The sequence below is a fragment of the Kogia breviceps genome, chromosome 4, assembly GCF_026419965.1.
Source record: "Kogia breviceps isolate mKogBre1 chromosome 4, mKogBre1 haplotype 1, whole genome shotgun sequence".
NCBI classification, from domain to species: Eukaryota; Metazoa; Chordata; class Mammalia; order Artiodactyla; family Physeteridae; genus Kogia; species Kogia breviceps.
Window position 1 is genome coordinate 90140435 of NC_081313.1, and position 288358 is coordinate 90428792.

Genomic DNA, 288358 nt, shown 5'->3' on the forward strand with positions numbered 1-288358 from the left:
CAAAATTAAGACATTTGTTTTGGATATATTTTTCCCTAAACTTCTTTTTTGTCATGCTCCACAAACCTTGTAAATCTTTTGATTTTCCTTTTTTAAATGCACTGAAAGAAACACTTATTTTTATGTTTCTGTTACTCAGAATTTACTATTTGTCTTTTCTCTCTCCTCCCCTAATATATGTCTTTTAATTTTTAATGCCCTAGTGAAACTAGCTAAAATTCCTATAAATATTTCATTCACAATAAGGTAAAAGGTCTATGAAGTAGTCTGTGTGATAAAGAAATTGTTTTGGTGGTTGCTAAAAGAAATCCTTTAGAGAATTTATAATAAGTGAATGTAGAAAGACCTAGACGTGTTCTTTTAAAATAAAAGTCAGCAAAGAACATAGAGTAGCATAGAAACAAGGTTTAGACAGAAAGAAATTCTGACCTGAGATAGGTTAACACTTCCGAATAGTAGACTCACTTAACGATCAATAAGAATTGTAGAAGCTGTAAAGGGTAAATAGACATGGAGTACCTGTCTCATTCTCCTTCTTTCTCACTTAAAGTGGGAAGACTAGAAAAATAAATGACTAAGGCTGAACAACATGAGAGGAGCTGAAAAAAATCCATCTGGTGTCCAACCCACCCTGAGACTCATAGAACCCTTTGTTAATGTTGAGGCAGAAATAATATTAAGAGTATATTACAAAGAGTACCAGTTGAATTTGTGTTAAAGTAAATACTTACCAGAAGAATTAAGGGTTAGTTAAAAAGATAAAATGTAGTAAAAGTTTCATTTTAAGCCATTTACATTAACTTAAAAGGGAAAGCTTACAGAAAAAGCAGAAAAGAGGACCAAAAATGCAGAAGAAGGAAGGAATAATTTTATTGCTTGGCCTAATAGGTTCTAGGCATTGAGCTACACACTTTTCCAGTTATTTAACTAGTGTCCTTCAGCTCCAAACCCACCCTTCTTCTCTCTGCTCTGTGATGCTGGGGACAGGCACACTCCAGGAAGAGTTCTAGGATAGTGAAGAAAAAGAAGCTTGACTCCTCTTGTTGTCTTGCTCTTGGCACCCTGGTTTCAGCAAGAGACAATTTGTTCCAGTGTCCTTTTTTTTTTTTTTTTTTTCTATGCTCTCAAAATTACTTACCATGCCCCATCAGAGGTACCAGCAAGAGCTGGGCAGTGCTTCCCCTCAGAGGGCTGAGTCCCACTGTGTGTGGTGCTTCCTCCATGATTCTAGATTCTGGTTATCCAACCTTCATTTCTCTGATCCTCTGGCCCTAGAGGTGGTAGTAGTCTCCTATTTCTGTATTATTTTTATGTTCCCTTTTCATTTTCTTAGTTCTCTAACACCTTTTAAAACAATTCTTTATGTTAAATTCTCCCTGTTAAAATGACTGGCATGATTCTGTTTTTTGATTAGCTTCTGACTGATACAACTCTTTACATAAATTGTAAATTTTTTTATAAGTGAGTAACTGAAGCTCAAATAGGTTCAGTAACATGCTCAGTGTTTCATAGCTGCCAGGAGGCATAGCTAGAATATGAACCCAGAGCTACAAGCCCCAGTGTTTGCTGATATCCCAGGACACAGGAAGAAATCCATGAGATGTGTGTTGCCAAATTTTAAGAATTTTAAAGAATAACTTAAGAATTTAAAAATTTTAAAGAATAGTTTAAGAATAAAGGTATTTACCTATCTATCTAGTTAATTAATCAGAATCCTTATACCTTTACTCATATATAATCTTGAATTTATATATTCTTCATAAATTTATTGCAAGTGAATACGTATATACGTATTATTTTTTAGCTCCTTTCCAAATCTCCACCACTATGATACAAAAAGGATTTAAAAAAAAAAAATAGATGTGAATACATAAAGAGAACAGATAAAAGCACATCAGAAATACTAAGAAAACTGTGGAAGTTAGAAAGCAGGTGAACAAGTGGGAACAGACTAAGCAGAACAGGAAAAAAAAACACCTATGTCTGCAGTTTAGAAGCTTTAAGGCAGACTAGTCCTTGCCTCAGAACACCAGAATAGTTCTGATATTGCATACATTGTGTTTCTAAAAGGTGGTTGTGATACAGCAGGATGTTTAAACATTCTTATAAGTAGCAGTTAGATCTCCAGAGTCCTTTCCCCACAACTTACAGACTAGTGATTCCATCTCTTTACAACCCATACGATTATTACTTTAAAAGGCAGTTAGGGTTTGGTAACGCTGAGTAGTGTAGATAGACGGATGGTAGAAAATTGAGACCTCCTTGCATAGAAGTGAGGGACTTCAAGGGGGATAGTAAATAGTTGATGGAGGAAGAATTTGGATGGGATCAGATTCAGAGAAAAGGGACTGGCTGGCCTTCTAGGGGAGAGAGTTCTTTTCACATGCGAGGAAAGCAAAGATTGATGAAAGTATTTGGAAAGGTGCATTGGGGGATATTACTTCTGATAACTTACCTATTCTCTGCATGAGAAGACAAGGATGGGTCAAAAGGTTTGGGAGCAGCAACATAAATTTGAATCAGCTCTGTAGGGAATCAAAAGAGGAAAACCCTTCCTTGATTCCATTTTTCTACCATACATTGTTGTTATCTTAAAGAATGATACTGTAAATTCACATAATGTAGGTCACAAACTTGTGGCCCACATGTCAAATTTAACTCAGAAGTATGTGATTTTTTTTTTTAAATCGGTTGCCAACATTTTGAAATTTAGCAACTTTTATTTTTAAAAAGATTGAGGGCATCTTCTTTAAAGACTAGATGATCCTACAGCACTGGACACACTGCAGAGTGGAGTGGAGTGGTGGGAAGTTTCTTTAGGTGGAGTAGGTATTCTATAGCCCTCTCACTAATTTATGTGACCTTTTTGACCTGGAAGCCATTTGAATTTGACATCCTGATAAAGTATCTGTCTCTTGAGTATCACCAAGTCACCTGTGCAAAATTGAGTTGTGATTATCTTTTTTAGAAAAGGAGTGTAAGGCATAAGAACCCCGCTCCTTTAACCCATAGATTGAGAGCATCAGAAGAAGTGAAGCACCATTTTTAAGATGACTCCTGACTGGATGAATCCCTCCAATAAGTGCTTCTAGGACCATGCAAATCCACTCTCATAACCTCATCTGGCAAAGTAAAATCACTGTCACTCAGAAGGTTTCTCTGGTATCTGTTAAATATTACCTCATCCTGAGATGACTGGCCTGTCCAGATTTTTTTATATACAGCAATTTATTGAATTCAAGCTTCTGACATGTGGTTTCACTTGGCATAGATTGACTATGAAATGTAAATGCAAAGCGGGGTCCTTCTTTTCTTAGTATAATAGTAATTATAGGAGTATGAGTTGATGTTCATTCCATTTTCAAGAAATAGTTCTTATTTGTGACTCATTAATAATTTGCAATTCATTTTGATCTAACTGTCCAATGAAAATCAATACTCTGAGAATCATTAAGTATGTGTATGATCACAAGGTAAGAGTCAATTAGTTCTAGCCACGTTCTTGAAAACATTTATCTAGTAAAATACTTCACTCAAATGTGACTAAGTGCTAACTGTTAATTTGGGACTAAGATATGACTATTAAAAAACCTGCACCAGGATAAACTCCTTTCTAAGGAATGGCTTACAGTTAATTAATGATTTTTTCCTAGCCTATAGCTACCTTGGTCTCTTTCATGCAATGAATTTCTGGCATATGGACCTCAGTTTTGGGGGCTCATTTTCTTTTCTAATGAAATTACTTCAGTCCTAGGAGGAAGCTCATAGGGTTTGGTTTGCTTGCGTAGTTTCTCTTCTCTTCATAATTTCTTGGAAGCTATTTTTTCCCTCTAACTCTTTATCTTTCCGTTCTTCCGCCTCACATATTGCGTCTCCCTTTTGTCGCATCTTTAGCTCTTCCTGCCACTGTTACAGAGAGAAAGTGTCATTTATATATGATTTTCCATGAAAAAAATATATGAGTTTAGCTTCTCAAAATGCAGATTCTTATATCCAATTATTCTCTTAGTTTTTCTCACAGATATTCTTCATGAATTTATACTCTACCATACTGGAAAAATATAAAAGCCATCTGTTAGAAAGTGTATAAGACCCAAAAAAACCAGAATTCTCCCTTAGCATTTTTAATAGTAATAAACCAACAATCCAAAAAAAAGAGATAATATGGTTTACATTTATATACACCAAAGGAATTTCCTTTCATCATCAATATTGGTATTTACATGATAGCATGGAATCCTAAAATGAAAAATCAAGCCAAAGCAAAATAAAAAGAAAAACCAAATTAAAGTGAAAGGCATAGTGATATTATTTATTACTTATGAGATTGAAAATGAAATTAATGGGCAAAGACTGATTTTGCAACAGACCAATAAAAATACTTCTAAGGAATTCATCTCAGTTGACCACGTTATTTCGTGACAATACCATTCTCTGGAGGCAGGAGTACTAGGAATAAGTAGTTGGAAGTAATGATGGTAAATCAACCAAATAATCATTTTTTCCCCTTCTAATATCTTTAATGAGGGATGTGGCAAAAAGAGGTGGTAATCACCTCATTAGGCCAGGTAAAAAGTTCAGGGAAGAATGACCCCTAGCATGAAATGTTAAAAATTCCTAAAGACACAACCTACATTGATCATTTTGTCACCCTCAGCCCATGCACACTCACAAATGACCAGACTATGCTTAACAACCTATCAATTAATTAAAAATTACTATATACCAGTGCTGGGAATTATGACTGTGATTTGTCATCTGGGATATACAGATATTCATAAGCAAAACTAAACCTCAGAATCCACAACTCATCACTCAGCTTTCCAAAGGCAATAAATATTTTTTCAATGTCAACACATTCAGATTTAATATTAAACAAAAAATCATATCTACTTTTAAAATTTCCAGTTAAGCTTTAAAGACATAAGAAATAGGAAAGTTTCCTGCACTTATCTTGAGACTGTTTCTACACACAGTTGCTACTCATATAAGTGTCATTTCTCAGAAGGCATTTTTATATGAACTATCCAGAAAATTGAGGCAAAACATCCAGAACATTCCAGCATAGGCTAAAATTCAGGCCTTGGTTTAGTCTACAATTCTATGATACCCATCAGTGACATACAATTTTTTCTCATATAATAAACTATGTAATAACATCAATTGTTTGAAAAAAACACCAATTTTATGTTATAACATAAAAGTAATAGTTGGTGTAATAATGATAGTACCTATAAACAAAGACATCTAATTTACCCTTTATGAGAGATCTCAATGTACTTTACGACTTTGATCTTTACATTGTGAAAAATCAACAGAGATTAATTCTTAAGAACTCCCAGTAAAATAGAATTCTTTGGTTTCCTGAACAGCATGTATAAAAGCAGTAATGGGGTACCATATTGCTAACCACCAGGAGGCAGCTCTTCCTCTTTTTAGTTCCTTGTTAGAATTTGGCTTGGCTGGAATGCACCATAATGGTATAATCCTTCTTTTTGTTAGCCCCAGAAAAATGTAAACTTCTTTTTCCCATTTTTTTCTCTGTTGACTATGACAAACTCAATTTGGATAAATCATTGTCTTTTATTTCCCATTATTATCATGAATTGTGGCAACTAGGAGGATGCAGATATGCTTGAAGTTGATGGGAAATAGAAGCACCGTACTGCTTTATTCAGCCCATTCACTCAGAATTCAGTCATCATGCTATAGAGTACCAGAAGTGTAAAAGGTACAGTACCTTAATATCTGCTGAACAATTAGGTATCTGCCCTATTCCTTGCATATCAGGGACACGATAAAATTCAATAAAATTCAACAGGTACGGTTAAAACTGTATCTGTGTGTTTTTGTTTCTTGTCAGTTCTACAAATTCTACCTTCCCTCCCCCATTTAGGTTAGTAATTATAAGCCAAGAAATTGAGCAACTCTGAAAAATTGACAAGTATATTTGAAGTCCAGGGATCTGGTTTTATATATAGACTCAGTCATTTACTAACTTTAAAACCTGGGACAATTAACTGAATTGTAAAGCTACATTCTTCTTACTGGTAAATGTTTTACAAAGTTGTTGTAAGGATTAAATTAACTAATTTAAGAGCATTTTGTAAAGTGTGAGATATAAGTACAAAGCACTATAGTTATAGCTATGTCAAAGGAAATAGTATATAGACGAATATTTTTTAAAATGTGATATCCAGAGAAACTTTCATAAACCTTCCCAGATCAATATTACTAAACTGCTAAGTATTTGATTAGGCTAGCCACAGATCAAACAATTTGGATCCTATCCATTCTCAAACATATTTGCAGAAAGGATTCCTTTACTGTCAGTATAAAGATTGATGGCAGTGATTGCTTAGATACTGCTTATACCCTTGGAAGGAGAAAAAGACGATGGTTTTTAGGAGGCATTTCCTAGCCTCTTCTCTGTCACTCAAAACACTGTCCTCTGTCTCTTTAAATCAATGTGTTTAATCACAAAGTGATCGAGGTCTTTCGAAACTTTCAAGGATAAAGAATGATAAGGCAAATTTGTTCTGTTATTAAAACTACACTATGTATGTGTGTGTATACATACATTGGCAACCTGCTATCTTTTGTAATATATTCCAGATAATTTAGTTGAAGTGAATGGTAAAATTATAGTTGTTGCAATTTATGAACCATTAGGAATTTTTTATAATGCCCTGTACATATGATATACTGGTTTAGCATAAATGTTATTAGTGAATAAAATAACAATACTATAGTTCTCATTTTCTGATTCCAGGGTATCATTCAGTTTCCAAACCCCAATATTTGTGGCCACTGCTAGGGTGGCTAAAATATTGACTATGTGATAAATAACTATTTAATGGGATCAATAAATGAAATAATCATTTATTCTTTCTCAAAATATCACTAATTAAAAGGAACGTAAACCATCGGAATATAAATACAATCTGAGAAATAATACTGAACTGGTGATAAAAATAATTTAAACACATTCTATCTGCTATTGAATCTATATTGTATTCAAAGAAAAAACAACAAATAAGTACTCTCTCTCCTACTCCAACTCCTAAAGAGAAATAGTCATAAAATGATTTGGCAAGAAATCTTTGAATAAATATAGCTCAGTGGATTAAAATATGTTAAGTAAATGGCCTTGTATTGTCACTGCTTATTTAACTGATACCAAGAACAGAATGATTAAAGTCTTTCTAATATTTCAGGGGTAAAGAATGGTCATTGAAAATTGAGTCAAAAGATTTTTATTCTGTTGTTAAAACTACACTACAGAAGAAATCAGTGTTCAGTGTTCAGTATCAGATCCTTGTCACAAAAAAAATCAGAACTAATTCAGGAAATAGGATAAGGCTAGTATTTTGTAAATGACAGAAAGCCAAATTTTCTGTAACCCAATGAAGGCACTGAGGTATATAGATAGTACAGTGAGATATAATTCAGTTTGGCAAATCTCAATCATGGTTCTACTTTTGAGTTCCATGTATTAATGTTTCCATCTCAGAACTACACTTTCTGATTCAAAATGCCTTTAAAGAACAAAGCTTTTGCTGCTAGTTTAAGAAAGTCAATCTCACGTGGTCAATGATTCTTGCCAACTCTTTGTCCGCCTTGGTAAAAAATTCTGGATATGGAAACGAGATTTCTGGCATAGAAGAATGTTCCCTTCAAAAGAGCACAAGAACAGATCCAATATTAGGTATAGATAGTCTTCCTCCCCGGAATATATAGATTTACAAATCCTCATTATTAAGAATTTTGATTCTATATTGTTAACATAGAAAACTACACTGTGTAGACTACTACATATTAGCTTTTAGTTTCTGTAAGCCATTTGGGTTCTTAAAACTGACATTTCTGAGGGTAGGGCATGACATATAGAATGAGAACTAGAAAATAATAAAAAGGCAACTTCTCCTAGGAGATATAAATACTACAGCTGGTCAGTAGCAAATGAGAGGCTAGAGTATGAAAGGCTTAAGGGAGCCTGAAGTAGACTATGCTCAACAGGGAGATGAAAGTGCCCATCGCTGTACACAGCCCCATGACCCTGGAAGTTCTGGTGGAATTCTAAGCCTAAGAATTTGGTCTAAGATATACTAAACAAGAAAATAAAAATGATATGACTTCAATACTTCTCTCAAATAAGGTTGGAACTGTGGCAGACAATTTAGCAACAGCTCAATGGAAGTGTTTGCAGTACAAAGCTGGGTCCTAAACTAGTGGAGATTTAGTATTAAACTGTCCACATAATAATTACATTATTAAATTTATTATGAAGAAATTATTGTGAGCTCAGAAATACGTTATGCAACAAAATGGTGGTAAAGAATATGGCTTTGAAGGAGAGGAAGTGGGTTTAAAAGAAAAGCTCTTAGGAAAGAGTCTAAGGAGAGACATAGCTGGTGAAAATTTCCATATTGAAAAAAGTCTGATGAGTTTTTAAGACTATAATGTCTAATATGCACTTTTTTCAAGTTGTCTATACCCTTTTTGACATGCTTCTCTCATATCACTAGGTTGCTTTATGCTGTACTAAACACTTCTCAAATCCTTCCATTTATCGTCATCTCCATCATTTTCCTAATCTAAGCCATCATCTCCTACCTGGATTAAGGCCTCCCTTTTTATAAACCCTGCATCCACCATGTCTTATTCTTTTTATTCTTGTCTCTATATAGTAGCCAGATTTTTTTTTTTTCAAAATACAGTGTGGATCATGTCAATCCCTGACTTCAAACTCTTCAGTAATTCTGCATTAATTTTAAGAGTAAGAGTACATTCCTTGTTGAGGAAGCCTGAAGTAGACTGTGCATTTGTTTAAGTGGCTTGCATGGCTTCTCCAGACTTACTTTTCTCCCTTCTTGGCCCAGGTCTATGTGTTCCTAACACATGGGCTTTCTTGCAGTTACTGTGATGTGCCTTGCTCCACCTGACTAGTTTGTTTGCACATGCTGTCACCACCCCTTTCTACAATGTCCTTCTCCTCCTCCTCTCTGCTGCAGGGCTGGTTAATGCCTACTTCTTCAGCTTCTCAGTTCAAGCCCACTACCATAGCTCTCAATCCGCCATGGGCCTTTCCTTCATCATACTTATCTCAATCATAACTTTACATTTATCTGTGAGCCTGTATGAAATTTTTTTTTCCTGACTAGAAATATGAGCTACATGATTGTGGAGACTTTGCTTGTTTGCTTATCATTGACTCCACAGTGACCTACACAGTGCCACTAGACACTGAATGAATGTATATATGTTTGGTAAATTACTGAATGAATAAATGAAAGTTGTGATGTTTTAATCCCCTTTATATTCCAGGCCATCAATAAGAGTCTACCACACAACACTCTTATGTCAGCAGAGCAGTGTCCAGTAGAGCAAGAAGACAACAATCTCAAGAGGTAGGTCATTAGAGTGGAGCTAATAGCAGGGATTCAAAGGAAAATAACTCAAGTGACAGGTGACCAGGGAAAATATATGGAGCCCTCTCCTAACCCATAAGATTCACAAGTATTGTGGGGCAGAATAGCAGTGAGCTTCCCACTGCATGTAGAATAGGGGCCCTAACCATTCTATTGAAATATTAAAATGATTCTAGAATGCTGGGGAGTTAGGGGGCATCTGCGGCTAAGACTTGGGTTAACGATATTCATTCAACAAAATTTGGGCACTTCTGATATTCAAAGAATTGTTCTAAATGCTGTGAAAAGATAAATGAGACAGAACTTTAAAATTAGTTAAAGGTGTTCAAGCAAGTTGCCTCAAATTCCTTCTTGAATTATAAAAGTTTAAGATAAAGACATGCATAACAATATACATATGTTAGAAAGCCTTTTAAATGGGAAGATTAGATGGATATGCTTGTGCACTTGATTTCTAGTTATCTCAGTTGAATAGTTTGTACTGGAAAAGAAAAATGTATAAATAACTATAATACAAAATGAGCCATAAGAGAGATAAGTATTCAATGATATAAACAGAAAAATGTAGTAAAATGGTTAAGAAACAGGTTCGGGACTCAGATCTCTAAGCAAATTTTCATCCTGCCACTTAGTATTATTTATCACTCTGCTCCTTGGTGTCTCAATTTTTAATACAAAAAAATAATAGTACCTTCCTTGTTATGTATTTATAAAAATTAAAAAGGGATAAGACATAAATACCTTTGATGGAGCAAATACTAAACAAGTTTCAGCTATACTATCCTTGTTATTATCATTATCAAAAAAATTCAGAGGAATAAGCCATGACTTTTAGGTGGTACTAAAAGAGAAGAGAATAAAATAAGAGAAAAAGTAATGGAAGACAAAACAATTAAGATGAGGCTTACATGAGATGTACAATTCTTTTTTTTTTTTTTTTTTTTTTTTTTTTTTGTGGTACGCGGGCCTCTCACTGTTGTGGCCTCTCCCATTGCGGAGCGCAGGCTCCGGATGCGCAGGCTCAGCGGCCATGGCTCACGGGCCCAGCCGCTCTGCGGCATGTGGGATCTTCCCGGACCGGGGCACGAACCTGTGTCCCCTGCATCGGCAGGCGGATTCTCAACCACTGCGCCACCAGGGAAGCCCGAGATGTACAATTCTTATGTTTGGAATTAAATGGGAAGTAGAGAAAAATCTTCCCAGAAACATGGTATATTACAATTCTCGGTGTGCCATAACAAATTACCACAAATTGGTAGTCTTAAAAACCAGAAATCCATTTTCTCACAGTTCTAGAGGCCAGAAGTCCTAGACCAAGGTGTTGGCAGAGTTGGTTCCTCTGAAGGCTCTGGGGAGAATGCATTCCAGGCTTCTCTTAGCTTCTAGTAGCTGTTGGAAATCCTTAGCATTCTTTGGCTTGTAGATACATCACTCCCATCTTTGTCTGTCTTCAAATGGCCTCTCCTTCCATGTCTCTATGTCTGCTTGTTTTCTGTCTCTTACAAGGACACAAGGACACTGTGGATTTAAGGCCCATGTGACCAAGATAGCCTTAACTTTCCCTAAAGCTAAAGCTTGACTAAAGCTTAGACAGGCTTCTTCCTGATTCTAGGCACCTGATCTCCCTTGTCTTAGAGCTTTTACTGTAGAAAACTTGCAATTGTAAATTATTTCTCTTCTCCCAGCCGTTTGCCAGTTTTATTATCCAGGAACACTTTTCTCAAGGACCTGGGAGCCATCCCTTTAAAATAAAATCATCAAGAAAGATAGTGCTCCTATCTTCCAGTCTCTGTGGGAGAGTAGGAATCTAACTTAGGTGGCAATTAGCAAACACAATGACCTAATCACAATGACCAACCTCTCCTCTAACATCGTCCAAAACTTTTCCACTAGCTCACCTCAGCGTCAAAAAACCTCCTGTCTTTTGTTTCAGGGGAGTTAAGTTCAATCTCTCTCCCCTATTGCAAGACTTGAGTAAAGTTTTCTTTGCCTGTTTAATTTGTCTGGTGCAATTTCTCTTTGATACACCCTAATTCAAGATGATCTCATCTTGAAATCCTTATCTTAGCTACCCAAATAAGGTCACATTGACAAGTATGGGGGCCTAGCACTTTGACACATCTTTTGGAGGACACAGTTCAACTCACTATAGGTGACAAATGGGCTCTCTATAATGTTCCATTAATGTATGTGTCTGCTTTTGTGCCAGTACCATACTGATTTGCTTACTGAAGCTTTGGAGTATAGACTGAAGTCAGAGAGCATGATTCTTCCAGCTCTGTTCTTTCTCAAGATTGTTTCACCTATTCAGGGTCTTTTGTGTTTCTGTATACATTTAAAAATTATTTGTTCTAGTTCTGTGAAAAATGCCCTTGGTATTTTGATAGGAATTGAACTGAATCTGTACACTGCCTTGGTTAGTTTGGCCCTTGTAACAATATTAATTCTTACAATCAAAGAACACAGTTTATCTTTCCATTTCTTTTGTGTTGTCTTCAATTTCTTTCAGCAGTGTCTTACAGTTTTCTGAGTACAGGTCTTTTACCTCCTTAGGTAGATTTATGTCTAGGTATTTTATTATTTTTGATGTAATGGTAAATGGGTTGGTTTCATTAATTTCTCTTTCTGATAGTCTGTTAGTGTATATTAATGCAAGAGATTTCTGTGTATTAATTTTATATCCTTCAAGCTTTACCAAATTCATTGATGAGCTCTAGTAGTTTTCTGGTGGCAACTTTAGGATTTTTTATGTATAGTATCATGTCACCTGCAAACAGTGACAGTTTTACTTTTGCTTTCCAATGTGGATTCCCTTTATTTATTTTTTGTTCTCTGATTACTGTGGCTAGGACTTCCAATACTCTGTTAAATACAAGTGACAAGAGTGGGCAACCTTGTCTTTTTCTTGATCTTAGAGGAAATGCTTTCAGCTTTTCACCATTGAGTATGATGTTAGCTATGGGTTTGTCATATATGGCCTTTATTACATTGAGGTATGCTTCCGCTATGCACACTATCTGGAGAATTTTTTAAATAAATGGATTTTGAAATATGGCAGAAGTTTTTCCTGCACCTATTGAGATGATCATACTGTTTCCATTCTTCAGTTTGTTAACGTGGTGTGCCACACTGATTGATTTGCAGATATTAAAAAATTCTTGCATCCCTGGGATAAATCCCTCGTGATCATGGTATCTGATCCTTTTTTTTTCTCACACACACACACTGTATTTTATTTTTACAAGAGATAAACTGACACCAAGCATTGTAAATGGATGACCACAACAAGAGCAACAATGCAATATTGCAATTACCAAACACAAAACACACTCATACTATGTCAAAATGTTGACATTCAGTCCAGTAATCCACCACTGTAACAGCTCCTTTACTATGCAGTGAAAATTGATTTGTATATTTTTTGCTTCTGAGTCCTTGTTGGATTTTATTTTATTATTCAAAGAGAAAGTCACAAAAATTATAATCATCCTCATCAGTTCACTCACTCCCATGTAATTAATTTTTTTATCTTGATCTTTTGTTAGCACTTTTATGAATTCATCAGTTTTCCGTCAGAGATCTGAAAATGCTTATTCATTCAGTTTAGCAGTATAGTCAGTTACAAAAACCCTGTACTTGTCAGAGTCTTTTTCATGAATTCCTTGAAGATGAAACCCTTTTATAGGAACATTTTTGCAAAAGCATCACAATACACCCAGAACTGTCTGTAAATGACAAAAAGCTTAAAAATGACCATGGTTAAAGATTTGATGAAAGTTCATAATAATGCAATTGACAAGGAAATTTAGTTATTTCTGAGATATACATTTTAAATAACTAGAATTATGACTTATAACATTATACCAGAACATATAAGATTTTTAGAAATTTCATGTAATGTCTAAAACATTTATATTAACATATTTCTATTCAAATAACCCAAAGACAGTTTAGTATTAGTTGTTTTTTATGTTTGTTTGTTTTTTTATACTGCAGGTTCTTATTAGTCATCAATTTTATACACATCAGTGTATACATGGCAATCCCAATTGCCCAATTCAAGACACCACCATCCCCACCCCACTGTGGTTTTCCCCCCTTGGTGTCCATACGATTGTTCTCTACATCTGTGTCTCAATTTCTGCCCTGCAAACTGGTTCATCAGTACCATTTTTCTAGGTTCCACATACATGTGTTAATATACAATATTTGTTTTTCTCTTTCTAACTTACTTCACTCTGTATGACAGTCTCTAGGTCCACCCACATCTCAACAAATGACTCAATTTCGTTCTTTTTTATGGCTGAGTAATATTCCATTGTATACATGTACCACATCTTCTTTATCCATTCATCTGTCAATGGGCATTTAGGTTGCTTCCATGACCTGGCTATTGTAAATAGTGCTGCAAAGAACATTGGGGTGCATGTGTCTTTTTCAATTGTGGTTTTCTCTGGGTATATGCCCTGTAGTGGGATTGCTGGATCATATGGTTATTCTATTTTTAGTTTTTTTAGGAACCTCCATACTGTTCCCCATAGTGGCTGTATTAATTTACATTCCCACCAACAGTGCAAGAGGGTTCTCTTTTCTCCACATCCTCTCCAGCATTTGTTGTTTGTAGATTTTCTGATGATGCCCATTCTAACTGGTGTGAGGTGATACCTCATTGTAGTTTTGATTTGAATTTCTCTAATAATTAGTGATGTTGAGCAGCTTTTCATGTGCTTCTTGGCCATCTGTATATCTTCTTTGGAGAAATGTCTATTTAGGTCTTCTGCCCATTTTTGGATTGGGTTGCTTGTTTCTTTAATATTGAGCTGCATGAGCAGTTTATATATTTTAGAGATTAATCCTTTGTCCGTTAATTCATTTGCAAATGTTTTTTCCCATTCTGAGGGTTGTCTTTTCCTCTTGTTTTTGGTTTCCTTTGCTGTGCAAAAGCTTTGAAGTTTCATTAGGTCCCATTTGTTTATTTTTGTTTTTATTTCCATTACTCTAGGAAGTGGATCAAAAAAGATCTTGCTGTGATTTATGTCAAAGAGTGTTCTTCCTATGTTTTCCTCTAAGAGTTTTAAAGTGTCCGGTCTTACATTTAGGTTTCAAAACCATTTTGAGTTTATTTTTGTGTATGGTGTTAGGGAGTGTTCTAATTTCATTACTTTACAGTAGCAGTCCAGTTTTCCCAAAACCGCTTACTGAAGAGACTGTCTTTTCTCCATTGTATATCTTTGCCTCCTTTGTCATAGATTAGTTGACCATAGGTGCATGGGTTTATCTCTGGGCTTTCTATCTTGTTCCATTTATCTATGTTTCTGTTTTTGTGCCAGTACCATATTGTCTTGATTACTGTAGCTTTATAGTATAGTCTGAATAAGGGAGTCTGATTCCCCAAGCTCCACTTTTTTCCCTTAAGACTGCTTTGGCTATTTGGGGTCTTTTGTGTCTCCATACTAATTTTAAGATGATTTGTTCTAGTTCCGTAAAAAATGCCATTGGTAATTTGATAGGGATTGTATTGAATCTGTAGATTGCTTTGGGTAGTATAGTCATTTTCACAATGTTGATTCTTCCAATCCAAGAACATAGTATATCTCTCCATCTGTTGGTATCATCTTTAATTTCTTTAAGCAGTGTCTTATTGTTTTCTGCATACAGGTCTTTTGTCTCCCTAGGTAGGTTTATTCCTAGGTATTGTATTCTTTTTGTTGCAATGGTGAATGGGAGTGTTTCCTTAATTTCTCTGTCAGATTTTTCATCATTAGTGTATAGGAATGCAAGAGATTTCTGTACATTAATTTTGTATCCTGCAACTTTACCAAATTCATTGATTAGCTCTAGTAGTTTTCTGCTGGCATTTTTAGGATTCTCTATGTGTAGTATCATGTCATCTGCAAACAGTGACAGTTTTACTTTTTCTTTTCCAGTTTGTATTACTTTTATTTCTTTTTCTTCTCTGATTGCCATGGCTAGGACTTCTGAAACTATGCTGAATAACAGTGGTAAGAGTGGACATCCTTGTCAAGTTCCTGATCTTAGAGGAAATGCTTTCAGTTTTTCACCATTGAGAATGATGTTTGCTGTAGGTTTGTCATATATGGCCTTTATTATGTTGAGGTAGGTTACCTCTATGACCACTTTCTGGAGAGTTTTTATCATAAATGGGTGTTGAATTTTGTCAAAAGCTTTTTCTGCATCTATTGAGATGATCATCTGGTTTTTATTCCTTAATTTGTTAATATGGTGTATCACATTGATTGATTTGCATATGTTGAAGAATCCTTGCATCCCTGGGATAAATTCCACTTGATCATGGTGTATGATTCTTTTAATGTGTTGTTGGATTCGGTTTGCTAGTATTTTGTGGAGGATTTTTGCATCTATATTTATCTGTGATATTGGTCTGTAATTTTCTTTTTTTTTGTAGTATCTTTGTCTGGTTTTGGTATCAGGGTGATGGTGGCCTCATAGAATGAGTTTGGGAATGTTCTTTCCTCTGAAATTTTTTGGAAGAGTTTGAGAAGCATGGATGTTAGCTCTTCTCTAAATGTTTGATAGAATTCACCTGGGAAGCCATCTGGTCCTGGGCTTTTGTTTGTTGGAAGATTTTTAATCACAGGTTCAATTTCATTACTTGTGATTGGTCTGCTCATATTTTCTATTTCTTCCTGGTTCAGTCTTGGAAGGTTATACCTTTCTAAGAATTTATCCATTTCTTCCAGGTTGTCCATTTTATCGGCATAGAGTTGCTTGTAGTAGTCTCTCAGGATGCTTTGTATGTCTGCAGTGTCCGATGTAACTTCTCCTTTTTCATTTCTAATTTTGTTGATTTGAGTCCTCTCCCTCTTTTGCTTGATGAGTCTGGCTAATGGTTTATCAATTTTATCTTCTCAAAGTACCAGCTTTTAGTTTTATTGATCTTTGCTATTGTTTTATTTGTTTCTATTTCATTTATTTCTGCTCTGATCTTTATGGTTTCTTTCCTTCTGCTAACTTTGGGTTTTGTTCTTTCTCTAGTTCCTTTAGGTGTAAGGTTAGATTGTTTACTTGAGATTTTTCTTGTTTCTTGAGGTAGGCTTGTATAGCTACAAACTTCCCTCTTAGAACTGCTTTTGCTGCATCCCATAGGTTTTGGATCGTGTTTTCATTGTCATTTGTCTCTAGGTATTTTTCGATTTCCTTGTTGATTTCTTCACTGATCTATTGTTTGTTTAGTAACGTATTGTTTAGCCTCCATGTGTTTGTATTTTTTTTTTTTACTGTTTTTTCCCTGTAATTCATTTCTAATCTCATAGCGTTGTGGTCAGAAAAGATGCTTGATATGATTTCAATTTTCTTAAATTTTCTGAGTCTTGCTTTGTGACCCAGGATGTGATCTATCCTGGAGAATATTCTGTGTGCACTTGAGAAGAAAGTGTAATATGCTGGGTTTGGATGGAATGTCCTATAAATATCAGTTAAATCTATCTGGTCTCTTGTATCATTTAAAGCTTCTGTTTCCTTATTTATTTTCATTTTGGATGTTCTGTCCATTGGTGTGAGGTGTTAAAGTCCCCCACTGTTACGGTGTTACTGTCGATTTCTTCTTTTATAGCTGTTAGCAGTTGCCTTATGTATTGAGGTGCTCCTATGTTGGGGGCATATATATATAATTGTTATATCTTCATCTTGGATTGATCCCTTGAACATTATGTAGTGTCCTTCCACGTCTCTTGTAACATTATTTTAAAGTCTATTTTATCTGATATGAGTATAGCTACTCCAGCTTTCTTTTGATTTCCATTTGCATGGAATATCTTTTTCCATCTCCTCACTTTCAGTCTGTATGTGTCCCTAGGTCTGAAGTGGGTCTCTTGTAGAGCGCATATATATGGGTCTTGTTTCTGTATCCATTCAGCAAGCCCTGTGTCTTTTGGCTGGAGCATTTAATACATTCCTGTTTAAGGTAATTATCAATATGTATGTTCCTATGACCATTTTCTTAATGTTTTGGGTTTGATTTTGTGGATCCTTTTCTTCTCTTGTGTTTCCCACTTAGAGAAGTTCCTTTAGCATTTGTTGTAGACCTGGTTTGGTGGTGCTGAATTCTCTTAGCTTTTGCTTGTCGGTAAAGCTTTTGATTTCTCCATTGAATCTGAATGAGATCCTTGCTGGGTAGAGTAATCTTGGTGGTAAGTTCTTCCCTTTCATCACTTTAAGTATATCATGCCACTCCCTGCTTGTTTATAGTGTTTCTACTGAGAAATCACCTGTTAACCTTATGGGAGTTCCCTTGCATGTTATTTGTCATTTTTCTCTTGCTGCTTTCAATAATTTTTCTTTGTCTTTAATTTTTGCCAATTTGATTACTATGTGTCTCGTTGTGTTTCTCCTTGGGTTTATCCTGTATGGGACTCTCTGCGCTTCCTGGACCTGGGTGGCTAGTTCCTTTCCCATGTTAGGGAAGTTTTCTACTATAATCTCTTCAAATATTTTCTTCAGTCCTTTCTCTCTCTCTTCTCCTTCTGGGACCCCTGTAATGCAAATGTTGTTGCATTTAATGTTGTCCCAGAGGTCTCTTAGGGTGTCTTCATTTCTTTTCTTTGTTTTTTCTTTATTCTGTTCTGCAGCAGTGAATTCCACCATTTTGTCTTCCAGGTCACTTATCTGTTCTTCTGCCTCAGTTATTCTGCTGTTGATTCTTTCTTGTATAGTTTTCATTTCAGTTATCGTATTGTTCATCTCTGTTTGTTTCTTCTTTAATTCTTCTAGGTCTTTGTTAAACATTTCTTACATCTTCTCGATCTTTTCATCCTTTCTTTTTCCGAGGTCCTGGATCATCTTCACTGTCATTATTCTGAATTCCTTTTCTGGAACGTTGCCTATCTCCACTTCATTTAGTTGTTTTCTGGGGTTTTATCTTGTTTCATCTGGTACATAGCCCTCTGCGTTTTCATCTTGTCACTCTTTCTGTGAATGTGGTTTTTGTTCCACATGCTGCAGCATTGTAGTTCTTCTTGCTCTTGCTGTCTGTCCTCTGGTGGATGAGGCTATCAAAGAGGCTTGTGTAAGTTTCCTAATGGGAGGAACTGGTGGTGGGTAGAGCTGACTGTTGCTCTGGTGGGCAGAGCTCAGTAAAACTTTAATCCACTTGACTGATGATGGGTGGGGCTGGGTTTCCTCCCTGTTGGTTGTTTGGCCTGAGGCAACCCAATACTGGAGCCTACCTGGGCTCTTTGGTGGGGCTAATGACAGACTCTGGGAGGGTTCACACTAAGGAGTACTCCCCAGAACTTCTTTTGCCAGTGTCCTTGTCTCCACGGTGAGCCACAGCATCCCCTCCCCCCGTCTCTGCAGGAGACCACCCCCCCAACACTAACAGGTAGGTCTGGTTCCGTCCCCCTGGGGTCATCACTCCTTCCTCTGGGTCCCCATGCACACACTCCATTCTGCGTGCCCTCCAAGTGTGGAATCTGTTTCCCCCAGTCCTGTCAAAGTCCTGCAATCAATTCCCACTAGGCTTCAAAGTCTGATTCTCTAGGAATTCCTCCTCCCATTGCCGGACCCCCAGGTTGGGAAGCCTGACATGGGGCTCAGAACCTTCAGTCCAGTGGGTGGACTTTTGTGGTATAAGTGCTCTCCAGTCTGTGAGTCACCCACCCAACAGATGGGATTTGATTTTACTGTGATTGTGCCCCTCCTACCGTCTCATTGTGGCTTCTCCTTTGTCTTTGGATGTGGGGTATCTTTTTTGGTGAGTTCCAGTGTCTTCCTGTCGATGATTGTCCAGCAGCTAGTTGTGATTTTGTATTCTCGCAAGAGGGAGTGAGAGCACGTCCTTCTCCACTATCTTGGTTCCTCCCTGATCCTTTTAATGTATTGTTCAGTTTGCTAATATTTGGTTGAGGAGTTTTGTGTCTATATTCATCAGTGATACTGGCCTGTAATTTTCTTTTTTTGTGACATATTTATCTAGTTTTGGTATCAGGGTGATAGTGGCCTCACAGAAAGCTTGGGAGTATTCCTTCCTCTGCAATTATTTTTTGAATAATTTGAGAGGATAGGTGTTAATTCTTCTTTAAATATTTAGTAGAATTCATCTGTGAAGACATCTGGTCCTGGACTTTTGTTTTTTGGGGGAGTTTCTAAATTACTGATTCAATTTCATTACAAGTAATTAGTCTGTTCACATTTTCTATTTATTCCTGGTTCAATCTTGGGAGATTGTACATTTCTAAGAATTTGTCCATTTCTTTTAGGTTGTCCATTTTATTGGCATATAGCTGTTCATAGTAATCTCTTATGATCTTTTGTAATTTGTGCTATCAGTTATAACTTCTTTTTCCTTCCTCATTTTATTGATTTGGGCCCACTCCCTGTTTTTCTTGATGAGCCTGGTTAAAGGTTTATCAATTTTCTTTATCTTTTCAAAGAACCAGTTTTTAGCTTCTTTGATATTCTCTATTGTTTTTTAGTTGCTATTTCACTTATTTCTTCTCCAATCTTTATGATTTCTTTCCTTCTACTACTTTGGGCTTTGTACTTCTTCTCTAGTTCCCTTAGGTATATAATTAGGTTGTTTACTTGAGATTTTTCTTGTTTCCTAAGTGAACTTGTTTTGCTATACATTTTCCTCTTAGCCTTCTACTACTTTGGGCTTTGTACTTCTTCTCTAGTTCCCTTAGGTATAAAGTTAGGTTTATTTGAGATTTTTCTTGTTTCCTAAGTGAGCTTGTTTTGCTATAAATTTTCCTCTTAGAATTGCTTTTGCTGCATGCCACAGGCTTTTGATCATCATGTTTTCATTTTCATTTCTCTCTAGGTATTATTTTATTTCTTCCATGATCCATTGCTTGTTGAGTAGCATATTGTTTAGCTTCCATGTGTTTGTGTTTTTTACAATTTCTTTTTCTTGTAGTTGATTTTTTAATAGATCTTTATTGGAATATAATTGCTTTACTATACTGTGTTAGTTTCTTTTGTACACCAAAGTGAGTCAGCCATATGCATACATAGGTCCCCATATTCCCTCCCTCTTGAGCCTCCCTCCCATCCTCCCTATCCCGCCCATCTAGGTCATTGCAAAGCACCAAGCTGATCTCCCTGTGCTATGCTTCTGCTTCCCACTAACTAACTATTTCACATTTGGTAGTGTATATATGCCAATGCTACTCTCACTTTGTCCCAGCTTTCCCCTCCTGCCCTGTGTCCTCAAGTCCATTCTCAATGTCTACATTTTTATTCCTCCCCTGCATAAGTACCTTTTTTTTTAGATTCCATATATATGTATTAACATATGGTAATTTTCTCTTTCTGACTTACTTCAATCTGTATGACAGACTCTAGGTCCATCCACCTCACTGCAAATAAATCAATTTCTTTTCATGGCTGAGTAATATTCCATTGTATATATGTGCCACATCTTCTTTATCCATTCGTCTGTCAATGGGCATTTAGGTTGCTTCCATGTCCTATTGTAGATATTGCTGCAATGAACATTGTGGTATATGTCTCTTTTTGAATTATGGTATTTTCAGGGTATTTGCCCAGTAGTGGGATTGCTGGGTCATATGGTAATTCTATTTTTAGTTTTTTTAAGGAACCTCCATACTGTTTCCCATAGTGGTTGTATCAATTTACATTCCCACCAACAGTGCAGGAGGGTTCCATTTTCACCACACCCTTTCCAGCATTTATTGTTTCTAGCTTTTTTGATAATGGCTATACTGACCAGCATGAAGTGATACCTCACTGTAGTTTTGATTTGCATTTCTCTAATAATTAGTGATGTTGAGCATCATTTCATGTGCTTCTTGGCCACCTGTACGTCTTCCTTGGTGAAATGTCTATTTAGGTCTTCTGCCCATTTTTAAACTGGATTGTTTGTTTTTCTTGATATTGAGCTCCATGAGCTGTTTGTATATTTTTGGAGATTAATCCTTTGTCTGTTAATTCATTTGCAAATATTTTCTCCCATTGTGAGGTTTGTCTTTTTGTTTTGTTTATGGTTTCCTTTGCTGTGAAAAAGCTTTGAAGTTTCATTAAGTCCCATTAGTTTATTTTTGCTTTTATTTCCATTACTCTAGGAGGTGGGTTAAAAAAGATCTTGCTGTGGTTTATGTCAAAGAGTGTTTTTCCTATGTTTTCCTCTAAGAGTTTTATAGTGTCTGGTCTTACATTTAGGTCTTTAATCCATTTGGAGTTTATGTTTGTGTGTGGTGTTACATAGTGTTCTAATTTTATTCTTTTACACGTAGCTGTCCAGTTTTCCCAGCAACACTTATTGAACAGGATGCCTTTTCTCCACTGTGTGTCCTTGCCTCCTTTGTTGTAAATTAGGTGACCTTATGTGCGTGGGTTTATCTCTGGGCATTCTATCCTGTACCGTTGATCTATATTTGTTTCTGTGGCAGTACCAGACTGTCTTGAATACTGTAGCTTTGTGGTATAGTTTGAAGTCAGGGAGCTTGAAAACTCCATTTTTCCTTCTCAAGATTGCTTTGGCTATTCAGGGTCTTTTGTGTTTCCATATGAGTTGCAAAATGTTTTGCTCTAATTCTGTGAAGAATGCCATTGGTAGTTTGATAGGGATTGCATTGAGTCTGTAGATTGCTTTGGGTAGTATAGTCATTTTCACAATGTTGATTCGTCCAACCCAAGAACATTGTATATCTCTCCATCTGTTTATGTCATCTTTGATTTCTTTCATCAGTGTTTTATAGTTTTCTGAGTACAAGTCTTTTGCCTCCTTAGGCAGGTTTATTCCTAGGTATTTTATTCTTTTTGTTGCAGTGGTAAATGGGAGTGTTTCCTTAATTTCTCTTTCTGAACTTTCATTGTTTGTGTGTAGGAATGCCAGAGATTTCTGTGCATTAATTTTGTATCCTGCAACCTTACCAAATTCGTTGATTAGTTCTAGTAGTTTACTTGTGGCACCTTTCGAATTTTCTATGCATAGTATCATGTCATCTGCAAACAGTGACAGTTTTACTTCTCCTTTTCCAATTTGTTTCCCTTTTTATTCTTTTTCTTCTCTGATTGCTATTGCTAGGACTTCCAAAACTATGTTGAATAAGAGTGGCAAGAGTAGACATCCTTGTCTTGTTACTGATCTTAGTGGAAATACTTTCAGTTTTTCACCATTGAGAATGATGTTTGCTGTGGGTTTGTCATATAGGGCCTTTATTATGTTGAGGAAAGTTCCCTCTATGCCCATTTCCAGGAGAGTTTTTATCACAAATTGGTTTTGAATTCTGTCAAAAGCTTTTTCTGCATCAATTGAGATGATCATATGTTTTTTATTCCTTAATTTGTTAATGTGGTGTATCACATTGATACATTTGCATATACTGAAGAATCCTTGCATCCCTGGGATAAATCCCACTTGATCATGCTGTATGATCCTTTTAATATGTTGTTGGATTCTGTTTGCTAGCATTTTGTTCAGGATTTTTGCATCTATGTTCATCAGTGATATTGGTGCATAATTTTCTTTTTTTACTGATATCTTTGTCTGGTTTTGGTATCAGGGTGATAGTGGCTTTGTAGAATGAATTTGGGAGTGTTCCTTCCTCTGTAATTTTTGGGAAGAGTTTGAGAAGGATAAGTGTTAGCTCTTCTCTAAATGTTTGATAGAATTCGCCTGTGAAGCCATCTGGTCCTGGACTTTTGTTTGTTGGAACCTTTTAAATCACAGTTTCAATTTCATTACTTGTGATAGGTCTGTTTATATTTTCTAATTCTTCCTGGTTCAGTCTTGGAAAATTGTACCATTCCAAGAATTTGTTCGTGGTTGTCTGTTTTTTTTTTTTTTTTGCATATAATTATTTGTAGTAGTCTCTTTTAATCCTTTGTAATTTCTGCAGTGTCAGTTGTGGCTTCTCCTTTTTTATTTCTAATTTTATTGATTTGCATCCCTACCTTTTTTCTTGATGAGTCTGGCTAAGGGTTTATACATTGTGTTTACCTTCTCAAAAAACCAGCTTTTAGTTTTATTGATCTTTGCTATTGTTTTCTTTGTTTCTATTTCATTTATTTCTACTTTGATCTTTATGATTTCTTTCCTTCTACTGACTTTGGGGTTTTTTTTTTTTTTTTTCTTCTTTCTCTAGTTGTTTTAAGTGTAGGGTTAGATTGTTTGAGATTTTTCTTGTTTCTCGAGGTGAGATTCAATTGCTATAAATTTCCCTTAGAACTGTTTTTGCTGCATCCCATAGGGTTTGGGTCATCATGTTTTCATTGTCATTTGTTTTTATGTATTTTTAAATTTCTTCTTTGATTTCTTCAGTGATCTCTTGGTTATTTAGTAGTGCACTGTTTACCCTCCATGTATTTGTGGGATTTACAGATTTTTTTTCCTGTAATTGATTGCCAATCTCATAGCATTGTGGTCAGAAAAGATGCTTGATATGATTTCAGTTGTCTTAAATTTTCCAAGTCTTGATTTGTGACCCAAGATGTGATCTATCCTGGAGAATGTTCCATGTGCACTTAAGAAGAAAGTGTATACTGCCACGTTGGGGTGGAATGTTCTATAAATATCAATTAAATCTATCTGGTCTATTGTATCCTTTAAAGCTTGTGTTTCCTTATTTATTTTCTGTTTGGATGATCTGTCCATTGGTGTAAGTGGGCTGTTTAAGTCCCCTAATATTATTGTGTTGCTGTTGATTTCTTCTTTCATGGTTTTTAGCATTTGCCTCATGTATTGAGGTGCTCCTATGTTGGGTGCATAAATATTTACAATCGTTATATCTTCTTCTTGGATTGATCCCTTGATCATTATGTAGTGTTCCTCCTTATCTCTTGTAACAGTCTTTATTTTAAAGTCTATTTTATCTTATACGAGTATTGCTACTCCAGCTTTCTTTTGATTTCCATTTGCATGGAATATCTTTTTCCATCCTTTCACTTTCAGTCTGTATGTGTCCCTAGGTCTGAAATGGGTCTCTTGTAGACAGTATATATATATATGGGTCTTGTTTTTGTATCCAGTCAGCCAGTCGGTGTCTTTTGATTGGGGCATTTAATCCATTTACATTCAAGGTTATTATCAATATGTATGTTCCTATTACCATTTTCCTAATTGTTTTGGATTTGGTTTTGTGGGTCTTTTCCTTCTCTTGTGTTTCCCCCCTAGAGAAGTTTCTTTAGCATTTGTTGTAAAGCTGGTTTGGTGGTGGTGAATTATCTTTTGCTTGTCTTGAAAAGCTTTTGATTTCTCTCTTGAACCTGAATGAGATCCTTGCTAGGTAGAGTAATCTTGGTTGTAGGTTTTTCTGTTTCATCATTTTAAGTATCCTGCCACTCTCTTCTGGCCTGCAGAGTTTTTGCTGAAAAATCAGCTGATAACATACAAAGGAATCCCCGTAAGGTTATTTTTTGTTTTTTCCTTGCTGCTTTTAATATTTTTTCTTTGAATTTAATTTTTGTTAGTTTGATTAATATGTGACTTGGTGTGTTTTTCCTAGGGTTTATCCTGTATGGGACTCTCTGTGTTTCCTTGACTTGGGTGACTATTTCCTTTCCCATGTTAGGGAAGTTTTTGAGTATAATTTCTTCAAATATTTTCTCTGACCTGTTCTTTTTCTCTTCTTCCTCTGGGACCCCTATAATTTGAATATTGGTGCATTTAGTGTTGTTCCAGAGGTGTCTGGGATTGCCTTCAATTTTTTTCATTCTTTTTTCTTTATTCTGCCCCTCGTCAGTTATTTCCACCATTTTGTTTTCCAGCTCACTTTTTCATTTTTCTGCCTCAGTTATTCTGTTATTGATTCCTTCTAGTGTATTTTTCGTTTCAGTTTTTGTGTTGTTCATGTCTGTTTGTTCTTTAGTTCTTTTAGATCTTTGTAAAACATTTCTTGTATTTTCTCAATCCGTGCCTCCCTTCTATTTCCAAGATTCTGGATCATATTTACTATCATTACTCCAAATTCTTGTTCAGGTAGATTGCCTATTTCCTCTTCACTTATTTGTTCTTGTAGGTTTTTACCTTGCTCCTTCATCTGTGACATATTTTTTGCTATCTCTTTCTTTTTGTTTTTTTATGAGTGGGACTGTGTTCCTGTCTTACTGGTTGTTTGGCCCGAGGCTTCCAACACTGTAGTTTGTAGGCTGTGGGGTAGAGCTGGGTCTTGGTGCTGAGAAGAGGACCTCCATGAGACCTCACTTCGATGAACATTCCCTGGGGTCTGCATTTCTGTTAGTCCAGTGGTTCGGACTTGTAGCTCCCACTGCAGGAGCTTCGGCCCGACCCCTGGCTCATGAACAAAGATCCTGCAAGTTGTGTGGGGTGGTTTCTGCCTCTGGGTATACAGTTGACACTTGGTATCCACAGGGATTGTTTCCAGGGCTCCTGAGGATACCAAAATCCTAGGATGCTCAAGTTCCTTAATCTGGCTTCCAAATCTGTGGGTTCCACAGCCTCAGATTCCTTGTAGTTGATTTTTAGTCTCATAGCATTGTGATAGAAGAAGATGCTTAATGTTATTTCAATTTTCCTAAATTTACCAAGTCTTCTTTTGTCACCCAGCATGTGATCTCTCCTGGAGAATGTTCTTTGTGCACTTGAAAGGAATGTGTATTCTGCAGTTTTCGGATGGAATGATCTATATATATCAGTTAAGAAGTCCATATGGACTAATGTGTCCTTTAAGGCCTGTGTTTCCTTAATTGATTTTCTGTCTGGATGACCTATCTATTAATGTAAGTGGGTGTCACATTCCCCTACTATTATTGTTACTGTTGATTATTCCCTTTATGTCCATTAATTTTGCTTTATGTATTTAGGTGCTCCTATGTTGGGGTGCATATATATTTACAATTGTTATACCTTCTTCTAGTTTTATAACATAGTGTTTGGAAAAGTTACATTGTATGACTTCAGTCCTCTTAAATTTGCTGGGGTTTTTTTTTGTGGCCCAACATATGATCCATCCTGGAGAAGGTTCTATGTGCACTTGAGAAAAATGTGTATTCTGCTGCTATTGGGTGGAATGTTTTATATATATATATATATATATATATATATATATATATATATATATATCCATTAAGTCCATCTGGTATACATTATAATAAGTTCAATGTTTCTTTTTATGTTTCCACCAGAATGTTCTATCCATTGTTGAAAGTGAGGTATTGAAATTTCCTATTATTATTGTGTTGTCATTTTTTCCCTTCAGATCTTTTAGTATTTGCTTAATATATTTTGGTGCTCCAATGTTGGATGCATATATATTTACAAGTTTTATCTTCTTAATGAATTGACCCCTTTGTTGTTATATAATGACCTTCTTTGACTCTTGTTACAGTTTTTGACTTAAAATCTATCTTTTCAAATGTAAATATAGCTACCATTGTTCTTTATATTTCATTTCCCTGGAATATCTTTTTCTATCCCTTTATTTTGAGTTTCTATATGCCCTTAGAACTGAAGTAAGTCTCTTCTAGGCAGCATATAGTTGGGTCTATTTTTTAGTCCACTCAAGTACTCTAATCTTTTGATAGGAGAATTTAGTACATTTTTACATTTAAAGCAGATTGTTAGGTAGGTATGTACTAATTCCATCTTTTGTAGTTCTTGGCTGTTTTGTACTTCCTTTGTTCTTTTCCTCCTCTCTTGCTGTCTTCCTTTGTGAATCGATGCTATTCTGTATTGGTATGTTTTGCTTCACTTCTCTTTTTATTTTGGGTATCTACTATAGGTTTTTGCTTTGTTGTTATCATGATGCTTGTCTAAAACATATCAGTAATATAACAGCTTAGTTACGTTGATAACCTAACTTTGATTGCATACAGAATTAGATCTATCCATTAATACTTTGGTAGCAATTTTCCCCATTCCATTTTAATCCAGTATTCTTAGGGAAACATGGTTCATTCTGGAAACTAAACATATCATATCCTTAGAATGACATTTAATCATAACTTTCATACTCAGAACCCCACCTGATCATATTTAATCTGTCATACATCTTTAAAACAGGGGATTTAAAAATAATTTTCTGGGCACATGAATGGAAAATTTTTATCTCAATTAAATAATGTTAATTTTCCATTTGGGAAGGGTCATTTGTTCAGGAAGCAAATTATATCTGAGTATGCTTGGACCATTATTTTTCTTTCACCATAATCAGCTTTCCCAAATAACAGAACCTCAAGATCACAGCCTCCTATAAGGGATAAGATTTAAAACACAGATATTTATAAGAAAGTTGTCCAAAGTTAAGGAAAAAAAAAAGCTAACATCAAATAAATCTCCTTGGCTACTTTTAAAAAGTAGGTTAGAGAAATAGTTTGTTCTGAACTTGACTATTACCATTACTTGGTCCCACATAAAAAGTATCTGGAACCTATTTAATTGCTATTGTTTTATAATTCCTGCATTTTAAAATATGCTATAGATACTGTCCACTCAGGGACAGTTAAAAAATTGTTCTGCTCTCGCGCCTCCAACATCTTCAGCCTGGGCAGTGATCCCATTTCTTCCAGGCATGAAGAACTGCCAGTCAAGGAAGTCTCCAGGGTCCTTAGGCTTCTGCCATTCCCAATGATCCCATCTGTCTCAGACACCAGCTTCTTCAGTTTCAGTCTCATTTTTCCTTGTCAGCCAGACTATTGATCGAGTGGTTCCCATATACACTGAATGCTGGAAAGTCTCACATGTCACTTTCACATTGAATATAGCTTTCAGAGCAACTAAGGAACTCAAAGTCACGGATTTTTGAATTTTAATTTCTTTTCAGTCCATTGAGTTAAAATGGACATGTTCATTGAAACAATTCTTCCTGAATTTCCAGATACAATATTTTGCAGCCCTGAGCCAAGGATGGTCCTCTGCTACCCTAGCATTGTGGATTCATCTTGTATTTATTTCAATTTGTCTATAATCTCCTAAATCAATTTAGTCACTTATCTGTGTGGCTATCACAATAGGATTGTGATGTGATTGACTGAAAAATGCCAAAAGACATAGTAAAAGAAGGTTAAGTTTCTTTAAGGACAGCTTATTGAAACTTATGGAGATGGTTTTACACGACAGGAGAAAACATAACATACCCCAAGGCAGAGGTATGGTTCCAGAAAAACATTTAAAACAAACCTGGAAGGATGAGTATGAGTTAGTGTTGTGTTAGTGAGAATAAGGGTTCCTAAAACTTAACTGAGTACGTGTATCAAAGAGCGCTTTCAGGGACACAGGTTGGATTGAGAGCAAGTGATAAACTTAACATGTTCAAAACTGAAGTTAAGTGTTTTGTTACACCAGTTGGAAACTGCTAGAGCTGCTGCATCACTGTCACTCCTGGTCACTGCTCTCTGTTGTGGCCAGTGTTTTCTGAACTCACTGTTGTTTCTTTTTCTTGACTTATTCCTTCATTTGAGGAAGACTCTTTAGAAGACATGATGAATAGAAGGTAAATAATATGAAAATGTCTTTATTCTACCCTCACATTTAATAAATTGAGACAGGGTTATATTCATATGTTATTGTTATCTGAACTCTACCCAAATTGAATAAAAGCATAGAGTTAGATAAATTTTTATATGAACTCTTATCATCTATTTTCAAAAAGTTATAAACCATATAAATTTAGATACCAATAGATACTTATTATTCTAGAGTGGATATTATTGTACCTCAGTGCACTGAGGCAATTGCTCCACTGCCTTCTTGTTTCTGATGCTGGATTTGTGGCAGCTGATGCCATCCAGATTCCCAGGCATTTGTATAGCCTGTTTATTCTCTCTGGAACTGTATTATTTGTTTATTGCTAATTTTCTCAGTAGACAAATGCTGAAATCACAATTAACAAAACAAATGCTGATTTCTTGCTTACATAAAATCTGATATAGTTCCTTAGGAGTTCTCCATCTGGTGACCCAGGAATTCAGGCTCTTTCCATCTTGTAATGCCAGCATCTCAACATGTGGCTTTCAAGTTCACTTTGACAGAGGAAGAAAAACTTGGGAGAAAAGACTCTAGTTTTTAATTGCTTTGGCTCAGAAGTGTCATGTCACTTCTGTTCATGGTACTTGCCAAAAAATATCCATGATTCTAACCCAGGGTTTCTAAACTTTGGCCATATTGACATTTGGACTAGATATTACTTTGCTGTTAACAGTGCCAGGGTCTCCTGGGAGGCAAAATCAGTCCTGGTTAAAACCACTACTCATCTAACTGCAAGAAAGTCTTCTGGAAAAAAAAAAGAAACACATGAAATGTTTTAGGATTGCTAACAGTTTTCTTCACAGGAAGTTTTAAGCTTCCTTTTTCCTTCGCTTTTCAATTATTTCCAAGATGGCCCCCAGTAGTCCCCACCTCCTAGTACTCATGCCCTGTGTATTTCTCTCTTCTTGAGTATGTGCTGGCCCAGTGAGTTGCTTCTAACCAAGAGAATATGACAAAGGTAATGGGATATCACTTCCATGATTAGATGTGACTTCTGCCTTGTTGGCAAACTCTTTTGCCTTCTTGGCATTTATGCTTGACAAATCATGTTGTCATATTGGAGAAGTCTACAAGGCAAGTGACTAAGGATGCTCTATGTCCAAAAGCCTGCAAGTTGTTGAGATTATAGTCTAATAACCCACAAGGAATTAAATCCTGACTAATTTGTGAGTAATCTTGGAAGCAGTCTTCCCTGGTTTGCCTTCACATGAGACACTAGTCTTGGCCAACACTTTGATTGCAGCCTTGTGAGAGACTCTGAAGCAGTGAGCCCAGCTAAGTTATGTCTGGATTCCAAACTCAATGAAACTATGAGACAATAAATATATGGGTTTTTTTTTAGTTGCTATATTTTTTAGTCACTTATTACAGTGCAGTGGATAACTAATACAAAATGCCTTATGGTAGGCCTTTTCAAATTTATTTTTTTAGCGCTGCTTGGGCCCCTTAAATGTATAAATGTGTGTTTAATTCTTCAAATTAAATAACTCCCCCTTTGTCTTCTTTTTGTCCCCTTCTTGCTCAGAATTCCCTTTATTCAAATGTTAGACCTCCAGAACTGTGTCTCTAATTTTATCTTCTTGTTCCCATTTTTCTTCTCTTTGTCTTTATTATACTTACCAGAGGTCCCTTAAACTTTAACTTCAAAACCTTCTGTTGAGTTTTTATCTTCCATTATTATGTTTTTAATTTCTGAGAACTCTTTCTCATTTTCACAGATGAAAATATTTTCATTTATTTCTCAAGATAATTATTATAGGTATTTTTCTTTTTTAACTTCTAACCTTCTGCCCTGTTTCAGTATTCTTTGAGTGACTTTACATTTTATTTATTTCAGTTCCTGTCTATTAGAGTCTTTTTTCAAATATTTGGTTTATCTTATTTCTCTATTCATATTTTAATTGCTTTATTGAAGTATAACTAGCAAATAATAAGCTGCATATGTTTAAAATAAGTAATTTGATATACTATGACATATATTATGCCCATGGAAATACCATTATTTTCAAGAAAAGTAACATAACCATCATTTCCCAAATTTTCCTCATGCCCCTTTTCTCAGTTATTCATGATGAAAAGCAGAATAGTAAAATGGCAAAGGGAAGCTATGGGTGGATTGTTGGGGCTTATTGATTAATGGCCCTCATCATGGAGTGATTAGTGATTATATTAGTTATCTGTTACTGAATAACAAATTACCCCTAAATAAGCAGCTTAAAACAACAAACATTCATCATTTCAGTTTTTCTAGGTCAGGAATTTTGGCATGGCCTTTGGATCAGGGTCTCTCAAAAGGCTGATTATCAAGATGTTGGCAGAGGCTGCAAACATCTCAAAGCTCAAATGGGGGTGGATCCACTTTCAAGTTTATTCATGTGATGGTTGGTGAGCCTCATTCCTTGCTGCTGCTGGTTTCTTGCCACTCAAAACTCTTATTGGGACAACATGACAGATGATTTCCCTCAGAGTTATTGAGTGAGAGTCTCTAAGACAGAAGCCACTGTCTTTTGTAGCCCAATCTTGGAAATGGCATCTCCTCACTTCTGTCATATTCTATTCTTTACAAGTGAATCAAAAGTCCAGTCCATACTCAAAAAAAAAAAAAAAAAGTAGGCACACTCATGGGCTCTAATGGTGGCTGCCACATCTGCATATAGAGAGCTGGTTGCCACTGCAGCTGCCCAGAATTGTGGAAGTTGTGTCTGCCCCTCAACAGCCAGGTGGGAAGCCAAAGGTACTATTTGGAGGGCTACTATTCTGCCTATCAATCACACTGGGTGACTTTGGATTAAAGTCATTATAAGGAGAAATACCAAGAGGCAGGAGACAAGATGCACAGAAGGACATGAGCTAACCTCCTCTCAGGAAAACACCAAAATCACAACTGACTTCTGAAGAGCCATTGGCAAAACAGACTTGAAACTACCAAAAAAGATATTCTACACCCAAAGAAAAGAAGCAGCAATGAGGTGGAGAATTCTGAGCTCCACATCAGGCTCCACAGCCTGGTGATCTAGAATTGGGAAGAGGAGCCGCCAGAGCATTTGGCTTTGAAGGCCAGTAGGCCTTGAGTGCAGGAGCTCCACAGGACTGGGTGAAACAAAGACTCCACTCTTGGAGAGTGCACAAAATGTTTCACATACACTGGGACCCAGGGAAAAGCAGTGACTCTAAGGAGGCTGGGCTGAACTGACCTGAGGCTCTTGGAGGGTCTCCTGGGGATGCAGAAGTCAGCTGTGACTCACTGTGGAAGCAAGGATAATACTGGCAGAAGCCCCAGGAAATATTCACCAGTGTAAGTTCTCCTAGAGGTCACCATTTTGGCAGCAGGACCTGGCCCCAACCAAAATCTTGCAAGCTCCACTGCTGGGATGCCTCAGGCCAAACAACCAACATAGTGAAAACACAGCCCCACCCATCAGCATACAGGTTGCCTAAAGTCGTCCTGACCCCACAGCCACTTAAAAACACACCACTTGACAGCCCTGCCCAACAGAGGAACAAGATGCAATTCCACCTACCAGAGGCAGGCACCAGTCCTTCCCACCAGGAAGCCTGCACAAACTTCTGGAGCAACCTCATGCACCAGGGGGTAGACACCAGAAGGAAGAAGAACTACAGTCCTGCAGCCTGCAGAAAGGAGGCCACAAACACAGAAAGTTCGACAAAGTGAGAAGGCAGAGAAATATGTTCCAGATGAAGGAAAAACCCCAGAAGAACAACTAAGTGAAGTGGAGAGAGGCAATCTACATGAAAAAGAATTCAGAGTAATGATACTAAAGATGATCCAAGATCTCGGAAAAAGAATGGAGGCAAAAACCAAGAAATGTTTAACAAAGACCTAGAAGCCTTAAAGAAAAAACAGAGATGAACAATACAATAACAGAAATGAAAAATACACTAGAAGGAATCAATAGCAGAATAAATGAGGCAGAAGAACGAATAAGTTAGCTGGAAAATAGACTGATGGAAATCACTGCTGTGGGACAGAATAAAGAAAAAAGAATAAAAAGAAATGAGGACAGTCTCTGGGAGATCTCTGGGACAACATTAAACTCAAACAACATTTGCATTATAGGGGTCCCAGAAAGAGATGAGAGATAGAAAGAGCCTAAGAAAATATTTGAAGAGATAATAGATGAAAACTTCCCTAACATGGGAAAGGAAACACACATTCAAGCCCAGGACATGCAAGAGTTCCATACAGGATAAACCCAAGGAGGAACACACTGAGACACATATTAATCGAACTGACAAAGAAAAAAAATTAAAAGCAACAATGGCACAGCAACAGGTAACATACAAAGGAATCTCCATAAGGTTATCAGCTGATTTTTCAGCAAAACTCTGCAGGCCAGAAGGGAGTGGAACAATATATTTCAAGTGATGAATGGGAAAAAACTACAATCAAGAATACTCTTACCAAGCAAGGCTCTCATTCACATTTGATGGAGAAATCAAAAGCTTTCCAGACAAGCAGAAGCTAAGAGAATTCAGCATCATCCTATACAATAAATGCTAAAGGAACTTGCCTAGGCAGAAGGGAAAAAGACACAACTAGAAATAAGAAAATTATGAATGGTAAGGGCAAACATAAAGTAAAGGTAGGAAGCCAACCACACACAAATATGATATCAAAACCTGCAATTGTGAGAAGAGAATAAAAATGCAGGATATTGGAAATGTATTGGAAATTGAGATGAGCAACTTAAAACATTATATATGTACATATATATATACATACATATATATATATGACTGCTATATGAAAACCTTATGGGAACTGCAAATGAAAAATCTACAATAGGTACACTCACAAAAAAGAAAAAGCAATCCAAACATAACACTACAGTCATCAAAACATGAGAAGAGAAGAAAAGAGGAAGGGAAGAAAAAAGACCTGCAAAAAACAAATTCAAAACAATTAACAAAATGGCAAGAAGAACACAGATATTGATAATCACCTAAAATGTGAAAGGATTAAATGCTCCAACCAAATGACACTGACTGGCTGAATGGATACAAAAACAAGACTCCTATATATGCTGTCTAGAAGACACCCATTTCAGATGTAGGGACACAAGCAGACTGAAAGTGAGAGGATGGAAAAAGTTGTTCCATTCAAGTGGAAATCAAAAGAAAGCTGAAGTAGCAATACTCATATCAGACAAAACAGACTTTAAAATAAAGCACGTTACAAGAGACAAAGAAGGACACTACATAATGTTCAAGGGATCAATCTGAGAAGAAGATATAACATTTGTAAATATATATGCATCCAACAGAGGAGCACCTCAAAATATAAGGAAAATGCTAACAGCCATAAAGGAAGAAGTCAACAGTAAGCCAATAATAGTGGGGGACCTTAATATCCCACTTACATCAATGAACAGATCATTCAGACAGAAAATCAATAAGGAAACACAGCCCTTAAATGACACATTAGAGCAAATGGACTTATTTGAGATTTATAAAACATCCTGCTGAAAGCAGCAGAATACACTTTCTTCTCAGGTGTACATGGAGCATTCTCCAGGATAGATCACATCTTGGGCCACAAAGCAAGCCTTGGTAAATTTAAGAAAACTGAAATGATATCAAGCATCTTCTTCAACCACAACGCCATGAGATTAGAAATAAACTACAAGAAAAAAAGTTATAAAAAACACAAACACGTGGAAGCTAAGCAATATGTTATTAAACAACCAATGGGTCACTGAAGAAAGCAAAGAGGAAATTAAAAAATACCTAGTGACAAATGACAACAACACAATGATCCAAAACCTATGGGATGCAGCAAGAGCAGTTCTAAGAGGGAAGTTTATATCAATACAATCTTACCTCAGGAAATGAGAAAAATTTCAAATAAACAACCTAAACTTACACCTAAAGCAACTAGAGATGCAAGAACAAAGAAAACCAAAGTTAGTAGAAGGAAAGAAATCATAAAGGTCAGAGCAGAAGTAAATGAAATAGAGATGAAGAAAACAATAGATCAATGAAACTAAAAGTTGGTTCTTTGAAAAGATGAACAAAATTGATAAACCTTTAGCCAGACTCATCAAAAAAAAAGGGAGGGAGAGGCCTCAAATGAATAAAATTAGAAATGAAAAAGGAAAAGTTATAATGGACACCACAGAAATAGACAGGATCATAAGATACTACTAAAAGCAACTATATGCCAATAAAAGGGATAACCTAGAGGAAATGGACAAATTCTTAGAAAGGCACAAGCTTCCAAGACAGAATGAGGAAAAAATATAAAATATGAACAGACCAATCACAAGTACTGAAGTTGCAACTGTGATTTAAAAATTTCCAACAAACAAAAGTCCAGGATCAGATGACTTCACAGGTGAATTCTATCAAACATTTAGAGAAGAGGGAAGCCCTATCCTTCTGAAACTATTAAAAAATTACAGAGGAAGGAACAATCCCAAACTCATTCTCTGAGGATACCATCACCTTGATACCCAAACCAAAGACATCACAAAAGAGAAAATTGCAGGCCAATGTCACCGATTAACATGGACACAAAAATCCTCAGCAAAACACAAGCAAAGGGCTTCCCTGGTGGCGCAGTGGTTGAGAGTCCGCCTGCCGATGCAGGGGAAATGGGTTCGTGCCCCGGTCTGGGAAAATCCCATGTGCTGCGGAGCAGCTGGGCCCGTGAGCCATGGCCGCTGAGCCTGCACGTCCAGAGCCTATGCCCCGCAACGGGAGAGGCCACGACAGTGAGAGGCCCGCGTACCGCAAAAAAAAAAAAAAAAAAAAAAAAAAAAACCACACAAGCAAACTGAATCCAACAACACATTAAAAAGGATCATACACCAGGATCAAGTGGGATATATCTCAGGGATGCAAGGATTTTTCAATAACTGCATATAAATCAGTGTGATACACCACATTAACAAACTGAATAATAAAAACCATATGATCTCAACAGATGCAGAAAAAGCTTTTGACAAAATTCAACACCCATTTATGATAAAAACTCTATAGAAAGTAGGCATAGAGGGAACCTACCTCAACATAATAAAGGCCACATATGACAAACCCACAGCTAACATTATACTCAATAGTGAAAGATGAAGTATTTCCTCTAAGATCAGGAATAAGACAAGGATGTACACTGTTGCCACTTTCATTCAACAAATTTTGGAAGTCCTAGTCATGCCAATCAGAGAAGAAAAAGAAATAATAGCAATCCAGATTGGAAAAGAGGTAAAACTGTTACTGTTTGCAGATTATATGATACTATACATAGAAAATATTAAAGAAGCTACCAGAAAACTACTATAGCTCATCAATGAAATTGGTAAAGTTGTAGGATACAAAATTAATACTCATAAATTTCTTGCATTCCTATACACATAATGAAATATCAGAAAGAGAAATTAAGGAAACAATCTCATTTGCTGTCTCATCAAAAAGAATAAAATACCTAGGAATAAACCTACCTAAGGAGGCAAAAGACCTGTGTTCTGAATACTAAAAGATGCTGATGAAAGAAGTCAAAGATGACAAAAACAGATGGAATGATATACCATGTTCTTGGATTAGAAGAATCAATATTGTTAAAATGTATATACTTCCCAAGGCAATCTACAGATTCAATGCAATCCCTATCAAATTACCAATGGCATTTTTCATAGAACTAGAATTAAAAATTTTTTAATTTCTATGCAAACACAAAAGACCCTGAATAACCAAAGTAATCCTGAGAAAGAAAAACACAGCAGGAAGAATCAGGCTCCCTGACTTCAGACTATAATACAAAGCTACAGTAATCAAGACAATATGGCACTGGCACAAAAAAAGAAATATAGATCAATGGAACAGGAAAGAAAGCCCAGAAATACGGTCACACACCTATGGTCAATTAATCTACAACAAAGGAGGCCAGAATATACAATGGAGAAAAGACAGACTCTTCAATAAATGCTGCTGGGAAAATTGGACAGCTACATGTTAAATTGGACAGCTATATTAAAACATTCTACAAAAAAGTAAAATAAAAATGGATTAAAGACCTAAATGTAAGGCCAGATGCCATAAAACTCTTAGAGGAACACATATGCAGAACACACTTTGATGTACATCACAGCAACATCTTTTTGAATCCACCTTGTAGAGTAATGAAAATAAAAACAAAAATAAACAAATGGACCTAATTAGACTTAAAAGCTTTTGTACCACAAAGGAAACTATAAACAAAGTGAAAAGACAGTGCACAGAATTGGAGAAAATATTTACAAATGAAGCAACTGACAAGGGATTAATCTCCAAAATATACAAACAGCTCATGCAGCTCTGTATCAAAAACCAATAACAAAAAAAAAACCCAATCAAAAAATGGGCAGAAGATATACACAGACATTTCTTCACAGAAGATATACAGATGGCCAAGAGGCACATGAAAAGATGCTCAGCATCACTAATTATTAGAGAAATGCAAATCAAAACTACAATGAGGTATCACATTACCCTGGTCAGAATGGCCACCATGAAAATGTCTACAAACAACAAATGCTGGAGAGGGTGTGGAGAAAAGGATCCCTCCTACACGGTTGGTGGGAATGTAAATTGATACTATGGAGAACAGTATGGAGGTTCCTTAAAGAACTAAAAATACAACTACCATGTGATTGAGCAATCCTACTCCTGGGCATATATCTGGAGAAAACCAGAATTTGAAAAGATACATGCACCCCAATGTTCACTGCATCACTACTTAGAAGAGCCAAGACATGGAAGCCACCTAAATGTGCATCAACAGATGAGTGGATAAAGAAGATGTGGTATACACACACACACACACACACACACACACACACACACACAATGGAGTATTACTTAGCCAAAAAAATAATGAAATAATGCCATTTACAGCAACATGGTTGGACCTAGAGATTATCATACTAAGTGAAGTAAGTCAGAAAAGGACAAATATCATATGATATCACTTATATGTGGAATCTAAAAAAATGGTACATATCAACGTATTTACAAAACAGAAACAGACTCAAAGACTTTAAAAACAAGCTTATGGTTACAAAAGGGGAAAGTTGGTAGGGAGGGATAAATTAGGAGGTTGGGATTAACATATATAATATACTGTATATAAAATAGATAATCAACAAGGACCTACTGTATAGCTACTGTATAGTTCAGGGAACTCTACTCAGTACTCTGTAGTAACCTAGATGGGAAAAGAATCTGAAAAAGAATGGATATGTGTATATGTTTAACTGAATCACTTTGCTGTACACCTGAAACTAACACAACATTGTAAATCAACTACAAAATAAAATAAAAACTAAATTAAAAACAAAACACAAAAAAGGGAGTATGGAAGGGCATAAATATCAAGAAGCAGGGATAACTGGAGGCCTTTTTAGGGGTTGCCTAGCACAGAAGTGAAGCCATTTTGGGGGGGAACCCCCAAATACCAGTATCTATAGGCCTTTTCTTTAATACTAGATAGGGACATTGTCCAATCTCCTACCTGAAGTGTGTCACTCTGGCTCCCAGGGATAGGAAGGAAACAGGGAAGGTGGAAACAACAGAGATGGAAAATAGGGGCTCCGAATTTGACTGTTCTATATGAAGACATTACCTTCATTCATTACAACATGCTTGCAGTCTTTGAAGGCTTTTAAGCAGTGAAACAGTATGATCAAAATTCTGTTTCAAAAGCATTACTCTGACAGTTGTGCAGATTGAACAAGAAATACTTAATGATGCGGGACCATTTCAAGAGGTCTTGAAACAGAACAGTGGCAGAGAATATGAGCGATTGGAAGAGTTGTCTTACCAGAGGAGCAATTGATTGCCATAGCAACTATACAGATCTGGGGTGGGCTAAGAGGAAATATAAGATGTCATATTTTTTCCTGTCTTTTCTGCTCCTGAATGACTCAACTGTTTCTGGTTAGAGAACATAATAATATAGGACTTTAGGCTTGAGGCTAAACTACTGAGAATGCCTAAATATTAAGATTCCACCAGTGTTATTCCAGTAGTTCTCAACTATGAATTCTTAACATGCTGGCATGTTTCCATAACTGTGAGGTATATTACAAGTAATTTGTTATTAATGATAGCTAAGGACCAAATTCTGGAAATGAGTCATATTTTTAAAATACACTAATGCTAGGTTTGCAGTATCCATATAATAACACTCCCACTCTTATCCATTATAATATGTTCTTGATTCGGATTTGATCAGGGAAGCATGCTGAAAAGAGGAGCATAACCCAGAATCTATATTTACTATGAGGCAAGCTTTAGTGACACAGAAGTCACTGGAACTGAATTTCAAAATGGAATTGAGGACCCACCAGTACTCTTCAAACAGAAATGGGGGAAATGCTCTCATGAAAGTAGACAGTTCTCATTCTATAATGATTTGCTCCCAAGGTCTTTACCAGCCATCAATACAAGTACTGATTTTTGCAGCACTTAGAGAGCCACTTTCCCCCTTCCCTTATCAGCTCTTCCATACACACAGTTAGCTCCTGTAGGTCCTAAAAAGTAACTTAAAAATTGATGGGCAGGATTATATTGTATTCTACAAAGGTTACTCACCACAAATAAAATTCTGTTGGGGGCAGGGGGAGAAGAATCTTGCAGATTTAGGAAGGGCCCTGTTTCCCAAACAGACTGAGGATAATAGCACTGTTTAGAGATCTGAGGTCCAGGTAGAATGGATAAGAAAATAAGTTCCTCACATTCGAGCATAGCCACATTAGATAAAAGCCTATTGGAGACTGGGAACCATGCTAGGAACTCTGGTTATCAGTGTGCCACCAAGCTGTAGATCTTAGTAAGGGCTTCCACTAGCATGCAAATGTATAAAGAGGGACACAAGGACAATCTGTAAATCTTGTCTGTTGGGAAACACCAGTCCTATACAGAACTCTCTTTAATACATGGCAAGTAGAAGAGAACTTCCAAAAGAAGCTCTAAACTACTGAAGGGCAAGAAGAATGATAGATCATCCCATATATCCAGAAGAAAATAGACTTAAATTATTTCCTGCAAGAATCTGAAGAAGATACAGAAAACTACTTGGCACTCAATAGGATGTAAGATCTAATATCTATAAAATAGAAGCTGAAAATCATAAGGAAAGTCAGAAAAAAATGTAAGATGAGTAAGAATGGTATGAAAATATAAAGTGCCATTGTAAGAGATCAATACATGGTAAAAGCAGTTTAAAAAAATGGAATAGACATTATAAAAAATAAATCACTGTTATATAATTAATCAGCTAATTGGTGATTATCAATTCAAAAAGGTTTCCAAAGCTAAGAGAAAAATAAAGGAAGAGATAACTAAAAAGGAATAAATAAAATGTTATTCAACCCAAGAATTATTAATTTTTTACAAAACCCCCCAAAATCAGAAAACTATTATAGAGCTGATAAATGTACATGTACTAAAATGACTTTATATAGTAGCTTAAAAAAAAATGAATAGAGACTCAAAAAAAAAAATAGCCTACAGGGATAAAAGCAAAATTCTACCAAATATTGAGACAGAAAAACAAGTAAACGTAAGTAAAGCCAGCCTTAGATTTCTCCCCTACAATGTAAAAATGATAAAAATTAATTTTGCTCCCAAGAATTTTTAGATTTTTAAGAATAAATTCCACCTTTATATGTTCTATACTTTATACTTTCTATAAAGTACTTAAATTAATAGATTAATAATGGAGGTAACTCAAAGTTTGGTAGTGCATTTAACCAAAAGAGAGAACAAGAATGAGTAATAGCTGCTCAATAACAAAAACACAAACAACCCAATCAAAAAATGGGCAGAGGACCTACACAGACATTTCTCCAAAGAAGACATACAGATGGCCAAGAGGAACATGAAAAGATGCTCAACCTCACTAATTATTAGAGAAATGCAAATCAAAACTACAATGAGGTATCACCCCACACCAATCAGAATGGCCATCATTAAAAAATCTACAAACAATAAATGCTAGAGAAGATGTGGAGAAAAGGGAACCCTCTTGCACTGTTAGTGTGAATGTAAATTGACAGCCACTATGGAGAACAGTATGGAGGTTCCTTAAAAAATAAAAATAGAACTACCATATGACCCAGCAATCCTACTCCTGGGCATATACCTAGAGAAAACCATAATTCAAAAAGACACATGCACCCCAATGTTCATTACAGCACTATTTACAATAGCTAGGACATGGAAGCAACATAAATTGTCCATCAACAGAGGAATGGATAAAGAAGATGTGGTACATATATACAATGGAATATTACTTAGCCATAAAAAGGAACGATATTGGGTCATTTGTAGAGATATGAATGGACCTAGAGACTGTCATACAGATTGAAGTAAGTCAGAAAGAGAAAAACAGATATCGTATATTAATGTATATATGTGGAATCTAGAAAAATGGTACAGATGATCTTATTTGGAAAGCAGAAATAGAGACACAGACATAGAGAACAAATGTATGGACGCCAAGGGGGGTAAGAGGTGGGTAGGATGAATTGGGATATTGGGATTGACATATATACACTCTTGATACTATGTATAAAATAGATAACTAATGAGAACCTACTGTATACCTCAAGAAACTCTACTCAATGCTCTGTGGTGACCTAAATGGGAAGGAAATCCAAAACAAAAGGGGATATAAGTATACGTATAGCTGATTCATTTTGCTGTACAGTAGAAACTAACACAACATTGTAAAACAACTATACTCCAATAAAAATTAATTAAATAAAAAAGAAGGAGCGATAGTACTGAGAAAAAGCCATTAGACTCTAAAATCTTTGAGGACAATGATCTGTTATGTAGTTCCAGAAACTAACATCTAGTCAAGGACTAGCAGTGAATATTGAATCAAATCAAATACAAATTTCAGTCTAAATAATTGTTTTAAAGTTTATTTAAAAGTTGGATAGTTAATAGTTCAATATGGTGCAGGAGTAGGACATGGAGCTCACCTTCTCTCACAAAAACATTAAAAATACATCTAAAAGTGGAACAATTCACACAGAACGTCTACTGAATGCCGGCAGAAGACTTCCAAAAGGGCAAGAAAACCTCCACACAACTGGGTAGGACAAAAGGAAAAAGAAAAAGAAAGGAATCAGGATGGGTCTGTGCCCCAGGAAGGGAATGGTAAAGGAGGAAAGGCTCCCACACCCAAGGAAGCCCCCTCACCAGTGGGGAGAGCAGCCTGGATGGAGGGGGAGCTTTGGAGCCTAGGAGGAGAGGGCAGCAACTGGTTTGTAGGAGGCAAAATGGAGAGTAACCTTCACAGAAGGTTGGCACTGCACCCCTGTGCTCACCAGCCTGAGACGTTCCTCCACTGGTGCGAGTTCAGGCTGGGTGCTGAAGCTCAGGCTTCAGAGGTCAGACCTAGGGAGAAGACTGGGGTTGGATGCACAGAGACAGGCTGAAGAGGATGTACTTGGAAGAAGCCTAGGCCCACCAGAGAGGCAAGGTGCTATTATTGGGGGCACAGGAAAAGAGGGGTGGGAGCATCATAAGAGCTAATTTCTCTGTGAGTGCTCTCATGCAACGGGACACTGCCTAAAGGAGCTGCGGGGGCAAACACAAGTTTCTGCAGCTGCCACCACTGCTACAAGACCCATGAGCAGGCACTAAGCACTACCCCCACTGTCCCAGAGGTGTGCAGGCTGCAGCCACCCAAGGAGATCCGAGAGCAGGTGCTAAGCTCTGCCCCCATTATTCCAGGAGTACACTGGCTGCAGTCACTGCTACAAGACCTGCAAGCAGGCGCCAAATGCTGCACCCACCATCCCAGGAGCACACAAGGGCCGTCACACCTGCACACCCCATATCAAGGGGATAACAGCCAACACAAAATGAGGAAAGAGGCAGAAAGCATTCAAACTAAAAGCATCCCCTGGATTCTGGACAAGATGGCAGAGGGACGTAAGCTCACCTCCTCACATGAAAACACCAAAATCATAACTAACTGCTGAACAACCATTGAAAAAAAAACACCGGAATCTAACAAAAAGATGGTATATTTAAAGGCAAAGAAGAAACCACAGTGAGATGGTAGGAGGGTTGCTTTTGCAACATAATCAAATCCCATATCCACTGGGTGGTCGATCCACAAACTGGAAAATAATTTTACCAAAGAAGTTCTCCCACAAGAGTGAGAGTTTTGAACCCCATGTCAGGCTTCTCAGCCTGAGGGTCTGGCATTGGGAAGAGGACCCCTGCCCCCATCAGAGCATTTGGCTTTGAAGGCCAGCAGGTCTTGAGTGCAGGAGCTCCACAGGACTGGGGGAAACAGAGACTCCACTCTTGGAGAGTGCACACAAGTTTTCACATACATTGGGACCCAGGGCAAATCAGCAAGCTGGACCTACCTGTGGGTCTTGGAGGGTCTCCTGGAGGAAGGGTTGGCTGTGGCTCATTGGAGGAGCAAGGACACTGGTGGCAGAGTCCCCAGGTAATATTGATTGGCATGAGCTCTCCTGGAGATCACCATTTGGCACCAAGACCTGGCCTTACCCAACAGCCTGGAGGCTACAATGCTGAGATGCCTCAGGGCAAAGAATCAACAGGGTGGAAACACAGCCCCATCCATCAGCAGACAGGCTGCCTAAAGTCATCCTGACCCCACAGTCACCTATAAAAACACCACTTGACATGGCCCTGCCACACAGAGGGACAAGATGCAACTCCACCAACCAGTGGGCAGGCACCAGTCCCTCCCACCAGGAAGCCTGAGCTAGCCCCAGGACCAACCTTACCCACAAGGGGGCAAACACCAGAAGGAACAGGAGCTACAATCCTGCAGACTGTGAAAAGGAGACCACAAACACAGAAAGGTAGACAAAATGACAGCATAGAAATATGTTCCAGATGAAGGAAAAAGATAAAACTCCAGAAAAACAACTAAGTGAATTGGAGATAGACAATCTACCTGAAAAGAATTTGTAGTAATGATAGTAAAGATAATCCAAGATCTCAGAGAAAAATGGAGGCACAGACTGAGAAGATACAAGAATTGTTTAACAAAGACCTATAAGCTATAAGAACAGAGATAAACAATACAATAACTGAAATGAAAAATACACTAGAAGGAATCAATAGCAGAATAAATGACGCAGAAGATCGAATAAGTGAGCTGGAAGGTAGAGCGCTGAAATCACTGCCATGGAACAGAAAAAAGAAAAAACAATGAAAAGAAATTAGGACAGTCTTGGAGACCTCTGTGACAACATTAAACACACCAACATTCAAATTATAGGGGTCCCAGAAAAAGAAGAGGACCTGAGAAAATATTTGAAGAGATACATGCTGAAAACTTCTCTAACATGGAAAAGGAAACACTAATTCAAGTCCAGGAAGCACAGAGAGTCCCACACAGGATAAACCAAAGGAGGAACACTCCAAGACACATATTAATCAAACTGACAAAAATTAAAGACAAAATATTAAAAGCAACAAAGGCAAAGCAACACATAACATATAAGGGAATCCCCATAAGGTTATCAGCTGATTTTTTAGCAGAAACTCTGCAGGCCAGAAGGGAGTGGCACAATATATTTCAAGTGATGAAAGGGAAAAACCTACAACCAAGAATTCTCTTACCCAGCAAGGTGCTGATTCAGATTTGGTGGAGGTATCAAAAGCTTTACAGACAACAAAAGCTAAGAGAATTCAGCACCATCCAACCAGCTCTACAAAAAATCCTAAAGGAACTTCTTTAGGCAGAAAAAAAAAAAAAAAAAAGGCACAACTAGATACAAGAAAATTAGGAATGGAAAAGCTCACCAGTAAAGGCAAACATAAAGGTAGGAAATCATCCACACACAAATATGGTATCAAAACCAGAAATTATGATTTACAAATGCAGGATATTGGAAATGCATCAGGAATTAAGAGAAGAGCAACTTAGTCTTGTATTTATATAGACTGCTATATCAAAACCTCATGGGAATGGCAAACCAAAAATCTACAACAGATACAGACAGAAAAAAGAAAAAAACAATCCAAACACAGCACTAAATATAATCATCAAGTCACAAGAGAAGTGAACAAAAGAGGAAGGGAGGAGAAAAGACCTACAAAAACAAATCCAAAACAATTAACAAAATTGCAATAAGAACATACATATTGATAATTACCTTAAATATAAATGGATTTAATCCTTCAACCAAAAGAAATACACTGGTTGAAAGGATACAAAAACAAGACCCATAAAATGCTTTCTACAAGAGATCCACTTCAGATCTAGGGACACATACAGATTGAAAGTGAGGGAATGGAAATGGAAATCAAAAGAAAGCTGGAGTAGCAATACTCATATCAGTCAAAATGACTTTAAAATGAAGAATGTTATAAGAGACAAAGAGGATACTGTATAATGATCAAGGGATCAATTTAAGAAAAAATATAACAATTATAAATATACATGCACCCAACACAGGAGCACCTCAATATATAAGGCAAATGCTAACAGTTACAAAAGGAGAAATCAACAGTAAGACAATAGTGGCGGACTTTAACAACCCGCTTATATCAATGGACAGATCACCCAGACAGAAAATCAATAAGGAAACATAGGCCTTAAATGACACATTAGACCAAATGGATTTATTTGATATTTTGAAACATTCCATCTGAAACCAGCAGAATGCACTTCCTTCTCAGGTGTACATGGAATATTCTCCAGGATAGATCACATCTTGGGCCAAAAAACAAGTCTCAGTAAATTTAAGAAAATTGAAATTATATCAGGCATCTTTTCTGACCATAACACTATGACATTAGAAATCAACTACAAGAAAAAAAACACAAACACGTGGAAACTAAACAATATGTTACTAGACAACCAGTGGATCACTACAGAAATCAAAGATGAAATTTAAAAATACCTACAGACAAAAGACAACAAAAACACAATGATCCAAAACCTATGGGATTCAGCAAAAGCAGTTCTAAGAGGGAAGTTTATAGCAATAAAATCTTACCTCAGGAAACAAGAAAAATCTCAAATAAACAACCTATCCTTACACATAAAGCAACTAGAGAAAGAATACAAACAAAACCCAAAGTTAGTAGAAAGAAAGTAATCATAAATTTCAGAGCATAAATAAATGAAATAGAGATGAAGAAAACAATAAAATAGGTCAATGTAACTAAAAGCTGGTTCTTGAAAAAGATAAACAAAACTGATAAACCTCTAGCCAGACTCATCAAGAAAAAAAGGGAGAGGGCTCAAATCAATAAAATGATTAGAACTGAAAAAGGAGACGTTACAATGGACACCACAGAAATACAAGGGATCATAAGAGACTACTACAAGCAACTATATGCCAAGAGAATGGACAACCTAGAAATGGACAAATTCTTAGAAAGGTACAACCTTCCAAGACTGAATCAAGAAGAAATTTAAAAATATGAACAGACCAATCAGAAGTACTGAAATTCAAATAGTGACTTAAGACTTCCAACAAACAAAAGTCCAGGACCAGATGTCTTCAGAGATGAATTCTATCAAACATTTAGAGAAGAGCTAATACCTATCCTTTTGAAACTCTTCTGAAAGATTGCAGAGAAAGGAACACTTCCAAGCTCATTCTATGAGGCCACCATCACCCTCACACCAAAACCAGACAAAGATACCCCACAAAAAAAGAAAATTACAGGCCAATATCACTGATGAACATAGACGCAAAAAATACTCAACAAGATACTAGCAAACTGAATCCAACAGTACATTAATAAAAATCATGCACCATGATCAAGTGGGATTTATCTCAGGGATGCAAGGATTCTTCAATATCTACAAACCAATCAGTGTGGTATGCCACATTAACAAACTGAAGAATAAAAACCATATGATCACCTCAATAGATGCAGAAAATGCTTTTGATAAAATTCAACACCCAGATACAATAAAAACTCTCCAGAAAGTAGGCACAGAGGGAACCTACCTCAACGTAATAAAGGTCACATATGACAAACCCACAGCTAACATCATTCGCAATGGTGAAAAGCTGAAAGCTTTTCCTCTAAGATCAGGAACAAGACAAGGATATCAACTTTCACCACTTTTATGCAGCATAGTTTTGGATGTCCTAGCTACGGCAATCAGAGATGAAAAAGAAATAAAAGGAATCCAAATTGGAAAAGAAGTAAAACTGTCACTGTTTTCAGATGACATGATATTATACATAGAAAATATTAAAGAAGCTACCAGAAAACTACTGGAGCTCATCTATGAATTCGGTAAAGTTACAGGATACAAAATTAATACACAGAAATCTCTTGCATTCCTATACACTAACAAAGAAAGATCAGAAACAGAAATTAAGGAAACAATCCCATTTACCACTGCATCAAAAAGAATAAAATGCCTAAAAATAAAACTACATAAGGAGGCAAAAGCCCTGTACTCTGAAAACCATAACATGCTGATGAAAGAAATGAAAGATGACACAAACAGATGGAGAGATATACCATGTTCTTGGATTGGAAGAATCAATACTGTCAAAATGACTACACTTCCCAAGGCAACCTACAGATTCAATGCAATCCCTATCAAATTACCAATGGCATTTTTCACAGAACTAGAATAAAAAAATTTTACAATTTGTATGGAAACACAAAAGACGCCAAATAGCCAAAGCAATCCTGGGGGGAAAAAAGCAGACCTGAAAGAATCAGGCTCCCTGACTTCAGAAACTGACATGGCATTGTAAAACAACTATACTCCAAAAAAAATTTGTTTTAAGTTGGATAAAATTAGACCGTTGCTTAAAGAGAAATGTTTAATAAATTTAAATAGTATATGGATCTTAAAATACACATTATAGTTTTAAAATATGAGAAAATGGAGCAAAAAGAAGTAAAAATGTGTTACATTCCCTCTCTCATATGGAGTGGGGAAATGATCAAAAGGAGGATATGATGCAAAACATATATTTTATTATTGCCTTTGATAATCTTGGACATATAGCACCTTTTAAGAACTGTGAATGTAATCATGAGAATAATTAAAAACAGAATACATGCCTTCCTAATCACTGCGGTAAATCAAAATAGGAACACCAAATTCTAAATAGAAAATAAAAACAGTAGAAAGTCATTCAAAACATAGCATATAAAACAAAAAGGTAGAAGACACAAATTGTAACAATAAAAGTAAATGCCACTAGTTCTATAGAAGCTAAAGGAAAAATTAAACTAATGTAGCTGAAAAGAGACTGTTGAAACCAAATGATATTAAAATTAAGAGAAAAGGAATAAAAATGATTTGTTAGGGAAATCCAAACATTAACATATCAGGAGTTGCAATCCTATTTTCAGACAAAGTAGAATTTAAGGCAAAAATCATTAAACAGTTCGATGAAGGTAATTTTATATTGCCAAATGGTGCATTTGACAAGTGATGCATTTTCCATTGACTAGTTCCATATATTTAAAGTGACCTGAAGGAAATATGCCCAATTTAACAGCAATAATTTCAAGGAGATGTGATCATAGACAATTTGTAATTTCATGATACATACTGTTGTGTTTTCAGGCCCAAAAGAATTTAAAAAGAAAAAAAAGTGAATGAAAGAAAGAAAACCATTTACAAAATTAATAAAATATATAACTGATTTTTAACCTCTAATTGTGAAGTGAAATGATTGTTCTTTGTTCTTAACAAGTCCATGTCACAGAATATGCCTAACTACCCCGTTTTAAAATTCTCTGTTCTGAGACATTTTTTCTTTCCATTTCTCCTCTTCCACCTGTCGTTGTGCCTTCCCTGAATTTTCTTCCCCTGTAGCTATAGGGATTGTTCCAAAGTTTTCTCTATTTGCTGTCACTCAGTTCACTGTAATCGTGTAGATTTAATTACTACCTTTCCCTAGGAGATTTTTATCACCTCCTTACTCTGCTTATACCTTTGCAACTACTGGGTGGTCATCTCTACCTGAACATCTTAGTGACACCAAAAACTCAGTATATCTAAAACTGAAGTAATTTTTTTCATTTGTCATTAATTAAATGAATATCTCCAGAGCACCTACCATGTGCTCAGCTCTGTATCAGATTCTGGGACTACAAAGCAGATTCTTGTCTTCAAAATGCAAATAATCTAATGAATCCTTCTAAAATTTATCCCTTTTCCTTGTTCCCTATTTTGGTAAAAGCACCGTCAACTGCTGAACCATCTAGACTCAACATCCCAGACTTGCTTTAGTTAGTTAGTTAGTTTACTCTTCTCCCTCTCTTGCTTTTCACATCCAAATAGCTTCCTGAAGCTATGTTCAGTTTTTTTTGCCTGGTCTTCATCTTTATTGTATAATCTCTGGTCATGTTTCACACATGCACCTGTACTTTTGAAACAGTCTCCTAAATTATTACCTCCAAATGTCTGAACTTTTGGTCCATCTTATAACCTATTGCTTGTTCAGTCTTGATAAAGTAGATCTCGTGGATTCACCCTCACTGTTTACCCTCACAAATGTAGGTAAATTGTGGAAATTAATCAAAATATTTAACAGCTGAATGACATGAGCACTAGCCAATCAGAGAAGGTGTCTGATACATTCTAACTGATCAGAACAAATGCCAGATGTAAGCAACCAAATACAACTATACCAGTGATTTCCATCATTCCTGGGTCTCCCCATCTCTACCCCATAGTCAGCTTTGTTCTCAGTCACAGACTCCACTGTATTTACCAAAACCCACTGTATTGTCTCAGACACACAGCTAGATCACATTTCCAGTTCTATTAGTTCTCATCAGTGGAGTAAATATGAAGCTTTGGAGCCTGGGTAGGTAACTGTGCCTCCCTCTTGATTATCCTCACTAGTGCAAATGACTTGGAAGACCTAGAGGAAGGTAAAATTACAAAATGAAAGAACCTAGGTAGGTCCTGAATGACCACACAGTAGGCCATCTGAGAAGGACCACCATATCTGGCTCTGATGGAACAAGAAATAAATACTTGCTGCATTAAGCCACTGATAATTCTAGATTTATCTGTTTTTGGAGCTAGAGTTGCCCTATGATATCATTTTCTTCTCTGCTTCCTTAGTAACCTGTATCTGTCAACCTATAATTCATGTCTTTTGTTTGTGCATCTACCTCTTCCTTTATACTTAAAATTCCTTGAGAGCAAGGAATACTCCACTTTATCTCCAGAACACAGAATATTTTCCTGAAGCTTAATACACCCTGAAAATATGCCTTTTAGATGTTGCTTTTATTAATAAATCCTGTTATTTTATGATGTGTTTCAATAGCCCTAAAACTCTGATGGTTCCTCATAGTTTAAAAAGGAAAGCTAGGGGGGGTTGCAAGGGTCACCATTATCTGGGCATAGCAATCATATTTTACCTCATCTTTCACTTTTTCCTCATTCAGTGCCTAAATCTTCTAATCACTATTTTCAAAAATTCCCATAATTCTCTGCTTCTATGAATTTGTTTATACTGTTCTTTTCACATAGAATTTTTTTCCCATGTTCAAAATCTATTTCCTCCTTAAGACCTAACTTAAGTGACTTCCTATCAATTAAACATCTCCTAATTTCTTCCAGCATGAAGTTTTCTTTCCCTTCTAGGAATTCTTATATCCCTTTACCTTCCTTTTGGTGTTTATTATTAATACTTAATAAGTATTTATGAACAGCATTTATTGCACATTTGGTATTTTAAAAGCCCAATAATGTAATATATTTCCAAGTATGAGATCTTTTTTGAAATACAATGAGAAATATAATCATTATCTCTTTATAGTTCAGCAGTCTACTTAAGAGAAAATTTGTTTACAAGTTAAGTGCTAAAATACTGAGAGAAGTTCCAACTGCTATTTTTGTTGAATCTGGCTAAAGAGTACAGCATGTTCTAGCAAAGTAAACTACCACAGACCCTTTTCCTTCTCTTGTGTTTCCTGCCTAGAGAAGTTTAGCATTTGCTGTAAAGTTGGTTTGGTGGTGCTGAATTCTCTTACCTTTTGCTTGTCTGTAAAGGTTTTAATTTCTCTGTTGAATCTGAATGAGATCCTTGCTGGGTAGAGTAATATTGGTTGTAGGTTTTTCTCTTTCATCACTTCAAATATGTCCTGCCACTCCCTTCTAGTTTGCAGAGTTTCTGCTGAAAGATCAGCTGTTAACCTTATGGGGATCCCCTTGTATGTTATTTGTTGTTTTTCCCTTGCTGCTTTTAATATGTTTTCTTTGTATTTAATTTTTGATAGTTTGATTAATATGTGTCTTGGCATGTTTCTCCTTGGATTTATCCTGTATGGGACTCTCTGCACTTCCTGGACTTGACTGACTACTTCCTTTCCCATATTAGGGAAGTTTTCAACTATAATCTCTTCAAATATTTTCTCAGTCCCTTTCTTTTCCTCTTCTTCTTCTGAGACCCTTATAATTCGAATGTTAGTGCATTTAATGTTGTCCCAGAGGACTCTTAGACTGTCCTCAATTCTTTTCACTCTTTTTTCTTTATTCTGCTCTGTGGTAGTTATTTCCACTATTTTGTCTTCCAGGTCACTTATCCGTTCTTCTGCTTCAGTTATTCTGCTATTGATTCCTTCTGGAGAATTTTTAATTTCATTGTTCATCATTGTTTGTTTGCTCTTTAGTTCTTCTAGGTCCTTGTTAAACGTTTCCAAGATTTTGGATCATCTTTACTATCATTACTCTGAATTCTTTTTCAGGTAGACTGCCTATTTCCTCTTCATTTGTTTGGTCTGGTGGGCTTTTACCTTGCTCCTTCATTACTCTTTCTCTGTCTTCTCATTTTGCTTAACTTACTGTGTTTGGGGTCTCCTTTTCTCAGGCTGCAGGTTCATAGTTCCTGGTTTTTTTTGGTGTCTGCCCCAAGTGTCTAAAGCTGGTTCAGTGCGTTGTGTAGGCTTCCTGGTGGAGGGGACTGGTGCCTGTGTTCTGGAGGATGAGGCTGGATCTTATCTTTCTGGTGGGCAGGACCACATCTGGTGGTGTGTTTTGGGGTGTCTGTGACCTTATTATGATTTTAGGCTGCCTCTGTGCTAATGGGTGGGGTTGTGCTCCTGTCTTGCTAGTTGTTTGCCATAGTGTATCCAGCACTGTAGCTTGCTGGTCGTTGAGTGGAGCTGGGTCTTAGCATTGAGATGGAGATCTCTGGGTGAGATCTTTTGCTGTTTGATATTATGTGGAGCCGGGAGGTCTCTGGTGGACCAATGTCTTGAACTCGGCTCTCCCACCTCAGAGGCACAGGCCTGATACCCGGCTGGAGCACCAAGATCCTGTCATCCAAATGGCTCAGAAGAAAAGGGAGAAAAAAATGAAAGAAAAAAATAAAATAAAGTTTTTAAAATAAAAAATTATCAAAAATAAAAAAAATTTAAAGTAATAAAAATAAGAAAAAAAGAAAGAGCAACCAAACCAAAAAACAAATCCACCAATGATAACAAGTGCTAAAAGCTATACTAAAATAACAACAAAAAAATTGGACAGACAGAACCCTAGGACAGATGGTAAAAGCAAAGCTATACAGACAAAATCACACAAAGGAGCATATACATACACACTCACAAAAAGAGAAAAAGGAAAAAAAATATATTTATATCATTGCTTCCAAAGTCCACCGCCTCAATTTTGGGATGATTCATTGTCTATTCAGGTATTCCACAGATGCAGGGTACATCAAGTTGATTGTGGAGATTTAATCCACTGCTCCTGAGGCTGCTGGGAGAGATTTCCCTTTCTCTTCTTTGTTTGCACAGCTCCCTGGGTTCAGCTTTGGATTTGACCTTGCCTCTATGCGTAGGTCACCTGAGGGCATCTGTTCTTCGCTCAGACAGGAGGAGGTTAAAGGAGCGGCTGATTAGGGGGCTCTGGCTCACTCAGGCCGGGGGAGGGAGGGGTACTGATGTGGGGTGAGCCTGTGGCGGCAGCGGCCAGTGTGACATTGCAGCAGCCTGAGGCGCACCATGTGTTCTCTGGGGGAAGTTGTCCCTGGATCATGGGACCCTGGACTAGTGGTGGGCTGCACAGGCTCCCAGGAGGGGAGGTGTGGATAGTAACCTGTGCTTGCACACAGGCTTCTTGGTGGCTTCAGCAGCAGGCTTAGGGTTTCATGCCGTCTCTGGGGTCCACACTGGTAGCCGCAGCTCATGCCCGTCTCTGTAGTTCATTTAGGCCATGCTCTGAATCCCCTCTCCTTGCGTACCCTGAAACAATGGTTTCTTGCCTCTTAGGCAGGTCCAGACTTTTTCCCAGACTCCCGCCCGGCTAGCTACCACAGACCCTTATTTCAGTTTATATTACATTTTTTTCACATCTCACTTCTAAAGTAAAGCTGGCTACAGAATCTTGGCTTTAAGAAATAACCTGGTACGACATTTACAATTGTAGTAAAATAACAATTGTCCATCTTGCCACAAAAATATTTCATATAATCAAAAGAAATACAATGAAATGTTATATTTTATTGTATGTACAAATACAATAAAATGAATTGATTTTTGGCAATCATTTCAGATGGTAATAAAAAGTAATTATTAGACATTAGGTGGGACAAAATGTATTTTGCATCACAGACAACTGATGCAATTTTTGACTAGTTGGTTGGTTAAACTCTTCCAGCTTCTTAGTTTCACCTCAGTGCCCCTCTCAATTTTGAACAGTACAACACAGAGTACCCTTTTATTCAAAGAACCCATCCAGATTGCTTAAATTTCCTTAGTATTGATTTTGCAGTATCTGAAGCACAGGTAGTCATTGGTTCTGTGTGCACACAGAAAAAACCTTGAATTGATTTAAAATAAACCAGGTCAGTGTAGATCAATTTAGTCCATGACAACCCACGAGATGTAAATTAGGATTCTCCTACTGAGACTTAAAATAGATTCCATCAAATCTTCTCTGAGAAGATTCTGAAACTGTATCTTAAAAGGGAGAGCTATAAAAATCTCAAGATTCCTGTAGTATTTTGAGTAAGAGGAAATGGAAGAAAGGGCAGGAGATAAAAAGCTATTTCAACAAAAGAATTTCCCAATATGTAGCCTAGTGTTTTTATTTTCTGTATTAATCAATTTTGGAGGAAAGACAGCATTGGAAGAACAAATTAAAAAGCAATCTACTAATGACTTTATGCCAACTTCACTTGTCAACCATAATTTCTCCTGCAAAAGTGATGAAGGGCAGTGATCATTTCCAAACAGATGGAAAGTATTGTACCTGAATTCATTCATATACTCTTTTCAATGTGTGAGGTGCTTAATAGACAGCTTTTTAGTGAAACACCTGGAAAACCAAAAAGTAATAGCTAATCCATGAAGCCACTGTCCCAAAAACTGGCTGACTGTGAGGGTCACATTGCTATCACAAATGCTATGAAAATGCTATGCCTTATCAACAATTTCTTCTTAGAAAGAGAATGTGGAAAATAACTTTACAACTTCTTTTGATCCAATTTCCTGCAGCACAGTGAACTGTTCCCTATAATTTCTTACCAAAGAGAAGTGGATTCCCCATTCTGAGGACCTCAGGAATAAGGTACCTGACTTTGTATCTCTACTGTATAACTTTAGAAATATTAGATTGTAAGGAGCTCATTCAGGGCAAATTCATTGGCAGAATGCTTTCATTTTGGGTGGAAATGAAGATTACCCAGAGTAAGGATATTAGCCCTGGCTTTGCCACTAACTAGCTGAATGTCATACAGCCTCTTGGGGCTTCAGTTTCCTAATCTCAGCCTCTCATCTGAGCCTCTATTTCCTTGTCTGAACTCACTAAACCTTGGTTTCCTTATCTGAGCTATTCATCATAGTCAGCCTGCTCAATTCTTCTACCATTTCACTTTGTAACAACCAAGGCTGTTTTAATTCCATAAGCCAAGAAATAAAAGCCAATGTTATAAAACATAAACACCTTAGGCAGTGTGACATAGACTTCAGAACAAGGAATATTACCAGGGTTAAAAATAACATTACAAAATGATGAAAAAAATCGATTCACTAAGAAGAAAAAACAATCCTGAATGTGTGTGGAGCTAAACACTGTACTTGAAAATACATGTAGCAAAAAATAATGGAACTGAAAAGGGAAATAGACAAATCCATAATTTGGACTTGAAGTATCCATAATACTTGGATACTTCAACAATTCTCTTTCAGCAATTATTATAACAAGTAGACAGAAAATCAATAGGATATCAAAGCCTGCAACAGCACTATCAACCAACTTTATATAATTAACATATTTAAAATAATAAAAAATTTATTCAAAGACTATTTTAAAAACACCCTTAAATTAGAAAACATTAACAAAGATATCTGGAAAATCTCCAAATACTTGGAATTAAACTATACACTTCTAAATAACCCATGAGTCAAAGAGGAAGTCACATGGGAAAATAGAAAATATTTTAAATTGAAAACAAAACCAAAAAATGTGTAGAATACAGTTAAAGAAGTGCTTAGAGGGAAATATATAACATTAAATGTATATATCAGAAAGCAAAAAATGTCTCAAATTGATGAGCTAAGCTTTCACTTTAAGAAACTGATAAAAGAAAAGCAAATTAAACCCTAAGAGGTAAAACAAAGTATAATAAGTATAGGCACAATAATCAATGAAATTGAAAGTGTAAATAACATAAGTGTAAATGGAAACCAAATGCATGTTCTTTGCAAAGATCAATAAAAATGATAAACCTCTAATCAGACTCACCACACAAAAACTAAAACAAAAAAATAGAAGATACAAATTGGTAACATCAGAATGAAAAGGGACACATCGTTATGGATCCTACAACATTAAATAGATAATAATAAAGTATTACAAACAATTTAATGCCCATAAATCCAACAGGTTAGATGCAACAGGCAAATTCTCTGAAGGTAAAAACTACCAAAGTTCACTCAAGAAGAAATTAGTATAATATGACTACTCTAATAAATATAAAGGAATTGAATTCACAGTTAAATTTCTTCCAAGAAAGAAAATACCAAGCCCAATGAATTCGATAATTAATTCTCCCAAACCTTTAAGGAAGAAATAATGCCAGTTCTATAGAAACTCTTCATGAAAGTAACATTTCACAATTCATATTACTATGTTATGGCAGTGAGCCTGGATATGACCCCCCAACTTATGTGGGGTGCTTCTATTTCTTGACACCCACGTTAGTCTCTACCATGCTGAGCCTCACTCACTTCTGTTCATTTCTTTCGTGGTTTTGATTTATGAATATGCTTTTCTTGATTTTTTGTATGACTATAAATTTTGTATTTTGAAAACTATTTTTATATCCCTCATATACGTTTGGAGCAGTTAGGAAAGATAGCATGCTCTGGATCTTAAAACATAACCTTATTGTACTGGCTTGGTTAGAAGTCTTGTATATAAAAGATTCTAAATAAACATTTGCTAAACTGACTTGCATGAAGTTACATCTAATGTGAAACACTACAGTTATATTCTACTGAGTTATTTTTTTCCCCTTACTTTCAGTCTTATGTTTTGCAACAAATCAAAATGATCTCTCTGTGAGAGTAATAAGAATTAATTTGGGGGATGATCTTCAGGCATCTTTGAGTAGACAGAACCACTTGATGGCATTTGCAGAAATTGATCTAGGCACATTACTTTTCCAGTCTTGTTATTTTGTTTACATACTTCCCTGTAGCAAACATAGATACTAAAGACCACTCTTTATGCTATGGCCTTGGAAATATCAACTTTCTCCTACTCTCAACTGTATCAGTAGCATTTCTTGCCTCGTGATGCTAGGCAAAGTAGAACTCTCTTTAGACTACATAGCCAGCTCTTATTGGCACTAAAGCTTTTTATTCCCTGATCCATTAGCAGGTTGATGTCTCTTAAGGTCAATAGGTGCAAAAAACTTCGAAATACATAGCACTGAGTTTGATCTTAAAAATACAAAATCAAAGGATTTTAAAATCTTAGGAATAAGTCCTGTTTTTATCTAATGTTAGTGAATTAAAAATATTACCAGCTCATACCTACTGGCCATTGATATAAAAATAAGTAGCTATGAAATTGGACTCCCAAGTATTTTTCAAAGTACTTGCCTTGGTAAGATACCAAGAGCCTTTGTTTTCTTAATGGTTTCTAAAGACAATTTTCCACTAAAGGAAACCAAGTTTCCTTGAATAAATAGTTGACTTCAGAATTGGGACAGGAAAGATCTAAGATGAGAGAATTTTGTTCCAGAAAGTATGGAAGCATTTTTTAAAAACTGGGATGTAATAAAATGATATAGGAGCCTAACTGAAAGGGCTCCCATTGGCAATACATGGGACCAAGTAAGTAATGAGAATAACAGATTAAAACTGAAAAAAAAAATTTGAAAAAAAATAAGAATAAATGAAACCATAGTGATACAAATAAGTAAATGAGCAATTAAATAAGTAAACAAGGTTGGAGGGAAGACATTTTTGGAAGAATGCTGACTCATAAATGCAATAGAAATGATAGAGGTAGAAAATCACAATTTTGCAACCATGGTAGTTAGGCAAGAAATATCAATGGATACTAAAACTAGTGGGTAAAGTTTTCATAGGAAACAAGACATTTACATAGTATCAAAATGTTTTCCCATAAATTAAATAATTACTAATGGAATGTAGAGTAACTCTCTGGTAGAGAAAGCTATTAGACACTCCCTTAACGAGGAGATGAAAATTAAAATCACCAATAATCAATAAATTAATATCATCCTTGATGTGATACAGTGAGAAGGACACATCACTTCTGTGCTATTCTTGCTGAAGATAAATAACCTGAAGCTAATCGTGAGTAAAAATTAAACTCAGGTTGAGTTTGGTTTTTCCACAATGTAATTTCCTGTAGTCTGTAAAAAAGTTAAGATAAAGAAACAAAGAATGGTTCCAGACTAAATGAGACAAAAGAGACATGACAGTCAAATCCAGCATGTGAACCTGGACTGTATCCTGGACCTAGGGGAAAAATAGCTATAAAAGAATTATCAGGACAATTGGAAAAATATGAATATGAACTACAAATTATGAAATAGGGTTGTATCAGTTTCAATTTCCTGATTTTGATAATTGTTCTATGTTTATATAAGAGAATGTTCTTGTTTCAGGAAATACACTGAAACATTTAGGGATAAAGGGGCATGATGTCAGAAATGCACTCTCAAATGCATTTAGTTTAGTAAAAATGTATATGTATGTGCAACATACATACATCATATGAGTGCTCATGTATGTGAAAAGATTGATGGATAGGTAAATAAATAGATAGGGACTGAATGATAAAGTAAATACAGCAAAATGCTATTAATCTGTGATTCTGAGAAAAGGATATATGGGTGCCCTTTGTACTACTCTTGTAGATTTTCCTTTATTTGAAATTGTATCAAAACAAAAAGTTAACCCCCAAAATACTTCCATTAGGATTCTAAACATTTATTCCAAAAATATTACAAATAAATCATTATTTTTGCTCAAATCATTTTTTTAAATACTTTAAAATTTTATCTTTAAGGTTACTTTGCCACTTCACACAGACACACAGACACACACACACGCTACTCTGCATATCATAATTGAATGTTTATTAGATATCTTAAACCTTGTATGTCCCAAGCATATTATTTTTGCCCATTTAGTCCTATCTTTCCCCTTGATCTCATTCCAAACCATTCTTATTTTAGTTAAATGAGAAAATTCTTTCTGTTGCTGAGGTCAAACACATGCAGCTTATTCCTATGACCTTTCTTCCCCACCTTTTCTGCATCCCCGGTTCATTAGTGTGTACTGTTAGTCCTACCTTCAAAACTCTCTAACTCCACTACTCCTTCCCTACTCACTGCTGCATTTCACCTGCTCTACAGTCCTTCCCTCCCACCTGATCTCCCTGCCTCTGTGTTCTCCAGTCACTCTGGCCTTGCTTCTGCCTCTACACAGCCCAGGCTGATCAGTCCTCATCTGAGGGCCTGTGTGCTTGCTATCAGAAATAGTCATTTTTCAGGGACTCACATGGCTGTCTCTTTTCATCATCCAGGCCTTAGCTCAAATGTTACCTCCTCTGAGAAGCCTTTCCTGACCACCCTACATAAGGAAGAAAGCCACAGTATGACTAATTTTTCAGGACATTATTTGAACTTTCTTCCTAGAACTTACCACACATTGACTCATGATAATGTGGATATTTTTATTCCCCCATTAAAAGAGCCATAGAGGAGGGACTTGCCTGTTCAATCACTCTCAGCAGAGTACAGGGCCTGATGAATTGTAGATGCTCAATAAGTATTTATCAAACAAGTGAAAAATGAACAAAAGCTACACAAGAAATATAGCCTTGTAATGTTGTTTCTACTAAACAAGGCTGTCTCACTATTCATTGCTTGAGTCAGCAACTTGGGACTATGTCGATGCTGGCTGAAGAATAAAGGAGCCAGGCAGAGGAGAGCAAGGGAAAAACTGCAAGTCTGGGTGAGCCATCAAGTGACCAGACTAAGTCTGAGATCTGGACATCCGCTGCCAGTTTGCTCAAAATGCCATTAATTGTTAGGTGGTTGCAAATGGAAGGATGCCACAAATGTAAATGGATGCCTGGGAGTCTAGCCCTACTAGCATATGGGATGACCTTTAAGCTCAAATGTATTCAGGTGTACCACAAGGCATCAGTCAGAGGATATACGATTCTCATATTTAAAAACATCATTTTTATATAACAAGAGAAATCATTGCATATAAAAATAATTGAACAAAAGAAATAACATATCACCCGAATCACCATAGCATTTGGAAATACCTGGGAGTTAAACTTATATATGCCATGAACTAACTGTATATTATATATCATGAACCTACTATAAAATTCCTTGCTTCCAAGATAACTAAATTCCAAGTGTTTGCCAAGGACCTTGAGACAATAAATCAAAAGCAGAGCGTACTAACACCTGTCGGGGTAATGATCACACAGGAAGCCCTGGAAAGCCTGGGATGGGCTTCCCTAAGTCAGTACATCCTTATAAACAGACAATTTTCCTGAAGAAGACAGAGGCTATCTAACAAATCACACAAGAAAAGCACTACCAAAAGCCAAAGATTTTCATGAAGATACATAGTGAAAGGCTGTCTTTTCTTTCTGCGACTCCATTAGCACACTGTCAAATGAATATGCTAATAAACAAAGACAGGGAAAACCAGGTCAAGAAGATCAGCTTGCTTGGGAAGCTGTCTTAATAAAATATATCAGTGAGGCATCAAACTGGAAGTTCCTCGGAGCTGTGGTCATGTCCAGCTTTCTATTTGTCACTGGGACCTTCATCTGACAAAACTGTCGCATTCAACTTCTTAAGCCATTCCATCAGTGTCGTCTAAGATTGGTGGTTAACATCATATGACAAGGCAGAATCCATGAAAGGGTAGTCTGGAGCCCAGTCCCTTTACCAGCACTGAAGACAGGGTGCCTAATATTTTAGATGGGTCCCATTTCAGTATAGGGGTCTGAATGTACCAGAGTATTATTTTCTTATCCTCCCTAGTGTACCATTTATTTAATGAAGACTTCAATTTTAATTTGCTATTAATACTATCATCTCAATATTTTCGTATATAAACAAACATTTAAAATTTTGCTTTAGCAATCTGACAATTCCAAAGATTTAACACATATACACAACCATTAATTTAGGAACTTGAACTAAATGAATAATAAAATGTGCCCAACTATGTATCTACAAATTCACTCATTACTGCACTATTAATAAAAGTAAAACATTTGGAAATTAACTAAATGACCAATAAGAGAGAATTGATTAAATGAGCCATGACTCCTATATGCAATATGGTACACAATACTATTTACTGGTTACAGAAATAATAGTTCATTTATTGACATATTTCCCCAATATTTACTGAGTACCATGCATCAGCTTCTGCTCTAGTAATGCAATGCAGCAAAGACCAAGACAGAAAAATCCCTGCTCTCATGACATTTTCATTCTAGAGGGATTTGATGAGTTGGAAAAAACTTCACATTATAGAAATAACTGAAAAAAGCAGATTACAAAATTATATATACAAAATAATCTCAATTATGTAGAGTAATAATATTTATTTACTAAGTGAATACTGCTATTTGAATAGAAAGCCATTTGTGGAGAGATTGGATGTTGCCTGAGAAAAGCCAATAGCTCCCCTGATGGATTCCCACAATTTTATTACCTCAGTACTTCTGAGACAGAGCAAGTTACAACAATGCAGGAAAGTACATCGCTCTCTCAGATAGACTCATATAAACCGAATTTTGCCAATATCTTGGCAAAAACAGAATGCCAAGATACTGATTTAAAAAGAGAACTAATTTAGCAACATAATCTCTCCTTTTGGCAATTCCACACAGAATATCGGGTTTTTTTAAGTATGTATATGAGCAAAAGATCAGAGCAAAGGAAACTAGATGGCAGTTGATTTCTTCAGTGCTCAATTTTCTCTGCTTCCACTGCTGATTGGCCTCCTGAATTTACACATTCTTTTTTTTTAAATTGAAGTATAGTTGATTTACAATATTATATGTTATAGGTGTATAATATAGTGATTCCCAATTTTTAAAGATTATACGCCATTTATAGTTATTATAAAATATTGGCTATAATCTCCATGTTGTATAATACATCCTTGTAGCTTATTTTATACTTAATAGTTTGTACCTCTCAATATAGGGATAGGAGATTAAGAGGTACACATTCTTTCTTTAGATGAGTTTATTCACTCAGTAGAGTTAAATAACTTGATTGAATGGGGATCTTTAGGTATGTATAATCTCTCTCCTTATCCATTAATATGTACTTATTTCTAGGTTTTGAAGTTTGTAGGACAACGGTGATATCTTAGTTGACAAAAGTATGGTATGTGTGTCTGTCTGTACTAGATAAACTACCTCCAAAAAAACAGATCTGGAAGGGAATATACTAAAGCACTGATAATGATTCTCTAAAGTTGATGGGAAAAGGGATAATTGATGGCATATTTCTTTCTCCCAATTTTTATGAAAAATATGTATTATGTTTATAACTAGAAAAACAGTTAAAGAAGGTGGGTGACAGAACAATATTTCCACCATGAAAATGGAGAAAACAAGCTTAATTCATTCACCTAGCTAAAGGTATCAGAGTGCTGCTAAAACAATGAAGACTGGATAAGAAAGAAGAGGACCGTAGGGAGGCAGCCTGATGTTTCCTATATACTATTTCATCAGGTAATTTGGCATCTGAGCACAGATGTAGAGACTAAAAATCTAGGTTTTGCCTGGGTAGAGGGCTACTGGTGGAGGGCAGAAAAACTAGGAGAACTTTTGGTGGTCTTTGAAGGCTGGAGATAAAACTGAATAATTGATAAGCTTCAAAATCCAGCCAGTTTTTCTCCAGAGGTATTGCCAAATTCCAAAGCTATGTAGCCTGGGAAGCTAATACACTAACAGAAAGCCCAGAAAATCAAAGCAGCATTTGCAGCCTGGTTTCAAAACTATGAAAGGCCTCCGTTCCACGAAATATTTCAAAAAGCTTGCAAACAAAAAATAAGACAAATGCAAAGAAAACAATACATAGGCATATCCTATTAAAACTGGTGAAAACAAAAGATAAAAATCTTCAAATAAGATCTGTATTCATTTACTAGGGTTGCTGTAAAAAGCCATCTGAGTGGCTTCAACAGTATAAGTTTATTGTTTCACAGTTTGGGAGGTTAGAAGGCAAGATTAACGTATCAGTGGGATTGTTTACTTCTGAGGGGTACGGGGGAGAAATATGTTCCATGCTTCTTTCCAAGCTTCTAGTGGTTCTCTGGCAATCTTTGGCATTCCTTGGATTTGGCTGCATCAGCCTGATAGCTGCCTTTATCTTCACATGGCATTCTCCATGTGTGCATACCTGTGTCCAAAGTCTCCCTTTTTATAAGAACATTAGCTATACTGGATTAAGGGCCCACTCTACTCCAGTATGAACTCATCCTAATTCCATCTGCAATATCCCCATTGTTAAATAAGGTCACATTCTGAGGTACTAAGGGTTAGGACTTCAACATTAATTTTGGGGAGATAGAACTGAACCTGTAACAAATTATTGCCTTAAATAAATATGTAACTTTAAATATTAATGTAAAAAATAAAGACTAATAATTAGAAATATTCCTTATGAACAAGGATATAATAATGCCAGTGAAACATTAGCAAACCTATTAGGGTGATAATATAAGAACCATAATATATCATGGTCATATGGGCATAATATCGGGAATATACAAGTTTGATTGGTCAGAAGTCAAGCAATGTATTGAGTAATTTGGCAATTTAACAGAAAAAAGAAAACTATATGATTCTTTTGATACATGCATTAACATACATGTATTCTTTTGAGACATGCATTAACTTGATAAAACCCAAGATCCTTTCATAATAAAAAAAAATCTTATTAAGTTAGGAATAGGAGTTACTTCTTAACTTGATAAAGATGATTTTTTAAAACCTGCAGCCAGCATGACACTTAATGGTGATGTATTGAAACCTTTTATCCATGGAACTGAGAATGATTCAGGAAATGCACACTATCATCACTTCCATTCAACTATAAACTGGAGGTCCTAGCCAGTGTAATGAGAAGAGACAAGGACATAAAAACCATAAGTGCTGGGAGAGAGGAAAGGAAAAAAGCAGTATTATCCTCAGTGACTTTTTATTTTTTGGCTGCACTTCACAGCTTGAGTGATCTTAGTTCCCCTACCAAGAACTGAACCTGGGCCCACAGCAGTGAAAGCGCCAAGTCCTAGCCACTGGGCCACCAAGGAACTCCTTCTCAGTGGCTTTTATACATAGAAGATAAAGATATTCACAGATAAATTTTTAGACTTAATATCTATATTTAACTAGGCTGCTGTATACACAGTTAATGTACAAAAGCACTGTCATTTCTTTATAATAATAGCAAATGAAACTTTGAAAAAAATACCACTTGCAAACATCAAAAAAATCAAATGTCTAGTAATAATGCTAATAAAAAATATTTGAGGCTTCTATACTGAATATTATCAGAAATTAAGGAACATCTCAGTAAATTCAGGAATATAATTTGCTCATTCTCAAATTAATTCCTATATTCAACATTCATAAACTGATGCTAAGGTTTGTATGAAAATTAAAAGGACCTGAAGAGCCTTAAGGGAATCCTGAAGTAGAAGAATAAATCTTTTAATCAAGATTTATTATACAGTTAGGGAAATTAAGAGGATATTAGTTAAAGATATTGAAGTAGACCAACAGAACAAAACACAGTCCAGAAGAAGACCCACCTATAATTAGTTATTTGATTTATGACAATGGTGACCCCACAGTGCAATGAAGAAAAGCTATCTTTTTTCTTCTTTTTTCAATAACTAGGTTGGATCAGTTGATATCCATAGAGAAGAAAACTTTTGATACTCATAGCATCATTCACAAAATTCTGCTCTTTATAGACTGTAGTTTTTAATAAGAACGACAGCTTCTAGGCAAGATGAAGTAACGGGCCTTTACTTATTCTCCTGTCTGAAAAATTGTTTTTTAAAACAGGAAAAAAGTATATCTATATCTATAGATAGATAGATAGATAGATATTTTTAAAACATGCACATCAAACTATGATGGACAGTCATCTCCAAAGACAGGAAACATGAGGTCCAACTGTCATAACTTGCTGCCCAGAGAAAATCATCAACGTGTGGTTAGGGAGGGAGAATCCAGCCATGACTTAGTGGTTTGCTGAATTGAGGAGATGGAGCTAGATGTCCATGAAGGCCAAAGCTGTTAGAGTCTGCAGGGCAAGATACTAGAGAGGAGAGAGCTTAATGGAGAGAAAACTCTGGAAATCTCCAGAGGCCCCATTCAAGTGAGTACTGAGCAGCACACACATTTGAGGGTATCATCAGGGACTAGAAAAAGAACTACTGGAAAAAAATTAGAGAAAACAATCCTTGGTGCTCATACTGGACAGAAATGGAAAACTCTCATATTTCATGAGCATCAGATTGAGCACTTAGAAGAATTATGCCTCAGTAGTGGGAGAAAATTAGCCTCAGGTTAAATGCAGCCCTTGTCTTACCTAATAAAGCTTAAAACTGAGACCCAAAAAGATCAAACTACAAGTAACTTAACAATGTACCAGAACAAAACTTAACAACAAGGTAAAATTTACAATTTCTGGCATCAAATAAAAAAAATTATGAGGCATATAAACAAGCAGGAAAATATATCCCATTATAAGGAGAAAAATCAATCAAAGCTGATCCAATAATGACATTGATTACAGAATTAGTAGACAAGGACATTGAAAGTTATTATAATTATATTCCATATATTCAAGATGCTGCAGGAAAGACTGAACATACTGCAGAAAAACCTGAAAGGTATAAAAAAGACCCAGTTTGCTGTAGCAGGACCTAGTTGAGACACCTCCATTATGCTAGCCCTTATTTAACCCTTATTCTTTCCGCCCATTCAGTTGGTCTCCTACAGATGCTTTTTCCCCCTCTCTTTCTTGCTTAATTGCACTCTGAAAATGACTGTCCTCTAGCGAAAGCTGTACTATGCACCTGATGTTTACTTCTCCAAGACAACAGTCCTTAACATTCCTTTCCTTTGTGAGCATCCTTCATTCCAGAAAGAAGGTCACCGAGTGATAACCTCGAGGACCACCAGAACCTGTTCCGGAACTACCTGACACCAGCCCTAATGAACTGAGTGTCTCCAGGAGGAAAGAAGAATGCCAGACTACGTCAGCCCTTATCCTTATCCACAGCCCTATTTTCCACTCTGAAACTATAAAACCCCTTCCTATTTCCCAGGAAGCAGGGTACAGTCTGGAGAGCATTAGCCTGCTGTGGCCCCTTTGCCTGGCAAAGTAATAAAGCTACTCCTTTCTACTCCTCCAGATCTCTGTCTCTGTGTTTCTATTTGGCACCAGTGAACAGAGGCCTGGTTTTTTGGCAACAAAATCAAGCTAGAGGTAAAAAATAAAATGATTTGAAAAAGTCATTCTCTGGGATTAGTGGGAGATACACATTTCAAAAGAAAAGGTTAGTAAACTTAAAGATATGTTAATAGAAATTTAAAATTGAAACCCAGAGGGAAAAAAGACAAAATAAAATGAACACAGCATCAGTACACTGTGGAAAATTTTCAGATGGCTGAACATGCATATTGTTGGGGTCTCTACAGAAAAGGGGAACTAGGGGAGAAACAAAAAAATAAAGAAATTAATGGCCAGATTTTTTCCAAAATTGCTGAAAACTACCAATCCAGAGATCCAATAAGCTCAAGAAATCCTAAGCAAAGAAACATAAAATTTCACCAAGGCATATCATAATAAAATTACTGAAGAGCAGTGACAAAGAGATAAATATTAAAAGCAAAGAAAAAATATGCAGTATGTACAGAGAAACAGATAACGATGATAGCAATTTTACCTATAATTATATAGTATTAGCAAAACAGAAAATAATGGAAGACAGAAGACAGTGGAACAACATTTTTAAAGTATTGAAACAAAAGACAAAACCAAAACCAAACCCTATCAATAAAGACTTCTTTACCCACAGAAAATATCTTTCAAAATTTAAGGCAAAATAAATACTTTTTCAAACTTAAAAAACTTTAAAGAATTCATTACCAGCAGGCTTGAATATTTTACATCACAAGAAATGTAAAAGGAAGTTTTTCAGGTAAAAGGAAAAGGATGCCAGAGAGAATTCTGGATTACACAAGGGAATGCAGAGTACCAGAAATTGTAGCTGCATGGGTAAATGTTAAATCTTGTCATATTATTTAAATAATTAGCACATTCTCTGCTTCTTTTCATTATTCCACCTGTATGACTGGAACTGCAGCAAACAGTGATTGTGTTTCTTTTACTGTAAATCAGTATTTACAGTAAAAATTATAATGTGTGACTTACAGCCAATGTAGAAGTAAAATTCATGACAAAAATAACACAGAAGCCAGGATAAATAGAAGTACATTGTTCTTATACTAATGTGAAGTTTTATAACAGCACTGAAAAGTTGACTGTTAAACTAAAGAGGTATACTATGATTCATGTAGCAACCACATAAATAACACAACAAAGAGCAGTAGCTAATAAGCCAACAAAGGACATAAAACCAATCATAGAAATGTTTAATTAATTCAAGCGTAAGCACAAAAAGAACAAAAAAAGAGCAAAGGACAGGATAAATAGAAAACAAACAGAAAGATTGTGTAATCAAACTAAATAATATCAGTAACTATATTCAACATACATGGTCTGAATGCCCCCAATTCAATGGTAAAGATTGACAGATTGGCTAAAAAAGAAAGACTCAAGTACAAGCTGTTTACAAGAAACTCACTCCTAACCACAAATAGGTTAAAAGTAGGACAGAAAACCATACACCATGTTAACACTAAATATATAATCCACATTAATCAAAAGAATGCAGGAGTGGCTATCTTAATGGCCATATGTGGGAGAAACCACAGAAAGGCTGCTTATGGCCTGGTACACTGATCATAAGTAATCCTAACATCTAGACAAAAGCCAGTGTGAGATGACAGATGTGACAGATGTGAGCCCATCAACCACATTCTTTCTCTCCTTTTCATTACTCCACTTTTCTTCGTGGCTGGAACTGCAGCAAGCAGTGATTGTGTTTTTATCTTTTGTTATAACAAGTGTTATATTTAGGCTATTGTTTATAAAGAGTATTCATCACTGATGGGGCAGGATGCTCAGAACAGAGGTTCAAGAGGTCATTGTCTCCATGGCCACATCTAGTCTGGCTGCAGCCACTCCACCCTATGTAAAACAATTATCCAAATATAATAGGATGATGACATTTTACCAAGTTATTACCTGTCTATAAAATCTAACATGCTCTCTTTCAACAACCTTACCTGGAACAGAGAAAGAGGCTATTGTTATAGTTTTTGTTGTAAGTAAATTACTTTATCTTGTTGATTGTCAGAAGGCCTAGTTAGCACATCAAAGGATACATGAAAGCAAGTTTCTTAGTTAGAAGAAAGGTGTTTTTATTTAGAAAATATATTTTATTTTATAGCCTAAATAAGAATTTAGAATTATTAAAATGAAATTGGCTCTTGAGATAGATAATTATTTTTCTCTAGAAATGCTGTTGAATGTATAAATGCTTTCATCATAGGCACTATTGCATTTAATTCTTGTATGGAACCCATAAGGCAGACAGAATTATTCCAATTTCATATTAAGAAACTGAGGCTCTGAGTAAACAGGTCCACTACTTAAATGCACATACCAAGTAAGTGACTGAACTAAAACTGGAATTAAAGTTTTTCAATAACAAAGTATCATTAGTGCTATATTACAGCTACCTCATGATATATATTGCTAATGAATTTAACCTGAACAATTGACCTTTAAGTGAAATTTATTTTAAAAATTATAATCTCTTTAAATTTGAAGGAGAGTAATGAGAAAAATGCTGGCTTATTCAGTATTGATTAATGTCAGAACAAGGGTCTATATATTTAACTATCAAATTGACTATTTTAGTTTTCCAGATAAGTTAACCTAAATGAGTTGCCACCCATTAACTTTAATCAAAAGCACTGGGAAAATATTTTTCATTCTTGTAAAGACTGAAATCATGATTCAATTGCTCACTCTTTCAAACATATTTGCCCCAGTGTGATATGTCTCCTACTTTTTCAAAATAATATAAAGTACTTCAAATTATAATTACTTGTATCCTTAAAGGAACCATTTTTCCTGGGAGTCCCATTTTAGCCCTATTAATAAATCAATTAGAAGGCTTGTTGAACATTTATTTTCAGGTTAATGCATAAAATATAGGAATAAAATATATTATTATCCTAGTTCTCAACAGGTTGACAATCTAGAGTTGGAAATAACATAAGGGGAAACATTGGACTAAAAGGGTAAGGAGATAATGAAGAAAAATTAACTTTGAACAATGAGGAGTAATAATAAATAAAAGTAATAAAATTATCAGTATACAAACCATATTTTTAAACAAACCATATTCTAGATCTAAACTATAGAACATCATCTAAGTGCTATAAGGTTTCTGAGTTGGGAAAATTATGCAGGCTAGAAGTTCCAGGAACCATCATGACCTCCAAAAATTACTATTCAGATGGACATTACTCAGGTGACAGGTATATTAGAATATCTCCCTTGGATGGAGACATGCTTATTATCATTGTAGAGATCCATAATATGTCAAGATGCTCTCTACTTCTCTACTCAGAATAAAGGGTCTCCTCATAGGTAAATTATTCACTCAGTGAGGTAAAATACTAGGTTAACAGTAAAGCACAGTCTGGTTTGATTATCAAGATGAAAGATGATGATGACTTGGACTTGCAAATAACAGTGGAGGTGGAAAAATATGGATGTATTCTAGTATATCTTGTACACAGAGCTCACAAAAGTGCTACTGAATTGAATATACTGCTGAGGAGAAGATGTGGAGAGGAAAACCAACATATATTATTTAGTTGTATTGTTTATTTGAGAAATGCAAGTTTCTTTCTTCAAATAGCAAAGACCTTCCTTTGTTTATTCTTCATTTTTCTCCTTTTTGATTTACAAGTAAAGAAGACTTTTAATTACTATTAGTAGTTAAGACCAGAGACAACGTTTTAAATATCTTACAGCTAAGAAAGCTACAGAACACAAAAGTCAGGATTTGGACTATACTTAAAAAGTGGAAAATAAAATAGGAGAAAAGACTCAGGATCAGCAATCCATCTTCAGACTGAACTATGTGAAAAAGTAAAATTCATAAAACCTAAAGTTAATTTTAAATAATTTTAATGTACTTGTAAAAACCAATATAGAAATGTTAAAATAATTATTTAGAAAAAATTAAAATTATGTAAAAATTAATGCCATTTCTGCTCAATTTTGCTGTGAATCTAAAACTGCTCTAAAAGTGTATTTCAAAAAAATTAATAACATGACCAGAATCTGAACAACCAGGTTATTCCTTAAAATATATATATATATATATATATATGGAGGGAGTGTTGGGAGAGGAAAAGAATTAAAACAATTTAATTTTTTAATTGTATAAGTTGCAAATAGAATAGGTAATAGGTAGTTAGGCAGGAACTATACTAAACACTTAACCCTCTTAAGTAATAACCTGTTTTATTTTTTTATTTTTTATTTATTTTATTTAATTAATTAATTTATTTATTTATTTTTGTGGTATGCGGGCCTCTCACTGTTGTGGCCTCTCCCGTTGCGGAGCACAGGCTCCGGACGCACAGGCTCAGTGGCCATGGCTCACGGACCTAGCCGCTCCGCTGCATGTGGGATCTTCCCGGACCGGGGCACGAACCCGTGTCCCCTGCATCGGCAGGTGGATTCTCAACCACTGCGCCACCAGGGAAGCCCCAATAACCTGTTTTAAATATGTTCTTCAAAAATTTAAAGAAAAATATTTTAAATACTAAAAAAACTAAAGAAAAAAATCACTTAAACAATTTGGTTTAAAAAGTAAAGAAAATAATAAGAAAGGTAACAGAAGTTGGTTACTTAGTTTTTCTATGTCTCTCTCATGTACACATGTTATTAAATTTTGTTTGATTTTCTCCTGTTTCATGTCATTTAATCCTTAGACCAGCCAGAAGAACATAGAAGGATAGAGGAAAATTGCTTCTTCCCCTACAACTGGTGATGAAAACGAGATGCAACTTTACTGGCTGGACACTACTCGCCCCAGGACTGCTGCAGTTAAGAGATCCAGGGACATCTGACAAAAGCAGAAGGTGAGAATTCTTACCATGTCTGTCTCTGGGATCTGTGCATGCAGGGTATGTTGGAAACTAGTAAGAGTCCTTTTTCCCTTTTCTAAATTTAGATTGGCAGGGGAAAATATTTGTAGGGCTAGTTCCTGGACTAAGCAACTCTTGGGAAATTCAGTAGAGTACTCTTGGTTTGTTGATCCTTTACCTCCCAGAGATGGTTATTATTTTTCCTTGCCTCTGTCTATTGTGTCATTTGTCATAGAAGGAAATTCCATAGGGTAAGATTCAGGCACAGGTCTTAAAAGCCTGTTGTTGTCTGAGCCAGCCCCACAGACTGGTGAGTTTGTGGGCCTTAGCAGACCAGTTTGCTGTGGGTTAATATAACATGAGGTAGGGCTTCCCTGGTGGCGCAGTGGTTGAGAGTCCGCCTGCCATGCAGGGAACACGGGTTCGTGCCCTGGTCCGGGAAGATCCCACGTGCCGCGGAGCGGCCGGGCCCGTGAGCCATGGCCACTGAGCCTGCGCGTCCGGAGCCTGTGCTCCGCAACGGGAGAGGCCACAACAGTGAGAGGCCCGCGTACCACAAAAAAAAAAAAAAAAAAAAAAAAAAAAAAAATATAACATGAGGTAAAAGCTATTCCTAAGGGATATGTTGGAAGCCACAATAGCACTATTGGTGGGCATATATATAGCATTTAACGGCCATTAGGGCACTCACCACCTCAAAAAGGCACCCATGAAAGGATAACTTGGTCACAGAACAGGTTAGATCACACTAGATCACCCATCAACCTCAAGAAAATTTCCGTGCAATGAGGTACTCTGTAAAGCAACACACAAGCCCCATCCTCACAGCACATCCCTCTTAGGTCTTAGTTTGGCTGTAAGAAACCCAAACTCAGGGCAGTTTGTCATAAGGGGCCCAGTCCTTAAGGAACCTTTTTTATCTCAACCTTCATTGCTTCTGCCCATTCAATGAAGGCCTTTACTTTCTTAGACTATCACTGGGAGTGAACTTTCTGGATCTTGTGAGGGTTGCATCCTTTCCATTCTCTTGCCTTCTGGCACCTTACTCATTTGAGTGCTATAAGATCCTATTTGTCAATACCCAGATGATGGATCCTTTGAATTGGACAAATTTCTAAACTGGGAAATTTTGAGAGAACTCTCATCCTAAACAATTGTACCTATTTTAATTGGTAGCCAGAAGCACCAAACAGCTTTTAACTTCCAAAATATCTTCATTGAAGGATCTGTTGGGAAAGCTTATGAAGAATTAAAAATATAAAAGGTACCTAAGACAAAACACTGTAAGACTAATGTAACTCCTACTGCTCTACTCTATCCTCCTTCATTTCGTTACCTATTCTAGTAATCCTCTGTCTGAATTGCCTTTCCATTCTGAAGAGATTATTAAATCACTGCCTTTGGAAATGGGATCACCTGAGGCTATAACCAATCCTCTTCAGGTTGAAGGCCAAATCAAGCATGATAGTTAAAATTTTTCTTGGATTTGGCCAGCAAGATGGCAGAGTAGAAGGATGTGAGCTCACCCCTCCTTACAAAAACACCAAAAACACAGCTAACTGATGAACAACCATCAACAACAACAACACAAAAAATGCTGGAACCCACCAAAAAAGATACCCTACATCCAAAGACAAAGAAGAAGCCAAAATGAGATGGTAGGAGGGGCACAATTCTGATAAAATCAAATCCCATACCTGCCGGGTGGGCGACCCACAAACTGGAAAATAATTACACCACAGAAGTACTCCCACAGGAGTGAAAGTCCTGAGCTCCATGTCAGGCTTCTCAGACTGGGGGTCTGGAAATGGAGGAGGAGCCCCCAGAGAATCTGGCTTTGAAGACCAGCAGGGTTTGACTGCAGGAATTCCACAGAACTAGGGGAAACAGAAACTCCACTTTTGAAGGGTGTACACAAGGTCTTGTGTGTAACAGGACCCAGGGAAAAAAGCAGTGACATCATAAGGGCCTGGGACAGACATACCTGCTAGTACTGGAGGGTCTCCTGTAGAGGTGGGGTGCACCTGTGGTTCACTGCAGGGACAAAGACACTGGCAGCAGCAGTTCTGGTAATTACTCATTGGTGTGAGCCTTCCTGAAGGCTGATATTTCCTCCCCAATACCCAGCCCCACCCAACAGCCTGTGGGTTCCAGTGCTGGGACACCTCAGGCCAAACAACCAACAGGACAGGAACACAGCCCCTACCATCAGCAGACAAGCTGCATAAAGTCTTACTAAGCATGGCCCTGCCAACCAGAGGGACAAGACCCAGCTCCACCCACCACTGGACAGGAACCAGACCCTCCTACCAATAAGCCTGCACAAGCCTCTTAGACAGCCTCATCTATGAGAGGGCAGAGAGCAGAAGCAAGAAAAACTACAACTCTGCAGTCTGAAGAATGGAAAACACACTCACAGAAAGTTAGACAGAATGAGACAGCAGAGGAATATGTCTGAGATGAAGAAAAAAGATAAAACCCCAGAAGAACAACTAAGTGAGGTGGAGATAGGCAACCAACTGAAAAACTGAATTCAGAGTAATGATAGTAAAGATGATCCAAGATCTTGGAAAAAGAATGAAGACACAGTGCTTCCCTGGTGGCGCAGTAGTTAAGAATCCGCCAGCCAGTGCAGGGGACACAGGTTCAAGCTCTGGTCCGGGAAGATCCCACATGCTGCGGAGCAACTAAGCCTGTGCACCACAACTATTGAGCCTGTGTGCCACAACTACTAAAACTGGTGTGTCTAGAGCCTGTGCTCTGCAACAAGATAAGCCACTGCAATGAGAAGCCCTCACACCACAATGAAGAGTAGCCCCCACTCACTGCAACTTGAGAAAGCCTACGCACAGCAATGAAGACCCAGTGCAGTCAAAAATAAAATAATAAATAAATAAATAAATTTTAAAAGAATGAAGGCACAGATCGAGAAGATGAAAGAAATGTTAAACAAAGACGTAGAAGCTTTAAAGAACAAACAAACAGAGATGAACAATACAATAACTGAAATAAAAAATACACTAGAAGGAGTCAATAGCAGAGTAACTGAGGCAGAAGAATGGATAAGTGAGCTGGAACACAGAATGGTGGAAGTCACTGCTGAGAAACAGAATAATGAAAAAAAGAATGAAAAAAAATGAAAACAGTCTAAGAGACTTTGGGAACAACATTAAATGCACCAACATTCACATAATAGGACTTCCAGAAGGCAAAGAGAGTGAGAGAAAGGACCTGAGAAAATATTTCAAAAGCTAATAGCTGAAAACTTCCCTAACATGGGAAAGGAAAACAGTCACCCAACTCCAGGAAGTGCAGAGTCCCAGTAAGAATAAACCCAAGAAGGAACATGCTGAGACACATAGTAATCAAACTGACAAAAATTAAAAACAAAGAAAAAATGTTAAAAGCAACAAGGGGAAAGCAACAAATGATATGCAAGGGAATTCCCATAAGGTTATCAGCTGATTTTTCAGCAGAAACTCTGTAGGCCAGAAGGGAGTGGCACAATATATTTAAAGTAATGAAAGGGAAGAAACTTCAACCAAGAATACTCTATGCAGCAAGGCTCTCATTGAAATTCAACAGAGAAATCAAAAGCTTTACAGACAAGCAAAAGCTAAGAGAATTCAGCACCACCAAACCAGTTTTACAACAAATGCTAAAGGAACTTCTCTAGGAGGAAAAGAAAAGGCCACTACTAGAAACAAGAAAATTACAAATGGAAAAGCTCACCTGTAAAGGCAAACATAAAGGTAGGAAATCATCTGCACACAAATATTATATCAAAACCAGCAACTGTGAGGAGAGTACAAATGCAGGATATTGGAAATGCACTTGAAATTAAAAGACCAGCAATTAAGACAACTTTTTATATATAGAATGATATATCAAAACCTCATGGTAACTACAAACTGAAAATTTACAATACATACAAACACAAAAAAAACAGAATACAAACACAACACTAAAATTAGTCATCAACTCGCAAGGGAAAAGAACAAAAGAGGAAGGGAAGAAAGAAATAACTTCATAAGCAAATCAAACGCAATTAAGAAAATGACAATGGGAACATACATATTGATAACTACCTTAAATGTAAATGGATTAAATTCTCCAAAAATAAAGACAGCGACTGGCTGAATGGATACAAAAACAAGACCCCTATACATGCTGTCTAGTGGAGACCCACTTCAGATGTAGGGATACATACAGACTGAAAGTGAGGGGATGGAAAAAGGTATTCCATGCAAATGGAAATCAAAAGAAAACTGGAGTAGCAATACTCGCATCAGAGAAAATAGATTTTAAAATAAAGAATGTTACAAGAGACAAGGAAGGACACTACATAATGATCAAGGGATCAATCCAAGAAAAAGATATAACAGTTGTAAATATATATGCACCGAACATTGGAGCACCCTAATATATAAAGCAAATACTAACAGTCATAAAAGGAAAAATCAACAGCAACACAATAATAGTGGGGAACTTTAACACCCCACTTTCATCAATGGACAGATCATCCAGATAGAAGATCAATAAGGAAATACAGGCCTTAAATAATACATTAGAGCAGATGGACTTAATTGACATTTACAGAGCATTCCTTCCAAAAGCAGCAGAATACACATTCTTCTCAACTGTACATGGAACATTCTCCAAGACTGACCACATAGCAAGCCTCAGTAAATTTAAGAAAACTGAAATCATATCAAGCATCTTTTCCAACCACAACACTATGAGATTAGAAATCAACTACAGGAAAAAAAACTGCAAAAAAACACACAAACACGTGGAGGCTAAACAATATGGCACTAGCAACCAATGGATTTCTTAAGAAATCAAAGAGTCAATCAATAAATACCTAGAGACAAATGAAAATGAAAGCACTGCGACCCAAAACCTATGGGACGCAGCAAAAGCAGTTCTAAGAGGGAAGTTTATAACAATACAATCTTATCACAGGAAACAAGAATCACAAATAAACAACCTAACCTTATACCTAAAGCAGTTAGAGGAAAAGAACAAACAAAACCCAAAGTTAGTGAAAGGAAAGAAATCATAATGATCAGAGGAAAAATAAATGATATAGAAACAAATAAAAAAATAGAAAAAATCAATGAAACTAAAAGCTGTTTCGTGGAAAAGATAAACAAAATTGATAAAACTTTAGCCAGACTCATCAAGGAAAAAAAGGGACAGGGAACAAGTCTATAAAATTAGAAATAAAGGAGGAGTTACAATGGACAACACAGAAATATAGGAGATCCTAAGAGACTATTACAAGCAACTATATGCAATAAAATGGACAACCTGGAAGAAGTGGACAAATTCTAGAAAGGTACAATCTCCCAAGAGGGAACCAAGAAGAAATAGAAAAATGAACAGATCAAAGTACTAAAAGTGAAACCGTGATTAAAAAACTACCAACAAACAAAAGTGCAGGACTAGATGGCTTCACAGACAAATTCTATCAAACACTTAGAGAAGAGTTAACACCTATACTTCTGAAACTATTCCAAAATATTGCAGAGAAAGGGATACTTCCAAACTCATTCTATGAGGCCACCATCACCCTGATACCAAAAACAAACAAAGATACAACGAAAAAAGAAAATTATAGGCCAATATCACTGAGGAACATAGATGCAAAAATCCTCAACAAAATACTAGCAATCTGAATCCAACAATACGTTAAAAGGATCATATACCATGGTCAAGTGGGATTTATCCCAAGGATGCAAGTATTCTTCAATATACACAAATCAATCATTGCAATACACCACATCAACAAATTGAAGAATAAAAGCCATATGATCATCACAATAGAAGCAGAAAAGGCTTTTGACAAAATTCAACACTGATTTATGATAAGAACTCTCCAGCAAGTGGGAATAGAGGGAACATACCTTAACATAATAAAGGCCATATATGACAAACCTACAGTAAAATCATACTCAATGGTGAAAAGCTGAAAGCATTCCCTCTAAGATCAGGAACAAGACAAGGATGTCCACTTTCACCACTTTTATTCAACATAGTTTTGGAAGTCCTAGTCTTGGCAATCAGAGAAGAAAAAGAAAAAAAAAAAGAAATTCAAATTGGAAAAGAAGAGTAAAACTGTCAGTGTTTGCAGTGCAATGATACTATACATAGAAAATACTAAAGATGCTACCAGAAAACTACTAGAGCTCATCAATGAATTTGGTAAAGTTGTAGGACACAAAATTAATACACAGAAATATCTTGCATTCTTATACACTAACAATGAAAGATCAGAGAGAGGAGTTAAAGAAACAATCCCATTTACCATTACATCAAAAAGAATAAAATACCTAGGAATAAACCTACCTAAGGAGGCAAAAGACGTGCGCTCAGAAAACTATAAGATATTGATGAAAGAAATAAAAGATGACAAAAATAGATGGAGAGATATACCATGTTCTTGGATTAGAAAAATCAATATTGTGAAAATGACTATACTACCCAAAAGAATACATAGGAATAAACCTACCTAGGGAGACAAAAGACCTCTACTCTGAAAACTATAAGAAGCTGATGAAAGAAATTGGAGATGACACAAATGGATGGAGGGATATACCATGTTCTTGGATTGGAAGAATCAGTATTTTCCAAAAGACTATGCTTCCCAAGGCAATCTACAGATTCAATGCAATCCCCATCAAATTACCAATGGCATTTTTCACAGAACTAGAACAAAAAAATTTATAATTTGTATGGAAACACAAAAGACCCCGAATAGCCAAAATAATCTTGAGAAAGGCAAATAAAGCTGGAGGAATCGGGCCCCTGGGTTTTAGACTATGCTACAAAGCTACAGTCATCAAAACAGTATGGTACAGGCACAAAAACAGAAATATAGATCAATGGAACAGGATAGAAAGCCCAGAGATAAACCCCCCCATGCACCCGTGGTCACCTAATCTATGACAAAGGAGGCAAGACTATGCAATGGGGGTAAAACAGTCTCTTCAATAAATGGTCCTTAGAAAACTGGACAGCTACATGTAAAAAAATGAAATTAGAACACTCCTTAACACCATACATAAAAATAAACACAAAATGGATTAAAGACCTAAATGTAAGACCAGATACTATAAAACTCTTAGAGGAAAACATAGGCAGAACACTCTTTGACATTAATCCCAGCAATATCTTTTCCAAGCCGTCTCCTACAGTAATGAAAATAAAAACAAAAGTAAACAAATGGGACCTAATTGAACTCAAAAGTTTTTGCACAGCAAAGGAAACCATAAACAAAATGAAAAGACAACCCAGAGAAAGGGAGAAAAATATTTGCAAATGATGTGACTGACCAAGGAATTAGTCTCCAGAATTTACAAATAGCACATGCAGCTCAATATCAAAAAAACAAACCACCTAATCAAAAAATGGGCAGAAGATCTAAATGGACATTTCTTCAAAGAAGACATACAGATGGCCAAGAGGCACATGAAAAGATGCTCAACATCACTAATTATTAGAGAAATGCCAATCAAAACTACAATGAGATATCACCTTACACCAGTGAGAATGGCCATCATCAAAAAATCTACTGAAAATAAATGCTGGAAAGGGTGTAGAGAAAAAGAAACCATCCTACACTGTTGGTGGGAATGTAAATTGGTACAGCCACTATGGAGTTGTATGAAGGTTCCTTAGAAAACTAAAAATAGAGCTACCAGATGATCTAACAATCCCACTCCTGGGCATATAACCAGAGAAAACCATGGTTTGAAAGGATATAGGCCCCCGCCCCAATGTTCACTGAAACACTGTTTACAATAGCCAAGACATGGAAGCAACCTAAATATCCACTGACAGATGAATGGATAAAGAAGATGTGGTACACATATACAATGGAATATTACTCAGCCAATAAAAGGAATGAAATAATGCCATTTGTAGCAACATGGATGGACCTGGAGATTATCATACTAAGAGAAGAGAGTCAGAGAAAGACAAATATGTGGAATCTAATAAAAAGAAAAAATGATACAAATGAGCTTATTTACATAACAAACTCACAGACTTAGAGAATGAATTTATGGTTACTGGGGGGAAGAGTTCAGGGTAGGGCTACATTGGGAGTTTGGGACTGACAAGTACACAATGCTAGATAAGGACCTACTGTATAGCACAGGGAATGCTGCTCAACATTGTGTACCTAAATGGGAAAAGAATGTGAAAAAGAATAGATACATGTATAACTGAATCACCCTGCTGTACACCTGAAACTAACACAACATTGTTAATCAACTATGCTCCAATATAAAATATAAATTAAAAAAATTTAAATTAGTCTAAATTAAATTTAAAAAAATAATTTCTTAAACTCAGGGAGGATCCTCAAATGTTTTTGTAAATAGATTTCCTGCTGAGATAGTAGATAGATAAGAAAATAAACTGAGATGCCATATGATCTGACTGAACTTATGAACATAGCTGATATTAGGAGTCTGCTAGGAATTCTTTAAGGTCTTTTTCCCCAAGCTAAATGTATCAAGAGGGAAAGAAAACCATAAAAGCATAGGTGGATGAGTTTGGCAATCCTTTGATTTCATTTAGGTGGCAACCTAATCTTTGGGGAATTAAAAACAGGCTTTCTTTGTCTTTACAAATTGTCTTACAGGACCAGATTCGTGGCTCCAGAAACAATTCAAAGCCTACCAATTTTTTTTTTTTTAACCACTCCCCAAATCTCCCATATTTATTTTAAAAGACTTGTATTAAGAAGAAAAATCTTGGGGCTTCCCTGGTGGCACAGTGGTTGAGAGTCCGCCTGACGATGCAGGGGACGTGGGTTCGTGCCCCAGTCTGGGAAGATCCCACATGCCGCAGAGCGGCTAGGCCTGTAAGCCGTGGCCGCTGAGCCTGCGCGTCCAGCGCCTGTTGCTCCGCAGAGGGAGAGGCCACAACAGTAAGAGGCCTGCATAACGCAAAAAAAAATAAAAAATAAAAAATAAAAAAAATTAAAAAAAAAAAAAGAAGAAAAATCTGGCTATAAGGGAACAAAAGTCCTTTTAGAAGGAACTTGTATTTCCCTCCCTTTGCCTTTGAGATGTAAATATTCTACCCCATCTACTCCAGGAACTCTTATCTGGGCCATCACTTAAAAATGCACATTTCAGGAGTTTCCTCTTATTTAAAAGAAAAAACAAAAGGGGAAAAGGTCATTGTAACTTGACTTGTTAAGGACAAATATAAATCTTAAGTGTCTTCTCCACAAATATTAGTAAAAAGGGTTTAGCCAGCTGAACAGCTGACCTTGATTCATTTTATCTGCTGGGAACCCAGTTTGAATCCAACTTCTTTTGTGACTGGTGGGTTTTAAATGATCATACCTGATCCAAGGCTGAAATTTTAGAATGGGAGCTATGAGGTTTCTGTTTGTATTTGTATGTGTCTATAAATATATGTGTTATAGATGTGTGATATTTTCTACCTTTAAGTGGTATTGCCAAATTAATTTGTAAAAGAGCTCTATTTAGTTAGCTTAAAGAAAATTAAGCACATATATAAACACTCAGAAATATATAATAGAAACTAAACCAAATAATTTTCAGCTTGAAGTTCTTGATCTGGGAAACTATTCAGTATTAAAGCTAGTTTATGTTTATTTGCTTAATTAATACAGATATGTCTTTAGAGTTATCAACATTAAGTAAAATTCCTTTATTGTACCTAGTGAAACTGAACGGGACCCTGTGGGGCTCCTGGGCACAGAAGCCTTTCTATGTCCTCCATTTCTTGTTTGTAGGGAATAGGCTCCAGCCTCCATGACCTTTCCTGAGTTCCAAAGGGCAGATTCAAACATGTGCTGATCAGGGAAGGGAGGGGATGCAGAGACAGTAGAGGAGCAGTCAAGAAACAATAGTGCAGCCTTGGGGCAGAGTCCTGGTTCTGCCTCAAGGCATATCATAACAATATCTTTGAGCTTTTCTGCAGAAATAAAATCCCCAACAAATGGAAGATGTTAACCACTTGACGAAGCATTCTTCATTCCAGAGATAAGGTCACAGTTTGATAACCGTGAGAACCACAGAAGAGAACCTTGAGAACCACAGGAGACTGTCTGAGGCCAGATTATAGGAATGCAGGCCCTGCACACATCCTGATCCTTATCAGCAACCCTACCCTTGAACCATTGCTAGAAAACTCCTCACCAAATCCCACAGGGTTGGGACACACAGTTTTTGAGGGCATGAGCCTGCTGTGTCCCTCTTTGCCTGGCAAAGCAATAAAGCTATTCTTTTCTACTTCACCCAAAACTCTGCCTCTGAGATTTGATTTGGCACCAGTACACAGAGGCCAAGTTTTTGGCATCACTAGGTTTACTGAAAGTCAAATAAGTTCATGTTATCTCAGTTACAAAATTTTTCAGCAAGAAAAATAGCTTAGGATGATGGCTGAGTTTGTCTAATGTCTCATGAAGTTTTCATGGGTAATCTAAACATACTTTTTGGTAACAAATGATTTAGATAGATGTAAATGGGCTAAGACTTAAAAATCCCTTCCAAAATATTTTGGTAATTTAAACCTTTACAGTTTTGCTAAGTTAAGTTAAATGATGGTAATTCATTGAATGTCTAGATCATTTCCAAGTAAGATAAAATACTGAAACACTAATTGCTAAACAAGTCTAAGTTTATCTACTTTTGTCTTCCCGTTACAGAAAAACTAAAGATATTTGGGTTTATTAGAAATATGTCTTTTACCACACTGAAAAAAATTGTGCTATGAGGAAATGTATGTTTTTAGAAATTATGTTATGTATTCATAAAGTTTGTCAGTCAAAAAATACTGGTGTAATAGCAGTTTAAAATTACTTATGCCTTAGTTTTCACTAGAAATTAATGTTTCAAAGGATTAAGAACTCTAATTGATGTATGTAATTAAAATTACTAAAATTAATATAAAAAATAAAGAATGGAAATTCATTTTGTTAAGAGAAAAGAAAATACTTTTGTCCTAAAATTAGTTTTTAAAAAGGGAGCGATAAAAGGTTTGTGGAAAAGGAACATTGAGAAAAGAGTCATGCATGGTCAAGGTGGCAAAGATTGGAATGAATTTAACTGAGTGAAGGAATTTTAATAGCAAAAGCAAGGCAGTGAGAAGCCAGAATTTGGTTTTCTCTGTTGAGAGGACAAAGTTTTCTTGAACTACTGATTTGCCTTTGATAACAGAGTGTAGAAGTTTCTTTACCTTTTAAGTAATCTGTTGTAACTTTCTATATTTGCTTTTGAAATCTTTTGTCACTTTGGTTGGGTGGATAACTAAGTGTTGATTCACAGTGACCTATGATCCTCCTTGACCAAGTGTTTTAAAACCTTGATATATTGGACAAACTTCCTCCAAACAAATACTAAATGAAGTGTTACTGATGTGGAAATAACTTTTATGTTTTCTAGAAGGTCCCCAAAATACTTCAAGAGATTTATTTTCTCTCCTTATTAAAGATATGTTAACTAATTAGGCTTGCTATGTATGTTAAATTACATGGGAAGCATTGTCAAATGAGTAATAATAAACTTTCTTTAGTTATATTGTATGGGTAAATGTTACTAATATAAACTTCTAGAAATTATAGGAAATTCCTAAAATTCAGATATGTCCTGGTATAATGTTTTCAGTCATAATTCTAGTTATTTTCTTAAAATGTTGTGTGCCACAGAAATAACCAAATTTCCTGTCAACTGCTTTGTATTCAGATCTTTAACCATGTCATCTTAAGTCTTTTGTCATTTACATAGAGCTATTATTTTGCTCTAATCGTTTTGCAAAAATGTTTCCTCTTCAAGAAGATTCATAGGACTTTTTGAAATAAAGGCCTCTGATAACTTTTAGATCATACCACTGAACTGGGTAAGAAATTACAGAACTCCAGTGGAGGATGTGATGGCTTCATAAAACTGCTAACAGAAGATAGAGATCAACAAGAATTAGTTACAAAGGACTGAATGAGCTGATGAATATGATTATAATTTTTATGAATTTTTGTCTGTAATATTACTGGCTTTTAATCTTTGTGTTCCAGATATAAGGAATCATTTCCTCTTAAGCTAACTATGATTTACAGCAATTTGGTAAATTATATATTTGTAAGCAGAATGGAAACATTTATCTTTTTCTCTCTACCTGATCCCTCCAGAATTTGGAAGCTCTTCATGAGTATTCTTATTTTCATGGCAGTATAGTTATTTATATAATTTCACTAAAAATCTGCTCTCCTTGTTAGAGGAAACACCTAGAAACACTGGTTATATTACCAAAGCTTTGACTGGAATGTCGTATTTGAGAATGTGCATAGACTCAGATACGACCAGACACCTTTAAGAAACAAAGATTAACTTTATGAAAGAGCCATAAAGTCCCTTGAAAATACAGCCTGGTACCTTGCTCATGGGGTTACCAGCAGCCTTACAGGTGAGGAAGGGAAGTCACTTCCTGTCAGGTGCAGGAACCTCAGGATATTTTGGAGACCTCAAGAAGAGAGGAATTCACCCAAATCTATAGGTATTACAGGGGACTCTGATATCAAGTTCTTGGTTCGGCTTCCAGGCCTCAAGAGGCATTTAAAAGTTCAATCTGGAGATTCCCTATAAAAAGTTGCAGCAAAGCAGATTCAAAAGGGCCTAAATGGTCATTTGCTATCTTGATGAACTTCTGTAAAATTTCAGGCCAAGTTTACTGAAACTAACCTTATTTTGCAAACATATTAGTCTCACTTTGGCTACCTTTCTTAGAAATGAGGGTGATTTTAGAGAGAAAAAACTGTTTCAGTAGAAACTTAATACACAATTATGGATATCAGATTGTAGTTCTGTTAATTGTCTTTGAGGTTCTCTTCTTCTGCAAACTGGACTGGATCCTGAATTCTTCAAGCCTCCTCAAATATTTGGCTATAGCTCTTGAAATTAACATTTCCAGCTTTTCTCCCACTTCTGACTTGGAATCACTGAGAATAAAAGCTGCCCTTTCCATGGAATCCTGCAAACTGAAGCTGAACAACTTGATATAAACTTAAGAGAGATCGGGCTTCCCTGGTGGCGCAGTGGATGAGAATCTGCCTGCTAATGCAGGGGACACGGGTTTGAGCCCTGGTCTTGGAGGATCCCACATGCTGCAGAGCAACTAGGCTCGTGAGCCACAACTACTGAGCCTGCGCGTCTGGAGCCTGTGCTCTGCAACAAGAGAGGCCGCGATAGTGAGAGGCCCGCGCACCGCGATGAAGAGGGGTCTCTACCTGCCACAACTAGAGAAAGCCCTCACACAGAAACAAAGACCCAACACACCAAAAATGAATAAGATAAATTAATAAACGCCTACCCCCAACATCTAAAAAAAAACCAACCAAACAAAAAACTTAAGAGAGATCACAATAGCCCATCATTAGACAATCTTCATTCCTGTTGCTCTATGAGCCACTCAGAAAGCTTACCTGCACACCCAATGACATCACCAGAGATATTTCAAACTCTACAAGATGCTTTGACCCTGAAATTTAGAAATCTTTTCAAATGGCAGCTCTCAGGACTCAGACACTGGGTTTATAATTTGTTCCAGTCATTAACTTTTGTTTTTCTTTTGTTTTCTTAGAAATGCCTTATTAAATACCTGATATCTCACACAATATAGAACTAACTTTGAGAGTGCAGCCCCATTACCACCTCCTGAAATAAAACACATTTAACTGAACTAAGTAATTCATTCAAAGAGATAAGGAATAATCTATCAACTCAGATCCTTAGGCTCTGAAAATTTCGAAGGTGGGACTTAAGGGAGCAGAATCTGCCACCCCAAAATGTGTCTCTTTGAAATATTATTTTGAGCTGGTTATTTTCTAAGAAAGAGTAGAAATCAAAAACACCCTGAAAAAAATCTGAGTTTCCCTTTTGTAAGGAACATTTACATTTGTAAGCAAAGTCTCCCTTGCTGTACCTGGAAGAGGAGGATGACCAAATCACTAGAAATTCTTATCACTGGAGAAGGCAATGACTTAAATCTGCATTACAAATTTACCATTGTTTACTGTGCTTTTCCTAGAACCTCACATAACTGACTCTCCCCAACCTCAACATCCTTCTTTTTCTTTAGCTGAGAATGCTACTTAAGGTGGGAGATTTGGCCATTTTGTTGAGTTACTCAGTTTTCTGGATATGTCCCATCTATACATGTTTTAAACTTTTGCTTGATTTTCTCTTGTTTAAAAAAAAAAGAGACATGTGAGATTGGAAAAATATAAAATAAAATGCAAAAATAGACTTTTATTAAAATATACTGGAAGAGAAAATAATACAAAAATATTGGGAGACATAGAAAGCAAAAAAAATGTTAAAAAATTAAAATACATGGTAAAAAGTAGTATTGGAAATATTGGTAAAAATGATGCAGGATTCATGGCAATATATACCAGTAATGGAAGGATAGTTTAACATATAAAAATTATTAATGTAGGTAGTGCTTTCTGAGAGCAGGCAAGTTCTCTATAAAGATGGAACTACTAACTCTCCCTGGTTTAGATCCTTCCTGGAGTCTTCTAGCAATGAACAAAAGCAGTCATTGTTTGGAAGAACCAAGACAAAAGTAATAAAGAAACTAGTTCCAGGAGATTCCCACAATGGCAGAATAGAAAGACCGAGCTCACCTCCTCTAATGGGCACACTAAAGTCACAACCATTTGCAGAATAACAACCGATAAAAAAACTGGAACCTACAAGAAAAGATCTACAACTAAAGATACAAAGAAGGAACCACAATGAGATAGGTTGGAGGGGAAGAGCTGTAATATAGTCAAGTCCAATACCCCCGAGGGGGAGACCCACAAACTGGAGAATAATTACATTGCAGAGGTTCTCCCACAGGAGTGAGAGTGCTGAGCCCCACATCAGGCCCTCCAGCCTGGGAGTCCTGCACTGAGAACATGAGCCCCTAGAACATTTGGCTTTGGAGGCCAAGGGCCTTAATTTTGGTAGAGCCAGGGGGCTGGGAAAATAGAGACTTCATTGTTACAGCTGCAACAAAATCACCCATGCTACAGAACCCAGGAGAGAAGCAGTAATTTGATAGGATCCTGGGTGACACCTACCTGCTGAACCTGGAGAGGCAAAAGGCAACTGCAGCTCACCCTGGGGACATAGACACTGGTGGCAGCCATTTGGGGGAGTGTTCTCTACCACATGGACACTGGTGTTGGTGGATGCTATTGAGGAACCCTCCCTCTAGCTCATTAGCATCAATAACTGGCTCCACTCAACAGCCTATAGGTGCCAGTGCTAGGCCACCTCAGGCCAAGCAATTAACTGTGTGGGGACCTGACCCCCCCACCCATCAGCAGACAGGCTGCATTAAGACTCCCTGAGCCCACAGCCACCTCTGGACACAGCCATGCCCACCAGAGGGCCCAGAAACCAGCTCCACCAACCACTGGGCAGAAACCAGTCCTAGGATCCCTTGGGCCTTGGTCCTGCTCTCCAGGGAGCCTGCTCTAGCTTATCGATCAACTTCAACTATCAGGGGTCAGACACTAGAGGCAAGAAAGCCACAGACCTGCAGCCTGCAGACCCAGGAAACCCACCAGCAGGGCAGACCCTGCCCTGGGACCACCTGGGCACCAGCCCTGCTTACTAGGAGGCACCACCAGTGAGTGGGCAACAGCACTGAAGTCTTGTGGACGCTGACTCTGCCCACCAGTGAGCCAGTACTAACCCTGGGCTCCCCTGGGGTTCTGCAGTCAGCCACCTTGTGACCCAGTCCCACCAATCAGCATCCAGCAGCCTCTGCATGAAGCAGGACCTAGCAACCAAATGGACTGGGGAACAACCAACCTACCAGACCTTCTGCACAGTGACTCTGCCACAAAAGAAAGACCCTAGTAGCCCTCAAAGGGGGAACCACTAGGGCATATATAGATCAGGTGATGAAAGGGGAATGTGCTACTGGGATGCACAGGACATCTCCTACAAAAGTTCACTCCTCCAAGGTCAGGAAATGTAAACAACCTACCATATACATAAAAATAAAAACAGCAACTTAGGCAAAATGAGGTGACATGGGAACTTGTTCCAAATGAAAAAACAGTATAAAACCCCAGAACAGCTAAGGAAACTGGAGGTAGTCAATCTACCCAAGATAGAGTTCAGGGTAGTGATTGTAAAGATGATCAAAGAACTTGGGAGAAGAATGGGTGCACAGGGTGAGAACTTAGAAGTTTTTAACAAAGAGTTAGAAAATATAAAGAACAACCAAACAGAGATGAAGAATACAATAACGGAAATGAAAAATGCACTAGAAGGACTCAATAGTAGAGTAAATGCTACAGAGGAACAGATCAGTTAGCTAGGAGACAATGTAGTGGAAATCACTGTTGCTGAACAGAAAAAAGAAAAAAGACTGAAAAGAAATGAGGATAGTTTAAGAGACCTCTGGGACAACATCAAGCACAATAATATTCACATTAGAGGGGTCCCAGCAGGAGAAGAGAGACAGAGAAAGGGGCTGAGAACATTTTGGAAGACATAATAGCTGAAAATGTCCCTAACCTGGGAAAGGAAAGGGAAATCCAAGTCCAGGAGGCCTAAAGAGAACCATACGGGATTAACCCAAAGAGGAACACACCAAGACACACAGTAATTGAAATGACACAAATTAAAAATAAAGAGAGAATATTAGAAACAGCAAGGAAAAAGCAACAAATAACATAAAAGGGAACTCCCATAAAGCTATCAGATGATTTTTCAGCAGAAACTCTGCAGGCCAGAAGGCAGTGGGACAATATACTTAAAGTGATGCAAGGGAAAAAAATTACAACCAAGAATACTTTACCCAGCAAGGCTCTCATTCAGATTTGATGGAGAGATCAAAAGCTTTATAGACAAGTAAAACCTAAAAGAGCTCAGCACCACCAGACCATCTTTACAACAAATGTAAAAGTAACTTCTCTAAGTGAAAAAGAAAAGGCCACAACTAGAAACAAGAAAATTACAAAAAAAAAAAAAAAAAACTCATCGGCAATGGCAAACATATAGTAAATGTAGGAACTCACCCATGCACAAACCTAGTAGGAAGGTTAGAAGACAAAAGTAGTAAAATCATCTATAACCACAATAAGCAGTTAAGGGATACACAAAACCACTAGATGTAAAATATGATATCAAAAACAGTATTTGTGAGGGGAGGGGTTTTAAAATGCATTTGAAAGTAAGAGATCAGCAACTTAAAAACAATCAGGCATGTATATAGATTGCCACATAAACACATTATGGTAACCACAAACCAAAAAGCTATATTAGATATATGCACAAAAAAGAAAAGGGAATCCAAATGTAACACTAGTCATCAAATCACAAGGGAAGAGAACAAAAGAAGAAAGAAAAAAGAATTAAGAAAACAACCCCAAAACAATTAACAAAATGGCAATAAGAACATACATATCAATAATCACCTTACATGTAAACAGACTAAATGCTCCAATCAAGACATAGAGTGGCTGAGAAGATACAAAAATAAGACCCATACATATGCTGTAGACAAGAGACTCACTTCAGATCTAAAGACACACACAGACTAAAAGTGAGGGGATGGAAAAAGGTATTCCATCCAAATGGAAATCAGAAGAAAGCTGGGGAAGCAGTACTTATAGCAGACAAAATAGACTTTAAAGTACAGTTGTTACAAGAGACAAAGAAAGACACTACATTATGATCAAGGGATCAATCCAAGAAGAAGATGTAACAATTGTAAATATGCACTCCAACATACAAGCACCTAAATACATAAAGAAATATCACGGACATAAAGGGAGAAACTATCAGTAACACAATACCAGTAGGGGACTGTGACACTCCACTTACATCAATGGACAGATCACCCAGACACGAAATCAATAAGGAAACACAGGCCATAAAGAAAACATTAGACCATATGGACTTAATTGATATAGATAAATAGATACATAGATAGATCATTCCATCTGAAAGCAGCAGAATACACATTCTATTCAAGTGCACATGGAACATTCTCCAGGACAGATCATATGCTGAGCCACAAATGAAGGCTCAGTAAATTTAAGAATATTAAAATCATATCAAGCATCTTTTCTGACCACAACACTATGAGACCAGAAATTAACTACAAGAAAAAAACTGTAAAAAAGACAAACACATGGAGGCTAAACAATATGCTACTAGACAACCAACGGATCAATGAAGAAATAAAAGAGGAACTCAACAAACACCTAGAGACAAATGAAAATGAAAACATGACTATCCAAAAACTATGGGACGCAACAAAAGCAATTCTAAGAAGGGTTATAATGATACAAGCTTGCATCAGGAAACTAGAAAAATCTCAAACAAACAGCCTTACTCTACACCTAAAGGAACTAGAGAAGAAGAACAAACAAAACCCAAAGTAGTAGAATGAAAGATATCATAAAGATCAGAGCAGAAATAAATGAAATAGAGATTAAAAAAACAATAGAGAAGCTCAATGAAGCTAAAAGCTGATTCTGTGAAAAGATAAACAAAGTTGATAAACCTTTTGCCAGACTCATCAAGAAAAGAAGGGACATGGCCCAAATCAATAAAATCAGAAATGAAAAAGGAAAATATACAACTAACACCACAAAAATACAAAAGATGCTGAGACTACTATGAAAAACTATATATATATATGTCAATAAAATGGACAACCTAGAAGAACTGGACAAATTCTTAGAAATGTACACTCTCCCAAGACTGAACCAGGTGAAATACAAAATATGAACAGATCAATTACTGGTAATGAAATTGAATCAGTAATAAAAAAAACTCCCAACAAACAAATGTTAGGACCAGATGGCTTCACAGATGAATTCTACCAAACACTTAGAGAAGAGTTAACACCTATCTTTCTCAAACTATTTAAAAAACTGCAGAAGAAGGAATGCTTCCAAACGCATTCTATGCGGCCAGAATCACCCTGATACCAAAATTAAAGTTATCATAAAAAAGAAAATTATAGGCCAATATCACTGATGAACACAGAAGCAAATATCCTCAACAAAATATTAGCAAACTGAATCCAACAACACATTAAAAGGATTATACAGGATGATCAAGTGGGATTTATCCCAGGGATATGAGGATTTTTTAATATTTGCAAATCAATCAATGTGAAACACCACATTAAGGAAAGGAAGTATAAAAACCATATGATCATCTCAGTAGATGCAGAAAAAGCTTTCAACAAAATTAGACATTGATTTTGATAAAAACTCTTCCAAAAGTGGGCACAGAGGGAACATACCTCAACATATTAAAGACCATATATAACAAACATACAGCTAACATCATTCTCAATGGTGAAAACCTGAAAGTATTTCCTCAAAGATCAGGAATAAGACAAGGATGTCCACTCTTGCCACTTTTATTCAACATAATTTTGGAAGTCCTAGCCACAGGAATCCAAGAAGAAAAAGAAATAAAAGGAATCCAAAGTGGAAAGGAAGAAGTAAAACTGTCACTGTTTGCAGATGACATGATACTATACATAGAAAATCCTAAAGATGCCACCAGAAAACTGCTAGAGCTCAACAATGAATTCAGTAAAGTTACAGGACACAAAATTAACATACAGAAATCTGCTGCATTTTTATAAACTATCACAAAAAGAAATTAAGGAAACAATCCCATTTACCATCACATAAAAAGAATAAAATACCTAGAAATAAACCTACCTAAGGAGGTAAAAGACCTATATACTCGGAAAACTATAAGACACTGGTGAAAGAAACTGAAAATGTCATAAACAGGTGGACTGGAAGAATTAATATTGTTAAAACGAACACACTCCCCAAGGCACTCTACAGATTCAATGTAATCCTGATCAAAATACCAAGGGCATTTTTCCCAGAACTAGAACAAATAATGTTAAAATTTTTATGGAAACACAAAAGACCCCGAATTGTCAAAATAATCTTGAGAAAGAAGAACAGAGTTAGAGGAATCATGCTCCCTGACTTCAGACTATACTCCAAAGCTTCAGTAATGAAAACAGTATGCTACTGGCACAAGAACAGATACAGAGATCAATGGAACAGAATAGAGGGCAAAGAAATAAACCCATACACTTATGTTCAATTAATATATAACAAAAGAGACAAGAATATACAATGGAGAAAAGAGTCTTCAATAATTGGTGCTGGGATTAATGGACAGCTACATGTAAAATAATTAAATTAGAACATTCTCTAACACTATACACACAAATAAACTCAAAATGAATTAAAGACTTAAGACTGGAAACCATAAATCTCCTAGAGCAAAATATAGGCAGAACACTCTTTAATGTAAATCGTAGCAATTTTTCTGGCTCTGTCACCTAAAGGAAAGGAAATAAAAGCAAAAATAAACAAAGGGGCCTAATTAAACTTAAAAGCTTTTGCATAGCAAAGGAAATGATCAACAAAATGAAAAGACAACTTACTGAATGGGTAAATATTTGCAAATGATATGACCCATAACAAGTCAATATCCAAAATGTATAAACAGCTCATACAACTCAACATCAGGAAAGCAAATAACCTAATTGAAAAATGGGCAGAAGAACTGAATAGACATTTATCCAATGACAACATTCATATGGCCAACAGGCACTTGAAGAGAAACTCAATATCATTAATCAGAGAAATGCAAATTAAAACCACAATGAGATATCACCTCACACCCATCAGAATGGCTATCATCAAAAAGACCACAAATAACAAATGCTGGTGAGGATGTAGAGGAAGCGGAACCCTCATACACTGTTGGTGACAATGTCCATTGGTGTAGCTATTGTGGAAAACATTATGGAGGTTTCTCAAAAAACTAAAAATAGAACTACCATATCACCCAGCAATGCCACTCCAGGTATCAATGTTCAAAGCACCATTATTTACAATTGTCAAGATGCAGAAGCAACCTCCGTGTCCATCAACAGATGAATGGAAAAGAAGATGTGGTACGTGTGTGTGTATATACATATACACCCATACATACATATATACAAAATGGACTACTACTCAGCCACAAAAAGGAACGAATTTTTGCCATTTGCAACAACATGGTTGGACTTGGCAGGTATTATGCTAAGTGAAATAAGTCAGACAGACAAATACTTTATGATTTCACTTATATGTGGAATCAAAAAATAAACTAATGAATATAACAAAAAGGCAATAGACTCACAGATATAGAAAAGAAACTAGTGGTTAACAGTGGGGAGGGAGAAGGGGGAGAGGCAAGATGGGGTAGGGACTTAAGACTTACAAATTATTATGTATAAACTACATAAACTACAAGGATATATTGGACAACACAGGGAATATAGCCAATATTTTATAATAACTATGTATGGAATGTAACCTTGAAAAATTATAATCACTATGTTGTACATCTGTAACTTATATAATATTGTTCATCAACTATAATTCAATAATTTTTTTAAAAATTATCAATATAGCATAACACTAATAGGTTAGAGGAAAAAAATGATCATCTCCATATATTAAAAAGGTCAAGTTATGTAGTCCCAAGATAAATGCATTTTAAAACTCTAATCAAACTGTGAATTGAGGGGGACTTCTTTAACTTAGGAAACTATACCAGTCCAAAACTGCAGCAAAAAAATACACATAACATTGAGACTTTAGAAGAATCTCTTTTTGATTCAAGAAAAAGGTAAAGATCTCATAATCACCACTTTTTTCCAAGATTACCTAGACGTCATAGTCTAGATATAAGTAAAGAAATAAGCATATAAATAATATTGTCATTTACAGGTTATATGATGTATACCTAGACATAACAAGAGAATCCACAATCTATCAAGACTATTAAGAGACTTTAAATGTTTTCTAGCAAACAATATTAATGTAGAGTGATCAATAGTTTATGCAATATCCAGCAAGGAGTGTTTTAAGAAATTTATATAATTTCATTGCAGGATGAAAGATCTAAATAAAATGGAGACTTATCATGGAGATCACAAATATTCTCGATTGATAAACCCATTACAATTCAAGTAAAATTTCCACCAAGACTATTTGTAGGATTGGAAAAATTGATCCTAAGATCCATAAAAGAAGTGAAGAATCAAGAATAGATAAAACATTGTACATGAAAAACTAGAGAAGGGGATTTGCCCTACACACTCAAAGATTCATTATAAAGCTATATCATTAAAGGACTGAATAGATAAACAGACTATATGTGTATGGTATATGACAGACGTAGCATTACAAACCTGTTGCAAAAGAATATTCAATAAAATGCTGCCAAGACGATTTGCATTCCCTAAGGAAAAATGATAAAAATACATCCCTTATACTGAGCACAAAAATAAAATATTCTAGATGGGTTAAAGACCAAAATGTGAAAAACAAAACTGTGAAAATTTCTAAAGAAGATATGGGAGAATATTCTTAGGATATCAAGATAGGGAAGGATTTTCTGAATCAGATACAAAAATGCAGAATAGTTAAAGAAAATTATAAATTGAATACACTAAACTTAAAAACTTTAATACATCAAAAGATATTCTAAAAAATTATGATAGAACTTATATTTGGGGGAAATATCTGAGCAACTTTTGAATTTAAATGTAAAAATCTAATTAATGAAAAAAATTCAAACAACAGTAGAAAAAAATGATGCAGGCTATGGTCAGGTATTTCACTGAAGAGGACTCTAAGTAGCCAATCAACCTATTCAGAGTTGCACAACTGAAGGAACAGTAGGAGAATGCAAATCATAGCAACACTGGGACACCATTTCATATACTGGTAAAATTTAAATCTCTTTTCCCTAAGTTTTGGCAAAAATTTGGATTAGCATGAATTCTTACACATCATTCTGTAAATTATACAATCACTTTGGATAACAATTTGGCAATAGCTAGTAAAGCTTAAAAATTCACACTTGTATGACTCAACAATTCCTTTTCTAGGTATACTCTTACTCTGGGAAGCTCTTATTCATGTTCCCGAGGAAACATGAGCTAGAAAATTCATTCTAACATTGGTTGGAATTGAAAAATTAAAAAGTTGTAATTGCCTAATTGTTTATTTGTAATAGAAGAGATGATCTAAGGTTTAGTCATATATTTGTATACTAGAGAACAGTTAAAATGAATGAATTAGATCTATAACCAACAACATAGGTAGTTCTAAAATATATAATGTTGGGAAAAAATTCCCACATTACTGAAATTCAGAAACAATATTGAGTAAAAAAGCATATTGCAAATACATAGACATATTAGAACATTTTTAATAAAAATTTAAAACCCTAAACAAAGGAAGTAGATTGCTTATTGATATCTAGTATAAGTATAGACACTTGGACATGACTAATACTCTGAAATATTTAGAATAGTGATTAGTTCTAAAGAGAGGAGGTAAATGGATGGAGGTGTAAGAATGTTAAAAGAGACAAAGAGAAAAAAAGAATATAAACAAAGAGAATAAAATGCAGAAAGAGCTCACATCTCTTCAATCTGAGTACATGGGGGTGCATATTCTATTATTTTTGATATTTGGTTCATATTTAGCAATTTTTTATACATATATATTTTATTCTTTTAATAGCCTACTTTATTAAATCAATTTTACTTTTTTTAATTGAAGTATAGTTGATTTACAATGTTGTATTAATTTCTGCTGTAAAGCAAAGTGATTCAGTTATACATATATATACATTTTTATATTCTTTTCCATTATGGTTTATCTTAGGATATTGAATATAGTTCCCTGTGCTATTCAGTAGGGCCTTGTTGTTATATTTTTAATTATATTTAGACTTAAGACTTAATTATAACCATATAAAGGTAAGAAGGCCATTCTAATTTTGATACCAAAGACAGAAAAAAATACAGGATAATGGTGACTCATTTGACCGTAGAAAAATTGAAAATTAAATGTTTGTTTGGCTAACATGAGAAGAAAGACATTTAAATATACAGTTGACCCTTAAACAACACAGGTTTGAACTGCATGGATCCACTTATACACAGATTTTTTTCAGTAGTAAACACAATACTACATGCTTCTGCAGTTGGTTGAGTTCTTGGCTACAGAACCAAGGATACAGAGGAACCACGTATAGGGAGGGCTGACTATAAGTTATACAGGATTTTTGACTTCAAGGAGGGTCAGTGCCTACCCCCACGTTGTTCAAGGGTCAGATGTAAATGATTATCAGGAGAATATAATATCAACATATGGGACAAAGTGCTAAAATTCTTCACATATCAAAAGAATTGTGAATCAATTGGGAAAAGATATAGACTATCTTTTTTAAAAATGGCCAAAAAAAGACAGGAAGCTGTGGCCAATAAAATTAGAAAATAAAAACATTGTGGCAAATCAATTAGCAAAATCAATGCATCTGCAACTCAATAGTAACCAGAGATATGCAAATTATATCAATCATTATGCAGCATTTTTCACTTTAATATTGGAAATATCTAGCAAAAAAAGTTAATAATGCTGTGCATTAAAAGTTAATAATGGGGCTTCCCTGGTGGCGCAGTGGTTGAGAATCCGCCTGCCGATGCAGGAGACACGGGTTCGTGCCCTGGTCCGGGAAGATCCCACATGCCGCGGAGCAATTAAGCCCGTGAGCCATGGCCGCTAGGCCTGTGCGTCCGGAGCCTGTGCCCCGCAACGGGAGAGGCCACAACAGTGAGAGGCCCGCATACCGCAAAAAAAAAAAAAAAAAAAAAAAAAAAAGTTAATAATGCAGAGAGTGTGGGAAATGGCACATGATTTACTGCTGGTGGGAAGGATAAATTGGTAAAGGCTTCTGAATGGTGGTTTGGAAGTACTTAACAACTATTAAAATATATGTCCCTCTGGGAACCCTTCCACACTGTTGGTGGGAATGTAAACTGGTGCGACTATGGAGGTTTCTTAAAAAAATTAAAATAGAGTTACCATATGATCCAGCAATCCCACTGCAGGGCATATGTCCATAAAAGACAAAAACTCTAATTTGAAAAGACACACGCACCCCAGTGGTCATAGAAGCACTATTCACAATAGCCAAGACATGGAAGCAACCTAAATGGCCATCAACAGATGAATGGATAAAAAAAGATATGATACATATATACAATGGAATATTACTCAGCCATAAAAAGGAATGAAATAATGCCATTTGCAGCAACATGGATGGACCTAGAAATTATCATACTAAGTGAAGTCAAAGACAAATATCATATGATATAATTTATATGTGGAACCTAAAATATGATCCAAATGAAGTGATTTACAAAACAGAAACAGACTCAGACATAGAAAACAAACTATGGTTACCAAAGGAGAAAGGGGGGGAGGGAAAACTGGGTGTTTGGGATTAACAGATACACACTACTAAATATAAATAAAATAAACAGCAAGAATTTACTGTATAGCACAGAAAACTATATTCAATATCTTGTAATAACCTATAATGGAAAAGAAACTGAAAAAGTATATATATAACTGAATCACTTTGCTATACACCTGAGAAACTGTAAATCAACTATACTTCAATTAAAAATTTAATTAATTAATTAATTTATTTATTTATTTTTGGCCACCTTGGGTCTTCGTTGCTGTGCACAGGCTTTCTGTAGTTGCAGCCAGCGGGGGCTACTCTTTGTTGTGGCGCGTGGGCTTCTCATTGTGGTGGCTTCTCTTGTTGCGGAGCACGGGCTCTAGGCACGCGGGCTTCAGTAGTTGTGGCTCATGTTTTCTAGAGCACAGGCTCAGTAGTTGTGGTGCATAGAGTTGTCTGGTAGCACGTAGGATCTTCCAAAACCAGGGCATGAACCTGTGTCCCCTGCATTAGCAGGCAGATTCTTAACCACTGCGCCACCCGGGAAGTTCCCCCCAAATTTTTCTTAATTGTGCATCCCTCTGACTACAAATCTATGCTTACGCACTCTTATTCTAAGTAATAAGGAAAGACGTTCACTACTTCTTCACTATAAGAATATTAACTTCAGCAAGCACTAATTTAAACATGCATAAACTTAAGATAATATAAATGGCCAACAATAGGGAAATAGTTAAATAATATGGGTAACTACTCAAGGGTTATTTTGAAGTAATTACAAATGATGCTGTAGAAAAAAAATTTGATTAAGAGAAAAAGGCAAGCTGTAAAACTCTTAAGCAGTGTGTCAAATAGAGTCCCATTTTATATGTGTATAGACTTATGGTATGTGTAATTCATTGTGTATATTTAACAGTGTGTCATATTTGGTTTGTTTGTGGGTATGTGTATACATAATGTTGAAAGAACAGAATTGTACAGTGTATAAGCAAGATAACAATTTTATCCCCTCTGGGCTCTCCTTTCCAAGTGGTTTTTAGTTGGATCTAGTTCTTATATCCTAGATGAAATCTAGGTCAGACCAGATCTAGTTTATGATCACTTTAGAAAAATATTTCTTCAGTCACTTTGGTTATAATTTAGTTTCAGTTATTAAAATATCCAGTCATGTGTAATGGACAAACTTCATTTTAGATTAATGTTTCTACCATTCTTTAGCTTGGTACAGTGCTAATGACAGAGGACATGAATGACTTCTTTTTTCTCCAAAAGCTCTTCTGCCTGCTATCCCTGACTTCTGATCTTCCCAGGGTAGGAGGGAAGGAAGTTGCTGAAGTGGGGAGAAGAGGTGAAGGTCAGAAATGATTTCTGTTGCCTAGCACTATCATGATGTGGCACTTCTGCCTTCTGAGCCTGGCATTTCTTAAATATGTTTCCTGGAGATTCCCAAAGGGCAGCAACGTTAATGTGAAACATGTCTCCTATAGCTGACCACTTACTTCTCCCCTCAGCTGTTGACTTCAAGTCCTCCATTCTGTTTGCTACCAATGTCTCTCACTCCTGGACGGCCCATACCCTGACCATGAAAAACACTCCGGTGTTCTTCCGGCCCGACACATTTCAAAAATTGCTGACTATTTCAAATGAGCCACTTCCCCTCCCTAGGACACCATAGCACACCACTCAGATTTCTATGCGTAGCTTCTTACATGGCAAGAGGTAAAGTAGACTCTCTCCTGAGAGGGCAGACACAGAGCACAGAGCACAGCCCTCTCCAAAGGAAATCTCTCCCTTAAACTCTTCAAGAAGGAATGCTCAGTAATGTGTGCTTAGTAATGATTGTTGGCTAATGGTAATCAAACCTTTCCTTTAGCTATTTCTCAAGAAGTCCTGCATAGAGTTCACTTTAGCATATACATCCTTTTGGAGCCTTGCTGAATCTGAGATAGAAACAGACTCACCTTCACATGTATATGGATTTAATACACACACATATTTAAGCATACCTGAATGTTGGGATGTTTTATTTAACAAACGTTATCAGCAATTATCACTAGGAAGTAGAATTATAATGACTGTTGCTTGGATATTTTAAATTTTTCCTGTTAAACTTAGGATATAGGTGTTTCTTGGTGATGGGTGAAACAGTCCTAAAGACTGAGGGCAAATTTATGCTCAGATAACTATAGTGCAGAAAGTGAATAAAATAAACACATCTCCTGGCTTGAGCACCCAAACTACTGAGTATCTACAGTCTGTTTGGAACTAAGTATATGTCAAATGTTCATAGCTCTTCCTTTGCCTCTGAAACTCAGGCAACAAGACAGATGTTTAATGAGAAAGAATGTACAAAACCCCACCTGGATTTCAAGACAGTATAATTTTATTTCCTTTCTATTTTCTGCTCAATGGTTTTGGCTAGTAGCCATGTAATAAAATCATTCTTAAATCTGTTTGGCAGTCATATTTTAAGAGCTAGTTTGATGTACACTAAAGAATGATATTACTAAGGTGTCTTTTGTCATAATCGAGAGTTTTTCTCATTAGCAATAATCTCAGATATAAAATATCTAAATCACAGCTCTAAATCTATAAGTGACTTGAAAATTATTTCATCCATCCATCCATCATTTATTTCCCTAATATTTATAAAGTACCCAGGCCTTGTGGTAGGTTTGTTGTATAATACATACTTATATGAAATACATACCTTCTTTTCTCAAGGAACTTATTCCTTGCAGGAAAGATAAGACCTAGGAGAGAAGGAATTCTATACACATAGAAATACATCACCTATGTAAGATTATAGCACAATGATATACTTGGGGTTGTGGTCAAAGATTTAGAAGAATAAAATGACAGAGTTCTTTCAACACAAAATCATTTTTTTCATGTTTTTTAAAAGATCATACATTATTACGGCTAGTGTTGGGCAACCATTTCACCACTCAATGCTTCAGTTTTCTCTTTATGTATAATACTAAAATTCAAAGGAAATCTTATTAGTATGTGTTATGAACTGAATTGTGTCCCCCAAAATTCATATATTGAAGCCCTAACCCAAAGTACCTCACAATGTGACTAAATTTACAGATAGAGCCTTTGCAGAGGTAAATAAGGTTAAAAGAGGTCACACAGTGGGCCCTAATCCGATCTGACTGGTGTTCTTATAAGAAGAGAAAATTCGAACCTACAAAGAGACATCAGACAGAAATCCATGTGAAGTCACAGTAAGAAGACAACCACGTGCAAGCCATGGAGAGACTCTTTAGGAGAAACCATACTTTGCTGACATCTTAATTGTGAACCTGTACCCTCTGGACCTGCCCCGCAGTCTGTGGTCTTTTGTGATGGCAGCCCTATGCAGTATGTGATCATAAAAACTAGAGTTCAGGGTGGATAGCTAGTGGGAAGCAGCCGCATGGCACAGGGAGATCAGCTAGGTGGTTTGTGACCACCTAGAGGGGTGAGTTAGGGAGAGTGGGAGGGAGGGAGACTTAAGAGGGAAGAGATATGGGAACATATGTATATGCATAACTGATTCACTTTGTTGTAAAGCAGAAACTAACACACCATTGTAAAGCAATTATACTTCAATAAAGATGTTTAAAAAATTACCACAAAATGGATTTGTGATTAATATAGAAGAAATATTGTTGTAATGATTCCAGATCTACTTCTCACACAAGGAATTGACAGTGGATGGCCTATGATGTAATGAAGAACCTAATGATAAGAGTATGACAAGAGTAATGAAAGAGTATCTCAACTCCATGAGCATTTTCCAGATGTCACTCTTACTGTACTTTTGGCCATCCCTATTTTTTTCCTTAATGGCCTGAGGGACATATGTGCTTGATGATTTGCATTTTTATAAAAAATAATAGCTTTTTCAGTTACCTTACTTGTATTTTGAAGAGGAAGCTTTTAATTTTCAGATTTGTGGGCCTTATATAAGAACCAGAAGACAGAGGATGATAACATAGATGGCCTTAGAAATACAAAATTCACTTATTTTAAGATAGTCAACAAACAGAACAAAAAGGCAAGTGAAATCGGATCTACCTTTGAGAATAAATTAACTATAGTACTTTGACTTCATTTAAATAATTGGAAAAGGTTCTCAAAGCAAACCTGAGGCCTATTTCAGATATTAAGGAACATGTATTTCAAAATGAAACACAATATTCTAAGCACATTCAATACATCTAACTATTTTGGCATTAATGTATTTTCTAAGAAGAAAACAAGCAATGAGTTTTCATTTTCCATTGGGAATAATGCTTGGTTTGGCTTAGATGGTTGAGCTTCCACAAGAAGTCTTATGCTATCTTGCACAATGGGTCTTTGTTGTATTATAGCAGTGCTTAGAAATATGGGATGATGCTATCATCTAATGACATCAACTGTTTTTCAGTCATCATTATTCAAAGTAACAAAGCTAGTTTTGTAAATGACTTAAGTAAAGCATTCTGAGAAGGAGTTCAACTTCTGTTATGTCACTGTGGTTTTTTGCTCAAATAATTATATTTAATTATTATGTTTTGCCTGTCAGCAAATTGAAATGTGGAACTATAATATTAACAAGACTATTACACAAACCTTTTTGAGTATGTCTATCATACTGTCCTTCTATTGTTATATTAACTATTAACGTCTTAAGGAAAACCAACCTCCAGCTAGTCAGAAACCTCTATTTCCCTCGACCTGAAAGTTAAATTTCCTGAAACATCTGTATTTTCTTTGATAAACTGCCTTCAAGAACAATTTCATAATGATGATAAACCACTGTCAATTTACTACCTCAACATACATCAGATGAATTGATTAAATCTACACGCTCATTTTGTATAATAGAAATACAATCACTGCAATAAAACACTGTCATGGGATTAATGTCTTCTACTCTGAAAATGTAAGTCTTGCCTTTGGCTTGGTATTTTATGAAGCAGCAGGAGACCATTATCCTGTGACAACATTTTATTTCACTGACATCTCAAATATATTCTTAATATCCTTTACATTTATGTTCAGTTTAAAATGAGAGGATTAGAATAGGTATTATTATAGTGGAAAGGCATTCATTATTATATTCTGAATAGCATTACTATGTGACAAGTCTCAGCCATAAGAATCTCTTGGCAAGCATCACATCTTTTATTCCTATGTATTCAAAGCAAAGCTGACTGGATTCCATGCCATGAATTGTTCCTGTGTTAATCATCAACATCGACCCAACTTTGCTGCTATATGGTGCCTACTGTAATTTACATACTATGGAAATCAACCTGATCACTAAAATGTTAATGAAATATTAAAAAGAAAAAGTTTTCTAACTTTAAGCCAAAATAATAACCATAAATTCAAATTCTTACTCCACTTTAAACAGATTCCTTCCTTTCATTTTGAAATCTCTGCCCTCAGCACTTTTCCACACTCTAAATTCTAAGGATTGCCTAGGCACGTAAAATACAGAACTACAATAATTATCCTTATAACTCAAACTAAGAGAAACACAACTTCATCTGAAATATCTAAGCAACTGAGGCCACTATTTTGGTTTGGATTATCCAGAAAATGACTTCGATTCTCTACCACGTTTTGCATGTGTATATATAAAAGCAGATTCAGATAGTAAGATTCAGAGTGTTAAATGGGAAGTGGAAGACAGAATAAGACCTATTGAAAATTCATTTGCGGGCCTCGATGTTAAAAAGCCTGTATGCATAGAAAAGCAAGTTACCACAGTTTTCAAGATGTTACTATCATAAGGCAATGTTTTGAATTTATTGAGATTTAAAGGTATCAAAGTTGCCTTGTTTGTGTTAGACCACTGCTGTAGCTACATTTCAGCTAGCTAATGAAATGCTAAACACTGTTTTGTCTATGCATTGGTACAGAAGTGTTTTGATTAAGAGCAGATGAAGACACCGATTTTTTTTCTCTTTGTGGTTTAAGAATAATGTAGTAAAAAGCCATAGATTGATTCCTTGGTTGAGACTTTAAGTGCTAATGAGTCTATGGTTAGGTCTGTAAGGCCATGCTAGAACTAGAAATTCTAAAAAAAATTGTTAACTGGCTCCAGTATACCACAGCCAATCTACATGGCTTTGTGACTTCCCTTTTCCCCTAAAATATCCAAAACTCATGAGTCACAGCAATTTCTTTAAAGCCTAAGGTATTCATTTAACTGATTTATTTTTTAATTAAAAAAAATTTATGTCTACCTGATCCTGTCAAAATACATTTAGATATAAACTATAATAGAGGTAGGAAAATATTTTATTTTAGCCATATACTCTAAATATTTTTTACCATGTTGAACCAATTAAATTATAACATGAATATACAGAAAATACTGCATTCCATAATTACACCTGATGAATTATCACTAAGTGAATGCATTCTGTTAAATAATACCTGTATCAAGAAATAAAACATTATCAAAATAACAGAGGGCCTTTCATGCCCCCTTTCCAGTCAGTAATCCCTTCCCAAATATAATGTTTATCCTACATTATAACACTATAGATAAGTTGTGACTTTTTGAACTTCATATAACTGGCATTTTAAAGTAGAAAAACTTTCGTGTCTCAGTTTTTAGCTCAACATTATTTTGCATGTAATTATATTCCTTTCATTTTTTTCATTATATAACATTTGGTGACTATTGACTATACCACAACATATTTGTCTTATCTACTATCAGTGAGTATTTTGGATTTTTCCAGTTGTTCACTAGTTTTTACTTAATAGTATCTGTTTTGTGGTGGTTGTCCATTAAATACATGAATCTCAAAATATAGTTGTTCTGTCAGTATCTGCTAAGTCACAACTGAATACAACTTACTTTCTGAGTATAGTTAAGTGCCCTATCCCCAAATCCATTACTTTTTTAAAATAAAGGATTCCCTTAAATTTATACCCACATGTATTAGGTGTGTATTATACACATACTTAAATTCAAAATAATTTTTTAATATATAATTCTTTTCAGCTGAGGAAAAATATATAATCCTAATTTTTCTCCCCTAAATCTGTTCAATTAATTGTATTAATACTAGTTCCTTTTCATATATTACCTTAAACATTCATCCTTGAAATGGCTATTTTTTTTCTGTATTCTGTTTCTTTTAATCCTCAAGACACGTATAGCATGTTTTACATCCTATAAAAACAAAAATTGGAAGTTAAAGTAAAGAGCAGGGGCTTCCCTGGTGGCGCAGTGTTGAGAATCTGCCTGCCGATGCAGGGGACACAGGTTCGTGCCCCAGTCTGGGAAGATCCCACATGACGCGGAGCGGCTGGGCCCGTGAGCCACGGCCACTGAGCCTGCGCGTCTGGAGCCTGTGCTCCACAACGGGAGAGGCCACAGCAGTGAGAGGCCCGCGTAAAGTAAAAAAAAAAAAAAAAAAAAAAAAAAAAAAAAAATGCAACTAAAAGAGAAAAGGACATGTAATAATCATAAAAAGGTCAACCCATCCAAAAGATATAACAATTATGAATATGTGTACACCAAATAAGAGACCCTAAAATACATGAAACAAAAACTGATAGAACTGAAGGGAGAAACAGACAATTCACCAATAATAGAGGAGACTTAATACCCCAGTTTCTATAATGTATAAAGTAACTAGACAGGAATAGAAGACTTTGATAGTACTATAAACCAAACAGGCATTATAATGTCAAGAATAGGAGAACATTTTTCTCAAGTGTACATGGAATGTTCTTCATGATAAATCATATCATTGGCCATAAAACAGGTCTCAATACATTAAAAAGGACTGAAATTGTATAAAATATCTTCCTTACACACAATGGAATGAAATTAGAAATCAGTAAGGAGAAGATTTGGGAAATTCACATGTATGTAGAATTAAACAATACATTCATAAATAAGCAACTGGGACAAGAACAAATAACCAAGGAAATTGGAAAATACTTGGCAATGAATTAAAAATAAAACACAACATAAAGATTTTTTTTGAAGAAGAAAAGTCTCAAATCAATAACCTAACCTCCACCTGTATGAATCTTGAAAAAGTAGAGCAAACTAAACATAAAGCCAGCAGAAGGAAGGAAACAAAATTAGAATGGAAGTAAATAAAATATTGAATAGAAAAACAATAAACAGAACCAAAAGTTGGTTCTTTGAAAGATCAACAAAAATGACAAAACTTTAGCTATATTGACTGAGTAAACAAGAGAAGATGCAAAGTTCCAAAATCAAGATGAAAGAGGAGACATTACTACTAACCTTAGAGAAATCAAAAAATTTACAAGGGAATACTTGATATTCCCTTGAACAATCGTATGCCGACAAAACAGACAACCTAGTTGAAATGGACCTAGAAACTACAAACTTCTGAAAATGACTCAAGAAGAAGAGAAAACCTGAATAGACCTACATAACTAGTAGAGACTGAATTAATAAAAACAACAACAAAATCTTATAAACAAAAGCCCAGCACCAGATGGCTTTACTGGTGAATTCTATGAAATGTTTAAAGGAGAGTTAGCATCAATATTTCATAAACTCTTCCAAAAAATAGAAGGGGACACTGTTTGCTGAGGTCGATATTATCATGATGCCAAAACCAAAGAAATTACAAGAAAAGAACATGACAGAACAATATCTCTAGTTAATATAGACACAAAAATCCTAATCAAAATACTAGCAGACCAAATTCAGCAAAACATAAATAAACTGAATATGCATGCATTTAGAAAAATAAAACATAATGACCAGTTTGGAATTATGCCAGGAATGTTAGTACCATTTAATATATATATATAACAAATCAAAAAAGAAAAAATTATGATATATCAATAATGGAGAAAATCATTTGATAAAATTAAATAATTAATTATTCATGATTAGTCATAGTTAACTAAGAATTAAAGACTTCTTTGTACTCTGATAAATCATGTTTACCAAAACCTACAGCAAATATCATTCTAATGGTGAAAGTTTCAAAATATTACCATTAAATTGGGAAACAAAACCCTAATACTGCTTCTATTCATAATTTAATGTAGCACCAAAAAGTGCAGTGAGTCAAGAGAAACAAATTAAAGCTATAAGAATCTGAAAGGAAGATTTTAAAAAATCTCAGTCACAAATTTCACAGAAAACACTCTAGGGAAAGTTTTATTGAGAGATTTTAGAAAATTTGCTATGTAAAAGATAGTTATAGCAAAACATATTTACTCCTCTACATTTATGACTATTAGGAGACATACTTTTCTTTTAAAATATTTTAAAGCCACCATTTATTAGTTATAAATGAAATAATATGATGTTAGGGTTTTGCCTCAAAATAATATGGGGTTGGTGAGAGAATAGGTGGTAGGATACCTAAAACAAGATTACCATAATTGATAGTTGTTGAGGTTAGAGGTTGTGTAAAAGGGGATTAATTATGCTATTCTCTCTACTTTTCTGTATTTTAAAATTTTTCCATAATAATAGTTTATAAAAAGAACATTCATAATAGTAAAAATTCTAGAATTAAACCCAACAAAAGATGAAGTAATATTTATTCTGGAAATTTCAAAACTTTTTGAAAATTATTTTGAACTCCCTGATTAAATGAAAAGCTGTAGTATATTCATAGAGAGTAAATTTAGTATCAGAAAGGAGTAAAATTCCCAAAACTGATTGATAAACAGTACAATTTAAAGCAAAATCCTTAAAAACTTTTTCAAGAAACATACCAGTCTAATTCTAAAATTTATACAGAAGACTACAGCAAAAGCAAAAACATTGCTGAAGAAGAATAAAATAGAAGGAACTGGCTCACAAAATGTAAACACTGACTATGAATTTGTAGTAAATAACTAACATGACATATTAACAAAGGGATAAATTCACAAACGGAATATATCAAAAGGCCCACATAAATTTCATCATCTATATGGAAAATTTATATATATATAAAACATATACATAGCTGATCAGTGTGAACAGAACAGAGTTTTCAATAAATGGCATATGAATATTGGCTATCCATATGGGCAAAACCCCTCTAGATTCCCACCCCCACACCGTTACCACAAATTCTTTAATGACTTAAGTATGAGAGGCAAACTTTTTAAACTTTTGGGAGAAAATACAGCAGCATATATTTTATGACACAGGTGTGGGGAAGGATGCTTTATTATAAGCAATAAATTCAAACTCATTAAAATAAAGAACTTACATTAATCATTAAATAGCATCATAAGTATGAAAATGCAAACTACAATTCAGCCAACAAAATGTATACACCAAAAGAAAAATGGGTAAATGATAAGAATAGCCATTTCAGAAGAAGTTATCCAATAGATAAATAAATACAAAAAAATAAATTAAAATTAAACCCATTAAAAGTGACTACAGTGAACTATTGTTCATCCATTAGATTGCTCAAAATAAAGAAGTCTGAGAGTAGTAAGTGTTGGTGAGAATGCGAAGCAGTGAGAAGTCTAATAACTGCTGGTGAGAGGACAAATCAATACAACCATTTGGGGAGCAGGGAGGGAAACAGCATTATCTTTAAAATTAGACATGCACATTATCCTGTGACCCACTCCTAGGTATATCCTAGAAAAACAGTACCACGTGTGCACCAGGAGACAGTACAAAAATGTTCGTAGTGGCTTTGTTTGCAATAACAAAAATTAAAAAGAAGAAATCCTGAATGCTTATTTGACAGAGGCATTGAAAAATACATGATGGCATATTCCCACAAAGAGATACTATACTTCTGTGAAAATAAATGACTTACTCTAGTTACAAAAAAAAATGAGAGGATCGCTTAATATTGATTGAACAAGAAGAATAACCAGTTAATTCCCTGGTCATCCAGTGGTTAGGAGGCCATGCTTTCACTGCTGAGGGCACAGCCAAAAAAAAAAAAAAAAAAAAGAATAACCAGTCTTAATATTATATATTGTAAGGAATTTTTTTGTAAAGCATAAAATCAAGCTAAACTATTATAGATAATGGAGACATATGCATGTTGTAAATATTTTCACAAAAGCAAGTGAAAGATAAATATTGGATTGGCCAAAAAGTTCGTTCGGGTTTTCCCATAGATCTTATGGAAAAACGCAAACGAACTTTTTGGCCAATGCAATACAAAATTCAGGACAGTCGTTATTTGTGAGGTCGGGCAGTTACATAGGATCGTGAATAAGAAGTACACATTATAATTTTTAGATCTGAGGCTATATACTAGGCCCATGGATATTTAGTATTTTAATTAAACTTCATAACTTACTTTTACATTGCATATATTTTCATATATTAAATTTTACATTAAAAACTGAAGCTTAGAAAAGTTAAGTAATTTCAAAGACTATAACAGAAGTAAAAGAGATCTATGGTTTAAACTAGATCAGGCTTATCCTATATAATATAAAAAAACCTTCTATCATCTATTCCACTGGTTCTCAAATTTGGATGCATACTGGAATCACCAAAGGGCTTTTAAAAATGGTGACATCTGGATTCAACCTCTAGAGTTTGATTACATGGACTGGAATACGGCCTTGACATAGAATTTTTAAAAGTTAATTCTATGTTCAATAAAGTATAAAAACTGCTGATATATTCTGAGATAGATGAAATGATAATGCCACAGACACTATCTCATTTGGTTGAAAGAACAATATGAAAATGCACATACTGATTAAATAAAAATTACATTAAGCCCAAATATCCTACTCTGTATGAAGGAAATGTTGAAATAAAAACATGACTTTGCAGATATGAAAATTATAATTTCAAATTCAAAAATTTAGATGAGGCCAAAATATATATTACTATAACTATTATAGTAATAAATGCGATATAAAATTGAATAAAATACTGAGCTCCAAGAAATCAATACAGACATTGCTGAGCTACTATGCGAATAAACAAAATGAATATCATTAATTTAATGCCACATTTGTAACCATTATATTTACTAGCACCAAAATAAAAGTGGTCTGGTCTTTTTGAAAAAGTGATGTCTCTATTATTAAGTAACAACTGAAGGAAGTATATATTTATTCAGTTTTTTAAAAAGGACAAATGTATGTTCTCTTTGCTAGTAAAGAAACAGTGAATTATAAGTATCAATACAATGTCAACAAAGATATAAGGGAACTTAAATATTTCAAGCACAGTGGGGGCTATCCTTTTGGCATTATTTTTCAAGTTAGATATGGTTATTTGTAATTTAATCCTGTGATTTCTTAGTAGTACTGCATTGAAACCACAAATTGCTATTGGAAACTTAGAGGTTTTCTTAAAAAATTTTAATCATCTTGATCATTTTATTTTGTAGTTAATTATAGGAAGATTTTCATTCTTTTGTTTGTTTTTTTGGCCAAGCCACATGGTTGTGGGATATTAGTTCTCCAACCAGGAATTGAACCCAGGTCCCCAGCAGTGAGAGCACAGAGTCCTAACCACTGACCAGGAAATTCCCCAAGATTTTCATTCTTCATGTGCTAAAAATTAGGTGAATATATTAAATTTACTTGTAGTGTAAATATTTAAACTCTTTAATTACTTAAAATGAATGCAGTTTTATTTCATAAAAACAATTGCTACTTTTCTCATATCAGGCTCTGAACAAGGAAGGTGCAAATAATTTTAGTGAATTGAAGCTCATAATAATGTTATTCATCTTGGTTTTTAGATTAGACAAGCATACGTTTCATATATGCAAAGCCTTATGTTTTTACTTCAGAGTTAGAGTTACAGAAACTGATTTAGGGTGCCATCCTGTGGTATAATGACTATGTTCAAAAGGCAACTGCATACTAGAGTAAACTATATATCTATTATAGCATTGCTACAGGTTTCTTAATAAAATTTGATTCTGCTTAAGAATTTATGAGAGAATAGATTGTTCAGATTTTAGGACAAATTCTGTTCTTTCACAACCAGGATATCTCCTTGTCTGTCAGGCTCATAAGGGGAAAAGGGTACTATAAACAACAGAGTTAAGTGGACTAATAATATTCCCCATTTCCAAATTTAAGTGATGGGATGAGGCTATCAGATAGTCCCAATTTCAGGGGAAAGATATTTTTATCTCTTTGGAGCTAAAGAATCTGATTCTATGTCACTCAGCCAAGCCTAAGAAGAAGAAAGAACATAAAGGAAGAAACAGAAAAAATACATCCTTTGATACGGAATGGAAAAGTATCTTTTCCTAAATCTATTGAGTGGAGTGTCTGGTGGAAAGAGAAACATACAAGGGGTTTAGGTTCCTGAGATCTGGCCACTAACTTTCCCAATGATCACTTTTAACTAACTGGGCCTTAGTTTCCTCTGTCAAATAAAGGATTTGGATTGGATATATCAATGATCTCCTTCAAATCAATAATCCTCCTAAGTTTCACCTTCCCTCAAACTTTTAAAAAGCTTATGTATCATTGCCAAGATATGGAAGCAACCTATGTGTCTATCAACAGATGAATGCATAAAGAAGATGTAGTGTATATATACACATACAATGGGATACTATTCAGCCATAAAAAATAATAAAACTTTGCCATTTGCAACAACATGGATGGGCTTGGAAGGCATTATGCTAAGTGAAATAAGTCAGACAGATAAAGACAAGTACTGTATGATATCACTTGTATGTGAAATCTAAAAAATACAACAAACTAGTGAATATAACAACAAAAGGAGCAGACTCACAGATACAGAGAACAAACTAGTGGTTACCAGTGTGGAGGGGGCAATATAGGGGTGGAAGAGTAGGAGGTACAAACTATTGGGTGTAAGATAGGCTCAAGGATGTATTGCACAACACAGGGAACATAGCCAATATTCTGTAATAACTGTAAATGGAAAGTAACATTTAAAAATTGTATAAAAAATAAAAGAATAAAGAACAAGAAAAAGAACCTTATGTATCAACACCAACCATAAATTAATAAAAGAAAATTGAAAACCTATAAGAAATAAAAACAAGACACTGGGATGAAGTACAACTCCCAGTGTAAAAAGGCAGTAAAATTAAGTCAGAATGTTTTCTAAGACTATAAATATATAGATTTCACATAAGGGGAAGATGAACAACAAAGACTGGAAGACTCTCAGCAGCTTTATGGGGATATGAAACTTGAATTGCACATAGAAAAAATGGGATCTGGGTAGATGTGCCTGGGGGAGCATTCCAAGGGAGTGAGGGGAAATATGCAAATGGAAGAAGAGCCAACAATGGAAACAAGTAAGCAATTAAAGAGACAAAGACTCTGCACACTAATTGCTTTGGACTGAAAGTTTGTGTCCTCCCAAATTTCATATGTTGAAATCTCCAATGGGATAGAATTTGGAGATGGTACCTATGAGAGGTGGTTAGATCATAAGGGCAGAGCCCTCGTGAATGGGATGTATTCTTTTATAAAAGAGACCACACAGAGCAACCTTGTGCTTTCTGCCATGTAAATACACAGTGAGAACCCGGTTGGCTATGAGTCAGGAAGCAGGCCCTCACTAGACACTGAATCTGCCAGCAGCTTGATCTTGGACTTCCTAGCTTCCAGAATTATGAGAAATAAATGTTTGTTGTTTAAGCTACTCAGTCTCTACGGCATTGTTACAGCAGCGCAAACTAATATACTAATCAAACATGTTTGATTTGACCTGAAGGGTATTTCAATAATCAGGAAATTTCACATAGAAATTCATATTTTCAGTTTCTCTTAGAAGCAGAAGTTCTGTCAGCACTGCTCCATAGATTCCCTACATCACAAAAGCTGGGAAGGTTGACCTTCTAGATAATGCATTCCTTCCCCAATCTACCTCATTCTCTAGAATTCTCTAATGTTTCCCCATGCTGGCCTGCTTTACAGGTTTATGTTATTTTTCTAGGCCTGTAGGCATTAAATTCGCTGAGTTTGCAACTCCTGGATATAGAGTCATATAAGCCACAGCGAAGGGAATAAGAACAAAGGACAATTAGGAAATAAGTGAAGAGTGGGTACTTTCGGTGTTTAATAACAATTTAAATGTAACTATTTTATGAAACCTCAGTTAAAGACTCTTGAAATAAGCATGGGAAATTATGTAGGGTATATATAAAATAAGGTATCCCCAAATCTGGAAACTTTCATACTCCCTAATCTTATAAAATTAATCTCATATTAAAGCAAGAAGAAAACAATAATGTCTGCTTTACTCAATAAACTATGTCCCTGTAGCCACATCATTTGATTCAATATGAGAATAAAGAAGCCAATAATGAAACTGATTTTAAAAAAACAGGCTGATCACCTCAGTGCACAGAGTTTGTGCATGATATATCTAGATCATATGACTTGCTAAGCCATGTGTGGCTCAGAATCTACCTCAGCCGTTTTCATAAGGGAGCCTTGATATTAAAAAAAAAATCATTTTTCCAATTCCAGTTCTGGGAATAATGGAGTAGTTAACTCCCCTCCCAAAGGTGACAGTCATAAACTCTGGAAAATTATTTAAAGGTACTAGAGAGCAACCAACAGTAGGCAAACTGAAGAGAGCTCAACTCTTGAAAGAAAAGGAATGCAAGTGGGTGATAGAAACATTATGTGACTTCTCTTGAGGGCATACTCCAGTCTTCCCGGATTCAGAATGGCTAATACTCAAGCACAAGCTTTTAGGTGTTTTAGGTGTCAGAGGATGGTGTTTGAGGCTCCAGAGTGGCTGTAAAATAACAGAGAAAATCTCAGGAAGCTGGGTACCATAAAGGAAGCCAGAAAGCCTGTGTGTGAACCTCCCTCCACTCCTTGGATGGTCTGTGAACTGTATTCACGTGGAAGAGACTCTAATGAGCAGAGGGGAGAAGCAGCAGCCGCGAGGCTGAAGAGCTAAGCAGAAATATAAGCTGGTGGCCACTGCAGGAAAGACAGTTTAGAATGTACATACTGGTAAGTCTGAGGAGCTTGGCCAAAGCTGTTAGCTGGCCATTAAATTCCAAAAGACACACATTAGGGGTGAAGAATACGTTCCAGGACTAGAGAATTTTCCCTCAAGACTACAGGCTAAACTGAAACAGTCCCTCCTAATAGTGAAAACAAAACCTCCACAAGTTCAAGGTGATCAGTCAACAACTAAATTGCTAGCAATAACAAAAATAAAAACTCTTCACAGGAAGTTTCCAGAATCCAGACTCTCTTCAATGGTCTTCCATTTTACATGAAGTGGTATGATACTAAGGAGACTGCTATGTTGAAAAGGTATACTATAATACCTTAAACAACCACCAAATCATATAAAAGTGTGAGCCAAAAAAGGCCAATAGATGATATAAAATGGAATAATAAAACATATTTCATTAACCCAAAATAAGACAGGAAATGAAGTACAGAGGGGGAGGGCAAGATGCAACATGTAAGAAACAAATAGAAAAGTAGTAGCTCTAAATGCAACCATAACAATTTTTTACATTAAATTTAAAGGGATGAAAGATTCCAATTAAAAGACAAAGAATGTTGAACTAGAATTTTTTTTAATTGCCTAACCGTATGTTGTATACAAAAGATATTTTTTAAATTTAAAAACAGGAAGGTGACAGGAAAAGAGTAGGAAAAATACAGAAATATATATAACATGAAAAAACCAAGCAGTAAAAAATGATGTGGAAATATTAATATCCAGCAATGTAGATTTTCAGAGAAGGATGATTAACCAGATGTAAAGAGGGATATTTCATAATATTAAAGGGGTCAATTCCTCACAAAACATTAAAATGATAAATATATTTGTACTTAATAGGAGAGATTCAATCAACATAAAGCAAAATTTGGCAATAAAATGGTGATACAGCCAAACCTACAAGTATACTTGGAGATTTTTATACCTCTCTCTCACTAACAGATGGAACTAAAAAAAAAAAAATAGTGAAAAAGTTGGTAAAGATAGAAAAGATTTTTATTATACTATCAACCACTTTGAGCTCATTTGTCATTTATAGACCACTGCACTACGACTGCAGAATTCATACTATTTTCAAGTGCACTGGAGCATTCACTAATACAGACCAAGTACTCAACCAAGTCTCAATAACTTTTAAAAATTCAAATTTTACAAAGTATGACCTCTGTTAACAATGGAATTAAATTCTATATGAGTAAAATGATAGTTATATATTCCCCCAAATATTTGGAAGTTAAAAAGCATAGTTCTAAATAACCATGATTCAAAGAAGAAATCACAAGAACAAGAAGAAAATATTTTGCACTGAGTCATAATAAAAACACAACATGTCATCTCAATGCAGCATATAAAGGGAATCTGTAGTTTTTAAGACATATCTTGGAAAAATAAATGAGTTTTAAAATCAATGTTTGGAGTTTCCACCTAAAAAAGCTTTAAAAAAAAGGAGACAAAGTAAATAAAAGGGAAGAAAAATAAAAGAGAAAATAGATAATAATCTAAGAAAAACAAAAAAACCCCAGCAACTAAGGGATTATGACACCAAATAGTCACAATAAGTACTATGAAAGATAAAGGGTAGGCTAGGGTACAATCGCTATTTAAACTTGGAAATAGCAGACTCACTGCCCCATCATGGTGCTGTGAAAATGCAAGGATTTCTAGACATATAAATAGTTCTTCTACTGTGCAGAGAACTTTGACCACTTTTCTAAATCCTTATAAGTTGGTCAAAACACAAGATATGGAATGGTGTGATCTGTTTACAAATCTTCCTTCACCTGTTTTACAGGGATATACATTTTATTTCTGGAATAAATTTATTTATTATATCCACTCAGTTTCCTCCAGACAAAGTGACATTCTTCCCATAGTTTCAGTGTAATAAGTGATTCCAAACACCTTTTACTTGCTTACAATGGAACAGAAGAGAAAAATATCTGCCTTCTGTTGTACTATGCTGCTTCAAATAAAAATGCTAAAGAAGCACCTGAGCTAAAAATAAATCATAATCTAAAGCATTAAACTCTTTGACAAGACAAAATATTGACATCTAATCTATTAATTAGCTTCTGTTTGTAAAGGTATTGCAAGAGAAAAGTAGAATGTAAATACTAATTAGTCTTATTATTATTGTACTTCTTTATCCTTGTGATAATGTTATATAACCCTTCAGAGGGAATTATGAGGACAGCTGAAGTATAATCAAGCATAAAAACTTTTGAGTGCCTACATTACAAAGTTATAGGATAACTTATCATGAGAGAAATGTATTTCAGGCAGGTGTAGCCTTAGGATGAATGCAGCATAAGGGTTCTCATGTAATTTAAGGAAAGAAAGACTTTCCAGATCCCAAATAGCCCCACGTGACTTGACTGTGTTCCTGGAATTTCCCCCTTTAAAAATTCATTCTGTAGGGTCAATAGCTTTGGGGCCTTCAAGAGACCTCCATGAAATTTTCAGTAACTGTTGGAAGAAAACCCTGTAAGGCATTGTAAACTAACATCTCAAAACTCGCTGGTTGGAGCCAGCAAAGTATACAAGAGGTGGCTGTGAAAAATGAGCACCACCAGAAGTAGGAAAGAACACTACACATTTAACCAATTTGCTCAGTCTGCATGGAGACTGTTGGAGGGAAGTAAAGTTTTGTTTAATTCAGTTCTGTTTTTAAAAGAGCTGTAATGAATTATTCTACAGCTAGTAGATTAATCTGAGAGCCTAAAGTATAAAGAGTGTATGCAATATAAAGTGAACTTTAGAATTGAAATCACTACCAAAATAGGAATTTTCCTTGCTTATAGCTTGAAATTGTATGATAACAGAAAAGAGATGACTACCATAGAAGTGCACAGTTACCGTTACCGCTGGGATGGCAAACATCACAAGTATAAACACATAAACAGGTGCTAGGATGCAAATTATTTCTAATATTTTTGTCTCTGTGTGTTTTATTTTGTTTTTACTATAAACTCCCTATGGAGTGTGTATATGTATGATTTTTAAACAAATTAAATACATGCAAATATCTACATTAAAGCAAAATACCTAACATCAAAGACCAATTTCAACGGTCTCACCTTTTAGAATTATAATAATTCAAAAATATCAGATCGTTCCATAAATACTATTCTTATTGTTATTCCAATCCTACTGAATGAATTGATCAGATGTTGCCCTCATCAGGCAAGAAATGGTTTACCAGCAAATTTCTGCAGTTGCCAGGGGCTGAAACTATGGCCAAATAATACAGCTGTGGACGCAAACGGAAATTCCAGTCAGTGATTGGGAAGCATAGGTCCCAACGATGAAATTTTCAACAGGCATTGGGTATAAACCTACATCATTTTCAAGACCAGTTTTAAATCTTGAAAAGGAGATAAAAGGAGTAGAAGAAATGTCAGTTTAATTCAGTTTTCACCTTCAGACCATAATCTGTTCCCTTTAAAAAGTAAATTGGCTTTATTATTCCTCTGGTTAAAACTTTCCAGTGACTTCTTTTTCTGCCAGAAAAAAACCAGAATTCCTTATCTGGGCTTACAGCCCTTAAGATCTGGCCTCAGAGACAACTTCACCTCTTCTCACTGTCTTCTAACAGTGAGTCACACTGACCACCTTTAGTTACCACACCTGGTGAGTCCTTTCCTGTCCCTTGGCTTTGCTCTCACTGTCCCCTCTGTCTACACACACTTTCACCCTACACACTCCTCCCCAAGAGGTCTCCACCCAAAATCACTCCTTCAGAGGGATCCTTCCTGGCTGTCTAAAGTGGAATCCTCCAATTCCTTTCAATTTTTATCACCCAGTTAATTTCACCCATGGGATTTAAAACAGTCTGTAATTACCTCATTTGCTTACTGATTTATCTGTTCTCTATTTTGGATGATAACACCCTATGAAGGTGGGCAACATATTTGTCTGGTTCTCCACTATGTCTCCAGGGCTTAGCACAGTGCTTGGCCTACAGAGAGATTTCAGCTGTTTAGCTTTCCACTATTTTTACCATTATTGCAAAGCTTTACAAAAGCCGATTCCACAGCTAGACTGTCCTTGTCCCAAATGTCATTTTTTTTTTCTTCTTTTTTGAAGCAGGTGGGAACACTAGTGAAAGATTTTGGAAATATTTTGAAGGTAAAGACTATCTTGTCTGATAGATTAAGCGTGGAATGTGAGTGAAATAGAGACAGATGATTTCAAGGTTTGACTCAATAGAAGGATAAATTTTCTGTTCACTGAGAAAATAATGGAATGAGCAGTTTTGGGTCAGAGGGAGATTAGTTCAATTTTGGATATGTTAAATTTGAGGTGCTTATCAGCCCATCTAAATGAAAACACAATGTAGATGGCTGTACACCTGAGTACAGAATTCAAGGGAAAAATTAGGCTCCTAAGGGACCAAGAGACCAACATAAAAATGTTTATCATTATGAACCTCACTAACTTAAATTAATTGAAAGATTTATTTCACTTTTTATCCATATGCTTCAGCTATATGCCTAGTTTACTCAGGTTTAATTAGGTTGAAATTCTATGGGATAAATTTGGCCAAGATATTTGTTCTTCTCCGTAAGCCGATTCTTCTAGCTCTGCATTTCAAAAATACACAGCAGGCCCCAAATTTTGCAGCTGAATGCACAGCAAATGTTTCTCTTTCACTTTATCTTCTGCTTTAAAAATACTAATCTGTGTGACTGTCAAATTACTGACTATTAAATGGAGCCGTGCAACTTTTTAAAGAGGAAGATGATACACTTAACTCCTGAGTATGCAAGGAATTAACCCTTAAAATTGTATAAGAACATGGGATAATTGATCCTTTATACGTGTCTATTGTTCCTTTCTTCTCCCTATTTGTTTCCAAGTCATACACTGCATTCCTTGGAATATCTTGCCAGTTTATAAGCCTAAATCTACCAGGCAATTTGTAAGCATGAAACAGGGTGCATGTGTTCAGCTATAAATGAAAATAGCTATTTGTCTGTCTTTAGATAGAATAGGTACTTTAAATAATGCCATTTTGATCACCTAAATTAAAAAATAAAAATTTTATCTAAAAAAATTGTAGATTTTTTGCACTAGTTTTCATCTTATAATGTGGACATTCTACTATCCTCTATTAAAATTCTCCTGCGAGATACAGAGCTATAGAAAACCAATCAGAAAAAATAAATATGGAGGACACATTTTAATATAGCTTCTTGTGCAGGGGAAAGTGGTTCCTTGTAAACTTAAAATGCTGGACTTTCAAAGGCAGATGCTGATGCTGGGGTAGGGCAGAGCCTAGCTGTATCATCGAAGATAATCGAAAAACTGCCACATAAATATGACGGCATTCATTTTCATTCAATAATTCCTAAAGATTTAGCTCTAGAGAGTTACAAATTTTAGTCACATCCTGTCCATGTACCCCTAAAAGGGAGTCTATTTCAACTATTAGAATGTTGCTACCTCTCTATGAAAATTTTGGGAGTTTTTCAAATATGGAAGAAACAATAGGTCTGCAGTACCCCCAGATGTTCTCAAATAGGCACGCCGAGATGCTCATAATTATAGAAAATTAAACCATTCTCCTTTTGTAAGTCCACTCACATGTCTACCAGAATGTAAGCAGGGGGAGGGGGGAGCGATAAGGAGGAAAGGAAAAATGAGAGGTGAAGGGATCTGGCTGGTGCGACAATGCTACCTACACTTCCCTGACCAAGTCAGACTTGAGTTTCCTTACCATTAAAACATAGAAAACGTTTTTTGCTCTGGGCTAGTTTCATCCTCAGTGACTCCCTAATAGTAACCCGTTATCTACCAAGACAGTGCCAACCACAATAATCTTTTGTGGTCCCAGTTATACAAAAAGACTAGAAGTGCACTTCCTATCACACCTGACAGACACCAGTGGGTGTTAAACTGACCTATTTTTTTTTTCCACCAACCTTATACTGCTGTGGTGGTAGTGATAATTTTTTGTTTTGTTTTGCTTTTGGTGCCTGCCTGTTCTCCCTCAGACTCTTGTCTAGCTATTTAAAAAATCTACTTGAACTTGAAAATAATAAATTTCATGATTAATCTTACCTCTCCTCATATTAGTCTCCAACTGAATCTAAATGCAAGTGGGCTGAGAAAAGAGTACTGAAGGTGGCCGTCCACACACTGGAGGGAAAATATGCCATTTATCCCACTGTTGTAAATCACCAAAACAGGCAAATAGGATCATTCAAGTCCTAAAGGGAATTTCAGGCGTCTGAATTGCCCACATTGGCGGTCTACATCAATCAAATTAACTGCCCTCTTGTCCAATTCCCATTCATGCGGTACCATATAGCCACATGAAAGGGGAACGGCTGACAGTGAGGTTTGCTTGGCAACAGAACATACGAATACTGAATAATTTCTGTTTCTGATGACTGCAAACCCTATTGAGTCACAGTTAGATTAGATGCATCCCTGACTATAGAAAGGAAAGAAAGAAAATGCATTCTTGAGAACTCTTTTAGTGCTTCTGTTTAAGTATATTCTTTCCTAAATACAGAGTGTTCTGTCTACATATCCTCCCCCAAAACAATTACGTGCTTCTTTTTCATATCTTCCAGCCAAATTACCATGACTTGGGGCCTATCACTTTATCATACTCCTGAACATATCTGACCTAGTGGCAATACAGCTCTGAAATACGAGGCTAAAGTGACTGCTTCTTGAGCCAGGAGTGAAAGAATTTACAGTAATAGTACTACTCACACCAGTCCTATCTGGACTCATATGTAACATCGATGGGTATTCTAGCATCAAGAATTTAGAGATTTTTGTAACATGGGGATTATTAATAGAGTAGTATATGGAATGGAACAAGAGAGGGGGAAGGGAACTTGTGCATTACTTTATTCGAGGTTTTCTTTTTTTTTTTTTTTTTTTTTTTTTGCGGTACGCGGGCCTCTCACTTATTGTGGCCTCTCCTGCCGCGGAGCACAGGCTCCGGATGTGCAGGCTCAGCGGCCATGGCTCACGGGCCTAGCCGCTCCAAGGCATGTGGGATCCTCCCAGACCAGGGCACGAACCCGTGTCCCCTGCATGGGCAGGTGGACTCTCAATCACTGCACCACCAGGGAAGCCCCGAGGTTTTCTTTTATATGCATGCAGCTGTCACATCCTCTCCCTGCTGGATATCAGGATGTTTACCATGTGGTTGATTCTTTGGCCAGCTGTGTTTAGAACTGTGTGTGACAGCAAAGTGCTCTGTGATGACTGAGGATAGCTAGATGAATATAGAAATGTTGGCAGCTTTTCTAAAATGAAGCAGAGGGTCTTGCTGGTAGATTTAAGAAGGCTGGGACTGCTCAGTTGCTTTGATTTTTGCTAGCTGTTCCTGTTGACACTTCCACCACTCCCTACCATCTCTATCACCACTGCTGTGATACAGTGTTACACTGAAAATAAACCTGAAAGTACTCAACTCACACTTGAGGAAAATGCCACAGAGGTCAACATGCAGATACTAACAGAGAGGTGCTGGCCCAGGTTCCCAGCAGGGGTAAATGACCCTGCCTAAGTCCATGGGCTGTGTCACTTCCCAGACTCCTCTCTCACAACCAGATACAGTTGTGTCAGGTAAGTTGTCTGAGTGCCAAATGGAATTCACTGTTTATTGTCCTTCTTCCTATATTTTATCTATGGACAGAAGAAGGTGAACATTACAGGAATAAGACCCATAGGCATCTGAGAATTCGTGAGGATGAGTATGGAAAAGAAGCTAGAGAAAGCATTATATGTGATTCTTTTTTTTTTTTGCTGTAATTCAGTTATTACAAGCTTTCCTTGCTAGATATCAGTATGCTGATAGGTGGCTGATTTGTCAGCCAGCTGTGCTTAGACTTCTGTGTGACAATACTGGTTTGCTTGTATAAATGGTTTAGTAAAATTACAATGTTAAAGATAGGCTTTTTCCTTTGAATAGCTTGATGTAGGAAAAAATAAAACTGAAAGAGGCCCAATCAACATTAGTTCTAACTCGACAAGACTCAGGTTAGTGAACTATTGTGAAGAGCCAAGAATTTAGTGACATATCACTTCAGATATGATGGATGCTTAGCAATTACTGATCTTATATTGCAGTGACAGGGTTGGCGTTGAAGGTGGAAGCTGTTCAGAATGATAAATGGATATGACAATTTATTAAAGATATAAGGCATGATTAGTGTTGGATACAGATGCACCCTTTTAAGAAGGAGATGGAAGATGAGGGAAAGAAAAAAAACAAATGAAAAGGGAATTTATAATGTGAAAATTAAGTTTGGGGAAGAAAAAAAAGATGCAGCACACACCGAATTTATAAACACATGCAGAAATTCTAGAAATGTAGCAGCAATGTAGTTTGGAGTTAATGACGACATGCATGAAACAGATTTATCACACAATTCTCATACATTCATGGCACCATCTCTCTGGGTCCTCATGTCCTCCTCTGGTTACTGCTATCCTCCTCCAGGTTCCATACTATAGAACATCCAGGGCCTGTTTGGAGGACATTTTGAACCTGCTCTGTGGCCTCTGATTTCACTGCAGTCCTTGGCATGAACATTTTCACATAGTCAGGTTAACTTGTTTGGTCTGAGTTTTACTTTCTCAAAGAAAAACTGGAGGACATGAAGTACTGGACCTAAAAATGTTATGGGAGGAAATTAATCTCCTAAATGTTTATCTTTGTCCTTTGTTGGATAAACTAATAGAAGAGACACACTGTGCCATTGCTAATGATATAAATACAGCATTAACAAATCTTATCTTTTAAAAAGAATGGAAAGAGTGGTGAAATTTTAAAAAGGCCTATAAGCCTATGAAATAACCAGAAAGACCATCAAGATATGTTTCTAAGTGATAATCGAACTTCATAATTTCTTGGTATTTTGATACATGCATATATTTCATTAGAGGTTAGAAATTCATTTCTGTCATGTGTACATAGATATACATATATTATATACAGTATACAGTATTACTGCCCTTCCTGACCAGTGGATCTTGTCTACAAACTTAGAAGGCTTCATGCATTGGTTTGGCACTTAACTTTTTGTTGTCGTTGTTAGGTAGATACTGCAAGGTCTTTGGAAGTATGCGTCATTTATAAAAAACTGCAATCCTTTTGTCATCTGCATTTATATTCTTTGTGTAGTGAGCAGAAAGTGCTTCTCAGAGATACTCAACGAGGGATATTCTATCACTGTCTAGGTAGATTATTTTGGAAATTCTCCCTTGTCCATCCTTGAAATCAACATCTCCATAGACTTAAAAAATTTTTAAAGCATTACTATATAATAATTAGTTATCAGGACCGTCCATGAATTTTTCTCAAGTTGTTATAAATTGTAGATTTTCTCCAACCTCTCTGGCTATATCAAAGGTTTGGTTTGTTGGTTTTTTTGCTATCTTTCTCTTCCTTCCAGATATTAAATGGTGGTATTCCTCAAAATTCCACCCCAGGTCTGCCTCTCATCTCACTTGATGTTCTTTACCAAGGCAGTGTTGGTTAAAGACATTAGTCATGACATGACATTAGTCACCACCTTCATTCAGTGACTCAGCCCAGACTCTGTCCGAGAATAACAGTACTGTGAAACTCACTTTCTATTTGACTTCTCCACTTAAACCTCTCAAAAGCATTACTTCAAATTCAGCATCTTTCCTTAACCTCAACCACATCCTACTCTCCCCCATCACCCCTTGTCTCAGTGAATCACACCACTATTGGACTAGTTGCTCAATCTGGAAAAGACATTTTCCTCTCCGCACCTCCTGTCATTCTATCTAATCATCATCAAATTCTATTGCTTTTTCTTCCAAATCTTATGCAAATCCATCTGCCTCCTTTCCATCTGTATTGCCACCAACCTAGTGCAGGCTGTATTACAATAGCATCCTATGCACTTTCCCAACGTAACAAAGCCAACAATGACAACAATGAAAATGACTACGATACATAGTAATAAAACTAATATACTTATTACACTGATCAATAATATATCAGTATATTTATTATCTTACATTTCTAATTATGCCACCATATATTTATTAATACAATACTAATAAACATTTTTGTGCTTACTCTGTGCCAGATACTATAGTAAGCACTTTTAGTTGACTACCTCATTGATTTCTCATAAGTACCAACAAGAAAGGTACTATCATTACCCCATTTTATAGACAAAAACATTCAGATTTACAGAAGTTAAGTGACTTGCACAAGGTACATCACACCTACGGTCATGTCACAACCTCAAACACATACACACACACACACACACCACTCCTTGCTCCTTACTCTACCATATAACACACATTCAGTGCCTTCTTATGGCTTCTAAGATAAAGCTGAAAACCATGACCAACTCTCCAGCTTCACCCTCTTGTGGTCTCAGTGACCCAGTTACACAACTGTTCTTTTAGTTCCTTAAATGCTCCATGATCAATTTCACCAGGGGGGGCTTTGCACATCCTGTGCCCTTCTGCTTAGTATTTTTATTCAATAATTATTAAATGTCTAATATAGGTCAGGTACTACTAAATTGTATTGAATAACTGAAAATACAAAAAAAACAGAAAATTGTGGGTGCAAAGTCCCAAATGTCTTTATGGTGGAAAACCAATACGCTAGAGACACAATCAGTCATTCTGAACAAGAAACCATCAATTACACTCTAAACATAGTTTGTCTTTGTCTTCCTAGTGCCTAACACAGTGCCTGCACACAGATATGTGTAGTTAATGCTTCCTGAAGGGATATGCAACCTGTATCAGGAGTTCTGTTTTCTCCCTACCATTTAAATCCATACTGAGAGACAGGCCAGGAAAGACTGGGTTAGTTGGGGAGTGACATTTGCTCTGACAGGTGGACAGAAAGCACCTGCCCTGGGTACTAAGGTTTTCAAAGATTCATATGCCCGATCAAGAACTTGATCCTATCAAGGAGACATTTAGAAACTGGGGAAGATTAAGCCCTTTAACTGATTGACTTCATATTTTCTGAGAATCTAGAGAGTGGGAAGACTACTCCAATTTGATTAACATCATATCCAAGTTTACATTCTAATTAAAGCAGGTAATAAACACTTGTCAACCACTGTAAAAGCATTTCATCACAAGCTAAACAACATCGCCCTTTTCTTTGAAAGAGCAAAGTGCACATAAAAAACAAAACACAAAAAAACAGATTTTGTTTTTGTTTTCTGTTGCACAACTTTTGTTTTCTCATAGGGCTGTCATTTGAATCTAATTGATCTGTATTTGAAACATATCAATAGAATGTTTTTACATCTCATCCAGTTCATTTTAATACCTGTGCCATTTTTAAGATTCTGCATTACATCATGTTACTGTGAATGGAGAACTCCTGGGGTTGATGATCATATTGAAGCTGGACACCTGTCTTATAAGCACAAAGTCACTGCAGTGAAAGTGGCAGCTAAAGCTATGGCCCCACTGATAACACCTAGAATTCCTGTTCAGACCAAGGCTCCACTGGAAAGGCAGGAAAGGAGAGGAGACAACCTAAGATAGATGGGGACTGACCTATCTCCTAGGGAAGACCAGAGGTAAACAGAGTCATGTATTGGAAATGGAGGTATTTTGCACAGTCTTGTCACTGGTAATTGGACTTCACTTCCAATACCACTTCACTCTAGAAATTTTAACACTTTAAATGAATGATCTGAGCTGATCATCTAACCAACATTTTAATAATAAAATATTTCACAGAAGTTCAAAACATAGGGGCCCATCTCTGAAGACCCACTCGTGTTCTCTATTTCTCCTCAGCTGAAAATTATAATCAGCCATGTGAACTATCAAGATTCCAAACTTTACTCTTCCATAATGGGTCTTGATACCGCACCCTCAAAATGCATGTATGACTTGGAACCAGATCTGAATTGTGTTTTAATTCAAAAACTAGAAACAAGAAGGGAAGCAAAACATAACCAAAAATGAAATCATCGGGAGACTGTATGTTCTTTTTTAAAAGTCGCCAGCAGTAATTCATAACTTATGTAAATTTTCCACATATTATTTATCACAATTGTATTAATAAATATTACATTATGAAGAAAATAAATATTTTAGAAAATCTACTCAATTATAGAACAAAAGGATAAGAAGCCAACATGTCCAGGCTCTTTACATACATTCTTTCCTTCTATCTTCAGGACAAACCTAAGAGGAATGTACAACTTTTAAATTTTTAAAGATTAGAAGCCTAAGGCTCAAAGAAGTTAAGTAACTTACTCTAAATCAATCAGAAAAAAAGCTATAAGAAAAACATTCTTGATATTCTGTAAAGGAGGCACAGACTTTTTTCTCCTGCATGAAACAGAACTAGACAGATGTGTTTAAAGCATTTTATTTAAGAATCTTTTGGAGCTCTCCTTTTTTAAATCTCTCTCTCCAAATAGATATATTTATAATATATTTTTTCCTCCATTGAGTTTAGCTAAAAATCATACTACTTAATGGAAAGTGCCTCCTCCGACATAGATTTCCTAATATTAGCTAGAGAGATGCAGAGCCCAGAAAAAAATGTTCCTTAATCAAAGTCAAGTTCTGAAAATCAAGATACAGAAATTGAAAAAAACACTTATAAAAAGTTTTTCCTATGACTTGAAGATAAGTTTTTTTTAACAAGTGCTCAAGGCTTTACCATCACATGAAGTCCCACCTGAGGGGAAAGACATGAGCATAGTAGACTCAGGAGTCAGAATGCATTTGTTTAAATTCAAACTCTAGCACTTAATGATTATAAATTCTTGGGCAAATTACTTAACCTCTCAGCATTCATATCTACAAAATGGAGATTTTATAGATATATAAAATCTATAAAATGGATAAAATAATCAATCTACATCTAAGGGTAGTGCTTAGCATAGTGCCTTGTTTATAAAATGTACTCGTGTAGGGTGGCAAACAGAATTGTTTGACTATAACACTGGAGATTCATCTTGAATTGCTCAGCAACTTGGAAGCTAGAATTAGGGGTCCTAAGCATCTGCCATGTTGTAAACCCAACTCACCAGGGAGCCCAGTGGCCTCCTATTACAACCATTAAGACCACTTCCGAAGGGCTCCAAGTCCTGAGCATCTGGCATTTCTAGCATCCCTATCCAGCTGATGCCCACCTACCTCAGGTGACTTGGCAACTGGGCCCAAAATGTTTATTTCTTCCTTGAGAAAGCAGTTTCACCCTTCCACTATAAGAATGTAGGATAGCAGTCATACAGTGTCTCTCCCCTCAAAACGCAAATCTAGTTTAATGTCCAGTTGCTTGCCCAGACTCCAGCATCCCTTCCACTGAGACAATGAGAAATGGGGACCACGTGCCTCTCTTTGCTGCTCACTGTTGGTCTTTCCAGTAAAACCTATCTCCTGGGACACTGTGGTATCCACCTTTCCCCACCTCATCTCCATTCAGCAAATGTTAGCTACTCCTAGCTCCGTTACCTTGGAATTGGCTCCTTTTATAAAGGAGGATTCATAGGAGACACAGTAGCCTTTGGTACGACCGCCCTGTTATGAAGTCAGCTATGTAAAATGTCTTGCCTGAATGACTACAGATGTTCTCAGTCAGTTCTTGCTTGTTTCAGCTGAGCTCTCTTCCAGGTGCTGGTCTCATGAATGAAGTCTTCTGATATAAAATTTGTTAGCAAACTAAGCCTAATCAGAGATAACATTTTAAGTTAATATTCTCCTAGTCTTTACATGTGTGAGAATAATTAGTTGTTTGTGAGTTTTTAGGGATTCAAGGCATAAGCTTAGAAAATACACTTACAAGAAACCTCAGAAGCCAAAAAGTATAGATGTAGAAACTGGTTTTTGAAAATTTGATCTTCAGAGTTCTGAATTCTCAGCCTTAAGGTAAATTTAAGATAGTTTTACTGACAAAGAGAGAAAAGGAAAAAACTATGCTTTGAAGTAGAAGTATACTATGCCTCAGTTTTGGGCTGCAGTTTTTGTGATATAGTAAAGAAACATAATGATTTTTTCATTTAAAAAACAATGCTGAGGGGCAAGAAGAGCACGCATCCAACAACATGTCCCACTAAAAAGCAAAACCCCAAAAATTCAATGTACAGAGCAAAACAATGAATTTTCTTTTGAAAAATTTTGTAAAGGAAAGAGGTCAGATCTGCAAGTCATTCAAAGCAAAATACATATATTTATAAACATATAAAGAAAGAATTCCCATTTGAGAGAATTTTACAGGCTAAAAACACAAGTGAAGAAAAATATTTTGGGGAAAAAGTGATAGGTCATCAGATATAGTGGATGCTTCAGCAATAAGGAAGCTCCTATGTTCTCCTTACTGGTAAATGTTCACATTTTCGCACTGAAATAGGTACACTTTAGTGCTCCATGGCAAGAGAGAAACATATTATCTTAAATTTCTTGTCTTCCTATCTCTTATATGTGCCCCATCTTCTGTAGGAGTCCTTAAATGTTGGCCTTCTTGCTATCTTACACATTTCTTTTTGAAGAAAACACAAAATGGAGCTTTCTAGGAATACGTGATAAGGAATTGGTGATATGACCCTATGCAAGAAGACTTTTAAGAGGTGAAAAAGAGCTAAGCGTACAGTGGGCTTTAAATTATGTCTTTGTGCTTTACCTATAGGATTCCACCATGCTCAGAAGTTCATTAACTGCATTAGTTCCAGTCTGTGGATCTGGATGTGGGAGGAGGTGGAGAAATGACAAAAGGAGCTATAGCTACGGGACCGTTGACTAGATGGAGAATCAAGCAAATGGAAGAAACAACATTTCCCAACAGTTAATGTTTAGTGAGCCAGAGCCATTTTTTCAATGCATTAAAAGTTAAGGTTAAAGCTTAAACATGCTTTTCAACAACTTTTTTAAAAGCAGGTCTATCCCATACCCCAAACAGACAGTAGAGACTGTTCAACCAGGACTGACCTAGACTTTGTCTTGATATCACTGAGCTCTAGCCCTATTCCACTCACATCTGGTGTAGCCAGGGATGAGTTCATCCCTGACTGGAGCTGGCAATATGCACAACTCCAGGGGGCACAGTTACCACGCTCTACAGCGTGAAGGGTGCAATGTGAAAATCACCCTGTGCTGCCCCGAGGGACTTCTGCTAGAGGGAAGCTCAGGCTGCTGTGCTGCTGTGGCTCTCATTCAAGCCAGAGACCCTAAGTTTAATTTCTAGAGGCTGTAATGAGCTGTGAAAAAATGGATAAGAAGATAACATTTTTTAAAGATCAGTGATGGATGATTCTCATTTATGTAATGAACTGTAGGCTGAGGAGAAATCTCATATACTAATCCTTCAAAATCTACAGCACTCTTTGGGTCTTAACCCCACCCCTTGCCTATTATGCCTTCTTCTCTGACCCTGCATATTCTCTACCCCTGTCCCCAAACCCTGTGCATATGTCTCCACTGTACTTTCCATTCTAAGTATGTCTCTCCCCTTACTTATATCTTCTCCCTTTCCTTTTGATCTCTTTCACCTTTCTTTCTGCTCCTAACATCTATCTCTCTGTTCTGCTATTTTAAGCATTCCCAATATGTCACCTTATCTCTATCTCTCTAGGTCCTTCTTTTCTGTGTCCCAGTGGGCATCATTCATCTCCAGCTGCCTTTTTACTGTCTATTTACCCTTTCCCCCACTGTTTCTTTAATCTCCTTTGGTCAATACCCTGTTTCTTTTATTTTTCTAGTTTCTTTCTATCTTTTTTTTTAACTGACCATGATGAGAAACCAAAGTACAGTGTCCTCTCTGTGGTCCCAGACTGGTTTTTCTTCCGTGTCTGCAGTCCTTGAAAATGTACAGAAGACATTTGGGGATTCAAAAGTAAATCTCAATACTCATAACATTTAAAGCTGGCCTTTCCATTACACCTTGAACATACTGCAATTTTATAGATATTTATAACACTTGCTGAAGAACATTTTTATACTATTTATTCCTGCACCGCACATGAGACTACTAAAGTGAAGGCTGTGTGATCCTTAATCTCAGCTCTACATATATTCCTCACTGGCTTTAGAATTCTTGAAAAAATGCTTAAACCTATGTCAAAACTCTTCTCAAGCATGTGTCTATTTTTCTCTTGACTACTTGTGTGCACAAAAGGAAAACTTGCCTCCTCGCCCTGTTTCACCCAGTTATTACCATGTGCTAAAGTCCACCTTTGGGCAGCAACAGTCACATGATTTTGAACTCAGAAAATGATTTAGGCAAATGCTGAGGAAGAAAGCTTCCCGAATAATTTAGCATCTTCTTCAAGAAATCAGAAAGTAAGCCACAAAAGAGATCAAAGAAGTAGTAACAGACTCATAAACATAAGAACAAAAATACATGAGTTAGAATCCAAAAGCTGGTTCATAGAAAAAATAATATAAAATAGATAAAATACCAAACAAACTACTTAAGAAGGGTAAAAGGGACAAAATGCAAATATACAAAATGAGAATTAGTTAAGGGGAAGGGGATAACCACAGAAACAGAGAAAATAGAAGGATTATGGCCAAAAAATTCAGAAAAATGGAATAAAACATGTAATATTTAAAGAAAGCATAATTTGCTAAAATTGACTTAAAAAGAAGGAGAAAGATCTAAAGAGACCGATATTCAGGACTGATACTCCAGATACTTTTATGGCAGGGGCCTCAAACAATCAGAACGGAATCCAGCTGTACCTGCACATTACGGCTGAATATAAGCCCTGCCAAGAGCCACATAAAACAGAAGAATTTGACAAAGAACTACCCTTAGAAGAGCTATAAGGTACTAATGGTTTAAGAGGAAATTCTACCAAAGATTAAAAAAGTAGATAATTCCAAATTATTGAAATTTTAGAACATAGAAAAAGAAAATAAATGGGCATTTCATATTTGATAAAGATATTTAAAATCAGGGAAAAATATTGAAGTGAGATAGATCACTCAATAAATATTGCTGGGACAACTGAGTAGCCACATACATCACACCACATACCAGAAAAAATTTCAAATGGACCAATGATTAAAGTGTTCAAAATGAATCCTTAAAAGTACTAGGAGAAATGTAACATTTTAATCTTAAAATGAAAAGAACATTCCTAAAAAGACTTTTAAAAATCCATAAACCATAGTGGAAAATGGGAGAAAATTTTAAATATACTTATAATTTATTATATTGACATTTTATAATGCTGGAAGGATACACAGCATTTAATGATAGGGAGAGATGGGGGTAAACTAGGCAAATGTAGGTCACTATGGAAGAGAGGCTTTCACCTTATTGAAACATTGATCTATATTACATAATAATACCTATTTTCAGCATGAGGAAGTACTTTCTGAGAAAGGAATACTTGCTTATGATAAAATATCTAGGAGGTAGTGGAGCCAAGATTTGAATTAAAAAAGAGAAACTGAGTTAAATAATGTGGCACATGATTATATATAATTTATATAACTCCAAAATGTAATATGTTAGAATAACTGAACTATTTTGAATTGTGCTTCACTTTACCTTACAGTAAATTGTAGAACTCTCTTCTTCATGGAATCCTGCTTTTTGTTCAGATATTTCATTTGGTGCCATTTTATCAATGGTTTTTTCAAAGGAAGAACACAGGTATCAGTGGAAGGGAAGAATAGTTTGGAAAGTATGTTGGCAATTCTCCATCCTATATATTTGGAGAAATTTTCACCTCCTACATTTAGTTGGGTCATTTATCTCAGCCTGTTGAAAGAAAAGAAAAAATAACCAGTTGACATAGAATTAAATGAGAAAAAATGATGTATTATTATTAAAGTTAAAATGTATGTATATTTTCTTTGACTAATGTTGCATTCTTCCTATTAAAATAAGCTTTAAAAGAAAAATGCAGTTCCCCAAAAGATTTTAAAAATCATAACAAAAATTTTCAATGAAATAAACAATTAAGCATGAAGGAAATCAGTCTTGAAATTTCAAAAATGTAATGATATAATTTCCATTTTAAATTTGTATACTTCCCACACAAGAATTTCATAAGCATTTGTAATATTTATTTAATAAGAAATTAAGCAATCAGTTGAAGTAATACAAATGTTTTATTAAGTCAGAATTTCATTTCTCTGTGCATAATCTAAACTTTCCTTGAAGTCAACAGAAAATTTCTATAGCACAAAACTTAAGTAAAAAAACAAAAAGGGCCTTATATTTAGCTTTCACTGGAGATGTTCTAGGATTTAGATTTATATTAAATTGAATATGTCCTAATATAGAAAAAAACCTAACACAAAAATTCCACAATACTTAAGCAATTTTTATTCAGGAAAGAGAAATTTTCTGAATTTTCCTATTTATATTCAATAATGTCCATGACTGATTTTTAATTATATCTTCTTTTGAGACAGTTAGAGGCATGTTTTCCTTGGCTGGTATCAGTAATAATAAATGAAGATGTAAGTTTCAAAATGTCATGTATTATACTTTTTTTTAGTGTTTACAATATGCTAATATTAAAAACTCTCTTCCTCATAACTAAGTTAGGTGTTGCCTCCTATTATTTAAGTTATTTCAGTTTTATTTAATATTATCCATCTCTGGGCAGCTCATTACCAGTCACTCAGGATTCATCTTAAATGTCTATAGATCCTATGGTAGAAAACAAAGGAATGAAAAATGTTTTTCTGCATATGAATATCTAACTAACCTCTTTAGGATTCCAAGATCAGGATTAGCTCAATGAAATTACTATTTAAAGAATGACTATTGCATTATCTAGACAAAATTACAGTGGAAAAAATGAGAACAATCTTATGATAAAGATTGAAAAAATAAAGGTTTAAAGCAATAAGGAAAATAGCAAAAGGCAAAGTAAATACATATGGAATACTGTGAAATGATGAGAAAGAATAACATGCAAAAAACATGTGTAAAAAAATACGGTGAAAATCATGCAAATAGGTAAGCATCAAAAAAATGAAATGAGGGCTCAAAATAGCCTTAAAGTGCTAGAAAATTAATACTGACATTTAAAAAAGAAAGCTGTATTTTCACTATTTCAGAAAAGGAACTTTATCACTAGCCTTCATTGAAATATACCTATTCTTAAATAGCTTTGATTTCAATTATCTCTGGATGTTGAAATCAGTTTACAATTATGTTTATACTATTCCCAGTTGTGTATCTTGCTTATTAACTAGGTCGAAATTATGGAAAGAGCATTCAATTTCAAACAAGAAATTAAATTGTGCCAAGAACACTCAGTAGCTGTTGTGATTTTTAGGACATTATTTAATATCTCAAAGTCTGCATGTTCATCTGTAAAATGGTAATCACAATACCTGGGCTGTTTATTCTGCTTAGTTTCTCTGGATTAATTTTTTCATAAGAAAGGGTACTTCAAAATCAATAACAACATATTGTTGCACAAACATACTACTATGAGCTCTTCCACTGCTAAGAGAATGATGAATTAATAAATGTGTGAGTAAGTGAATGGACCAACAAAAATAATGTCTTCTCATCACATAATTTCTGGTACATTGTTTCCAGGAGAGCATTACCATTCATTATAGAATCTTAATGGTCTTTTCATTTTGTCTCATTTGGCTACGCTTTGCTTTCTTCCCTCCCAGACTGGATAGGTTATATAGATCTAGATGCCAGCTCTCGCAAATAGCAAAATGAAGGCATTGCCACATCTTTCATGATGTTTCCCTGGTTGAAAGCCCAGGTTAATTTTCCACCCTCAATGATGTCCAAGGCATTCAACTTATGGAAATGTAGCTTCAAATATCGGTCAAAGGCATATCTGCTTTCTCTATAAAAGGTTTTGTTTGTTTTCCTGCAGGAAAAAGCCAGGAAAGAATATGGGGCTTTGCAGTTAGAAAGATCTGAAATCAGGTCTGGCTATCCCACTTACTAATTTAAAATGCAAACTTGGGGAATTTAGTTAACCTCTCCAGGTCTGTATTTTGTGTTTAGTTTGGTTCCATTTTGTTTTTCATTTGTGATGTGGAGATAATAATTACCACCTCAGAGTTTTGGGAGGATTCACTTAGACGACAAAGGATGATGATCTGTCTAGCCAATAGTGAGAAGCTCAATAGGCATCAGTTGCTTCAGGGCTACCCTAAGACAGACACTGATGCTCTGGCTTTTATAAGATCCTTCCTCCACCAATCTTGAGAGGACTTGATCTAACCTCTTCATGCTGAAAACAAATTTGTTACACAACCACTTTTATATTAACAAATTTATCAAAGAGGATTATACTTCCATAGTCATCTCTATTCTAAAGAGTCTTCATTCTCTTAAAGATATAATTCTAATTTTAAAATTCAGAGACTATGAATTTATTTATGCCAATGGTGCATAAGTATAAATCTATACTTCTTGGAAGTAAACTAACCCAAAATATTAATGACCATAATTTAGATTCCAAATTCATGAATTTACTACTATTGACTGCCAGTGAATACTACCCCAGACTCCAATCTTTAATTAATTAATTAATTAATTTTAATTTTTTTTTTTTTTTTTTTTTGCGGTATGCAGGCCTCTCACTGTTGTGGCCTCTCCCGTTGTGGAGCACAGGCTCCAGACGCGCAGGCTCAGAAGCCATGGCTCACGGGCCCAGCCGCTCCGCGGCATGTGGGATCTTCCCGGACCGGGGAACGAACCCGTGTCCCCTGCATCGGCAGGCGGACTCTCAACCACAGCACCACCAGGGAAGCCCCAGACTCCAATCTTTATACATTATTTATACATTTACATTTTTATCATGTGTGCCTATTTTCTTAGCTATGCCATGCAAGCTTTAAAATTCAGGATTTTTCTTACTGCACTGTTGAAACTTGACATTTTTTATTAAGAAAGAAATGGCAATTTTTTTTATTATCTATAATAATTTTACTGATTTAGTATTAATATTGAAAAAGTGGTATTCCTGAAGAATATTTCTCTCTCACATAGATTGTAGCAACATGCAAGGTCCCTTCTATCTTTATATTGGGCATATATATTGGGCATACCCACCCTTCTGTCTTTATATTGGGCATAATGATGGTAAAAACCAGGATTCATTAAGGTTGGCAAGAAGTTGGATGTCAGAGCAGGTGAAATTACACAAGGAATTATGATGTAGTAGCAATACAAAAGAAAATAAAAGCCTGTCCAGAGTTCTGAATTTTCCATCAATAATTAGGGAAATATAGTACCAAAATTTAAGCTAACTCACACTACCCTCGACATGATGGAATAAAAGAGGAAGAAATAGGATATTAAGCCCCTGTGGCATAGTTTGCATTAAATTTTGTCTCAATCTCTTACTATGTCTCTGTTTTTGGTCTCCACCTGTCCTTAAGTAGTCTTAGACCTGGGAACATTTAACTTATTTGTGGAAGAAATTATAATTTTTTCTTCAAACTTCAAAATTTAAATGGAAGTGACTTACTAGTGGTCTCAAAAGGTTATTTTCTACAGGAGTTATAAAATCTCACAAGGGAGGACAGCATGAGTAACTCCTTGTTACTAAAATTGTGGTCCTTAGACCATTATTATTGTCATTACCTAGGAGAGTGTTCTAAATAGAGAATTTCAGGCCCTACTCCTGAATACATTAAAGTTTAAAAAGGACTGATGTAGTAGATTAAGAAAAGGACTAGATGGGAATATCCATTTTCCCACTTTACAAGTTGTGTGATCTTGCACAAGCTACTTAACCTCTCTAAGCATGTTTCTTCATTCCTAAAATAGAATAATAATAATAATACTGTCCTTTCTAGGTTACTGTAAAAATTAAACATAAAATGTGAATATATTTTCTAGCATAGTGTCTGGCACACAAAAGTTTTTCAATAAATGTTAATGCCTTGTTTATATCTAATTTTGGAGGCAGGATGACATGGAAATGGCAAAGCCTTTGGGTTAAACTCACTCATAGGTGCATGCACCACCAGCTACCTCTTTTGTTCTTGTTTAGACTCAGATCCTCTATCCGTATGGGTGATGATGGTGGTGGGAGAGTTATAAGGCTTAGATGAGTTAATAAAGGTAAGATACTTAGGACAGTGTCTGGTGCATTGTAAAAACTCTACAAATATTTTTGTTTTCTTAAAACAACGTATCTGTTATACTGGAATTCTATTCATAAGTATTTAAAGAAACCACACTCTTTCAAAAATACACCTCCCTTTCCATGTTTAAGAGTTTCCATTTATGTCAAAAGAAGAGCCATATGTGGGGGATGAGAGAGATTGTTATTGAGAGAATAGAGACAAATAGTGCTGTTTATTCTATTTTGCTGCTTAAAGATTACATGAGGAAGATGGCAGCATGGGAGGATGCAGAGTTCATGTCTCCCTACAACTAGGGCACCTGCTGGATGCTGGTGGGGGACCTCAATACCCAAGGAAATGGGAGGAACCCCAAGCAACTGGGTAGGATGTGGAAGGGAGTGAGGGAGAGGAGAAGTGGAGGCCAGACAGGATCAGTGCCCCTGAGGGGTGGCTGGGAGAGGGAAGGGGTTCCCACCCTGGCGGGACCCTTGGGAGCTTGGAGGATCATGGGGGAGTGCACCTAGCATTTCTCCTGCCCAATTGGATCCTGGGAGACCTGCTGGGCTCCTAGAGCTGGTCTTCTGTTCTCTGGGGCCCCCTCTGGGCCACGTGGGTCCTAGGAGCATAGGAGGGAGGTGGGGGGAGAATAGGAGAGGCGGATGGGGAGGGGCCCTCCGGGACTGGAGGGTCAGGGGAGGCATGGAGGGTGTTTCCCCCACCCACTTGGGCCCTAGGAAGCCTGCTAGGCTACCGGGCCTGGTCCTCCATTCTCCAGGGCCCCCTCTGACCTTGTGGGTCCTAGGGGCATGGGAGGGAGGAGGGAAAGAGGAGGTGAGGCGGACAGTGGAACCCTCCAGGACCAGAAAATCAGCAGAGGTGTGGAGTGCATTCCCCCCACCCATTTGGGCCCTGGGAAGCCTGCTGGGGTCCTGGTTCAGGTCTTTTGCCTTCCAGGACCCCCTCCTGTGTTGGTCCTGGAACAGGGGGAAGAAAAGGAGAGGTGGTTGCGAAGTGGCCTTCTGGGATCGGAGGATCAGAGGAGGCACCCGGGCATTTCCCCCACACTCTTGGGCTCCCAGAAGCCTGCTGGGATCCCTGGCCAGATCCTATGTTCACCAGGGCCCCTTCCAGGGTGCACTGGTCTTAGGGGCATAGGACAGAGGCAGGGGGAGAAGAGGAGAGGCGGAAGGGGAGGGACCCTCTGGGGTGGAGGATCTGGGGAGGCACGGAGGGTGTTTCCCCCACCCACTTGGGCCCCAGGAAGCTTACTGGGCTCCCAGCCATGGTCCTCCATTCTCCAAGACACCCTCTGGCCATGGGGGTCCTAAGGGCATAGGAGAGAGGCAAGAGGGGGGAAGAGGAGGAGAGGGAGATGGGATGATCCTCCAGGACAGGAGGATCAGGGGAAGTGCCACAGGAGTTCCCCCTACCCACTCAGCCCCAGAAAGCTTGCTGGGCTTCCGGGTCTGGTCCGCTGCCTTCCTGAGCCCTCTCTGGCCATGTGGGTCCTAGGAGGGGAGGGAGTGGGGGAAGAAGAAGAGAAACGAAAGGGGAGGTACCCTCTGGGATAGGAGAATTGGGGGACAGACCTAGCATTTCCCCCACCCACTTGGGCTCAGGGAGACTGCTGGTGTCCCAGACCTGGTTCTCCACCCTCCAAGGCTAGAGGCACTGCTGGACCCTCCTACCGTGCTGAGCCTAAGTGCCACCATCCACCCCTCCCAGCGCCTTTTATGACCCTGTTGGGTCTGAAACATAGGCCCTGCCTACCGCCCAAACCGCACCCCTACCTAAGTCCTGCCACACACAGCCAAGGCCTTTTCTGGCTTTTTTTTTCCTCCTATCTTTTTCTATTGTGGTTCTCTTTTACCTTCTGGTTGTTGTTTCATCTATATATTAATTTATTTTTTCTAACATATCTGTTAGTTTTCTAATTTTATTTTATTTTTTACTCTGTTATTGTTCTGCTCCTTTTTTTCTTTTCTTTGTTTTGCAGACCTGCATGCCTTGTGGAATCTTGGTTCATGAGTTGTGGGTCAGGCCTGAGCTCCTGTGATGGGGGCTCCTAGTCCAAACCACTGGACTAACAGAAAACCTCAGACCGTGGGGAATATTCATCACAGTGAGGTCTCCCACAGGTCCTCATCTCGACAACAAGACCCAGCTGTACCCAGCAGCCCACAAACTCAAGTGCTGGAAGCATCAGGCCAAACAACCAGTAAGACAGGAACACAATCTCACCCGTCAAAAAAAAAAAACAAAAAAAAAAACTGAGACAACAAAAAAATATGTCACTGATGAAGGAGCAAGGTAAAAAATTACAAGACCAATAAATGAAGAGGAAATAGTCAACCTTCCTGAAAAAGAATTCAGAGTAGTGATAGTAAACATGGACCAGAATCTCAGAAACAGAATGGAGGCACAGATCAAGAAAATACAAGAAATGTTTAACAAAGATCTAGAAGAACTAAAGAACAGAGATAAACAACACAGTAACTAAAATGAAAAATGCACAAGAAGGAATCAATAACAGAATAACTGAGGGAGAAGAACAAATAAGTGAGCTGGAAGAGAGAATGTTGGAAATAACTGATGAGGAGCAGAGTAAAGACAGAACAATGAAAAGAACTGAAGACAATCTCAGAGACCTCTTGTACACTAAACACTAAACACACCAACATTCAAATTATAGGGGTCCCAGAAGATGAAGAGAAAAGGAAAGGGTCTGAGAAAATATTCAGAGAGATTATAGTGGAAAACTTCCCTAACATGGGCAAGGAAATAGTCACCCAAGTCCAAGAAATGCAGAGTCCCATACGGGTTAAACCCTAGGAGAAACACACCAAGACACATATTAATCAAACTAACTAACATTAAATTCAAAGAAAAAATATTAAAAGCAGCAAGGGAAAGGCAAAAAATAACATACAAAGGAATCTCCATAAGGTTAACAGCTGATTTTTCAGCAGAAACTCTGCAGACCAGAAGGCAGTGGCAGGACATACTTAAAGTGATAAAAGAGAAAAACCTACAACCAAGATTACTCTACCCAGCAAGGATTTCATTCAGATTCAATGGAGAAATCAAAAGCTTTTCAGACAAGCAAAAGCTAAAGAATTCAGCACCACCAAACCAGCTTTACAACAAATGCTAAAGGAAGTTTTCTAGACAGGAAACACAAGACAAGAAAAAGACCTACACCTAAAGCAACTAGAGAAAGAAGAACAAAGAATATCCAAAATTATTACAAGGAAAGAAATCATAAAAATCAAAGCAGAAATAAGTGATATAGAAATGAAGAAAAAATAGCAAAGATCAATAAAACTAATATTTGGTTCTTTGAGAAGATTAAAAAAATTGATAAACCTTTAGCCAAACTCATCAAGAAAAAAAGGTAGAGGATGCAAATGAATAAAATTAGAAATGTAAAAGGAGAAATCACAACTGACACCGCAGAAATACAAAGTATTATAAGAGAATATTACAAACAACTATATGCCAATAAACTAGACAACCACGAAAAAATGGACAAATTCTTGGAAAGGGACAATTTTCCACGACTGAACCTGGAAGAATTAGAAAATACAAAAAGACTTATCACAAGTAATGAAATTGAAACTGTAATTAAAAATCTTCCAACAAACAAAAGTCCAGGACCACATGGCTTCACAGGTGAATTCTATCAAACATTTAGAGAAGAGCTGACACTCATCCTTCTCAAACTCATCCAAAAAATTGCAGAGGAAGGAACACTCCCAAACACACTCTACAAGGCCACCATCACCCGGAAACCAAAACCAGACAAAGATATCACACAAAAAAAGAAATCTGCAGACCAATATCACTGATGATTATAGATGCAAAAACCCTCAACAAAATACTAGCAAACAGAATCCAACAGCACATTAAAAGGATCATACACCATGATCAAGTGGGATTTATCCCAAGGATACAAGGATTCTTCAATATATGCAAATCAATCAATGTGATACACCATATTAACAAACTGAATAAAAACCATATGATCATCTCAACAGATGCAGAGAAAGCTTTTGACAAATTTCAACACCCATTTATGATAAAAACTCTTCAGAAAGTGGTCATAGAGGGAAACTACCTGAACATAATAAAGGCCGCATATGACAAACCCACAGCAAATATGATTCACAATGGTGAAAAAGTGAAATCATTTCCTCTAAGATCAGGAAAAAGACAAGGATGTCCACTCTTGCCACTATTATTCAACATAGTTGTTGAAGTCCTAGCCACAGCAATCAGAGAAGAGAAAGAAAAGGAACACAAATTGGTAAAGAAGAAGTAAAACTGTCACAGTTTGCAGATGACATGATACTATACACAGAAAATCCTAAAAATACCACCAGAACTACTAGAGCTAATCAATGAATTTGGGAAAGTTTTAGTATACAAAATTAATGCACAGAAACCTCTTGCATTCCTATATACTAACAATGAAAGATCACAAAGAAAAATTAATGAAACAATCACATTCACCATTGCAACAAAAAGAATAAAATACCTAGGAATAAACCTACCTAAGGAGACAAAAGACCTGTACTCAGAAAACTATAAGACACCGATGAAACAAATCAAAGATGAGATAAACATGGAGAGATATGACATGTTTATGGATTGGAAGAATCAATATTGTGAAAATGACTATACTACCCAATGCAATCTATAGATTCAATGCAATCCCTATCAAATTACCAATGGCATTTTTTACAGGGTTAGAATGCAAAATCTTAAAATTTGTATGGAGACACAAAAGACCCTGAATAAACAAAGCAATCTTGAAGGAAAAAAATGGAGCTGGAGGAACTGGACTCCCTGACTTCAGCCTATACTACAAAGCTACAGTAATCAAGACAATATGGTACTGGCATAAAAACAAATACAGATCAATGGACCAAGATAGAAAGCCAGAGTTAAACCCACGCACCTGTGGTTAACTAATCTATGACAAAGGAGGCAAGGATATACAATGGAGAAAAGACAGACTCTTCAATAAGTGGTGCTGGGAAAGCTGGATGGCTACATGTAAAAGAATGAAATTAGAATACTCCTTAACACTGTAAACAAAAATAAACTCAAAATGGATTCGAGACCTAAATGTAAGACCAGACACTATAAAACTCTTAGAAGAAAACATACGAAGAACACCCTTTGACATAAATCACAGCAAGATCTTCTGTGATTCACCTCCCAGAGTAATTGAAATAAAAACATAAATAAACAAATGGGACCTAATGAAACTTAAAAGTTTTTGTACAGCAAAGGAAACTATAAACAAGACAAAAAGACAACCCTAAGAATGGGAGAAAATATTTGCAAATGAATCAACGGACAAAGGATTAATCTCCAAAATATATAAAGAGATCATGCAGCTCCATATTAAAAAAACAACTGAATCGAAAAACAGGCAGAAGACCTAAATAGACATTTCTCCAAAGGAGACATACAGATGGCCAAGAGGCACAGAAAAGGCTGCTCAACATCACTAATTATTAGAGAAATGCAAATCAAAACTACAATGAGGTATCACCTCACACCAGTTAGAATGGGCATCATCAGAAAAATCTACAAACAACAAATGCTGGAGAGGGTTTGGAGAGAAGGGAACCCTCTGGCACTGTTGGTGGGAATACAAATTGATACAGCCACTGTGGAGAACAATATGGAGGTTCCTTAAAAAACTAAAAATATAATTACCATATGACCCAGCAATCCCACTACTGGGCATATACCCAGAGAAAACCATAATTCAAAAAACCACATGCACCCTAATGTTCATTGCAGCACTATTTACAATAGCCAGGTCATTTAAGCAACCTAAATTCCCATTGACAGATGAATGGATAAAGAAGATGTGGTACACATATACAATGGAATATTACTCAGCCATAAAAAAGAACAAAATTGGTTCATTTGTAGAGACGTGGATGGACCTAGAGACTGTCATACAGAGTGAAGTAAGTCAGAAATAGAAAAATAAATATCATATATTAACACATATATGTGGAATCTACAAAAATGGTACAGATGAACAGTTTGCAAGGCAGAAATAGAAACACAGATGTAGAGAACACACATATGGATACCAAGGGGGGAAAGAAGGGGAGGGTGGTGGTGGTGGTGGGATGAATTGGGAGATTGGGATTGACATATATACACTATTATGTATAAAATATATAACTAATAAGAACCTGCTGTATAAAAAATAAAATAAAATTCAAAAAATTAAAAATAAATATCAGATTATATAAAATTTAAAAAAGGAATACAAATTTGAAAAGAAGTAGTAAAACTGTCACTGTTTGCAGATGACATGATACTATACACAGAAAATCCTAAAGATGCCACAATAAAACTACTAGAACTAATGAATGAATTTGTTAAGGTTGCAGGATACAAAATTAATGCACAGAAATCACTTGCATTCCTATACACTAACAATGAAAGATCAGAAAGAGTAATTATGGAAACAATCCCATTCACCACTGCAATAAAAAGAATAAAATAGCTAGGAATAAACCTACCTAAGGAGACAAAAGACTTGTACTCAGAAGACAATAAAACACTGGTGAAAGAAATCAAAGATGACATAAAGAGATGAAGAAATATACCATGCTCTTGGATTGGAAGAATCCACATTGTGAAAATAACTATACTACCCAAAGCAATCTACAGATTCATTGCAACCCCTATCACACTACCAATGGCATTCTTTACAGAATTACAACAAAAATTTTTACAATTTGTGTGGAAACACAAAAGATGCCGAATAACCAAAGCAATCTTGAGAAAGAAAAACAGAGCTGGAGGAATCTGGCTCCTGGACCTCAAACTGTACTACAAAGCTACAGTAATCAACACAGTATGTACTGGCACCAAAACAGAAATATAGATCAATGGTACAGGATAGAAAGCCCAGAGATAAACCCATGCACATATGGTCACCTAATTTATGACAAAGGAGGCAAGAACATACAATGGAGAAAAGACAGACTCTTCAATAAGTGGTGCTGGAAAAACTGATGGCTATATGTAAAAGAAAGAAATTAGAATACTCCCTAACACCATAAACAAAATAAACTCAAAATGGATTAAAGATCTAAATGTAAGACCGGACACTATAAAACTCTTAAAGGAAAACATAGGAAAAACTCTCTGACATAAATCACAGCAAGATCTTTTATGACCCACCTCCTAGAGTAATTGAAATAAAAACAAAAATAAACAAATGGGACCTAATGAAACTTAAAAGTTTTTGCACAGCAAAGGAAACTATAAATGAGACAAAAAGACAACCCTTAGAATATTTGCAAATGAAGCAACTGACAAAGGATTAATCTCAAAAATATACAAACATGTCTTGCAGCTCTGTATCAAAAAAACAAAAACAACTGAATCAAAAAATGGGCAGAAATCCTAAAGAGATATTTCACCAAAGAAGACATACAGATGGCCAAGAGGCACATGAAAGGCTGCTCAACATCACTAATTATTAGAGCAATGCAAAACTGCAATGAGATATCACCTCACACTGGTCAGAATGTCCATCATCAAAAAATCTACAAACAATAAATGCTGGAGAGGGTGTGGAGAAAAGGGAACCCTACTGCACTGTTGGTGGGAATGTAAATTGATACAACCACTATGGAGAACAGTATGGAAGCTCCTTAAAAAAACTAAAAATAGAACTACCATATGACCGAGCAGTCCCACTACTGGGCATATACCCTGAGAAAACTGTAATTCAAAGAGACACATGCACCCCAATGTTCATTGCAGCTCTATTTACAATAGCCAGGACATGGAAACAGTCTAAATGTCCAACAACAGATGAATGGATAAAGAAGATTTGGTACATATATACAATAGAATATTACTCAGCCATAAAACAGAAAGAAATTGGGTCAGTTGTAGAGTTGTGGATGGACCTAGAGTCTGTCATAAAGTCTGTCTGAAGTAAGTCAGAAAGAGAAAAACAAATATCATATATTAACACATACATGTGGAATCTAGAAAAATGGTACAGATGCACCTATCTGCAGGGCAGGAATAGAGACGCAGACATAGAGAACCGACATGTGGACACAGTGGGGAAAGGGAGGATGGAACGAACTGGAAGATTAGGCTTGGCATAAATACACTACCATGTGTAAAATAGATAGGTAGTAGGAACCTGCTATGTATCACAGGGAGCTCAGCTTGGTGCTCTGTGACAACCTAGATGGGTGGGATGGTGGCGGGGGGGAGGGGAGTCCAAGAGGGAGGGGATATATGTATACATATAGCTGATTCACTTCATTGTACAGCAGAAACTAACACAACATTGTAAAGCAATTATATTCCAATAAATAGAAAAAGTACATTAGGAGTATGGAAATAGCATTAAGAATAAAAGCAAATTTCATTTTAAAGATATCATCATGAAATGTTAGCCAGCAAGGGCTTTACCTAATGAGTCAAAGGTACTCTGAATAAAGTCACATATTCATTTTAGTTGTACATATTTCCTTTTGATATTTTAGGTCATATACCAGATGGCAGAAAGTATTTATACATGATGACTTTTCCTAGATGTGCCAACATATGTTGCTGAATTGCCTATACAGAAGAGCCTTGCTCATTGCAAGTCTCCACGGAAGTATTTCAAACAAAGCACATCAATTAACATTTGTTTATTATGCCACTGTGACTATATGACAGTTTTTTATTTCTTTCCCAAATACTCAGGCAACAGTTGGGTTTATATTGAATTTGTCAGATGAAGGGTTCATGTTTAGGGATATTTAGAAATGTTTTTCATTTCAAATTTGCTATTAAATATCTCACCTCTCATCTAACCTCCATTAAGTATCAAATTTTATGAACAGATATAAAAAGAATTGTAGATGATAGAATGCTACTATGGATAAAAAAAAAAACCATACAAGACATTAAAGTACATAATACAGTTAGTAAAGGATTTACCAGTGATGTAGATAAATTGAGGTATTAAATATAAATTTTAATTTATTAAAATCAATAGTTTATCATATAAATTTCATATTTATTTTTAAAGTATAAAAAGAGAAAATCTCTCTTAATTTCATAAACATACAAGTATCATCAATCCTAGTGAAATAAATCCTTCCCACTCTAATGTAGAGTAGTTTATAATTAAGGCTATGTTTCACTCTGTGTAGGTAATATGATGATTACCTTACACAAGGAAAGGTTCTGGGAGCAAGGTGTTAGGAAGGAAAGAATAAACAAAGGTTTTGCTATAAGCATAGTCATTTGCATTAACTGAAATAAAAGTGGAATAAATATTTTATTTCAGATCAAAGCATCTGAGGCACAAGCCTTCACTGTATGCACTGTATAGGGCTTTTTTTTTTTTAAGATGTTCTTTATTCACATTGAGCAGTGAGGCAGCATCTAAAGACTAACAAGGTTTTTACCACCTGTAAAAGAAAGCTTCTAACTATTTTATGCCATAGAATTTGTTCCCTAAAGAGGTATCACAGGACAATAATATAAGTGGTTTAATGGTATGTGGGACATATTAAGTAATTTTTAAAAACTAAACATGTTTAAAAACAAGTAACTAACCTTTGTATTTTATTACTGTAAATAAGTGTTGCCATGATAGTGCCAAAAAGAAAAGAAAGAAAAGGAAAGGAAATTTGATTATATCATGCTCATGTTGTACTGTAAAATTAAACACACCTATAAAGATAAATTATATACAGAAAGTGTTCAGACTATTCCAGACAAGATAGTACAAATTTAATAATTGTAAAATATTTGCTCTAACACATTACACCTATAGACCAAATGTATTCATTCTTTTGAAATCATCTTGCTTTGTCTGATTCATATATGTGATTTAGTTGTTTAAGTTATTCTACAGTACCATTATTAACTCGCTTAAGGAGGCAGCTTTTTAAAACATGAAATAAATATAAGTATCATTTTCCTCAGAGAAATTAAGCATAAAAGGGAGTTTCAGCCTTAGAAGAGAAAAACTGAAAACTGCATAGATGCTAATCACTTTGGTCTTTTGAATAATTAGCTATGGAGAATTTAAAGGCATTGGTTTAGACATTATTATTCTTGAAACCTAGTATAGACATGTTATTATGTAATTTACATTAAAAATATATTAGCTAAAAATAATTTGGAAAAAAAGCCTTTATGACCAAAATCATAAAAATGATTCAAGGAAAACCATTAGCTTGGAAAAGAACAAACACTGCAGACAGACACTTAACTTTGTCATATCTATACCAATATGGAATTCTTGGCCAATAAAACTATCCTTCAAAATCAGATTGAATAAAAACCTTTTGTCAGTAAAAACTGACAGAATTAGCCACCAGCAGATGCTCATGAAAAGAATATGAAAGGATTTTCTTTGAGCGAAAGAAAAATAATCCCATATGGAAGGTCAGCGATTCAAGAAGGAAAAGTAAGGAGAGAAACATGTAAATATATAAGTAAATCTAAAGAATACTGAGTGTATAAAACAATATTAATATGTTGGTATCTGTAAACACACACACATGCAGCCATGCACACACACACAAAAACACAGAAACACACACAAATTAAATGCTCAACAGGAAAATTGTTTAAGAGAAAGAAAAGGAGTTAAAATACTATAAAATGATTTTATGGTCCAGGAAAATATAAATCTCCCTACATTAGAATTCAATAATAAGGGATTCATTTTGTAACATCAGGGTAACAAATAAAGGAATGTGTGACCACCAAGTAAACAAACAAAGGGGGTGGGATGAAACGGTAAAATGAAAAATCTTCCTGAAAGGGCACGAAATGAGTCTTAAAAAAAGGAGACAGAACAACCAGAAAACAAATAACAAAATGGCAACAAGTACGTAACTATCAATAATCACTTTAAATGTCAATGGACAAAATTCTCCAATCACAGGACATAAGGTGGCTGACTGGATTAAAAAACAAGACCTATCTACATGTTGCCTACAAGAGAGACTCACTTTTGAGCTAAAGACACATGCAGACTGAAAGTGAGGGGATAGAAAAATATATTCCATGCAAAGAGAAATGAAAATAAAAAAGCTGGGCTAGCAATAATCATATCAGACAAAGCAAACATTAAAGTCAAAGTCTATAATAAAAGACAAAAAAGGGCATTGTATAATGATAAATGAATCAATACAAGAAGATATAACATTCATAAACATGTATGCACCTAATATAGGAGTACATAAATATATAAAGCAAATAGCAACAGACATAAAGGGAGAAATTGAAAACAATACAGTAGTAGTAAGAAGCTTTAACAGCTCACTTACACAAATGGACAGATCATCAGGCAAAAAATCAATAAGAAAACATTTGCCTTAAGTGACATTAGATCAGTTGAACTTAATAGGTATCTCAGGACATTCCATCCAAAAACAGCAGAATACATATTGGATTCAAATGCATATGGCAAGTTCTCCAGGATAGATCACATACTAGGCCACAAAACAAGTCTCAACAAATTTTAGATAAAAATTATATCAAGAACGTTTTCCAGTATGAAACTGGAAATCAATTATAAGAAGAAAAATGGGAAAAACACAAACACATGAAGACTAAGCAGCATGCTACTAAGAAAAATGACGGTTCAACAAAGAAATCAAAGACGAAATCAGAAAATACCTTGAGACAAGTGAAAATTAAAACAAAACTTACCAAAATCTATGGAACACAGCAAAAGCACTTCTAAGAGGGACGTTTATAGCAATAGAGGCCTACCTCATGAAACAACAAAAATCTCAAATAAACAACCTAAACAACCATCTAAAGGAATTACAAAAAGAAGAACAAACAAAGGCCAAAGGCAGCAGAAGGAATGAAATAATAAAGGTAATAAGGAAATAAATAAAATAGAGACCAGTAAGACAATAGAAAAGATCAATGAAACCAAGAGATGATTTTTTTGAAAAATAAGCAAATTTGATAAGCCTTTAGCTAGACTCATGAAGAAAAAGACAGGACACAAACAAAATAAGAAATGAAAGAGGAGATATTACAAATGATATCACAGAAAAACAATAATGAGAGAACACTACAAATAGTTATCAGCCAACAAATTGCATAACCAAGAACAAATGGACAAACTCCTAGAAACATATAATCTTTTAAGACTAAATTAGGAAGAAATAGACAGTCTGAACAGATTGATCAGTAGAAATGAAATTGAATCCAGTATTAAAAAACTTCCAAAAATGTCCAGGATCAGAGGGCCTCACAGGAGAATTCTACCAAACATAAAAAGGAGAGTTAATACCTATCCTCAAACTATTCCATAAAACTAAAGAGGAGGGAACACTCCCAAATTCATTCAACAAGGCTACCATTACCCTGATATCAAAACCAGACAGACACTACAAAAAAGAAAATTACAAGCCAGTATCTTTGATGAACATGGATGCAAAAATCCTCAACAAAATATTAGCAAACTGAATTCAACAATATATAAAAAAGATCATACACCATGAACAAGTAGGCTGTATTCCAGGGATTTAAGGATGGTTCAGCTTACGCAAATCCACCAATGTGACATCCCAAATTCACAAAATGAAGGATAAAAATCACATGATCATCTCAGTAGATGCAGGAAAAACGTTTGACACAATTCAACACTTGTTCATGATAAAAAAAAAAAAAACTCTCAACAAATTTGGCATAGAGGGAAAACATCTCAACATAATAAAACCCATTTATGAAACACCCATAGCTAACATCATACTTAATGGTTAAAAAAATGAAAGTTTTTCCTCTAAAATTAGTAATAGGACAAGGATGCCCACTCTCACCATTTCTATTTAACATAGTATTGTAAGTCCTAGCCACAGCAATCAGACAAGAAAAATAAAAAGCATCCAAGTTGGAAGGGAAGAAGTAAAACTGTCACTATTTGCAGATGACAAAATACTATACGTAGAAAACCTTAAAGTCTACACCAAAAAAAGTTAAAACTAATAAATGAATTCAGTAAAGTTACAGGCTACAAGAATAATATACAGAAATCTGTTGCTTTTCTATACACTAATAATGAACTATGAGAAAGAGAAAGCAAGAAAACAATCCCATTTTTTTGGTACATCCTGCATTAAAAAAATTTTTTTTATTGAAGTATAGTTGAGTTACAATGTTGTGCTAATTTCTGCTGTACAGCAAAGTGACTTACTTATAAACATATATATATTCTTTTTATATTCTTTTACATTATATTTTATCCCAGGAGATTGTATATAGTTCCCTGTGCTACACAGTAGGACCTTGTTGTTTATCCATCCTATATATAATAGTTTACGTCTACTAACTCCAAACTCCCAGTCCATCCTTCTCCCTCCCCGCCTCCCCCTTGGCAACCACAAGTATGTTTTCTATGTCCATGAGTCGAAAACAACCCCATTTAAAACTGCATCCAAAAGAACAAAATACCCAGGAATAAACTTAACCAAGGAGGTGAAAGACCTATACTCTGAAAACTATAAGACACTGATGAAGGAACTTGAAGATGATATGAATACATAGAAAGATAGCCTGTGTTCATGGACTGGAAGAATTAATACTGTTAAAATGTGCATATTACCCAAAGCAATCTACAGATTTAATGCAATACCTATCAAAATACCAATGACATTTTTCATAGAACTACAACAAATAATTCTAAAATTTGCAAGAAACCACAAAAGACACTCAAATGGCCAAAGCAATACTAAGAAATAAGAGCAAAGCTGGAGGCATCACACTCCCTGACTTCAGTCTATACTACAAAGCTACAGTAATCAAAAGAGTGTGGTAATGGCAAAAAAACAGACATGTTGATCAATGGAACAGAATAGAGAGCTCAGAAAGAAATCTATGCACATATGGTCAATTAGTTTACAACAAAGCAAGCAAAACTATACAATGGAGAAAAGACAGTCTGTTAAAGAAATGGTATTGGGAAAACTGGACAGGTACATGAAAAAGAATGAAATTAGAACATTTTCTTATACCATATACAAAATAAACTGAAAATGAACTAAAGACCTAAAATGTAAGACTGGAAACCATAAAACTCTTAGAAGAAAACATAGGCAGTACATTCTTTGATGTAAGTCTTGGCAATATATTTTTGGATTTGTCTCCTCAAGCAAGAGGAACAAAAGAAAAAATAAACAAATTAACTGAAGTAAACTTAAGTGCTTTTTCACAGTGAAGAAAACCATCAACAAAACAAAAAGACAACCTACTGAATGGGAGAAGATACTGGCAAACAATGTCTGAGAAGGAGTTAATATCCAAAATATACAAAGAGCTCATACAACTCAATATCAAAAAAACAAACAACACAATTTAAAAACGGGCAGAAGACCTGATTAGACATTAAAAAAAAAAAAAAAAAACAGATGGCCAACAGGCTCATGAAAAGATGTTCAACATCACTAATCAAGGAAATACAAACTGAAACCACAATGAGATATCACCTCACACAGGTCACATTGGCCATCATCAAAAAACCAACACATTATAAATGTTGCTGAAGATGTTGAGAAAAGGGAAACTTAGCACACTGTTGGTGGGAATGTAAATTGGTACAGCTACTATGGAAAACAGTATGGAGGTTCCTCAAAATATTAAAAGAAGAACTACCATGTGATCCAGAAATTCCATTCTTAAGTATATATCCCAAGAAAACAAAAACACTGATTCAAAAAGATACATGTACTCCAATGTTCATGGCAACATTATTTACAATAGCCAAGAACTGGAGGCAACCTAGGTGTCCATCAATAGATGGATGGATAAAGAAGATGTGAGATTATATATATATATTACTCAGCCATAGAAAAGAATGAAATTTGCCATTTGCAACAACATGGATGGACCTGGAGGGTATTATGCTTAGTGAAGTAAGTCAGACAAAGACAAATACTGTACATTTTCACTTACATATGCAATCTAAAAATTAAGCCAAATAAATGACAAGCAAAACAGAAACAGACTCACAGACACAGAGAATAAATTAGTGGTTACCAGTGAGGAGGAGGGGTGGGGAGGGGCAAGACAGGGGAAGGGGATTAAGAGGTATAAACTACTAGGTATAAAACAAATAAGATACAAGGATATAATGCACAGCACAAGGAATATGGCCAATAGTTTGTAATAAGTTTAAGGAATACAATCTATAAAAATATCAAATCACTATGTTGTACACCTGAAGTTAATATAACACTGTAAATCAACCATACTTCAAAAAAATGAATGGAATTGAAAAGCAAAAAAAAAAAGACAAACACAAAAGGAGAGCCAGGAACAGAAAGTACAAACAAAATAGTAAATAGAAAGATGTAGTAATAAACACAAATATATTCTAATGGCATTAAGAGCAAATAGAATAAGCATTCAAATATAAAGTCAATAATTTTCAAGTTAAAATATATTGCTTCTCTAAAGATATATACATGTAAGAATTCAGAGAGCTCGGAATTTTAAAAAAGGAAATAGATGCTCCATGCAAATACTAACCAAAAGAACCCTAATAAAAGGTACAGTGGTATACTCATAATAGAAAAGATACACTTTTTATAAAGAAGAATATTTTATAATGATGAGACTATTGTCCCTGAACACAGTAGAATTAAACTAGAAATCAAAAATCATAAATGTAACAACAAAATCTCCATATATGTAGCCATTAAGAAACTTCAATAACCAATGGTTCAAAATAGAAGTAATAAGTATCAGTATCAAGAGAATCAAAACTTGTTTTTCAAAAACAAAGTTCATAAACCCTTGGCATGATACATTAAAAGGAGAACAAAAGAAAGAGCATCATGACAGATTCTAAAGATGTTAAAATATCACAGAAGGATACTGTGAGCAACTTTATAAAATATCTTTAAAAATGCAAATGAAATAAACACATTCTTAGGGAGAAAAAACAACCAAAACTGATGCAAAAAAAAATAAAGTCTAGGCAGGCATATAATTGAAAAATTCTTCCACAAATTAAAAACCTTTCTGTAAGTATCCATGACCAAGTGGCTTCACTTGGGAATTCAAGGAATTAATTAAAATTATTAAGGAAGAAATCATGACAATACTACAAAATTCTTCTAGAGAATAGAAAAAATAAAAGAGAGAGAGAGATAATCACTTCCAATTTCATTTTATTAGTTCAGCATAACTTTGACATAAACCCTTACATTATAAGAAAACATTATAAAAAAAACATTATGGCAGAGTGGTAGTGGTGGAATGAACTGTGAGATTGGGATTGACATATATACACTAATATGTATAAAATAGGTAACTAATAAGAACCTGCTGTATAAAAAAATAAAATACAAAAAAAATAAAGGAACACCTTAAGAAGAATTATTACTTAAGTCCTATATATTTCAAAGATGATTTTAAAAGCGTAAATAAATCTTACTGAAGAGTAAAAAAAAAAATTATGGGTGCAATATCTTAAGCAAAATAATATCAAAGCAAATATAGCCATATTAAAAAGATTACTACATCATCAACAAGTGTTTCTCTTCTAGGAATGCAAAGATTATTAAACATAAGGAAATCAAACAATGTAATCTACCACAGTATCCATGGGCAAGTTACTTTACCTTTCAAAAAGTTTAACTGTCCTTATTTAAAGTTTCAATTTCCTCATCAGTAAAATCAAGACTATAACAACTCATGTATCATATGGGGTTTTTCTGAGGATTAAATAATTAATGCATGTAAAGTGTTTAGAACATGGCACACAGTAAACACCCAACAAATCTTAGCTATTGTTATTAGTGCCTTTTAAAAACTGATAAGTATGAAAGAAGTAACATTTCTACTGAACAATGTAGCAGATTAAAATCTCATTTATGTAGCACTCAATCAGAAAACTCCTACTATGTAAAAAAAAAAAAAAAAAAAACCCAGAACTTAGAGGCTTAACACAACCTTTTATTTAGTCCACAGTGCCAAGGTCAGCAATCTGAGCTGGGCACAGGAGAATGTGCCTTCTTCTCTCATTCATGTGTCCATGATCAGCTCTTAGGTCAGGTAGGGACCGGCTAATTTTGGGAGGTGTCTGTGGAACAACTAGGATGGCTTGTCTCTCCACCATGTTGTCTCTCATCTTCCACCCGGTTAACTCGGACTTATTTACATATCAGTTACAGGGTCCCAAGACAACAAAGAGTGCAGGCACCAATGTGTAAGCATTTTTCAAATCTCTACTTGTATAGCATTAGAATTGCTTAAATCAAGTCCCATGGTCAAGCCTAGAATTTGAGTAGGGAAGGAAGGATGGGATATAGGGAGCCTTGAATAAATTGGGAACAATTACTCTAACAGTGTACCACAAGTTCCAAAGCAGTAATTGATTTTAAAAATATATAGGAAATTGTATACATGATTTTTATCCAACATAAATTACGAAACCATTAAAATCCCATAAATACAATTTTTTCCCCAAACTGTTTCCTTTACTTAGCATCTCCAGTTTTATCAAACCATCCCTAAGTCTCTAAGACCTTAGTTTGATAACCAAAACATAGCTTTCAAATTTGATGCCTAATACTGCCCAGTGCAAAACTTTTTCCCCAACAAGGCAAAGTCAACCAATGACTTTCTCTTAAAGCATTCTTATTTATGTTTGGCTCATGCCATTTCCTTATCTGAAAGATGCTTTCCTTGACCCTCCTTTGAATCATTTCACGTAACTCATCATTTAAGTCTCCAGCTCAAATACTACTTAAAGATAATAGTAATTTATTCCTCATTAATATTAGAAAAAAGTTAGAGAGCAAACATTTATCTGAACTCCCATTTTGTGCCATGAACTTTCATGGGGCCAGCTACATATATAATATTCCATTTGTGTTGTTCCCTATCTTTCTGAAGAATAGGTCTTCTGGATGAAACAGTAAAATTTATTGTGTAAAGGTTATTTTTTGGACATCCTTGCTTTCCATAGAATTCACTATGGCAAAAAAGATTTGATAAGTACTCACATTTGCTTCATATTTTTTACAGTTTTTGGTGAAAATTTTATATAATTTCTCACTTTACATACTCATAGTATCTTAATATTAAATAAGAGAATCAAACTAAATTAAGTGATAGTTTACCAACTAGATACTTTATAATTTATCATTTACATTTATATTATTTATATTGTTTAATAATCCAAATGTGTCTCTCTAGCTAAACTTTATATAAACCACTTTATAATAAGTTATATCTTTAAATCTACCTAATGCAAATTAAACTTTTTTTTTTTTTTTGCGGTATGCGGGCCTCTCACCACTGTGGCCTCTCCCGTTGCCGAGCACAGGCTCCGGACACACTGGCTCAGCAGCCATGGCTCACGGGCCCAGCCACTCCGCGGCATGTGGGATCCTCCCGGACCGGGGCAGTCCTCTGCATCCTCTCAACCGCTGTGCCACTAGGGAAGCCCTAAACTTATTTTTATGTTAAATATGTACTATGCATAAATTAATATAACTGCTTTTAGAAATTTCTAATTTAGATTTTTCTCTGAGGATAACTTGCCTTCCCCACACATTTACTATTTAAAATGAATGAAAGCATCTCTTGGAAGCCTCACTAAGCACTGAAAACTAATTAGCACATCTAGTGGTAAAGCTTTTGTTTATTCCTTTATTCTCAGTGCTGACTGCTTGAGTAATAAGGTCTTCACTTGGATGTAGCATCTAAAAAATATTTACTATGTCTGATTAACTGACTTATGAATTTCAAATGTAATTATCTACAGATATGTACTAAAATTTTGAAGAAAGAAGCTATCTTATACCTACTGATTGGCCTTGAAAACAGGCATATAAATAGAATTCTAATTATAGAAATGACAAATTTGAGTTAGCTTATTTTTTTAGTTGCAGTCTAATCCCTTTGAGATACAAAGTGGCATATAAAAAAGATACAAAAGCAGATAATAACATAAATAATAACAAATAATGGAAAGAATCATGGAAACAGAAAAAAAAATAAGACTGGGTGAGATGAACTAATCATCCTCTCTCTCAGAAACTGGTCAAAAATTTGACTCTCATTTTTTAAGCTCCAGCAAGCCATTTATACAAAATCAATAATAATGTTCAGAGAGCACATGAAACTAAGAAGGATTTATTTCCTAAAACTCAGTAAAGAGGATACTGGGTGATATAGTGGTCACCACTATAATAGATACAATAATTTTCTTTGTTTTTATTTTTTTTTTCTGTGCTTCTCACCAAAACCAAGGACAAAGCTGAAGCAAGTTTCATGAAAGCAAGTCCATGAAATCCAAAACACTGTAGTTGAAGTGGGCAGCAATCTGATTGCCTTTTTCCATGAAAAAAATATTAGAAATCTAGAGAAAAGGATGGACTGCATGTTTTCAGATAGTCCTCCATAAAGATCGTTACTCCAAATCAGACTTATGGTTCAAAAACGAAGAGTTTAAGGTTTTGTTTTCTATTAAGGATCTAGAGTGTAGATATTTTGTTTTTTTGTTTGTTTTGTTTGTTTGTTTTTGTGGTACTTGGGCCTCTCACTGTTGTGGCCTCTCCCGTTGCAGAGCACAGGCTCCGGACGCACAGGCTCAGCGGCCATGGCTCATGGGCCCAGCCGCTCCGCGGCACGTGGGATCTTCCTGGACCAGGGCACGAACCCGTGTCCCCTGCATCGGCAGGCGGATTCTCAACCACTGCGCCACCAGGGAAGCCCAAGAGTGTAGATATTTTGTGTTGCAATAATGGCCCACCCATAAGCTTGGACAATCAATTAAGCAGAGTGAATCATTTTTGCTTTTCTTGTTAACATTAATTCACATCTATAATTATTATTGGAAAACAGTATATTAAGAGTGTTAGGGGACTTCCCTGGTGGTCCAGTGGTTAAGAATCCGCCTTCCAAAGCAGAGGACGAGGGTTCGACCCCTGGTCGGGGAACTAAGATTGCACATGTCACAGGGCAACTAAGCCCACACGCCACAACTACTGAGCCTGCGCACCGCAACTAGAGAGTCCACATGCTGCAAACTACAGAGCCCACATGCTCTGGAGCCCGCGTGCCACAACTAGAGAGAAGCCTGCGCACAACGAAGAGCCCGTGTGCCGCAACGAAAGATCCCATGTGCCACAACTAAGATCCGGATGCAGTCCAAAAAATAAAATGAAATAAATAAACATTTAAAAAAATAAAGAATGTTAGGATAACTGCATCTGTGCAAGCTAGAAAGAACCAGAAACTTTCGGGGACAGAAAGAAGTGTACTTTAGGATAACAAAATAAGACATAAAGAGAAAAAAAAAACTATTTGATGGAGTTTTGAAATATCATAGGATACCACATGGATAAAGAATCACTGGAAAATAATATTTGCATTTTATGAAGAATGGATAGCTAATTTCATAATGATTTCCTTTGAATGTGAATATACATATTCAAACAGAGCTAGAAAAACCAAGGATTTGTAAAATACATTTTTAACTTTAAAGAAAAAGACATTAGGGCTTCCCTGTGGTGCAGTGGTTGAGAATCTGCCTGCCAATGCAAGGGACACGGGTTCGAGCCCTGGTCTGGGAAGATCCCACATGCCGCAGAGCAACTAGGCCCGTGAGCCACAACTACTGAGCCTGCGCGTCTGGAGCCTGTGCTCCACAACAAGAGAGGCCGCGATAGTGAGAGCCCCATGCACTGCGATGAAGAGTGGGTCCCCCGCTGGACGCAACTAGAGAAAGCCCTCGCACAGAAATGAAGACCCAACACGCCAAAAATAAATAAATAAATACTTTTTTTAAAAAAAGAAAAAGACATTAGATTTAGTGAGTCCAGATCTGCAATTTATATTGTCTAATGCTGGAAAGAAAAACTCTAAATAAGTTCACTAAATAATTTTTTTTTTTTTTTTTTTTTTTTTTGCAGTACGCAGGCTTCTCACTGTTGTGGCCTCTCCCGTTGCGGAGCACAGGCTCCAGACGCGCAGGCTCAGCGGCCACGGCCCACAGGCCCAGCCGTTCTGCGGCATGTGGGATCCTCCCGAACCGGGGCACGAACCCACATCCCCTGCATTGGCAGGTGGACTCTAAACCACTGTGCCACCAGGGAAGCCCCCACTAAATAATTTATTATCCAAATTGAGACACTATTAAGAGTGAATTAGTTCACTACTAACAAGAAAGCTGGAAAACTAGGCATAGACTCAGGCTAACCTCGGCAAATTGGAACACACAAGCAGCCTACTTAGAGATGTCTCTCAAAGGCACAAGCTCAAAGCAGAACAATTAGTCTTCCCCCAAACCAACTCCTTTCTTCAAGCTACTTAATCAGAAGATCGTCAACCCTCTATCTTTAACTAAAAAATAGGTCGGTATTAACTTTTAAAAATCACGTTCTCAATGGTGAATCACTGATATTCACTGAATATGAATATTCCTTTTTCCTTAGAGACAAAGGACAAATATTTCCTGGTGACAGATGTACCAGTTGATGGCCGGTGTTTTTATCTTACCTACGCAATATTTACTGCATTACAGATTCGTCCATCTTTCTCATGATCCTTTGTTTTCTGTAACATTTGCCTTATTTTGTTTCTGTCCATCCTGCTCCTTAGCTCCTCGAAGTTCCCATGACATTTTCAGCAGCTTATACACTAAACCATAGTATCCAGTCCATTTTACTTGATCACCTGTTTAAAAAGAAAGGTTCTTTAGGAAGATATTTTATTCATCTTATTAATGTATGGTTGTGTGAAAAAGATGAAATATGATTTTATTAATGTTTTAAAGTTTGAAATTCTGAGCTTAGGAATTTTCTTTTTACCATTCACTACTTTTACTCCTTTAATTTTAAAAGATCTCACAGATCGTTTAAAAACTTCTAACGCTATGAAAAGATGAACTGCACCTAACTAATGTTATACCTAATAAAAGTTAAAAAGGTAAACTGTGAACTATGTACTATAAACACATTTTTGGAATTCAAGTAAAGAGGAATTTATTCAAGGAAGTATGAACACTTAGACCACCATGGTGAATTTTTACAATAAATCAGAGAAACAGGAGAAAATCACTGGCTGTTATAAAAATGATCAAGCTCTATGAAATATGGCATTTGAACCAAGAAGAAAGCTTTGAAAGTAATGTAAAAAGTAGACAAAAATTACTGATATAATTATAAGCTGGAAGATTTTTTTAAATAATAGAGAAATAAATGAAGTAGGGGAAAGGGAGTAATGAATTCAGAGAGTTTTTCTTTAAGTCTAATATACTTGTCCTTCTAAAAATTATATACCAATTAGCAATTTAAATAAGTTATCAAGTTCCACTTTCAAAATATGCATTTCCCCTACAGAAAAGAGGAAGAAGTTTCTCTTTACTCTTTATCTTAATTATTTCTTACTAGATGATATATTGCTATGCAATACCATTCAAGAAACAAGAATTCTCATTTAGTTAGTGATGGGATAAATAAATTACTGCAGGTCTCAAAGGGTATATGAGCTTAAGTTAGCTAAAGAGCAACATGAGGGTACTGAGTATATGTGAAGCAAGTAAGAGGAGCAAGAGGAAGAGAAGGTTCAGAAAGGAAGATGGAAGGTATCCTGGTGAGAGCTAGTGTAACACTGAATTCATCAATGCCCCTCTTGAATAAAGTTATAAGCACAATCTGAAAAGTCACAATCTTCAACTTTTCCTAATTCAATCTCGGTTTAATAATCCAGGCTAATAATAATTATCATTGTTACAATAACTAGAATACTTGGGAGTACCTACAATGTGCCCATATTCTAGTTACTCCTCACTACAGTCCTGCTATGAAGACTATATCATACTTAGAATAATAGAAGGGAACATAAGAGCTTCAATTTGGTTGGAAACTTCCCTAGCAACACACTGCTGATGAGTGAGACAGGCAGGTGAAGGCTGGGATAATCTTATCCCATGAAGCACAGCCTCTCCATTTCAAACAAGTACTTTTCCTTCCAATCCTGCCCTCTATTCCATTCATAGGAAAGGAAGATAGACTAGAAGGTGGAAGGAGGATGCAGGAGAGAATGTACACAGCTTAGAAATGGGAGGAGGAAGGCATGTGTCCAGCTTCCACTCTTTCTATCTAAAGTTGATACTTGGGCTTCCCTGGTGGCGCAGTGGTTGAGAGTCCGCCTGCTGATGCAGGGGACATGAGTTCGTGCCCCAGTCCGGGAGGATCCCGCATGCCGCGGAGCGGCTGGGCCTGCGCGTCCGGAGCCTGTGCTCCGCAACAGGAGAGGCCACAGCAGTGAGGGGCCTGTGTATCGCAAAAAAAAAAAAAAAAGTTGATACTTAAACTAAAAGCTGCAAATATGAGGCTACAGTTAAGCAGCAAATTCTTTTGAAAATATGATTTTCCCCTCATAAAAATTTTACCAGTAAAAATCAGTGTATTGCAATAGTTGAAATTATATATAGGAAGTGATGTCAGCAAGATGGTGGACTAGGAAGTCCCCAGCCTTCATCCTCTCACAGTAACAACAACTTGGCAGACATCCATGAATAAAACTGCCTTTTCGGAGACCTTGGAACCCAGGTAATAGGTTGTAAAACATCAGTAGAACCCAAGACTCAGGAGGGCCACTTCAAGAAGGCAGGCTGGACTCAGGTGGCTGGCCTTTCAACAGTGGTCCAGCTGTGGACCTAGCAGCACCCGTTCCCCCATGAACTTAGCTCCTGCTCTGCTTGTCCATGGTCCTGCCACCAGTCCCATCCACCAAAGGACTCAGGAGGACCCATGCCTGTTGTGCCCTAAGTAACAGGCTCACTGACTGAGGACCCGACTGTGGACCCTGAAGCACTGTGATCTGGTTCCAGTCTCACTCTACCATGGTCCAGAGGCAGTTCTGCACACCAGGAACCCACCCATGGACCTAGCAGGAGAATGCTCAGGAACCTGGGGGAAGCCAAATGCATTTGTACCCCTGGTAAGACCTGAGAGCTGCAGACACAGCAGTGGTTCCATGACCAGGCTCCAGCCCTGCTCCACCACAGTCCCAGAGGTGCTCCCATCTGCTCAGGGACCCGCAGGAACCATCCCCACTCAGGCTCCCTGGTGACAAGCCCATTAATCCCCAGCAGAGAGGGAGCTGTAAGAAGAGAGGAGGATAGGGAGGATCTCAAATGGAGCTAAGGTGGAGAGTTCATATTAGAAATGCATAAGGTAAAATAACTAAAGATAAATTAGGTCAGATTAACTGGTAGATATTTGAGCAAGAGTAATGTTATATCTGCTCAATGAAATGTTATGTCTATTCAAGCAAGAAACTGGGAAACCAATATGGGAGTTTTATGAGGTAATCCAGGGCTTTACTGTGATGAGCAGCAGGAGATTGGAGAGTAAAGGACAAAGCTAAGACACTGTTGAGTTGATCTCACAAGACTTCTTTGCTGTGGAGGAGGAAGACAGAGTGAAGTGAAAAGGACAAGGGCATGTTCAAGCTCAGGAAACTGAAAGAATAATGAAATCACTTGCAGAAATGAGATTATATAGAAAAGCCAGTTTGGGGAGAAAGGAGATAAATAAATATAGTATGTATAGTATGATGATGGGTAAGAGGAATCTGATATTCAGCTTGTTGTAAAAACAGTGCTATAATTCAAGTAAAATAGCAGAATTGAAATTATGGATTTGTGAGTCATTAGCAGAAAAATAAGTCCTGAACTCAATATGAGTAGAGAAACAACTATGAGTTTTTAATGAATAATTCTGGAATTGCAAACCTCAGAAATAGAAAAGCGGTTTTTGAACAGTATGATAAATAAAACATACTGTGGATTTTAACCCATTTATAAATTTATTTCTAATTTATTTCTAAACTCCCAACTCTTTACATTAGAAAGAATGATTGACAGAAGTACATACAAATTACCTTCCTTCATATATGTTAAATGATTATTTTTTGAGGAACAATATTTTAGAACCCTACAATCACCGAACTGAATATGGTTTGTTTTTAGAATACACAAGACCAGTAGACCAGTCATGAATCCATAAAATATATTCTGATAACTGTGTTCTCAAAACTCAATTTTTAAATGCCATTGATGACTTTAAAAGAAAGCTGTTCACCTGTTGATTTGAACTACAGTGAAGTGTTGCTTACAGATATTTGTAGGGAGAATCTATTACATCCAATTGACTGACAGTTAATGAAGAAAAAAATTCTTATAAAGACAGATGGAATGTGTTACAACTGTCATAAAAAGTAGAATGTGCTCTCATATGCATGTCTACACACTTGCTGACAAGCATGCCTGCTCTGAAACTACTCATCCAAGGACCAGACTGTAACATAAGGCACTTTTCTGTTCTGCTTTGAGTGACCCTGTGGCAGCTATCAAAGATGTTACTTTAAATGTACTGAGAAAAAATGTGTCTCCATCTGCAGCCAAGCTAGGAAATAACAAAAGTGAAGCAAAACAAAATTCCTAATAAACCTTAAAAAGTTATTAAATTATACCATTTGAAAACCAATACCTTATGATCCTTTCTCTGTAGGAATGTTTTATTTTAGCGTTTGAACTCTTTGGAAGCCGTTAATTGCCAGCCTAGATACTTATATTTCACATATTCAATGAACATAAAATATGAATATTTCTACTTATATGGATGATTATAAATGAACACAGCTTTTACAATTTTGACAAATATAACTTGGCACCACAGAATCGAATGTATCACTGAAAGGTAACCTGAATGCAAGACTTAGTTTAATCGCTCCCCTGGTGGCACAGTGGTTGAGTCCACCTGCCAATGCAGGGGACGCGGGTTCGTGCCCCAGACTGGGAAGATCCCACATGCCGTGGAGCAGCTGTGCCCGTGAGCCATGGCCTCTGAGCCTGCGTGTCTGGAGCCTGTGCTCCGCAACGGGAGAGACCACAACAGTGAGAGGCCCGCGTACCGCAAAAAAAAAAAAAAAAAAAGATGTAGTTTAAAACACTATCTCCATGAAATGCCATGTAGTGTGGAGGAACTAGATCAATGTCAAGAAACCAAGAGAAGAACTATTCAGTAAGCCAGCCATTTGTTTAATAAATATTTACTGAGTCAATGCTATGTGCCAACCACTGTTCTATGTACCAAAGAAAAAGACAATGTTACTGCTCTAGAGGCACTTAATTCTAGGGGAGAAAGATGTTAAGAAAGTGAACTTTAAAATATTATTACAAAAATAATAGAAATGATAATGTGACCAACAATGACTACGAAAAGAAAACCACTACAGACAGAGTGAAAGAAAGACCTCCATGAGGACATAGTATTCAAGCTGAAATCTGATGGATTAAAAAAAAAAATCATGGCCAATTTGTAAGCCATGGAAAGGAGTTAGGATTTTATTCTTAGTGTAATAAAAAGCTAACAGAGCATTTAAATACAGAAAGGAACTGACCCATTTTATGTTTTTAAAAATCGTTTTGGCTTCTTCATGGAAAGGGGGACTATAAGGAAGACAGGAAGATTTTTAGTTTTTTGCAGTTAATCTATAAGAAAAGTGATGATTGCATAGACTTCAGATTTGTACAGTAAACTTGTACAATGGTCTATACCCTTGGCTTCTGGGAGGTCACCTCTAATGCCTTGGAATGTCCTGTCAGATAAGAATGTTCTTATTAACCTGGGAGCCATGGGTTGTGATTATCAATTTGCCTTTGAAAGGGCCAGAGACTGGGGTCAGCCATATATATGTGACTGAAGCCCAATAAAAATTCTGGATACCAAAGCTTAGTGACTTTCCATAGGTGACAATACTCTATGCAAATTGTCATACATTGTTTCTTGGAGTAAAGTTGCAGGATACAATATTAATACACAGAGTTAATACACAGTACATTTCTATACACTAACAATGAAATCAGAAAGCAAAATTAAAGAAACAATCCCATTTAGAAATTAGAGAAACAATCACATCAGAAAAAATAAAATACCTAGGAATAAACCTACCTATGGATAGACAAAAGACCTGTACTCTGAAAACTATAAGACACTGATAAAAGAAACTGACAATAATACAGATGAGAAGATATACCATGTTCTTGGATTAGAAGAATCAATACTGTCAAAATGACTATACTACCAAAGGCAATCTACAGATTCAATACAATCCCTATCAAATTACCAATGGCATTTTTCACAGAAGTAGAACAAAAAAATTTTTAATTTGTATGGAGACAAAAAAAAAACCCTGAATAGCCAAAGCAATCTCGAGAAAGAAAAATGGAGCTGGAGGAATTAGGCTCCCTGACTTCAGACTATACTACAAAGCTACAGTCATCAAAACAGTATGGTACTGGAACAAAACCAGTAATATAGATCAATGGAAGAGGATAGAAAGCCCAGAAATAAACTCATGCACCTATGGTCAATTAATCTACAACAAATGAGGCAAAAATGTAAAATGGAGTAAAGACACTCTCTTCAATAAATGATGCTGGACAGCCACATTTTTAAAAAGTAAAATTAAAACATCCTTTAACACCATACACAAAAGTAAACTCAAAATGGTTAAAGATCTAAATGTAAGACTTTAAAACTTTAAAACTCTTAGAGGAAAATATAGGCAGAACACTCTTTCACATAAATTGCATCAGTATCTTTTTCAATTCGTCTCCCAGAGTAATGGAAATAAAAAGAAACATAAACAAATGGGACCTGATTAAACTCAAAAGCATTTGCAGAGCAAAGGAAACCATAAACAAAATGACAAGACAACCCACAGAATGGGAGAAAATATTTGCAAATGATGCAACTGACAAGGGATTAATCTCCAAAATATATAAACAACTCATGAAATCTAAAAACTAAAATTAAAAATAGAGCTACCATATGATCCTGCAATCCCATTCCTGGGCACATATCTATAGAAAAACATGGTTTGAAAGGATACATGCACCCCAATGTTCATTACAGAACGGTTTACAATAGCCAAGACATGGAAGCAACCTAAATGTCCATCAACAGATGAATGGATAAAGAAGATGTGGTACATATATACAACAGAATATTACTCAGCCATTAAAAAGAATGATATAATGCCATTGGCAGTAACATGGATAGACCTGGAGATTATCATACTAAGTGAAATAAGACAGAGAAAGACAAATATCATATGATATCACTTATATGTGTAATCTAAAAAAAATGATACAAATGAACTCATTTACAAAACAGACTCACAGAATGAACTTATGGCTACCGGGGGAAGAGCAGAGTGGAGGGATGGATTGGGAGTTTGGAACTGACATGTATACACTGCTATATTTAAACAGATAATCAACAAAGACCTACTGTATAGCACAGGGAACTCTGCTCAGTATTCTGTAATAACCTAAATGGGAAAAGAACTTTAAAAAGAACAGATAAATGTATATGTATAATTGAATCACTTTGCTGTACACCTGAAAGTCATACAACAATTTTAATCAACTATACTCCAATATAAAATAAAAATTTAAAAAAACGTGTAAGTGGGCTTCCCTGGTGGCGCAGTGGTTGAGAATCCGCCTGCCGATGCAGGGGATACGGGTTCGTGCCCCGGTCCGGGAAGATCCCACATGCCGCGGAGCGGCTGGGCCTGTGAGCCATGGCCGCTGAGCCTGCGCGTCCGGAGCCTGTGCCCCGCAACGGGAGAGGCCACAACAGTGAGAGGCCCGCGTACCACAAAAAAAAAAAAAAAAAAAAAAACGTGTAAGTGACCTATAAGCAAAGAGGCTGTAATACAACATGGAATAATAGAAAGTCAGAACGTATTTAATTATGCATGTTCTGCAGCACATCTACCACAAGTCCCTCAAGTAATAAATGGGAAAACCAGTTTATAATAAATAAGTATTGATCAGAGAGTTATTTTGTATAATCATATTTGATCATTATACATTTTAAACAAGTATCCACCAGAATAAAGGAAAGAGAACCAAAGTATTACTAATATGCCCTTTTCTGTTGCAGGTATGATAGAAAACATAAAGCAAAAGCAAAAGCCAGCTTATTCTTTTATTAAGGTATGACAGTTAATTGAAATGTAATGGCAAGTAGGATGCCAAAATGTTGACAAATATTTAAGGAACTTATTAGAACCTGTCTTGCTTAAATTTTATGATCTTTTTCCATAGTTCAATTATGGAAATCTGTTAATTAAAAATAATTATCTGCTGGAGTTACAATTGGGAACCAAAGGAGAAAGTAATTTATCTGCTTTCTAAGAACATCAATTATTCATATAAATAAAGAAATATCAGACTTCCGATTCTTGGAATCATTTTAAATTTCATTAAACTACATTAATACCACCAAGATATATGGACTATCTCTATGGAAGTAGTTAATCCTCATAGATTTTTGTATCATAGATTTTTGTATCTGAAGGCAACAAAACAAGAAAAAGAAAATAACAAAGATCTTTTTGGAAATTAAGAAAGCAATAAAGACAATGTTTATAAGCATATTACATGCAAAAACTCTTTTAGAATCCATAATCTTGAGGAAACTAAAATTCTGAGACATAAATCAAGTAGCCTAATGTCATCCAGAACTTGACAACTAAGCTGAGTCACCCCAAATTTCTGACACCAAATCCAGTCCAGTGAACATTTATTCATCTACAACTGAACAATTTTGGTGCTGTTTTCCCTCCTCGTCTTACCTAAATCTCTCATCCTTCACCCCATATGGGGACCTTCTATTATTCCTTCCAATAAGTAGCTACTTCAGATATCTTTAATGAAATAACTATTCACCCAAAACCTTAAGAAACACCTGGACCAAACACAGAAATAATGTGTCAAACTAAATCAGAGATTTCTGTACCCATGAACATATTATCAGGTTACTCTTGATGGATGTGAGAAGTGAAGAAGAAAGTGACTCTAGAGAATTAGTATTCATTTCTGGACCAGATTAAATGACAGAAAAAAATCAATCTGAAGCAGTCTAGAGGATCATAATGTAATTCTGACTTGTATAACAAAGGAAGTTACAGGTACCTAGTAAGTTATTTTTGTGAATGTATGTACATTTGCTTCTTAATTAATTTGGATAGGGAGCCAAAATCTTATTTCTTTCTCCTCTGCTAAGATATATTATTAGAAAAATTGATTCTTAAGACACTACTTTAGAATACACTTCAGCACCATGAACATTTTTGGAAATACTGCAGGATTTCTAGCTCATGCGTCTTTTGCCACTATGTTCAGCTACAGATGGATTTTAGACCACTGGATCAAACTGGATACATCTTTGTATTTATGATTTAAAAATGTGAAGAATGTTTCCATGAGCTTCTTAGCACCTTTATTTGGATAGGAAAAGATTTCTACATGGTCAAAGGCTTTTGACTGAAAAGCCCAGCTTGTGTTTTAGCCTGTCACAATCAAAAGGAACAGCAGCAACCATACCAGGGAATAAAGAGAATGTGATAGTAGGAATCTTTTAGTTTAAACATATACAGAACTAAATGAAGATTCATTTGTAGCAATGAAAGCAAAACTTCCTGAGAAGAGTAGCAATACTTTTTAACTTTCAAAAATTATGATAATGCTTTATCGTGTTTATTTGGGGTTTTATGAAGATTCTCATGTAAATTTAGAGGTTGAGGTCTCACCTCCACAATTAATAACTATTTTCTATGGTCTCTACAGATTAAGCTTTGATTGTAGGAGGCAGTGTTGATAAGGAAGAAAGTGGTTAGTTTTCTCCATGTTTATTGGGTATAATCTTAGATCACATACTATAGCTCCTATCTGAGGTTTGCAAAATGGAAGTACAAGTGGGCAGCCTCGGAATATTTGACCACAGGGACCCTTTGTCCTGTACCTCATATTTCAAACTTCCCAGTCTTCTCACACATTTTGGGCAGAAACTATTTCCTCTCCTGCAGCAGCTCAGCCAATGGCTGTAGTAAATGGAAAGGAAGAAACAGTGCCCGCAGCAGTTCCTCACCCCATTCTGTGCAGTCTCTGAGGTCTCAGGCTCAGGGACAATTTCCTGGCAGCATGTCCAGTTCTAAACCCTACTCACTCCCACCATGAAGTATTAATGTAAAAAAAGAAAGAGGAAAGTATCCTGATGCATCCTAGAGATTTGACCAAATGATTTCAGACTAGACAGTACAGACATTTTCCCAGAGAACTTATCTTGCTTTAGGAAATTATGTTTGATGTTCCAGACTACAGATTTACAGGCTAATCACAAGGGAAGGTGGTCAGTGAAGAGAAAGAAATACAGTCAAGTTCAGATTTAGTGTTGGTCCAACTGCGTCCATCTAACAAGTTCTGAAACCACCGAAAACCTAGGATGGCAACAGTAATAAGTGATATTTCTTTTTATTATCTCTATTTCATATATGTATATATATATAATGTTTCCAAACTTTTACTTGGATTTTCAACTTTTTCTCATTTTTCTGCACATACGTTGTACATTTTTATGTAGTTATCTTCCAATCATGACTTTTATGATTTTTCTGTTGTTTATGTAACATTTTCCTGCTTTAAAGTTATAAAAGGACTATGTAATATTTTCTTCTAGTTATTTTAAAGGTTTTAATTCATGTGAAAATTATTTTTTGAACTGATGTGTGGTTATGGTGTATGGTACTTAACTAACTTTTAAAAAGCCTACTGTCAATTATTTATCAAAACATAATTTGTTGATAATCCATTCTTTCCCACCTTAGCAAATGTCAGCATGGTACAGCCACTATGGAGAACAGTATGGAGGTTCCTTAAGAAACTAAAAATAGAGCTATCATATGATCCAGCAATCCCACTCCTGGGCATATATCCAGAGGAAAGACATGGTTCAAAAGGATACATGCACCCCAATATTCACTGCAGCTTTGTTTATAATAGCCAAGATATGGAAGCAACCTAAATGTCCATCGACAGCTTAATGGATAAACAAGATGTGGTAAATGTATACAATGGAATATTACTCAGACATTAAAAAGTTTTATGTATAACTGAATCACTTTGCTGTACACCTGAAACTATCACAACACTGTTAACCAACTATCCTTCAATATAAAATAAAAAGATTTTTTAATTAAAAAAACAAAATAAAATAAAATATGGCATTGCAAATGGTAAAAAAAAAAATGTCAGCATAGACATATTCACACACACACACACACACACACACACACACACACACACACACACATTCTCTTTCTCTCTCTCTCTTACCCAAATGTATACCAAGATTTTTTTACATCCAAAACATTCTTGATATGAATCGGACACAGATAGCCAAAAGCCAGAGATGCTTAGCAATGATTCCATTAAAGATAGAGCACAGCAACACAAAACTGTCCAACAAGGAAAGACTCTCACATCTTATTGGTAGACCTGGTTAGCAAAAATAAGAAGTCATGAGCCACATAGGTAGAAGTAGGATTTATGTTACTCCTCATACATTTTTAGATTTAGATTTATCACTACTATTGTCCAAGGCTCAGAAACATTAGGATCAAGTCTAACGTCATACCATTCCCCCAAAGGATGCAGTTATTGAGCTTCTGAGTGATATTTTTTCCAAAAACCAACCAAGAAAATAAGAATTTGGAGCAAATGAAAAAGCAAAACGATCTCAATGGTAAAATTGTAAAGTTATCATAAAAAGAGAAATTGAAAATATGGTATTAGAGACATGTAACTAAAGTAATGCAGTACCACACCCCTCAAAGACAACTCACCTGTTTTAAATGATAACAAGGACAGAATTTATCAGTCATTTTAGAGAATCAACATAAAGAAAGGGGCTTCGTGTTTATTAAGAATACATGTACTACATATTTAGGTCAAAACAAATATAGCATGAAAGATACCAGGTGAATATGAAAATAATATATTTTACAGGTTTTTGACCAATGACGTGAAGCAATCTAATCTTCAACTTTCATACATATCAAGCAAATACAAAGCCCTTCTGACATTGGATATGTTATCAAACAAGATGATAAACTTAAAGTGAGTAGATACCACGACTATTCAAATTGCTAACACTGTGACTATTAAAACTTACAGATGATAAAATGCATTACTAAGTTGTGTTAGTATGCTGTGCTGATGGCACAAACTTGCCATCTTTTCTATTTCCTAAAAGAAAGTCAAAAGAAAGATAGTTGCCTACCTACCTGCCATACCCTGCCCCTTCCTTGAAAATACAATCCTATTTTGTACCCAGATCCTAGGAATGAATTCTCATGGGCTATCATAAATGCCTTCCTCTCCACCAGACATTTACTTCTCCAGCCTTCCTTGTAGCTAGTGGTGACCAGTATATCCAGTCCTGACAATTTCACACATGGGCTAGTCTTCTGAAGTCCTTCTGGGAAATTGTTTATAATAAGGTAGATAGACTCTAGAAGAGAGTCAGTATCACCCCTTCTCTTTCTTCTTGCCTTGCAATTCTACATGGGTCTGTGATGTCTGGAGCCCAAAAGTCATCTTTTAATAATGAGGCAACAAGCACAGGAATGAAAATCCAACAACCTGAGCTGTCAGATATAAAGATGTAAAGAGACAGGATCTTGATGACATCTTTGAGCAATAAAAGTCTCTCTGTTCCTCATTAAGCAAGATGATAAAACTATAAATAGTTTACATCCTGATAAGTGATATCTGTTTACCCAAGTCTAATGCAAACATTGGATGAATGAGGAAGGAATGAAATTATGATGACACAAGTGTTGTCCAAGCATCCGGCTATTAAAGAAAGCTGGCATCATAGGATAGGAATTGTTAAGAAGACAATTACTACCCACCAAACTAACCAGCAAACTTCTACACTTAGATGTGTCAATCAATAATGCATTTGAAGGAGGATGAGAAAAATAAATGCTACCTCCATACTTTAAAGTGAGAGTTATAAAGGACGAGACCTAAAATACTACTAAAGTTGGAGTGTGTTAAATGTCAGAGTTGAGTAAAACAAAAAAGAGTAATAGAATCATTTTTAAAATAGAATTAGAGATGTCCTTAATAATACCAGGACAATGTGGTGACTCTGGTGACCCCGGTCCTGAAACAGTGAATGTCAGCAATGAAGACAATTTGGATTGTTGCAGGGATGAAGGGTTTTCCAATTTTGGAATTACGATTTACCTAACTCTGAAAATAATGATCTACTGGGATTTGACGATAAAAATTAAAACCATTGTAAGTACCATAGGCTGCAAACCATTCCATCAATATGAAGTTTTTGAAATGCAACTTCCTAATAGAATGTCTTTTTTCCCCTGAATTTAGCTGTGTACTAACATTCAACACGATACTTTTCCCAAAGAATAAGAATGATATTGAAATTCATTTGAAAGGACCATTTTGCTGTATACTTTGTACTGTGGTTTGTTATTCAAGAATTTATTTATCTTTTAAAGAATTCTTTGGTTTGCTTGTTAGTTTTCAGTGTTCACTAAATTGCAGAACCATTATTTGCTTTTAGTGTACGTCATAATTTCCAGCAGAATATGACTACATCTCCAGTTTTTATGATTTCCTATTGATTCCAGCATATAATACAATCTAATTAAATATACAAAATAATAGGTTTAATTATAAAGGGACACTTTAAAATCATTTTTAGTATATGCTTCTATGATAAAACTACTTAATATTTTCAAAAATAGTCATAAAATTAAGACATCTTGTATACGACTGCATTTTATACATCAAAAATATGGCAAATGTGATCACCATATTCATAGATACAAACACAGATATATAGATATTTTACACTCTGTTATGAAAACCTATTAATCCTGATAGTCTATTATAATACAGAATTACTGTTATTTTACGGTTAAGAAACTGCCCATTATTTTTTCTGTTTTCTTGACTATTTTCTTCCAGATTGTCTATAGAATTAACTGGCCACTTCTATTATTTTGAAATTTTATTGGAATTACATTTAATTTATAGATTTAGGGAGAATCTACATCTTTACAATACCAAGGTTCATACTCACTTATTTCAAGTCCTCTTTGAAGACCTGAAAGTTTTATGAGTATGCCTTTATAAAGTTTTATGAGTTTTATTCTTTATATAGCACACATTCCTTGGAATTTTGCTGTTTTAATGCTGTTGCCAGTGAGTTGTTCTTTGTGCATTATTTTTTCTATTAGTTACTGCTGTTATATAGGAAAGTTATTGATAGTAATATGTTTCTTGTAACTAACCACTTTAATTAGTGCTAATATGATTTTCATATACTTGGATATTCAAAACAGACATTCAGATCACCCACAATTGCTATTCCAATATTATACCTGTTTGTTTTCCCTTTCTCTTGTCTTTTCATATTGACTAGGACATCCAGAATGTGGTAAACTGTCAGCAAATAATGTAGAAATTGTGGCCTTTTACTTACCTTAAATAGGATCACCTTTAGTTTCTTAAGAATGAAAACCTAAAGGGATGAATTTGGTTTAATAAATACTTACCAATTTAAGAAAGTGCCCTTATAGTTCCAGTTTTAATCTGTTTTGCTTTATCTTTTTTTAAAAAATCAGGCATGAGTTTTTAATTTAATCAGTTCCATTTTGGTATGTGTTCAGAATAACTACTTTTTCCTTAGTCAATTATGAGAGATTTAGACTTCCTAATATTGTATTCTCTTTGGATTCCTAGAATAAACACTACTAATATGGTATATTATTCTTTTAACACACTGCTGAATTTGATCTATTAGTATTTTATTTAGCATTCGTACATGTACCTTCATTCATAAGATGGAGTGATCTATTTTTAATACTCTCATCACCAAGTCTGGGAATTAGGAGTAAATACATTTTGAATTATAGAAACTACTCCCCAAAATTTTCCTAAATATAGTATTGTGAGTTTAATTTGTCCAGCACACTCTAATCATATACCTAATGCTAGATATGTTTTGAGTGTGTATGTGCATTCAGGTATGTAAAGAGAACGCTGAACTGTGGCAACAGGACAAGAGTCCTTTCATATTTATCACTGTAAGTAAAAGTTGTATAAAAAGTAAATATTCCTTGTATTAGTATTTTAATTAATATTGATATTTTACATTAATATTTTAGTACTTTCCCCTGAAAGCTGTTGTGAGGGTATCCAGAATAAATCATTTTTAATGACAAGGTTTGGGTCCAGCAACCACATTAATACCCTCCTAGGGAAACATATATTCATTATGATTCAGAAATAATTTCAATAATAACTTTATTAAATTACTCCTCAACTCTAGTTACAACTGTTCTGGCTAACTATAATTATCCTCAGCACATTGAAAGTTTTTTCTCAGTTAGCTGAAAGGCTGTCAGATATTTAATTTAATTCAATAACATAAACTTCTTAGAATGCTTACTGGATATAAAGAACAATGTTAATATGTACGGGGTTATAAGTTGCTAGTTTCTAAGGTAGTTCAACCTGTGGGTGGGGCAGAATTAGATTTTATAAGACCTAAAGCTTATATAATTACAAAGCCTTCTTTTACAAAAACTATTAAAAAATCTTATTTTCTCAGGTTAAAAAGACATTTTTTCCATGAGAAGATATTTCTAGTTCCCTTCTTAAGATTTTAGAAGGGTCTTATGTGGTGAAAGGCTCTGCAAATTAAATGTCATTGGTTTCTCTCTAAATAAACCTCTGCTTATAGGGCGATTAAAGAATATTTTTCTACAGATAAGTTGATGACATTTTTTTTAGCTCTTTGTTGCATAATTTTATTTTATAGCCTTTTGGGGGGGATACATTTCTTTATTTAAAAATTTTCTTACAATGAGTATATATTGTTTTCCCACAACCAACAGTGCTTTAAAAATACATATTGTATCCCTTTAATTAGTAACTTACTTGCCAAACTCCTGAAAAATCTCTTCCTTTCTTTTTTTAAATTTTTATTGGAGTAAAGTTGATTTAAAATGTTGAGTAATGAAAATAAAAGCAAAAATAAACAAATTGGACCTAATTAAATGTGAAAGCTTTTGTACAGCAAAAGAAACCATAAACAAAATGAAAAGACAACCCACAGAATATGAGAAAATATTTGCACATGAAGTGACTGACAAGGGATTAATCTCCAAGATATACAAACAGTACATGCAGCTCATTATCAAAAAAACAAACAACTCAATCAAAAAATGGGCAGAAGATCTAAACAGACAGTTCTCCAAAGAAGACAGACGGCCAAGAGGCCCATGAAAAGATGCTCACCATCACTAATTATTGGAGAAATGCGAATAAAACTACAATGAAATATCACCTCACACCAGTCAGAATGTCCATCATCAAAAATATCTACTAAAAATAAATGCTGGAGAGGGTGTGGAGAAAAATAAACCCTCCTACACTGTAGGTGGAAATGTAAATTGGTACAACCATTATGGAGAACAGTATGGAGGTTCCCTAAAAAAATAAGAATAGACCTACCATATATCCAGCAATCCCATTCCTGGGCATATATTTGGAGAAAACCATAATTCAAAAAGATACATGTACCCCAATGTTCATTGCAGCACTATTTACAATAGCCAGGACATGGAAGTAACTTAAATGTCCATCGACAGAGGAATGAATAAAGAAGATGTGGTACATATATACGATGGATTATTACTCAGCCATAAAAAAGAATGAAATAATGTCATTTGCAGCAACATGAAGGGACCTAGAGATTGTCATACTGAGTGAAGCAAGTCAGACAGAAAAAGACAAATAACCTATGATACTGCTCATACGTGGAATCTTAAAATATGGTGCAAATGAACTTATTTACAAACCAGAAATAGAGTCATAGATGTAGAAGACATTTTTGAGGTAGGAATCTATAATTATCACAACAAGCCCTGCCTCCAGTTAACTAAAAGAATTCCAAAAGTCCAAAATAAGAGCAGAATATGTTTACTTAGCTAGGGTAGTCTGATGTCCAAATGAATTTTCCCCACATGAAAGTTCTGTCAAGTGTTATTAAAGCTTCCAATGTTTAGAAAGAAATACAGATTCATCTTGAAATCCAAGGTATTTCATATTGTGTATATCAAACTTTAGATTCCAGAACCAAAGATCCATCAGACAGGCTGAGTTCCATAATCGCCTATTAACTTGTGATGTTTATTTATCACCACCATCCTTACTTCCCACCTCCATCTTCCTCCTTTCTCCAAATTCTGACTTAAGTAAAATAGATTCTTCAAACTATAGATTGAGCCCTACTTTCCCTAACCAAATCGTACCCATGTTTATCCAAAGTTGTTTTTAAATGTTTGTGGTATTCCATGAGTCATTAATATAGAATGATGCACATAAAGAATGTTCATACTCCCATTATAATGAGTGAACAAATGGACAACTTCTCTCTTCTGGAGTGAAAAGAACTGGTGTTAAATACGTCTTTTGAAATAATGAGAATAAATGAAGCATTTACATATACAATGTATAACGATGGTGTTTAATAACAATTTTGAATTGAAAATGTCATCTCATAATAAAATCTTATTAGAGTGTCCATTTCCTTTCCTTCATCCATTAATGTATTCAGCACTTGCTTACTGAGTGCTTACTCTGAGCAAGGCAATGTGTTAGGTAATTTAATGATGCACTAAAGACTAAAATACATATATTCCCTGACCTAAAGAGAATGAAATTTGGTAAAATAAGCTTTGCTCAGATTGCAGGTTTCTTCACACTATCCACTCTCCCCTTCTTCCTTAGTAATATGAATCACTATTTTGAGCTTGGCTCATTGACACTTAGCTAAAAACAAACAAAAACTCCCCCTTGTGTGGCCATTTGATTATAGCCAATAAGTTTACATCAGGAAAGCTACATGATACTTTGTATTAAGAAGACTTAGTAGAAAATGGATATTATTATTCTTCCCTTCTACACACTCAGCAGAAAAAAGTGAACCTGACTGAGAACTTCTTAACCCCTCAAATCATCCTTAGACTGCCTATTTCTGGATTTATTTTATGTAGGAGAGAAGTTCAATTTTATTTTGTTTTATCTAATGTATTTTTTATTACATGTAGCCAAACCTACTCCTAACAAAGAACTATATAACTATTATTTTAAATAAAAGCTACAATTTGGTAAATTAGAGAGGTACAAAAGAAAGTTGGAAAGAACCTGGGCCTTCAGTGTTGTTTATGAGCCACTAAATTAACCAACCCTAAACGCTGTATCCCTTGTAAGGAAGTATGAGTTGAACAGGTGGCTTATGATCCACTCACCCCCTTTACTGGAAGGCATCTTTGGGAGAAAAAATACGGCATGTGACCCAGGTTAATCTCTTTGTCAATGGGATCTTCAGATAAATAGACTAGTTACATTTACTAGGAGGAAGAGACTTTATCTAGTGTTCTTAGGACAGCCCTGACTAAAGGATTACTATAAATAAACCTGAAATCTATAGATTGATGAGGCATGGCACCCTGGAGGAAGTTATGTAACATTTACAACTCTCCAGAAGAATAAAACAAAGATATTTAAAAGCCATCTTGATTGGGGTCTTCTGTGACTTGCAGCCTAAACTTTCCTAAAAATACAAATCTTTACCAAATGAACTGATATCAAAAGCTACATTTATTGGATATTCTCATTAAGTTGCATAACAACCTTTCTTAAGTGCCTGAACATCATTACATTTTAGAAAAATATAATTTCATTTGAAAGACTTGCAGAATTTCTGATAATTTTTACATGATAACGAAATTAATAACTATGTTGATCACATACAGTCAACACTGCATTAAGAGTCAAAGGAAAACAGGAATTCTTGGTAATATATCTCTTCACTGAACACTCAGGCAAAGATGTTCCAAACAATAGATCAAGAAAAATCTCCAGAAACAAACACTAATGAGACAGCACTATATGATTTACCTGACAGAGAACTGAGAATAACTTTCACAAAGATGCTCACCAAGGTCAGTAAAACAATGCATGACAGTGGAGAAAAGACAGCCTCTTCAATACGTGGTGCTGGGAAAACTGGACAGCTACCTGTAAAAGTATGAAATTAGAACACTCCCTAACACCACACACAAAAATAAACTCAAAATGGGTTAAAGACCTACATGTAAGGCCAGACACTATCAAACTCTTAGAGGAAAACATAGGCAGAACACTCTATGACATAAATCACAGCAAGATCCTTTTTGACTCATCTCCTAGAGAAATGGAAATAAAAACAAAAATAAACAAATGGGATCTAATGAAAATTAAAAGCTTTTGCACAGCAAAGGATACCATAAACAAGACCAAAAGACAACCCTCAGAATGGGAGAAAATAGTTGCAAATGAAGCAACTGACAAAGGATTAATATCCAAAATTTATAAGCAACTCAGGCAGCTCAATAACAAAAAAACAAACAACCCAATCCAAAAATGGGCAGAAGAACTAAATAGACATTTCTCCAAAGAAGATATACAGATTGCCAACAAACGCATGAAAGAATGCTCAACATCATTAATCATTAGAGAAATGCAAATCAAAACTACAATGAGATATCATCTCACACCGGCCAGAATGGCCATCATCAAAAACTCTAGAAACAATAAATGCTGGAGAGGGTGTGGAGAAAAGGGAACACTCTTGCACTGCTGGTGGGAATGTAAATTGGTACAGCCACTATGGAGAACAGTATGGAGGTTCCTTAAAAAACTACAAATAGAACTACCATATGACCCCACAATCCCACTACTAGGCATATACCCTGAGAAAACCATAATTCAAAAAGAGTCATGTACCAAAATGTTTATTGCAGCTCTATTTACGATAGCCAGGACATGGAAGCAACCTAAATGTCCATCAACAGATGAATGAATAAAGAAGATGTGGCACATATATACAATGGAATATTACTCAGCCATAAAAAGAAATGAAACTGAGTTATTTGTAATGAGGTAGATAGACCTGGAGTCTGTCATACAGAGTGAAGTAAGTCAGAAGGAGAAAAACAAATACCGTATGCTAACACATATATATGGAATCTAAGAAAAAAAAAATGTCATGAAGAGATTAGTGGTAGGATGGGAATAAAACACAGACCTACTAGAGCATGGACTTGAGGATATAGGGAGGGGGAAGGGTAAGCGGTGACGATGTGAGAGAGTGGCAGGGACATATACACACTACCAAATGTAAATTAGATAGCTAGTGGGAAGCTGCCGCATAGCACAGGGAGTTCACCTCTGTGCTTTGTGACCACCTAGAGGGGTGGGATAGGGAGGGTGGGAGGGAGGGTGATGCAAGAGGGAAGAGATATGGGAACATATATATATGTATAACTGATTCACTTTGTTGTAAAGGAGAAACTAACACACTATTGTAAAACAGTTATACTCAAATAAAGAGGTTTAAAACAAAACAAACAAAAAAAACAATGCATGAACAAAGGACTTGAATAGATGTACAAACGGTCAACAGGTAAATGAAAAAAATGTTCAATGCCAGGAATCATCAAGGAAATGCAAATCAAAACCACAATGAGATATTACCTCACACCTGTCAGGATGGCCATTATCCAAAAAAAAATAAATACAGCAAGTATTCACTAAGCTGGTGAGAAACTGGAACCCTTGCACATTGCTGGTGGAAATGCAACATGGTGCAGGCACTATGTAAAACAGTTTGAAAGTTCCTCAAAAAGATAAAAATAGAATTACCATGTGATCCAGCAATCCCACTTGTGGCTATATATCCAAAGGGAAGGATTTCAAAGCAATATTAGCTCTTATGTTCAGTGCAGCATTGCTCACAATAACCAAGAGATAGTAACAACCTAAATGTCCATCAAGAGATGAGTGAACAAAGAAAATGTGGTATACTCCTGCAATGGAATACTCTTCAGCCTTAAAAGTGATGGAAGTTTTGCCATATGTAACAATGCATATGAACCTTGGGGACATTATGCGAAGCAATGTAGGTCAGTCACAGAAGGACAAATACTGCATGATTTCACCTACATGAGGTACCTAAAACAGTCATATTCATGAAACCAAAGAGTGAAATTGTGGTTTCCAGGAGGCAAGGAAAAGGAGAAATGGGGAGTTACCAATCAACAGGCATAAAGTTTCAGTCAAGCAAGGTGAATAAGCTCCAGAGATCTGGTGTACAGCACTGTACCTATAGTCAACAATAACACTGTACACGTAAAATTTTAAGAAGATAGGTCTCATGCTAAGTGCTTTCCCCACAATAAAATAAAATTAAATTAAAAAGAAGAAAAAGACAAATAGATGAGATACATTTGTTTAACGGCCTTATGTATATATAATATAATCAGTACTATACTTTTAGATTTATCAACACACAGAACTGTGAATCATAAGGACTGCCTGAATTCTACGGCTAACGTGTACATGGATTATTAAAGGAGTTAAATAATTTCCATGTATAAAAACAAAACCTTATTACTGAATATTTTATGAATAACCTTCACCAAGGTAAGAGGTATACTGAAGATTTAATAGAGTATCATTAAAAGTTTCAATTGGTTCTAAGATTCCAATTAACTTTCATTTACTTTTTAATATTACTCTGTGCTAATGTTTTTTCCTAAGTTAAAATGAATCAAAATGAAACATACAAGGTTACTTTACAACCATGACACGTATTTCATTCACCACCGTCATTGTAGAACCAGCTTAAGAAAATAATTGTCAGGCTTCCCTGGTGGCGCAGTGGTTGAGAGTCCGCCTGCCAATGCAGGGGACACGGCTTCATGCCCAGGTCTGGGAGGATCCCACATGCCGCGGAGCGGCTGGGCCCGTGAGCCATGGTCGCTGAGCCTGCGCGTCCGGAGCCTGTGCTCCACAACAGGAGAGGCCACAACAGTGAGAGGCCCGCGTACCGCCAAAAAAAAAAAAAATTCTCAACAAAATGACAGGAAAAATGTCATATTTACTCTTCCATTCATAGACAACAGTGAATGGAAAAATACTTGGCTCCCACCTGCCTTCACATCATACTATAACACTGGGATAAATTACTGCAAATTCAGACAAATTTAACAACACTACAAACTTCTAGCAAACTTAACTATAAACCATATTGAAAATATGTTTTTCATTCATTACAGAAAGTTACCATAGGAACTTGGCAGTAAGCAAAGAGATGGACAATGATGGTAGAGTGAAGAGGTGAAGAAAAAGAACCAAAGCAATTATCTTCAAATATCTGAAGGGCTTGCATGTGGGAAATGGAATAGACTTTTTGTGATTGATTCCGGGAGGCAAAATTCAAGCAAAAGTTTGGAAAATGTGGAAGACAGATTTCGTTATAATATAAGAAGGAATCTTTCACAGTGTTCGAAAGTGGAATGACCTGCTTTGGGAAATGGGGAGTTCCACATCTCTGCTAGCTGTGTGCTATCTGCAAATGGTCTAGAAGAGATTTGTGCACTGGATGAGAACTACATGACTGACAAGATTTTTACTATTCTGTGATACTTTTGGTTCTGCCAGTCATTGTCTATTTCTTATATGAGACACACTAAATCAGTGTCTGCTGGTTTCTCACCAAATAGACCATTTTCAAGTTTTATTTTCACAGCACAGATTTCAGATAGTTAAGTCTCGCTAAAATCTATTGTTTTATCACTATGAAAAACAAAGTAGGAACATAGAAGATAGCACTTCAAACATAGTGTACAACACAAAGCTGAGTGTCCCTCTTTGTAATGATATATATATATATCTCATCTGCTGTAAGGACTAACTGGCTGGATGCATAAACGTCTGTAACAAGTAGAAAAAGCCTTTTCCTCTGATGAGGACAACATTTGACCACCTTGTTTACAGCGAAATTTATAGGCTATGTTTTTTCAAAATATAGTGTCAGAAGTGGTTTAATAATACAGATTCCTGGACTCCACTTTTAGGATTTTCGATCCAAAGTTCTAAAACAAGTCCCAGGAATTTATGTTGGAAATAAAGAACCACGTAACACAAAGTCTAAAATGCTTTTATAAGAATCGCTGTAGGACAAAGACTGTCAGAGAGAATTTCTCAGTCATTTTTTCATATTCTTCAACATGCAAATGGACAGCGTTTTTTTAAGTTTCACTCAAAAGGTCAAATAACCTAGTTAGCACAGCACAATGAGGTAGCTATTAGTGCAGACTCTGAAGCCAAACTGTCTATGTTAAGTCTCACATACCATTTACTAACTCAATTTCCTTGGACAAATAAATGCTTAGTGCCTCAGTTTTCTCATCTATCAAATGGAGATAATATGAATATCTACAATGTAGTCTTGTAACGATTAATAAGTTAGGTGATGCATGTTACATGCCTAGAATAGTGCCTGACACATAGTAAGTGTTAATATTAATTATTATTATCCTCTGTTACCCATCAGGACAAAATGTGTCTCAAAATCATAATTTCAACAGGAATCAGGCAAAAACTCTGTGTTTAATTAATTTTTATCACCTTCCCTCATAGTTTTCCAGTTCAAAATTGTCTTTTCTAGGTATATGCTGCAAAGCCTTTTTTCTGATAACAATTTACTTAGGCACCTGAGTATATTCAAACCTGCCTACAGCTCAGCACCAATGAGAGGTGTATTAGTCAGCTCGTGCTGCCATAACGAAGTACCATACACTGGAGGTCTTAAACAACAGAAATTTATTTTCTCACTGTTTTGGAGGCTGGGATGTCTAAGATTAAGGTGCCGTCTGATTGTGTATATGGTGAGGGCTCTCTTCCTGGCTTTGGGATGGCTGCCTTCTCACTGTGCCCTACACAGTGGAGAGTGAGCTCTCTGATGTCTTTCTTACAAGGACACTAATTCCATCATATCAGGGCCCCACCGTCATGACCTCATTTAATTAGCTCCTTGTAGGTTCTGCTTCCAAATACAGTTACATTTGGGGGTTATGGTTTCAAACATATGAATTTTGAGGCTTGAGGGGGCAGAGTTCAGTCCATAGCAGTAGGTGCACAGGATGGTCCTCCACAAAGGCAATGCTACAGGTCAGACACTTTGAGTTTCAACCAGATCTTAAACGCATAGTTGGTATTTATAAGCATTATAGAAATTCCTATTCAACCCAAAACACCAAAACTCAACACTTCTGTCAGTGGCCAGAGCTCTCTAGAATTAATAGACATTTGACTCTATGAAAAGGGTGTCTGACAAAAAAACCTTAGAATGAAAAAGGTACATGCTAAGTAGCCATCTATTCATCTAAATGCTTCAGGTTCTGCTCCTGCATCAAATAAGATTGCCAGGAAATTATCTTCATGGAAGTTATTACTTTAGTTTCCTATAACATTGCCTTCACAAAACTATGATTTAAGAGTTTCTTTATATTAAGGGCTTTATATAAAAATGGTCTATAAGAACACTGCTTGATTCATTCATGTAAAGGTTATTGTTACCATTCTTAAGTGTTTTTCAGTTTTTCATTTATATGTTTATTTGTAAATAAAATAGGATTCCCCAGGATACAAAGTGTACATAGGTATAAGTGTTAGAAAAAAACCCTTCCTCACTGAGGTCTCTCTCATTATAACAATATTAATTACATTAGCAACCATAACATCTATTAATATTTATTGGACCTTTACTATTCATGAGGCACTATGTCAAGTGTGTATGTTTCCATAGTTTTTTCTCACAAAAAGTCCCATGATATGAATAGTATTTTTACCTTAATTATCAGGTTAAAAAATCAAGTCAGCAAGATTAAATAATTTTACCTAGGATTTTGAGATACAAAATACAAATCTGTGTGACTCCATAATTGGTTCTTTTGGTCTAAATGAAAAATTTACTTACTGGAAGGGTAAAATTATGAGGAAAAAAAATTATTTTCAATTAAATAACGAAGCACTCCAGGTTCTTTGTGTCACTTTCCAAAAAGATGGACCTATCCTCTCCAGTAATCACGTTGACAAGGCCTGCACAGATGACACTACTTTTGAAGCCATCTATTTTCAGTGGTCTGATAGAAGTGGTGATCATTATCAATGATCAGGCATACAGGACAACCCAGACAAAGTCATTTTCCGTGTGTGGGAAAATCAACCAGTGATGCTACAAAGAATCAAGTTATAATGAATCATGTCAACAAAAATTTTAAGCCCTATCATTTGGTGAAATATTTGACTATGCATGTGTATAGTCATGTAAAGTAATGGCTTTTCATGGTAGTGACTGATACAGGAAAGCCAAAAATCCTGTATGAACATGAAGAAGAGACCAAAAGCTTATGTCCAGTAGAGGTACCTTCTCTGATTCTGAAAGAGATGAAGAAAATTGCAGAATTTTCTCACACTCTTGAGACATCTTTAGCAAATCATCAGATAATCAACTTACTTTAGACATTCCCCACAAAAAATCACAATGATGTTTTAAGTATTGAGAGTTTCAAAATACTCAGAATTATTAATGAGGCAAATGCCACTAGCATTATTTATGTCTTGTACAAGAAGCTAATGTCAAAGAAAATGTATTGACTTTTGACTTTAGAGGAAACAACTCTGATACGTCTCTCCTCTTTACTGCAGATCAAATCTTTAAAGGCATTCCACAGCTAGAAACATCAATTTTCCCACTTGGGTTGAGAAAACATAGATAAAATACTGTTTAACTATTTCATTGCTAAGTTCAAGTATAAGCATAAGAAAAACATCAGGGAAAGATCCATGGGATAGGGAGGGTGGGAGGGAGATGCAAGAGGGAGGGAATATGGGGATATATGTATACATATAGCTGATTCACTTTGTTATACAGCAGAAACTAACACAACATTGTAAAGCAATTATACTCCAGTAAAGATGTTAAAAAATAAATAAAGTCTTCAGGAGAAGATAAGAAACTTCAAAGAAAGATCAACAATGAGCAAATACATGCACTGAAATCATTAACTGGCTGGAAAAAAAAATCAGACTGTTGAGAAGAAATAAATATTCGAGTGTCCACAGAAACATGAAACCCTATCATTGTGAGGTTTTACCAGAGCTCAGGGGTCATGGCCAGAGGGAGGCCAAGAGGCTTCTAGGAGGAAAGATCCTCCACATGGAGGATAATCTTCTGGACCCATCACTGAAGAAAGCAGTCTTCTGTCTTCTTTCAGAAAGAACTAATTCTACACAGCTAGGCCAAAAAACTGAAGGCCCCCAATTTTTATATGAATCTGTTTAGTGGCAGGTTAAAAATTATATGTTGAGCTGCTATACAGGAAGATTTCTGACCATTCTGAATACTTTTAAAAGTGTGAAAAGTAAGAGAAGCAAATACCTCTTCACTTTATCAATACTATAAACATGGGAGAAATACAATTTATCTGCTAATGACTAAAAATCTGTTTAAAATTGGCACTAATAAAAAATAAACATAATCTTCTTGAAAAGTGGGCAAAGGTCAAGAAAATTGCACTTCAAATGATAAGTTCCAATCTATTGTTTAAACCAAAACTATGCTGAAAGTAATTTTAAAATAGCAAGCAAGTTTTTGAGAATGAAATTAATATCTGCTACTAAAGTCTTACTATTTAAAATTATATTATAGCATAATTTATCCCAAATCAGTGAATTACAGTTCTAAGAAAAGGCAATATCTTGCCTCCTTCCACACTTTCAAATAATCTTGCTACCATGTTTGAAATTCAGTGATTTATTTAACTACATAATAACTCCACTATCATTATTTCCCTCCTACTGTGTGCTAAATAATATGGTAGCTACTGGGTTAATACAAATATAATTCAGACATGAATCTCCAATCTCAATTATCTCATAACTTAATGGAAGTGAGAGTCATATACATAAGAGACTATAATAACATAATAGACTACATGATATTCATAAAGAAGAGTTCTAGTTAACCTTAAAGAACATATTTGAATTAATATTGTCCCTATAGTACCCTTTTCAAAACAAAAGTATTTTATTCTAATAGTCCCCCCATAAACAATAGTAGGAAAATGACCTTTAGTCTTGAGACACAAGACAGGTACATTCTGATGGAGTATAAGATGCGAGATGTGAAGAATGTACTATAATATCTGAGTGATTAAAGAGAAATGCTGTTGGGTTGTGGGGAGAACAAGAGAAACAGTAGGTGAAAATGGAGACGATGGATGAGAAGGCCTTATGGGGAAAAGAATAAAACAAACTTTATATACATTCCATAAGTTTTCCTAAGGTCATCTCTTGTTTCCAAAGAATATAATTTGAATCATACATCAACCAACTCTAGTTTACATTTCAGTTGTTTTTAAATTATTGATCAAAAATTTCCATGTTATAAAATAGACTTCCCAAATTTGTAGGAAGTCCTAGTGAACTTAAAATTACTTCCCACTTCAAAATGTTAACTTTTTGTAAAATCCTATTATTATAAACAGACAGGGACATCTTAAAAATATTTCTCATCAAGTTGAAAAATAATTTACTTACAATTATCTGACATTTTTGAAGAGAAATATTCCAAAAGACCTAAAATACTTGTTTCCCTCAATTCTGGCATTTCTTCTGATTTGTCCGTGGGTAAAATATCTTTTTGTGAACTTTTACAGTCGCAGAAACCAATTAAAGCAGTTTTTCACAAATCAGAATTGGCCTCATACAAGCAGATTTCTGCAAGAATTGTTATGTACATGTAGACTACATTCCAGGCCCAGGAAAAATCATCGACCTTGCAGCTTTCTTTCTAAAATGAGAAAATAGCTATTAGACAATCAACGTACGCTCTGCCATAGTGAAGAACTATATACCATACTTATAAGAAATGTCTCCAAATTTTATAGAGTTGTTAAAAGACCATAATCAACTAATATTTCTAAAACGCACTCATTAAAAACAAGCTTTCCATGGGTAGATTGCATAAAACCAAGTTCAAGGAATAAAAATAAAAATAGCTGAAAAGTATATACAGATCATCAACTTTTCAATTTCCTTAGTAGTCAATGGAACATAAATTAACCCAATGAGATACTACTTTCCATTTTATATTGTAAAAGAATCTTTTTTATATATAGCTCAATTCTTGTGTGTGCACTCTTATACATTTTTTCTTAGGAAAGCAAGAAAGTTATGTCTTCAGGAGAGGAATCTGGACAGCCATTCTGAGAACGTTAAAAGAAAGTTCGTAGTCTATCACTCAGTAATTTAATTTTATAAATCTATTCTAAAGAAATAGTCATAAATGCTGATAAAGATTTTTGGATGAGAATACCAGTTCAACATTATTTGTAATTAACTGTGAATAATGTAATTAACAGTGAATTAGAAATAAGCTCAAAGCTCAACAACAGAGAAATGGTTATCTCATCCTCACTAAAATGTAAATCTTAATAATATGTAATGACGGGCTTCCCTGGTGGCGCAGTGGTTGAGAATCCGCCTGCGGATGCAGGGGACACAGGTTCATGCCCCGGTCCGGGAAGATCCCACATGCTGCGGAGCGGCTGGGCCCGTGAGCCATGGCCGCTGGGCCTGTGCATCCGGAGCCTGTGCTCCGCAACGGGAGAGGCCACAGCAGTGAGAGGCCCGTGTACCACCAAAAAAATATATAGATATATGTAATGACAACAAAAAACTTTTAAATAGGAAACTAAACCATATATGACTATATGATCTGAAGTTTGTTAATAAAATTAAAAATCCCTCTTGTGTGAGTGCATGTCTGCATGTGAGTATAACCTATTTCTGGATCTCTATCTACATCTATATCTATTTATACTGGGATATATGGTAAATATGCATTTACCTTTACGTTTAATTAAACTTATAATTACTAAGACATGCTCATTATAAATCCTATATGATATACAGTTAAAATAGTGACAAAAGTAAAATTTGTTTCAATTTAGGTCTTTTTGCACACCTAAATTAACAATATACTGTTACCTGATTCTGAACAGATGTAATGCTTAAAAGAAAATCTCTCATTAGGTCCATGAAAGCTTTCAAACAGGCTATGTGTAATTTGGCAGCCTCCCCAAGGACCAACAAAGCCAGTGCTGAATCCAACCTGGAAATTTTATGAACAAAACAACAAAGACTTTTGTTTAAAATAATAATAAATAATTTTTTAATGAAAAAGGTAATAGGTCAGAAGAAATGACTATCCTGGATTTCTAGATACATTTATTTTCAACAAAGACTAGTGTTGTTTGCCACTAGTTATGATAAAAGCTTATAGGAAAGGGCCACATCAGGCAAGATGTTGAGTTCACAGTAGTGTTCTGACAACACTCTGAGAGTAATAAATAATACAAATGATCACATTTCTTCACAGATCCTGTATAACAAGCAATCAAAGCCTCTGGTTCTAGAGTATCCCCCAAATCTCACAATAGGTTTTGATTTTTAACCTTTTACAACTGATTCCAAGGGGTGAATTTCAGCAGAGTGCTTTCTTCTCAAAAGAGAGAATAAAAAAATGATCTTCCTAAATACTCTAAAAGTTCAGTGTTATTTGATTTTTACAAAAAGTGCAACTTCTCAGAATAAAATTTATATTTCACATTAAATGGAAAACTGTCAAGATTCAAAATATTATATAACTGGGAAATCATACAAGAGTTTGTTAGCCATAAGTGTACATATATTCTAACAGTTTCAGGAAATTCTATATTTAATGTTATTGTTACCCAATTGAAAGAGACATAGCTTGAAAGAGAGCTAATAATAATGCAAATATAAAATTGTCTCTGCCTAGAGCTACATATTGCCTTGATTTATAAGCCATTAATCATTTGAAAAGTTAATATATTCTACAATTATATTTGAATTTCACAACTGTGATATTTTAGGTGAGTCAAGTTCATGATCATTTTCAAAAGGAAACACCTCTAACCATGGAAATAAAGACAATTCTTTATATTTGAAAGGAGCTTTACAGATCTCAATGTGCTTTCACACAAATACCTCCTTTGATCTGAACCACAATTTTTGACACATTCAAGAACTTTTTAAAATCTTTTTTTTTAATATTAGAAAATTGAGACTTAAATAGATCTGGGAGATTTGTCCAAGTTCATATTTTAAGCTAGGTTAACTAATAACTGAAGTCATCTCCCAACTATGGGTATTTACTGTTTTTCAATTTTGCTTTTCTAAGCCATTATCTAAGTACATTAATATATAACCTTAGTATTACAATGTTGCCTATTGCCCACCTAATATCATTTGTCTCCTTCCTTTGAAACTAAACCTCAATTTTGTCCAAAATGGCAAAGTGCTCAGTTAATGTTGCTTCCTCAAGATGGAAACATTCTACATGTGGACTGGGATAGTGATTACACAGGTGTACGCATTTGTCAAAGGTCATAGATCTGTATACATAAAATGTTTGAATTTTATTATATGTAAATTATACCACAAGAAACTTAATTTTAAAAAATAACTCTCTGGACTCCTTTGGAATGGCCTTACATTTAGATTTGGTCAATGAGATATAAATGAAAGTATATTATGAAAGCCTTCCATATAAGCTATTATTTTTAAATTTAAATAACAGGTGTTATTTTCTCCTTTGTTCATCCTTTTCCTCCTGCTTGGAATTCATACATGATACCAGAAGGTAGAGCAGCCAACCTGCAACAATGAGGATAAAAGTCACTTACCAAGAATGGAGTAAAAGGAAGCTAGAAGAAACCCGGATCTTGAAGATTCCCTTAAGCATCTGCATCAGTAATGCACTGCTTGTTATGTGCAATAAATAAAGCCCTATTTGGTATGCAACTGCAATCAGGTTACTGTTACATTCCGAAAAACTAAAGCCTAGATGATACATTTAAACATATTTACAAGCATGAAATTTAGAGTTGAAAAATCAGAGATGGAATCTTAGCTCTGCCACTAACTAGATATATAGCAAAGGGCAATGTTCATACCTTAGCTGAATCTTAAACTACTCATCTATAAAGTAAATATAGCAAAACTACTTTTCAGAGACTATGAGATTTAAATGAAATACTCTATATAAAATGACTGGGTTCAAAAGGCTGAACTGAACTGAATTACAAAAATACTATTATTTCAAAGTCAACGGATATGAGTTCAGTAACTTTTTTTTTTTTTTAATCTATGATGATTGAAGGAAAAGGTCTAGATGCTTTCCAAGATGAACAAAGGTGAGTCCTTCCCCAGAGTATTCATCGCAGAGGTTTCATGATAAGGTAAAGGAAAGGACAGTCTCAGAGTTCACAAAACTTCTTTACCATGAATATACCTCATAGTCATAAGTTTTTGTTTCTTCTGTTCCCCTTTAAGTCTGGAAAACTGTAGCTAACCTAGGACACTTTTACTAAAATACAGATTGAAGAATTTCTATCAGTGTCAGCCACCTATGGTAGAAAAATGCTTCAGCAGAAACACTGTTTCAACCAATGCTGCTGACTGCAAAATTTTCTATAAGGGAAAATGCCTTTGACAAAAATAGAATAAAAGCACCAATACTTATAAATTGAAGCTTGTTAAAAATCAAAACTGAAAATCAATGCATGTAAAAAGAAGTTTTCAAGTTGAATTAGGTTAGTAACTTAAATACAGTGTTAGCTTCTTTGTGAACTCATTGCAGTACACCAAGTCTCAATTACTAGTACATTGACTTATTTTTACAATGCCATGAAATTAAACATGTACATATAAAGTAATTTATATATATTATAGATGTCCCCCTAATTATGTAAATAAAGAAACTGAGGCAGAGGTTTACTGGCTTGTCTAAAATAACATAGTTACTTGATTTATTTTACTTTGTAGCTTTGCTTTTTAAATTTTTTTCCTCTTTAAAATTTTTATTGGAGTATAGTTAACTTACAATCTTGTGTTAGCTTTTATTTATTTATTTTCATTAACTTTTATTGGAGTATGGTTGCTTTACAATGTTGTGTTAGTCTCCAATGCACAACAAAATGAATCAGCCACACACATACAGATATCCCCTCCCTTTTAGACTTCCCTCCCATTTAGGTTACCACAGTGCATTGGGTAGAGTTCCCTGTGCTATACAGTATGTTCCCATCAGTTGTCTATTTTATACATAGTATCAATAATGTATAATGTGCAAATCCCAGTCTCCCAATTCCTCCCACCCCACCCCTTTCCCCATTGGTATCCATACATTTGTTCTCTACATCTGTGTCTCTATTTCTGCTTTGCAAATAAGATCATCTATACCATTTTTCTTGATTCCACATATATGCATTATTATATGATATTCACTCTTCTCTTTATCCATTCCTCTGTCAATGGACATTTAGGTTGCTTCCATGTCCTGGCTACTGTAAATAGTGCTGCTATGAACATTGAGGTGCATATGTTTTTTTGAATTATGGTCTTCTCTGGGTATATGCCCAGGAGTGGGACTGTTGGATCATATGGTAGTTCTACTTGTAGTATTTTAAGGAACCTCCACACTGTTTTCCATAGTGGCTGTATCAATTTACATTCCTACAAACAATATATCACTTGCATTCCTATACATGAACAACAAAAGGGCAGAAAGAGAAATTAAGGAAACAATCCCACTTACCATTGCAACAAAAAGAATAAAATACCTAGGAATAAACCTACCTAAGGAGATAAAAAACCTGTACTCAGAAAACTATAAGACATTGATGAAAGGAATCAAAGATGACAAAAAATGGATGGAGAGATATACCATGTTCTTGGATTCGAAGAATCAATATTGTGAAAATGACTACACTACCCAAAGCAATCTACAGATTCAATGCAATCCCTATCAAATTACCAATGGCATTTTTTACAGAACTAGAACAAAAAATCTTAAAATTTGGATGGAGACAGAAAAGATCCCCAACAGCCAAAGCAATCTTGAGAAAGAAAAACGGAGCTGGAGGAATCAGGCTCCCTGACTTCAGACTATACTGCAAAGCTGCAATAATCAAGGCAGTATGGTACTGGCACCAAAACAGAAATATAGATCAATGGAAGAAGACAGAAAGCCCAGAGATAAAACCTACGCTCCTATGATCAACTAATCTATGACAAAGGAGGCAAAAATATATAATGGAGAAAAGACAGCCTCTTCTATAAGTGGTCTGGGAAAACTGGACAGCTTCATGTAAAAGAATGAAATTAGAACACTCCCTAACACCACACACAAAAAATAAACTCAAAATGGATTAAAGATCTAACTGTAAGACCAGACACTATACAACTCTTAGAAGAAAACATAGGCAGAACACTCTGACATAAAGCACAGCACCATCTTTTTTGAGCCACCTCCTAGAGTAATGAAAATAAAAACAAAATAAACAAATGGGACCTAATTAAACTTAAAAGCTTTTGCACAGCAAAGGAAACCATAAACAAGACGAAGAGACAACCCTCAGAGTGGGAGAAAATAGTGCAAATGAAGCAACTGACAAAGGATTAACCTCCAAAATATACAAGGAGCTCATACAGCTCAACATCAAAAAAACCAAACAACCCAATCCAAAAATGGGCAGAAGACCTAAATAGACATTTCTCCAAAGAAGACATACAGATTGCCGACAAACACATGAAAAGATGCTCAACATCGCTAATCATTAGAGAAATGCAAATCAAAACTACAATGAGGCATCACCTCACACTGGTCAGAATGGCCATCATCAAAATATCTAAAACAATAAATGCTGGAGAGGGTGTGGAGAAAAGGGAACAATGTTGTGTTCACTTTTAAAATTAATGTAAATCACTGCACACAACTAAACAGTACCAGACCTGGACTGGACTTCAGCTATCCTGACTGTGGTCCAGCATTCCTTCTCTAGTTATATATACAAACTAACATATAATAACCAGGGGCTTCATAAAAAGATGTCTGTCTGCACACAATCTTATAAAAAGGTTAGAAACATCACCATTCAGAATAGTTTTCCTAGGTTCTCCTTACTCCTCTATATATGTTTCCTCTATGATCAAATTATTATTTTAAAAGATAGAATTAAAATGTCTCCAAGTTGCAACTCTTACAAAGGGTTACTTGAAACTTTCAATAGATATTTTGGAAAACACTGACAATGTCAAAAATCCACACAAACCTGGAGACTGAGAATGAAACAGATGTCACTATCTTACAGGGAATTTCCGGTAAGATATAAACCATAGAATTGATAGAGCTGGATTAAGAACAGCAAGAAGGAGTAGCCACATGCCAGTTCAAGAAACACAGCAGCCTTGTTTCCCAAAAGAAGGTTAAAAGAAAAAATTATCTCTACTGTCTACCATGTTTTTCATAGAAATAAGTAAAGTAGAGCCAATCCTTAACTTTGAGGTACTGAATTTTTAAGGAGCCGGAGTATTATCTCTGTGCTTTTTATCCTCATCTCTCCATACTTATTCAGAGATAGCAACCTCCAGATGACAAAAGGATAGAAAACAGTGCTTGTGGGGATATGTGTGTAGGAAAAGGGGCCACAGGGTGGGGAGGAGGAGTGCTGTAATGGGAATGCTGGAGTGCATTTTCTCCTCACAGAAAAGAATAGGGAGAATGCAGGAAGTTCCCTATGATACTGCATGTGGAGTGTTGTAGCTTTTAACCTCTGTAATGTATGCTAGTTCATAGCATACATGAAACCTCTTATTTTAAAAATGACAAGTTTATATAAATTTTCCCTAGTTCTGAGATAAGTAAAATAGAAAATGGAGGAGGGGGCCCTACATGAGACCAATGAAAAATATATTATAGCAAGGGCTAAAGAGAATATCAGTCTGAATACTAAGAGATCATACCTCTGAAAGTAATTTCTTCCAGGATCCAGAAGACATTTTTACAAGACTCTTAAACATATTTAATAAAGCCCAGGAAGAACAAACAACAAAGAAAAGCCTTGATACTGAGATGAAAGGTGGTATAATAAGAAAACAAGAGGGTGCAGGAAATTAAAATTAAATATAATTAACTATAATTCAAATTCATAACGAAGGAATTTGACTGCAAAAAAATGACACTTGGGAGGGAACAAACTTGAACAATTTTTCAACAATTTAGAGGAAGACAACCACTGGCCAACTGAGATCCATTACTATCTAATCCCTATTGAAACAAGCAAACATAAAATAAAGAAAAATAAACCGATAGTACCACAGAAAAAAAGAAAGAAATTTTAAGGGTTTTAAAACTATGAAGAAAATGTAATCTAAATGAAGGCAAACCTTTCCAATGCCAAGAAGCCCAAAGTTTGATTTAAAATGTAATGCAGGCATATATGGATTTTCTACCACCATGCAAGAAAAACCCTAAGCACAGAGAGGTAGGAGTTGGGAACACATGTGAACCATGAGCAATCAATGGAAATCCTCCATGAAATGTAGCCCAGTAGCCACAGCATTTGTGCACAGCTTCACACACTGGGGGCTTCTCTCCAAGTAAAGCAGAGGATTTGCCCCAGCAGCTTCCTAAGGCGGTCAGTGAGACATAAGAGGGAGCATCTATCTCCTGGCTACCAAATCACAAAGGTGTTCCTAAAAAATTCTGGATTGAAAATAAAACAGACAAAAAGGGGGCAGACTGGCTTTGAACATCTCATAATAACTAAAAGGTAGGAAACAGCATAGCAACATTTAGAAACTTAAAGAGGGGAATTAAAAATCTGTGAGCATAGAAGCTTATTTCCAGACAAAATGTACTTAAACTTTTTAGGGGGAAAAATGGTGACAAATGTTATATTCAGCCAAGGGTCATATGTAATCAAGCGCTTGCCCAATGAAATAGGTCACCTATGTCCATGCTTAGAAATTTACTCAAGCCAGCCAAGAAAGGAATAGTATTTAACAGCTTAAGAATGGAAAATCCTAGTGTTAAGTGAATGACAGTGAGTGGGAAAAATAGAAACATTTTAATAAGTCAAAATTATTTTATAAATATGATCCCCAAATTAAATAAATATATAAACCATTCTTTAAGGAGAAGAATGAACATTTTAAGTAATGATTTAACTATAATGTTATCAGAAACTCAAGATTACATTAACAGGCTAGGGAGGGGAGAATTAGTACAAATAAATTAGTCTCAATCTTCACAGCACATGGAGAAGAAAGCGGACAGAATTTCCTTCCTGATTTTGACCATTTAGGAAAACTAGTTTAAAGAATATGTTTCTCTTGCCACTGCCTGATTTCTGATACTCAGAAGAGATGGGCTACATGAAAATCTAGTCTTTAACCTGTCTGCTAAAAGGGTTCTTTCTCCTACACACAGAACATTCCTGGCACACCAGGGAAGGTAGTGGGGGAGAATGAAAGGATGGAGTGTCAACAGGCCATGATGGCTGTTTCATCTTAGAAGGCCTAGGTGCTCACTGATTGCCTGCTTCCATCCAGCCGCTCAGGCACTTGGTCTGCCGGTGTGCCTAGTTGGTGGTAATTAATCCCAGTAGCAGGATCCATCTTTCAGTCTTTGTTTTTGCTCTTGTTTTTTTGTTTGTTTTTTTAAAATCATGGCACGTTAAGAGACCCTGATTGGAGTTGCAACCCGTGTCATGTAAAAACAGGTCTTATTAAATAATTTTAAGATGGAGAATAGTATAATCACGTTTATGTTGTAACCCTGGCAGCAGAGTATGACAGATTACTGAAGAGAAAACATGAGGCCAAGGGTCCAGTTAATAAGCTACAAAAGTCATGAGACAATAAGGTCCTAACCCAAGATGGGGAGAGTGGGAGTGGAGAGCAGGGGAAATGCTCTGAGATGTAGTCAAGGTGCCCAAGTTGGTTAACTTAAGGAGAGGACATGTGTCAGGTACTGAGACAGAAATTCAGTAGGTAGGAGTTTACGAAAAAAATTCATTCAGATCTGAACTAGCAGGAAATGAAGTACTAGGGGGAGATTCAGAGTTTAAAAGGTGTTTTCATATTAGTTACCTTATTTAAATGTCCCAAAAGCTCTTTGAGATGGCTATTACCTCTATTTAACTGCTGAGCAGACCCTGTTCATAGGGGTCATGCAACTCAATCAAAATTAGACAGGTAGCAAGAGATAAGACTAAAACTCAGGCCTTCTGATTTGAAGCTGAATGCTTTTTTCACTGCACCGTAAGGTAGCAGTGAAAAAATATTTATATATTTACCCTTGATACAGACTAAATGTTTACATTTAGCTCAGAGGATTGAGGGGTCAATAAGAAATTTAGGAAATGAATGAGAAGACTGAGGACCTTCACTGACATCTCAGCTCATAAAGAGGAATTATTGATGAAAACTTTGGTCTGAAGGGTTTTGGTTAGACTATCACACGACATTATAATTACTGGGGTTCAGGGAGATAGATATTGCAGAGGCAGTGATGTGTCCAGAAATAAAGGCCTTGCTGCCCATACAAAGCAGAGGATTCTTTGTTCAATTTATTTTGATGCAAACACAAACACTGTATGTCTGGAAAACACTTGCAATGTTGGTATAACTTTAAATTGTCAAGCTTTTTTGGAATACATTCATGGAGCGATTAAATCAGCTATTTTGCTTTGGGAGATATAATTTTATATGTTATACAGCTCTCCTGAAGTGCCATGCTGCATTTCTCAGCAGTCGCATTGGCTAATAATTCAATTATTAACACAATTCATTATTTTCATGTTCAATTAGAAAGCCTTTTGCGGTGGCTTGACCTATCTCCTCAGAGCAAATGGGGCAGTTCGTAAAAGGCCAAACCACAGGGTGGAGCATTGAGAGTATGAAGCATCATATAAAATTTAACCATATTATATGGAAATCTGCCTTACGCAAGCTGCTTATCTGGGGCACAAGGCAGCTAAACTTCCAAGATAAAGGCTGGGAGCGGCTCATGTATTCTCATTTTCTCTACTTCTTCACCCTATTTTATAATTTATTGTAATTAGTACATTTCCTTTCCTCAGTTTATTCCCTGTCTCTCATCCAGTAGAGGTTGCTCTAATTCTGTGAGTCTTTCCTGGAGTCTTTTCATGGATCCTGGGCCTATTCTTTTCCAGCATCTGCTGAAACCACTGGCTTCTGTTTCTTTCCTTTTGTGTTATAAGAAGTCAGGCAGGGACATACATGATGAATTATCTGCTGATGGATAGCATTGGAGAAGGGCAGATGAAAACCACTCACTAGTATTGGCCCAAGCACTTTTTGCCACTATTAATGAAATTTCTTTTGATCAAACAGTTGAATGGTCTCCCTCTGCATTTTAAATCTCTGATCATTTTTCCATCATGTGGTACTTTACTGATATGCATGGAAAATGAAACTTACATTATTCCTATTAATAGTCACTTGGCATTGAATTTCAGGTCCTAAACCAAAGATATCTTCCACTAACTATCACAATTTTAAGGTTAGCTGGTCTAGCAAATCCTAACAAAGGCTTAATTTACTATCAGGGCCTGAAGCCTCAATTTTTCTATTTAATTCTAAATATGTTCAGTCCATTTTAAAAATTTCTCACATGTACCTAATCTTAGGAGCACACAAAACCAATATTAATGTTTTCCCATAAATGTAAAAGTATTTCTGATTTGATTTTGATAATTACATCACAGTTTGTTTGGTTTTACCTGGAATAATGACTTCTTGAAAACTGTATAGGCTGTCACATAAATACTTTTAAAAAGAAAAATTAATTTTTAATATTTGGTATAATGTTATCATTATTACTAACAGAAAATTTGACTAATAGAGAAGTTAGTCAAATTGCTAACTTAAAAAGACAAATTTTTAATGTCAACAGGTTACTTTTGTTTACTAGAGTCATCTTTTAAAAAAAGTCATTCTTTTCTTAAAAAAACAGTAAATAAAACTTTTAAAAAGGAGAAAAAAACAGTAAATATAAGAAATACAATCAAAACTATTTGGCAGTGCTCTTTTAAGCAATTACCTTTTCCAGTCTATTATGAACAGTCACTGTGTTTCACCTTTTTTTTCCATTTACTCCTCTGTTCATTCAGCATTGTCTAAAAACTGACTTTCCCTCCCATGCTTGATTTCCACGATGTCCTCCCAGAAAAAGAAAAGTCAGGATTCAGTGACAAGACGCCTTTAAGCAGTTACCTCCTTAATAATGAAGCCAGAATGAAAGCGGGATGATATACCAAAAAGAATGCTATGCTGGACCTTGAAATCTGGTTCCAGTCACCAGTAAGCCTAATATACTTGGCCTCAGTTTCTTCATTTGTAAAGTAAGAATAATCTTGTATTATCTCTAAAACCCCTAAATCTATTAAATACTAAGTTTTTTTAAAAAAAACCTATCAAAGAGAAATAATTGAAAAATTAAATTAAATCAAGTTTGATGCAACACAGTAAAAATGAAAATTGGTTAAAGAAACAATTTCTTGACTTTCAGAATTAGATATTCTTAATCAGCCACTTTTACTATCTCAGCAGTTATCTAAACATGTTTATTTGGTAATTATTAGAATACCTTGAAAATAAATTGACAAAGTCATGCAATATTTACTTTTATATGTTGAAATATAATTTGCTATTTTTAAATCAAGTTAGAGTCTTCCAAGACTCTAAAATAGGCTATTTCAAGGGAATTAGACATGCTCTAAGCCATTCTCCAGAAATCTTTACTTGATCTAGAATCCCCAAAACATCCAAATGAAACTGGAAAACAGCTTTTTTCCAGAAGAAATATACCAGATTCTTAGAATTTATATATACAAATTGGTTGTACACAGTGGGTTTGCCAGAGGCTTAAAAACTGGAACAAATTTTAAGAAAAACATATGAATTTGCAACTTGCTATGGCACAATATATTATTGTTATTGTTAGCAGTGGAAAAGGAATTCAAATCTCTGATCATCCTCAAATATTGCAAAGGGATATCCTCTGATCAATTTCCTCAGAAATACTCCTTTAAAATTCTTGTTTCCTCCATTAACCCATGCCTTCTTTTGTAGTAATTTAAGACTTCTTTTCCCCTTTTCAAATTAACATATGTATAGGAGGAAACTAACACTTATCAGTCATTTATCTAATACTTTATAAATAAGGCATAAAGAAACAGAATCTTAGTATATTTCCTCCAAGGAAAATAAGCTGTACTTCATTGTTGTTTAACAACTTGGAAAATAAAAGATGTCTTAAATGTGGGAATGAAGTTATCAGTAGCAAACTTCCTTTAATAAAGACAAACAATGCAATACAAGCATGCTCATCTAGCCCCCCGAAAAAAGATAAGAACAATTTATTGATGAAATGAACTAATACAAAATATATAAATTGCCCTTGCCTTTGGAACTGAGATTATAAATTTTTTTCATAGTCAACTAAGGTGTGATTAACATTTAAGTACAAAGGTTATTTAACATTTAAACACAAAGGTTTCCCCATGAGTTACTTTGGATTTATAGGATCCCTCTTACCAGCGTTTCTCTTGAAGCTGTGTTTTATGAAAGATGAGATATTCAAGCACCTTATTCAACTGGGGACTATTCTTCTGAACACAAGTCCAGGCAGCAACACAGTGCCAGAGCAGGTGGTTAATTTCATATCCTTCCTGATTAAGTTGTAAATGTTCCTGTAAATAAAATATATCTGAGAAAGAGTTCTTTGACTTGAATAAACATGAAAATAAATTTTAAATGCATAGTTTTTCTACGCCATGTTACACCAAGTGGAGCAATTTAAATACATTTTTGTAAGTATATATAGTTAATCTGAACTTAATTCTTAATAAATTCTCACATGGATCCCTTGTGTTCAATGACATTTTACTTAAATACATTTTTACTTAAATACATTTTTGTAAGTATTACTTACAAAATGTATTACTTACATGCATTTTTGTAAGTATATATAGTTAACATACTTAAATACATTTTTGTAAGTATATATTTACTTAAATACATTTACATAAATACATTTTTGTAAGTATATTTACTTACATACATTTTTGTAAGTATATATAGTTAATCTGAACTTAATTCTTAATATATTCTCACATGGATCCCTTGTGTTCAATGACATCAGTTCCACAATGTGACAAAAATCCTGTATCTGCTAAGGGACATCTATCAGACACAATTGTGCTTCTTAAAACCTATATGGGGCTTCCCTGGTGGCGCAGTGGTTGGGGGTCTGCCTGCCAATGCAGGGGACACGTGTTCGTGCCCCGGTCCGGGAGGATCCCACATGCCGCGGAGCGGCTGGGCCCGTGAGCCATGGCTGCTGAGCCTGCGCATCCAGAGCCTGTGCTCCGCAACGGGAGAGGCCACAACAGTGAGAGGCCCACGTACCACAAAAAAAAAAAAAAAAAAAAAAAAAAACCTATATGACTTAGTTCTCCCTGACACCTAGGGGAGGGAAGAGGGGAAAGTTTGAACAATGATCAAACAGCAAATTGGGTTTTAAAATATGGAGTTTCACTTTAAGGACCAAAATACTGCCTAGCTGGATGAGGTCAATGTCTGCAAAGTAACTATTTTAAAAGGCTACAAAATCAGAAAACAAATGGACTATTTGTTTTTTTCTTAGAGTGCTTCCTAACAGTTTCATAGACTTAACTGATCTGCTAAAGTAACTGGTACAAAGAAACTTGATTTTATTTTTAGACACAGCACTCCCATTGAATTTTTGTCAACAGTAAAGATTCAAATACACATCCTGTGATATGTACTCAAATTACTAATTTAGCTGATATTTTATTCTTTTATGCTCAAAAGAAACACTTAAAGAGATTCCAAAGGATTTTACAATTCTCATTTACTATACAAAATAACATCAAGACTATACTTAAAGAAAGTTTTCATGTTGAGTACTCTTAAGAGAGAAAGCCAGGGCTTCCCTGGTGGCGCAGTGGTTGAGAATCCGCCTGCTGATGCAGGAGACACGGGTTTGTGCCCTGGTCGGCGAAGATCCCACATGCCGCGGAGCAACTAAGCCCATGAGCCATGGCCGCTAGGCCTGTGCGTCCGGAGCCTGTGCTCCACAACGGGAGAGGCCACAACAGTGAGAGGCCCGCATACCGAAAAAAAAAAAAAAAAGAGAGAAAGCCAGAAGTTCATATATAAAGTTTAAATTAAGTTTAAAATTTTAAACTTAGTTTTAAGTTTCTAGTCAACTGCTTATTTAAGTCTCACAGATGTGTATTGATTTACATTATGTCAGGAACACAGACATTGGCAATAAGGGAGGAGTAAGATAAAGTCTCTGCACAAGGCTACCGACTCAGGGGAAAAATCATCCACAAAAGCAAATGGAAACCAGTCGGTGTTTAGAATGTTAGAATTTCCAAAAAAAAGCTTTATTTTTAAATAATGTAAGACATCAGACTGAGACGTGCAGACTTCAGTAAATGTACATATTTCATCTAAATAACTCAATTTTCTGCTTTGTGGTAGAGTCTCCCCCAAAAGTGGAACCCATATAAATGAAATTCTTTTCTCAAATTGCTCTAGCAGTCTGAGCCTGGATGCCTGACATCCCTCATGTTGCAAACATTAATACATATATAGGTAGATATGTTTTGAAACTTGTGGATGGCTTGACTAATTAATTTAAAACAATCAATACTTTGTTTTTTTAAAATCATGTGTTGTGCATTGCATGGCTAGAGACTATTCAGTTAGGTCAAAAATTCTCATTAACAAACTTATACACCATCACCAGAGAAAATTCCCAAAACCCTTTGGTAAAGAAATGATCAGGATTTAGATAATGAAGAATATTTAAGTTTTATTTTTAATTTTATATGATACCATTTTTACTTATCACTGAAAAAGAAAAAAGAAGTCTCTGACTTCCGGAACTGATTTGACATCAATATTACTACAAGCTGGTGTGGCGCTCACTGTCAGGTCATTTTGTTCTCCTGATGGATATAAACTCACAGAATATCAACCTCAGACAATATTGCTCTGATAAATACACAAAGCCACTTGATATTTTTGTTTCTAAGCACAGACACAAAGTCACTGTGCCACACACAAAATACCCAATCAGAATTGCCCCTGCTTTCTGGCAGCATCAAATCTAAAGAGAATCCCTGCTTCTTTAGAGCCTCCCCCAAATCACCCAACCAAAGTCCAATTCCTATAATAGACATATGCTAGCACCCTCTAACTGAGACATCACATAGTCCTTTGGGTGTGTGTTCTCTCTCTGCAACAAATAATAAAACCAGTTTTCCCAACTGCACGTGTGCTCCTGAAGGGTCCTTGAACCCGCCACACCTAGGAATTTTCCAAATAAGTGAGGCTTATCTCTTAACCATATGCATTATATCCTTATATATTTCAAGCATTTGCATGGAAATTCTGCTAAAGTTTCTTCCCTGCTTTTTCCTTTTTGCAAACGAAAAAATGTATTTGCCAAACTAGAATGAATTAAAATAATAATGATGATGATGTGATTTAATACAATCATCATGTACATCATCAGTATAGCAGACCAAGAGGAAGCAATGCTCTGAGAACCATTAGGTGGTGTAGAGTTCTTTGCCTTTACACTAAATCAGTCCCACCCAAGGTGTGGTTGGCAGATAAATCCCCTCTGCAAACTGTTAACTAGAGTACAGAAATAAAGAATATATATTTAGAAAATTTTACAAAATTTGACAGTTAATTTTCTTTTCAGTCTAGTAAAAAGATTAATGCCTATGTATTTTTTTATTTTTAATAATTTGCTATTATTGTAGTTTTTAAAGTATCAGTCTGTGACAGTCTGGAAAATTCCTTAAAAAAATGTAGAGGGATTTTTACCCTCTACACAGACAGTTTGAAAAGCACTGAGCACTGCATTAAATGACTCCCAGAGAACTAGAACTTATTTTTCCCCTTCCAACTTTTTTGGTGTATCTGGGGGTGCTTTATGACCACTTCCTATAGTTCTTTCATCTCCCCCACTTGCTGCCCGGCTTTGAGCTATGCTGGTTTGCAAACTGGCCCCCATACGTGGAGAACAAGGTTGGGGGAGACCTGAGAAAGAGGCAGGCCACTCCAGATTGGCAGGTGGCAGGTTCAACAAGCAAGGAAACTTACACAGGAGGCTTCTCTTCGGCAGCTGCAAGAGAGTAGATCTCCACACGTGCCCTCCAGAATCTTAAGGTTTATGTAGATGCTTTAACTAGGTTCAGTCACCTATACCATCCAAATAGTCTCAGCAACACATTATAGTCTCAAGGCTGCATCCTTGGAGCCAGCTCCCACTGTGGAAACGGTGGGCAGAGCATACATTCTAAAGACAGAAAGCCCACCTACCAAAGTGTTGCCAATCTGCTGTTGGCTGAGAACTCAGATAATGCTATCAGCTTGAATTTTGTGCAAATTTGAGAAGCTCTGAGTGTCTGACCAGGCTCTCTTTGATAACAAAAATGAACTCTGAAAAAAAAAAAAAAAAAAAAAAAATGAACTCTGAAGCATGGGCTCTATTGTGGCTGCTCAAAGACAGCTTTTTGAGTTTCATCCTTGTTTTCAGTTATTTGGGGGATAGCTGACATTGCCATGACAGGACCCCTAAATACAAATGCATTACCTGAATAACAGGGCATGAATCATAGGATAATGCTCCTAATTTTAAAGAACCTGTGTCTCAGTCTAACCCAATTCCTAGTAACCATTTATAAATATAGTAGAGCATAAAATGTCTCAAATTTAGATAATGCCTTTAGCTTACTGAGTACTGTACTTAAAGCACTAAAGGATGAGACTGCTAATACATTTGAATGTAAATCCTATGTTTCCTAGTTTTCAGAAAACTATTTGTACAATACTTTAGGATGGATGCAACTATTTAGTAAACGGTCTACTGCATTTTAGTTGAATTTGAATCTACCTACTCCAAAGAACCATGTTATTATTATAATGTGACAAGTGTGCTTAACAAATTCAGCTTTGCTGAAGCACAGAGTGGAAAACCCAATCCAGTGTTCAGGCTCTGCAATTCACAGAGCCAATTAAAGTGCACCATTTGTCAAAGTCAATGGAAACCCTGTGTCTGGATCAGCTTGAAAGAACATTAAAAGGAGAAATGGGTCCCAGCAGCAGGGAAAGGAGATTTCCTATTCTTATATAGAACCAACACCCATATTCTGTGTATCCTAATGCCTATATCCTACAGAATTCCTTTTTTAAAAGCAATTTTATAATAGCACTTTGAAAACAAATTATGTTTCTACTTAAATGCTTATAGTATATTAAAGTATTTTACAGTGGCCAAAATATGCTGTCATGGACCCTTTAGCACTACTGAAGGATATGAGCTGTAGGAGTAAACCCACAAATCCTCTTCTGTAGCATATGAATAATAAAGGGAGAGAGGATGAATTACAGGTATATATTTTATAGTCCCAGTTTTCTCTCTTCTTCACCCTTACTTCTCCCAGAAGTTGAGACAGATGGGTAATGAATGGGTAAATACTCAGCTGAACTAGGGAGACTGGCTTAGATTAAACTGTACTGGAGAAATGGGCTGAAACTGGAGGACAACATTAAAATACGCCATCCACCACTGAATCAGCCGAAGCAGCAATTTTCAGCAGCACTGTGGCTACACTATCTTTTATATTCTTTATATTATGAGGTAATGGGAGTAGACAAAGGAGGGCAATAAGTCTGAGAGACTAAATTCTGTTATAAACCCTTCATAGAATCTCATGTATGGTGGTGAAATAGAACTTAAAAAGACTGAAACTATGCCCCTTTGTTTTAAAAAGTGGAAAAAAGAACAGAGACTTAGTGACTTGTCCCATTATAAACAGATATATTCTTTTCATGTGTGGACATTCTTGCCTCTTTCACTTCAGACCAAGGTAGATCTTAACTGTATAGAAGCGCAAACTTCAATTTTCTTGCTGTATATGTGCACCAAGATTGACAAAAACAGATTGATTCAAGGAGAAGCAGAATTAACACTGAAAGTTGTCGGCCTGACAAGTGGAACACTCATGTTGTCAAGATTTCACAGGATCTTATTTGTTTAAAGGAAAAACACTCAAATCATCACTATATTAACTTAAGCACAATTAACTACACAGTTAAGCACAATTATTTAGTCAGCATAAGCATGTCCTTAGATAAAAATTATTACATTTAACTGCCTAAGTTAAAGTGAGTTCCTAAGTATATTTTTCAATAATTATTATTTATGTTTGCATGGCTCTTAATAATTTATAAGGCACATGCTTTTGTGTAATCTTCACAACTCTGTAGATTAGTTAGGGCAAATATGATGATGATGATGATAATGATTATGGTTGTGGTGTTGTCTTTTTTTTTGAAGTTATTCCTTCACTTCATATATATATATATATATATATTTTTTTTTTTTTTTTTTTTTTTGGCTGCACCACACAGCATGCAGAATCTTAGTTCCCCAACCAGGGATCAAACCCATGCCCTCGGCAGTGGAAGCGTAGATTCTTAACCACTGGACTGCCAGGGAAGTACCCAGTGGTGTCTTTTTTAAAGATAAGCAAATGGGGATTTGGAGAGCTTAATGGACCTACTCTGGATCACAAAGTCAATTGGTGAACAGGCCCTTCCTCTTGAGAGTCAGTGCTTTTTCTGTTGCTCAGTATCTTAGGTTATATATTTATTGTTAAAACATTTTTGAAACTTTAAAACAAGATCCTTTCTACGCATGAAGCAATGTGTGTTTATTAGTAAGCATAACCAAATGGTTCAAATGGCTTAGTATACGTCACTCTTTATATAAATGGTTTACCAAGTTATGAGCCAAAACGAAAACACTAACTCCTAGAAAGAACACAGATAGATGTCGTTAAATGTTCCTCCTTATAGGCTTAAATTTTAGATAGCTGTGGAAAGGGCCCAAGGGAAGCACAGGGAAACTGTGAAGCAGCTCACAGGCAAAATTATTTTAAAAAAGAATTTTCCTTAAATTTCCTTAGTTGTTCCAACTAGCATCATATTAAATGCATTTTTCTCCTTTTTAAGAAATTATTAGAAAAACAAAATTTCTATTTATAAATTATAAAATAATAAGTATATATAACAAAAAATAAAATAATCAAGGTTTTGAAGTGTTCACTGCTTTCTTTTGGAATATATGTGAGAAAAGGAAATAAAGGCATTACAACTCCAAAGATTGAAGTTTGACTTTTGAAGTACATCAGCAATATAAGGTATATGAACACTGGAGTTCTGTTTGTATAATCATAGCTTATTACATACCAAGGAATTATATACAATTGGGACAGATAGTTTTCTCTAATGTTGATCATTAATATCTAAGTTAGAAATTAAAAGGAGATTTTTCATATACCAGGTATTACTTTCTCAATTTTGAACCATTAAAAAAATTTCAGTTGATTTTAATAGCATATTAAATGTTATTACATATGAATCATGGAAGCATAAAAATATTACGCTTGCTCTCATTAACAGCCTGTACTTTACACACTCTCCCTTTAATAAAAATGTAATATCTTAAATGTTCATTTAAAAGTCAATCTAAATTATGTTGCAATTTTTAATTAATCAGCTGAGATGGAATCTATAAGGAAGAAGGTATTATGGCATTACTCCATTTAAAGTAGTAGTGGTGGGGCTTCCTGGGGCTTCCCTGGTGGCGCAGTGGTTGAGAATCCGCCTGCCGATGCAGGGGACACGGGTTCCTGCCCCAGTCCGGGAGGATCCCACATGCTGCGGGGCGGCTGGGCCCATGAGCCATGGCCACTGAGCCTGCGCGTCCGGAGCCGGCGCTCCACAACAGGAGAGGCCACAACAGTGAGAGGCCCGCGTGCCGAAAAAATTTTAAAAATTAAAAAAAAAAAATAAAGTAGTAGTGGTGGATACTGATGCCCCACTACTGATCCTACTAACTACTGTCCAGGAAATGTGCACATGACTTTAATGTCTGTGCTGTTCACTCCTCTCCTGCAGCTAAATTCATCTTCAGCCATGTTACCGAATTAGCAAGCATGATTATTTAAGCATAGTAATCTGATCTGATTCGTCATGCGCTAGGATATACTCACCATCTCAGAATCTACATTCTTGTCTTCCACAGGGCTAAAAATTGATTGAGAAGGGAATTCTCTTTTACATACAATTTCCATGATTTTCAGAATACACTGCACATTTGAGAAAATGTTTGGATACTTGCAATATAATTCTCCAGAGAAAGAAAGTGCTATTGTAAGAAAAATAATTTGTGAGAAATATTTCATTAACATCTCTCACTGCACTTCATTTGTCTTTTAGTTATTAAAATATAATTAAATTCAGTACTTAAAGGCTGAAACTGCTGTATATTTCCCCATCTATTGAAGATTAATAATGTTATGTATGACCCCTAGTGGTATAATAGAAAACTACAAGGTAAATAATTCATACATAAGAGTTTATATAATTCAGAACAGCAATTACATAATGGCTGAATGCCCAATTAAGTATAGTTACTACACAACAATCCCTGTAAACTTCCAGCTGAAAATAAATCAAGTCAGAATAGATACTATTCATAATGGATAATCTGATATTGTAATCAATGTCATTGCTTTTAAACCAACATTCTCCAGTTTAATTCTTTTCAAGATGTCATTGTTGTTGATTTTTAAAAATACGTAGTTTAACAACAGCAACAATTATGTCATTTAACATAAGACTGTGGTATTTAACAGAACCATCTCTGTGCTGTTCTTTTTACAAACTTTTAAACAATCTGAGTTTTAGTCCATCGACACAATGGAAAAATTAGTAATAACCACTCTTCTATTGGATGGTTGTATGGGTAGGTAGTAGCGGTAACTAATAGCCTCAGGCAGGAATCCACCTGTTGCTGAAGATGAACATGTAGCCTCAGTAGGGCTCCATTTAACAGCATGTGATAAGAGGGCAATATCTAGGATTTTATCCTTATATGAAACAAAATGTTGATGTTCTTGCGATATATCAACAATAACAAGCCAGTGTAAGAACTTGAGGTTTTATACAAATAATCTTGCAAAATGTATTTGCCACCACTACCTGAATATTTGATGAATCACTATGCTGAACACTGAGGAGTTAAAAGAGATTTATAATGTAATGAAGAAAGCAAAACAAGTGATACGGTAGACACAAATTCCTATACTGTCAATCTACAGCCATGCCTTGGTTTCAGACCCTATCAAAACTTGTATCCAAAACACTTGCACCATTACCTTCTACTCCCCTCCTCTATGGCTTTTCCCATCAAGTATTACTCCCTTTCTTGCATCTTGAGTCTCTTTATTTCTTATCCTACAACATACTAATCTTCTCCTCTTTTGACCTTGTTTTTTCATCCAAACTATTGACATATTTCTCCTTCCTTTCATAGCTAAGCTTTTTAAAACAGTTCACCACCTCTGTCTTATGCTTAAACTTTCCCTTCACTCTTTGTTTACCTCCAGTCTGAACTTTGCTTCCACTCGGTAATGCTCCCAAGAACAATGACTTTCTGACTTCAGAAACCCATCACCCGTCTCAGACCTCCTATTGTTTAATGATTTTACAGCTCTTGATAATGTTGATCTTCTTGACTCTCCCCTCTTTGGCTTTCTATATCATCACTCCCTCCTTTTTCTACTAATTCTTCTCTACTGGTTGAAGTCTGTTACTCCAATAATCTATTAAATGTTTATGTTCCCCAAGACTCTACTACTAGAATAAATTTCTCCCCCCCACCACCTCCCATTCCCAGGTTATCTCATCCACGTTAACAGTGATGACTGTCAAATGATCCATGTTGATACCCATGAAATAAGTGATTCCGAGGCTTCACTTATTTCCCTAGTTCCAAACCTCTGTTTCCAACTGGGTATATACACCTGAGTGACCTTCAAATTCAGTATGTCCAAATGTTTCTCCAAAATTCTCTCAGTTTATAGCACCATTATCTTGACCTTATTAGTCAATATGTAAAATTTAAGATTCATCCTGAATTTGTCACTTTCCCTTATATATAGTTTAGATCCAAGGAATCACCAAGTTCAGTGTTTTTTATCTCCTAAACACTGTTAAAAACTATTTTACTCTATCCATCCCCATTTTAGAAGTTCATACCTTTAACATCTCTTGCCTGTACAAACGTCATAGCTAATAGACCCCCTGCATCCACTCTCTCCTTACTCCAGTCCAGCAACTACATCACCATTAGGGTTACCTTACTAAAATATGAATTTAACTTTGTTGAAATCCAGTGAGTTAGATATTACAGATAAGAAAACTGAGCCACGGACAAGTTCATACACTTAGTTAAGTAGGAAATTTAAAAGTAAAACCCAAGCAGTCTCACCCAGAAGCTGTGCTCTTCAGTACTGCACCTATTTTCTTTCACGAAAAATAAAATACAGCCTATACTCTTTATAGTGATAGTCTGAGTTCCTCAAAATAACATAAAACATTGATAAATGTAGAAAATAAAAGACAGTCTACCATATAAATAGGGTTGAAGCCTAAGTAAGTGTTGTTTAAAACTTTCCAGGTGACTGGAAGGAAATATATAAAAAGTCATAAGAAGACCAAATAGCCAGTCTGTCAAAAAAGAAAAAAAAAAGCATTTTTGTGTTGCATCAATAAACATTTAAAAACCATAAGTAAAAGAAACCATTTTATCATTACATTTGCTTTTGATGAAACAATTTCAAATTCATTTGAGATTGTATGCTTTTGAAATAACTTTAAAACATTTGTATCAAGGTTAAAATACTGGTTCAGCAAAAAAAAATTCATAAATCATCTCTCCATTACATATAATGACCAATACTGAATACTATTTTGTTCTATGTCCTTTAGAACAGTATTTTTCAAATTGCAAATCACGCCCCTTAAGTGAGTCATGAAATCAATAGAAAGGGTATTTTTAAATAAAATAAAAGAGAAAATATGATAGTACATTGCACAGTGCCTTGTCTCAGTATATAGATGAATGTGGATTGCAATAGTTTTGAGAAATATTCTGCCTGTGCATAGTATGTTGTACTGAAGTCCCCATTCCCTCCTGAAAATACACACACACACACACACACACACACACACACACACACACACAATGTCATTACTAAATACACATTTTCATATCGTACTTCTGTGAAGTTTAAAATACATGTATAGTTAAAACTGTTTTACATAGACAACAGAAAATTAAATATCTGCAAAAATATATAAGATTTCACAGAAAACGAAAAAAAAACACACACACACTATAGAAATAAATGGAATGTAAATGCCTAAATTGCTAAATCATAAGATTACGGAAAAGGACCAAACAATAATAATAACTACCATTATATCACTATCAAGATATACATATATGCAAATCCTCTTAACATCTTAACAATGGTGCAGGGTATTATTAGATCTACATGTAAAAAAATAAAATTAAATTCAAAAGATGATTCTACCAAGTCTCAGTGCTTCACCTAAGACTATTAAGCAAATAAGTAGCATTACTGAAATTCATACCCTGGACTGGGTATATTGCATCAAAAGATATGAACTTTCTATTATAGCAGTGATTTCCAAATATTTTTATCAAAAACTTCTATCATTAAAATAAATTCTAAGAATGCACCATGAATATTTGTAAATACATCCATAAATTATAAACATGCACCATTTATCGACTTTCAAGAATAAATAAAAATAAAATGTTTATGTCATGCCAAGGGATCTCTTCGTATAAAACACTTTGATATAGTACTATGCTTCTCCAAGAGACTGAAGTTAGATGAGAAGGAAGTGGAGATCAACAGATCATTTAAAAGAATATTTTAATACTCTAAGTGAGCATATTAAAGTTGGAAATAATAAATTCATCAGAAGAAGAATAATTTAAGATTTTGCAAGGGATCGGAGAATGATATTGAAAGCAATACTTTAAAATTTTAAAGTGGGTCTGAAGAGAAAAATACACAATCAACATATCAGTTTGCAAAACTGCTATATTATACACCAATTTGGTCATGAGTTTCACTTTATCCAGAAGTGAAACTCTATACAACTGTGCTTGGAAAAATGGTTTTAAAAGCTTTCATCTGTAATATTCTGAAAAGCCAGATTTTTGTTGAAAAATCTGCCTGTCTTTATCTCTAAGGAATTCTGGAACTTTCTATGCATCTGTCCTCATGTTTCATTTGTGTACATACTCTCTCTGTAGGGTGACAACTTAAGCTTTGCCTCCTAAATTTCTGCTAGTCAGTTTCTTTCACTGCTCACCTGTCTTTTCTTCCTTTATTCTTTCACCCCTTTCTTTCCTTCTCTTTTCATCTTTTCTTATCTTCATTTCTCTGTTATCTAACCATGAAATAGAAATGCTGAATAATACTTATTATGTATTACATTGTAATCATTGGTGATGTGTTTTATGTTCTTTATAGAAGATAGAACACTTTATATTCCTATCTAAAATATATTAAACCGGGTTTCCCTGGTGGCGCAGTGGTTAGGAGTCCACCTGCCAATGCAGGGGACACGCGTTCGAGCACGGGTCCGGGAGAATCCCACATGCTGTGGAGCAAGTAAGCCCGTGCCTCACAACAACTGAGCCTGCGCTCTAGAGGATGCGTGCCACAATTACCGAAGCCCGCGTGCCTACAGCCCGTGCTCCGCAACAAGAGAAGCCACTGTAATGAGAAGCCCACACACCACAACGAAGAGTAGCCCCCGCTCACTGCAACTAGAGAAAGCCCACGCACAGCAATGAAGACCCAACGCAGCCAAAAATAATTAATTAAAAATAAATAAAAATAAAATAAAATCTATTAAACCTACTGTTGCTTATATGTTATTCCTATACTTTAATAAGTAGACGTCAGTAGTTAAGATTCTACACTCAGAGGTAAACAATGAGGAAAGAATGCACACAAAATTGGAAAGTAAGTAATATTAGGGAATCAGGTATTTCTGGCTCTTCCCAACCCTGAGCTACATACTTCTTTGTGAAAAGAGAAACAAAATGTTGCATATTAAGGTGAGTAATGCCTTTATGGTAATACCACTAAATATACCATTCTGTCAACAAGAAAAGATCAAAAGGGAAGTTTCCAACTGACTGTTAGATATATAATGAAATTCCTACAAAGACAAGGAGGATAATTGAAACGGCTTCTTGCCTGAAATCAAAGGCACTTACAAAGCATGCTGACTTCTACTAGTTAATTTATATTATCTAGAACAATAAAAAGTAAGCATTAAAATTAGTAAACCTGAGAGCCAAGGTAAATGAGTAGAATCATAGCTGAGTCCACTGGACTGTGGGTTTCAAAATCTTCTCTGCTGAGATCTTGGGTAATTCACTTAGACTCTCAACGCCTAGTCTGTGGAATGGTGGATAATAATAGCACCTACCTTTTAGGACTTTTGCAAAGATTAAATAAGTTATTATGTCTAAAATAGCTAAAGCACTGATCATTGTGCAATGCAAACAGTCTAAACATCCAGATGAGAGGATACAGGCATCTTTTTAAAATTCAATGAATCCATGGTATACGTAAATTATAAGCAATATGTGCAATGGCAAAAACTTTATTTTATAGCCATTTTTATTGCTGGCAGAAATATAAAAGGCAAGAAATGGAAAAAAGTTCAGTAAAGGGGCTGAGAAGGAAAGGAAAGAAAAGCCACACTTTCTCTGTTTTTCCACTCCACTCTTTTTCCTTCATAAACTAATATACCCATCTTTTTGTATTATATATAAATTTGAAATCCCAAAATAATTATATAAATATAAGCTCTTAAATATCGCCATAATGAAAAGTTTGGGAAATAAAGAGGAAAGAAGAAAAAGACATTATAATTTTACTTGTCTCTTTGCCTTCTGTTCTTCTAGCAAAGCATCAGTTCTTTGCATGTTCAATTTCTGTTATGTGTTCTCTGTATCCTGCCTAGTGTCCATAAGTCTTTTACCCCCAAACATATCAGAGAAGATCTAGACCTAATTTATAAGGTCTGAAATACATATCTTCCAAAAATGCCCTGGCTGACTCATGAATATCTTCATGCTCATTTTCTAACAATTCATAATCAAAATTAAATATGGAAAAAATATATTTTTGCAAATAATACCATACTTAATTTCAAATGCTATATATACACATATATGTCAATTGAGATACATACATATATATATTTATTTATTCTTAAAATTATTCTTCTTGTTTTTCTTTGCAATAAAACCATCAGTTAAGCTAAATTTCTTTGACTAATAATAAATTTTGCAGCAGGCAACCTTGATCATCACAGGAAGTAGAACCATATGTCTTCTAGGACCTTATGAAACATGAGCTACATAAACATAGTTTCCCATCTTATGGCTCTAAAATGACATAGAAAACTGAGAGAACAACTCATCTTCTCAAATCGTGCAACAATTTAAGAATTATCAGTCAGCATTTTTAACTGGAAATGTGGCATTTAGCAATCCTTAAAATAGAGAGGAGAACATTTCTCCAAAGAAGATATACAATTGCCAACAAACACATGAAAGGATGCTCAACATCACTAATCATTAGAGAAATGCAAATCAAAACTACAATGAGGTATCACCTCACACCAGTCAGAATGGCCATCATAAAAAATCTACAAACAATAAATGCTGGAGAGGGTGTGGAGAAAAGGGAACCCTCTTGCACTGTTGGTGGGAATGTAAATTGATACAGCCACTATGGAGAACAGTATGGAGCTTCCTTAAAAAAACTAAAAATAGAACTACCATACAACTCAGCAATACCACTACTGGGCATATACCCTAAGAAAACCAAAATTCAAGAAGAGTCATGTACCACAATGTTCAGTGCAGCTCTATTTACAATAGTCAGGACATGGAAGCAACCTAAGTGTCCCTCAACAGATGAATGGATAAAGAAGATGTGGCACATATATACAATGGAATATTACTCAGCCTTAAAAAGAAACAAAATTGAGTTATTTGTAGTGAGGTGGATAGACCTAGAGTCTGTCATACAGAGTGAAGTAAGTCAGAAAGAGAAAAACAAATACCGTATGCTAACACATATATATGGAATCTAAAAAAAAAAATGGTTCTGAAGAACCTAGGGGCAGGACAGGAATAAAGATGCAGATGTAGAGAATGGACTTGAAGACACAGGGAGGAGGAAGGGTAAGCTGGGATGAAGTGAGAGCATGGCATTCACATATATACACTGCCAAATGTAAAATAGATAGCTAGTGGGAAGCAGCCACATAGCACAAGGAGATCAGTTCGGCGCTTTGTGACCACCTAGAAGGGTGGGATAGGGAGGGTGGGAGTGAGACACAAAAGGGAGGAGATATGGGGATACATGTATATGTATAGCTGATTCACTTTGTTATAAAGCAGAAACTAAAACACCATTGTAAAGCAGTTACACTCCAATAAAGATGTTAAAAAAAAAATAGAGAGGAGAAAAGCTATATATACTCAGAAATAAGTACAAACTTGATTTTTAATTAAATGTTATTTTCTTACACAGTTGGTGAAACTGTATTTTCTCAAACTATCTCCATTTGCATATCAAGCAATAATGTAATGTCCACATTTAGAGGAGATTAAAATAAGCTACCAAACGAGAATATTCTGTAATAAAACCAAATGGCGTTTAGCTCCTGAAACAGATATAATGAGGCTAGATGTACTACATGTAGCAATTAAAAAACATTAAAATTATTTAAAAACTTACCTTTCCCAGATTTATTTCAACTGAATATAAGTACATCTTTAGGAATGCATCACAACAGAGTCTATGTAAAACTGATACTGCAACAGAAAATAAGGCAAGCAGATGATCGTAATCAAAGGTAGCATGGTCTAGGGAAGCATAAAGCATATTTAAAGCTTTTGAAATATTACAAAGTAAAATTTATAAATTATGCTGCTTTTCTACATACTAAAATTAAGTCTTCTAATTAACTATTTGCTCAGTCACCAAGACCACATTGTGGTTTTAAAATATTCACAAAATCTTTGACATCCCTCCCATCAAGAGGTGAAGTCTATGCCCCCTTCCCCTTGAACCTGAGCAGGCCTTGTGACTGCTTCAACAAATAGAATGTGGCAGAAGTGACAATGCATGACTTCCAAGGCTAGATCAGAAAAGGCAATACAGTTGCCCCCTCTATCTCTTTGTCAAGATACTACCTTTGGAATTCTAAGCTGCCATGTAGTACATTCAACTACTCAGAAGTCACTAAGCTGAAGAGACTACAGAGGTGGGGGGAGGTGGGGAGGGCGGGGAGGGGGAAGAGGCAAGGAGAGAGAGAAATGCCCTAGGAGCTCCAGCTCTTCCACCCGACACAAAATAGATCACTAGGCCACATACATAATGGTGGGGAAATAGGACAGAACTGGATGACAAAAGACAGTGCTCAAGGTAAGTGCTATAAAAGAGAAAAGTAGAAGAATAGAAAATCAAAGCAGAGGAAATAAGGCCCAATGGAGCTGAACAAGGAAGAATATAGCGCTAAGGCCCTACAGAACATTGCACCTCATGTCATTACAGGCATACCTCATCTTATTCACTTTGATTTATTATGCTTTGCAGATACTGTATTTTTTACAACTTGAGGGTTTGTGGCAACCCTGCATCTAGCAAGTCTATCAGTGCCACTTTTCCAACAGCATTATTTTTTAATTAAGGTATGTACATTTTCAGACATAATGCTATTGCACATTTGATACACTACATTATAGTGTAAACATAACTTTTACATGCACTGTGAAACAAAAAAATTAATGTGACTCGCTTTATTACAATATCTGCTTTATTATGGTGATCTGGAACCAGACTCACAATATCTCCAAGAATGTGCCTGTACAAAGATTTTGAGGCGCTTTCATGAACAAAACTGAGGTTTAATTGACAAAGAAGAGCAAGGGGCTGCTGGTTGCTGGTAAGCCAAGATTGTTTACTTCAATATCATTTAAACATTTAATAGGGTCAGGCTGTGGATAGCACTGTGATGAAGTGCCATAAAGGCAAGTTAAATACAAAATCATTCTTATTCTTCCTGTTGCTTGAAAGCTCCCAGATAGCACTACAAAACCCAATTTATAAGGGAAAATACTCTCTGACCTCATATGGTTAACATTCTAAAACTCATTTTAAAAGGCATACACACAAAATTTAGAATAATATAGAAGAAACTTTATTTCCTTAAAAATAATGTTTTTTAATTTCTTTTTTAGATTGTTTGGAGGGTGGTTTAAAAGGAGGCAGAAATAAGTGATAAATGAAAAGGTAATGAGTAAAATGGCTGTTTAAAACAAGTGAAAAACAAATGGCCATTTGGTTAATGTTTTATGAGTGAGAATTATAAAATGCAGAAATGAATTTCTCTAAAGTATAGTGCTTAGTGTTCTTGAAAATCACTAAATGACATTTTATATTACTTTTTAATTAGTTACTAATTTTAGAAAAAGCAATAAAGACTCTGCTGAGCAAAAGTTTTTAAAACAATTTCATAATTAAAAAGTTGAGCAGCCAAATTCATAAATTCAAAATTACAAAAGGACCTTTCATAATGAAACATTATCAGGTATTTCAATAGAGAAAGGCATATTTTCCTTGGCTCCTGCACAATTTCTAAATATTAAAGTTCTCAAATTATGCCTTCACTCTAATCTAGAAAACACTTAGGGTAACGAAAAAGAGCTTAGTTAGAGGACATACCATCTTGGATTTCTCCTTTGCACTGAGCCAGATACACTACTTCAGTCCATGTCGTAGGAAGATGCACATGCCTCCCAGTACCTAAGGTTTTGAGACCCAATTTCCTCTGTTATGGGGAAGATAAAAGAGGCAAACAAAAATTTACAGCTTTTAAATTTATTTTTATTATCTATATTTTATTTATTCTATTATTTATTTTATTATTTATAATTTGTTAATATTTTACTTGTTTTTATTGAATATACTTGATTTACAGTATTGTTTTAGTTTCAGGTGTACAGCAAAGTGATTCAGTTATACATATACATCTATATATATATATTCCTTTTCAGATTCTTTTCCATTATAGGTTATAACACGACATTGAATATAGTTTCCTGTGCTATACAGTAAGTCCTTGGTGTTTATCTATTTTATATATAGTAGTGTATATCTGTTAATTCCATACTCCTAATTTATCCCTCTCTGACACTTTTCCCTTTGGTAATCATAAGTTTGTTTTCTATGTCTGTGTGTCTGATTCTGTTTTGTAAATAAGTTAATTTGTATTCTTTTTTTAGATTCCACATGTAAGTGATATCATATGATATTTGTTTTTCTCTGTTTGACTTACTTCACCTAGTATGATAATCTCCAGATCCATCCATATTGCTGCAAATGGCAATACTTCATTCTTTCTTATGGCTGAGCAATTATATATATATATCTTCTTTATCCATTCACCTGTCAATGGACACTTAGGTTGCTTCCATGTTTTGGCTATTGTAAATAGTGCTGCTATGAACATTGGGGTGCATGTATCTTTCTGAATTAGACTTTTCATCTTTTCCAGATATATGCCTAGGAGTAGAATTGCTGGATCATATGGTAACTATTTTAAGTGTTTTAAGGAACCTCCATACTGTTTTCCATAGTGACTGCACCAATTTACATTCCGACCAACACTATAGGAGGGTTCATTTTCCTCCATGCCCTCTTCAGCATTTGTTATTTGTAGACTTTTTGATAATGGCCATTCTGATCAGTGTGAGGTGATTACTTCACTATGATATGGATTTGCATTTCTGTAACAATTAGTGATGTTGAGCATCTTGTCATGTGCCTGTTGCCCATCTGTATGTCTTCTTTGAAGAAACATCTAGTTAGGTCTTTTGCCCATTTTTTGATTGGGTTGTTTGGAGTTTGTTTGATATTGAGCTGTATGAGCTGTTTTGTATATTTTGGAAACTAAGCCCTTGTCAGTTGCATCACTTGCAGATACTTTCTCCCAGTCCACAAGTGATCTTTTCATTTGTGTATGGTTTCCTTTGCTGTGCAAAAGCTTATAAGTTTGATTAGGTCCCATTTGTTTATTTTTGCTTTTATTTCTATTGCCTTGAGAGACTAACCTAAGAAAATACTGGTATAATTTATGTCAGAGAATGTTTTGCCAGTGTTCTCTCCTAGGAGTTTTATGGTGTCATGTCTTATATTTAAGTCTTTAAATCATTTTGAGTTTACATTTGTTTATGGTGTGAGGGTGTGTTCTAACTTCATTGATTTACATGTGGCTGTACAGTTTTCCCAATACCACTTGTTGAAGGGACTGCCCATTGTATATTATTGCCTCCTTCATTGAAGATTAATTGACTCTAGGTGTGTGGATTTACTTCTGGGCTCTCTATTCTGTTCCACTGATCCATATGTCTGTTGTGCCAATACCACAATGTTTTGATTACTGTAGCTTTGTAGTGTTATCTGAAGTCTGGGAGGGTTATGCTTCCACCTTTGTACTTTTTCCCCAGGATTGCTTTGGCAATTCTGGGTCTTTTGTGGTTCCATGTAAATTCCAAGATTCTTAGTTCTAGCTCTGTGAAAAATGTCATGGGTAGTGTGATAGGGATAGCATTAATTCTATAGATTGCTTTGGGCAGTATGGCCATTTTAACAATATTAATTCTTCCAATCCAAAGTATTGGATATCTTTCCATTTCTTTGAATCACCTTCAATTTCCTTTATCAATCTTTTATAGTTCTTAGCATGTAAGTCTTTCACCTCCTAGGTCAGGTTTATTCCTAGGTATTTTTTTTTTGACATGATGTTAAATGGAATTTTTTTTTTTTAACTTTCTCTTTCTGATATTTCCTTGTTACTGTAAAGAAATGGAACAGATTTCTGTAAGTTAATCTTGTATCCTGCTACCTTGCTGAATTCATTTATCAGTTCTAATAGTTTTTGTGTGGAGTCTTCAGGGTTTTCTATATAGAGTATCATATCATCTGCATACAATGACAATTTTATCTCTTCCTTTCCAATTTGGATACCTTTTATTCTTTTCTGATTGCTGTGCCTAGGACTTCCAACACTATGTTGAAGAGAATTGGTAAGAGTGGGCATCCTTGTCTTGTTCCAGAATTTAGCAAGAAGGCTTTCAAGCTTTTCACCAATGAGTATTATGTTGACTGTGTGTTTGTCATAAGTGGCTCATTATTATGTTGAAATATGCTCCCTGTATACCCACTTTGGTGAGAGTTTTTATCAGGAATGGATGTTGAATTTTATCAAATGCTTTTCTGCAATGATCATGTTGTTGTTTTATCTTTTCTTTTGTTGATGTGGTTTAAAACATTGATTGATTTGCATATGTTGAACCATCCTTATGACCATGGGGTGACTCCAACTTGATCATAGTGTACAATCCTTTTATGTGTTGTTGGATTCAGTTTGCTAATATTTTGCTGAGGATTTTTACATCTAAATTCAAAGATATTGGCCTGTGATTTATTTATTTATTTTTTTGGTAGTGTCTTTGGCTGGTTTTGGCATCAGGATGATGGTGGCTTCAGAGAATGACTTTGGGAATGTTTCCTCCTCTTCAGTTTTTTGGAAGAGTTTGAGAAGGATAGGTATAAGTTCTTCTTTGTAGGTTTGGCAGAATTCCCCAGTGAAGCCTTCCAGTCCCGGACTTTTTTTTGCAGGGAGTTTTTTATTACATATTTCAGGTCTAGTGATCAGTCTCTTCAAATTATGTTTCTTCTTGACTCAGTTTTAGTAGGCTGTATGTTTCTAGAAACTTGTCCATTTCTTCTAGGTAGTCCATTTTGTTGGCATATAACTATTCATAGTATTTTCTTGTGAATTTTTTGTATTTCTGTGGTATCAGTTGCTATTTCTCCTCTTTCATTTCTCAATTTGTTTATTTGGATCCTCTCTCTTTTCTTCTTGGTGAGACTGACTAAAGGTTTGTTGATTTTGTTTACCCTTTCAAAAGCCTAGCTCTTTGTTTTATTGATCTATCTATATATTTATTTATATATATATATGATTGATATTATTTATATTTTACTAATTCTATTATTTGTATTTTATTACTATTTTATCATTTATTTTCATTTTTATTTATTCACTTATTTATTTGTATTATCCCTTTATTCTGAAAGTCATTCTATGAGGCTGATGCTCTTAAAGCTATATATTTTTTCATTTATTATATTTATTTTTTGACATTTTACATAAACTATTAGAGTTAAAATGTAGAGAATGTTAATATTCTGAGTAATATCAGAAAATAATTTTCACTCTTTCTTTCTAGGGATTACTTCTGTCTCATTTCCTCACCAAGAGAATGCATCTCTGATCTTAAAAGGGTAACTATATTGAAAAAAATAGCTTGATGCCAGTTTTCTGGAGAACTCCAGCTACTTCACTGTGGGTGGACTGAAGTTAGTGAACATAAAAGAGATATGAAGATTGCCCCCCTTATATTAATGTGGCCATTCCTCGGGCTGCCCCAGTTGGCCAACTGAAGAGAAACTCATTGATGAATGTACCTGCTGGCAACTATCTGCATGCAAAGCTAATAAAGTATATATTCTTTTTTCTAATCAACTTTTTTCATGGATTTTTTTTTAAATTTTAAATATATGGTCAATCATGAGCCAAAATGCTGGGAAATAACAGCCACAAAAAAAAGTTGTCTTAATTAATGCTTGTTTTGTGCAGCTTTTATTTCACCAGTTATCTAGTGTTAAAGCAAAATCATATGTATATTATTTCTCTGCCAAAACTTAAACTGGATCTAATGAAGAAAAGGTAAAACAAGGACTTATTTTACTTTCTGTTCTGTTTTTATATGTGTTTGAAATTTTGTGAATTAATGACATATTCTTAAAGAATGTATTTTCTACAAGTTAGGTGAATAGTTTGTTACAGAGAAAGAACAGAGTACTCTGTGCATGTATAGTGAATGTTTAGGAGACCTTTCTTTCCTCTTTAGGAAACATCATATATCAGTTAACATTTTTTTAGTAAAAAGTGTAATTTTCATAAACAAAAATTTATTTACCAGCCATTGATATTTTGCTGTGGGCTCTTGGATTAGTGCCAACAAATATATTCTCCAATAATTTATGAAGACTCTTCATACAAAAAGCCATTTGACATTGAATAATTTGGTCATAAGTTTTAACTTTAATTTGCATTAGTATTTTTAACTATGCCTACTTATGATTAAAGAAAGGTGTATTCTTGTCTTTTTCTTTCAATATTTTAGAACATGTAATCACCCACCAACTGGAAGAGAAAGTTCACATGCTAAGTAATCAATAGTGTGCCATTACCTTACATTTCATAAGGTTTTTTCTAGCTATGTCCAACAGTTCTTCCTCCTCTATTTTTTTTGGTTTTTTTTGTTTGGTTGAGTCTCAAGATGAATTCTTTTGTGATTGAAAATGGTGGCCCAAACCAAAAAAGAAAAAAAAATCAATAATTATAGCTATCACTTCCAAATTTTAATTAATCAAACATCCAGTGGCTAAGTGTATCTATTTTCTGAAAAAGCACTTTATCTTAATGAGAAAGTTTCACACACACAAAAATCAGTAAAATATTTATGTATATATATGTGTGTGTATATATATCTATATCTACCTCTCTATCTATCTATCTATATATATATGTATATATATATATACAGGTCTCCTAGATTGATCTTATCATACTCTTGGTTTGAGAAATAGAATTCTCATGATATTGAAGAACTTTGTAGCCTTTGAAAAAAATCCAGCATTGCTTCATTACGTTGAAGACTGATTTATCTCCTCACATATTTCAGTGTTGGTTCAATTTAAGCTAAAACATTATTCCCTCCGTGCAAGTGGAATCAGTCGAACTGTGGCTGAAGTAAAGTAGGCAGGACAGAAAAGATGTATGTAGTAAAGTCAGAGAGGTGACAAGGAGACATACTAACTTTGGATGAGATGGGCATCTATTGCAGGGTTTTGATAAGATGAGTGGCATAATTCAACTTATATTTTAACAGGATCATTCCGATGCTGTGTTGAGAGCTGGAGTGTGGGGAGGTAGCAAGGGAGAGAGCACATATACACTTAGCTGAGAGGTAATTTGGCTTGGATCAGAATTATAGCAAAGTAATTAAAGCGAAGAGTTTGGATAATGGATATATTTTGACATTAGCTCCAACCAGACTTCCCAATGAACCAATGAATTAGAAATAGGCATGAGAGGAAGGAAAAAAAAAAAGAGTCATGATTGAATTGAGCAATGGAAAGGATAGAATTGCTGTTTACCAAGATGGGAAAGGTTGTTAGAGGAGCAGATTTGAGGTGAGGGTAGAGAATAAGTTCAGTATTGGACATGTTATGTTTGAGATGACCATGGCCATCCAAATGGAGACGCAGAGTAAGCAGTTAGACATGAGTCTGAATTTGGGGGAAAGGTTCAGGCTAAATATGTCAATTTTTGAGTCACTAGCACACACATGGCATTTAAAGTCTTGTGAATGGAAAGGATCCCATAGGCAAAGTGTAGAAAGGGTAGACAAGTATTTCAGCGAAGTGAGAAAAGTTGAGGCTGTATGCAGGAGAATGAGTAAAGTGATTATAATGATGTACCACAGCATTTAAAATGGCATGGAATCAAAAGTGATATCAGAGGAATAGAAAATGGGTAGTAGAGTCAATGAGTTGTTTATGTGATAAAATAATGGGAGAAATACGATTAAAAGGAGTGATCTGAGAAAATAAAACATCTTTCAACAACTTCTGTATTTATAATTTACTCAATTAGTTGCTCTGTGAGATATAGGAAAAAAACATGAATAAAAATCAAATTTTGCCTCTGAGTGACTCATAGTCCAATTGGGAAGACAGATGTATGTAAAAGTAATCACAGTGCCACATGATCACAAGATAAGCAGAGATAAAACCATGATGCTTTGTAAACTAGAGCCAAACAGATATCCAGTGAAGAACAATTAATGAAATGACCAGCTCTTTAACTGCCATCCTAAAGTAGGCATTTATTCAGTCATTCAATCAGTAAGCATTTATTGACTATCTCTATGTATCAGGTGCTACTAACCTTGGAACTGGGATACAACGGTGAAACCAACAAACAACCTTGCCCTCAAGCAGCGTATAGTAAAATAGCAGAAGAATTGAGGTGTTAGAACTCACAAAGTCTGCTAGAATTGGGCATTTGAAATGAATAACTTCATTCTTGACTACCTGTTATCTTGCTCTTGGAGATATGAGGTTAGATATATATGGTAAAGGTTGGCTGAAAACTCTCTCTCAACAGTCATCTGGGATGACATATCTTTGATCAACATGGACCTACTCTTCACGAAGAGTCCAAAATAGATTCAATCTTCCCATTTGTACAGAGTATTATGGGAATAAGATAGTCCCTTTATCCATTTAAATTTTTCTAATTTTCATTAGAAATTAGATTCTTTAAAAGTATTAACATAACAGTGCTGTTTATAGCAAACCATACATTCAGGGATGTGTCCCAACACTACCGTCTCCAATTCTACCCATTAGAAATAGCCAAGATTAATGGGTCAGTGTGTATCCTTCGTATCTTTCTCAATGCTCACAAATATAAACCAACCTATGTATACTGTTTAGTAAATAGAACCATGTATGCAACACTGTAACATGCTTTCTTCATTAAATTTATCAGACATTAAAATTCAACTGATCCTAACATGCACTAGTATGGATGTACCCAACAAACGCAACAATGTCTTTGACTGACACTTCCCATCACTTCCAGTATAATTTTGGCCATGCTAACTGATGCTGTAATTTTTTTAAATCCATGTACATAGGTCTGATATTTAGTAGGTGCACACTATTCTGATTTATCAATCTCCACACTATATCAATAGTTAAATATTTTGATTACCACCTCTGCTTGTAAATTTATCTATATAAAGACATCCTAAGAGAATTAAAAGGCAAAACTTCAAATGGAAGAACATCTTTTCAACACATGTAACTGACAAAGGGCTCATATCCATAATATAACCAGAATATATGAAGAACTCCCAAACAATAGAAACATAGAGAAGAGGTAATTGAAAACAGGTAATTAAACAGGTAATTGATAAAAGAAGAAATCCATGTGGCCAATAACTGTGTGAAACAATGATTAACATCATAAATAGGGAAACTCAAATTAAAACCATCTTGTTTAAGCAGATTTCCCTACTAACCGACCACAGAAACCCCTCCAAACACACAAAGACACAGCCACACACACATGCACACACACACAAATACATACACTATATCCAAGGGTTTCAAATACAAACTAAAAATGTATTTTCTAAAATTAGTTATTTTATCTCAGTTTTTATATATATAGGCTCTGAGAAAAATGCATTTGTATCATTTTATTTTTAAAGTAGAGTAGTCTCAGGGTAAAAATAATATCCAATACAATTTCTATGCTTAGAATATATTTTATAAAAAATTTTAGTTTTGTCAATTATCTTTCAGTATGGTTGAGGCCTGTAGCGGATCATTAAAAATATGGAAAGCTAATGCTTTCCAGCTTCCTGTACAGAGATTGAGTACCTTAATTGGACTCCCTCAGCTCATGTCAATAAATATTTAACAGGAAATAAATATACCTTTTTAAACTATTTCTTGCCCATCACAAATAGGGGTTATACAAATTAATACTTATTTAATGACAAACACAACCCATGATAAGAAGCAAAAGGAAACTTGAAAAAGTAAATATAGGCATTTGAAAGGAAAATATATCTTAATTTCACACATTCTAATTTCTTCAAACTATCAAAGGATTTCACAAAGATAAATGTAATCTACTGTAAGTATATAAGTGCAGTCCTATGGAAAGGTAATGAATTAAGGTCATCATGCCAATTTCATATAAGGGAAATATACTAAAGTCTTCTGACTGCACGGATATCAATCCAAATGACTTTATATGTTATCTGTGAATTCAGAACTTTTTTTTAGCTGACAATTAATTTGTTCAATAAACATTTAATGAAAGCTTCCCACATACAAGCTATAGATATAATAGATATATCTATATCTATATAGATATATCTATAATAGATATATCTATAATAGATATAATATATAGATATAGATATAATGAGGGCTAGGAGAGGAATCAGGCCTGTCCTCAGTAAATTCACATTCTAGGAGGGAAGTGAGACATATCACAAATGATGTAATATAAAGGAGACACATTGAAGAAAAAAAAAAAAAAAGGAAATAAAATCCTGTGGCGAGTTCAGAAGGTCATGATTCCAACACTTCCTGATGCTATAATCTTTGCTTAATCATTTAATCTGTGTGAGCTATAATTTTCCATCTGTGGAAATGACAAAATTTGCAGAATTTTGAAAAATAATGAACTAGAACACATTGTCTAGTTCCTTACATAGATTCAGCACTGGATGACTATTAGCTATAAGAATTACTGTTTTTGGTTAAAGATTCAAAAAAAGCACCTTTGCAGAAGTGGCGCTTGAGCTGTACCTTGATATGAAGACAGGAACTAGAATGTGACAGAATGGCAGTTATCCTTTCAAAATCTTTTCTCTGTTTCTTCCTGGTCACATGATCACACAGCTAGTGCCTGTATTTCCCAGTCTTTCTGGCAGGTTGTGAGGAGATACAATATGTGCAAACTTCACATTTTACCTTTAAGGTAAAGGTCACCTTTACCTTAAAGACAGGCCACTTTCCCTAGAATAAAACCTTTTTTTCCTTCCAGTTGACTGGAACACAAAAATGGTGCTGAATTGGCTTTGATTAGGCAGATCAGTACAACTATGAGATAATGAGGGTTGTGAGTTTCTCACTGACCCCAAAAGCAGAGCTATCCTGTCAGCCTAGACCCACTGGATTCATATGTCAGATAAATACACTCCTATCTTACTTAAGCCTCTGAAATTAGAGACCTCTTTTTATAGTCGCTTCAAATTTACCCTAACAGAAGTAGAAACAAAGGAAAGAAAAAAAAAAAAAAAAAAAAAACAGAACAGTCTTAATGTAGCATAGAGAGACAGAATGCTTAAAATCAAGATAGGAAATGAAGATGGAAATGTTAGGTTGAGACACATAGAAATGGCACTGAATGGTAGTCTGTGGTAGACTTAAAGCTACCTACATCAGTATCTATTCTCCTCCCTTTCTTACTAAAAGATTCTTTCTTGCAGTTAGGTATGCACAGATGTCTAAGGTTTCAGCCAGTAAAACGTAAGTAAAATTCAGATAGTTCTGGGAAGTCTCCTGAAAAAGTGTATAAACCCTTCTTCTGTCCTTCCTCTATTCTGCTGCATGAAGCACAACTGTGATGTCTGGATTTTCAGCAGCCATGATAGAACATGAAATGCCCTTAAGAGTAAGTCATGTGCAGCAGACCAGCTAGTTAAAAGGAATCTAAATCCTGGATCACCATACCAGCTCTGGACCGACTATATTCAGAGAAATACACTATTTCTAAGTATCAATGCTATTTTAGATTCTTTTAGTTTCAGTGGGCACCAATTCTATATTACACATAGACTTTTGAGTTTTATTTGATAAATAAGAGAATTATTCAGCAGAAGAGTGATGAGATTACAGCTGTGCTTCAGGATGACTAAACTTAAAGTCCAATGTTGAATGGTTTGGAGTGAAGAGTGACTACTGGTAAACAGTTGGACAATTATTTGAACAATTTAGGTAAGAAGTAATAAAGGTCTGAGCTACAGTTTGGACAAAAATAATGACAAAAAGTAAAAGAATGTGAGAGATTAGTTGGAAGTTAAATCAATAGGGCTCAATGACTACCAGGATGTGAGAAAAGAAATTGTGAGGGTGGACATAGAGATAATCTTATGGTTTTGAGCCAACATGATTAGTAGTAGAGTTGGCATCAAGACAATTAGATGGAAAAATCTGGGCAGATGATCTGTGCCATTCTGGATGTACTGACTGTGATTTACCTGTGAGCCAACCAAGTGGAGAGATCTATAATCCAAGTGAACTTGTGAGGCAGACATTAAGTGGATAAGATCTGGAAATAAAGACTTAAGATTCACCTACATACTCAAAGCTATGAAATCTCAAGAGGAAGAGTAGTGAGAAAAAAGAATCAAGGGTGATCTTTGGACAAATCCTACAGGTAGGAGGTAAGAGGAAAAGAATGGTAAATATGATAGGCGATTCAGAGAAGTACTGCAATGGAATTCAAATATTTGTACAATTTGGGGTGTAAACTCTTTCTCTGAGAATTGTTCATCATTCATAGTTCCTGCTGGGCCAGTGGGTCTAACTTCCACAGTAGCACCATTTGGCTCCATCCTCCCCTACCCTGGCCATAGCTGATAGGGTCATAATAGACATCTGGCTCACTCTAGGCCAATCCAATCCTCTCTTCAGGGATTTTAAATAATTAGCTAATACTTCTAATTAGTTGATGTCAGAGTTGATAGTTTATGTAGAGTCAAGAGGTGGCTTTTGTTGAAATGTTGTTCAAGACAACAAAATACCCCAAAGCACAGAGCTTTAGAAGAAGATACGTTAGTATTCTGTCATGTTTTTCATGATATGCCTTTGTCTGCATTATATCTTGTTGCTTTTCCTTTGCAATTTTTTCTCAACGACATTGTGTCTGATCCCAGTTAATGAATATTGAACAGGCTCGCTGTTTATTCCATATATTTTGGGACTATTTAACTAGATAATAAGGGTACTGCATAGGTAGGGGTTGCTCTATTTGTTGGCTGTTGGAAAAATGGAGAATATTTTACGTATTAATTTACAAGCGTGACTTACAGATGATGGTGTTTCAGCATGTATTATGCAATACAACTGTCACGTACTACTAGTTAATGTTATATGCCTCTTCTTTATGGGTATGTAGTTTTACAGCTATATGTTCACCATCATTGCCCTGATCCATGTTTGTTGGATGATTTACTGATGTACAGCCAGAGTTTATAGTCTAGTATAGATACAGACTATACCTGTTTATCATTTAATCTCCATTGTCTCTTAGAGACACTAAATGAATAAATGAGACCTTGCTATACTCTCCATTCTCAGGTTCCACAAGACAGCCCTACATCCTTCTGTTACATTTTTCTTTTGCTTCAGTTAAGCTGAATGTGTGCCTGTTCCATGCAAACAAACAATCTTAGACTGAGATACCAAGCAAGAATAGATTGAAGATGCAGACCATGATCAAAAATGTACATCTTGCAGAGATAAAGACTAAGGACAATGAAAATATCATTACAGTTAATGTTTAGGAAGTCAGTAGAGATCATTAGAGTAGTTTTACTAGATAAATAAAAACAGAATCCAGATTTATATAATATTTTAAATATTTAGAGCACATTTATAGAGCACATTTTACTAAATATAAAGTCAAAAACATTAATAAAAAGGAAAAATTTCAGGCTTTGACGTTTCAGGAAGCTTTGAAGACTACAGTCTCCAGATATTAAAAAAAAAAAAAAAACAAAAAAACCCTCAAGAGCAGCTTCTGTAAGATATAAAATAACCTTTGGTCCAGAAATGGGTGGACTTCAGTACCTCACTTGAAGGATTTACATGGAGCCCTACATGCATTTCCAACAGAACCCACACTAAGCCTGCAAAGCTCTTGTTTCTAAGAAGAATAAGTGAAGCAAATACAGTACGAGGTCTATGACAATCCAGGCAACACATAAAAAAACCAAACATAATGTCTTTTTGTGCAAGATATCAAGATCTCTGCTTCATCTCAAACAGCTGATGCCAGGGGCAGAATCTGGCTTACCTTGATACAAGAGGCCACTGATACAAAACAAAGTGTGTTTTCTAAATGACTGCACAGTAAGAAAAAAAAAATCCAGGATTTTCAAGGTGGGGAAACATTATAGGAGACTCCCTCCACATTGACTAAATATCTGAGGTAAGAACAATCAGAACTAATTGCTATCCCTTCTCCCAACCTCAGGGAGCTGTAGAAAAGGCCGCCTTGCTCTCAATAGAGAAGGAAAGAGAAAGAAAAAGAAAAAAATACACACACATATATATATATGTCTGAGAAGATTAGTCTTAACATAGATTTATACCCCATTCACTGGATCAACACAAATTATAAAACCATCATACTTATTTCCACAATATGCTCAAAAATATGTACAGGCAACCAGAAACTATAAGTCTACATAGAAGATTTGAAGAAAAATAAATGAATTGCTAGAAATGTAAGATATAGTTTTTAAAATTCAATGTATAAATTGGTAACAAGAGAGTTAGTCATGGGAAAACAGAGCACATATCAGAATAAATTATTCAAAATACAGTAGAAAGAGAAGAAAATATAGAAAATGGAGACAAAATAAAAGATATGAAACATAAAATGAGATGGTCTAATATACATTCAATCAACAGTTTCAGAAAAAGAGAAAAGAGAATGGGTTATCAAGGTAATATCTAAAGGAACAATATCTGATATTTTTTTAGGAATGATGAAAGAGAGACACAGTTCACAGATACAAAAGGCATAAAAAATCCAAGTAGAATAATTATTTTTAAATTACATTCTAACACATCATAGTAAAATTGAAGAACACAAGAGAATAAGAACTTTTTTAAAGCACCCAAAGTTGGGGAAAACAGATTAAACTTTAAAGAAATAGCATCAAAATTTCAGCTAACTTCCCAACAGCACTAATGGAAGCTGTAATTGGAATGATATCATCAATGTTCTGGGAGGAAAAAACAATAAAAGTTATAACAGACCAAAGACAATTCCATGTTCAGTTTTAAATTTCTTCCAAAAATAAGAATAAAGGTATATTCAGACTAACAAAAACTGAGATTTTTCTCAACAACAAAATCTCACTAAGGCAAGTTCAAAAAGTTGTATATCCCTGGCAGTCCAGTGTTTAAGACTCCACGCTTCCACTGCAGGGGGCACAGGTTCGATCCCTGGTTGGGGAACTAGGATCCCCACATGCTGTGCAGCGTGGCCAAAAATAAAGTTGTACATCTGGTAAAAGAAAAAAACAGATCTAAGAAGTAACAAAGAATGAAAAGCAAGGAAAGTGATGAACAATAAATAAAATATAAAGGAAAATTAACTGCTTAAAATAGTAATGAAGTCTAATGAGATTTTTTAAAAAAACAAAAAATCACAAAATACAATTTAAGTGGCAGATAAGGTTTCAAAAAAGATCATGCTTAATCATGAAATGTTTAGAGTATTCTTTTTAAGTTGAGACTCAGATAAACATGTTTAGAATTAATGAGAGAATTTAGCAGTATTTCAATATGTAAAATCAATACACACAAATACCAAATACATAGGAATAAATCTAAGAAAAGACAGACGGTACCGCTATAAAAATTTACTTCTAACTAAGAAGGTAAAAGATCTGTACTGGGAAAACTAAGACACTGATGAAAGAAATTAAAGATGACACAGATAGATATACTGTGTTTATGGATTAAAAGAATTAATATTGTGAAAATGACCAAAATACCCAAGGCAATCTACAGACTCAATGCAATCCATATCAAAATACCAATGGCACTTTTCACAATATTAGAACAAATAATTTTAAAATTTGTATGGAAACACAAGAGACCCTGAATAGCCAAAACAATCTTGAGAAAGAAGAATAGAGCTGGAGGTGTCACACTGCCTGACTTCACAGACAAAACTACAAAGCTACAGTAATCAAAATAGCATGGTATTGGCACAAAAACAGACACATAGATCAACGGAAAAGAATAGAGAACCCAGAAATAATTCCATGCACTTATGGCCAACTAATCTATACAAAGGAGACAAGAATATGCAATGGGGAAAAGACAGTCTCTTTAATAAGTGGTGCTGGGAAAACTGGACAGCCACATGTAAAAGAATGAAATTAAACATTTTCTCACACCATAAACAAAGTTAATTCAGAATGGATTAAAGACCTAAATGTAAGAGCGGAAACCATAAAACTCCTAGAAGAAAACATAGGCAGAAAACTCTTTAATATAAATTGTTGCAATTTTTTTTGGATATTTCTCCTAAGGCAAACGAAACAAAAGCAAAAATAAACAAATGGAACCTAATTAAACTTAAAAGTTTTTGCTCAACAAAGGAAACCATCAACAAAAAGAAACGACAACCTACTGAATAGGAGAAAATATTTGCAAATGTTACGACTGATAAAGGGTTAATATCCAAAATACATAAACAGCTCATATAACTCAATATCAAAAAGAACCCAGGGCTTTCCTGGTGGCGCAGTGGTTGAGAGTCCGCCTGCCGATGCAGGGGACACAGGTCCATGCCCCAGTCTGGGAAGATCCCACATGCCGCCGAGTGGCTGGGCCTGTGAGCCATGGCCGCTGAGCCTGCGCGTCCAGAGCCTGTGCTCCGCAACAGGAGAGGCCACAACAGTGAGAGGCGTGCATACAGCAAAAAAAAAAAAAAAAAAAAAAAAAAACCAAACATCTTGATTAAAAAATGTGCAGAAGACCTGAATAGACATTTTTCCAAAGAAGACATAAGGATGGCCAACAGACACATGAAAAGATGCTTAATATCCCTAATCAGAGAAATGCAGATCAAAACTCCGATGAGGTATCACCTCACACTTGTCAGAATGTCTATCATTAAAAAGACCACAAATAACAAATGTTGGCAAGGATGTGGAGAAAAGGGAACCCTTGTACAATGTTGGTAGGAATGTAAATTGGTGCAGCCGCTGTGAAAAACAATGTGGAAGTCCCTCAAAAAACTAAAAGAAGAACTACCACATGATCCAGCAATTCAATTCCACTCCCAGGTATACATCTAAAGAAAATGAAAACACTGACTTGCTCTGGCATTGTTTGGTTTTTCTTTTGTTTTTGATTTTTTTTTTAGCCACCCTGCCGCGGCTTGTGGGATCTTAGTTCCCCAACCAGGGACGGAACCGCACCCTTGGCCGTGAAAGTGCAGAGTCCTAACCATTGGACCACCAGGGAATTCCCCGAAAACACGAATTTGAAAAGATACATTCACCTCAATGTTCACTGGCAGCATTTACAACAACCAAGATATGAAAGCAACATAACTGTTCATAAATAGATTAATGGATAAAGAATACGTGGTATATACGTATAATGGACTACTACTCAGCCATAAAAATTAATGAAACATTGCTGTTTGCAACATGGATGAACCTGTAGGTCATTATGCTTAGTGAAATAAGTCAGAGAAAGACAAATACTGTATGTTATCACTTATATTTGGAGGATAAAAAATAAAACAAACATATAAATGTAACAAAACAGAAACAGACTCACAGATATAGAGAACAAACTAGAGATTACTAGTGGGGAGAAGAAAGGAGGTAGGGGCAAGATAGAGGTAGGGGATTAAGACATACAAACTACTATGTATAAAATAAATAAGCTACCAGGAGATACTGTACAGCACAGGGAATATAAATATAGTAACTTTAAAAGCAGTATAATCTCTAAAATTTTGAATCCCTATGTTCTACACCTGAAACTAACATTGTAATCAACTATACCTCAATAAATTTTTTTTAATTTTTAAATAGAATATGCAGGATATCATTGAAGAAGAAGAAATTTGGAAAAATCTATCATGTTGACTATTAAATGTTATCACTAAGTGACAGTCATTAAAGCAGTGTGGTATTAACATTAAAAAGGGACAAAGAGGCCAGTGAAACAGAAAAGAGAGCCCCAAACATACCCACTATATGTGGGCACTTGATTTACATAATCGTTGTACTACAGAAATAGTGAAGAAGGATGTTCTTTTCGATACATGCTGTTGATCAAGCTGGTATGTACATTAAAAAAAGGGAAACTGGACCTGTGCTTAACACCACTAACAAAAATCATTTCCATATTTATTAAAGATAAAACAGTAAGATTTAAAAAATAATTATGTATAACAATATCTACATGATCTTGTGGTAGAGTCAGATTTTATAACCAAAATACTAAAAATGACTAATCATTAGACAGAATTAATAAGTTCTGTTTACTAAATGGTATATCCAACAATTCCATTCCTAGTTATGTACTTTAGGAAATAGACTGGAAAATACCATTTTTTTAAAGTTATTATTATTATTTTTTGGCTGCGTTGTGTCTTCGTTGCTGCACGCAGGCTTTCTCTAGTTGCGGCAAACGGGCTACTCTTCGTTGCAGTGCGTGGGCTTCTCATTGTGGTGGCTTCTCTTGTTGCGGAGCACAGGCTCTAGGCACGCGGGCTTCAGTAGTTGTGGCTCGCGGGCTCTAGAGCGCAGGCTCAGTAGCTGTGGCGCACGGGCTTAGCTGCTCTGCGGCATGTGGGATCTTCCCGGACCAGGGCTCAAACCCATGTTACCTGCATTGGTAGGCAGAGTCTTAACCACTGCACCACCAGGGAAGCCCAGCAAAATGCAATTTTACATTCTTGTATGTTAAAGTACAAAAATGAAGGGAAATAATATATGCCACAATTATGATAATTGGAAGGACATATGGTCAAAGAGCTTCAAGTTTATCTGATCTATTCTTTATTAAAGAAAAATATTTGAATCAAACATAACAACATGTCAACACATAAGTTTTATTATGTATTCTATCATGTTCTTTAAGTTTGTAAAAATTTCTTAAAATCACAAACAATTTTTAAATTACCAACAAACTTTGATCTAGTAACTTAATTTCAGAAACTTTATCCCAAGGAAATAATTTGAAATGCAGAAAAATATTGTATCGTGGTTTAATTTGAAATAGACAAGCATTTAGAAGTAACTAAGATGCTTCACAATTCAGTAGTTATTGAATACTTTCTCTTATGCATTTCATGGATTATTATGGCAAATTAAAAGACTATGATTATAGGGACTTTCCTGGTGGCACAGTGGTTAAGAATCCACCTGCCAATGCAGGGGACACGGGTTTGAGCCCTGATCTGGGAAGATCCCACATGCCTTGGAACAACTAAGCCCATGCACCACAACTACTGAAGCCCGCACACCTAGAGCCCGTGCTCCAGAACAAGAGAAGCCACTGCAAGAGATGCTCACGCACCGCAACGAGTAGTCCCCACTCGCCGCAACTAGGGAAAGCCCATGCACAGCAACAAAGACCCAACGCAGCCAAAAAATAATTAATTAATTTTAAAAAAAACACTGATTATAGAAAAAATGTTTAGTTTGAAAAGTATAGAATTCAAAATTTTATAAATATATGATCTTTACAAATAAACATTACAAAAAATCATTCCAAAGCTATTTATTTATAAAATAGTAAACCTTAACATTTTTATTCTTAGATATCGAACTATGAGTGATTATTTTTAACTGTTCAATTTTCTGTAACCTTCTAAATTCTACAATATATATGGGTCTACTACTTTAACAATATGAAGTTTTTTCAAACTTACTTTGAGTTTTCGTAAGAGGAAGATACTACTCCATATTTATTAATCACAGATGATTTGTTAGCAGGCATGTTCACAGATCATAAACCTAAAGAGAAATATTAAATTTTATATTAGAATACAAACGCACTCACAGTACCAAATAAAGCACATCACGCAAATTCATGATTTATGGGGAAAAGGGTGGCACCAAGAAAAATCAGGCTTAAAGGCCAAATTATATCAAGGAAGAATTTAAACTGTCAGACCTAGGAGTCAAACCCAACTTTGAACTGAAAGTCCATGTTATTTCTATGATGTTACTATTATAAACTTATCCTTTCATATAATATTCAGTCTTTATTATACTTAACCGTTTTATCAGCAAAACCACTGAAAGAACAGCACAGCATAGTGGTTAAGAGAATACAATCAGACTAACTGATTTACTTAACTGTGACTGTCTCCTCACTTGTACATTGGGAATAGTACCTCCTTAGAGAGTTGTAGGAAGAAAAAAATAGCTCAATGTATGTAGATCGGTTAGAAAAGAACCTGGCATATGGGAAGCTTTACCTAAGTACTCGTGATAATCATTAGATTACAAGTAACTTTAAAAAAAAATCAGAAAGTTCTTTTTATGTCTGTTTTTTGCCATTTAGATTACGCTTCCTCTGCTTGCTCTCACATCCAGATTTATTTCCCTCTTGAAGTATATCTGAGCACATTTATGAGTGTATGACCCAAACTAGGACATACTATCTGTGTTTAGCAGAGTAGTCAAACACGTAATGAAGTAATTGGATAGTCAGACTTACAATGAATTATTTTGCATTTCATTTTTTAAGATAGTTAATTTTTAAAACTGATGAGTCAGGGTCTGGCAGCAAACAGCACCCTCAAATGGGGTAACTGAAAAAAGAGACTTTCCAAAGATGTGGGCAAAGTTATTCAAGAAAAAATATGTAGTTTTAAAAAGCCCAAGATGGTGCCATCCTCAGGGGTAGGCAAGAAGAGGGTGAACTGTCACTACCCTCGGGACTGAGGGGAACAGAGACCCAGAAAGAATAGCTGTAGGAGAGTGGTGCTTAATAAAAATCTTTGGCCTTTGGTGTAGAGATGCAACCGATCTGAGGCTGCCTGCTAAGAAGGAGGCTTCCTGCACTCCACTCCAGTCATCTACCTGTGCTTCCCATTTGCTAAACCAAACTAGAAGCCAGAAGGTTCAGGGTAAAGTGGAGAAGGATGGAAAGTAGATCTGGAGGGGCAATGGGAAAATATCCAGCAAAACAGATTATAAACATAAAACACCATTAGCTATTGCTATTGGTTACAGCAAGGTCTGCTTCTTATAATCTATATCCATTAGAATATAGAGCGAATGTACTTTTAAGTCAGCAGCTGCACTGAGCTATTACAGGAATGTCATTCAGAGTTGGCCAAACTTTAATATAAAATACAAGTTATTTTCAAGTAGGATTGATATATTCAGTAGTTTCTTTCTTTTTTTTTTTTTTTTAACAGTTAACATCACATTGAATATTTCCATCTTAAAAGGCACTTAGGAAAATAACTGCAAACAATTAATGAATTCATGATAAAATACATGTAAGCACAGAATAAAGATGTGGAAACATTTGATAAATCTAGTAATAAATGTTACAAATTACATAAGTACATAAGTATTCATTATGAATCATATAAAATTATGAAGATAGATGTTTAAGTAGACTAGGTAGACAAAGTCTGCAAAAGATGACCGAAGGAACCCCAGCACTCACAAAACATTACATATTTCAGAAATAGAGCTCAGAAATACAAACATCAGTCAGACATACTCTTAGATAAATTTAAAACATTTAATGCCAAATGAATAGAAAATAAAAAGTACAGGCCACCCAGAGAAAAATAATTGATGAGAAAGTGAATTGAAGGCAAATGGGTCTTTATGTGCTTGTGTTAGGCATACTGACCTAGAGCTTGTATCTGTCTCCTGATATATTTCAGAGGACTGACTATGATTAGTCATACTTTTTGAAATTGCAAAAGTTAGAGACTAATTATGTTAGAAATTGTTCCTTGATCACTGAACCTACTATCCAAAGAGTCCTCACATCTATGGGTAAAAGTGGTGGGTATTCGCACCATCTACTCAACATGCAAGTTCCACAACACCCTGTTGATGAGATTTCCCCAGACTGGATAGGTAGAAAATGTCAAATTGCTGTAAAAGACATGCTTACTTTCGACTTCTGGCGTATCTTAGGAGTACCTACCTTGGGAGTAAAAGTGCTTAACGAACACTAGTTTATGAACCACTATTTGAATAGTACTGTGATATATGAGAGAGATAATAAGACTCCCTAATGTATTTTATTAGTTATGATTGCTTTTGGCTAAAAGAAACAATAACCAAATAATCTCAAATTTCCGAAAAGAAAAGATCAAAGTCTTCAGAAATGTCTCCCATAGAGATGTTGGAATTAAATGCTCAGTCAGGTAACTAAATGAAAAAATAAGATTTAAAATGACTTCCCTTCTCCCCCCACCAAAAAAACCCTCAAAAAATAGAACATAAAAATGTTATCAACTTTCACAAAAGTTTTAGTCTTTCTGTAAGAATATTCTTCAAATTCTCAGTACCTTCTAAAACCTTAAGTCATCAACAAGGAATTGTTATTGTTACTATTACTGTATGTGCAGCAGGGCTTTTCTGCACTGTATTAATATAACCAGAGTCACACATATTAATCATTAGTCAAGCTAAAACATTCAGCTTCTAATACACTATTTGATAAAATGGTTTTTTGAACCATTTATTAAAGCCTACAGGAGACATCATCTGTACCATGTTTATGCCTCTCCAGGACAGTTATATGTAGTGATGTTGACTTCCAAATTGTATAGAAAGAGACAAACACAGCTGCCTATCTCATGCTCTTTAGTAAACTTATGAGACAGTGTGGGACCTGGCACCCTTCACTGCAGTCCTTGCACCTGGACAAACAACTCTAGCAACAGAATACAAAGAAACTATAAGGGACTAAAAATAACTGCATGCTTGCACAGTTGAGGCAAATTATGAACAATTAAATACAAAAAGGCCACAAATCAACTGTTATCCCTGAGGTGCCAAGATGAAAAGCAGGGTACCGTGCATGATCCCTGCACACAGCACCACCAAGGGTGTGGACAGACGACCTAAGCCACCCCTCCAGCCTGACCCACTGATCTGCCCCTAATCCTCACCCCATTTAAGGAACCTGCCCGCCATCCTCTGGGAGAGTGAGCAACGGCGCCTGTTTTTGTTTTCACTCCCTTGTGCTGCCTGAATTCTTCATCTGGCCTCATCAATTTCTATTGATTTAAAAGTCCAAGGACCAGATCACCTTAAAACAGGAATAGAAAATTAAAGTGAGGCCAAATTATTTTGTTTTATGCTATCAAATACAAAAACTCATTTCATTTATACTGCTGGGAAATCACAATTAAATGTAAAGAGATTAAAATGGACTTGTTAAATTAGATTATTTCACATTTAGATCACTGTCAAGAAATAATCATGTTTCCTGAATCAGCAAAATGTGATGTAAATGTAAAACTGAGTTTTATAAGTTAAATAGATCTTTACAATTTAAATATCCTTTTATTCTCTGTGGTAGCCCAAAATGCAGGTACTTACCGAGTTTGTGAATTGAAATGGAAACAAAGTCTTATGTGAATAAAACTGATCTTAAAGACTGGATCAGAAGATCTTAAAACTGATCTTTTTAAATAAAGTCTTCCCTCAAATTCTGAAAAAAAAGGTTAAAAAAATAAAAATCAGGGACTTCCCTGGTGACACAGTGGTAAAGAATCCGCCTGCCAATGCAGGGGACACGGGTTCGAAACCTGGTCCGGGAAGATCCCACGGGCTGTAGAGCCACTAAGCCCATGTGCCACAATTACTGAGCCTGCGCTCTAGAGCTCTCGAGCCCGCGAGCCACAGCTACTGAAGCCCGCGCGCCTAGAGCCACAGCAATAAGAAGCCCGTGCACCGCAACTAGAGAAAGCCCAGGCCCAGCAGCGAAGACCCAACGCAGCCAAAAATAAATTAATTAATTTTTAAAAAATTATCCTTTTTTACATCAACTACTCTAAGACCCGCCTCTTCTCTTGCTCTAATTTCTTAGCGTATACAGCATTCCACTAAAGAGTATGGTCTGCAGTGACTCATGTTTTCTCTACCACCTTCCAGAGATGATTTTCAATAATTTAAATAGATTGTGAATATCTACCTTGCATATTTATCTGAAGTGGGCAAATAAACAGCTTGTTTTACCTTTTACTTACATCAGACATTATTTTTATATTAAATGATATTTACCCTTATATTTATTCCAGTGCACAAAACAGGAATCTTGTCTGGAATCTAGTTTCTGTTATCCCAATGCTGAGATAATCTTTCCAAGGCTGACAATGATCTCCAGGTGGACAATTCAATTATGAGTTTTTCAGTACTGATCTCATTGATCCTTCTATAGTTACTGACTCTATCTACCATCCCTTCTAGAAATAAATGTCGTTTTCATTTATTATGACATTCCTCCCTTGGCTTGTGTCCCTGCCTCTGTTAAGTCTCCTTATCAGACACCTGCCTGGTGTAATAGATAAGTGTGCAAGTGCAGGAATCAACAGCTTACTTTAAATTCTCTTTCCAGCACAGATTATGTCTGTTACTCTGCAAATTACTTAATTTCCAGATGCCTCAGTTTCCTCATCTATAATATAAATATAAACATAAATATGAATATAAAATTGTCTTCTGGGGGATTCCCTGGTGGGGCAGTGTTTGAGAGTCCACGTGCCGATGCAGGGGACGCGGGTTCGTGCCCCAGTCTGGGAAGGTCCCACATGCCGCCGAGCGGCTGGGCCCGTGAGCCATGGCCGCTGAGCCTGCGCGTCTGGAACCTGTGCTCCGCAACGGGAGAGGCCACAACAGTGAGAGGCCCGCGTACCGAGCAAAAAAAAAAAAAAGTGTCTTCTGTCCTTATTATCCAAGTGGAGAGTACAACTCATTACTATTTGTTCTTTGTGTAATACTCTTCTAACTAATCATATAAATATGTTAAGTAAACACTTTAGACAAAATTATTACATAATTAATACAAAATATGGATAGAATTGATAATTAAATATGGGTTAAAAGTAAATGGGGATTCATCTACTAGTCTCCCAACTTTTCTTTTCTGCATGATTTTAAGCTTTTATAATCATATATATATGTGTGTGTGTGTGTATGTGTGTGTATATATATATATACACATACACACACACACACACACATATATATATATATATATTTTTTTTTTTTTTTTTTTTTGTCACACCATGAGGCTTGCAGGATCTTAGTTCCCCGACCAGGGATTGAACCCTGGCCCTTGGTGGTGAAAGCACCAAGTCTTAACCACTGGACCACCAGGGAATTCCCTATAATAAAATATTTTAAAGTACTGGTTCACAATTCCATAGATTTAATCAATTTTTCTCAGCATTTAACTAAAAATCACAAGGCCACCATATTTATATATATAATATATGATATATATCAAATTTACTCTAAATGTTAATAAACCAAAAAAAAGACATAATATCTAACATTAACACCAAATGAATAACCAGAACACTTGAACAAAAACTACTTTAAAACTGCTAATACAATTATTTAGTTTGTCATTTTCTTTTACTCTTATGCTCATTCTTTCTCTCCAGAATTACTTTCTAAGGTTTTTCATAATGTTACTATTTTTATGCCTTTTTAGAGTTTCAACAATATTATCAGATCTTATACAAAAAGAAATAAATTTTTAGATCATCCAAGGTTACAGGATCTGGGTATTTAGTCTCAGAAGACTGAAGATAATTTAATACTATAAAATCTATTGTTATAAACTATAACATTGATGGATTTAAGGCAAAAAAGTAGAAAATATTTTTATATATGCCAAAGAATAATTCAATTAAATCCAGTTTCCACTCATGATTATAAAAACAAACAAAAACTCTACAAGTTAGGATTAGGAGTTTTACTCAAATTAATTAAAGGTATCTAGGAAAAACTAAAAGAATCATGATAATTAACAAGAAAACTTTAGAAGCTTCATCTAAAAAGCCAAGAACACAAGAATATCCATTATTATTGCCACTCTTCAACATTTTATAGGTAGTCCTAGCAAACAAAATTATAAGGAAAAAAGAGGCATAAACATGGGAAGAGAGGAACAGTATATTTACATGAAAAATACTTGCATAAAATCTCAGAAGAATCTGCACATACAAAATATAGATTACATTCAATTAAAAAAGATGAATAAACCATTAATATAGAAAAATTAGTGATATGGGTTTCAGTTCCAGAAAAGATGACCAATTAACATAGGCTTTGGATCCTGTCTTTAAAAACAACTTCGTAGGACTAAGAAGGAATCTTGAAATCCAATAAATTATAAGAGAAAAAACCCTGAGCTAATGTGCAGAGGGAAATGAAAGGCTATTAGGAATTGGTTGTATATGGGTAGAGGAAGAAGTATTGATAGTTAGCCAGTGTGGTTCTGAGAAAATAAATTAGTAAAATGTAGTGTGAGCTATGCTTTCTTAACTATATGTAAGTCCAGTAGGCAACAAAATCAGCAAAGGTATAGAAGATTTAAATAGTATAATTAATATGATGGACACAGAATTCTGCATTCAATCATTAGAGAATATCATTTTTCCCAAGCAACCAAGTACAATTATCTAAAAATTCTAGCCTAAAGCAAGTCTTAAATTACAAAGAGTAGGTAATCTACATGAGTAGATTATAATCCTGACATCAAAACACAGTTAAATTAGAAAATTGTAATAAAAAGATAAATTAACCCTCCATATTGGAAATAAAAAACAATTCTAAGTCACCTGTGGATCAAAACAAAAAAACGAAATTTCAAAAACACTTAAAACTAAATGATAATAAAAACGTTACATATAAATACTTGTGAAGTGCAACAAAAGTGGCACTTCAGAGTAAATGTTAAACACTTATCTCTAACAACAAAGAAAGGTTAAAAACTCATTAGCTAACAAAAGATACAGGAAAAATAACCGCAAGATATACTCCGCAAAAGTGGAAGAGAATTCTTAAGAACAGAAATTAATGATATCAGAACAAAATCTGAGAGAGAAAAAATCAACAGTCAGTACGCTCAAAATCACTAATCTTCAAGAAAATTCAAATTAGTCCCACAATTAAATTCTGCTTCACTTCAAATAGGATGGCTAAATTTTTTTAAAAAACTGACAGTACCAGGTTTTGTGAGGTGTAGAACCATGGAACTCTCATACATTGCTGATAGGAGTGAAAATAAGCCATAACCACTTGGGAAATCTATTTCCACCTTAGAAAGTTAATCACATACCTATCCTTTGACCCAGAAATTTCATTCCAAAAGAAATGAAAACAATGTTACAAAAAGACATGTACAATAATGTTTATAGGAATGTTATTCATAATAGTCTCAAACTGGAAACACCTCAAACATCCATCAGTAAAAGAATGGATAAACAAATTTGTGATATGTTTATGTGATAGGATTCTTCCTAGTAAAAAAAAAAAAAAAGAAAGAAAAACGTACTGCTACATGCAACAAAAAAACATTGAGTGAAAAATATTACACTGAATGAAAGAAGCCAAACACAAAAGTGTACATACTGCATGATTCCATATACATGAAGTTCAACAACTAGAGGATGGGAAGTAGTACTGGAGTAGGGACTGAATAGAAATGTTTTATATTGGGGGTAAAATGGGTGTATATATGTATCAAAACTCAGCGTAGCAGATTCCATTTTTCAGAATGGTACAACAAAACCTCCCATACTGTGTATTGTTCTGCAATGTGGCCTTGTCACTATCCCACAAGAGATGGAATCTAACTCACTCTCCCCATGAATCTGGGCTTAACTTAGTGACTTGTTTGACTGACAGAGTATGGCAGAAATAATACTCTGGGACATAGGAAGCCAGACCATAAAAAAAAAAGCCTTCCAGTTTCCTCCTAGGTCTCTTGAGATGTTCTCTCAGAGTCCAGCCCCCATGCTAAGAGACCAACACCACATGGAAAGCCATGTGTGAGCACTCTGGTTGATAGCTCTACCTGAGCATCCCACCAGGCTTCCTGGTGACAGCAAGCAGCAACTGCCAGGCATGTAAGTGAGACATTTTGGATGTCCAACCCAGTCAAGGCTTCAGAAGATTAGAGCCTCAGCTGATATCTAATTGAAATCACAAGTGAGATCCCAAGTATGATTACCCAGCTGTGAACAATCAACTCCAGAACCATGAGTTGATAGAAAATTATTTAAGCCACAAAGTTTTAGTAATTGCTACCAGCAACAGATACCCAGAATACTCACTGAATCATACAATGAACATTTGTGCATTTCACTATCTGCAAATTTTACCTCAATAAAAATAAGATTATAAGAGAACATATATTAGAATTAGGTTTAATGACATATAACAGAAGTAAAAATGACAATACCTCAGACAAGACAGAGGTGTATTTCTCTCTGATGTTAAAAAAAATAATAATATGTCTAAAGCTAGGCAATTTAGGGTCTATGCACCAGCTTCACAGTCATAAGAAACCAAGGCTCCATGTAAATGATCCTTTCATGGTTATTGTCTAGCCTCACCTGGCTTCAGGTTGTTCCCTGGCTCATGTAGCATCAAATCATTGGGGAGGCACTATTGGTCACTATATTCCTTTCTTCAAGGGAGCTCTGTTAATTCAGTCTCCTTTTCATTCCTTCTTCCATTCTCCTAAATCAGGATGTCATTATCTTTGTTCTAGATTAATACAGTGACTTCTTATCTTCCAGTCTCCTTCTGATCTCTCTTCCTCTAGGCTCATCTTTTACATGACTGCCAGAGTAACTGTTACAAACATAAATTTCCTGATCATTTCACTCTTCTTCCATCCCCACTGTTGTCAAACCCAAATTTGTGTGCCCTATGCACAGTGAAGCCAAACAAACCAAAACACTCAGTTTGGAGCAGAGAAAAGTTTACTGCAGGTCCAAACAAGGAGAACAGGCAGCTCATGCTCAAAAAGCCCAAACTACCCTCATTAGTAACTGTTTGAATCTACGCTTTAGAACTCAGGGAAGGTCTGGGAGGCTGAAAACCCTTTTCCTACAAACAAGAAACAGGACATGGGGGCTTCCCTGGTGGCACAGTGGTTGAGAGTCCGCCTGCCGATGCAGGGGACACGGGTTCGTGCCCCGGTCCGGGAAGATCCCACATGCCGCGGAGCGGCTGGGCCCGTGAGCCATGGCCCCTGAGCCTGCGCGTCCAGAGCCTGTGCTCCGCAACGGGAGGGGCCACAACAGTGAGAGGCCCGCGTACCGCAAAAGAAAAAAAAAAAGAAACAGGACATGGGAAGGCTTTTGTACCCAGGAGAGTCCCACAGGGTCCTACTTGGTTTCAGCATGATGGAAAAAAGTGAGGAAATATAATCCATGTCCCTTTTGCATAGTTAAAAAAAAAAAACTAAAGATGTTCAGTTTGTAAAAGAGAAGTTTGGGTGATGGACTATCACTGATACCTCTTAAGTATGAATTTTTTTTTTAAGAACTCTTTCCCATTTGATTTGTACTTCTCTATTCTGAGAAGATAGATAATTTTTTTCCCTTTCTTTCTTGCCTGAATTTCTCCAAGGCAGAAAGGTGAAACTGCCTGAAGTCACTGGCTTTTTCCTGACTTAAAAACACAAAAATTAAAAATTAACTTTATTGTAGAGATGACACTGGGTGCCCTGTAGGGAGGAAAAAAGCTCCTAGGATTGTGGAGATGTCACGGAGACCCAAACTTGTATCGAGGCTAACCTACTTTCTTGCTTTTTTCCACACCACAATTGGTTCATCAATGCTCACAGCTGTGCTTACTTAACAGAAACTAAAGCAGACGTCTGCATAAACCACAGAACTAGCCTGAGCCAGAAAAGCCCAAGATAGCGACAATCAACTGACCTGAATGGGTTCCAGCCTGACCACGAGGGCAGCGCCTGCACAGATGAGACCCAAAGTGTGGGAAAGTCGCCTTTGCCTCATTATCATGCTAAGACCTCCGCCCAAAGGGGCACTTGCACTGCTAGGCACGATTGGTGCCGTGTGCACAGGAGCCCACAGGCCTGCGCATGCTCCGGCTGTTTCTAAAAATCACCGCCCCTTTCCCTGAGTTCTGATGGCTCACCCACCTGTGACTTCTTAAAAGCTTCCTGCTTTCCTCCCTTGGAGGAGAAGAGGTCTTCAGAGCATGACCTCTCCTTTCCCCATTCCTTGATCAATGAATAAAGTTTCCGCTCTGCTTTGCCAAACCTGGTCTCCTTCAAATGGCATGAATGGCACCAGCCAAGGAAAGGTCCTAGTTGGGGCCCACCCGATCTGAGAGGGTCAATAACAGAGAGAGAGATTTTCCTGAGACTTGAATGGAGATAAGAGGTCATTCAGAGCCAACTCCTCTGTTGTAGCAGCACCCCCAGGAGGTGACAGTGTCACAGAAGAAATGTCTGGGCACTGAATATTGAGAGATTGGACCCCATAGCATAGCAGAGGCATAAAATCTTCCCCTGGTCTAGTTGTGGTCCCAAAGAGGAATGCCAAAACAAAGGGGACCATATGGTTGCGACATTTGGCCCAATGTCCCCTGGTGCCCCTCCAGTGCTTTGTTGATACATAAGCACCCAGGACTTTTGTATAACCCCAGGGCAGAGGCAGGGTTAGTAAAAACTAAGACTGAATATCCAACCAGCTAAGCAGAACAGAGGCTTGGAGGGTACATAGTCTATTTAAAGAAAGTACAGAAATATTTCTTGCACACATAAGTCCAACTATGATTCATAAGTACTTCATGTCTTTTCATCTTTGTACTAGTAAATAAAGTAATTGACATTTTTCCAGAAATAAATATAAATATAATCCATAATCAATGTGAAATAGCAATATTCAAAACACTGAAAACTGAAGTGGTTAAATTATTCAGGTATGACTAAAAAAGCCCTAGACAATGAGGAAAATGAACTGAAAGGTACCATTAAAGTTTAAACATGAACTATTTCCATTCATTTCTCATCAGTCACTTATTTACTCATTTATTCAGGAAAATTGCAATGAGCTGATACTTAAATGATAGTCTTGTTCTGACTTGGTTAAATATCTTAAATCTCGTTTACTTACTGAAAGGATTTCGATCTAAAATGGAACCAGAGACTCTCACACATGTGCCCTCAGAAGAATAAAACTATTGATTTCCCATAAATGCCCAACTGACAGAAAACCAGAACTTATCTCCTGACCAAAGAACATCCACCAAGAATCTTTCCCCATCCTTAAGCCAATGAATTTACTGATCAGACTCTGGCGGGATTTCCCACTCTTTGGACTCCCTCTGCAAAAAAATACAGCCCACCACAAATCCTCAATGGACTCATCTGTAGCTTGCTATGGTTTTTATTTCCCGAATTAAAATTCCTCTGCTATTCCCGAATAAACTCAATGTCTGGTAATTCCAGCTTGCCTCAATTTACCTCTTTATTTAGGTTGATACCCACCATAGGAAGCCATTTGGCTTTGATGCAAACTACTCATATGATGAATGGTTTGTGAAAGAACTGCAAAAATGGATATAACTGTCCATGAATTCTTTTTTTTTGATTTCCGTTGTATGCCAGTGCTTTATATTTGCAACACTCAACATACAATATGAAATTTTTAAAACTATATCACAGACACACATGCACTTACATATAAACTAGAAATAAAAGAATGTTTTTGACCATTTTCAGCACTACCAAATAGTACCCACATTGTACATTTTAAGTGGTTGTCATTTAGGAAATTCAATTTGGTTCAGTTTTCACAAAAATAAAGTTCTAATGATGTTTGTGGTCCCTGTGTTTGAGAGATACAAAGACAATTAAAATACAGTCCCTTACTTTAAGAAATTATAATCTAGAGGAAAAGGACTGGCCTGTAAATCAACATTATCACAGGTGAAGATACTGAATTCCATTACAGGACTCCAGGTGATTTCAGAGGGCAAAACATGCCCCCAAAAATTATGTGATCAAAATGACATTCTGTAAATATGACAGGATCTAGAGAATAGTCAAATTTAAGTATGGATAAGATATGTTTTATACCAACTGGCATAGACCCAGAATATTTTTAAAAATTTTTTAACATTAATCCCTAGTGTATTTTTTAAGCTCCAGTTGAAACAAGGTTGGAAAGGTACACTTTAAAAAAATAATTTCTGAGAACTAGACAATATTAAAATTATAGTAAGCCTTTGGATAGGTAACATGCACTAGGAAATACAAGGGGTAGACTATAACCTGAAGGAAGGAACAAAGGTTAATTAACCAAAGACAACCAAAAAGTTGGAATCCATTCAGATATATCGTTGAGATAAGGTAAAAAATGGAATCCTACCATCACCGTACCCCCTCCCAGAAATTTTTCCTAATAGATAACTTGTGCCCTTTTCTCAAGATGAATTGCCTTTTTAAAAATCCTTTTATTTCACATCCTCAAGGATCCTCCCCCGCCCCACCCCCACTTCTCCAAACTTTTGAAATTATTTGAAATCCAAAAGTCTGCGGGGCGGGCTGCCATTTCACCAAGAATATACGGACTAGAAAATCGTCCAGCGCGGAAAGCGGGATTCTGAGTTAAGGTTCACCGGAGGACAAACAAGCCCGAGTCCAGAGGAAATTAAAAGAATTTCCCAACCGATAGCAATGAGAAAGTTCACCTACCTCTTTTAGAGAAATAGCTTTCTGCTGGGGAGACTATCAAATAAGCGAAACTGGAGGCTGATCCCCCACTTTCTCCCTCAAGCCCCCGCTGGAGTGTCTCCACGAGCTCGCCTAGATTCGTAGGAGGGGCCTGGATGGCGGGCTTGGGCTGGGAGCGTGAGCAGCAAAGGTTTCTTCCAACAACCAGCGCTACGGGACGCTAAGAAACAAGGCTCGGTACTCCCATTTGTGGGTCTCTGTGGGTCTCCCTGTTGCCCCGGGATGGTGAATATGGCAATAACCTTAGCTCTCAAGTCATCAGAAGTTGGACGTAGTAGTCACTCAGCGCGGTGCTCGGGGTCGCTGGGGACCAAGACTGGTTGCTAAGGACGCTGTGGGAGTCGCTCTCAGAGTTGGAAGGTTGCCCCTTTCAGAGTCTCCTGACCAGGTCTTAGCCAATCAGGACCTGTTCGTGCAATTCCACCTTCCCCTCCCCGCCCTCACCACAGCTGTATTCGCTTTCGAACGACTAGATGCAATGATGTGTGAAAGACCTTTATTAGCTTTAAAATACAATCATAAAGCACATGGTAATGATTCGTTTTAAATACTGTGCATACGTTGGCTATCCGGCCAGCAGCTGCGGCAAGAAGTGCCTTGGAGGTGGTTTAGTGTCTCCTCAAAGTTTAAATGCCTCCTCCAAAGCCTCGCCTCTCCTCCACGGGGGGAAAATATCTAAGTTAAAAAATAAAAATAAAAACAGTATGCACGCTATACAAAGGTAGCCATGTCTTTTAATCAAATTGCTGTTCGTGAGTCCCTTTTACATAGAACTCCAGACCTGCCAATGTGTTTCTCAATGAGGGAACTGGATAAACCAAGCTTCCAGTGTGTTCTATATGTACTAACCACAGGAGGGCGAATTCAAACACAAAGGAATGCCTAATTTTAAAGGTAGTATACCAAAAAATTATCCAATTTAAATTCTTACAAAATGTCTATGTCTATTAAAGGGCGAACAACTTCAAATATTCTACTAATGTTCACAAGGGTTTTACTAAGAGCAATTGTGATTCAATTCAAAGCTAAGGCGTGGGCATTGTCCTGGTGAAATAAATTGCCTTAAAAAAATTAAGAACTTCAAAAGAGAATTTAACTAATCCTGATGAAATACATCAGTCCTGAATTATTTCTGTTCATTATAGGCACCAAATAGGTCTTTTGGTTTTTTTTAAACTACATTTTGATATTTAAAACAAAAAATATTGGTCCAAATCCATAGAATGTACCAAGAGTGAATTCTAATATAAACCATAGACTTTGGGTGATTATGATGTGTCAATATAAGTTCATCAGTTGTAACAAATTACCACTCTGATTGGGGATGTTCAATGGGAGAGGCTATCCATTGGGGGAAGGGGTGGGTGTAAATGGGAAATCACTCTACCCTCCTCTTAATTTTGCTGTGAACCTAGAAATGCTCTAAAAATAGTAATAATAAAGACTTCAAAAATAAATTAATTATTTTAAAATAAGAGTTAAAAAAAAAAACATAAATTACAGTACCTGGTCCCAGGCTTCTCTGAAACACATCCTCCTAATTCAGCAGTAAGTTGAGGGTAAGAACAAAAGTGAAATTGAAAGAGGCTATGAAGATATTTCTTAAAAAGCAGATCCTAGAGTGCTAACTCACATAAAATGTGTTTCAAAAAGAGAGAAAATATAAATAATATTAAAGAATTAGTAGGGGGGAGCTTCTTTAATCCAAAAAAATAGACTTGAGGTAGCAAATCAAGAGTTCCTACTATATTTCAAACAAAATGAATGTGTAAAGACTGCTGCACTTAAAAAGAGCTTGGTGGGTTTGTTTTTGTTTTTGTTTTTCCAAGAGATCTAGGAAAAATGTTGAAAGCATAAAAAAAGCAAACTGTTAAACAGGTTACTCTCAAAGGAATAAAAAGCAGGTTAGTTAAAAAATTCTTCATCATAATATAAAAATCAGTTGATTCTACTAAGCATTTAGAGAAAAAAGTAGTTACCCATGAATTCTATGGGGAAGATAACTAAAGAACTTGATTATATAAGAAAGAATTCACCAATTCGTCCCCTATTTTTCTTATAATTTAAGATTAAACCACTCAAAGTAAACCAAAGGACAGATCACTCAGACATTACTCAAAATTAAGAACTAAAAAATGTAAAAGTTGGAAAGAATTTATACTGAGCCCTAAAACAAGATGTACCTAAACAAGGTAATTTTTCCTTGGCCACAAAATGAAATGGCAAAAAAATTTTCCAACAAGATGACATGTTTATAGTTTTTATAATTCAAGTTAAAATAATGAAGTGTGAGAAGCAGTAAGGTCTTTATCAATTTTCACAAAGGAGTATAAAATAAAGATGTTCCACTGCTGTAGGCTGGGGAAATTCAGTTATATCCTCAACTCACACTAAATGATGGATCTCAATAAATAGAAATATATATCATGTTTTTGGAAAAGAACACTTAGTGGCATAAATATAGCCCTCAGCAAATAGAAAACCATGAATCCTTGATGGAAATATTTCACAGAATTATAAAAACCTCTTAGGGTTACCATATAAATTTTATGCAAGTACACTTCAAATCTCAAAGTGTGTGTATGTGTGTGTGTTTTAGGAGAGTGAGAGTGAAAAATGAAATGAGTTTAAAGTTCATCTGAAAAAATAAATGGCAGGTTAGCCAAAAAAAATTACGAAAAAGAAGCAAGCACAGGAGGGCTTGGCTTGGCTTACTACATATTAAAACTTACTGTGAAAACTGTTTATTGGCCCACATATATGCTCTAGAAATAAAATATTTTAAATATCTTCAGATTCTATCCTCGAAAGTGGTAGCTGCATCACAGTACCTAATACAGTGACTTAAACATAGTACATGCTTAATAAGTAGTGCTGAGTGAATTCTTGAATAGAAATGTAGATGATTTTTATTTTATCCTGTGAGCTGAATTTATTCAGTGTCAGAATTTCTGAGTAAAATATTAATATAAATGAATGACCTGCTTGTTCTGTACTTTTGTTTAGCAGGTCATATCATTCTGTGCCAACTCTTGAAAACTGTCAAAATAGTCTGCTAATCTTCACTTGTATTTTGACTCAAATCTAAGTGAATAATGATTGGACTCAAAAATATCTATTATACTAATTCATGATTATAAATATTTCTATCATATGATTCTTTTCCCAAAAACTAATCTTTCATATCTATTTACTAAGGAACAAGATAAAAATTTTAATCCATATCATTCTATTAATGATTGTGTGAAAATGTTCCTAATAATTTTTGGTGCTTACAATATCGTCTATCCATTCATTGTTATATAATGGTTTAATTGTGGTGACTTTAAAATATGAACACAAATTGTCTGATAACCCTCCCTTCTAAAGATGAAGCTATATCCCTTCCCCTTGAGTGATGGATTGGATTTAGTGACTCACTTCTAGAGTATAGAATGTGGAAGGAGTGATGAAGTGGGATTAAGTCATAAAAGAGAGTGTGGCTTCATCCCTGCTCTCTCTAAGATCATTTGCTCTGGGAAGAAGCCAGCTGTCTTGTTATGAGGACACTTGAGAAGTTCTATGGAGAGATCCATGTGGCAAGGTATTGAGACCTCCTAACATCAAACCAGCAAGAATTCCACAATTAGTTTTGCAAGATATCTTAGAAATGGATCCTCCAGTCCCAGTCAAGCCAGGTCAAGTCTAAAATGACTGTACCCCAAGTTGAAGTCTTGACTGCAACATCTGAGAAATCCTGAGCCAGAACTACTAATCTAAGCCACTTCCAAATTCTCGAATTACAGAAACTACGAGATAACAAAGGTTTTAAGCTGCTTGGTTTGGGGGTAATTTGTTATGCCAAAACAGATAATACAAATATTATACCGTTAATCTCATAAAAGGCATATTGGCCGTTCTTTTTAAATGCTATAGAGAATTACATGTATTAATTTCTGTGTTATGTCTTTCTCAAACTAGTTTGAAGCCATACACTCTGGACCATTTCAACATCATTATTTAGAAAGATTTTAAAGCAATATAGGATAGAAGGACTTTGATAGTGCTCTAGAGACTGCTGATTAAATGCTTTGAACAGATTTAATAATCTAGAAAGAACTTTATTGCTGTGTCCCATAATTAAATCTATTAACTTTTTTGAAAATAATTTTTCTTCTTAGCAAAAATAAAAACCCTATTTTAGAACAATTAAAAAATGCAAAGTAAAAAAATAAAACTCATAAGCAATCCTACACTCAGACATAACATATCCTTTCATTTTGTGTGCATCTTTATTATTTTTACAAAAGCGAAATCATACTGTGCACAATATTTTTAATTTAACATGTCCACTTGTCATTTGATATCTATCTCTTTTGTAATCTTTAAACATGCTGACTCTAGCCCTTGTCACCTCCTTCACCACTATCAGTCTCCATCAGATTACTACTATCTCTTACCTCAGCAGCTTGCAATGGCCTGCCAAATAGAGGAGACTTCCACTTTTGCCCCATATGGAAGCCAGGTTGATCCTTCTAGAACATCATTAAGGTCACCTTGAAAAAACCTAAATTCTTGTCTATCAAGGCCCTGCAAAATTTGGCCCCTGCCCTCCTTTCAGCTCTCAGTGAGTCCTTGCTCACTGGCTACCTAGTTTGTCATCAGAACCTTATACTTAGCTCTGCCTTGAAAATTTTTCTCCTATATAGTCATATATGGCTCACTCTTTCAGTTCATTTAGATCTGTTTAAAGATTATTTCCTCAAAGAAATAATCTTTATTTCAATAATCTTCCTTGACCACCCAATCTAAAAACTCTGCCTCTATCATTTAATTTTTAAAATATAATACATCATTACCTAACATCGTAGTATATGGTTGTTTCATTATTTGACACGATATATTTACCTGTTATTTGCCTCCCCAAAAGAATATCAGTTCCAACAAAGCAGGGACTTCATCTGGCTTATTCATCACTCTATCCACATTGCTTAGAACAGTACCTGGTACAGTTAGGTGCTCAATAAATGTATGTTGATTAAAGGACCATATGGATGTTCCATTTTAATTATTAATGCATAATAATTACTTGATATTTAAAATCCTGACAATTTTTCCTATTATGGGCAATTATGTCATGAACATGTGCATAAGTAAATATTTACACACTATATGTGTTTCCTAAGATTTAGGAGTCAAAAGATATCATTTTTATGGTTTTTGATACAAACTGCCCTCCATCAAAACGTTATTATATTTTATACCATTCCAGAAATGAGAGCTACTTTCTTCTCACTTTGCATAATAATGTACATTTCCCTTGTAAACACTGTCATTTCTATAGAGGAAAAATGGTTATTATTCAAATTTGCCTTTCTTCAGTTACTAGAGGGCAGATATTTGTTCATGTAACTATTATCCATTTGCATTTCTTTTTTAAAAATAAATTGCCTCTTCATGTCCTTTGCTTACTTTTCTACTAATTTTTCCTTACTGGTAAGAGCTCTTTTTTACAATAAAGTGACGCATTGTCTAAACCATGTTAAAATGTAATTTTCCCAGTTTGTGGTTTGTCTTTAAATTTTGATTATTGTTTTTACTTTTTTATCATGTAGAAATTTAAATTTTATATGGTCAGGTTGATTACTCTTTCCCTACATGGCTTTTGACTTTGCTGTCACTTTTAGAAAGTTTTCCAATCCACTATTTGAAAAATATTCACCAATTATTTTCTTCCAATAGTCATTCTTCTAAAACTAAGGGAAAAATAAAACAATATATTACAGCTGGAATTCATCTGGGAGTAAGCTGTGAGGTGAGGCTGTTAATTCTTCCCCTCAAGTGGCTACCCAATTGTCCTCCTTTTAATAATTCATCCTTTCTCCACTGAGGTAGATGTGAAATTGTGAGGCGCCATTGTTTTTATATGAGAATTATGTATACACACACACACACACACACACACACACACAGGCCTTTTTCTCCTTCTTTTAATAAACAATACGTTTTGGACCTGAGTCAATCCCAATCTTGAGCCAATCATTCTTAAGGAACACAGAAATATTTTTATTACGTCCAGTAACTAATTTGATATTAGGTACACAGTAATTCAGTATTAGTACTCGAGTAATACTGGATACACTTACTAAGGAAATGACCCAATACATTTGCCCAAGCCACATTACAACTCAATGTAAGAATGTCAATCTACTCAAGGAGAAGTTGATAATCATTTTTTTAAAAGGTTGGGTTCTGGAAGATTCAGAATAGTGCGTCAGGGTTCTCTTCCAAAAGCCCTCAGAATCTTGGGAATCCAATGGGTCAGAAGGGACACAGGAAGAAGCCATGTTAGGCTCGTTCAGATCTAGGGAGAGAGATGCTGCCAGAAGAGCCCATGGAGCTGATGAAAACAGGTTGTAGGAGACTCTCTTCAGAAGTCCTCTTAATTTTTTAACTAGGGTCTCGATTTTGAACAGTATCGCTTTGGATTTAAATACCCTGAGTGATTTAGATACAGCAGAAAAAAGAAAAAGCTACAGAAAACTGTTTATAGTTGTTTTGTGGCCTCAGAAAAGCAAAATGCTTAATTCCTAAATCCCGGAGAACAGTTTATATTCTTGGGGTGGATTGGGGAGGGGAGGGGAAGGGGAGGATTTTCTCCCGCGACGTTCTATTCTAACGCTTGATCTAGCCGTCCACAGTACTTTTGGGTTCACTGAACCGAACCAGATCTCTCAATATATTTTACCCAAAACGCTAAGTGCGGGAGGCAAAGCCAGATGTACGAACATACCGCAACTCTAACCTCTAATAGCTTCTTCGTGGCAGGCGGGACACCAGCCCAGCGAAGAAATAAAAGAGATAACTTGGTGCCTTTGTGTGGGGCGGGGCATTTCTGGCTGAGATCCGATTTCTGGAGTCAGCTCCACCCGCGTCAACTCCCTCTAGGAAACATCTTTATTCGACCTCCTTTCATCCAGGCCGCACCTCTTGCCCCAATTCCCTCACAGCATCTCTCGGTACTGTGTTTCATTAACCTCACAGTCATTTTCCCACTCCCTACTAAAGGCCACAGTTCTAAGAGTTACGGCCGCGTCACCTTAGCAACCGTGTCGCTAATGGCCGCCGGAAGAGACTACCATCACGTGCTCCCTGAACTTCCGGATTTGTAACGTGACTTCCGGTTGTCAGAATTTCCCCAGAGGCGGCGACTGCGGAGGAGGAAAAGCTGTGTAGCCCGAGGTCGCCGTGGCCTCAGGGGTGGTGGGCTCCGGGTGGGCTCTTCTCATCCTGCCCCGTCTGCGATGCATCCGCGGCGCCCGGACGGATTCGATGGCTTGGGCTATCGGAGTGGTGCCCGGGATGAGCAGGGCTTTGGCGGCGCTGTCCCTGCAAGGTCCTTCAGCTCCGCGTCGGACCTGAGCCACTGGGTAACAACTCCCCCAGACATCCCGGGTAGCCGCAACCTGCACTGGGGCGAGAAGAGCCCGCCCTACGGTGTGCCCGCCCCCTCCACCCCGCTCGAGGGCCCAGCGGAGGAACCCTTTCCCGGCGGCGGCGTGCCCGGGCAGAGCAGCGGTGAGGGACCTGGGGCGCACTGTAGGGGCGGGTGGAGTGGGGAGCCGCAGCACGGGTTCTGCAGACCCCGGAAGCCGCGCGGAGGGTCCCGTCTCCCGGGCCTCCCGGCCTATCGCGCGCCACACCCTCTGCTCTCCTTTCGTCCTCTGCCCCTGAAGCGGGCCTCCTCCCGCTTCTTCACACCAATATTTTCTCCGGGATCACCTCCAAAAGAAGACGACTGCCTTAGCTGTGGTCTGCATGGTAGGATTTCGGAGGGTTTTGGCGTATTACAGTCCATGACTGAATCAAGAAAGAAGGAAATGGTTTACTGTTTATTGGGAAAGATGTGAAAAATACCTAATTGACCAACAGCTGTATTTCCTTGAAATGTGGAAGGAAAGAGAAGTATTTCCAGCAAAGGCAGTCTTGGGCTCAAATCTGCCTCTACCATTCTTAAAAGCTGAGAGACTTTCTTAACCTCTGTGATTTCTTAGTGTTCTCATCTTTAAGGTGTGTAGAAGAATAACACAGGGTTTTGTAAGTGTCAAAAAAATGAGGTGTGAGTAATGCCTAGTACAGTATGGGGCACACAGTAGGCTAAAAGGGTATCTTCCCTTTTTCCATTTACTCATAGAAATTGTATCTGTTCTAGATCCCCAAACTACCCCTGTATTTTCCCACCTCCTGCTTGCTTTTTCTGACTTAACTCCACTAAAAAGTCAAAATCACTAAGAGATTTTCAAGATAAGACTTTGGAATCAAGACATAATTATTCTCTGTAGGATGTCAGAAGACTTTTAAAATTTCAACACTGTATGATCTAGATATTGTCAACATCTGCTGTATTCGTAAAATGGAAATAATGCCTGCATCTTCCCATTCTCCTGAAACTGTTAGAATAATAGATTATATCCTTAAATATTATGTATCTTCCAGACATAAATTGTATTCTCATTTCTTTGATTTCGACTTGGAAATACAGTAATATTTATTTGATTTGGGTTACTGGGAGGAATAGACTTCAAATGTCATCCAGTGAGGATAGATAGAGGAGGATCAGTGACTTACTGAGTGTCATACAATTAGTTTTTTCACTCTGTCTAGTTTTTTTTTTTTTCTACAGGTCCCAGAAGGAGTGCTGGAAAGTTATTAATGATTGAAAATGCATGTACGATTGCTACACAGTTACCTTCTTAGGCAGTAAAGCTGATGTTTTTATCTTTTCATAATGTATGCTTTGATGGTTACAATGAGGAGGAACCAGGGTTTTGTGGGGGTTTTTTGCAGCAGTTTAGAGGCTGGTGAATAACTTTGCAAAGAGGATAGAAGCCTGAGAGACTTACACAGTTAACAATAGTAAACCTTCCTAACACCTTCCAGAAAATGTCAGTGGTATTTTCTGTTAATATTAGCAGATGACCTGTACACACAAAAAGGGAAAAGCTGAAAGAAGGAAAGTATCTTAATTGCACAAAGGAAGCTTCTCTCTACCTTGCACGTTTTTCAAGGCAACGGTGAACCAAGTGGTTTCCCCAGAGACTGTTTACGTGACCTTGTTCTGTCTGTCAGGGAATAGTGAGGGCATTACTTCATTCAAAAGAGCAGAGATGAGAGGGAGGGATTGGAGAAGAGAGGGGAGAGAGAAAAGAAGATGAGAGAAAAATTATCCCTTGTAAATATTGTATTATAGATGAAATTTAATGTGTGGTCTCTTGGGGTTGTGATATTTCACCATTATGATTTTAAGTTTTCAATTAAGGAGAAAAAGATTTTATTTTCTGTTTTGACATATGCATAGGAATTTTCCAGCTGTAAACTCTTCTAATAAGACTATAGATATGCCATCACCTATAGTGCATATGTACGCAATAGTCTATCACTGAGACCTAATTAAGCAGCTACTATCAAAGTATTTAAAACTTGGGGAAGTAGAGAAGAGAGCCTTATTTACCCATTTCAGTTACCCTAAGTGCTCTTTCAATTTAATAATTTTCATGGGTTTTTTTGCTTGCAACTAGTGGCTTAACATAAATGCTCTCCATCAGCAACAGTCAAGGACGAATTTTACAACATGGGAGGTAAAGTTGGTGAAAGTATCAGTCTTCTCTAGAAAAAATTTTAAATTATTTGTAGTCAGAAGTTGAAAACTGGTAGCCCTTAGAGTCTACCTGCAAATGTGTTTGATTTGGTCCACACAACATTTTAACGCTTTTTAAAATACTTGCTAGTATTTTAAGATTGGAAGATGCTATAAAAATGAGAATATCTCTTTAGAAAAATCACAGCTTTGAAACCTTGGACTCAGAGTCCCATGTGGCAACAATGGATTGGAGCTGAAAAGCAGTTGGGCCTTTAGAAGGTCTACACCTTGCAACTTGCCACAAGCCTCCACAGAGCTCTTCGCTTCCTCAGATGGCCTCTCTGGCCCCTATCAGAATTTGATTTTGGTACATGGAGTTTAAATGAATATCATGTTAAAAAGAAAATACTTTTTGTTGTTTTCACAGTAAACCTAAATAATGGTTATGAGTAATCTTATTCCTTCTGTTTTAGAACAGCTGAATAGATTTGCTGGATTTGGTATTGGACTTGCAAGGTAATTTTGTCTAAAGATTTTTAATTCAAGTTTTTATTTAAAGTTCTTTCTTTAATGTAATTTATTATGTTAGGTACTTAGTATTGCTTTCTTTAGAGCAGTAGTTAAAACATTGAAAAATATTTTGCAGAAAAAATTATTATTTAAAATCGATAACTTGATTTTTTTTCCACTAAAGATAGAGAATAGTCATTCAATTTTATAAACACAAAATAATTTTATAAGGAATATTGTAAGAAGTTTCATGTGTCTATCCAAAGAATAAAATAAAATCTAATCTTGTCTCCTCTTCCAAAAAAAAGTAATTGTGCATTGAACCTTTTTGCTAAACATTAGAATTATAACAAGATATTTAGCAACATAGCATCTAGGTTTTACTTACATGGCCATTAAAATCCATATAACTTAAGTGCAAAGTACATCAAAACCAAAATTTACAGAATTTATAGGGCAGATGGCTCTTCTGATAGGAACTTTGTTCATAGGACATCCTCTGAAAGAAATGGAAAGGGGCATTTAAATTGTCTAGGAAAGAAGTTTTCCGTATCAGGCATACAAGATGTAGTTTCATCTTTATACTGTACATATTAATATTATATGTTGTTGCTTTTGCTTACCAGTTTGTGAATCTGGCTTTAGTTTTTTTCATATTGAACCTTGTTATTGGTACAATGATTTGCAAACATGTCTAGACATTTGACAACTTTTTTTTTAATTTTAAGAAAAATGCATAATTTAAGTAATGCATGATTCTTCAAGAATAAATTCAGATTTATATGTGTTGTAAATTAAATGTTATAAATTATTCTTTTATAGTCTTTTTACAGAAAATGTACTGGCCCATCCCTGCATTGTTCTACGCCGCCAATGTCAGGTAAATGTACTTTCTATAATTTTCTAGACAGTAATCCTAACCCTGATTTGAAGTACAGACCTCAGATAAATGACTGAGACCATGTAACCATTATCCCATGTGACATGCACCAAAATCTATAATATATCAGTTCTCAAACTTTTTGGTCTTTGAAAGCTCTTAAGTCCTAAACATTATTGAGGTCTCCAAAGAACAATTGTTTATATGGATTATATCTATCAATATTTGCCTTTTCAGAACCCCAAACTGGAAAGATTTATGCATACATATATATATATGTTTAATTCACTAAAATATTAATAAACTCATTAGATATTGACAAATAGCCTTTTTATGAAAAATCACTATTACTTTTTTGAAAATATCTTTAATGTCTGGCATAATAGAAGGCAGCCAGATTTTCACATCTGTTTCTATAGTCAATTTGTTGCAACACTTTGTTTTTGAAAGAAACAAGAGGTAATTGGCAGATATTCTTCTTTGATACTACACCAAAACTCAATAAGTGGTAACTTTTTAAAAGTTATTTGCAATGTGAAATCTGAAACCACGTCAATTAACTTTTTATACCCTGTTACATTAAAATCTATTAATTTGTACTTCATGTTGAATAGATTTTTTCAGCATGCATGCTTCTGTTACATCATGCATTGATTAATTGAAAAATATTGATTTACTGAATTATATAGATCATTGAAATGTTATGACATTTGATTTTATAGTATCAAAAGACCACCATCATTAAAATCGCTACCAATCTCACCAGAAAAGTGTTTCAGTTTTCATATGATCTTGATAGTGGATATAGGTTTTCCAGAATTATAATTTTTGCTTGTAAGCTCAAATTTATCATTGGCAACAAATAGTGTTGTTGTTGTTGTTGTTGTTTAATCAACAAGTCCACTTTGTTCAGTTTTAAAAACATGTTGTCCCAAGTGTGAATAACTATATTCTGTTAGTTTTTCCAGAAAAAATTGGTGATCCATGAAAAAAGTGGTTAGTTCAGGCTCACAACTCCATCGGACAAGTTCTTTTCCTTATGACAGACATTTTCATTATGCAACACACAAAATATTAATGAGAAAGATGATGTGTACTCAAGAGTCAGCATTTTATAAAATAAATGTGTCTTACTGCTTCACCAAGGACATTATTTAGGCAAAGTGGCTTTTGCCTCTTTATAAGTGAATCGGATAAAGAATACAATAAGTACAAAAATATAGTTTGGTGCCACTGCCTTCATTCATGCTACGGAGTGAGTAATTTTACCCACCATTGCTTTTGCAGTATTACTGAAAATGTCAACACAATAAAAAAAGGCAGATGATGCCTTAGTATCAAGAAAATAATTTTGAACTTGTCAATCCCCTGAAAGGGTAATGAGGCCCTTGAGGGCTAGTGGACCACACTGGCAAAAGCTCCTATAATATAACTTATCTTCTTTGAAAATTGAGTTAGACAAGATAGAAATAGTTAAAAATTAAGCTGTTTATGCTTAGCACCAAAAAGTAAGCATACAGAGAGCACTAACAGTGTTATGTACGCTAGAACAGTGAATTTCAGGCATATATTTTACATTGTGACAATATCACACTGTGATCCAGTATATACTTATATATGAGTAACTTTTAAAAATGTTTTAGCAAATAATACCTTCAGAATGTATGATGCATTCTGATACTTTCTTTTTTATTATTTCACTTAATAAGTTTTAGTTCTGACCCCCTATACTGATTTCATAATTTACCAGTTGTTTGTAGCTTGTTATTGCTTGCCATTGGTAGACAGGAATCTGCTGTTCCCTGAGTTGTTTGTGGTTCCTTTTGTGTTAATGGCATGAGCATTTTGCCACACTGAATGTAAATCTGGTGTTTAAGGAAACATAAATATCAAACACCAAGGCCCTCTTTATTATATATTCTACATTACTATGTATATCACACATTGGTCTTCAGGGCTGTATTTGTATAACCTCATGTACTGTACTTTTATTTAAAGCACTTTCAAGAGTAATTTTGCTTATGTGTAATTTAGGCTGACTTTAGAATTGAACTTTCATTTATGCTATGACTCACTGTATCTTTCATGCCTTTTTATTTCTTAACAAGGCAGTAACAAAATAATCATGAAATATCTTTTTTACAGGTTAATTACCATGCTCGGCATTATCATCTCACTCCATTTACAGTCATCAATATTATGTACAGCTTCAACAAAACTCAGGTGAGAATTAGTCTGTACATTCTATTAAAGTTATTTGTAATGTGCCATTTTGCCTTAGTAGTAATTAAAGCAACAATAATTCCTTTTAGTTATTAAAGATATTGTAACTCTTATACTAAAACTAACAACATGATCATGACATCTATTTGATATCACTGAATAATCAGTAAATTCACACCTTTGCCAAAATTAATTAAATATTAGGGGTATTTAATCCATATTAGAGATACTTAATTAATTGGAGTGTTTATCTTCACCTAAATGTAGGCCACCCAACAAATATTAAAATAATGATAGGACTGACTTTAGTTGTAGTTCTTTACTAAAATGTCCTTTTGAATAATGCCTTACTGGAAAACATCAATAAACATTCAATATCAAGTTTTATTAAGACCTTTGTTTGGTTTCTTTTTTAGGCATTAACAGAAATAACCATAAATTTTGTTCATTTTAGGGACCAAGGGCTCTTTGGAAAGGAATGGGAAGTACATTTATTGTTCAGGGAGTCACACTTGGAGCAGAGGGAATAATCAGTGAATTCACACCTTTACCGAGGTACCTTTTTGGCATTTTCTCAGATTAGCTTCATATTAAATATATGACAAAATATAATAGTTGCTAAAAATACCTTGAATTTGAAAACTTGCCTGAAGTAGCTAAGAGAAGAACCTGATAATTATATCTTATGGAATTAGTATGTGATAAAGAAAATGCTTCCTGGTCTAATATCTATTGAGCTCTTTCAGCTCCTCCTGCTATATATCAACAATTATCAACTAAGGAACAAACCTGAGTATGTGAGCAATTTCTGTTATTTAAGTGGCTAGTTTGGTGAAGGAGACATATGTAGGCAAATTTTAGTACATCATGATTAGTGCCGTAATTAAACAAACCCCTTTCAGAGTGCAGGGGACACGTTGTGTGGATTTATTGGCAGAGATTTTTTTAACAGCCTGAAATCTGAGCTAGATCTGGAATTATGAGTAGGAAATAATGTGGCAGAGAAGGAGAGCAAGTACAGGTGACAGCATGTCCAATTTTATGGAAGTTGGGAGATCCAGGTGATAAGAAGTCTTGTGCTTAGAATATTGGGCATGTGTGGAGTAGAATAACATGAAAAGAGGCTGAGGTGCTAGACTAAAGCATGGTTCTGCCTTTGTAAGTGACTTAGGCTTCATTGTCTATAGAGTTGGGAATCTAAGAGGGGGATTGTTTCTTTTTGTTTAATATATGGGTTCTTTGATCAAGGATTTCTCAAGTGGCAGTGTATTTTTAAATATGGAGTGTTGTAGACAGAGACTTACAGAGAGCTGTTACAGTAATCTAGGCCAGATGGAGAAGGGTCTGAACTCTGGAGTAGAACAGAAGGGAGGAGCTGGATAAACATTTCTGAAGTATAATAGATAATTGGTGATAGATTGGGAATGGGATTATGGGAGAGTGAATTAGCAGCAGTGACAGATTTCTAGATTGGAATTGAGTTGGAGAATTCATAAAGAAGAGTAAGTTGGAGTGGGAAAGAAGATAAGGAATGTAACTGTCAATAAATGAAGTTTGAGGGACTTCCCTGGTGGTCCAGTGGTTAAGAATCCGCCTTCCAATGCAGGGGACATGGGTTCGATCCCTGGTCGGGGAACTAAGATCCCACATGCCACGGGGCAACTGAGCCCGCGTACTGCAACTACCAAGCCTGCGTGCACTAGAGCCCGAGCATTACAATTAGAGAGAAGCCCGCACGCCACAACTAGAGATGCCCGTGCACTGCAACAAAGATCCCACCTGCTGCCAACTAAGACCTGATTAAGCCAAATAAATAAATAAATATTTTTGGATAAATAAATACAGTTTGAGATTCATGCAAGACATCCAAGGGGACATGCCTAGTAGTGGTTGGAACTGTGGATCAGAGTCTCAGAGACAATTTGAAGCTGGAGGCATAACTTTGAATGTTATGGCACAAAAGTGACAGTTGAAGCTTTAGGATATGTGAATTTCCCTAAGGAGGACATGTAGACTAGATGACAGAGAGTGGACAAGGACAGAATCCTGGGCGATGTGTGAGTGCGTGCGTGCGTGTGTGTGTGTGTGTGTGTGTGTGTGTGTGTGATAGGAGAGGTAATAGAGGGGAGTAGTAAGAGATGATCAGAAAAAAAAGTGTGTGTGTGTGTGTGTGTGTGTGTGTGTGTGTGTGTGTGTGTGTGATAGGTAATAGAGGGGAGTAGTAAGAGATGTTCAGAAAAAAAAATTAACAAGAGCAGTAAGCTGTAGGACAGTGGTGGCCTGCAAGCCAAGAGAGGAGAATCAGAATTGTAGATTATTTTGGAGGGAGAGGGTAGAGAAATTTGAATGTTTGCTTCTGGGTATATTTTCTCTCTGAAACAGGATACAGGTGAAAGAAGGATGAGTGCTGGGGTGATTTAGATAGAGCATAAGAACAATGATAGACATTTGAGACAGTCACAGCTATGAGTAACAGAAAGGGAACCTTACAAGGAATACATGAAAATAATGTTAAGAGATAATGTTGGAGATCATAAATTTGTTTAGGTGCTATTTGGCAAGACTCTGTGATTTTCTGTATCAACAGTAAATCCCAGGGATGGAGTTAAAGACCGAGTGGTTTGTTATTCCAAAATTGGCCCCTGGCAGGGTGAATTTTTTGGATTGACAAGGAAGTGTGAGGTAGTTGAAGGTGCAGCCACTAGCATCTCAATCTGAGAATCAGTCTTTGTAGGGAAGGAAATAAAGGCAGAAGAGACTGATACCAGGCTTTTTGCCAGTGTGATTGCTTTCAGAGGACCACATAGCTTTGAAGTTCCTTTAACACAGCTTTGCTGAGTGTTACAGAGAAAACAAAAAATGTTTTGTCAGCTAAGTTTCTCCTCTCATACTTAAAAAAATCTGAATTTCTGCCCTTGGCTAACTTTATTCACCCCATCATTTTTCATATCACAGGGTAATATCAAAACTTAGTACTTGTCACCAAATGTTCTTGAAGTTCTCCCACAAACACAAAATTCTATAAAAATTTAACAAAATTCAGTAATTTCTATACGGCAAAGAGTAAAGAATTCTGTATTTGCAGTCAGAACACTGATGGTCCTGACTATTCCACTCTTTAGTTCTGGGACCTTAGGCAAGTAACACCATTTCTCTAAAGCAGAGATGAAGTAGTAACTTTAACTTCAGGTTGAAGGGAAAGGAAAAGAGAAATGGGAATGAGAAGGCACAAAATTTTGTTAAATTTTATTATCTAACTTTCTTACTCTGTAGACATACAGACACATCAGTTGTATGGGTATGTATTGTCTCTTGGTCATTTTGAATCTTATTAAAGAAGACAGAAAAGGTTATCTTTGTGGTATTCTACTTGGGTTAAACTTTTGTGGTAAACCTCACTCATTACTTCATTTATTTATTTAGCTCATACTTCCTGAGTCCCTACTGTGTGCTAGGTTCTGTGCTAGAAATCAGATATACAGTGAGGAGAAGAAACAAAAGGTACCTGTGACCATGAAACTTGGGATCTAGTGTAAGGGACATATGTTAAGTAAAATAATCCCACTAATGAATGAATAATTACAAACTGAGACTTGTTCTCTAAAATAAAAGAATATGGTTCTGTGACAGTATTAGAGTGTTAGGAACAGTGTCCCTAATAAAATGACACTTAAGCTGAGATCTGAATGGCATTCAGGAGACACAGACCAGTTGGTGCAGAGGCAGTGTGGCAGGGGGAATGTGGAGAATTCCTGTAACTGAGGGAAGGCTCATAGGGTTTGAGCTCAGAGAGCAGGATGGAGAGCAAAAGCCAATCTGTGCTTGGCCTTGTAGGCCACTTTAAGAATATTGAGGAATTTTAAGCAGGAGTCAATGACATGATCAGATTTATGTTTTTAAAGGGTCATTGTAAGTGGAGATGAAAAGATTGCAGGAGGAGCAAAGTAGAGAAAAGGATACATGTTCATAAGCTATCACAATCTAGGTGAGAAATTTGGTAACTAGGACTAGGGTGGTATCTTTTGAGATGGATGTAAACGGATGACTTTGAGATATATTTAGGTAAAATTGATGGAACTTGGTGATGGATTAAAGTTGGTTGATGATAGACAAGGTGTCAAGGATGACTTCTAGGATTTTGGCTTGTGTAACTAGATGTCAAATAAAGCCATTCTCAGACATACAGTGTAAACATTTATTTTTTTCAATTCTAACTTATTTGGGTAAGCTTGACTTTTCTTGGGGGAAAACTAAGTCATAGCAGGCACAGTATTAAAGCAGAAACCCAAAGCATTTCACAGAAGTTACCACTTGAGGAGGATGAGCTCTAGGATCTCCGAGACTGAGGTTCACGGTGATCACTAGGTACAAAAGGTGAGACAGTCTGGATTCACCAATATTTTTTTATACTGATTATGATCACATCTGAATTTGTGATCTGATCACATTATGGTTTCTCAGTATTTATTACTTTTTAAAAAATTGTATAAAGCCCAGGATCATCATCTGTGATCTCTTTCTTTATCTACTGTTCAGGTCCCTCCTAAATCCTTCTAAAACCTTCCCCCAGGTGGAGTGAGTTAGACTTTGTGTTGCTCTACCCTGAAGTACCCTTTCCTTTCATGTGGCATTTCTCAAATCATTAACATAAGGAGCATCTCTAACCAAGGCTACCTGTATAGTTCAGTCTCTCACAGAATCCATTTAGTTGAACTCCAGCTTAGTTTGACTCATCTCACATTTGTAGTTGTACCAGTACCGTTTTACTGTTTTCTCCTCATGTTGTCTCTTTCTCCTAATGACTCCTCTGAATTCACTGACTTTAAACACATTCCATTTTAAATACAATGAACTCTTTCTCCAATTCAGTAGATTTCCTTTCTGATTAAGTTCTCAATTAGGGAACAGTAAAAGAGTCTAAGAGTAAGAAAGAAAAGTCATAAGTTTGATTTTGGACGAGTTCATTTTGACACAGAGAGAAGTCTAAACTGAAGATAATAGATTTGGGAGGTTCTGAAGCATCATCTTGGGCAAGATTGCCTGGGGAAGGAATGTAACTTATATAGTAAGAAAAGAACAGGGCTTGAGCCTTTAGGAGCTCCAGAATAGGTTGCTGAGTTACGAATAATGCCCCTGCAAATGAGTCAAAAGTAGAGACCAGAAGAGAGGAGGAAAACAGGGGCAGGGAGTGCTTCCAGAAGGAGGGAAGAACACAAGCGCATGTTGGCTGCTGAAAGGTCAAATAATGCACAACCTTAAAACTGCCTGTTTGATTTCGTGATGTGGAGGTCATGGGGACCTTGACAAGAGCTGTTTTCGTAGAATAATAGGGTAGAAGCCAATTTGGAATGGGTTCAGAGGTGAGTGGGAAGCTAGGACATGGAAAGAGCAAGTTGAGACAGTCCTCTGTGAAGAGGAGAGATGAAGAGAAGGAGCTGGAAGATGAGGGGCTTGGGTTAGATTGAGAGAAGATTTTTTTTTTTTAAGAGGGCAGTTGTTTGAGCACTGGAAAATAAGAGGCAATGGAAAGTAAAGACTATAAATAGAGCGTTATTTACAAATTCTATTGCTTTTGTGTATTGATTATGCATGGGAGTATGTGTGTTAGTCTGTCAAATGAAAAACTGATAAAAAGCAAGTCACTTCACTTAATTTTGTTGCTCATTTGAAGGGCAGTTTTTGCTTGTGAAAATAGCGAGTTAAATATACTTACATATTTTGGTATTTGATGATGAAATATAAAAAGGTTTAATCACAAGTAGATTTTTACACTACCCTTTTTCCTGAAGCATTTAAATGTGCTAATTTAAATTTCTAGAGCTGTGGCAATAAGTTTTACACATTTTATAAAGGAGTAGAAAGCAGATACCAGGAAGAGCGTCTCAGGGTTTTTTTAATACTTGATTCTAAATTTCTTTTTTCACTCTTTTTACCTTAATCCTAATGATCTTACGAACTGGCAGCAGTAATTAGTATTCAAAGCAAAGGTAGCCCAGTCCTTACAGAAATGCAAGTCACACACCCATCTATCCATAATGTTAATGGAATGTGCAAACTTAATGCCATAATAACCTGTGGTAACCCTTTCCGAGTAAGGGTAAAAGTAATAGCAGTGCCCAGAAGATTTACAAAACTTTTAGCATATTTTGTTTATAATATTTTGTTTAGCATATTTTGTTTTATAATCATAAAGTCACTGTCAGTAAGTTAAGTAGCCTAATCTTTTTTTTTACAATTTTCATCTTAATCATTAAATGTCATTCCAGCTGTATTTTTCGATAGTTGTTCAGGCCTCATATAGTATTCTGGTATTAATTTAATCAGAATGTGACTCAGAACACTCTCTAAGGTCTTATATGAATCAGAGATGGTTGTTCTGTTGTCTAAAAGTTTCTCTGCAGACCTTTCAGTCCTAGAGATATGTAGAAAAGTTCATATACCGCCCATGCCATAAGCGTACTGAATTTGTTTTTAGAGCACTTACATTATCAGTGATTAATTTCCTTTACCTTTTTAGTATAAAATATATTCCTTTGTCTCCTTATGATTGTCATACTTACTCATTTCAAATAGAAAATGTTTTTCTCAGGTTCCTGCTGTGGCCGTGGTACATGGGTGCCAATGTCATCAGGGGAGCAGGTAGCAGCCAGTCTCCCCTTTATTTTACATTTTCCTTTTCTCTGTTACTCTGCCTTTCTCCCTCCCCTGCCCTCCCTTCTATCCCCTGTGTCTGCCTTTTCATTCCCCCCACCACCACCTCCTTTTTACTTTCCCTTTTATTTTCCATGTTCTTTTCTCCTTTTTGACTTTTCTCTTGATTTAACTTTCTCCCTTTTTGTTCTTCATTCAGCTTGCCTCTCTTCTTTTTCTTCTCTCTTTCCTGGTTTCCAAAGGTAACCTAAATTGTAGGAATCACCCAGTCCTAGACCTTGGTTCCAGACCAGGCATTCTGCCTCTGTCCTTTGAATATATCCCTGTGATCTTTATGAGCTTTATTTTTCTCGTAAGTAAAAGAAATAAGACAGTACCTGCTCTGCTTATCTCACAGGATTCCTTCTTGTATCAAATGAGATGAGAGGCAGTACAGGCAGATAGCATAGACTTCAAGTCATACGGACCAGGGTTTAGACCCGGTTGCACTGCTAACTAGTTGCATGTCTTTGGTTAAGTTATGAACCATCTCTGAGCCGATTTCCTCATCTGTGAAATTGGGGGTTATAGGTTCATTGTGAGGGTTAGAAGTAATTTATGCAGAGTGCTTTGCACAATGCCTGACATATAGTAGGAGCTGAAAAAGATAATAGAATATAATAAAGGTCACAAAAGTAATGTCATCTTAATAAGTAAAGGCACTTTGAAAATTAGGGGCTATACAGATGTATGTGTCATTCTGCATTACAGTTACTTAATTTTGTTTTGTTTTCTAATTCTTATTCTTACATACATTTTAAAGCTTTTTTTATTCCTTTATCCTATTTTATTGTTTCCCTTTCTCTTCCCTGTCCATTGTTTTCCTCAGTCTATCATTTTTGTATCTTATCTAATGTCTCATGTTCATTTTTATAATCAGTTATAACTCTTCCTCCTCTGTCATCCCCTTCTGTCAGCACATACAGAAAGACCTTCTATGTCTTTTCTCTTTTCAACCCACTGTAATTGTTTGATGGGTCCCAAAAAGGAAAATGTTCATCATGAGACTATATTTCTCCTACAGATTAAAAAAAATTAAAAACCGATTACTTTTTTAAAGCTTAAGCTAATTCAAGATGTTTTAAAAAACATGGCTTTTATTTTATTTATTTTTTAGGGAGATCTCACATAAATGGAATCCTAAACAAATAGGAGAACACCTTCTACTGAAATCGTAAGTATCAAAAGCAGCATTTATATTGAAATTTACATCCATTTTTATAGTGTTAGATCTGAAAAAAAGCTTATTAAATAAACAAAGTGAAGGAAAGTAGAGCAATGAAATATTTGTGGGACTAGAACTTAATCAGAAAAGTAACATAGAGTTTAGGAATAAAATCCTGAAATATATGTTATCTTTTAAATAACCCTTCTAATTTGAAAGGCTAAAATCACAACCTAATTTTTCTTTGTGTTCTTAGGAAGTTAGCAAAGATCTTCAACTTGTTAAACCTGAATTGCCAGGAAAATTATTACTCTTATTATTATTATCATTATTCTCTTAGTAAGCAGGCGTACAAATTTATTTGTATGGTGATGAGTAAACTCAAAACCTTAGTGTCATTAAAACATAGTCCTAAAGGCACTTAGTGACTTTACAACACTGACCATTTTTATAGATTAGAATTTTACTCTTCACTTTTTAATTTTTTTTGAAGATTGGGAATTGGAAATCCCCCAGCTTGCTGGCTCCCTCTGTGGGACATTCCAGCACATTATTACTTAGTGATGTTCCATTCACCTTGAAAACCACTACTTGCCAGGACCTGGCCCATAGGGTTAGGTAAGTCCCACCTTGACATTATTTTAAATAACTATATTTTGCAGGCTTGCAAAGTTGTAATATTACAATGTCTAAATAGTGGCAATAGGAGGCAACTTTGCAAAGCTGTACAATATTGTTTTTTAATAATAAAAAGGGACTTCACTTACCATGAAAGACTGGCTTAGCTCTGCTGGGTGGGAAATCTGGGAATGGATAATGATAATAGATGGGACAATAGCAGAACAGTAGCCTTGTTCAGATATTACTAAAAAGGCAAGCAATGGAATGGATCCCTCAACCTAAATTTTAGGTATCAGATTTACAGGCTACATTAGCTATGTGCAGGTAGACATCCAAACAGTGAATCATAAACAAGCCTACATTTTACTGATTTAAAATAATTTTCTTTACAGGCTGTCACTGTGTTATTATTAGTACTTAATTTTTCATCTCTAATTGTTGAGTAAAGCATCTTATGTTACAGGTCTCTGAAGTATCTTTAGGCTATAGGTATTAATAGTTAAAAACCTTGAAGATATTATTCAAGCTTGAATATAAATTATGTTGATGTATTAATGTAGATATTAAAAAATTTATTGTAAGCATCTTGTTTCAGTATACTGATAAGTTTGTTTTAATTTCTACAGCCTAACTTATATAGTGGCAATGCCTTTTTATTCAGCAAGTCTAATCGAAACAGTACAGGTGAGCTATTTTTTCCTGTCATTTTTAAATTAAAAATGTTTTTGGAATATTCAGTATATTGTGTATGTCTGATAGTATAACAGAAAAATTTAAGACAGTATCCTTCTAAAAAATATTTTTTTTCAGATACCATACATATATCAAAGATTATGTACTAGGCACATTGCTGGTGTGTCTGTTTCCTTTGCAGATTTACTTCACACTTTTAATTATTTTTATCCCTTACACAGGCAGCTGTACTCTTCATTCAGATATCTCAGAAACCAGCCTATGACCTGCTCTGAATACAAAAAAATCTATAGGGTTGTTTTTTGGTTTTGTTTTTTTCTCCAACTTTTTAATAACTCAAATAGTTGTGGCTTATCAGACAATAAATTACGAATTACCTGAACATAAAACATGATGGATAATCATCCTAACAGTGAGAAGGTAGTCCCCATAGGTAGTTTACTAACAGCATTCTTTTTAAATATGCCTTTTAAGGAACATTTGATGCTATGGTGTTTAATATATACTACAAGCAAAAGCAATCTCCTGCTAGCATTTTAAATTGTTTCACTATTTCTAACCACATGGTGGCACTTCAAGTACATTGAATTAATGTACTTTCTCACATACCGTTCCTGCATTTAAAACTGTAAAAGAGCTAGCTTAACTTTACCCTGTACACAAAATCCAACTAACTGTCTACCACATGTCTTCTGTCTCCAGCATCATTCTCTAGCATATTTTTTTCTTTGTCATAATCAGTGCTTATGAGTTTCCTCTCTATAAAACCTCACTGGATCAGCCTTTCCTTTTCTAATTACTCTTTTCCACTTCATTGTTTCTCTGGCCATATCGTTGTTGGTTTTTTTTTTAAAGGCAGATAAAACTTTATTCATGCATAAACTCGTAATGACCCCATCTGCCTGCACAACTTTAGAAACATTGACTTATTACAACACAAATTGAACCAAATGGTGAAGGAACTCCAGAACCATCACAGACCTTTCTCGCTTCACTACACAGTGCAGTGGAGCATGGCACAAATTGAGGAAGGAAGTCCTTTATGTGTTTCACATTTACCTGCTTGCCTTCAAACCCCAGGGCAGAGATTCAGTTGGGGGTGGGTTGGGGGCAGAACCTATTGTTGATTTTTTATGTGTTTATTTTTTAGAATTATTAACTGAAGTTAACATCTTGCTACCCAAATATTGTCTCCTATCCCCTTGCATTTGGCAATGTGAAAGGATATAACCTTTGTATGGGGCTGCAGTTTACAGAATTATTACTTTATGATATAGCCTCACTTTACAGATAAGGGGAAAAATAGCAGGAAGATAATTATTTAAGGAAAAACAACGAAACAGCGTGATATATTGGGGGAAAACAAGTTTTAGCTTTGTGCAGACCCATATCACTCACATTTCTCTACTTAAATTAGACCTGTGACTTTAAGCAGATGTCCTAACCTTTTTTAAATCTTAATTTTCTCATATATAAAATGGGAATAGTATTTTATTAACTGAATTATAAAAATTAAGTGAATTATTTATTAAAGTGCCCAGCTCACTATATGTTCATTTTGTTTTGTTTTTTTAACCGAAATGCCCTGTTCCTTTCTGCCCCAGGTTCCACCTGCTGACCGCCTCCTTTTGACTCCTTTTGCCTGATTTTCTAGTTCTCTTTTTTTCCCTTCAATTTCTACTCTCTTGAACATCCTCCTTTTCATTTAGTAACCTCTTACCATCTCTTCTCCTGTAGCTCCAAGGCACAATCCTTGACCCTCTCTGCTTTGTATCCCATATTCACTGTCCTGGAGAACTTATTTACTTGCATGAATCCTTTTAACTTTCACCTTTATATGAATCTAAAAATTACGAAAGTCTTGATTTTCATACTTCATTCATCCTTCGTAACCAATCAGCCATCATGCCTTCTCAGTTCTAACTTCAGGGAGTATCTGAGATTGTCTGCTCCTCCCCACCGATAGGCCACCATTCTCTTTCCTTCTTGTTACATCAGCTTCTTGCTCCCTACCGTGTTCAGTGGGTTTTTTGCCTATCTGGGGAGCTCAGATCTCTTTGAGAACAGTCTTTCCCTTGAAAAATACACATTTATATATAGATCCCCTAAAGAACACCACCATTCTTCAATATGAACTTCCTAGTGATCTGTTGTCTTTACTAAGAATCTTTGTTCTGTTTCCTGCATTTTAAAGTCCATTCTACATATTCATGCAAGATTAGTCTTAAGTTGCAGTGCTTATATCCTTTTGCTGATTAAGGATCCACATTGACTCATATTCTCTAAGATCAATTTCAGACTTCTCAGCATAGTATTAAATCAAGGTTTTGGGGGCTTCCCTGGTGGCGCAGTGGTTGAGAATACGCCTGCTGATGCAGGGGACACGGGTTCGTGCCCCGGTCTGGGAAGATCCCACGTGCCGCGGAGCGGCTGGGCCCGTGAGCCATGGCCGCTGAGCCTGCGCATCCGGAGCCTGTGCTCCGCAACGGGAGAGGCCACAACAGTGAGAGGCCCACATACCGCAAAAATAAATAAATAAATAATAAAATAAAAAAAAAAAAATCAAGGTTTTTACTGATGTACCTTTCAGCTAATCTTTCTTAACTGCTAATTTTTTTTTAAAGCTCATTTTAAAATTTAAAATTTTAAATAAATGAATTAAATTCATTTATTGAGTGCTAACCTATATCAGGCACTGTTATAGACCCTGGGGATAACATAGCAAATAAAAACTTTCTGCCCTCATGGCATTTACATTCCTGTGGGGAAGATGGACATAAACAAGAAAAACAAAAGGATACTTCATGGTGCTAAGTGCTAAAAAATAAAACAAGGAAATTAAATAAGATGTGTAATGGGTAGCAAGGGATGGTACTATTTTTTTAAGATCAGGAAAGTTCTCAGAAGCAAAAGTCATTTGAGTAAAGGTCTGAACATAAGAACTACATGGATATTTGGGAGAAGAACATTCTAAGCAGAGGGAAAGCAAGTGCAAAGGCCCTGAGGTAGGATTATATCTTATGTGTTTGAGGAGCAAAAAGAAGGCCAATACAGTTGAAGCTGACTAAGGAAGGGAGAATAAGAGGAGATGAGGTCTGAGAGGTAAGAGGGAGAGAGATCACACAGGACACTGAAGATCACTGTAATAATTTGGCTTTACTTTGAGGGAGATGGAAAGTCTTTGGTAGGTTTGAGCGAAGAGTGACATGATCTAACTTACGTCTTTAATCGGATCTATTTGGCTGCTGTATTAAAAATAGACTGGAGTGGGAAGGGGGCCAGAGGCAGGTAAATGGATTAGGTTAGGTGAGCTCATTTTAGTCTCATGGTTTTAAATATGTTCTCTTCACTGTAAACTCTCACATTTGTACATGCAGCTCAGACCTTTTCCTTATAGTCTAGATTATACACTCCACTTGGAGTTTACACCTTAGACTTAACATTTCTGAATTCTTGATCTCCCCCAAATTGCTACTGCAGGAATATTGTCCAACTCAGTAAAAGGGACTGCTATTCCTCCACTTCCTCTGGCCAACAGCTTTGAGGTCATCCTTGTCTTCTCTTTTTCACACCCCAAATCAAATCTACCAGTAATTCCTATTGGCTATAATTTTAGGATAAAAGCACAGTTGCAGCATTTTATTTCCTTTGCAACCTGCTAATCCAATCCACCATCATATCTTTAACTGGTTTCTCAGCCTCTGCTCTCATTCTCCTCTACAGAACAGCCAGTATAACATAAATTGTATCTTACCCATCTTATGCTTAAAACCAACTAGTCACTTCCCATCTGACTGGAGGCCAAGGTCTGCACAGTGGCATGGTATGGCCCCTGACTACCTTTTTAACTTCATTTTTTGCTGTTCTCTTCTTCAGTCATTGCTGCAGCCAAATTGGCCTCTTAGTTGTTCCTTTTCTGCCTGTCCGTGCCTCTGTAACCAGTATCACAAACTTCCTTATATGTATCCCCATAATTGTAAAACAGCAGAGACAATGCAGATGATAATGACTCATGTTTATTGAGTGTATTCTGGGTACCAGACCTTTTTTCATTTAATGCTCCCAGCAACTCTGTGCATAAAAGGTAGGTAGGCCTAATTCCATTTTTATAGAACATTAAACTGACTCTTAGGAGAAGTTAAGTAAGTTGCCCATGGTCACGTGACCAGTAAGTACATAATGGAGGCGGGTTTTAAAGCAATGCTTAAGAACTCCAAGCACTGTGCTACCTCTTCAATGTCATGTACAATATTTGTTGCTTTTCAAAATGTGTCCTAAGGAGGTTCTTGAGGGTGGGGAAACCAGGTGTGTCACCCTCCACATCTCTTCCCCTGTTTCCCTCCCCCAATAAGAATAGCTCCCAGCTTCACTGCTATCTGTTTTGTGAAATTTTATTTGAAAAAAGAATCTAATGCCTAGATAACATTTGAAGTTTGCAAACCATTGATGTTTTTCCTCTTTAGTCAGAAAATTAGGATTTAAAAGGGACCTAGAAAGAATCCTTCTTTGTGGCAGAATAAGCAGGTGTTAACTTTTACTCATTTCATCATTTTCATTTCAGAGTGAGATAATTCGAGACAATACTGGAATTTTGGAATGTATTAAAGAAGGAATTGGAAGAGTGATAGGCTTGGGAGTGCCTCACAGCAAACGACTACTTCCGCTTCTTTCCTTGATATTCCCTACGGTGCTGCATGGGGTTCTTCATTACATCATCAGCTCAGTCATTCAGAAGATTGTCCTGCTAATTCTAAAGAGAAAGACTTACAATAGCCACCTAGCTGAGAGCACTAGCCCGGTGCAGAGTATGTTGGATGCTTATTTTCCAGAGCTTATTGCTAACTTTGCTGCCAGTCTTTGCTCTGATGTTATACTTTACCCATTGGAAACAGTTTTGCACCGCCTTCACATTCAAGGAACACGCACAATAATTGACAATACAGACCTTGGCTATGAAGTGCTTCCAATTAATACACAGTATGAGGGAATGAGAGACTGTATCAATACCATAAGGCAGGAAGAAGGAATGCTTGGTTTTTATAAAGGGTTTGGTGCTGTTGTGATACAGTACACGCTGCACGCAGCTGTTTTACAGATTACCAAGATTATTTACTCTACACTTCTTCAAAATAGTGTTTGAGATTTAGATTCCTGGTTAGTCTGAAAGACATCATCTGGATACTTCGTTATGAAATTATGAGGGATAAGAGTGAAATACCATTGTTGGGAAATGGATTAGAAAGTGAAATGGTAGAAAAAGTCCATTCTGATTATATTGACTCTTCACTTTTTAAAAAGGTTATTGGCATATATTTTGGATTCAAGGTATTCCAAATTTGAAAACTGAATAAAGACACTCATGAATTAAATTCTAGTTAGTGTAGCACTAATGCTGAACTAAAAATGATCTCGGGAAGAAGCAAAATTTTGTCAGCAAACTGAAAACAAAATTTCACAGAGCTGAATTTATTTCATGTGACTTTAATGTTTATTACATGTTTAGTTCACCTTCTAGATTGATATTGGTATGTCATTCTTAATACAGTGTATAGTAGCAGGAGGTCATAGTTTACCTTTAAGCAAATAAGTTATGTTATCAGGAACACGGACAAGAAGGATTAGATTTGGCAATCTGTAAACAGGAGCTGAGAGTTTTAAATTGCACTGTCCCTGTATAACTTTAATGGCTGTACATTTATTATATAAAGCCACTTATATGCATACATATAACTTGGAATTTCCTTCATCCCTACAAATTTTCCACTCTTAGATCAGCTTACTATATAAAATGCAGTTATGTATTTTCTGCTTGAATATCAGAACAAAACATTAAAAGCCAAGGTACCCCAAAGATTTAAGGCAAACAGCTTACTTGTCCATAAGCAAACCCCACCATTTCAGTGCTAGCAACTTAGAATTTGTCATGTGTTTATAAAGTTTGATTTGCTTATCTAGCCTTATGAATCATCAGACTGTTTTTAGAGCCACTCTTAACAGAGATAGAATATAAAATAATCATGACAACTATTCCTGCTTCCACATTTACAAATTGTGTACTAAAGTGAGTATCACTTGCCATTCGTTTCTGAATGACTTGACTTAGAGGAGACACGATTAAAATTCACCTGGGAATTTGTGCCTCTTGCCTTCCATATAGCCATCATTAAATGATGGCTTCAATTTTTATTTTCTTTTAGTTTTTGTTCATAGTTTCATTCTCCAAACTAGATATACATAAAGGGAAACACAGGTTTATCCTTATCACCTTTTATTGAAACTTGTTTGGATGAATACTGATGAAAAATAGAAACCTTAAAGGAAGTTTGTCCTTGCTTTTTATGGGTGATTAAAAGAAGTAAATTTCAACAAATAATAAGCAAAAAAGTTGGTCATCAGTTTAATTAAAAAAAAATTGTCTGTTCCTAAATTGAATTTGGTGGGTGAGGCTCTTCATATAGTAAAATGATATGCATTTGATTAATCCATCATTAAATGTTTTAAAGTTTCATTTCCTCATGTGAATGATCAGTTTTACTAGGAACATTTAGCACACTGAAGTACAGTGACTTTGCACTAATGTTGTCCAACCTAGAATGCAGGTTCTATTTTACTGAGATCGATTTTACTTACTAAATGTCAGCAAAATGGTTACTTTTTGTGATTAATAATGTTGGAACCAAAAAATGTCATCCAAAAAGTGTGAAACAATACATTTGTGGCAACTCTGTCTACTATCTTGTGTATGTGTGGGGTTTTTTAAATGACTAAAACATGTAAGTTTACCATTTTTCCATTCCACCATGAGGGAGAAAATAAAATTAAACACAAGTTGTACTCGTTCAGATTATGGTTTACCTTGTCCAGTTTATAGCATTTAAATTGTTCTCATTGCTTTTGAATTAATAAGTAAATTTTTAGATGTTTATAATATGTCCAACTTCCTGAAAACCTTTCATTTTTATCATAATCAAAGAAGATAGTTTCAGACAAGAGTAAACTTCTGAAAATTTCAAGTTTCAGAAAATTTCTAGAAGAACAGAATCTGAGTGGAATCAAGTTATCTACTAGTGAAAATCTGGGATCCTTTAGCTAATTACTAGATATTTCAAGATTATTTTATGAAAGTTATGAAGGTTCAGTTATATAAATCTGTCTCGTGGAATCATTTACAAGACTGATAGGCTGAACCACATACAAGTAGGTTGGTCTTATTTTCTGTCTCTTTGGAGAAAGAATACAAATTAATATTAAAACTAAAATTGATTGGGAGATTGGGATTGACAAGTATACACTAGTATGTATAAAATAGATAACTAAAGAACCTGCTGTATAAAAAAAAAATAGAATTCAAAAAAAACCCTAAAATTGAAAGGCGGCAAGTAAAGTACTAATTTTTTTAGTACCCCTCCAAATTAGTTGAAATATAAAAATCCTTAAAATTCAAGCACTTAAATGCCAGCCAAATATGTTCAACTTAATTTAGAAAGGAATAAGCAAAATAAACATTAGACATGCTCTTTCCCTTTTAAAATTGCTCTATTTCTTTAGCATATAGGTGCCAAAACCAAATACCTATGGGCTATATTTCTTTTTGTGTGTGTGCGGTAAGCTGGCCTATCCCTGTTGTGGCCTCTCCCGTTGCAGAACACAGGCTCCGGATGCGCAGGCTCAGCGGCCATGGCTCACGGGCCCAGCCGCTCCGCGGCATGTGGGATCTTCCCGGACCGGGGCATGAGCCCGTGTCCCCTGCATCGGCAGGCGGATTCTCAACCACTGCACCACCAGGGAAGCCCTATATTTCTTAAGATGATAATAGCTTAGAATAACATTTTTAATTCAGTATGATTAATAGTATCATGAGTAAGAGTCTATTAAAATGTTCCAACAGTCCCAATGATCCACTTACATAAGCTAGATTTTGGCCATGGAGCTGAAGTATGATATGCTTGCCTTACATTGTTGGGTTTCTTAACTTGAGTCAAATAGTCTGAAAGCAATGGAATTAAAAACTGAAATACCTGGTAAATATTAACTTACTATGTTAAGTGAATTTATGAATTGATTTACTAAATCTGTTTATAAATCCCTTTCCTTCGAGAGACTCTTTATTTTATGGTTTCCAGAAAAATAATCTCTAAGTTTACATAGTTTAAGCCTCCAAACTCCAGCACTAGATGTTATAATTATGAAATAGTAAAAAACAAACTAATTTCAAAATGGTTATGGATTGTGGAGTTTGATAGCCAGTGTTTTCAGAAGTAAAACTGAGAGGCAAGAGGTCTTGCTCATTTTGCATATGTGCTTGCCTGCTCACAGCTGTCTTTTCAGCACTGTGTTTGTTATAACCCCACAAAGCATTCACTTACTGACTAGGCACAAACACTTCAGTATTTCCGTGTATTCATGCATATGCTCAGAAAATAAAAGAAAACACATGGCTTTTTGTTTTTTTTCAAATGAGATTGTGGAGGATGTTTACCCTCAGTTTGCATACTGGGAGTACTTGAAAAGATAGCCAGGTTTGAATTAATTATTTTTAATAATATATAAGCAAAGAAAATCCCCATGGTAACAACTCACATTGCACCAGAATTTAAGTGATACTTAACTTCGGCATTTCTGGTTCCTCTTCTCTTTCAAGTAGTTATACATTTCTCTCCCTTTCCTTCTCTCTCTCTCATATAAACTGGATATATAATGTCTTTCTTTTGAGTCACTGATTATCACTGATATGCTACCAAGTTGTATAACAGAGTAACAAAAACTTGTGATTTGACAATGAATTTTATACAATATTACCTCAGCTAGAAGAGGTGTGTTGTATTTTCTTACTTTTTTTAACTTTTTGTCTCACTGGTACTTTGTTTTCAGTAAATTATGTAATATGAAAAGGTTAAATAAAATGTTGAAATAAAATCACTAATTTTCTCTTACTGATGCTAGAGAACTACTAAGGCTGGTGGTGTAGGTGTTCAGAATATGTCCTCCCAAACTATGCTGTGTTGGCATATTGATTATTTTGTATTAAAGGTGCTTGAGAAACAGTGGGTGCAAAAGGACACTCTGACCTTCCTTTGTTCCCCTGAAAGCAGATTGATTGCCCATGTGAAAGGTACCCTCCCTGTACCAGAAGAGAGAATTTAGGGCTGAGAAAGCTGTATAAATAAACCTTCTCGGGCTTCCCTGGTGGCGTAGTGGTTGAGAGTCCGCCTGCCTATGCAAGCAACGCAGGTTCGTGCCCCGGTCCGGGAAGATCCCACATGCCGCGGAGCGGCTGGGCCCGTGAGCCATGGCCACTGAGCCTGCGCGTCCGGAGCCTGTGCCCCGCAACGGGAGAGGCTACAACAGTGAGAGGCCCGCGTACCGTAAAAAAAATAAATAAATACCTTGTTACTTCTTCACCATTTACTACCCCACCACAAACCCCTCTGCTTATCAATTCTTCACAAATTTACTGTTTCTTCGTCTAAACGTTATAAAAGCTTTCAGCTCTGGTTCCCTTCTTTGAATCACATTTTATGGGGCTCCAGTACCTACAAAATTAAATTTTTCTCCTGTTAACCTGTCTCATGTCAATTAAGTTATTAGACCAGCCAAAGACCTAGAAGGGAAGAAGGGAAGATTTTTCTACACCTACAGGGGTAAAAGAAAAGATCACTTTTGTAGGTACAAATGAAGATCAAGAAAAATATATATATAAATTTTTTTGCCCATCATTTAAAAACTCATTCTGATGTAACTGTGATGTGTACAAAACAAGTAACATATTTCCTTACATACGGTTGCCTATGTATCATCTCTCGTATTACACAGTCCCATATTTGGTCCTTACAACTGTCCTCAGGCAATTTTCTGAGTAGTGCTGTTTAGGGAAGAAATAAATATCAATGGTGGGCATTGCTTGAAAACACTAAGGTAATCAAAAAAACCCTTTAGCCACCTAGGGCTAAGAATAACAGTTGAGACATGTAAGAAACACCCTAAAGACAGAGAGGAAAAGCCAGGGAGATGGTTTCTTTGGGAAGTTAGGGCATTCCAAAGTGGTCATGTATACTAGGGAATTTAGAAAGCCACTCACATACCCAGGACAGGACATGTTCTCAGAAAAGAACTGAGAAGACCCTGAACTTTCACTACTGGATAATCTAAAAACTCAGTATAAGCAGGAAGTGAAAGTTGAGGCAAAGTTGTAAAGAGCCTGGCTAAGGATTAAAGGGGTACCCCAATACAGAGCCAATCCACCAAGTTAAGCAACAAACTAAATACAAAGCCAGAAATCAAACCTAGGTCTGGTAATCTAGTTCAGTGTCCTTCCATAATGGGACCTCTCAGAGTCAGGAATAGCTGGTCTAATAATATCTGCCCTATAGAAAAAGAACAATGACTAACATTTACTGAGCACTTAGTATCATACCCAGATCATTAAGAACTCAAATGCATTAACTCATATATTCCCTACAGCAACCTTGTGAATGAAGTAGTTACTGGTAGTATCTTCACTTTACAAATGCAGGAACTGAAGCTGGGAGTTTAAGAGTTTTGCATAAGATCATTAGGTTAGTAAGTAGCATAGCTCAGATTTGACACACCTCGCTTAATCCTGGGCTGGTCACCAGGTCAAAGTTTGCCTTGCTTTAAATAATCACCTTCAACAGAAGAACTGAAGGACACCACTGTTCTCCCTCACTAGTGCATTAATTCTCAGCTTAATCTGTACTGGTGTCTGCATGGGAAGGCTCTCGAGAGCTCTTTGATGGGTCCTTCCTCAGTCCTCACCATTCCCCTCCTTTCTCCAGGATGGAAACAAGCTTCCTCTTTTTCTTGAGCTTTCATAGCCAGCCTCTTAATTCTTTCTTATAGTTATATGAACTTTCTAGCTTGTAGTTTCTGTGAGCAACTCTTAAATTCTCTAATTTTATGCTAGAGATCATGCTTTCTCCCCACTCCTGCTACACAGAGGCATAGACATAATAAATTACACAAACATAATAGACATTGAATGAATAAATGAATCATAAAATCGTGTACCTAATCTTGTCTATATATTTTGAAACTTATTCTCTTTTAGCTTAGAATGTCAACACTGAGAGTGACCTTTGGAAGTCATCTCAACTAAACCTCTCATTTCACGAATTTATAAACTGAGTCCTAGAGATGTTTGGTGATTTTACTAACGTCACAGAATAACAGAGCTGGTGCTGCAGCCCACATCTACCCACTCCCAGGCTAGTCAGTTTCTCCTACATAACCCTGCCTCTTAGCTTTAATGCACCCCTGACTCCCTCCTTTCCAGCTACATATCGGTACAAACATACACCTGAAACTCTTTGAGCTCTGTGGCACTTGGTAGACCCTACTTTCAAAAAAAATTTTTTTTACTTGTACATTCCTTATTTAATTTGTTAACGTTTCTGTCTTCTTCACTGACTCCAGTTTCTAATCCTGTCCTTCTCCTGATTCTGTTCCAAGGCTTTATTTACTTTTTGGGCCTAGCACAGATCATCCACTACCATTGTTTCCAATGACTTCCCAATGTTTCTCTACAGCCCTCACTTGTCCTCTAAACTCCAGACCCACATCTCTAATTATTTCATACATATTGGCACTCATGTTTCGTCAAATTCAATATACTGAAAGCTAAATTCTTTACCTTTTGCAAACTGGCTCTCTGTTTTCGGTAATGTTAACATTTTTCCAATCATATGCAATTGATTTGAAATTATCTTTAATTTCTTCCTAAATATTTCATAGTCAGTCAATTATTAAAGCCTATCAGAAAGAATAAGCCTTGGAGACTGGAAAACCTGGCTTGGAATTCTGGTTCTGTGGCATGTTAATACACTCTCTGAGCCTCGGTTTCCTTGCCTATGGGGATAAGGCCTACCTTGCTGAAAGCTAGATGAAATAGCATCTGTAAATAACCTGCAGTATTGAAAGGCTTCCCCTTTCCAATCTCCTTTCTGCCACTGGAGTTTTGCTCATTGTCTCACACATGTGTAACAGTTTTTCCCTGTAGCTTCACCTTGTAAGAATTATGCAGACTATAAAAAGTCACTCTTCTTAATTGTCATTCTATTAGCATTGCTCCACTGCTCAGCTGCTTTCATTAGCCACCCAGTGCCCATAAAATTAAGTTCCTATTCCCCATCCAGGTGCTTACACTTTCCCAAAGGCTTGCCGTCTCTCCTCGGGCTTCTCTGACCACTCACTGCCGCCCCACGTGAGCAGACGCTAGTTAATCACCATTACCTCGGCACTCATGCCACTCTTGTTCCTGACTTCACACCCTTGTTCAATTTCTGCTCCACTGCGATTGTATCCTGCCACTCAAATCCTAAGTTATTCACGTGGCCAAAGTTCTTTGAGCACATTTGATATGCTAAGTGCCCTGACATAACAGGAGAGGAGCTAAGAATAAGACACCATCACATGCACAAGGAACTTTTAGCCAATATTTCTCAAGCTACTCCTATCCCTATCTTTCCTTCTTTGAAGTCTCATAGAAATAACTGCCTTTATTTTATCTTTGGCAGGTATCATGGGCTGCTTATTTAACAACTATGTTTATTATTGTTTCGCCAGACTGTAATCTCCATCATCATAATGGCTAAATTTTATTGTGTGTTGGTTGTATACCAAACACTGTATTGAATGCTTTACAAATATTGTTTATAAATTTTACAAACATTATTTCATTTAATCCTTCCCGAGACACCATGAAGATTATCCTCCTCAGTTTATTTCATATATTATTATATAATTATTTTATTATAATAATATAACAATTATATCGGTATAATTATTCATAATATATTAATATACTATATATTATTATCTCATTTTAAGTAAGAGAAAATTGAAGCTTAAAAATGTTCATAACTTGGCAAAAGTCACATGCTTAGCAAGTAGCTGAGGTGGCAGAACCCCTGGCTGGCTAATTACAGATCCCTTACCCTTATCACCTCCCAAACAGCCTTCTCAAGGTTAGAAATAAATTCACTGCTCCATCCCACTCCAGTCCCTAGCACGTTTCTTGATACATAAAAATATTCAAAAGCACAAACTGTATTTACTACAAGCAAGTAGCTTGTTAAGATCATAATTTTACAATGTAGAAGGGGCCCTTTTGATAAACAAATTCTCATATCTAGAAAATGAGTTCTAAATCCCATAACTGCCATCCTGAAATCCAGCCTTGAGGCTAGGGCCCAACCTGAGATCTACCTTGAGTGATGGCTCACAGCCTTGGAACAAACCTAGACTTTTAAGGCTACTTAGAGAATCTCTCTACCCCCAAATCAGATTCTACTGGAATCTGACTGAAACTATCTTTAAACAGAAGTACAATGTGTGTGAAACAAAGCCTTTCTGGCTGTTGTAAAATCGTATTCATCTGATCTAACCTGTTGAGGGAGGAAAAGTTTCCATGCCTCCCTCCAACACCAGTGTTCAGGGAAAACATGTGTTTGAAATAGCAACTTCTTTAATTACTGGTTTTGTCATAAGATTCCTGCATCCAACAATGGAAACAGAGGGCCCAAGTGCATTTTATTTCTTTAAAAAGACCTATGATGTGCTGCAGCTAGTGAGCAGATACTTCTTTGGACTGGTTGAAGTAGTTCTGATCCAGGCAGAAAAGAAAGATCTATGGCTTGGAAAAGATAAACTTGGCAGGATCAAACTTTGAATAAAAAAAGAGGTCTGTTTTCAGTTACAAAGTCTGCCATAATTGCTGAAAAAATCCACAACACTGACATCATTCCCAACCTTTTATAAACCAAAGGGAAGGTCTTTTAGGTTCCTGGGCCCAATTCCAATATGGGTCACCACACCAAACAAACAATTCTTGGACACCAGCAAAGCAACGGAGAATTCAACTCAATTCTGATGCTATCCACCTGGAAATAGCAGCAGATTCCACAGGTTAAGGATTCAGTCCCACAAGACTATCCCCGCCCTCCACCCCTCCCCAGACACACCTACACTTAGATGCCAGTCAAAAGCCCAGGTTGTTACCTATATTTCTGACCCATTATCTACAGATTGGCGATTCCCATGTCCTCCTTGGGTTTGATTAATTTGCTAGAGCAGCTCACAGAACACAGAGAAACATTTTACTTACTAGATCACTGGTTTACTATAAAAGGATATAATTCAGGAATAGACAGATGAAAAAGACGCATAGGGCAAAGTATGTGGGAAGGGGCACGGAGCTTCCATGCTTTCTCTGAATACACCACTCTCCCATCACCTCCATGTACCAACCGGGAAGCTCTCTGAACTCTGTCCTTTTGAGTTTTTAAAGAGGCTTTACTTCAGAGTCATGATTGATTAAATCATTGGCCACTGGTAACTGATTCAACTCCCAGTCCCCCTACCCTCCTCATAGGTGGGAGGACAGGACTCCAAGTTTCAATCCTCCCATAACATGGTTGGGGCACCTGGCAACCAGACCCCATCCTTAGACGGGCTCCAAAAGTCACCTCATTAACATAACAAAAGACACCTTAAAGGCTCTCATCCCCTAGGAAATTCCAGGGGAATTCCAGGGAATTCTAGGGGTTTTAGGAGCTCTAAGTCAGAAACAGGGACAAGGACCAAACACATATTTATTATAAATCACAATATCATAGATGATAAGTAGAAAAACCATCTGTTATGTAACTTTGGATGTAGCATTTTCATGAATGAGATCCTGAAGCTAAATTACATTCTTTCCAATTAACAAAAAGGCTCTGTTCATGATGGCTTTGCAAAATATCTAACCCCACTTAAAATACAATTGGAATGTTTACAGTGACATATATGTATTTACACAGTATAGCCAAAGAGGGCAAATTTTGATAATGCTGTTGATCTCTTCTTTTTATTGAAATATTTACCTTCAAAAGATAAAGTAAAGCTAGAGACTGGGAGAAAATATTTACTAAACATGTATCTGATTAAGCACTTGTATTCAAAATATACATACAACTCTTAAAAGTCAATAAGAAAATAAACAACCAATTAAAAAGTGGGAAAATGAGGGCTTCCCTGGTGGCGCAGTGGTTGAGAATCCGCCTGCCGATGCAGGAGACACGGGTTCGTGCCCTGGTCCGGGAAGATCCCACGTGCCGTGGAGCAACTAAGCCCGTGAGCCATGGCCGCTAGGCCTGCGCGTCAGGAGCCTATGCTCCGCAACGGGAGAGGCCACAACAGTGAGAGGCCCGCATACCGAAAAAAAAAAAAAAAAAAAAAGTGGGAAAATGATCTGAACAGACACCCAGACATCTCACTAAAAAAGATATGTAGATGGAAAATAAGCATATGAAAAGATGCTAAACATCATATGTCATTAGAGATTGCATATTCAAACAATAATGAGATATGACTACGTCCCTATTAGAATGGTTAAAGTCCAAGATGGTAACATCAGATGTCGATGAGGAGCATCAAGAACTTTCATTCATTGCTGGTGGGAATACAAAATGGTACAGCCACTTTGGAAGACAGTTTGGCTGTTTCTTACAAAACTAAACAGACTAAAACTATTGTCTTACAATACAATCAAGCAATCATGCTTCTTGGTATTTACTCAATTGAGATGAAAATGTATGTCCACACAAAAACCTGTACACAAATGTTTACAGTAGCTTTACTCATAGTTGCCAAGAATTGGAAGTAATGGAGATGTCCTTTACTGAGTGAATGGATAAACAAACTGCGATATATCCATGCAATGGAATATGATTCAGAAATAAAAAGAAATAAGCTATTAAGTCACAAAAAGACATGGAGGAAGCTTCAATATTTATTGCTAAGTGAAAGAAGCCAGTCTGAAAAGGCTGCGTGCTGTATGACTGGAACTACACGACTTCCTAGAAAAAGCAAAATTGTAGAGACGCTAAAAAGATCAGGGGTTGCCAGGGGTTGGGAGTGGGAAAGAGAGGGAGGGAAAACAGGTGAAGCACAGGGGATTTTTAGGGCAGAAAAATAATTCTGTATGACACTGTAATGGTGGGCATGATATTTGTATTTGTCAAAACCTATAGACTATACAACACAAAAAGCAAAAATTAATGTGAAGCATGGACTTTAATTTTTTTATTTTAAAAAAATTTTTTATGCAGTAGGTTCTCATTAGTTATCTATTTTATACATATTTGTGTATATAGGTCAATCCCAATCTCCCAATTCATCACAACACCACCACGACCCCCACCACCACCACTTTGCCCCCTTGGTGTCCATACGTTTGTTTTCCACATCTGTGTCTCTATTTCTGCCCTGCAAACTGGTTCATCTGTACCATTTTCCTAGGTTCCACATATATGTGTTAATATACGATATTTGTTTTTCTCTTTCTGACTTATGAAGTATGGACTTTAGTTATTAGTGATGCAAGAATATTGGTTCATTAGTTGTAGCAAATGTACCACACCAATGCAAGATGTTAATAGGGGAAACCATGGCAGGGAGGTGGGGTGTATAGGGGAACTCTCTGTACCACTTGCTCAATTTTTCTATAAATCTAAAACTGTTATTAAAAAAAAAGTCTCTTAATTTAAAAAAAAGTTTCCTTTTCTCCCTCAACATGTTTCCTCCAATGTTAACTTCCTATATAAGCATAGTAAAATAAACAAAAACAAAAAAATTAACATTGAAAATATATTACTAACTAAACTACAGACTTTATTTGAATTCCACCATTTCTGTATAAAAATGTACATATAAAAATACATAATTTATATATAAAATTGTATGTATAACATATGGTATATCATATATAACATATATCATATATGTATGTGATATGATACATATATATATATTTGGTTTATTAACTATGCCCACTTCTTGAATGTGAGTCCATACAGGTAGGAATCTTCTCTTTATTATTCTTCATTTTCTCCCTAGAGCCCAGCATGGACTCTAAATATTTACTGAATGAGGTAATGAGTGGGGTAGGAATTTTTTCGAGAGAAGAAATAAGAAAGGTCACAAACTTAAATATGTTTTTAGGTGGGATGGTGGGAAATTGAAGAAATTCTACAGGAAATTCTAAAATGTATCCTACAAATTATTCTTTAGGAATTAGAGGATATAAAACAAAACTGAGGGGTTTTTTTATGTTTGGGGATTATCATTATCAATACCAGTTACTGTGTCTCAATAGGAATAAGATAATATTGAAATACTGTATATGCTAACACTGGTGTTTCCACTAGGTATCCTGTCCATGTTAGTTTTTCTTTCTTAGTTCCTTGCCAGCTACACCCATGATCACTTCTTGTTTTATTTATAAATTTATCTGATTCCCGACTTTGAGAAGCTTGCATGGTATACTGAAGAGAAAATGGATTGGGGTTAGATAAACCTGAGTTAGTTTTGAATTCCAGCTGCATCTTTTACTACTGTTATGTCCTTGAGAAAGTTAAACACTTCAGCTTCAGCTTTCTCTTTGGTAAAATGGAAATAGTAATATCAAACAAGAAAAAAGTGGTGACAACGTAAGAAAACATATGTAAGGTTGTTCTCAATAAAAGGGAACAGTTCTCAATAAAATGGTTCTCAATGGGTTCTCAATAAAAGGGAACAGTTATAAATAAAAGTAGACCTTAGTCATTTTAGAACACTTGGCACTTAGCCCATTTCTTTGCTGTATCAGGTGGCTGATAAATGTTTGATGAATTGAATTCCTTCTGCTGTCAAGGAATCTGTTTCCTTTTGTTTTCATTATAATTTCTTTTTGGCTGATTTGCTGTCACTTCTAAACATCATAACTTCTCTCTTTTCCTTTTTGATTTTCTCTCTCCAATTATAGCCATTTCTTCACTGCACTGTTGCAGTAAAATTTGATTCGTGTATATATCTCATGAGCCAGTACTTGTCCTAGGTGAAAAATCATGTAGTCGTTTTCTCTTCCAATGTCTCCAAATGTCTGCTTGGTTTTGTTTCTTTGGTCTCTCTCTTCGAGCAGAAGATTGTTCAATTCTTTTTGCTTCTGTAGTTAGAGAAGTCAGGTGAGGAGTACTTTTAAAGTTTAAATATGTTTTGTTGATTGAAGAAGACATCTGCAGTGCATTCTCTCCCAATTTCCTATGAAAAAACCTCCCAGAGAAATAAAACTCAAAGCAATAAAAACAAGGACGATCAGTCAACCAATTGCCAGAATCTTGGAGGATTTTCCACTCATTAAATGTTGTGAAATTTCACTGTATGTTGCTATCAAAGACTGACCCACAAGGAATAAAACAATTCTAAATGTCCTAAAGTAGGTATCAATACTATCTATCTTTTTACCCTGTTGTCTACTCAATCCTATTTTTGTAGTTCATTCAAGGAAGAAACCTTTATCAACACTTTCTCACAGAGTTCCCATGCTAGCAAATGGTTTGACTGGCCAGGAAAGACTCCACACATTCTTACAGGGCTCAATAGATAAGTATATTAGATTTTATAGACACAAGTAGCTCCTCAAGAAACTTCAGAAGCCCAGAATTCTGTAATTGGCTTTCTGAGATCCAACCTTAGGCGCATTATGTATAGTTTGGGAACATACCTTCCTTAAGAGCAAGTCATCTTTTTGGCATTCTTCACGTAGATGTGAATTTATGTTGTTTTACAAGTGTTCATTTTTTTTCTGCACCCAAATTCCATCACCTCCAAGTCCATTAGCATAAGTACAAAAGGTTGGAGGTGGTGCCAAAGAGCAGCAGAGTTTATATGACACCTGATGAATGGTAATGGAGGGTTCCACTGCCTTGCCATTTCATCAGCTGGTTGGAAAGATAGATATGCAGTTGATTTGGACTTTTGTGATTTATAAAGGCCCACTTAGTCACTTGAGGTAACTTTGACTTTAATTAATTATAACGTTTGTGTGGGTTATTTGGGCCAAGGTAAATAATACCAGAGGACTTAACTAATGATATAATTGGAGAAAGAACTTAAAGGGATACTAAACTACTTTCCATGGAAACCAGCATATAGAAACAGAAAACCTTGGAAGTTTATAAAATTTGACTAAGAGACAAAAGGTATGGACATGATCTCTTAGAGACAGCAGGCAAGAAGTATGTATAGTCAACTTCTTGGGGCAAATATGACCTCCCTGCAACAAGTTTTGCACTGGAAGCTAAGGGTTTCTATTTCAAGGAAAAATTGAAGTCTAGTCTGTTCTCCCACTCCTTGTTCGTGACCCATGCATTTCCTTGCTAAACTTTACATAACATACTTGAGAGGTGGTTCTTTTATGGTGATTATAGTTCCCTCCCCATCATGGTTCTCACAAAAGGTTTTTCCAAAGGTTTTAAGGCTCCCCTGTAGATTGGGCCTGGACTATTTCTAGATGTGATTTCTAGACCTACTGCCAGATTACCTGTGAGTCTGCATTTTAATTAGTCAACTCTGTCAATTCCTTTATAGTTGATGGTCCATCTGGCATTTGACCTCTGCCCTACCTAGCTATCAGTATCTTCCTGGTTTTTGCTGGACTGATTGGTTTCATTTGTTGCTTCCCTACAGTCGACTGCATATGTGTCCACAAGTGCCTCTGTCTCACATCCCTACCATCTTCCTTGAACTCAAGATTTTAAGTGTATCTCCCAGGCCCAGATTAGTTTTATGTCTACCTTTTACTTTTTCATGAGCTTGACATCCTAGACCCTGTGCACATCCCATAATCCCAACTGATAAGATGCCTAACATGACTTTGATTTCAAGTGTTCCTAAATTGAAGCAGCAGAGCTGGCAACAAATAAATGTTTTGATATTTAAAACAAAAAGACACTATCTTTTACTCATCAGATTGGTAAAAAAATTTTAAATTTGAGTGTAAAAAGTGTTGGCAGTTTTAGGGAGGAAAGAGATTTTTTTTTAACAATTTTATTGAGATATAATTTACATCTAAAAAATTCACCCATTTAAAGTATATGGATCAGTGGTTTTTTAGTACACACATAGAGTTGTGCAACCATGTCCACAATCTAAATTTAGATCATTTAATCACCTCAAAAGATACCCCATGCCCATTTTCAGTCATTTCCCATATTCCATCCCATCCCACCCCCCAACAGACCCAGGCAACCATTAATCTACTTTATATCTCTGTAGATTTGCCTACTCTAGGCATTCCATACAAGAAATCATACAATATGCTGTCTTCTGTGACAGACTTCTTTTACTTAACACAATGTTTTCAAAGTTCACCTATTTTGTAGCATGTGTCAAGGAAGAAACTTTCTTCCTTGTTATGGTTGAATAATATTCCATTGTATAATACGTTATGTTTTGTTTATTCATTCTTCAGTTGATGGACAACTGAATTGCTTCCACTTTTTAATGACTATGCATAATATTGCTATGGATACATTTGTACAAGTTTTTGTATAGACATAGGTTTTCATTTCTCTTGAGAATATACCTAGTAATAGAATTGCTGGGACAAAGGATAACTCTATGTTTAAAATTTTCAAGGATTGACAGGATGTTTTCCAAAGTGGCTGTGCCATTTTACACTTCCTACAGCAATAAAGAGGTTTCCAATTTCTCCACATGCTTGCCAACATTTGTTATTTTTTTGTCTTTTTGATTATAGCCATGCTAATAGATGTGAAGTGGTATCTCACTGTGGATGTGATTTGCATTTCCCTAATGTCTAATGATGTCGATCAACTTTCATGTGCCTGTTAGTCATTTGTATGGCTTTCTAGAGAAACATCTATTCATATCCTTTACCCATTTTTAAATTGGATAGTCTTTTTATTATTGAGTTATAAGTGTTCTTCTTTTTTTTTTTTTTGGCCACACCATGAGGCATGCAGGATCTTAGTTCCCTGACCAGGAATCAAACCTGTGCCCACTGCAGTGAAAATGTGGACTCTTAACCACTGCACTGCCAGAGAAATCCCATAAGTGTTCTTTATATATTCTGCATACGAGTCTCTTTATCAGATTCATAACTTACAAATATTTTCTCACATTCTATGAGTTGACTTTTCACTTTCTTGATGATATATTTTGCAACACAGAAGTATAATCTAAGGTAGACAATTTAAATATTTTTCCTTTGTTCCTTATGCTTTTGGTGTCGTATCTGAGAAACCATTGCCTCACCTAAAGTCATAAAGATGTATTACTACGTTTTATCCATAATTTTATAGTTTTAGCTTTTCTATTTAAGACTTTGATCCACTAGAGTTAATTTCTATATATGATATAACGTAGGAATCTAAATTTATCTTTTGCATATGGATATCCAGTTCCCAGCACCATTTCTTAAAAAGTCTATTCTTTCTCCCACTGAATTGTCTTGGCATCTTATTGAAAGGGAAAGAGATTCTTTTTTTTTTTAACTTTATTTTTGGCTGTGTTGGGTCTTTGTTGCTGTGTACAGACTTTCTCTAGTTGTGGGGAGCAGGGGCTACTCTTCCTTGAGGTGTGTGGGCTTTTCATTGCAGTGGCTCCTCTTGTTGCAGAGCATGGGCTCTAGGCACATGGGCTTCAGTAGTTGCAGCACGCAGGCTCTAGGGTGTGCGGGCTTCAGTAGTTGTGGTACTTGAGCTCAGTAATTGTGACTCGCGGGCTTTGTTGCTCCGCAGCATGTGGGATCTTCTCAGACCAGGGAGGGATGGAACCAGTGTCCCCTGCATTGGCAGGTGGATTCTTAATCACTGTGCCAACAGGGAGTCCCAGGAAAGAGATTCTTATATACTGCTGGCAGTGGTACCAATTGGTACAATATATGGAGGAAAATTTGACAATGTCCATCAAAATCTTTTAATGAACAAATCCAAAACCCTAGCAATTCTTTTTCTAGGTGGCTGTAGTCTGGAAAAAACACTTGCACATCTTTACAAAGAGGCAAATATAGGAATGGTTTTGTATTAGTGAAAAGTATTTGTAATAGTCAGTAATTGAAAGTTTCCATCATTAGGAAAATACCTAAATTAACTATTTTATATCCAGACTATCAAATACAATGCAGCAGGGGGAAAAAACAGATTAAAGAATGGCATGCACCATATATTAGAATTTATAAAGAAAAAAGGAATAAACATATCATAAAACACACAGAAACATAAATATAATACAAATGTACATAAAAATACAATATATAAAAATATATAATTATATATACATATTTATAATGTTTATATAATATATAAAATATAGTTATAAATATACATATTTATACTATATACATGTATGTACACACATATACAAACATATATATATACGTATATATGGTCTATGAATCTAAACTTTTGTATACAAATACCTAGAAAGTGTTTGGAAGAATACACAAGTTTATAGCAATAATTATTTTTAGAAAGGGACTAGTCAAAGGGAACTATTCCATTTTTCTAAATTACTTTATTTTTTATGAATAAAAATATTCATATATGGCTTCTGTGACTGAGATTAATAATAAAAAGAATAGTTATTAAACATACTCCCCCCTTTCCCCCCAATACAAGCCAAATGTCCTGAAAGAAATTTGAATTTTCAAGGAAGTTTTCAGGTAAAGTAGAACTCATTCTATTGAAACCTGGTATAAAGCCATATTTAGATTAAGTTATTGTGATAAAATATTAAAAATGGGACACTTTTCTCAGTTTTGGCTGAGGCAATAAATATCCAGAATACAATAATGTGTTGGAAGTATTTTTATATTCCAAAGTGAGGCATTGAGCCAAATATACAAGAATTGCAAAGGAAATGATCAGAAACCCATTTATCAACACATTGCCCATATTTCTCAAGATAATAAATGTTTTAAAACTGTAGTAAAAGAGTAGAAATTAGAGATAATTTCTTTTAAAAGAACTGGCAGTAAGCTGTGTGTCAGACCACTACCAT

At 35.8% G+C, this 288358-nt stretch overlaps 2 protein-coding genes across 3 annotated transcripts; one reads left to right on the top strand and one right to left on the bottom strand.

Moving 5' to 3' along the window:
* Positions 1-3674: 3674 nt before the first annotated feature.
* On the bottom strand, positions 3675-217280 carry TMEM232 (transmembrane protein 232; the record flags this gene model as incomplete). The annotated part of the gene is given in 18 exon segments (XM_059062356.2): positions 3675-3801; positions 3803-3906; positions 7587-7674; positions 129462-129653; positions 129655-129674; positions 155534-155618; positions 155620-155710; positions 182436-182688; positions 183888-184011; positions 195330-195463; positions 202904-203058; positions 205326-205382; positions 205385-205424; positions 210569-210723; positions 211975-211977; positions 212558-212663; positions 217157-217207; positions 217209-217280. Coding segments are annotated over 18 exon segments (1827 nt in total), but the record flags the coding sequence as incomplete, so codon positions are not given.
* Positions 217281-250248: 32968 nt separating this feature from the next.
* On the top strand, positions 250249-272250 carry SLC25A46 (solute carrier family 25 member 46). Of its 2 annotated transcripts, none has more exons than XM_059060436.2 (8): positions 250249-250672; positions 253208-253250; positions 254067-254124; positions 256270-256347; positions 256802-256902; positions 264155-264211; positions 265450-265507; positions 270078-272250. In XM_059060436.2, exons 1-8 carry the CDS (start codon positions 250399-250401, stop codon positions 270654-270656), a joined length of 1248 nt encoding a protein of 415 aa, XP_058916419.1. In that variant the 5' UTR covers positions 250249-250398; the 3' UTR covers positions 270657-272250. The 2 variants fall into 2 exon arrangements, with proteins under 2 accessions (XP_058916419.1, XP_066887532.1); XM_067031431.1 differs by having other exon boundaries at positions 250250-250915.
* The last annotated feature ends 16108 nt before the right edge of the window (positions 272251-288358 follow it).

Excerpts from the sequence above, each read along its gene's own strand:
- SLC25A46 (XM_067031431.1), top strand. The coding sequence starts at position 250,399 with ATGCATCCGCGGCGCCCGGACGGATTCGATGGCTTGGGCTATCGGAGT. Across the intron at positions 256,348-256,801 it reads ACAGCTTCAACAAAACTCAG|GGACCAAGGGCTCTTTGGAA; the intron begins GTGAGAATTAGT and ends TGTTCATTTTAG. Across the intron at positions 265,508-270,077 it reads GTCTAATCGAAACAGTACAG|AGTGAGATAATTCGAGACAA; the intron begins GTGAGCTATTTT and ends TTTTCATTTCAG.